Consider the following 288,358-nt stretch of genomic DNA (forward strand, 5'->3'; position numbering starts at 1 on the left):
CCACCCACCCACCCCCAGGCTGCAATACCATACTGCTTGCTTGCACTTGAAATTGGGCCTTTTAGGCATGTGGAGGCGGAATCTGGCCACCACGTCATGGCTGCGTTGGCGGCCAGGTATCCATACTCAGTCCCCAGCTGCCCGGCGTCCGGGTGTCCACACTCGGTCCCCAGCCGCCCCGCGGCCGGGTGTCCACACACGGTCCCCAGCCGCCTGGTGGCAGCCAGGTGTCCATAAAGGGTCTCCAGCCGCCCCTATTTCTCCTTGGAACATCCCCCCCACACACTTTTCTTAGCCCGGCCTGCTTTAGGGCAGCATTGGACGAGCCCACCAGAGAACCAGACTCCTCCGGTGGGCCCTGGCTTGTCCATCAGGGGAGTTAGAGTGCCAAGGTGAGGACCATGATGATGATGAAAGTTAGCATCTGCTTTGTTTTCTTGGAATGCAAGAACATGTATGTAGTAGCAGCTAGGCCTGAGGTGGTCAGCGTTTTGGTGCATATCCAACCTCCTCGGAGGATTGCTGGATGTTTTCCTGCTACTATCCCAGTTCTATGACTCCTGTTAAAACAAAGCTTCAGGTGATGAATGAGGTAGTGGCAAAGGAGAAAGAGCAGGAGGAACAGGGACCATTCACATCAATATCAGGCCAGTCAACCACACATGTCTTGTAGGATATGTTTCTGTAACAAAAAGGAGCGGTTGGGCTACACAGTTATAGTGCATACAGTGAGTTCAATGCCTACCAAAAAATTTGAGGCACTCCAATGCCCCTTGGAAATGACATGGAGGTCAGAGGGCCTTAACTAAACCGTTTTTTCCATTTATAGCAACTGGGTCTCCTGTACACTGTTGGCCTAAGCAGTGAATGGAAGGCTTTCCAAAAATTATGAGGAACTGCAATGCCCCTTGAAACAGACTTGGATTACATCGTACTAAAAACCTTCTACCCATTATTGGGGAGTGGGTCTCCCTTAGTTTTCGCCTTTGCATTGAAAAGCAAAAGCCGACTAAAATTAGGAGGAAATGCAATGCCCGTTGGAAGAGTCGTGGAGGTTAGAGGTAATTAAAAACAACATTTCAATGCCCCTTAGAAGAGCTGTGGAGTTCAGAATGGCTTAAGAAGACGCTTTTAATGCCCCTCGGAAAAGACGTGGAAGTCCCAGTAGCTTAACAAGATGCTTTTAATGCCCCTCAGAAGAGACATGGAGGTCCCAGTAGCTTAACAAGACGCTTTTAATGCCCATCGGAAAAGTGGTGGAGGTCGCAGTAGCTTAACAAGACACTTTTAATGCCCCTTACAAGAGCCATAGAGTACAGCATATTACAAACATTATTCCCATTATTGGGGAGTGTGTCTCCCATAGTATTTGCTTATGCCTTCCAAGCAAAAGCTGACAAAAATAAGGACGGAGGAACTTGCAATGCTGGCAACATGGACCACGGTCACCCTGGCGGTATAGTTGTGGTGGAGGCTGAGGATAAGGAGAGGAGCAAAAAACAGCCGAAATGAGGAAGCGTATACCCATGTGTGGGTGTGAAGCGGTGCATGTGAATACACCTCCCGAAAAAAGAGTGGATTTGACTTTATGCTATTCTGCTGTCATTTGGTGGTGATGAGAAGTCTGGCCCAATCCAGCCCTTGTTAATTTTGATAAGGGTCAGCATTGTCAGTTGACAAGCGAGTGCGCTTATCAGTTATAACTCCCCCAGCGGCACTAAAAACACGCTCCGATAACACGCTAGCGGCAGGGCAGGCCAGGACCTCCAAGGCGTACAGAGCGAGTTCATTCCAAGTGTCCAGCTTGGATACCCAATAATTAAAAGGCACAGAGGAATCACAGAGGACGCTGGTACGGTCGGCAAGGTACTCCCTCACCATCTTTTGAAACTTTCCACTCCTTGTGAGAGTAACCCGCGCCTCAGGGCCTGTAAGCTGGGCAGGTCTCAGGAAACTGTCCCAGAATGTTGACAGTGTTCCCCTGCCTCTGCTGGATTGGAGTTGCCTCTCTCTCGCTTGTACGCCTTGGTTGGTCAACGAACTGTGACCTCTGCAGCTAGCGTGTTCAGATGGGAACTTTTTTTTTAACAGTTCTGCAGCAAGGGCCTTCTGGCACTGCCCCATTTTTGTAGACCTCTCCACCTCAGGAACAAGAGAGTGAAAGTTCTCCTTGTAGCGGGGGTCTAAAAGTGTCACCAACCAGTAATGACTGTCACCCAACATTTTGACAACGGGAGGCTCACGGTTAAGGCAGCATAACATAAAGTCAGCCATGCGTGCCAGACTGGTAACGGGCAAGACTTCCGTGTCCTCACCAAGATGACGACTGACCATGCTCTCCTCCTCCTCCTCCTCCTCCCCCCTGTCCTCAGGCCACCCACGCTGAACCGACGGTATGACAGTTGTACAGGTACTACCGTCTACAGCGCATGATACAAGCTCCTGTTCTTCCTCCTCCTCCTCCTCCTCCTCCAATGCACGTTGGGATGAGATGAGGCTGGGCTGTGTGTAATCGACCGCTACGGCTTCTTGATCCATCTCATCATACTCTGGCTGCAATGCCTCCTCTTTAATTCTCTGCAGAGAGCGTTGCAAAAGACAGACAAGTGGAATGCTGACGCTAATGATGGCGTCATCCCCACTCACCATCTGGGTGGACTCCTCAAAGTTTGTCAAGATGGTACAGATGTCAGACATCCAGGTCCACTACTGAGGTCTTATGTGTGGAGTCTGACCTGAATATCGATGCCCTTGTTGCAGCTGGTACTCCACAACTGCTCTCTTCTGCTCACAAATCCTTTGCAACATGTGGAGGGTAGAGTTCCAACGTGTGGGGACATCACACACCAGTCGGTGTGCCGGAAGCTGCAAACGCTGCTGCAACACAGCAAGGGCGGCGGAAGCTGTAGCCGATTTGCGAAAATGAGCCGACAGGCGGCGTACTTTGACGAGCAGATCTGGCAACTCGGGGAACGATTTAGGAAACCGCTGAACCACGAGGTTAAGCACATGAGCCAGGTATGGTACGTGTGTGATCTCGCCTCGCCTCAGAGCCGCCACCAGGTTACGGCCATTGTCACACACGACCATGCCTGGATGTAGGTTCAGGGGTCTCAGCCATAGATCTGCTTGCTCTTTCACTGCTGTCCACAATTCACAAGCAGTGTGTGTGAGGTTTCTCAGCTAAGCTTAGGAGTTTCAGCACAGCCTGTTGCCGCTTGGCGGAGGCAGTACTGCAGTGCTTCCAGCTTGTAACTGATGTGTTGATATCTGAAATGGAGGCTGAGCATGAGGAGGAGGAGGAGGATGATGCGCAGGAGCTGTACACTGTGGGGGCAACTCTGACTGACATAGGGCCCGCAATCCTCGGTGTGGGGAGGATGTGTTCCGTCCCAAGGTCCGACTGGGTCCCGGCTTCCACTATGTTTACCCAGTGTGCTGTCAGGGAGATGTACCATCCCTGGCCACAAGCACTTGTCCACGTGTCCGTTGTCAGGTGGACTCTCCCAGTAACAGCGTTGTTGAGGGCATGGCAGATGTTTTGGGACACGTGCTTGTGTAGTGCGGGGATGGCACACTGGGCAAAATAGTGTCGGCTGGGGACCGAGTACCGAGGGACGGCCACCGCCATAAGGTTGCGGAAGGATTCCGTCTCCACCAGCCTAAAAGGCAGCATTTCCAATGCAAGCAGTCGTGAAATGTGCGAATTTAGGACTGTGGGGCGTTAGCTGCGAATTTCCGCTTTCGCTGCGGTGGGACGTGGACGTTGATGCCGCTACTTGAGAAACTGCCATAACAAGTGAAGACAGTGGAGGGGGCATCTTTGCATGCAGTATGGACAGGGGATTGCCTTGCACACACACAACAGGGGGTTCTATTGCATGCAAAACAGCGGAATAAGCAGTGGTGACACCCGCTGACATTGGTCGTGGACCCTGGGGTTCGCCCCACAAAGTCGGGTGCTTTGCTGCCATGTGCCTGATCATGCTGGTGGTGGTCAGGCTGGTAGTTTTGTCACCCCTGCAGATGCTGGCATGGCAGGTGGTACAAATGGCCTTTTTGGGGTTATCAGCAGAGTCTTTAAAAAAAATTCCAGACTCTGGAAGACCTACCGCTTGTACTGGCAACATTCCTCGTGTTGGTGTTACGGGGAACGGTTTCCCGCCTTCAGTCTGCGGCCACCACACTGCTTCTTCCTGCCTGTTGGGGTACTCTGCCTCCCTCCCCCTGTGTGCTGCTGGCCTCACTCTGCATGTCCTCCTGCCACGTTGGGTCAGTTACTAGATCATCCACCACCTCCTCCTCTTCCACTTGCGCACCACGATCCTCCTCCTCACTTCCTGGCAATTGTGTATCATCATCGTCCACCTCTTGTGACAAATTGCCAGCGTCGACTTCCTGTGACCATGGCTGTTCAAATATTTGGGCATTGCTACATTGGATCTCCTCTTCCACCACTTCAAGCGGAGCAGGCGAGGGGCCCAAATATGGAAATGGACCAGTGAACAGCTCTTCAGAGTGTCCAACTGTGGGATCAGTTGCTGTCTGACGACACTCGGCATGGTGGGAGGAAGGAGCATCAGGGTGAGGAGTATGTGGTCGAGACTCACGGCTACTAAGAGTCGACCGTGTGGAAGACAGGCCGGAGGTGGTGGTGCCCAGGTAACTGGAAGTACAGTCATGGCCAAAAGTATTGAGAATGAGACAAATAGTAATTTTTCCAAAGTTTACTGCTTCATTTTTTGTAATGGCAATTTGCATATACTCCTGAATGTCAAAGAGTGAGCAGCTTAACAGCAATTACTGTACTTGCAAAGTCAATATTTGCCCAGAAAATGAACTTTAACCCCCAAAACACATTTCAACATCATTGTAGTCCTGCCTTAAAAGGAGCAGCTAACATCGTTTTAGTGATTGATCCATTAACTCAGGTGTGGGTGTTGATGAGGACAGGGCTGGCGATCAATCAGTCATGATTAAGTAAGAATGACATCACTGGACACTTTAAAAGGAGGCTGGTTCTTGGTATCATTGTTTCTCTTCAGTTAACCATGGTTATCTCTAAAGAAACACATGCAGCCATCATTGCACTGCACAAAAATGGCCTAACAGGGAAGAGTATCGCAGCTACAAAGATTGCACCTCAGTCAACAATCTATCGCATCATCAAGAACTTCAATGAGAGAGCTTCCATTGTTGTCAAAAAGGCTCCAGGGCGCCCAAGAAAGACCAGCAAGCGCCAGGACCGTATCTTAAAACTGTTTCAGCTGCGGGATCGGACTACCAGCAGTGCCGAGCTTGCTCAGGAATGGCAGCAGGCTGGTGTGAGTGCTTCTGCACGCACTGTGAGGCGGAGACTCTTTGAGCAAGGGCTGGTTTCAAGGAGGGCAGCAAAGAAGCCACTTCTCTCCAGAAAAAACATCAGGGACCGATTGATATTCTGCAAAAGGTACAGGGAGTGGACTGCTGAGGACTGGGGCAAAGTAATTTTCTCTGATGAATCCCCTTTTCGATTGTTTGGGACATCTGGAAAACAGCTTATTTCGGAGAAGAAGAGGTGAGCGCTACCACCAGTCTTGTCTCATGCCAACTGTAAAGCATCCTGAAACCATTCATGTGTGGGGTTGCTTCTCAGCCAAGGGAATCGGCTCACTCACAGTCTTGCCTAAAAACACAGCCATGAATAAAGAATGGTACCAGAATGTCCTCCAAGAGCAACTTCTTCCAACCGTCCTAGAGCAGTTTGGCGCCCAACAATGCCTTTTCCAGCATGATGGAGCACCTTGCCATAAAGCAAAGGTGATAACTAAATGGCTCATGGAACAAAACATAGAGATTTTGGGTCCATGGCCTGAAAACTCCCCAGATCTTAATCCCATTGAGAACTTGTGGTCAATCATTAAGAGACGGGTGGACAAACAAAAACCAACAAATTCTGGCAAAATGCAAGCATTGATTATGCAAGAATGGACTGCTATCAGTCAGTATTTGGTCCAAAAGTTGATTGAGAGTATGCCAGGGAGAATTACAGAGGTCTTGAAGAAGAAGGGGCAACACTGCAAATATTGACTTGCTGCATTAACTCATTCTAACTGTCAATATAACCTATTGGTACTCATAATATGATTGCAATTATATTTCTGTATGTGATATAAACATCAGACAAACACTAATAAAAACCAGAGGCCAGCAGATCATGTGAAAATATAATTTTGGTGTCATTCTCAAAACTTTTGGCCATGTCTGTATTATCTGCTGTCCAATTAATAACCTGTTCACACTGATCAGTTCTCAATACTGGTGTTGTTCTGTGCTTCCCTAGTAATTCGGTCAAGAAGTGGGAGCGAGAAGATGTGGCTGTTGGTTGTGGCACATTTTCACCTTGGCCACGGCCCCGTCCTCTGCACGCACCATCACCAGAACATCCACTTCCACGTCCCTTGCCACGCACCTTGCCCATTGTAAAGTAAGTAAAATAGCATACACTTGCACTATCAATGGAAAAAGGGTAATAAAAAGTAGATTAGAACCGTGGAAGAGGAAAACCACAGTTCTATTTCTCTGGCCTACACCCGACTCTTTTAAACAATCTGAACAATCAAGGAGAAACTATTACTGTTTTTCTTTACGGAAAAAATACTAAAAGCTGAATATATTTCTTACCGTGGAACAGCAAAACTACAGTTATAATTTACTGGTGTATACCCGACCTTTTTAAATATATATTTTTGCGGCTGAACAGTGAGCGACACACTCAATCTGTTTTTTTTTTTTTTTTTTTTTTTTTTAAGATACAAATGGCCCATGGAACTGCAAAACCACACTTCTATTTCTCTGACCTACACCACACTATTTTCAACAGATATATTTGTGTCTGAAAAATCAGAGACACTTTTTTTTGGGGGGGGGGGGGGGACACCAAAAGGTTAATAAGACAGGTATTTGTACAGTGTGAAGGAAAAAAAAAAAAAAAAGAGGATTTAGATGAAAAAAAAAAGGATTTTTCCTGGCCCCCTCGAGGCCTGGAGCTAAGTCCAGCAATTTCAGCAACAGGAGCACACAGGACAGTAATGCAGCGTTTGCTGGTATAACCACTGCGTCTCCTATACAGCCTGCCTGCCTGCCTGATATCTGGGATGGGTATTAGTCCTGAGAAGGACTGTTTGATTTGGCAGCCTTTACAGACCCTACACTAACTATTTCGCAGGATATATCTCTCCCTAAATCAGCAGCGCTGTCCCTACACTGTCTGATCCGGAGCGACTGTGTCCAAGATGTAGGCGCCCGGTGTTAAATACTTGAGGTGATGCTGTGCGGCCAGCCAATCACTGTAATGCCCACAAACAACATGGCTGCGGCATTACAGTGACTGGCTAGCAATCCCTGCATGTTCATTGGCTCTGTAAAGCGCGCCAAACATGCAGGGCGGAGACCCGAGCTCCCGCCCGAGTAACCCGGAAATGCTCGGTGCTCGCCGAACATCCCGAGTAGCGTGATGCTCGGGTGAGTACTGAGCAGTGTCGAGCATGCTCGCTCAACACTAGTCATTACCCTGGAAAGGATGTTCCTTAACATATTTCCAATAAAATCCATTTTGTATGTTTTATTGGGAGTCCGTAAAAGTGGCGTAATACTCTGACAACGTTGTTGACAGCAGTGATCTGGGAATCAGAGATGCTTCCAGGGGTCTTCCCCATGCTGTCCCCATGTCATTTGACCACTGTTCCCAACGATTTGGGCAATTTATAGGCCCTCTGCAGACCGCCGGGGGGAGCCGCCTGAAAAATGCTTGAGTTTCCCATAGACTTACATTGGGCTTGTTGCTCGGGTCGAGCACCTGAGTATTCCAATGTGCTCGAACCGAGCAACGAGTACCCGAGTATTTTAGTGCTCGCTCATCACTACTGATGGGCTCTCACTCACCACGACTAGAGCAGGTAGACAAGATGAGGTTCTGTGGCCAGAGACCCGTGTGAGAACACTTGGCACGGTGACAGAGGAGGAAGAAACAGCAGATGCGGTTGATAGGGCCGCCAATGGTTGGTGAGGTCTGCTAGGCCGCATTTTTTTCCTCGCTTTTTCCCAGTCATGTTGGATGTACCCTTCCCCTCTTTTAACTAGCTGTTTAACAAACAGGCCCAGACCTTTCAGTCATCTGTCACTTAATTACCAATCAGCATTTATTTGCTCAAATAGTGTGACTGGAGCTTGTTATTAGCAACAAAAAAAATTGATTTTCTAATGTGGAACCCTGGATAGAGCAGAATCTCAGCGCAAAACAATTACAAGCTCAAATGTGGCCTGCTTTATGTAGCACTGTAGTAACAGAAACAAATAGAGTTTCAAAGGGGTACTCCTCCATGGAGCACAATATCAGCACAACAGAATTTTATGCTGAAATGTGGCCTGGTGTCTCTCTGGACCACACTAATAGCAAAAATGATTGAACTGCTGAAAGGTCGATTTCACAGCCACACAGGATTCTAGCTATCTAAACTATCTGACTTACAATCAACCGCATAGCTAACTATCTCACTCTCACTATCCAGTAGCAGCCTCTCTGCGCTGTTACACTGACAAAATGGTGCAAAAAAAGAAACATGTCTGGAGAAGGACTTGTGACTTCGGCAGCCAATGACACAAGCCCTTTTGTCTGGACGTTGTGGATGGTTCCTGCGCCCTGATTGGCTTGCTGGAATCTCCACACATTAAGTTAAGAAAAAAAAATAAGAATAACAGTCTGCCACTCCACTGACCTCTCCCCATCCCCTCCCCTCATCAAACACGTTCACCCCTGCTCATCATACAGCACCACTATTCTAACCAAAGTCCTAAAAAATACACTAGTGGAATCGAGACCATTTACCGCACTTTGTCCGAATTGTACCGATTTTGAGTAAAAACACTAGGGGGGGTTCAATCACAAATCCGAATGTGCAATGTTTGTTCCGAATTTGAAAAAAAGAGATTAGTTACTTACCGGTAACGGGATTTCTCGGAGACCATGACAGCACCATGAGAGAGGGAATCCGCCCACCAAGGACAGGAAACCTACAGGCTTAAAAGGGGGCGGCCCTCCCTCTCGCCTCAGTTTGGATTACAGAGCATTGAGAGGACCGCCCGGTTAGTAGACATAGCAACATAATCATGAAACAAACAGTATATACATTTTCTTACAACACCAATGTGTGAGAATAAAGAATGAAAACAGATAAGAAGTGCTCCCAAAAAGGGGTGAAGGGAGGGAATATAAGGGTGCTGTCATGGTCTCCGAGAAATCCCGTTACCGGTAAGTAACTAATCTCTTTATCGGTCGACCATGACAGCACCACAAGAGAATTGCAGAGATGAAGATTCTAGGGAGGGACCACCGCTTGGAGCACCCTTCTCCCAAATGTGAGGTCAGACGAAGCACCCAGATCTAGTCTATAGTGCTTATAGAAGGTAGATGGAGAAGACCAGGTAGCTGCCTTACATATATCCTCCATCGAGACGCCAGACCTCTCTGCCCATGAGGTTGCCACCGCCCGGGTAGAGTGAGCTTTCAGGCCACACGGTGCTTCTTCTCCGCTGGATACATAGGCTAGCGTAATGGCCTCCCTAATCCATCTAGCTATGGTGGATCTAGAGACCTTAAGCCCCTTCCTAACCCCCTGATAGGAGATAAACAGGGAACTATCTCTCCTAAAGGGCTGAGTGACAGCAAGGTACCTAACCACACACCTTCTCACATCTAAAGCATGGAAATCTGCTTCTATCTGATTACTAGGGTTCAGACAAAAAGAGGGTAATATTACTTCCTGAAGTCTATGAAACCGGGAAGCTACCTTAGGCAAGTATGCTGGATCTGCTCTAAGAATTATTCTGTCGTCCAGAACCTGGGTGAAGGGAGGGCCAGAGGACCGAGCCTGAATATCACCAATCCTCCTAGCAGATGTTAGGGCTACAAGAAGCGCTGTTTTGAGGGTAATAGATCTCAGGGATACAGAATCTATTGGTTCAAAGGGTGCCCCAGCTAATGCTTTCAGAACCAGGTTTAGGTCCCATGGAACAACATTAGTTTTGGTAACCGGCCTGGACCTACCTACTGCTTTTATAAAGCGGGAAATCCAATAGTTTTCTGTGAGGACACAGTTATAGAGGGCACCTAGTGCCGACACTTGGACCTTCAAGGTGCTCGTTGCTAACCCCAGCTCGAAGCCCCTTTGTAGGAACTCTAAAATCTTCCCAATTGGCGCTCCCTTATCCACTAAAGATTTAGAAAAAGATAAAAACTTGTTCCAAACTTTTGCAGAAATTTTGGTAGTGACAGGCTTTCTACTACGTAATAAAGTAGATACTAGACTCTGGGAAAAACCTTTTAGTTCTAGCAGGGACCTCTCAAATTCCACGCCGTCAAGTGGAGGCCCGGAGCTCGCGGATGGAGCACTGGACCCTGGCTGAGGAGATCCGGAACTTCGGGCAGGACCCAAGGGTCCGAGATGGACAAGTTCCTCAGACATGAGAACCAGGGTCTTTTGGGCCAAAAGGGGGCGATCAAGAGGACCCTTGCCTTGTCCTTTCTTAGTACCATAGGCAGAAGGTTTAACGGTGGGAAGGCATAGGCCAGACTGAAGTTCCAAGGGATTTGGAGAGCATCTACCGTCAGGGGCCTCTCTCTCGGATCTAGGGAGCAAAAAACCTTTGTCTTCCGGTTTTGTTTTGTGACGAAGAGATCCACTACCGGAAGACCCCATTTCAAGACTAATAGGGAAAAAATGTCCTGTTTCAGTTCCCATTCGCCTTGCCTTAAAAAATGACAGCTTAAGAAGTCTGCCTTTGAATTTTCTTTCCCTTTGATGTGGAGGGCTGTTAAAGAGAGGAGATGGTGTTCCGAGATCTGAAAGAGATGATCCGCCACTCTCATTAGTGATCCAGCACGAGTACCCTCCTGATGGTTAATATAAGCTACTGCTATATTATTATCGGACAGGATCCTAATGTTCTTATTGTGAAGGAATGGTAAGAAATTATCAGCCCTATCAACTGCCAGTAGTTCGCTAGTATTAGAGGAAAGAGCTCTCTCAGCGTCCGACCAGAACCCCTGGGCAATCATATCCCCCAAGTGAGCTCCCCATCCATGTAGACTTGCGTCAGTTGTAATTATTTCAGATATTCTGACCACCCAGGGAACTCCTCGAGACAAGTTTTCTAAATTCACCCACCACTGTAGAGAGTCAATAGACCGGGGAGATAGGAACATCCGTCTCTCCAAGTGCCCATGTAACGAGACCTCATTCTGTAGGACGTCCCACTGTAACACTCTGGAGTGGTATTGTGCCCACATTACCCCCGGCAGACAAGATATCATGGTACCAAGTAAGGACATTGCAGCCCTAAGGGACATGACCGGGTTCGCAAGAGCTCCTTCCACCAGCCTTTTGACCTTCTGTTTTTTGGCTTCTGGAAGGAAACACATCTGGAGGTCTGAGTCTAGCATGATACCTAGGAACTGCTCTACTCTCGAAGGGACTACCCTGGATTTCTCCAGATTTAGGATCCAGCCCAGGCCTTCCAGAATAGAGGAGACCAATTTAAGATGGGAGAGACATTGAGAGGCTGAGTCTCCAATGATCAAAAAATCATCTAAGTAAGGGATAATTAACACATTATGTTCCCGTACATGAGCCATCACCTCCGCTATCACCTTCGTAAATATTCTAGGGGCTATAGCGAGACCGAATGGCAAGGCCGCAAATTGGAAATGTCTGATTTCATCCCCTATGACCAAGGCCACTCTAAGGTATTTTTGGAAGCTTCTGTGTATAGGTATATGGTAATATGCGTCCTTTAGATCCAATACTACCATGTGACAGCCTGAGAACAATAGTTTTATAGTAGACTTAATGGACTCCATTTTAAAGGTGGGAATTAACAAAAATGTATTCAGGGCCTTAAGGTTAACAATACACCTAAAGGATCCGTCAGGTTTAGTGACCAAAAACAACGGTGAGTAGAACCCCAGTCCCTTCTCTGCTATCGGGACCTTCACTAAGACGGCCTTATGGACCAGATTCAGGACCTCCACTTGTAGGGCCATCTGCTCCCGTGTTGAGGACCGGTTTGGGGTCAGGACGAACCTCCCACGAGGGACTCGCTGAAAGTCGAGTCTCAGGCCGGAACCTACCAGATCAAGGATCCAATTATTAGAAGAGATATTTGTCCAGGCAGGTAAGAAGCCCAATAACCTCCCCCCTACCTAGGCCGCGAGTCATTGGCTCGGTTTTCGGGGGCCTTGGCTAGCGGAAGAGGATCCGAACAGGAGCCCTTTACCTTTCAGTCTACGGTCTTCCCATTTATCCTGACCCTTCTGGCGCTTATTACGTAGAAACCTTCTTTTCTGAAAAGGACGTTTGTACGTGGGGGCAGATAGGTTAGGAAAGCACTTTTTTGTGTCACTTGCTCTATCCAGTAGCTCATCCAGAACCGACCCAAAGAGATGTCCCCCTTCACAAGGGATAGCGCAGAGTCTTGTCCTCGCATGAATGTCCCCCGGCCAACATTTTAGCCACAAAGCTCTCTGGGCCGAGTTAGACATGGCGGCCGACCTTGCTGCTAATCTGACGGAATCTGCTGATGCGTCCGCCAGAAAGGCTGCCGCCCTTGAAGAAGAGACATGTCCGCCAAGATTTCCTTCCTGGGGGAATTGTTTTTAAGATGGGCTTCCAGCTGGTCCAGCCAGATCATTAGGGATCTGGCGGTACAAGAAGCTGCCACCATGGGTTTTAGGGCTCCTGCCGAAGTCTCCCAGGTCCCTCTAAGGAAAGAATCAGCCTTTCTATCCAGGGGGTCTTTAAGAGCTCCCATATCATCAAACGGAAGGGAGGAACTCTTAGAGGCTTTGGAAATGGCCACATCAATTTTGGGGGCTTTTTCCCAGGAGGAAGAGGCAGATTCCTCAAAGGGGTACTTCCTTTTGAAGAATGGAGGTAGAGCGCCCTTCCTTTCCGTTTTTTTCCATTCGCTAAGGATTAAGCCCTGGATTTTTTCGTTCAACGGAAAACTCCTTCTCTTCCTTTGACCCAGCCCCCCGAACATAACGTCCTGGACTGACTTCTCCTGCTTGGCCTCTGTGATGCCCATGGTGGACCGAACCATTTTAATCAATCTGTCCACTTCACCAAGGGGGAAGCAATTTTGTCCCACACCACTATCAGAGGAGGAAGCAGAGGAAAAGTCTCCACTATCTGAATCCGACTCATAGGGAGAGGATAGGGGGTCATCCAAGACTAAGGGGATCTCACAGTCCGAGTTCATTTTCTCTTTAACTCTCTTGGAGAGGACCTTGTGAATCTCTGTTTTAACTAAGGTTTTTAAACCAGAAGCTAGAGCAGGACCCTCTTCTGCCAGTGTCTGGTTTATGCACAACTGACATAGCTTTTTAGGGTATCTGTCAGGAATAAGAGACTTGCATAGCGCACACTGTATATGCTTTGCCTTGGCGGTACATTTCTTCCCCTGATAAAATATGGAAGGGGAGAAGGGATACCATATTACTAAGTGAACTTACTCGAAGATCATTTACCCAGGCGGCTCAGGAAGAAAAAACAGCTGGTACCGGATTGGAGGAAGGACCCTTCTCAGCCGGGGGACCTTCCCTAGAGGCTGCAGATTCGTCCGTTCTACCAGAGGTATGGGGACCAGACCTAGACCCCGAGCTCCGTTTTCCGGAGGACCGGCTACCAGGACCACGTGCGCGATACGTTTTTTAGGGCTCCCCAGACAGCCGCTGAGATGAAGATGGTGGCTGCTCAACCTGCTGCTGCTGCTGCAACTGGACACCTTCAGACTCCATAAAGAAAGAATGAAGCTTTGGAAAGCACTGAGCCATGTTACCTGATAGTTTAATAGGTATTGACTCCTCCCATCTAGCAGCGCATCAGCACACTTTTCCATTTTTTTTTTTTTTGAGTTTCGCGCTCTTTTGCTGGCACATGAATGCCGAGTCGCGGTGACGTCATCGGGCCGCGACTTACCGAAACCCGGAAGTACACGCCGCACGAGCTTCGCGCGAGGACGCATGCTGTCAGCGCTCCCTCAGGTAAGCCTCGCTTTAGCGATGCACCGCGCTGCGTTCACCCAGGGCAGGGCGAGGGGACACAATCACCTTGGCCCTCACCCCCCCTCCCCATACTTACGGAGGGTGATGGTGGGCTGTCACCCCCACTCGGGATGCTGACCCCACCGCACTTTTGGGGCTCAGCCAGGGCCTACACTCCCACGGGAGGCGCAACTGGCTTGAGGCAGAAAAGGGGATGCCACCCCAGACAGGGGCGCAGCCCCACTGCAAAGGGAACCCCCAGTGCTCAGGATGCTGTGCCTCTCCCATATAGGGGCGCACGAGCATCGGCCAACGCTGGAGCTGCCGTCCCCAGACAGGGGCGCAGGATCACAGCCGTCGCCATCCACGTTCTTTCGCCTGCGACCGGCTTCCTCCATCAAGGACAGGAAACCAAACAGAGGCGAGAGGGAGGGCCTCCCCCTTTTAAGCCTGTGGGTTTCCTGTCCTTGGTGGGCGGATTCCCTCTCTCGTGGTGCTGTCATGGTCGACCGATAAACAAATGTTTTCCGAACATGCTCGCTCATCTCTACCTAGTTCCCTGGATTATTCAGCCTTCTTTCCCTGTGGGCGTGATAGCATAATTTGCACGAGCTGGCCTCATCGCCAGCTCATGCAAATCTGTGCATACGTGCTGCTCATTTTGGCAGCGTCACTGCGTCTCTGAAGCCAGATGTACGGTTCCCAGCTTCAGATGCGCCCTGCACATGACCGGTAAATTCAGAAGATAACTTTCAATCAAGTGTAGTGCCCACCTCTGAAGGATGAAAGCGTACACCCGGCCTCAGAGACGCTGTCAAAAAACGAGCGGTGTGCGCATGCGCAGATTTGCATGAGCTGGCGATGAGGGTAACTTGTTCAAATTATGTTATCATGCCCACAGGTGCGTGATAACATGGAAAGAGGGCTGACTAGTCTGGGAAACGAATGCCCCCTTGACTAGTCAAAGCCCTTATTAGCATAGGAGACTGGGGCAATATAAATGCTGTTTAAAGCATTTATTTAACTGAATTACGTTATACAGGGCTGGTTAGGCAGGGAATTTAATCATACAAAGGTGAATGCTGCTGGGTTGGAGGGTATGGGGGACCTGACAGGTTCCCTTTAAAACTGCATCAAGCAGTCCAGTAAGTGATACATTGCTGTCTGATTTCTACGTTTCTTTCCTTTGCATCTATAATATTGCCAAATATCAGTATGTAAAGTTTATATCACCAACTGCTGAAAGTTCATTGATGGCAGCAGTAACTTAAAGACAAAGTTCTGCACAAATGAGCATGAGTTCTAGGATTCTGGAAAAGTATGGCACATATAAGCCCCTTATGTATTTATGATGAGACATGAATGGTCTACAGAACAGCCCATCCTCCTGCTCCGAGTGGGGTCACACAGGCCATTATGCTGTTTGCCAGCTCTCTTTGTTCTTGTTACATTTTTCTTCATTGCTTTTCAGTAGTAGGAAAAAGGTAACAAGGGTAAAGGTGTTGGACAAAAACGCATAAAAGCTAATAGAATAAAAAGACAAGGCAGGCCCAGGCTCACTTGTATCTTATTGAGAGATGCAATGGAAATGTGAAATACATGTAAGATACAACTGAATAAATTGTGTCCTTCATATAATGGTTTAATTAGACAAGACTATATTATACTATTAAATTGATGTCTGTATTCATAAATGGACGGAAAGACAAGATTCGGTTACGTGTGCCTTATCTACATGTATTTATTCACGTGTATAGAATCATCATATTTCGCTGTGCTTAAGGCTCACAATCTAATTTAATAATGAATGTGCTTTATGTAGTGATAACCTAGGTTTTTACGGTGATCATAGGTTACTGTAACCAGTGTCTGTAATCAATAATGATGACCAATAATAATTGATTGCTTGATACAAAATGCGCATAATTATAATAATTAACATTCGTGTCTTCTAGCCGACAACTTAACATTGTGTAAAGATGTGGCATAAATCCTCACATTTAAATTTTATCAATGGATTCACAGCAGCATGTATGTGTAGCACCCTGAGGACTCGGCTGCTACAGGGGTATTACACCTCAAGCCAGAGGTGTGGTATTCCACTCCCGGGTAAGGATGGAGTGTGGGACTGAGCTCAGATAGCTGCATACACTACATACATCCCATTTCCGGGGGACAGACCGACGGTACTCCCACCAGTATATGTGCAGGTACGACAGTGTCTGTCCCTGGCTGGAGTGGGAGGGGGGTGGAACATCCCAGTAGTGTAGGGGCAGATAGGGGGAGCAGTCTGGGTAAGGCTAGGAGCTCATTGGGTGCTGGTCACCTGAGCTCACACATAGAGGGAGTATATAAGGTGGGCACCATCTTAGATCAGGGTCAGTCTTCTGTAGAGGGTCAGTCAGTCCTGAGAGAGGTCCAGGAGCGCCTGCAGAGAGAAGAGAGAGAGGAGAAGAGAAGGACCCAGAGGGGGAGAAGAAGGAACCCCAAGAACCCAGTATACAACCAGAAGGGTGAAGGGTTGGCACGCAAGGGAACCGGATCCCAAATTAGTGGAGGAGAGAAACTACCCTTAACTAAGAACCGGAGGCTGCGACATTACATGTGGAGCAGCCCCTCACCAAGTCCACTAAGAAGGCACACCGAGCATAGGGTCAGGGAAGCCAAAGAAGGTTCACCCAACAGGAGACCCGAGGGAGCCGGACATAAGTGGACCCCTGGTGGGAACGGCCAGTAGAGAGGACAGTCAGAAAGGGAGCTCAGGACCACGCTCCAGAATTGCTTGGGGGTTGGCCGAGTCCAGGACCTGGTGGACGCAGCACGGCTCGGGCGGTCACTCAAGGCCAGAGTGACCAACAGAACAGCAGTAAGTAAAAACCCTGAACTGCACAGCCCGACTCTGAGTCTTCTTACCATCCACACTGCACCACCACTACCACCATCCTCTACACCTGACCCCCTGAGGCTATACCCCTCCCGTTGGGGGTTATACTACCACAGCTGCACATATACCACCAGCCTCAGCGGACCCTGCTGCAGCGGCGGCCTTTTGACCGCAAATCAACGGGTGGCGTAGTCGACACTAAGAACAACTAATAACATCTGTAAAGACTGCCACACACTGAGTTTGACACCCTGGGCACGGACCGGGTCGCCGCCACTCGGAGACTACAACCCCCATCAGATCCGGCTCCGGGTAATCCCCAAACAGCACTGGCCCAGGGGGCGTGTCATATGGTTTAAATGATGAACTGTGCCTGGATACAGTTTATAGGATAAGTCTACCTACTACAACTATTTTACTTCAAATGTTAAAAAATAATTTTTACAAATAGTATTGACTAACTCCTTTCCAAAATTGGACGTCTTGGTGAGCCAATTTCCGGTCACTGTCATAGATGCAAGCTGGGGAGCTCAGCACACATCCCTGCCAGCAGATGATATCTGTGTTATTCAGACTCCCAAGTCTGCCATGATGGTGCTCTGTTGAAGTCCAGCCTGTGGCTGGGCTTCAGAGGAGGCTGTGATTTTTGTCATTTACTGCAATGCAGGTTTATCAGACCGTCACAGGTTAAAAGGAACCCATCACGTCCTAGTTGCTATATACACAGCCCGCATTGCTTTGTTAGTGATGCAATGTGCATCACTAACAAGCTTTTTACATTAAAATCAGTGGTAGTATAATGATTTTATAACTTTATATACACTTTGTCCTACCTGCTCGTATTCAGTCATAGGGGTGTGATTCGCTCATTCAGTCATGGGCAGCACCGCATTCACTCACTGCTGGCGCCGCCCATGTATCTGAATACTGCTCCCGATAAGGTTGTGTCTAGATCGGAGGTGATTTTTTGAGGTCCTCACTTTAGCCTCCGATCTAGATGCTTCACTGCTGAGGACACTAGATCGGAGTTGCTGGAGTGAGGGTCTCAGTAATCCCCTCCAATGTAGATGGTTCAGCACTGACACCACTAGATCGGAGTTGATCCCAGGATCCTCATACTCACTGCTGTCTAGTCGCCTCTACTGGCTTTTTAATGTTTTTCTTATGCTTTTTTATGCGATTGCTCATGTTTTTTAATGGAGCAAACATCACAAGTCAAAAATTATTTTTTTACACTGTTATATAATTTCTGTAATATTTGTCACTTCTGTGTTGTATATTATGGTGACTGTGGGGGGGCTCTTTTACGCCTCTCCCCACGGAGCTCCGCCCACTCTTCACAATGTTGGTGCTGCGGACAGGGCTGTGGACAAATGGGAAGAGTCACATTCTGGCAAAACTCAACAATCAGCGAAAAGGGGAATTACATAAAGCGACAATAAAAATGTAAGTTTCATTAATCAGGAAAAAAAAGAATTTTGCCGAAATCCATAAAATATATAACAGTGTAAAAATAAATAAATTATATAACAGTGTAAAAAAATCATTTTTGACTTGTGATGTTTGCGCCATTAAAAACATGAGCAATTGCATAAAAAAGCATAAGAAAAACATTAAAAAGCCAGTAGAGGCGACTAGACAGCAGTGAGTATGAGGATACTGAAATCAACTCCGATCTAGTGGTGTCAGTGCTGAACCGTCTACATTGGAGGGGATTACTGAGACCCTCACTCCAGCAACTCCGATCTAGTGTCCTCAGCAGTGAAGCGTCTAGATCGGAGTGGCTAAAGTGAGGACCTCAAAAAATCACCTCCGATCTAGATGCAACTTTACCCGGAGCAGTATTCAAATACATGGGCGGCGCCAGCAGTGAGTGAATGCGATGCTGCCCATGACTGAATGAGAGAATCACACCCCTATGACTGAATACGAGCAGGTAGGACAAAGTGTATATAAAGTTATAAAATCATTATACTACAACCGATTTTAATGAAAAAAGCTTGTTCGTGATGCACATTGCGTCACTAACAAAGCAATGGGGGCAGTGTACATAGCAACTAGGACATGACAGGTTCTTTTTAAAGTGTCCTTTATTATTTATTCTTTATTCCTGAATGAACCCCGCTTCCCCATTTCCATGTTTTAAATTGTGTGTAAAAAATAAAGGCTCTTCATACAAAATTGTTTGCTGGAGTGTCACCTTTTGTCTACTCACAAGGTATTACAGGACATTCCTTCTTCGAGCTGAGCACCTGCTGATTAGCGATCCCTTGCCATCTGTGGACTGACGCACTCTCAACTGCTTGAAGGTATGCGTTCTGAATAGTGCCGGTTTCTTTCTTTCTACTTACTTGCACAGGTTAAAGTTCCCTAGGAAGACAAAGATACAGCGAAAAAAAGAGTAAAAATATAAAAATTTGAATCACCCACTTTTTAAAAATAAAAAAAATCAATATGTGTTAGCCCTTGTGCCGACGAGCATATTTTCAGTCTGAGTGCAATCCAACAAAACTTCGCCTCACATTCGACCAATGTTATTCTATAGGGCTGTGCATGTGTTTTATTTTTTTCTCACTCACTGGTCCAAGAAAAAGAATTGCTGCATGTCCGAGTTTCATCTGATATTTGGATCGCACTCTGCCATGCAACTCAACGAGTCCATGGAAGCCGTTGGACTGTATTTGGTTGACATATGGGTGCAGTCTGATTTCCACAGACTGACACAATGGAGAAGATGGAGAAATTTTTTTCTCCATCTTCATCTGAGAGAATCGGATCACACTATTATCACACTCTGATCAGAGTTTGATCAAAGTGTGATTTGCATAATTGACCCGATTCTTGGATGAGACAATACATAGTAGTCTGCACCTGCCCTTACAGTCTTATGTCTGTAAAGGCTCTTTAGCACGTCAGTGTGTCCGGAACGTGTGGTGACAGTTTCCACACATTCTGGAGACACTGACACACGTAGACCCATTCAAATCAATGGGTCTTGTACATGTCAGTGTGTTTCCATGGACCATGCTGACATGTCCATTTTTTTCCGGATGCACGGTCCGCAAAATGTCTCACGCTGAACACACACGGATGACATCCATGTGTCATCAGTGTGGCATGTACCGGCGCCTGGGAATCATTGTACAGCTAGAGCTGTTCCCAAGCGCCGGGTGCTGAACTTTACCCTCATTATTGTTCCTTGCTCGCGCTGTAAACAGCAGGAGCATGAGACTATGTTGGGAATAGTAGTGTCTGCGCCCACAGTGTCCCTGTGTAAAAATAAGAATAAAATAATAAAATCCTTATACTCACCTGCCAGGAGATGTCCCCCGCTGTAATCCTCAAACCGCTGATGCTGAGGAGCCGGGGAGCATGCGGGGCCCTGCACGTAGCGGAGCTCACTGAGTGACAGGACACCGCTCCTGAGCTCAGCACAGAGCATGGCCCCGCTCGCTGGAGCGGCTCATTCTCCCCTGCTCCTCGGCGTCACCGGTCAGAGGATTACAGCAGGGGACATCACTGGACAGGTGAGTATAAGGATTTTATTATTTTATTCTTAATTTTACACAGGGACACTGCGGGAGCAGACACTACTCCCAACATTGTCTCTTGCTCATGCTGATAGCAGCGCTAGTTCAGCAACCGGCACTTGGGAACAACGAGAACGGATTCCCAGGCGCGGTACGTGTGATTCTGATTCAGCACACAGGTGGCACACAGTTGCTACACGTGTGACACACATGGACACACAGGACACGGATATCTCCGGTATGGGTTTTTATGGTACTGGAAATATCCGGACCTGTGAAACTGCCATAAGGCTGTGTAGCCTAAGGGTATGTGTACCCACTGACTTTTTCCTGCAAAAGACGTTTCAGGAAAATGCTGGCGGTGTTTTTCCTAAATCATCTTTTTTACATTTTTTGTATGTCTTTTGTGGAATTTTTGTGTTTTTTTTTTTTTTTTTTTACAAATGGTATCTACTAATAGTGAGTAGCTTCCAAATGGAAGTCGCCAGAAGAATGGTCAGGCAATTTCTTGTGGAATTCTGAAGTGGTTAAAAGGCATAAAAAACTGGACTTATGCACAGCAAGTCTTTTTTACATTACTAAGCATATGTTCATTTTTTTTTAGAGTTTTCTTAATGTTTTTTTTTGAGACCGGTTTCAGTCGATGTCAGCCTGAAAAAGATGTATGCATATTCCCTGAAACTGTTTTTGTTGTTTTTTTCCCCACAGATTTTGACACTGTTTTTGTTTATAGGGCTTGTTTTCCTTCTAATTCACTCGATGGCCAAATTTGGAGATTTTTCTCTCACAGAAACGCTTAAAAAAATTGACGTGTTGCTTTTTTCCACTCTGAAAATGACACCAATAAAAATAGCACCATGTCCACTATAGGAACATTTTACCATTGAAATCAATAGAAAGCTAATTCAAAGAGTATTTGAAGTGCTTTGTTATATGATTTTTGGAGGAGAAGCAGCTATGATATCTATTTAAAAAAAGAAAACTATTGGTGGACATGCCGTATGTGTGGTCTGATCTGACAAGTATGTATAACCCCCTTCCATCTGCACTCTTTTTTTCCGGTCAGTAAAATGCATGGGTCAAAGAAAAACTGCTATCACTGAGAAAAATCACAGTTGATTCTTCCCGTCATCCTTGCATTACAGCACACCTACTGAAATCAGTGACTCTACCCTATAGTGCACAGATGAGCTAGCTTATATAGAAAAAGTAGCAGCACTCCACTAAGGAGTAACGAATGTCTGATGTAGTGTTCTGGACGTATTTAACCTGACTTTTACTTGAATACTTTTTTTTACCTCTCAGATTTCCTTTTATGTTTGAATCTGGACTGTTTGATCCTTGATTTACTTATATACTCTGCTTGTCTCTACTGGAGGGATGCACACTTCCAACCCTCAAGGCCCACCAACAGTGCATGTTTTCAGGATTTCCTTAGCATTGCACAAGGTGTTGGAATCATCACCTGTGCTGGTGATTAAATTATCACCTGTGCAATACTAAGGAAATCCTGGAAACATGACCTGTTGGTGGCCATTGAGGACTGAAGTTGTGCACCCCTGCTTTATTGGATTCTCACCCATCTTTCTGGCATCTTGCCCTTTGGTTTTGATTTTGTTATTTTGCTTGTTTGGGTTCTCCTTTGCGCTCAATCCAGCAGTTAGAGACAACTCAGTAGCCACAATCTAGGAGCCCCTACAGCATGTTTCCCAAACCCCATCCTCAAGGTCCCCCACAGGTCATGTTTTCAGGATCTCCTTAGTATTACACAGGTGATTGAAGTATCATCAAGGCATCAGGAATTCTCTCACCTGTGCAATACTAAGGAGATCCTGAAAACATGACCTGTGGGGGGCCGTGAGGATGGGGTTTGGGAAACCCTGCCCTACAGCAAAGTCAAGATCTGTGTAAATGGTTTCAAGGATGAAAACCATAGCTCTCCTTAGATTATTGGAAAGAGAGAGGCTGGTGCAAAATCTGAATGTGGAAGTACTGTCTGACAGTACTATATATATGGTTTGTAGACAGAGGCCTTGAGCAGAAGACCTATGGTAATATCTGTCTGAGGCCACAAAAGGACATCTCAGACAAACTTGATGATAGCCAATTCATCTTGCAGGTCTCACCAAAAAACTTTCTTTAACCCTTTTACCCCTATATAGGGATTTGGGCTTTCAATAGGGTACCCTGGGTTGTGTGCATAGAGTAGCGGCTGGTTGAAGGAATAAGTGAGAAGCAAAAGAAGTAAAACTAGGCAGGTAAGTGACTGGAAGGACAGAATTAAGGACAGAATAAGGAGTTAAAAACATTGTCAGGGAAATAGACGGGGTCAGGTATTAGAAAGAAACTGAAAGTAAGGTCAAACTAACAAAGGTCAGGATCAAGTGAAAAAACAGGAAAGATGAAGTTGGGGTCACAAGCTGGATAAGGATCAGGAACAGAATACCACAAGAGCACACCTGCCATCTCTTCTTTCAACAGCACTGCACAAAGAGTGAATGCAACAGTCCCTGGCGACATAGGCAGGCATCACTAGAATAGTAGTGATATAACACCTATCTCTTTTATTTGTAAGGAGTTGGACATACTCTTCACGTTCCCACTTGAAGACATGTATTGTTGCAGTGTATTTTAATGTGTAATGTATATTGTGACATGTGTTATTGGTGATGGTGTTCTGCCCTACAGTAGGGAGAATTAGGGTTAATAGCTGGGACAAGCCTACAGTGGGAGGGAATAAAAAGTGCAGAGGCAGAGACAGTTTCCTGTCAGGAAGTCAGATAGGGCCCAGCATGCAACAGAAGCAGAGCTAAGGTCTGACTAGTCAGCAGGGTCGCGTGATGTGGGTGTCCCTGACGTGAGTGGAGATCCAGGCAGTGGATAGCGAGATCCAGAGTAGAGAAAGGAACAGTGACAGAAGGACAGAGTGATCTATCAGACAGGATGCCTAAGAGTACGGCCCTGAGTTTGCAAGACAGAGAGGTAACAGGCCGGGATGGAACAGAGAACGTGAGATGAAGAGAGTGCCCCGGGCGGTAGTTCCAAGGCGTCAGCAAGTAAAGAAGTTAAATAATGGCCAAAGTGGTAAACTAGTTCCCCTAAGCGAAAAAAGGATACGGAACCATGGGTTGAAGTATAGGACTCAAACTTACTGGACGATGGTACCGTTATTGAGGACCGGAGAGATTCCTAAAATACTGCGCTGGGTGGTGGTGAAGAGATGCTAGCTGATTCAGAGGCAAGTGAGCATAGAGAAAGAAAGCAGAAAATATGTATAAAGATGATTCATGTTCTGAAAGAAATGTTCGTGAAGTTATGCACCCGCTATCTATTGTACATGGTTCCCGCCAAGTTACTGTACAGTAAAAAACTGTTTATTGTTGACTGGTGGTCTCCCTCATTGAACTCCTTAATACTTGGTCCTAGCCAGCCGAAGTTACTGGCATCATGCAGCCTGCAAGGGTATAGCGCCCCCATGGATGAAGCTCATACACCCAGCAAGGACCCCCACCTTCATGTAGCGTTCCGGCTCATGAAAGTTGAGTACCTCGCCTAAGGCTACCACCCCGCACCACGTTACACATTCATATTTATTTTCATAGGCTAAGGTAGAAAAGCCCTTTAAGCACTCAATTATAAATAAAAGTCAGATCAGTTTATGTTAAGCTTCACAAATAGACGCAGATTAAAGCTGAGTTACATGTTGGAGTATTTGTTAGAATGACCACTTTAGAAGTTTTATAAGTAAACTCAGTTAATAGTGGTTTTCATGTACAGCACAACCATTACTCGGCAGTCACATATATTTATGGAATCGATGCTTTTTGATTTAGTTAGTTACTAATAAGTCTCACAATTCAGTATGTCATAAAAGCAGTTTCCGTGCCTTTTGTATCTGGTGCATATTGAGTTACTGGTTTTATTAACCCTTCATATTTTTGTTTAGGGACATGAAACCTATCTCAATATAGTCATTTTCAAGGCACCCATGCACAGCAGCTGCGAAGAGGACAGACCTGGCTCCGCACATCACTGATCCCATCCGTTTAATGCACAGAGCACATAGTGTTAACTAACTTTGATGAATCCGACTGCGCGGCTTTAATTGAGAGCCCGGGGGACTGGCGCCCAGCTGAGACCAATTAGTTCCACCATATCTCAGCCTCGCACATTTTCCCTTGAACCGATTTGCAGGGAAGAAAGGCGACAGGTACGTGACAGCAGTAGGGGAGGGTGGTGCGGCCCTCCAGATTGGTCTTGCGCAACAAATACTTTACAATATGCCATAGACCAAATGTGTAGTTGTATGATGCTGTATGCTTCTAATCTATATAGAGGCTGGAGTCACCATATGTGACACATTCATGGATGAACTATTATAACGAGGACTCCAAGTTGACTTTTTGCAACAAAAAAAGTCATATTCTTTAACACTGACATCCCCGAGCACCTGTATTTTTTGGCATGGAGGTAAGATTTCCATGCTGAAGTGATTTGAAAAAATGTTGAAAAATTGAAATCCTGTTAAAGTCATGTTTTAGGAAACTGGAATATAATGATCGGTCATCAGTTTCTTATGAAATCCAAGTTTCCTGCAAGGGCTGTGGAGTTGGAGTCACAGAGATGGAGTTCTGGGTGGAGTGAGAGTGAATAGAAATGTACCGACTCCAGATGTAAAATAAAATATTGTCTGTTATTAATATTGTATAATTATTTCAGTAGTTTTCACAGAAATTCAGAATATTTAGAAATGATAATATAAATATATTTAATGTTACTCAATATAAGGCTCCTATTTATAAATAAAAAAAAAAAACCTTGATACCATATTAATTCAGAAATGTTACTGAAATACGGTAAGTATGTTTTTGCTATGTGTAAATAGCATGGGCAGCACGGTGGCTCAGTGATTAGCATTGCTGCCTTGCAGCGCTGGGGTCCTGGGTTCAAATCCCACCAAGGAAAACATCTGCAATGAGTTTGTATGTTCTCTCCGTGTTTGCTTGGGTTTCCTCTGGTTTCCTCCCACACTCCAAAGACATACTGATAGGGAATATAGATTGTGAGCCCCAATGGGGAGAGTGCCCATAATATCTGTAAATTGTCTGAATTGTAAAGCGCTGCTGAATATGTTGGCTCTATATAAATAAAAAGATTATTATTATTATTTAGCCTCATTATTGACATAATGGTGAGGAAAAAGCCTGATGTTACCATTTAACTACAGTAAATTTGTTATTGACCATTTATGAAGGCGTCAGAGACTTGAAAAAATAGAGGAGTAACAGTCCGAACTTTGACTTCCAGACTTACTTTCCTGGTTCCCTGTTAGTCTTTGGCTACTTTTCAGCAGCAATGATATATTGTTTAGTCACACGACTGTAGCAACCACTTACTGTTTGCAGCAGTGATGTCAGTGAGATCAACAATACAGAGCCTACAGGAAGATAGCCCAGGGCAAACACTCCAGCTGCTCTAGAAGCCCAGCAACACAATTGTTTCCAATTCTGCAGATCCCAGATGTATTTTGGTTGGTGGGAATGAGGAGCACGGCTTCAACATATTGTGAAGAATACATGGCCTAAGAAAAAACAAAAAACCAGTGTAGTTGTCCATACAAGGTGGAAAATGTGATATCCTAACACGCTACAATACTTATATTTCCAGGGCTAGAGGGACCATTGTGCATTCTTTCACTTAGCCCACTATTGAGTTAAAGGGAATCTGTTACCTGGTTCTTGCCACCTAATCTGAGGGCAGCATAATGTAGAGACAAAAACCTTAATTCCAGTGATGTGTCACTTAGTGGGCTGCTTTCTGTAGTTTTGATAAAATCACAGTTTTATCAGCAGGAGATTATCACTAGAGGACTAGTAAACATGTTGTCATGTAGTCCTCCATATTCATGAGCTTTGTAAAACCCCGTCCCAATCTACAGCATATAAAACCGTGATGTCAACAAAACTGCAGCAAGTAGGCCTGTGAGTGGTATATTGCTGGAATCAGGATCTTTGCCCCTACATCATGCTGCTCTCAGATCTCTGATTTAAAGCTTGACAGTTATTCATTCTTTTACCATTTACTAGCATAAGTAAAGATTGTACTTTTGGCAATAAAAATTCACAAAGCATCTATATGCCTAACCACCTAACACACCCTACATATTACATGTTTCCATAAACCTCTTTAAAGGGAACCTGACAGCTGATTCATGCTACCCTATCCACAGGCAGCATGTATCAAATTGTCTGTGTGATTTCAGCCATGTATGTTTAACTAGAGACTTTTCAGACACTGTCAGTTGGTGGAGAGAAGCTACTAAACTATGTTTTTCTCTAAAACACTGCAGCATTTCAGAGTTAAAGATGTATGGCTGAAATCATGCAGCCATGGTTTGATACATTCTATCCAAGGATCAAGCAGCATGTATCACCTGTCAGGTTCCCTTTTAAGATGACAAGACAAAATGTGAGTGAGAAATGTACAAAGTGAAAATATGTAAAATGAAATCTGGTCTAAATCAGGATGATCTTCTAAAAGAAGCAGATATTAGCAGATAGCTTGGAATTTGGATTCACTTGCTTCACCAAATTTTACCAAAAGATTCAATATGCGTAAATTGCAATTCTAAAAAGCTCCTAAATGCCTGGAAAATTCAACTATAACACTGGGAAGTCTCATAGGAGTGTATTGAATCCATTTTGAATTTTGTAATTTTAACAGTCTTATTAACACTCCCATTTTCAATATGCTTCAGTGCTGTAGTAGTACACCAAAATCAGATTAGGCCTTTTTCTATCACTCTGTGGAATAACATCTAACCCTATGCTATAAAACCATAAAATGGTGCTGTTTTGCCAACCCTCAACTTTTATACTGGCTGAGAAAGCCCCTCAATTGGCTGCACTAGATCATGTGTTGTGATCGCTGCAGAGCATTGTGAGGAAGCCGCATGCCATCTCCTGACATCATTAGTCTCCTCTCTGAGTCTTCAGCAGTGTGTGAAATGGCAGTGGTTTGTTTTTTAACTGATCCTCGCAAATCAAATTGCAGAGTGTTTGAATTTGTTGGGACTTGTGAATTTTAGGAGATTCAACTGATATAAATACTTTTATGCCCAAAAAAGATAAAACTATTCTAGAAGTGTTACCTTTATTGGCTAACCAGAAAAATTAATTGTGCAACTTTCAGAGCACCGAAGATGCCTTTGTCAGGTATTTTTACAAATGAGTTACAGCAGCATATTTTTTCACAGAGTGGATTAAATGATACCTTCTAAAGATAAGCCATGGTTATAAAATTAAGGTTTTTGTTACAAATGGAGAGGTGGCGGGATTGATAGAGTGGTGCCTAATGAAGGAGCCTCTGTGTGAATACACATAGACACATATAGATGTGAAAGTTGGGAAATACCACATTCTGCAGCTTGACTGCGACCCACTTGTGTCTGGAATTTTATTGTAGAAGACTAAAAAGCAGTAAAAAAATAAGCTTTTTCAGGTATCCCATTGAGCATACAGAGTTTACAGGAGGGCATAATATTGCTGACAACTCCAGCGTTATTAATATGTTGGCAGTGACACAACAGCCATATTTTAGTTTTCTTACTACATCTGGATGGTTTATAAATGTTCTCTTTCCATCTGCTAATAAGAGCAGGTTTTGATATAAATCATTTTTTCCCTTTTATGTTGTAAAATAGCACAAATTTAAAAAATAAGCATTTTCTGCTAATTATATTATTGGGCCTTAGTCTTGATGAATAACAGAAAAACTGAACTTATTGCTTATAGCAACCAACCTGAGCTCAGCTAATATTTCTTAGGAAATATAAAAGCAGCACTCTCTACCCTGCTTCTTCTCTAGTGCATTCATAGTACAGACAAAAAGTTAACACAGACCATGTGAAATATCACATGGTCATAAGTATTCAGACCCTTTGCTCAGTATTGAGTAGAAGCACCCTTTTGAGCTAGTACAGCCATGAGTCTTCTTGAGAATGATGCAACAAGTTTTTCACACCTGGATTTGGGGATCCTCTGCCATTCTTCCTTGCAGATCCTCTCCAGTTCTGTCAGGTTGGCTGGTGAACGTTGGTGGACAGCCATTTTCAGGTCTCTCCAGAGATGCTCAATTGGGTTTAGGTCAGGGCTCTGGCTGGGCCAGTCAAGAATGGTCAAAGAGTTGTTCTGAAGCCACTCCTTTGTTATTTTAGCTGTGTGCTTAGGGTCATTGTCTTGTTGGAAGGTGAACCTTCGGCCAAGTCTGAAGTCCAGAGCACTCTGGAAGAGGTGTTCATCCAGGTTATCTCTGTACTTGGCCGCATTCATGTTTCCTTCAATTTCAACCAGTCGCCCTGTCCCTGCAGCTGAAAAACACCCCCATAGCATGCTGCTGCCACGACCATGTTTCACTGTTGAGATTGTGTGGCGCCCCTGAGGGTTCAGTCGCCACAGAGGTACTGCACCTCACCCACAGGTGTGGTGTCTCCCTTCTCTCAGGTAAGATGGGAGTGCTGCACAGAACTCCAACACACCTGCATCCAACACTACACTACTCCAGGCCAGCTGGAAGGGCAAGACGCAATGTATGTTTCTGCTGAGCCCTGACCCTGGCTGGAGTGGGGGGAACCCAAAGGAAGGGGGGAACCGGTAGTGGGTGTGGGTGGAGGATGTAGTTAGAGGAAGCACTTTAGTAGGAGTATAAATAGGGAAGCCATCTTAGGGTGGCAGGTCAGTAGTAGTGTGAATTCTAGGGAGCTGTTCAGAAGAACATCTGGGGACTGTTCAGAATAACAGTCCGGGAGCAGAGTCTCATTAGGAGATCTGCTCCACAGTCAGGGCCATGTCAGAAGACCCCGGAGGGGAGCAGGGAGTAGGCTCCGTTCTACAGAAAGGATCCCAGGGGGTACGGCACGTGCAGGACGGCACCCGTACGCCCTGCATCTGTCAGAAGACAGAGGGATTGCTGCGGCATTCTAATCCTCCAGGAGGGTCAAGTAGGTCCCGGATCCGACGTACTGGAAGGACTTCAGAGCACCGAAGCGGGATTGAGAGTGGGTAGCGCAGAGCAGGAGGGAGAAGGACCAGAGTAAAGACGGTCAAAATAGGAACACGAGAAAGTGGGGTTCTGCCAGGTACTCCCAAGCTGTCTGAGGAAGGACTGAACCCCTGCCCGGTGAACGCAGCGTGACGAGGGAGACCTTTACCTGTAAAGTGCACATGTGAAGTGTCTAAAGAACTGTGAGTAAAATCTTGGATGACTGCACTGCACTGCCTCTGTCCATTCTTCATCAGCACTATCGTTCCCCCTGCACTACAACGCCCAGCGCGACCCATTCTCCTCTACTACACTGCCCTGAGGCCTGCTCCACCTGTGGGGAGCGGTCCCATCACAAGCTGCCCTAACATCTGCCTCAGAGGACTGTTGCAGCGCTGGTGATCCTCACCAGACACCACAGGTGGCGTCACGAACTTTCCTAATCCCTTATAACTATTCCCCTTTTCACTGACCGCCCTGGGTCACGGACCCGGCCAGCCACCGTGATATCCCCCGGCAACCAGAGGCCCAGCTGCCGAGTACCCCACGGCCCAGGGGGCTTGTCAATTGTGATGAGGTGATGAGCAGTGCCTGGTTTTCTCCACACATACCGCTTAGAATTATCACCAAAAAGTTCTATCTTCGTCTAATCTGACCAGAGAATCTTATTTCTCATAGTCTGGGAGTCCTTCATGTGTTTTTGAGCAAACTCTATGCGGGCTTTCAAATGTCTTGCACTGAGGAGACCAAGAAAATGACGGCACTTCCACTATAAGAAATAGGTGTGAACAGGTGCTTACTAAGAGCAGCTACCTCCATATATAATGAACAAATAAAGTAGCACACTGTAACACTGAGTATATAGATATGAAATATGAATAGCATAACTGCTGTAAAAAATAGAAATAAATGAAAAATTTTTGAAAAAAAGTTTTTTTAGCGCATGTAAATATGAAGTATGGAAAATGAATAGCATTACTGCTGTAAATAAATGAGAAATCTTAGCGCATAAATTGGCCAATTCATGTGTACCTGACAGCCGCGGTAAGGCGTTTCTCGATGTCAGGACCTATCAATGTGAATACCTCTCTAAGAGACCTCCGTCTGCTTATGTGTGGGAAAGACAGATCCTGATGCATTTAAAACCACCTACGGCATGGGGGTGGGGGTGGAGTGCTCAGTCAATGCTAAATCTAGTAACCAAGAAAATGACGGCACTTCCACTATAAGAAATAGGTGTGAACAGGTGCTTACTAAGAGCAGCTACCTCCATATATAATGAACAAATCAAGTAGCACACTGTAACACTGAGTATATAGATATGAAATATGAAATATGAATAGCATAACTGCTGTAAAAAATAGAAATAAATGAAAAATTTTTGAAAAAAAGTTTTTTTAGCGCATGTAAATATGAAGTATGGAAAATGAATAGCATTACTGCTGTAAATAAATGAGAAATCTTAGCGCATAAATTGGCCAATTCATGTGTACCTGACAGCCGCGGTAAGGCGTTTCTCATTTATTTACAGCAGTAATGCTATTCATTTTCCATACTTCATATTTACATGCGCTAAAAAAACTTTTTTTCAAAAATTTTTCATTTATTTCTATTTTTTACAGCAGTTATGCTATTCATATTTCATATTTCATATCTATATACTCAGTGTTACAGTGTGCTACTTTATTTGTTCATTGCACTAAGGAGAGGCTTCCGTCGGGCCACTCTGCTATAAAGGCCCGAATGGTGGAGAGATGCAGTGATAGTTGACTTTGTGGAACTTTCTCCCATCTCCCTACTGCATCTCTGGAGATCAGCCACATTGATCTTGGGGTTCTTCTTTACCTCTCTCACCAAGGCTCTTCTCCCACGATTGCTGAATTTGGCTGGACAGCCAGGTCTAGGAAGACTTCTGGTGGTCCCAAACTTCTTCCATTCAAGGATTGTGGAGGCCACTGTGCTCTTAGGAACCTTCAGTAATGTAGAAATTCTTTTGTAACCTTGGCCAGATCTGTGCCTTGCCACAGTTCAGTCTCAGAGCTCCTTGGGCAGTTCCTTTGATCTCATGATTCTCATTTGGTCTGACATGCACTGTGAGCAGTGAGGTCTTATATAGACTGGTGTGTGCCTTTCCAAATCAAGTCCTATCAGTTTAATTAAACACAGCTGGACTCCAATGAAGGAGTAGAACCATCTCAAGGAGGATCACAAGGAAATGGACAGCATGTGTCTTAAATATGAGTGTCTGAGCAAAGGGTCTGAATAACCATGTGATATTTCAGTTTTTCTTTTTTAATAAATTTGCAAAAATTTCCACATTTCTGTTTTTTTTCAGTCAAGATGGGGTGCAGAGTGTACTTTAATGAGAAAAAAATGAACTTTTTAGAATTTAACAAATGGCTGCAATGAAACAAAGAGTGAAACATTTAAAGGGGTCTGAATACTTTCCGTACCCACTGTAAGTTTTACCACTGGAATTTTTAAAAAAAGTTATTCCTAGGCTTCCATGATGCTATATTTTGGGTGCAGGAACTGCCTATTTCATGCAAAATTCTGGTGTATACAATGGACCAGAATACTGCATGCTGTGATATTATTTCCACACAGATATTACAGCTGCATATTAAAGTCTATAGAGAGGAGAAAAGAGATGAGCAGAGTTAAAGAGAGAAGCAGAGAGGCTCACAAATAGATGTCGCTGCTGCTTTCCAGCAAGCGTATTATAACACATCAGTGATGAATTTACAGCTACACTGCTCAGTACTGCTATTTATTACCCATCATGCTTCTGAACATATGTTGCACAGATACAGGAGCTCAATAATCTGTTAGTGTACTATGTAAGGCCCCCCTGACACGTCATGGTGATTCTGGTACTGGAAAAAACAGTACCGGTGAGGTCCGTGGTCTGTGCCCGTGTGTCATTGTGACACTATTTGTGTGGCATACGTATGTATGTGTGTCTGTGTGTACCATCCGTGTGCACCATCATTGTGACAAGTACTGTAATAGAATGAAGAATACAAATGACAGATGTTTAGGTGTTAGATGTGGAAAGACAGAGATAGATGATAGATAGATAGATGTCAGTGAGATATATAAAATCAGTGCTTTACAAGAGTACTTCTCTGCATTTGTATTTATCTAATAATTAAATATAATAATTAAATACATAAATGAAAAAAATGGTGTAGGATCCCCCTTATTTTTAATAACCAGCTGAGGGAAAGCAGACAGCTGTGAGCTGGTGTTACTGTTCTGGCAAGGAGCCAATATCCATCGAGGTTCCCAGCCCATTAATAACAGCTCACAGCTGTCAGCTTAGCCTTTACTGGTTATTAAAAAGGGAGGACCCCCATAAAAATGACGCAGGGTTCCCACTATATTTAATAATCAGCAAAGGCTAAAAAGACAGCTGCGGGCTCCTTAATAGGTTGGGATGGGGCCATGGATATTGTCCCCCTCCCAGATTAATAACACCAGTCCTCATCCACCTTGTGCTTAGCCTCGGCTCTTCCCGATAGCCCTGGTGCATTGGAAATCGTGGTATCAGTTTTGAAGTTGATGTCAGCTGTGTAATGTCTGCTGACATCAAACTCAGGGGTTAGTAATGTGGAGGCGTCTCTCAGTTACGCCATTACTAACCCTGTTAATAACTTTGACCTGCACACTGCAAAGTACTGCAGTGCGCAAAGTACTGCTGTGTGCAGGTCAAAGTGCCCTAGCACATACACACTGCAGTATTTTACTCTCCTCTAGTCAGGGCAGAGAAGTACCCCTGCGCAAGAGCACGATGCCTTGGAGACTGTGTTGATGACTTACGGGATGCATTAACCACACAAAGCAAGAAGGAGGATGGCATCGCAAGAAGAAGGGAAGCGCTGGACCAAGATGAGCGACACCTCTCAGACCAGACTGCCCCCCAGGTGAGTATAATAAAAGCTTTTTTTCTTGTCTTGCAGGTCAGAACAGAGGCTCATATACAGCATTATAGAATGCTGTATATGAGGGTTGAAAGGTGGTGGCCGTATCTGTCAAACTTGGTGTCAGGTTCCCTTTAAATAAGCTCTCCCATGAAGTGTTTTTTTTTCAAAGAAGTAAATATGTGTATAAGTGTCTGTAATGTAGTCTTTGTTTGTGTTAATATAATCACCTATCGCCACCTTCTCTAGGATCCATCTCTGTTCCACTCATCTTCTGAGTGATGGTACCACACTTCAGACTCTCGAGGTCACACTGCGCTCTGCATGACCCAGAAGTGGCTTTTACAATGTAAGTCTATGGAGAATTAGAACAGATCTGCATAGACTTACATTATAAAAGAGACATCCAGCTCACGCATAGAGCATAGAGTGAGCTGACTAGTCTGAAATGTGGTGACATCACCCAGAAGAGGAGCTGATCGGCACTGGATCCCAGCGAAGGTGGCCGTTGGTGAGTATATTAACATACGCTACAATACACATAAATATACACAGGTTTAATAGAAAAAAAATCTTCACGGGAGGGCTTCTTAAAAGGATACAGTAAAAGTCAGACTTGTAATATATACAGTTGAAACCAGAAGTTTACATACACTATATAAAAAGACACATATGCATGTTTTTCTCAATATCTGACATGAAATCAGAATAAACTTTTCCCGTTTTAGATCAAATAGGATTACCATAATTTTTAATATTTTCCAAATGCCAGAATAATGAGAGAGAGCGAATGGTTTAAGGCATTTTTATTACTTACTACAAAGTCAAAGTTTACATACACTAAGATTACTATGCCTTTAAACAATTCTGGACTGCCCATATGATGATGTCATGTTTTTGGAAGCTTCTGATAGGATTTTTGGCAACATCTGAGTTAATTAGAGACATACTGGGGATGTATTTTAATGCACACCTTAAACACACTGCTTCTTTGTGTGTGAATTCTAAAGAAATCAGCCAAGATATCAGGAAGAGAACTGTGGACTTGCACAAGTCTGGCTCATCCTTGGGTACAATTTCAAGATAGCTGAAGGTGCCTCGTTTATCTGTGCAAACAATTATACGCATGTACAAACAAGATGGGAATGTCCAGCCATCATACCGCTCAGGAAGGAGACGGGTTCTGTGTCCCAGCGATGAACGTGATTTGTTCCGACATGGGCATATTAGTGATGAGCTAGCACTAAAATGCTCGGGTGCTCGTTGCTTGGATCGAGAAAATTGGAATGCTCGAGTGCTCGGTCCGAGTAATGAGCCCAATGTAAGTCTATGGGAAACTCAAGCATTTTTCTGGGTGCTCTCCCCAGCGGTCTGCAGAGGGCCTAAAAATTGCCCAAATCGATGGGAACAGTGGTCAAATGACATGGGAACAGCATAGGGAAGACCCCTGGAAGCATTTCTGACTCCCAGGTCACTGCTGTCAACAATGTTGTCAGAAGCATTACGCCACTTTTATGGACTCACAATAAGACATGCAAAAACGAAACCAAAATGGATTTTCCTGGGAAATATGTTAAAGAACATCCTTTCCAGGGTAATGATTTTTATATAAGGCAAAATAAATAACCAAAAACAAAAATGCTCCTCCACACCATGGGCTATGTTCACACATAGCATTTTTGATGCGTTTTTGCACTTTTGCATTGCTTTCAGCCAAGACAAATACATTCACTGGGAAATGTCATTTTAACATTTTACACCCTTATCTGGCCATGTGCTGGCCATGTGCTGTGTGACACATCATCAGACACATCCTGTTTCATTTTTGGTGGAGGGACTTTGAAAGTCACAAAGCCTATTTTTATAGGGCCATCAGGCAGCCCTTACTATTCTTAAAGGGCCAGCAGTTGGCCATCGCTATTGTTAGAGAGCCATCAGCCAGCTATGTTTTGTTGTTCCCATTATTAATGAGAGGGTCTCCTATACTGTTATTGCGTATGTAGTGACTGCAAGGGCTGCCATTGGAAGCACTCCAATGCCCCTTGCAAGAGATGTAGAGGTCAGAGAGCCTCCTAAAAACAATGTTCCCATTACTAAGAAGTGGGTCTCCCATAGTATTTGCCTATGCAGTGAAGCAACGGCTGCCAAAAATTTGGAGGAACTGCTTTACCCCTTGCAAGAGAGGTAGATATGTTGATATGGTACAAATGGTGGTGGAGGATGAGGATGTGGAGAAGGAGGAGGACAAGAGCAAATAGACAAAATCAGGAAGCGTATACCCATGTCTAGGTGTGAAGACAGAGGTGCATGGGAATAGAGTTAGACCTCCCGAAAAAAAGACACTGTATTTGAGTTTGTTACGCTGCTATAATTCGGTGGTGTTGAGTAGTCTGGCCCAATCCAGCCCTTGTTCATTTTTATAAGAGTCAGCCTGTAAGCATTTTCAGATGACAAGCGAATGTGCCTATCTGTTATAATTCCACCGGCGGCACTAAAAACCCACTCTGACAAAATGCTAGCGGCAGGGCAGACCAGGACCTCCAAGGCGTAGAGAGCCAGTTCATGCCACGTGTCCAGCTTGGATACTCAATAATTATAAGGCACAGAGGAATCACGGAGGATGTTGGTACGGTCGGCAAGGTATTCCCTCACCATCTTCCGAAACTTTGCACTCCTTGTGAGAGTACCCCCTGCCTCAGGGCCTGTGCGATGGGAGGGTCTGAGAAAACTGTCCCAGAACTTTGACAGTGTTCCCCTGCCTCTGCTGGATTGCATATGTGGCTCTCTCGCCTGTAGTCCTTGGTTGGCCAATGAACTGTGACCTCTGCTGCTACTAATTCTGCAACAAGGGCCATCTCGTACTGCCCCATTTTATTAGGCCTGTCCTGCAAAGGAATAAGGGACATAAAGTTCTTCCCATAGCATGGGTCTAGAAGTGTCACCAACCAGGAATGTCTGTCACAGAAAATTTGGACAAACCGAGGGTCACGGGAAAGGCAGCGTAACATAAACTCAACCATGTGTGCCAGACTGCAAAGAGGCAAGACTTCCGTGTACTCACCAAAAGGACGACTGACCATGCTCCCCGCCTCATCCTCCTCCTCCTCTTCCCTGTCCTCAGACCATCCACGCTGAACAGACGGTATGGCGGTTGTGCAGGCAGTACCGTCTATAGCGCAGGAAACTAGCTCCTCTTCTTCTCCTCCTCTTCCTCATTGTTACCTAATCCACATTGGGATGAAATGAGGCTGGGCTGTGTGTAATCATCCTGTAAGGTTCCTTGCTCCATCTCCTCATGCTCCGCCTGTAATGCATCCTCTTTATTTGAGAGAGAGAGCATTTCAGAAGACAGAGAAGTGGGATGGTGACGATAATTATGGCGTCATCGCCGCTCATCATCTTGGTGGAGTCCTCAAAGTTTTGGGGGATCGTACAGATGTCTGACATCCATGTTCACTCTTGAGGTCTTATGTGTGGTGTCTGACCTGAATACCAATGGCCTTGTTGATGCAGGTACTCAACAACTGCCCTCTTCTGCTCACAAATCTTTCCCAACATCTGCAATGTAGAGTTCCAATGCGTGGGTACATCTCACACCAGTCAGTGAGCCGGAAGCAGCGAATGCATCTAGCAAGCACGACAAGAGCGGCGGAAGCTGTAGCTGACTTTCTAAAATGGGCACACAGGCAGCGTACTTTGACAAGCAGATCCGACAGATCAGGGTAGGATTTTAGAAACTGCTGAACCACGAGGTTAAGCACATGGGTCAGGCATGGTATGTGTGTGAGCTTGCCTCACCTCAAAGCCGCCACCAGGTTCTGGCCAATGTCACACACGACCTTGCTTGGCTGTAGGTTCAGAGGTGTCAGACACAGATCAGCCTGCTCTTTCAGAGCTGTCCATAACTCTTCAGCATTGTGTGGTTTGTCACCTATGCATATTAGCTTTAGCACAGCCTGTTGCCGCTTGGCCAAGGCAGTGCTGCAGTGCTTCCAGCTTGCAACTGATTTGGTCATTTCAGAGATGGATGCTGAAGAGGAGGAGGAGGAGGAGGTGCAGGAACTGTAGAATGTGGGAGCAACCCTGATTGACCCAGGGCCTGCAATCCTCTTCAGGTTGGATTATATGTTCCGTCCCAAGGTCCGACTGCGTCCCGGCTTCCACTATGTTAACCCAGTGTGCCGTCAGCGAGATGTACAGTCTCTGCCCACAAGCACTTGTCCACGTGTCCTTGGTTAGGTGGACTTTCCCAGTAACTGCATTGTTAAGGGCACGGCTAATGTTGTGGGACACGTGCTTGTGTAATGCGGGAACGGCACACCGGGAGAAATAGTGGTGAGGGACAGCCACCGCCATCAGGTTGCGGAAAGTTTTCATCTCCACGAGCCTAAAAGGTAACATTTTAAGAGCAAGCATTCGTGAAATGTGTGAATTTAGTAGTGTGGCCTATGGGCCGTTAGCTGCATATTTGCGCTTGCGTTACAAGGACTGGTGTAGGGACAACTCAACGCTGCGCTGGGACAAGGACGTGCTTGATGATGGTGCTAGTTGAGAGTATTCAATGACAGATGCAGGGCGTGAGGCATGTTGGCATGCTCCATGGACAGGGGATTAGCGTGCACGCACAACAGCGGAACAAGCAGTGGTGTCACCCGCAGACACTGTTGCTGGACCCTGGAGTTCGGCCCACTTAGTTGGGTGCTTTGCTGCCATGTGCCTGATCATGCTGGTGGTGGTCAGGTTGCTAGTTTTGCTACCCCTGCTGATGCTGGCCTGGCAGGTGGTACAAATGGCCTTTTTTGGCCTATCGGCAGAGTCTTTAAAAAACAACCAGACTCGGGAAGACCTAACAGTTGTACTAGCAACTTCCGTCGTGTTGATGTTACCGGGATCGGTTGCCCGCCTTATCTGCAGCCACTACACTGCTTGTTCTTGGCTGTTGTGATGCTGCGCCTCCCTCCCCCTGTGTACTGCTGTCCTTGCTCTGCATGTCACCTTGCCAGGTTGGGTCAGTGACTTCATCGTCCATCATCTCATCTTCCACTTCCCCACCCTGGTCCTCCTCCTGACTTTCTGGCAATTGTGTCTCATCATCGTCCACCTCTTGTGACACTTTCCCACCATCACCTTCATGTGACCATGGCTGCTCAAATATTTGGGCATCACTACATGCGATCTCCTCTAGCCTCTCTTCAAGTGGACCAGGTGAGAGGCCCGAATCTATAAATGGAAAAGTAAACAGCTCTTTGGAGTGTCCAAGTGTGGGATCAGTTGTCTCCAGGCACTCGGAATGGTGGGAGGAAGGAAGATCAGGGTGAGGAATATGCAGTCCAGACTCACGGCTACTGAGACTTGACCGTATGGAAGACAGGGTGGTGGTGGTGGCTATTTGACTGGAAGCATTATCTGCTGTCCAACCAATAACTTTTTCACACTGCTCTGTGTTCAATAGTGGTGTTCTGCGGTCCCCTATTAATTGGGACAGGAAGGTCGAGCGAGAAGATGTGGGTGTTTGTTGTGGCACAATTTCAGCTTGCCCACGGCCTCGGCCTCGTCCTCTGCATGCACCATCATCACCATCACAGCCACTTCCTCGTGCCACGCGCCTTGCCCATTTTAAATGTAGAACAATATTTTCCACGTTCACTACAAATGGCCGAATAGGGAGCGAACTTATATGTGATCCGTGTGACGGAAAACTACAGTTTTAAATAGCTGGCCTGTAGGTTACTATTTTTCACAGCGACCTGGTGCCAATAACTTCACTAACACACTGCAACAAAATTTACATGGAGGCAAGAAATGGCTGAATTTGGAGTGAACTTATGTGATACGGGTGACAGAAAACCATAATTTTAAATAGCTGGCCTGTAGGTTACTATTTTTTACAGCGACCTGGTGTCAATAACTTCCCTGACACACTGCAGCAAAATTTAAATGGAGGCCAATATTTTCCACGTTCACTACAAATTTCTGGATTTTTATCGCTATAATATGAAAAGAATCTGGCTGTATTCTGCTGTGGCAACAAGCAAATTTAGAAGAAAAACGGTGTTCTCTGGATTGCTTTTTAAGCAAATAATCAGGATTAAGATCAAAAAAATAATTATCCCTGGTCCTTGATACAGTGGGCTATTTGTAGAAATATCTGTAACAGCAGGAGCAGACAGAACTAGAATGGAGCCTCTTGTGCTGTATTATGCACTGCAGTCTGCCACATACACTGCCTGCCTGACTAATTCCTGCCATCACCACTGATTATATGCAGCTGGATTAGTTCCCAGAAGGACTGTTAGTTCAGATGGATATTATAGATATATGTTGTAGAATACCTATACTAACTTTAAACAAGAAAATCTCTCCCTGATTCAGCAGCACCTCTCCCTACTCTGCCTGATTCCGGGGTAGACTGTGACGAGCATGGCGGCACCTGGTCTTATATACAGCTGATGATGCTGTGCGGCCAGCCAATCACTGTAATGCCACAACCAACATGGCTACGGCATTACAGTGCGTGGCAGGCAATCCCTGCATGTTCATTGGCTCTCTAAAGAGTGCCAAACATGCAGGGAGGGGACCCGAGCTCCCCCCGAGCAACCAGGAAATACTTGCAGAGCACAGAGCATCTCAAGCAGTGAGATGCTCGGGCGAGTACCAAGCAGTGGCGAGAACGTTCGCTCATCACTAGTGCATATCAACCCAAGGACAAAAGCAAAAGACCTTGTGAAGATGATGGTGGAAGCTGGTAAGACTGTGTCAATATCCACAGTGAAATGAGTACTGTATCTAAATGGGCTGAAAGGCCACTCTGCCAGGAAGAAGCCATTACTCCAAAAGAAACATAAAAAAGCTAGATTAATATTTGCAAATGCACACAGGAAAAAAAACTAAATTTTTGGAGACATGTCCTGTGGTATGATGAAACTAAAATTGAGCTTTTTGGGCATAATGACCATGGTTATGTTTGGAGGAAAAAGAGAGAAGCTTGGAAGCCTAAAAACACCCTCCCAACTGTGAAACACAGGGGTGGCAGCATCATGTTGTGAGATTGTTTTGCGGCAGGAGGGACTGGTGCACTTCACAAAATAGATGGCATCATGAGAAAAGAAGATTATGTGGCAATACTGAAGCAACATCTCAAGACATCAGCCAGGAAGTTAAAGCTTGGGCGGAAGTGGGTCTTTGAAATGGACAATGACCAAAAGCATACTGTCAAAATGGTAACAAAGTGGCTTAAGGATAACAATGTCAATGTTTTGGAGTGGCCAATCACAAAGCCCTGATCTCAATCCTATTAAAAATGTATGGGTAAAGCTGAAAAGGCAGGTGCGAGCAAGGCGACCTACAAACCTGGATCAGTTACACCAGTTTTGTCAGGAGGAATGGGCCCAAATTCCGACCAACTATTGTGAGAAGCTTGTGGAATGATATCCCAAACATTTGACCCAAGTCATTCAGTTTAAGTGCAATGATACCAAATACTAACGAATAGTGATGAGCGAGCACTAAAATGTTCGGGTGCTCGTTGCTCGGGTCGAGTAAATTGGAATGCTCGGGTGCTCGACCCAAGCAACGAGCCCAAAGTTAGTCTATCGGAAACTCGAGCATTTTTCCGATGGCATCCCCCAGAGGGCTGAAGGGGGTCCTAAAAATTGCCTAAATCGATGGGAACAGTATTCAAATGACATGGGGACAGTGTTCAAATGAAATGGGAACAGCTTGGGGAAGACCCCTGAAAGGATCTCTGACTCCCTGGTCACAGCTGTGAACAATATTGTCAGAGTATTATGCCACATTTACGGACTCACAATAAAACATACAAAGACTAAACCAAAATGGACTTTCCTGGAAAAATGTTAAGGAACATCCTTTCCAGTGTAATGACTTGTGTTACAGATCCAGGTGGTGGAATCTCTGTGCTGCGGTGCAAGGAGAGACCAGAGGGGCGTGACTAAGTACTTACTCGGCCTGACCAAGGCCGCACGGCGGCTCAATTGACTCCGTGAACCAGGGAGGGACCGAGCAGGGGGACCAGGTGCTACTCTGGGACCAACCTTGTATGAGAGCAGGTGACTCCCACAGGTCAGATGGCAGAAACTGACCGGTACAGCGGGTGAGCACGGCTGGAAGGCAGACGGGTGGTCCGGATAGATAAGCAGGCTGGTTCGGCAGGTAGCAATACAGGTGCTCCGGGTAGGCAAGCTGGTGGGCACACCAGGTAACTGGCAGGTGCTTCCAGGTAAGCAGGCTGGCGGGCACGGCAGATAAAAGGTGCTTCCAGGTAAGTAGGTGGGCTGAGCCCATAGACAGACAGGCGGACTGGATAGTAGACAGACTGTCAGGCTAGATTGTAGTCAGACAAGCGGGATGGACTGATAGACAGACTGGCGGACAGAACTGACTTGCAGTGGGACCTGAGGGCTGAAGCAAGGCAGAGCAGACAGCAGACAGAGCAACAACATTGCACAGGCACCTCCATATTGGAGGAGGTGCCTTTTATATATGGGAAGTCCTCCGGCCATTGGCCGGGGACTCTTTAGGACGGCGCACACGGCCCCTTTAAGAGAGAGGGAGCGCGCGCACCCTAAGCACGGTGCCCGGGAAGCTGTGTGCACCAGCAGCAGCAGCGGGGAGGCCAGAAGACTCCGGGCCAGGACCGCGAGGCGGTAAGGCGGATGGCCTCTCTGCCTGGTAGGAGGCAGAGACGCCGATGCTACAACTTGTATGCAAGGCAAAATAAATAATCAAAAACAAAAATGCTCCTCCACACCCTGGGCTATGTTCACACATAGCGTTTTTGATGCATTTTTGCACTTTTGCATTGCTTTCAGCTGCGAAAAATACATTCACCAGTAAATGTCATTTTAACATTTTACTACCTTATCTGGCCATGTGGTGTGTGAGACATAATCAGACACATCCTGTTTCATTTATGAAGGAGGGACTCTGAAAGTTACAAAGCCTATTTGGTCATCAGGCGGCCCTTACTATTGTTAAGGGACCAGCAGTTGGCCCTCACTATCGTTAGAGGGCAATCAGCTGGCTATGCTTTGTTGTTCCCATTATTAAGGAATGGGTCTCCTATACTGTTATTGCATATGCAGTGACTGAAAGGGTTGCCCAAATTTTGGAAAAAACCCAATACAAATTTGAAGACACATAGAGGGCCTCAGTAAAAATAATGTTCCCATTATAGAGGAGCAGGTCTCCTATATTATTGAATATGCAATGACTGCAAGGGCTGCCAAAAATAGGACGCAATCAAATAATTCTTTGAAGAGACACAAAGGAGTGTCTCAGTTAAAAAAAAAAAAATGTTCCCATTATAAGGCAGTGGGTCTCCTATACTGGTAATGCCAATGCAGTGACTACAAGGGCTGGCAAAAAAATTGACGAACTCCAATACCCCTTTGAAGAGACGTAGAGGAGATCCTCATTAAAAAAAATTGTTACCATTGTTAAGGAATGAGTCACCTATACATGCGCCATGGACAGGAGATTGGCGTGCACGCACAACAGTGGAAGAAGCAGTGGTGTCACCCACACTAAGTGCATGGGCTAAAAAACATTTACCCCTCGGGGGTATACATGAACAGAACATACTGTATAACATACAGAATGTTAGAGGTAGGCCTCTAAAAAAAATTTCCTACCGGCATCATAAACACCATCACAAAAAAATTATGTGGGTATTGATTTGATACCAAATAATTATAAGGCACAGAGGAATCATGGAGGACGTTGGTACGATCGGCAAGGTAGTCCTTCAGCATCTTCCAAAACTTTTCCCTCCTTGTCAGAATACCCTGAGATAAGGGCATGAGCACTTGGATGGTCTGAGATAACTGTCCCACACCTTTAACAGTGTTCCCCTACCTCTGCTGCGTCGTATTTGTGTCTCCATCGCCTGTATTCCTTGGTTGTCCAAGGAGCTGTGACCTCTGCCGCCAGCATTTTCAGATGGGAATTTTTTTAATAATTACACAACAAGGGCCTTCTGGTACTGCATCATTTTACTACACCTCTCTGCCACTGGAAGGAGAGATAGAAAGCTCTCCTTGTAGCATGGTTCTAGAAGTGTGAACAACCAATAATTACCGTCTGCCAAAATGCGTACAACGCGAGGGTCACGGGGAAGGCAGTGTAACAAAGTCAGCCATGTGTGCCAGACTGCCATCAGCCAAGTCTTCCCTGTCCTGAACAAGAGGATGACTGTCCATACTCTCCTCCACATCCTCCTCCTCCTCATTTTCCCTTTTCTCATGCCATGCTGGACAGATGGTTTGAATGTGGTGTGGTTAGCACCATGTGTAGTACAGGAAACCAACTCCTGTTCCTCCTCATCCTCTTCCTCTTCATTAGCACCCAATCTGCATTAGAATGAGATGAGCCTGGGTTGTGTAGCATCACCCTGTATGGCTCCTTGCTCCATCTGATCCTGCTGCGCCTGCAATGCTTCTTCTTTAATTGTGAGCAGCGAGCGTTTCAGAAGACAGAGAAGTGGTATGGTGACACTAATTATGGCATCATTGCCACTCACCATCTTGGTGGAGTCCTCAAAGTTTTGGAGGATGACACAGATGTCTGACATCCATGCCCGCTACTCAGTTCTAATGTTTGGAGTCTGACCTAATTGCCGACGGGTGTGTTGAAGCTAGTACTCAACAACTGCCCTCTGCTGCTCACAAATCCTTCCCAACATATGCAAGGTTCAGTTCCAATGCGACGTGACATGACACACCAGTCAGTGAGCTGAAAGCTGCAAATGCTGCTGAAGCACTGTGAGGGCGGCGGAAGCTGTAGGTGACTTCCTGAAATGGTCACACACGTGGCGTACTTTGACAAGCAGCTCAGGCAGATCTGGGTAGGTTTTGAGAAACCGCTGAACCATTAGGTTGAGCACATGGGCCAGGCATTGTAGGTGTGTGAGGTTGCCTGGCTTCAGAGCTTCCACCAGGTTCTGGCCATTGTCACACACAACCATGCCTGACTGTAGGTTCAGCGGTGACAGCCACAGATATGCCTGCTCTGTTACAGCTGTCAACAACTCTTCAGAAGTGTGCGGTTTGTCACCTAAGCATATTAGCTTCAGCACAGCCTGTTGCCGCTTTGCCGCAGCAGTGCTGCAGTGCTTCCAGCTTCTGACTAATGTGGTCATTTCAGAGATGGAGACTGAGGAGGAGGAGGTGCAGGAGCTGTAGAATGTGGGGGCAACCCTGATTGACCCAGGCCCTGCAATACTCAGTGTAGGTAGGACGTGTTCCGTCCTAAGTTCTGACTGGGTCCTGGCTTCCACTATTTTAACCCAGTGTTCTATCAGTGAGATGTACCGTCCCTGCCCACAAACACTTGTCCACGTGTCCGTGGTTAGGTGGCCCTTCCCAGTAACTTTGTTGTTGAGGGCACAGCTAATGTTGTGGGACACGTGCTTGTGTAATGCGGGGATGGCACAATGGCAGAGATGGTGGCGGCTGGGGACCGAGTACCAAGGGACAGCTGCCGCCAACAGGTTGCAGAAAGCTTCCATTTCCACAAGCCTAAAAAGCAACATTTCAAGTGCAAGCATTCGAGAAATATGTGAGTTTAGTATTGTGGCCTGTGGGGCTCTGGCTGCGTATTTTCACTTGTGAACCAAGGACTGGAGTAGGGCCTGACTGGGTCCCGGCTTACACAATATTATCCCAGTGTGCCATCAGTGAAATGCACCGTCCATGGCCACAAGCACTGCATTGGTGAGGACATGGGTAATATTCTGGTACATGTGCTTGAGTAAGGCGGAGATGGCAAACCGGGAGAAATAGTGGCGGCTTGGGACCGAGTACCGAGGGACAGCCGCCACCATGAGGTTTCAGAAAGCTTCCATCTCCACGAGCCTAAAAGGCAACATTTCCAGTGCAAGCAGTTGTGAAATGTGGCAGTTTAGTATTCTGGCCTGTGAGTGGGTGGCTGCATATTTGCGTTTCAAGGACTGTGGTATGGACAACTGAACACTGCGCTAGGACAAGGACGTGGACGTGGTTGCTGATGGTGGTAGTTGTGAGTGTGCAACAACAGGTGCAGGTTGGGAGGCATCTTCGCATGCACCATAGACAGGGGATTGGCGTGCACGCACAACAGCAGAAGAAGCAGTGTTGTCACCCCCAGACACTGTTTCTGGACCCTGGCGTTCAGCCCACCTAGTCGGGTGCTTTGCTGTCATTTGTCTGAGCATGCTGATGGTGGTCAGGCTGCTAGTTTTGCTGCCCCTGCTGATGCTGGCATGGCAGATGTTGCAAATGGCCTTTTTGGGGTTATTTGAACAGTCTTTTAAAAAGAAAAAGACTTGGGAAGACCTAACAGTTGTACTGGCAACTTCCGTTGTGTTGGTGTTTCGGGGAACAGTTGCCCGCCTTGTGTCTGTGGCCACCACACTGCTTGTTCCTGCCTTTTGTGGTGCTACTCCTCCCTCCCCCTGTGTGCTGCTGTCCTCGCTCTGCATGTCAGCTTGCCAGGTTAGGTCAGTGACTTTATCGTCCCCCACCTCGTCTTCCAGTTCCGCACCCTGGTCCTCATCCTGACTTTCTGGCAATTGTGTCTCATCATCATCCACCTCTTGCGACAGTAATTGCATTTTGGCTGCTGAAATATTTGGGCATTGCTACATGAAACTGGCAGGGTGAGAGTCCCGAATCTATAAATAGAAAAGTGAACAGCTCTCCGGAGTGTCCAAGTGTGGGATCAGTTTTCTCTGGGCACTCGTCATGGAGGGAGGAAGGAGGATCAGGGTGATGAATATGTGGTTCAGATTCACGGCTACTGAAACTTGACCATGTGGAAGACAGGGTGGTGGTGGTGGCGGCATCGGGCCTGGAAGCATTATCTGCTATCCAACCAACAACCTTTTCACACTGCTCTAGCTTCAAGAGTGGTGTTCTGCGGCCCCCTAGTAAATGGGACAGTAAGGTAGGTCGACATGATGTGGGTGTTTGTTGTGCTCCCTCAGCAGGCACAGTTTCATCTTGCCCACGGCCTTGGCCTCTGCGTGCACCATCAAGTCCACTTCCCGGTCCCTTGACACGTGCCTTTACCATTTTAAATGTAGTGTAATATTTGGCTCGCTCCACAAAATATCTGAATTATTACCGCAGTAATATGCAATCACGTGTGACGACCACAGTTTTAGGCTGTGGCCTTTAGTATAGTATTGGTTAGCAACCAAGTGTGAATAGGTTCAATAATGCACAGATGGCTAATTTTAAATAGAGTGGAATATTTGGCACGCTCCAAAAATTGTCATGATTATTACCGCAGTAATATGCGAACGCGTGTGATGTGATAGAAAAGTTTCTCTGCTTCCACAATACAGCAATGTGAATAAAATAAAAAAAATCTGCCTGTATTCTGCTAACAAGCAAATGGAGCACTAAATGGAGTACTGTATTGCTTTTTAAGCAAATAATCAGGATTAAGAGGAAAAAAAATAGCCCTGATATGTAGGGCTATGTATATATGTAACAGAAACAGCAGACAGAACATGCACAGAATGTGCAAAGGACTCTATTGTGCTGTATACACTGCCACAAACTCTGCCTGCCTAACTCCTGCTATCACCAGTAATATATGCAGCTGGATTAGTCCTCAGAAGGACTGTTAGTTCAGATAGATATATAGCTTGTTGTGGAATACCTATGTGACACCCCAGGGGTCTGGTTGCCACAGTGATAGAGATATTATGTCTGAGAGCAGGTGGGAGGTCCTTTGGTCAGGGATCCTGTGCATGCCACACCTCCTGCCCAGTCTTGGGAGGGGAAGAACTTCCCCTGTATAAACCCGGGGCTGAGGCAGGGTGAGTCAGACAAGGAGAGTGGAGAAGAGAAGCAGCATAGGAAACAGCAGAGTTACAAGGAGTCAGGGGCTGGCAGCTACAGAGCTCGCCCTGACTAAGAAGATTCTTTACCGGACCCGGAGTCCGAGGCTGTGGGGACTAACTCCTACCCAGCAGCAGAATCCGTCGGGCAGGGGATTTCAGGTCCTCTGGCCCAGAAGCCCGAAGGCACGGTCACACGTGTGGGACCAGCACCGCCATCGTGGAGCGGAAGCCATTAGAAGGCCCCGAGTCACCGGCCATACGGGTGATCACCACACGGTACACTCAGGGACGTGGGCTACTTACATCAGCTTCTAGCAAGGTAGCCAGAAGAGTACAGTCAGTTTGGGAGGCCTACAACTACGCCTGGCCAGGGGAGATCCCATCTGCTCAAGGACTGACCAGGCCCCGTTCGCTAGCAAGTACTCCGGGAGGGTCTATCGTTGTTACCAGTAAAGACCCTGAACTACACCGTACCGTCTCTGAGTGGTTCCTGCTACCCCCATCATCCACGTCGGCTGCCCTGAGACCATACCCCTCCCGTTGGGGGTTATACTATCACGCTGCATAATCCTACCATCGGCCTCAGCGGTCTGCCCCGCAGCAGCAGCTCCCTGGCTGCACTCAACGGGTGGCGTAGTCATCAACTATTTACTACTAGTAGACTGCCGTCCAGTTTGACTCCCTGGGCACGGACCGGGTCACCGCCACGAGACTACAACCCTCCACGGATCCGGCTCCGGGTAAGCTCCCGCGTGCGCACCGCAGCGCGACACAGGCCCAGGGGCGCGTCAACTTTGGCGTAGTCGGCAGGATTTCGTGCCCGCAACCACCGGGTACTGCGTGCCTGAAAAGCAAAGACTGTTCAAACTTACCAGTGGTGAAGGTTTCCCGCCATCCGGCGCCATCTTCGACCTTCTTCCCGCCATCCGTGGAGTTTTCCCGCCATTGGACGCCATCTTGAGGATGCCGCGCGGGAAGAAGAGGGGCGTGGACTCCGAAAGCGCGCGAGAACTGAAGCCCCGCCTCACGTCCGGACGGTGCGTAAGGTCCTGGAAGGAGCCCAGCAGACGCCGACGTCACAGGAGCGCGACGGAAGGTCCTCAACCCTGACGATCCACTGCGGAGCCGCGGCCTACGGAAGAGGATCATCGCAAGGTAGGCCACGGTCCACTAGGGGGGAGGAAGATGTCGGATACGGAGGAGAGCTTCACTGCCTCAACCCCCGCCAGCGCTACCGCTGCTGCAGTTATGCCCTTCACCATGCCCTATATCCCGGGAGCAGCTTGGCTACCCCAGTACTCAGGGGAGTCACATACCCTGCATGACTTTAGAGAAAAGCTGGATAGCCTCTTCCAGGTGTACCCCCTCACAGAAGAGCAAAAAGTGAGCATCCTGGTGGCCCAACTAACCGGGGCAGCCAAAAGGGAAGTAAAATCCTGGCCACCTGGGAGGAAGACTGTCGCAGGGATACTAACCCGGCTGAAGGACACCTTTGATACCCGCACCTCAGCCGAGATTAAGCTTAGATTCTACGGGTGCAAGCAGCGAGCGCATGAGAGTATAAGGGACTATGCACTAAACCTACAAGAGGCCCTGAGGGCCATAAAGCAGACCGACCCTGATGGGGTGGGAAACGAGGACAGGCTGTTGACTGAACAATTTATAGAGGGTTTATATTGCAATGCCCACCGAACCCAGTTGCGGGCAATGGCCTTACAGGATCCCCATCTGGACTTTGCACAGTTCAAGGACAGAGCCATCCGGGTGCTCCGGGAACCGGCACCAGGTGGCGTTGTGACCCACAGACGCCCCACTACCACTTACTACCAGGAGGCGGCGCCCTTGTCAGCAGGGCCTGTGGGAGCTGATGCGCAGGCTTTGGACAATGACCCGGCTCCAGACCTACACCATCAGGTCCAAGAGCTAGCTAAGAGCGTTGCTGCGCTAACCCGAACTGTGCAGTCTTTACAGGTTTCCACCCCAGGGAAGATCCAGCTGGCATCCGGACCGGAGGACATCCCGTGGCGTCGACCAAGGAGGACCCCACCGGCCAGAGGAAGACCCAGTGACCGATACAGTGAGGATGGACGACCCATCTGCCGCCGCTGCAATCAACCCGGACATATGGCAAGGTACTGTTCTTTAAACGGGCACAACCTGGGGTAGAGGGCCAACCCCCAGGAAAAAGATCACCAGGCCCATCGAACTGGCGCGACAGATATGTGGGAGGACGTCCAGTCTTGCCTGTGGTACTGGATGGCATTCCCATGAGTGCCCTACTGGACACCGGGTCACAGGTCACCACCATCCCGTACGTGCTCTTCAAGCAGTACTGGAATGACTCGGATATTACCCGCTACCCCGACGACGACTTGAGTATCATCGCCAGCAATGGTCAGCCCGTGCCACAGATCGGATTTAAAGAGGTGACCATCAAAATTGGTAGAGTCGAACTGGCCGCACAGGGACTGATCATTGTAGATATCGATAAACATGAGAGTCACCCAAAAATAACTCTAGGAACTAATGTAATTGAAAATTGTCTTGCAGAGGTGATTTTCCTTTTACAGCAGGTTGCCAAGAATGCCAGCTCCGGCGAGCAGCGGGTGCTCCAGAAAGAGATCCGGGCACTGATGCAACGGCAACAAGTGGAACTCTCCGGCGGTGAGATTGGTAGCGTAAGAATGTGTGACCCTTTTCCTATTGCCATGCCCCCAAAAAGTGAAATGATGATTTGGTGCCGGGCAGCTATTGGTCTGAGAGGTAGAGATTACCAGGCAATGGTAGAACCAGTTTACTCAGACAGTAGGCCCACCATTTTGACAGCACGGGGGGTGGTCAATGTACGCCATGGGAGGGTGCCCATTCGCATAATAAATATCGGGGAGAGGGAAGTGTACCTGCCCCGGTATGCCACGCTAGCCAAATTATATACCACTAATCAAAGTTCTATACAATCTGTGGAACCCTTGCCTCCATCTCACCCGGAGGAAGGTAACGGCTCTAAGAAAGACATGGAGGACTGGTGTCAGCAACTACATTTGGGTACTGACTCCACTCCCTCACATCAGAAACAAGGAGTCTATCGGGTGGTTCAAGAGTATGAGAGAGTGTTTAGTAAACACCCGTTAGACTTCGGGCGAGTCAAGGGGGTAGAACATCGCATCCCCACGGGAGATCATCCTCCCATAAAAGAGAGGTATCGACCCGTACCCCCTGCACATTACCAACACGCCAAGGGGATGCTTAGAGATATGAAGGAGGCTGGGGTAATCCGGGATAGTTGTAGCCCCTGGGCAGCCCCATTAGTTTTAGTCAAAGAGAAAGACAACACCATGAGGATGTGTGTAGATTACCGGAAAATCAACCGTATCACACACAAGGATGCGTACCCCTTACCAAGGATAGAGGAGTCATTGGCTGCTTTAAGATCTGCTAACTTCTTCTCTACCTTGGATCTCACTAGCGGGTACTGGCAGGTTCCTGTAGCAGAGGCGGACCGGGAGAAGACCGCATTCACCACCCCGATGGGACTTAGCGAGTTCACCTGCATGCCGTTCGGACTCTGCAACGCACCAGGAACCTTCCAACGCCTAATGGAGTGTTGTCTGGGCCACAGAAACTTCGAGACGGTCCTGTTGTACCTGGACGATGTCATCGTATATTCCAAGACGTATGAGGACCAGCTGAAACACCTGGCGGAAGTGTTCGAGGCTCTGGCGAGTTACGGCCTAAAGGTGAAACCCTCCAAGTGTCACCTCCTGAAACCAAAGGTGCAGTACCTGGGACACGTGGTGAGCGCTGACGGAGTGGCTCCCGACCCCGATAAGATCACCGCAATTAAGGGATGGCCAAGCCCCTCCAGCGTAAAAGAAGTGCGGCAGTTCCTCGGGTTGGTAGGCTACTACCGAAGGTTTATTCCCGGTTTCACCAAAAAGGCAGCACCTATGCAGGACCTCCTGATAGGCCAGTCCCAGAAGGCCAAGAACCAGAAGCCGCCCTTCAAATGGGAAGAGCTGGAAGAAGAGTCCTTCCGCCAGCTGAAGATGGCCCTCACGGGGGACGAAATCCTGGCGTACCCGGATTATAGCCAGCCCTTTATCCTCTACACCGACGCCAGTAACATCGGGCTAGGAGCCGTACTGTCCCAGATCCAGCAGGGGAAGGAACGAGTAATCGCCTACGCCAGCCGAAAACTGCGACCCACCGAAAGGAACCCCGAGAATTACAGCTCATTTAAGTTAGAGTTCCTGGCCGTAGTATGGGCAATCACTGAGCGCTTTAAGCATTACCTCGCTTCTTCCCGGTTCACCGTGTACACGGATAACAACCCGCTGACACACCTGGACACGGCAAGACTCGGTGCCCTGGAGCAGAGGTGGATGGCCCGTCTGTCCAACTACGAGTTCACAATTAAATACCGGGCAGGACGCTCCAATACCAACGCGGACGCCCTGTCCAGGATGCCCAACCTGCCGGACGGAGGAGAAGATCCGGAGGGACTGGAAGAAGTTGAACTCCCTGCGTTCCACCGTCATGGGACTATTCAGTATTCCCACCGGGTAAGGAGTAAGCAGGCTGCTACGTTGAACCCCTTACCCCACTACAACTGGGCGGAAACGCAAGACAGCGACCCTGCCGTCCGACTGGTGAAGGAGATGCTGACTCGGCCGGAGGCTCGCCTTGAACCAGACGCTCCGGAGGAAGCCAAACAACTATGGGCAGAGAAGAGTCGACTGTTCCTTTACAAAGGGAAGTTGTGCCGCAGAATGGTTAACTCCCGGACGCATGAATTACTCTGGCAAGTAGTGGTGCCACGAAGAGACGCAGCCATGGTGATGGAGGCATACCACGACGGAGCTGGACACTTTGGGTGGAAAAAGCTGGAGTTCCTGCTGCGCGAGCGGTTCCACTGGGTAGGCATGAGGGGAACCATCGAGAAGTGGTGCAGAGATTGTGGCCCGTGCAACCTGAGAAGGAAGGACCGAGCCAGCCAGAAGACTCCCCTGCAGTCCATCGTCACCCGGCAACCGTTGGAACTGGTAGCCTTGGATCATGTAAAACTGACCCCAAGCAGAAGTGGCTACGTCTACGCGTTAACCATCGTGGATCATTACTCCCGGTTCTTGGTTGTCGTCCCCGTCAAGGACTTAACGGCTCAAACAGCAGCTAGAGCCTTCCAGCAGCACTTCTGCCGTCCACACGGGTACCCGGACCAAGTGCTGACGGACCAGGGACCTGCCTTTGAAGCGGAGGTCTTTCAGGAATTCTGCAATCTGTATGGCTGCCGGAAGATAAGGACGACACCCTACCATCCGCAGACTAATGGACTTTGTGAAAAAATGAACCAGGTGGTAATGGATCTTCTAAAAACGCTGCCCCTGGAAGAACGCAGTCTGTGGCCTGAAAAGTTGCCCGATCTGGTGGACCTATACAACCACATCCCGGTAGGTTCCACCAACTGTACCCCGGCTTACCTAATGAGGGCAAGACCTGGTAAGTTACCTGTTGACCTGGAAATGGGAGTCCTGACCCCCGAGGACACTTCACCAGAAACAGACTGGGACACAGAGAGGCAGCAGCAGTACCGGAGAGTACAGGAGAGCGTGGAGCGAAGTCTCTGTCAGGCTAGGGAAAGACAAGAGAAAACTTACAACCAGTATGCTCCCGCTGTTCCCCTGGTACCCGGAGAGCAGGTCTTGAAGAGGAAGAGACGGCTCCACAAGTTGGACGACCAGTGGGAGAAGGACCCGTACACCGTACTGCCCTCAAGCCACGAGAACCCGAAGGTCTGTACCATCAGTAAAGACGGAGGGGAAACCACAGCCATTGTATCCCGGGACCACCTGAAGAAGTGTCCCGAACAACTGAGGAACCCTGAAGAGGAACAAGAAGACCATCGACCCGTGGAAGAAAGGGAAGATATGGTTAGTACCGTGCTCGGGGACTTTCCTCAGTCTTGGACTCAAGTCAATGGTGCAGTTGTGGTACCCGTACTCACCTTCCTCCAACCATCATCCCAAGAACCTACGGAGCAACGGGTAGAGCTGGAAGAACAGCCGGTCCAGGAGGCAGAAGACTCCACACAAGCAGAACAGGAGAATCAACCCTCTGCTTATAGTGAGCCTGCCGTACCCCTAGTGAGACAAAGAGCCGGTAGACAGCTGCCCAGTTTACCCTTGACAGCTCCTACACCCTGTAGTTCAGGGCCAGACAGTCAGCTCCGTAGGTCCACTCGGGCCACTAGAGGCCAGTTACCCGCACGCTGGAGAATTTAAAGTGTATAAATTGTTTTATTTATGTTTTTCTGTGTCTTGTTGCTTGTGTATAATTTTGTGTTTCTAGTTATTTTTAGGAAACCTTGGTGGATTTACCGGGAATCCTTGTATATAGTTGGAGCGTAACCCAGGATGGACTAGAGACTGTTAAGGACTCGGGGTAGGACAGACCCCTACCTGGTTACGTCTCCCTGTGTTGGTGAAATGGACACCTTTGCTTTTCTTCAAAGACTGCATCCGGTTGCGGACACGCCGTAACCATCTTATGTGTTTTTCTTATAGTATTGTTATTGTTATACTTTGTTATGTTTTTCTAAATGTGTTTAGTCCCGGAGTACTAAATTTCACTAGGGGGGAATGTGACACCCCAGGGGTCTGGTTGCCACAGTGATAGAGATATTATGTCTGACAGCAGGTGGGAGGTCCTTTGGTCAGGGATCCTGTGCATGCCACACCTCCTGCCCAGTCTTGGGAGGGGAAGAACTTCCCCTGTATAAACCCGGGGCTGAGGCAGGGTGAGTCAGACAAGGAGAGTGGAGAAGAGAAGCAGCATAGGAAACAGCAGAGTTACAAGGAGTCAGGGGCTGGCAGCTACAGAGCTCGCCCTGACTAAGAAGATTCTTTACCGGACCCGGAGTCCGAGGCTGTGGGGACTAACTCCTACCCAGCAGCAGAATCCGTCGGGCAGGGGATTTCAGGTCCTCTGGCCCAGAAGCCCGAAGGCACGGTCACACGTGTGGGACCAGCACCGCCATCGTGGAGCGGAAGCCATTAGAAGGCCCCGAGTCACCGGCCATACGGGTGATCACCACACGGTACACTCAGGGACGTGGGCTACTTACATCAGCTTCTAGCAAGGTAGCCAGAAGAGTACAGTCAGTTTGGGAGGCCTACAACTACGCCTGGCCAGGGGAGATCCCATCTGCTCAAGGACTGACCAGGCCCCGTTCGCTAGCAAGTACTCCGGGAGGGTCTATCGTTGTTACCAGTAAAGACCCTGAACTACACCGTACCGTCTCTGAGTGGTTCCTGCTACCCCCATCATCCACGTCGGCTGCCCTGAGACCATACCCCTCCCGTTGGGGGTTATACTATCACGCTGCATAATCGTACCATCGGCCTCAGCGGTCTGCCCCGCAGCAGCAGCTCCCTGGCTGCACTCAACGGGTGGCGTAGTCATCAACTATTTACTACTAGTAGACTGCCGTCCAGTTTGACTCCCTGGGCACGGACCGGGTCACCGCCACGAGACTACAACCCTCCACGGATCCGGCTCCGGGTAAGCTCCCGCGTGCGCACCGCAGCGCGACACAGGCCCAGGGGCGCGTCACCTATATCTGACTATTAAAATGCCACTTCTGTCCCTCACTCAGCAGCAGCTCTCCCTACTCTGCCTGTTTTCGAGGTACACTGTGACGAGCATAGGGTCACCAGGTCTTATATGCGGCCAGCCAATCACTGTAATGCCGCAACCAACATGGCTGCAGCACTACAGTGAGTGGCAGACAATCCCTGCATGTTAATTGGCACTCTAAAGAGCACCAAACATGCGGGGAGGGGACCCGAGCTCCTGCCCGAGCATCCCTTAAATACTTGAGGAGCACTGAGCATCTCGAGCAGTGAGATGCTTGGGCGAGTACCAAGCAGTGACTAGCACACTCGCTCATCACTACTAATGAAATGTATGTAAACTTTTGACTTTGCAGTAAGTAAGAAAAATGCCTTAAAACATTCTCTCTCTCGTTATTCTGGCATTTGGCAAATATTAAAAATTATGTTAATCCTAATTGACCTAATAATGGAAAGGTATATTCTAATTTCATATCAGATATTAAGAAAAACATGCATGTGTCTTTTTATATAGTGTATGTAAACTTCTGGATTCAATTGTATGTGCAAACTGTGTGTAAAATTAGCACATAAACTATAAGCTATATTCACGGAGCTTTACATCACATCTTTATCTGACCGTAGTCTGCTCTGCAATTTGTGAGAATTACTGGATCAATAGCTGAGTGCAAGTAATTGCAGAGAATTTAGGGAAAGGCATGTGCAGTTATTATCGTGCAAGGAGAGTGCTGGTATAGCTGCAAGGTGCCTACTTGGAGCAACCATAGGACTTTAAACTGCTGTTAAGAAAATCTCAACATAGGGTGGGATTTATAATGTCTGTAGCTCTTGACTGAAAAAAAAACAAAAGTGGGAAATAAGAAAACATTGTAATAAACCATGGCTGTGTTTTAGCTAGTAGTGGCAGTACCTTCTCCAGTTGTTGTCAATCACACTAAGTACTAGTTCCAGTTATGCTCATACAAAGTTCTTCAATAACCGTCCGTCATTAGGAAATGTCATGATATTTTGATGACAGCAATAAAAACATCATTATTGGCAGTATTTTGTCATTAGTGTTCATTTTGACATCTCTATTGTTGCTATAGTTTGCATAAAATTGACTGTTGTAGAATAGCTATGAATAACCCACTGAGGACTTCACTAATCTTCTAAATGCATCATAAAATTGCTGCTTTATAAAACTCTTTTGGAGGTTAGTTTAAAGGGAATCTCTCAGGTCCTCCAACTGTCCTCAATCTCTACTGTAGTGGTACTGGAGCAGATATCTTTAATTTGTTAGGGTGTTTTGTGTCGCAAACTAATGCTAAAGTGTTTGAAGAATATAGTTTTATCCTGAAGCAACACATATGCTAGCGAGTAATGACTAGTCCAACAAGGCCTCTCTTCCCCTGGACTAGTCATGAATTAGGCAGGCTGTTAATCACACCCAGGGAGTTCTGATTAATATATCCAAGGCAGGACTAGTCTGGACTAAGACACGCCCTGATGGACTAGTCCTGCTTTATTGGTAAATGTGATACTGCACATAAAAACTTAAAGGGAACCTGTCATGTCAGTTGGAGCATGTAAATTGCCCCCAGGTTGTTGTCAGTGATACAATGTGCATCACTGACACGTTCTTTGCATTAAAATCGGCACTATAATCTTTTAGAAATAACACTTTATGTACTTATATCATACCTGCTCGTTTAGTCATAGGGGTGTTCTTCACTTTGTTCAATCTGGCTTGTCCCCGCCCATTCAATTTGAATTGTCCCCGGATTTGTGCCGTCACGCGAATAGTCTTTTTGAAATCCCGTGCTTGTGTACTGTCAGCCACACTTGTGCAATGTGTAGTGTAAAGCCATGCATCACCACGCATGTGCAGTGATGAGCGGCTCCCACGTATGCGCAGTGACGAGCAGCTTCCACTTGCGTGCACGGGAGCCGCTCGTCACTGCGCACATGCGGCGATGCATGGCTTTACACTACACATTGAGCAAGCATGAGAGACAGTATACAGTGCGCAAGCATGGGATTTCAAAAAGACTATTCGTGTGACGGCGCAAACCCAGGGACAATTCAAATTGAGCTGGCTAGGACAAGCCAGACTGAATAAAGTGAAGAACACCCCTATGACTAAACGAGCAGGTATGATATAAGTACAGTGCATTGTGAAAGTATTTGGCTCCCTTGAACTTTTCTATCTTTTGCCACATTTCCGGCTTTAAACATAAAGATATAAAATTCTAATTTTTGGGGGAAGAATCAACAACAAGTGGGACACAATCGTGAAGTGGAAAGAAATTTATTGGACATTTTAAACTTTTTTAACAAATTAAAAACTGAAAAGTGGGGCGTGCAATATTATTCGGCCCCCTTGAGTTAATACTGTGTAGCGCCACCTTTTGCTGCGATTACAGCTGCAAGTCACTTGAGATATGTCTCTATCAGTTTTGCACATCGAGAGGCAGAAATTCTTGCCCATTCTTCATTGCAAAACAGCTCGAGCTCATTGAGGTTGGATGGAGGGCGTTTGTGAACAGCAGTTTTCAGCTCTTTCCACAGATTCTCGATTGGATTCAGGTCTGGACTTTGACTTGGCCATTCTAACACCTGGATACGTTTATTTTTTAACCATTCCATTGTAGATTTTGCTTTATGTTTGGGATCATTGTCTTGTTGGAAGATAAATCTCCGTCCCAGGCTCAGGTCTTTTACAGACTCCAACAGATTTTTTTTTAGAATGGTCCTGTATTTCACTCCGTCCATCTTCCCTTTCCCTGCTGAAGAAAAGCAGGCCCAAACCATGATGCTGCCACCACCATGTTTGACAGTGGGGATGGTGTTTTGAGGGTGATGAGCTGTGTTGCTTTTACGCCAAACATATCGTTTTGCATTGTGGCCAAAAAGTTCGATTTTGGTTTCATCGGACCAGAGCACCTTATTCCACATGTTTGGTGTGTCTCCCAGGTGGCTTGTGGCAAACTTCAAACGAGACTTTTTATGGATATCTTTGAGAAATGGCTTTCTTCTTGTCACTCTTCCATAAAGGCCAGATTTGTGCAGTGTACGACTGATTGTTGTCCTATGGACAGACTCTCCCACCTCAGCTGTAGATTTCTGCAGTTCATCCAGAGTGATCATGGGCCTTTCGGCTGCATCTCTGATCAGTCTTCTCCTTGTTCGAGATGAAAGTTTAGAGGGACGGCCGGGCCTTGGTACATTTGCAGTGGTCTGATACTCCTTCCATTTCAATATGATCGCTTGCACAGTGCTCCTTGAGATGTTTAAAACTTGGGAAATCTTTTTGTAACCAAATCCAGCTTTAAACTTCGCCAGAACAGTATCTTGGACCTGCCTGGTTTGTTCCTTGGTATTCATGATGCTCTCTGCACATGAAACAGAACCCTGAGACTATCACAGAGCAGGTGCATTTATACGAAGACTTGATTACACACAGGTGGATTCTACTTATCATTACCAGCCATTTAGGACAACATTGGATCATTCAGAGATCCTCACTGAACTTCTGGAGTGAGTTTGCTGCACTGAAAGTAAAGGGGCCGAATAATATTGCACGCCCCACTTATCAGTTTTTAATTTGTTAAAGTTTAAAATATCCAATAAATTTCATTCCACTTCACGATTGTGTCCCACTTGTTGTTGATTATTCCCCCAAAAAATTAGAATTTTATATCTTTATGTTTGAAGCCAGAAATATGGCAAAAGGTAGAAAAGTTCAAGGGGCCCAAATACTTTCACAATGCACTGTACATAGAGTGGTTTTTATAAAAGATTATAGTGCCGATTTTAATGCAAAAACCATGTTAGTGATGCATATTGCATCACTAACAACAACCTGGGGGCAGTTTACATGCTCCAACTGACATGACAGGTTCCCTTTAAAGCCCGATGCATTATGCACGTCAGTGTTAATGAAGAGACCTAGCTGAGTAAGAGTAGCTTGATTAATTAAAAGCGCATGCCGCTTAATAAATCAGTCTCCTCCTTTAAGTGCCGTCTGCCTCCATGCGTCTTGCCAGACATCTTTTTGCAGTCAGGGGTACGATTTCTGATGTGTTGAGTGAGCACTAAAATGCTCGGGTGCTCGAAGCTCGGGCCGAGCTCACCGTGATACTCGAGTGCTCGACCCGAGCAACGAGCCCAATGTTAGTCTATGGAAGACCCAAGCATTTTTGCAGCGGCACCCCCGGCAGTCTGTAGAAAGCCTAAAAAGTGCCCAAAATGATAGTGAGAGTGTTCAAATGACATGGGGACAGCATGGGGATCGCCCCAGGAAGCATTTCTGACCCCCAGGTCACTGCTGTCAACAACGTGGTCAGAGGTATTAAACCACTTTTACAGGCTCACTATAAAACATTCAAAAACAAAACTGAAGCGGTTTTCCGGTGAAATATGTTAAGGAACTTCCTTTCCAGGGTAAAGACTTGTGTGTACGGTAAAATAAATAACCAAAAACAAAAATACTCCTCCACACCTTGGGCTATGTTCACAAGTAGCATTTTTTATGCGTTTTTGCACTTTTGTATTGCTTTCAACCGTGACAAATGCATTCACCGGGAAATGTCATTTTAACATTTTACAACCTTATCTGGCTATGTGCTGTGTGACACATGCATACAGTGCTGAAAAGACATGGGAACAGCATGGGGAAGACCCCTGGAAGCATCTCTGACACCCAGGTCACTGCCTAAAAGTGTGCTCATCAGAAGTGATCTTTGCCGCATCAGAAGATGCAGACTTGCAACTATCCCCATGCAAGTCCTTGTCCCAGGGCAGTGTTCAATTGTACCTCCCCCATTCCTTGCAATGCAAGCGCAAGTATGCAGCTTGCCACCCACCCACCCCCCGGCTGCAATACCATATTGCTAGCTTGCACTTGAAATGGGGCCTTTTAGTTTGGAGGAGGCCGACGCTGGCCACTACCTCATGGCTGCCTCGGCAGCGAAGTATCCATACTCAGTCCTCAGCTGCCCGGCGGCCGGGTGTCCACGCTCGGTCCCCAGCCGCCAGAGGGCGGCCGGGTGTCCATACTCGGTCCCCAGACACCCCGCGGCCGGGTGTCCACACACTGTCCCCAGCTGCCCCTATTTCTCCTGTCAACTTCCCCCACACTTTTTTCTTAGCCTGGCCTGCTTTAGGGCAGCATTGGACGAGCCCACCAGAGAACCAGACTCCTCCGGTGGGCCCTGGCTTCTCCATCAGGGGAGTTGAGAGTGCCAAGGTGAGGAGCATGATGATGATGATGATAAAAGTTAGCATCTGCTTTGTTTTCTTGGAATGCAAGCGTAAGTGTGCAACCTGCCACCCACCCACCCCCAGGCTGCAATACCATACTGCTAGCTTGCTTGCACTTGAAATTGGACCTTTTAGGCATGTGGAGACAGACGCCGGCCACCATGTCATGGCTGCGTCGGCGGCCGAGTATCCATACTCAGTCCCCAGCCGCCCCGCGACCGGGTGGCCACACACGGTCCCCAGCCGCCTGGGGGTGGCCGGGTGTCCATAAACGGTCCCCAGCCGCCCCTATTTCTCCTTGGAATGTACCCCCCACACTTTTCTTAACCCGGCCTGCTTTAGGGCAGCATTGGACGAGCCCACCAGAGAACCAGACTCCTCCGGTGGGCCCTGGCTTCTCCATCAGGGAAATCAGAGGGCCAAGGTGAGGAGCATGATGATGATGATGATGATGATGATAGAAGTTAGCATCTGCTTTGTTTTCTTGGAATGCAAGCGCATATATGTAGTAGCTGCTAGGCCTGAGGTGGTCAGCGTTTTGGCGCATATCCTACCTCCTCCAAGGATTGCTGAATGTTTTCCTGCTACGATCCAAGTTCTATGACTCCCGTTAAAGCAAAGCTTCAGGTGATGAATGATGGATAAGGTAGTGGCAAAGGATAAAGAGCAGGAGGAACAGGGACCATTCACATCAATATCAGGCCAGTCAACCACACATGTCTTGTAGGATATGTTTCTGTACCAAAAGGAGCGGTTCAGTTACACAGTTATAGGGCATACAGTGAGTGCAATGCCTACCAAAAATTTCGAGGCACTCCAATGCCCCTTGGAAGAATGGTGGAGGTCGCAGTAGCTTAACAAGATGGTTTTAATGCCCCTTGGAGAAGTGGTGGAGGTCGCAGTAGCTTAACAAGACTGTTTTAATGCCCCTTGGAAGAATGGTGGAGGTCGCAGTGGAATAAAAAGACAATATCAATGCCCCTTGGAAAAGTGGTGGAGGTCGCAGTAGCTTAACAAGACGGTTTTAATGCACCATGGAAGAATGGTGGAGGTCGCAGTAGCTTAACAAGACGGTTTTAATGCCCCTTGGAAGAATGGTGGAGGTCGCAGGGGAATAAAAAGACAATATCAATGCCCCTTGGAAAAGTCGTGGAGGTCGCAGTAGCTTAACAAGACGGTTTTAATGCCCCTTGGAAGAATGGTGGAGGTCGCAGTAGCTTAACAAGACTCTTTTAATGCCCCTTGGGAAAGTGGTGGAGGTCGCAGTAGCTTAACAAGACAGTTTTAATGCCCCTTGGAAGAGACGTGGAGGTTGCAGTAGCTTAACAAGACGGTTTTAATGCCCTTGGAAGAGACATGGAGTTCAGAGTAGCTTAAGACGGTTTTCATGCCCCTTACAAGAGCCATGCAGTACAGCATATTAAAAACATTATTCCCATTATTGGAGAGTAGGTCTCCCATAGTCTTTGCCTATGCCTTCCAAGCAAAAGCTGCCAAAAATTAGGACGGAGGAACTTGCAATGCTGGCAACTTGGACCACGGTCACCCTGGTGGTATAGTGGTGGTGGAGGGTGAGGATAAGGAGAAGAGCAAAATACAGCCGAAATGAGGAAGCGTATACCCATGTGTGGGTGTGAAGCACTGCATGAGAATACACCTCCCAAAATAACACAGTGGATTTGACTTTATGTTACTCTGCTGTCATTTGGTGGTGATGAGAAGTCTGGCCCAATCCTGCCCTTGTTCATTTTGATAAGGGTCAGCTTGTCAGCATTGTCATTTGACAGGCGAGTGCGCTTATCATTTATAATTCCCCCAGCGGCACTAAAAACACGCTCCGATAACACGCTAGCGGCAGGGCAAGCCAGGACCTCCAAGGCGTACAGAGCGAGTTCATTCCAAGTGTCCAGCTTGGATACCCAATAATTAAAAGGCACAGAGGAATCACGAAGGACGCTGGTACAGTCGGCAAGGTACTCCCTCACCATCTTTTGAAACTTTCCACTCCTTGTGAGAGTACCCCACGCCTCAGGTAGTGTTGAGCCACCCCCGTAGTGTTCGAGTTCGGTTCGGTTCGTCGAACACCCATGTGTTCGCCGAACTGTTCGTCGAACTGTTCGTCGAACACCTTCGAACACCGTTAAAACCAATGGCAGGCAAACAAAAACACATAGAAACACATAGAAAACACCTTCAAAGGTGTCCAAAAGCTGACAAACTGCTCAGAAGACACAACTAACACATGGAAAAGTGACAAGTACATATAGTCATGCGAAAAGAAAAGAGGTTGAGGAGTAAAAGGAGGGGGAGACACAGATATAGGCATGTCATGCCCTTCTAAAATCCAAAAAGTGAGAAGCCGACACGTTCAGTCCGCTCCTGCCCGTGCCACCTCCGTGTCGTCGGGTTTGTGCCAGAGCCGCGGTGAACCCTGACGGCCAGCCCCCCTCTCCCAATACTGGTGCCTGTCCGCTGGTGGGTCGAGCGAGCCCCCCTGTGGTGGAGGCAGCTCTAAGCTTTTTAATTTAAATTGTCTCTCTAATTTGAATAAATACACTTTAAATCCATTTACAAGGATCTATTGGAGGGCAAGTCTCATGCCAGCAGCCGCGTAATTCCAGCTCCAGTAGCGTCCACTAAAGCTGCTGCAGTTAAAAAACTTTTATAAGGATCGAGCTCGGCTGTCCACCGCAAGGCATCCTACTGCCAGTCTGAGCCCCTATGCCTTGGGGTGCCTCCTGATGCTCTTCACTGAGTATCCCGTGGTCCCGAAGCATTTCCTTTGAAAAAATGAAGTGTCCAAACTACAGGTGGTGTAGCTTGCTTAACAGCCGGGATAATCCGCTGACTAGCAGACCCTGCTACTAGGCACAAAGTATTTCCTGGGCTAGATGCAGTTAAAAATTTGTAATTAGATACTCTCGTTGGATGCTGAGAAAGCATTCCATAGAGTCTCCTGGCACGCCATATATGATTCTCTTAAAAAGCTTGGGGTAGGGGTCTAGGGGACCCTTTTATAGCCAAAATCACGGCCCTGTATCGCAATACGTCACCTAGGCTGAAGATAAATGGAACTGTAGCACCCTGAGGGCTCGGTTGCTACAGAGGTATTGCACCTCACCCAGAGGTGTGATATCTCACTCTCAGGTAAGGATGTAGTGTGGATCAGGACCCGACACCTGCATGCATTACACCACATTGCCGTGGGGCAGGGCGACCAATATGCCCCTGAGATGGGCATGACAGTCCCTGTCCCTGGCTGGAGTGGGGGGAGGGAACACTGAGGAAGGGGAACCCTGTAGTGCAGGAGCAGGGAGGAAGCAGTTCCTGGGTGCATTGAGAAGGGAGTATAAAAGGTGGGCACCATCTTAGTTCAGTGCAGAGAAGTCTGAGCAGAAGTGGCAGGGAGCAGGGGCTCTGCATGAGCTCTGCTCCGGAGGCGGGCCTAGTAACAGAGGCCCAGGCCTGGAAGAGGGAGAAGGAAGGAAGAGGAGCGGAGAAGGCTCCAGGAACGAGGAACGAAGGGATCTCAGGGGTGCGGACGGGCGAGTCGCCACCGCACGCCCGAATCCACCTGCGTGGAGGGGTCAGGCCAAAGGGGGAGACCGGTCCCCGAAACTAGTGGAGGCAGGAAATGACCCTCAGCTAGAAACAGGAGGCTGTGACATTTTATGTGGCGCAGCCCCTCGCTACACCCGCTAGGAAGGCACCACATAGGGTCAGGGAAACTGGCGCCAAGTTTACCAAGAGGAGGCCCGAGGCAGCCGGACAGAAGGGTTGGTAAGAAAGGCCAGACAAAGGACACACAAAGGGGGTCCTGTGAAGTGCTCCAAAGTTATCTGGGAGTTGTCTGAGCCCCTCACCTGGTGAGCACAGTACGACGTGGGCAGCCGTTACCTGCAGACGTGGTCTGGATAATAAGAACTGTGAGTAAAGGCCCTGGACTGCATCACTGACTCCGTGTCGTTACTGCTGCTGCCCTGCACCATCACCCCCATCCTCCGCATACACTGCCCTGAGGCTATACTCCTCCCGTGGGGAGTTATGCTACGCTCTGCTGCACCCACAACACCAGCCTCAGCGGTCTGCCCTGGAGCGGCGGTTCATTCTGACCACAATCCACGGGTGGCGTAGTCGGACATTTAAACATCAAAACCACATAAATAGTTCCGCCACTGGTTTGACCGCCATGAGCCACGGAACCGGGTCGCCGCCACGGAGACTACAACCACCAGCATCCACCAAAAAGGGTCCGGCTCCGGGTGTCCCAAGGCCCAGGGGGCGCGTCAGAACATTTTCATCACCTTTCACAATCACCAATGGGACAAGGCAGGGATGTTCTCTGTCCCCTCTCTTATACATCCTAGTGACGGAGCACCTGCTCTCATCAATTCGCCATAACCCCAATATTAGGTGGATTGAGGTGGGAGGCACCGAGTACAAGTGCTCTCTATTTGCTGATGATGTCCTAGTATATATCACTCAATCACATATATCCATCCATGCTGTTATGGCTGAAATAGATCACTTTGTTACATGGTCAAATTTTAAAATCAATGCAGCGAAGTCTGAGGCCCTCGATGTCTCCCTCCCCAAATCCATATAGGATTCCATCCAGTCCAACTTTCCCTTTGCCTGGCCCTCACAGGGTATCAAATACTTAGGAATTCCTATTCATAGAGACCTCTCCCATCTATGTTATCTTAATTTTGGGCCCTTTATTGAACAACTCCATACAGACCACGGTTGGCAAGTTAGAACTGTAAGATTCACTACGTGAACCACTGGTGTTTTGTGGAAAAGCACATGTACACTGTGTTCCAAATTATTATGCAAAAAGTGTTTAGGAGTGATAAGGGAAGAATTTGTTTGTTTGTCAGTTAAACTCATTGATGGTGATGTGTGTCAGGGCTCTTTATATCACTGTAAGCAATTGCAGACACCTGTGCTAATTAGTTTGGCAGGTGTGTCCAATGAAAGGCAAGACTACTTAAGAAGGCTGTCTCACATTATTAAGCAGCCTACATTTTCTGCCAAAATGGGAAAGAAAAAGGATGTGTCGGCTGCTGAGAAGCAACAAATTGTGGAGTGCTTAGGTCAAGGCATGACTACAATCAACATTGTGCGATGATCAGGATGAAGTGTCTTGGCAATCAAGAAGTATGTAGCTGATTCACAGTACACACGTGTGCGTGCTGATAAGGGCAAATTGAGGACTCTTTCCTACAGGCAATTACGTCAGGTTGAAAGAGCAGCGGCAAAAAAGCCTTGTCATAGCAGCAGACAAGTTTTTGAAGCTGCTTGTGCCTCCAACGTCCCCCGAACAACAAGATGCAGGGTCCTTCAGAGGTTTGCAGCTGTGCATACGCCATCCTGTCGACCTCCTCTATCCACTTCACACAAGCAGAAACGGCTCCAGTGGGCCAAACATTACATGAAGACTGATTTCAAAACTGTTTTGTTCACGGATGAGTGCCGGGCAGCGCTCGATGGTCCAGATGGATGGAGTGGAGGATGGCTGGTTGATGGACACCCCACGCAAACACGGCTACAGCGCCAACAAGGAGGAGGTGGAGTAATGTTTTGGGCTGGAATCATGGGGAGAGAGATTGTCGGCCCCTTTAGGATCCCTGAAGGCGCTAAAGATGAACTCCATAATGTATGTGGAGTTTCTCAAACAGCACTTCCTGCCATGGTTCAAGAAGAAGAACAGTGTATTCCACAGCAAGATCATTTTCATGCATGATAATGCACCGTCTCATGCTGCACATAACACATCTGCATCTCTGGCTGATATGGGCATAAAAGGGGACAAACTTATGGTGTGACCCCCATGCTCCCCTGACCTCTACCCCATTCAGAACCTTTGGAGCATCATTAAAAGGAGTGTCTGTGATGGCGGGAGGCAGTTCACATCTAAGCAACAGCTCTGGGAGGGTATTCTGTCCTCATGCAAAACAATTGAAGCAGAAACCATCCAAAACCTGACAAATTCAATGGACGAGAGAGTTCAGAAGCTCCTTTCGAACAAGGGGTCCTATGTGAAAATGTAACATCACCTAGAATAAAGTTTTGAGTTGAAAACTGTTTGATTTCAGTTTCTAACAACCTGCTAATGCTTATAATTTCAAAAATGACCATTTTTTTGGTCTTTATTAAAATGAAAAGGTTGATCGAAAAGTTTGGGGGATCTAAGAGTGTGGCAACCCAGTAGTCATGATTACTTCGAATTCTGACAATATGAGGGTCATGCTGCAGGTAGTGCAGCAAGAAGGCACTTATGTGTCTTGCGCATCTCGGAGCCCCAAAATTATTTTCCGGGCTAGATGCAGCTAAAAATTATTATTAATTTTAAATCTGGTAAAGCTTTAGTATAGATGGCCTAATAGGATCAGTGCTGCACACTGCTACAAAGCCCAAATTATTTTCCAGTCAAGATACAGATAAACATGATTAGTAATTTTAAATCTGGTGGAGCTTATAGATGGCCTAATAGAATCAGTGCTGCACACTGCTACAAAGCCCAAATTATTTTCCAGCCAAGATACAGATAAACATGATTAGTAATTTGAAAGCTTAAAATGGTTGGTAGGGTGATTTTAACCAATCATCAAGCTTTTACTCTCCCCAGGATGACACAGGGGTAGAAAAGTCGTTTCGGATCCATGATTTGTTCATCTTTATGAACGTGAGTCTGTCTACATTATCAGTGGAGTGCCGCGTGCGCTTATCTGTCAGCACACCACCAGCAGCGCTGAACACACGTTCAGACAGAACGCTGGCTGCGGGGCATGACAAGATCTCCAAGGCGTAAGTGGCTAGCTCCGGCCATTTATCCAGATTGGAAGCCCAAAAAGAGCAAGGGTCCAGTGACACAGTCGTGGCTTCAATGTTTACTTGGAGATACTCCTGTACCATCGTCTCTAGGCGTTGACTATGTGTCAGACTTCTTGTCTCCTGTGGCCTTGCAAAGGATGGGCTAAAAAAGTGGTGAAATGATTCCGCAAAATTGATGTTACCAGCAGATACTGTGGTTCTGTTACGGTTTGAGTGCTGAACACTTGACGGTCCCACGGTTGGCAAGTTGGAACTGTGAGATTCACTACGTGCACCACTGGTATTTTGTGAAAAAGCACATGTAAGATTCTGCAACAGTCTCTGCTGATACTCCTGCATGCGTGCATCCCTTTCTATGGCAGGAATAATTTCTGCAAATTTACTTTTGTACCGGGGATCTAACAGTGTGGCAACCCAGTAGTCAGGATTATTTCTAATTCTCACAATTCGAGGGTCATGTTGCAGGTAGTGCAGCAAGAAGGCACTCATGTGTGTTGCGCATCCAGGACCACCAAGTCCCTGTTGTGTTGGTGGCGAGGTAACAATCATGCTTCCTTCCTCTGTCCTCTCCCCCCAACCTCGCACAACAGAAATGTGATCAAGGTCTCCCTCATCTGATGAGTCTTCCATCAGTTCGTCCTCCACTTCTTCCTGGGCTCCTGCACCTTCCTCACTAGTTTGGCTGCTACCATGCGCCCTGGTAAAACCATCTCCCCCACCCTCACATGCCTGCCGCCTTGGTGCTGCCGACCGTCTGGACCTTGCAGATGTTAGCCCTTCGCATACAACTCCTCCTCCTCTACTTCCTCCACCTCCTCTTGTGCCACCACCTGACTCCGAATTCTGTTTAACATGTGCTCCAGCATGTAAATCACCGGAATAGTCATGCTGATAATGGCATCGTCAGCACTAAACATCTTCATCGCCATTTCAAAACTGTGCAGAAGGGTGCATAGGTCCCTGATCTGAGACCACTCCTCCAGCGTGATTTGCCCCACCTCTGGATCTCGTTGGCCCAGGCTATACGTCAGAACGTATTGCACCAGGGCTTGTCGGTGCTGCCACAGTCGCTGCAACATGTGCAGAGTTGAATTCCACCGGGTAGGCACATCGCATTTTAGCCGGTGAAGTGGCAGGCCCAACGACTTCTGTAGAGATGTAAGTCGCTGAGCTGCGGGATGCGAATGGCGAAAGTGAGCACACAGCGACCGTGCCCTCTGCAGAAGGCCATCTAGTCTGGGATAGTGGGCTAAAAATTGCTGGACAACCAGGCTCAACACGTGAGCCATACAAGGCACGTGTGTGACATTGCCCCGGCGAAGGGCCGCACCCAGGTTTGCAGCATTGTCGCACACGGCCTTCCCTGGTTTCAGGTCCAGTGGAGACAACCATTCATGAAATTGGCTCTCCAGAGCTGACCACAACTCCTCAGCTGTGTGACTCACATTTCCCAGACATTTCAATGTAAAAACCGCCTGATGACGTTGAGCCCTACTGCCAGCATAGTAAGGAGGTGTGCAGGATCCCTTCTGCGCAGTTAGAAAGCTTGTGGCATGACCAGACAGGCTTTGGGTGCAGGTGGAAGACCGAGAGGAGGTTGAGGAGGCAGAAGCAGTGGAGGAACTTTGACATAAAGAGGATTGACGCACAACTCGTGGGGACGGCAAGACTTGGACAGCAGCCCCTTGTCCTGCTGTCACCATAGTTACCCAGTGCCCAGTCAGCGACATGTAACGCCACTGTCCATGCCTACTCGTCCAAGTGTCTGTGGTGAAATGCACCCTGTCACACACAGAGTTTCTCAAAGAAGCGGTGATGTTGTGTGCGACATGCTGGTGGAGCGCAGGCACACCTTTCTTTGAGAAGTAGTGCCGACTGGGCATCTGGTACTGGGGCACTGCGACGGACATAAGGTCTCGAAAATCCTCTGTGTCCACCAGGCGGAGAGGCAGCATTTCTGTAGCCAAGAACTTGCAGATGGTGAAATTCAACCTCTTAGCTTTCTCATGGCTAGGAGGAAATGGTCTTTTACTTGTCCACATCTGAGGGACCGAGGGCTGGTTATTGTGCTTAGACGGGGTTGATAAGGGTGTCCCCGGCAAACTGCCGGTCTGTGAGGAAGATGCAGGCGGACATGTTAGGTTGCCTTGATCCAAAGGTGGTGCTATCGATGTCGGACAGCGCTCAACACCAGCTGGTGTTACCACCTCCAAAGAAAATGATGACCTGCCAATCACGCTGGCTGTTGCGGGTAAAGAGGTGGCAGGTCTGCGCCCCAAAACAGGTGTGACTGCTGTCCCCCCAGTCACAGAGGATGAAGAGGCCGCGGATGCACAAGATATGGCAGACGGTGGTTGGCCCGGCCGGCTAGGCCGCATTGTAGCACACTGAGCTTCCCACTGCAACTTATGCTTCATGTCCATGTGCCGGTTCATGCATGAAGTACTCAAACTATGTATTTTTGGCCTCTACTTAGCTTTTGCTGACAAATGTTACAGATAACACGAGTTGGGTCATCTTTATCGATCTGAAAAAATGCCCAGGCTATGCAAGGCTTAGCACCCATGCGACCTGAAGAGCCACCACGACTTGTGGTGACAGGCAGAGTTGTGTTTGAGGATGCAGTTGTTGACATGCTTCCAGTACTACGTCTCTGTCCAGGAAGGCGCAACCTGACCTCGTCATCACTAGCATCTTCCTCCACCTCCTCTGCTGACCTCATCTCTTAGCTGACTGTGGGTTGACAGTAAGTGGGATCTCCAACCTCATCATCATCACCCTGTGCGTTATCACACCCGTCGTCCTCAGAGCCAACCTGTTCCTGCCCTGACAAAAAACTAAAGTTGTCGCTCCAATCAGGTATTTGAGTCTTATCATCGTCTTCCTCATTGTCTCCACCAACAGGAGTTACAGTTTGGGAATGAGGGTCTACATTATGGTCAGAACCTTCTGCGTCTGGTCCTGGATCCGACTCATAAAGATTCTGGGCATCAGTGCAGATCATTTCCTCGTCTGGATTCACAGAAGTGCTGGAGTCGACCTCTGATTCCCAGGCTATAGTATGAGTAAACAGCTCTGCAGACTCAACCATCTGTTCTACCTCATACTCAGACGGGCAGCTGGAGATTTGGGAGCTGTGAGGAAGCAAGTGTGAATGGGGTGACACCTTTGAGGACTGGAGTATTTGTGATGTTGAAGTTGATGTGGAGGAGAGCCCACTTAAAGGAGCACTTGATATCCGTTGAAGCACCTGCTGTTTTTGTGCCTCATCTGGAATTTGTAGCGATTGGCGTGGCCGTAAGAAAGGGATCTTATCACATTGTCCGCTAAAAGAAGTAGACATTTTAGTTTGGCTGGAAGATGGTCTTTCTTCTGCAGATGTTACTGTTGCTTTAACACCTACCCCACGGACACAACCTTTTTTCCCCTTCCCAACACGCCTATTCCCCTTTCCACCAGCAGCAGGCCTTTTTCCACTCATTTTGGTGGTTAACTAATTAACAACTCTGGAATTGTTTGCACAAAAAAACAATGGATGGGAACCGAGCAGAGCTGAGTGGCCAAACTGTGGTATTAGGCAAAAACTATTGGCTGGGTTAGATGCAGAAAAAAATTATATTCAATTTGCAACCTGATGGAGGTCAGTATAGATGGACTAATAGAGAAAGTCCCACACACTGCTAGAAGGCCAAATATTTTTTCAGAGCTAGATGCAGAAAAAAATATATTCAGTTTGCAACCTGATGGAGGTCTGTATAGATGGATTAATAGAACAAGTCCCACACACAGCTAGAAGCCCAATATTTTTTCAGAGGTAGATGCAGAAAAAAATATATTCAGTTTGCAACCTGATGGAGGTCAGTATAGATGGACTAATACAACAAGTCCCACACACAGCTAGAAGCCCAATATTTTTTCAGAGGTAGATGCAGAAAAAAATATATTCAGTTTGCAACCTGATGGAGCTCAGTATAGATGGACTAATACAACAAGTCCCACACACAGCTAGAAGCCCAATATTTTTTCAGAGGTAGATGCAGAAAAAAATATATTCAGTTTGCAACCTGATGGAGGTCTGTATAGATGGACTAATACAACAAGTCCCACACACAGCTAGAAGCCCAATATTTTTTCAGAGGTAGATGCAGAAAAAAATATATTCAGTTTGCAACCTGATGGAGGTCAGTATAGATGGACTAATACAACAAGTCCCACACACAGCTAGAAGCCCAATATTTTTTCAGAGGTAGATGCAGAAAAAAATATATTCAGTTTGCAACCTGATGGAGGTCTGTATAGATGGACTAATACAACAAGTCCCACACACAGCTAGAAGCCCAATATTTTTTCAGAGGTAGATGCAGAAAAAAATATATTCAGTTTGCAACCTGATGGAGGTCAGTATAGATGGACTAATACAACAAGTCCCACACACAGCTAGAAGCCCAATATTTTTTCAGAGGTAGATGCAGAAAAAAATATATTCAGTTTGCAACCTGATGGAGGTCTGTATAGATGGATTAATAGAACAAGTCCCACACACAGCTAGAAGCCCAATATTTTTTCATAGGTAGATGCAGAAAAAAATATATTCAGTTTGCAACCTGATAGAGGTCAGTATAGATGGACTAATACAACAAGTCCCACACACAGCTAGAAGCCCAATATTTTTTCAGAGGTAGATGCAGAAAAAAATATATTCAGTTTGCAACCTGATGGAGGTCTGTATAGATGGATTAATAGAACAAGTCCCACACACAGCTAGAAGCCCAATATTTTTTCAGAGGTAGATGCAGAAAAAAATATATTCAGTTTGCAACCTGATGGAGGTCAGTATAGATGGACTAATACAACAAGTCCCACACAAAGCTAGAAGCCCAATATTTTTTCAGAGGTAGATGCAGAAAAAAATATATTCAGTTTGCAACCTGTTGGAGGTCTGTATAGATGGACTAATACAACAAGTCCCACACACAGCTAGAAGCCCAATATTTTTTCAGAGGTAGATGCAGAAAAAAATATATTCAGTTTGCAACCTGATGGAGGTCAGTATAGATGGACTAATACAACAAGTCCCACACACAGCTAGAAGCCCAATATTTTTTCAGAGATAGATGCAGAAAAAAATATATTCAGTTTGCAATATGATGGAGGTCTGTATAGATGGATTAATAGAACAAGTCCCACACACAGCTAGAAGCCCAATATTTTTTCAGAGGTAGATGAAGAAAAAAATATATGCAGTTTGCAACCTGATGGAGGTCAGTATAGATGGACTAATACAACAAGTCCCACACACAGCTAGAAGCCCAATATTTTTTCAGAGCTAGATGCAGAAAAAAATTATATTCAATTTGCAACCTGATGGAGGTCAGTATAGATGGTCTAATAGAATGATGCTATGCCCAAAATATTTTACTTCACTAGGTGCAGTAAAAAAATTGGTATTCTATACACAGGTGGTATATCTTGCAACACAGATAGGCTACTCCACTGACTAACACACTCTGCAATAGGCCAAAAAGGATTAGCTTTGCTAGATTCAGCCAAATGCTGTGAAAAAAACTTGCACAGCACTGGCACAGACCTGCCTGGCAAAAACTGATAGGAACTGAAGTAACCTAGTCCTGAAAAGGACTCCAATTACAATTAGTCTTTACTCCCACAATCTATCTATTTAAGAGCACAGACCTGCCTGATAAAAGTCGTAGGAAATGCTGTAACCTAGTCCTTAAAAGGACTGCAATCACAACTATTCCCTACTCCCAAGCTATCTGTAGATTTGTGCGAAAATTGGCTTGAAATTAACAAGGTATAGTGCACACAGCAACAGCGGTGCCGTCTAACACGCAGCTGCAGCAGTGAGAAAATGGTGGCGACGGGGAAAATGGCTTGGTCTTATAGGGCAAGGACATGTGACATACACTGCCAATGACACATGCCCTTGCTTGTGTGAAAAAAAGCACTTCGCTCCGTGTGTGCGCTGCTGATAGACTGACAGATTGCACCTCCCCACTGTAAATGCGGGAAAGAGAAAAAAAAAAATGGAGATCTTCATTGTTCCTGCAGAGATCCATCTCCTGCCCCTCCCCCCACCCCTCTGTACACTCAAACTGCGTATTAACATTAATTTTCATCATTACTGAGAAAAAATCCAGTTATGATTTTGGTGCACGAACAGTTATCGAACATAACCTCGAACAGCCGAATTTTTCTCAAATTGTTCGTGTTCGCCGAACGGCTCGAACACCGCCCAAAACAGCTCGAATTTGAGATTGGCGAACAGTTCGAGTAGAACTCATCTCTAGCCTCAGGGCCTGTAAGCTGGGCGGGTCTCATAAAACTGTCCCAGAATGTTGACAGTGTTCCCCTGCCTCTACTGTGTTGGAGTTGCCTGTACGCCTTGGTTGGTCAACGAACTGTGACCTCTGCCGCTAGCGTGTTCAGATGGGATTTTTTTTTAACTGTTCTGCAGCAAGGGCCTTCTGGTACTGCTCCATTATTGTAAACCTCTCCACCTCAGGAATAAGAGAGTGAAAGTTCTCCTTGTAGTGGGGGTCTAAAAGTGTCACCAACCAGTAATGGCTGTCTCCCAACATTTTGACAACGCGAGGGTCCCGGTTAAGGCAGCATAACATAAAGTCAGCCATGCGTGCCAGACTGGTAACGGGCAAGACTTCTGAGTCCTCACCAAGATGACGGTGGACCATACTCTCCACCTCCTACTCCTCATCCCCCCTGTCCTCAGGCCACCCACGCTGAACCGACTGTATGACAGTTGTACAGGTACTACCGTCTACAGCGCATGATACCAGCTCCTGTTCTTCCTCCTCCTCCTTTCCCTCATTGTCCCCCAATGCACGTTGGGATGAGATGAGGCTGGGCTGTGTGTAATCGCCCATTATGGCTTCTTGATCCATCTCCTCATACTCTGGCTGCAATGCCTCCTCTTTAATTCTCTGCAGAGAGCGTTGCAAAAGACAGACAAGTGGGATGCTGACGCTAATGACGGCGTCATCGCCACTCACCATCTTGGTGGACTCCTCAAAGTTTGTCAGGATGGTACATATGTCAGACATCCAGATCCACTCCTGAGGCCTTATGTGTGGAGTCTGACCTGAATATCGACGGCCTTGTTGCAGCTGGTACTCCACAACTGCTCTCTTCTGCTCACAAATCCTTTGCAACATGTGGAGGGTAGAGTTCCAACTTGTGGGGACATCACACACCAGTCGGTGTGCCGGAAGCTGCAAACGCTGCTGCAACACAGCAAGGGCGGCGGAAGTTGTAGCCGACTTGCGAAAATGAGCTGACAGGCGGTGTACTTTGACGAGCAGATCTGGCAACTTGGGGTATGATTTAAGAATCCGCTGAACCACGAGATTAAGCACATGAGCCAGGCATGGTACGTGTGTGATCTCGCCTCGCCTCGCCTCATAGCCACCACCAGGTTACGGCCATTGTCACACACGACCATGCCTGGATGTAGGTTCAGCGGTCTCAGCCACAGATCTGCCTGCTCTTTCACAGCTGTCCACAACTCACAAGCAGTGTGAGGTTTATCACCTAAGCTTATGAGTTTCAGCCTGTTGCCGCTTGGCTGACGCAGTACTGCAGTACTGCAGTGCTTCCAGCTTGTAACTGATGTGGTGATATCTGAGATGGAGGCTGAACATGAGGAGGTCGAGGAGGATGATGCGCAGGAGCTGTACACTGTGGGGGGCAACTCTGACTGACATAGGGCCCGCTATCCTCGATGTGGGGAGGATGTGTTCCTTCCCAAGGTCCGACTGGGTCCCGGCTTCCATTATGTTTACCCAGTGCGCCATCAGGGAGATGTACCGTCCCTGGCCACAAGCATTTGTCCATGTGTCCTTTGTCAGGTGGACTCTCCCAGTTACTGCGTTGTTGAGGGCACGGCAGATGTTTTGAGATACGTGTTTGTGTAGTGCGGGGACGGCAAAACCACAGTTCTATTTCTCTGGCCTACACCAGACACTTTTAAACAGATAAATTGGTGTCTGAACAGTCACAGACAAATTTTTTTTTGGGGGGGGGTAAATATCAAAAGGTTAATAAGACGCGTATTTGTACAGTCTGACTGAGGGGAAAAAAAAAATACAGGATTTAGATGAAAAAAAAAGGATTTTTCCTGGCCCCTGAGACTGGGGGATAAGTCTAGCAATTTGACCAACAGGAGCATACAGGACTGTAATGCAGCGTTTGCTGGTATAACTACTGCGTCTCCTATACAGCCTGCCTGCCTGATATCTGGGATGGATATTAGTCCTGAGAAGGACTGTTTGTTTGATTTGGCAGGCTTTAGAGACCCTACACTATCTATTTCGCACTATATATCTCTCCCTAACTCAGCAGCACTGTCTTATCTGGAGCGACTGTGTCCAAGATGGCGGCGCCCGGTTTTAAATACTCGAGATGACACTGTGCAGCCAGCCAATCACTGTAATGCCCACAAACAACATAGCTGCGGCATATCAGTGACTGGCTGGCAATCCCTGCATGTTCATTGGCTCTGTAAAGAGCGCCAAACGTGCAGGGCGGAGACCCGAGACCCTCGGTGCTCGCCGAACATCCCGAGTAGTGAGATGCTCGGGCGAGTACCGAGCAGTCTCGCTCAACACTAGTTGTGATGAATTAGATGGCCGGGTGTTGACACGCTCTGTCCAACCACTGCTCCACCCATTTTGGCTTAGGTGGTCAGGACTGATGCGAAAATGCCAAACATTGCAATGTTTTTGTGAAACCTCACAAAAATTTGCAACTTTTCCATTAGAAAACTGGCGTAAACACTTTTATGTATTGACCCCTTAATTCTTCAAACAATACAGCTTTAGTAAGCACCTAAAATATAAAATACCGGATAAGAATACAGAAACCTGCACCTCTATAGTAGCTGTTAGGGGACCTGACATGCTCATTGTAAACTGACAGCCACAGTGATCCATAACAATGACAGCCACATACCTGTAATATAGCTCCATATTAGTAACAGCCACAGACCCCCAATATGCCACCAGGACAGCAAAAGCAACAAAAATCCAATATAATCCTGTAACAGACCCTTTATATTTTATCCATAACATTCATCAGTAGAAACAGTAATGCCCCCAGAATTCCAGTTTACCAACATAATAGTGAATGCCACAGTCATAGCAATGACAGTAAAAAATCATACTATGAGCATGACTGCACATCATCTCTCATTCAACACTTAGAAAGTTGGTTCTCTATTACCCCCGATTGGAGGTAGCTACCCTATAAGTCCATGTCCAAAGCTTTTCCGTGATTTGACAAGTGATTTTCTTTTCTCTTTTAGGGGAAGACTCTGACTTGACTCAATTTCCTAAATCAAGTAGCAAGTCTACTTGTTTTATATGGTACATGCGTCCAATAGGTGCCACTAGAGAACACTTTTTTCATCTGGCAGGGCAGAAAATTTGCATACATCTTTGTGGTCTCCTAAAGAAGGAACAGTACAACTTAGATCTGTTATTTCATATAACGTTCTTTATGTACTAAAAAAAAATATTTTCATCCAGTGAACTTTGGACTCTGATCTCTTTGTAAGAGACATTTGGTTACTAAGCAAAACCCTCTGGTTTGTGAAGGCAGCATGATTGGTCTCAGTGATCAAATGTGGTATGAATGGTAGTAGGTAGATACAAGAAGAACCTGTCAGAAGATAGTAGATACTAGAGTGGTAGACTGTTGAGATAGCAGTTGGCTTCCGATCTGCCCCACATACTGTAAGCATAATTCTACTTTCTAGTTGACCACAATTTATTTGCAAGCACTAGTGAAAGATAGGAGCTTTTCTGTGATCAAAGTCAGACAAGACAGGTCTTTTGTAGTAAAACAAACCAAACTACAGGTCCATCTCACTAAATTAGAATATCATCAAAAAGTTAATTTATTTCAGTTCTTCAATACTAAAAGTGAAACTTATATATTATATAGAATCATTACAAACAAAGTGATGTATTTCGAGTCTTTATTTCTGTTAATGTTGATGATTATGGCTTACAGCCAATGAAAACACAAAAGTTATTATCTCAGTAAATTAAAATAATTAACAAAAAACACCTTAACACAAAAGGCTTCCTAAGCGTTTAAAAAGGTCCCCTAGTCTGTTTCAGTAGGCTCCACAATCATGGGGAAGACTGTTGACTTGACAGATGTTCAGAAGGCAGTCCGTGACACACTCCACAAGATCCCAGAGTTCCAATTTTCATTTGGAAATCAAGGTCCCAGAGTCTGGAGGAAGAGTGGAGAGGCCCACAATCCAAGCTGCTTGAGGTCTAGTGTGAAGTTTCCACAATCAGTGATGGTTTGGGGAGCCATGTCATCTGTTGTTGTAGGTCCACTATGTTTTATCAAGACCAAAGTCAGCGCAGCCGTCTACCAGGAAATTTTAGAGCACTTCATGCTTCCCTCTGCCGACAAGCTTTTTGGAGATGGAAATTTCATTCTCCAGCACGACATGGCACCTGTCAACACTGCCAAAAGTACCAATACCTGGTTTAAAAACAACAGTATCACTGTGCTTGATTGGCCAGAAAACTTGCCTGACCTTAACCCCATAGAGAATCTATGGGGTATTGTCAAGAGGAAGATGAGACATCACACCCAACAATGCAGACGAGTTGAAGGCTGCTATCAAAGCAACCTGGGCTTCCATAACACCTCAGCAGTGACACAGGCTGATCGCCTCCATGCCACACCGCATTGATGCAGTAATTGATGCAAAAGGAGCACCGACCAAGTATTGAGTGCATTTACTGAACATACATTTCAGTAGGCCAACATTTCGGATTTTAAAAACATTTTTCAAGCTGTTGTTATAAAGTATTCTAATTTACTGAGATAATGACTTTTGTGTTTCATTGGTTGTAAGCCATAATCATCAACATTAACAGAAATAAACACTTGAAATAGATCACTCTGTTTGTAATGACTCTATATAATATGAGTTTCACTTTTTGTATGGAAGAACTGAAATAAATTAACTTTTTGGTGATATTCTAATTTAGTGAGATGCACCTGTACCTTTTACTTCTTCATTGGGGTCAAATTAAAAATACGCTATAGCCTTCAGAACTTTACTGATCTATGGAAATCACCTATCAGGAAGGTGACACAGGCTGCCTTGATTAGGTACCAGAAACTGCAAAAAATCGAAACTAAGAAATGGTTATTGCGTCTGCTTACTACCCAGATCCCATTCTTGCATAACTATTATGTATTACCATCCAGTAAACAAATCATTAATCATCTTTTTAATATTACTTTGTACAGAAACCTAATTTCTTAACAGTCATATTTTAATTAAAACACTATGATGCCATCAGTGTATTAACTGAAGCAAATATATTAGTTATTTAAATTTGATCCAAGTGTCCAAACTCTGCTTCCCAAATGACCTCCGCACACAACTGGGAGCCCTCTTAAGAAGAGGGAACTACTAACATATTGCTTTTAGGCCTCACAATCTTCTTAGTTTTTGAGCAATGTGAAGTGGCCAAGATACCTGTGAATTTGAAATAATTTAGTACATTATCAATATTGCAAGTCCCAAACCTTTGCCAATTAACTCAAGAATTTCACTCTCAGCATTATGTGTTAGCAGTAAATGAAACCTTTAAAGAGAACATGTCAATAGCTCAAAAAATTGACTTAAATATCTTCTAAAAGTCCCTGAGCTCCACTTATTCTGCGTCTCTTTTCCCTTTTTTGCGCTGCATCACTTCATTGCAGAGATATTCAAATTTAATGCTTTAAGAGTAGAGTATGTGAAATCTCTGCTTGTAGGTCAACTGGGTGTTTATTTTGTCTCCTCTGTGGTCATGTGCTTTCACTCCTCCCTATCAAACATTGTCAATCACAGATTGGCAGCAGATCTAACATTCTTGAGCTATGATTGAAAACATTTGGAGGAATAAGTGAAAACGCCCATCCTCAGAAAAGACTCTAAAGAAATGTCCAGTTGAACTGCAAGCAGATAGTTTAGGAACACAATATCTGAAATATCAAATGTTAATATCTTTACAATGGAAGGACATAGTGCAAAATGGAAAAGGGTGGCAGAATCAGGGGAGCTCAGGAATTCTTAAAAGTATGTAACTCATTTTTTGGAGCAAAAAAAGTTAAAGAGCAACAGTAAATACAAGCCTTTGAGCTGGCTTCTTGTGCCAAGCTGTTTTGCTAAAACCACCATGGATCAAATATTGATGTCCTACCAAAGAATATCCCATCAATATTAATGTCAAAGAAACGCCCTTTTATTGCTTGTTAGTCATACCTAAAACTAGGAAAGTTAGATAATGGCTATATGGCTAAGACATACAGAAGTAAAAGCCAAGATTAGTAATCCCTGATACCAGGGGCATACATAGAAATCATAGGGACCCATAGCAGAAGTTCTAATTGGGCCCCCCCCAAAAAAAACAAATAAATAAATAAAAATAATTGTCAGGGTCACAGAAGAGCATATCTCACAACTTTCCAGCCTTCACATAATTTTCCTCCTGCTGTAGTCTTAGATTCAGCTTTCATTGCACACATAAAGTATTATGCCCCCCAAACTCAGTATGACACCCCCATGGTGAATTCCTCCACATGCACAGTATAATAACCCTACTGTACCCCACCTCAACTCCCAAGGCAAAGTATGGTGACCTCAACACAGTATGATCCACCAACTGTGACCCCCACAGAGCTCTCCATGCACATTTATGGGCCTAAGCATAGTATAATGGCCTGCACTTGCCCTCCAAACAGTATTATGGCCCCGGACCAACACAAACCTTCACACTGTATAATTGCTTGCATACAGTATAATAGACCCCCACATATTATAATGGCCCCACATAGCCTTACATATGGCATAATGCACCCCCATAATCCTCCATATAGTATAATTAACTCCCCATGGTCCTCCATAGACTATAATGCACTACCCATGGTCTTCCAAATAATAAAATGCTCTCCCCATGGTCCTCCATAAAATAAAATGCTCTCCCCATGGTTCTCCACAAAATATAATATACCCTCTATGGTCCTCTATACAAGTATAATACTCCCCCGTGGTCCTCCATACAGTATAATGCACCCACCATTATCCTCCATACAGTATAATACACTCCCCATAGTACTCCACACAATATAATGCATCCCCCATAATCCACCATACAGTATAATGCACCCTCCATGGTCCTCCATACAGTATAATTCACCCCCATGGTCCTCCATATAGTATAATGCACCCCCATTGTCCTCCACGCAATATAGTGTACCCCCATGATCCTCCATACAGTATAATCCACCCCCCATGGTCCTCCACACAATATAATGAACCTCCACACTGTATTATGGCCACCGGACACTGATTTAAAAAAAATGAACACAGTACTCACCTCTCCTGGTTCCACCTAATGTTCCAGTCCCCTTAGAATGTGGTGTGACACACCGGACATCTCAGAGCACTGGGCGCCCTGTAATTACTTCATCGCTCTCACTGCTCTGAGACGTCAGATGCCGAAGAAGAATGATGGGGTGAAAGTGTCTGCTGACGCTCTGTCCTTCATCATCATTGCCTGCACTCGGCCCCCCCTCCGGCTGTCTGCACTAACAAAGATGACGGAGGAGGGAGCTCGAGCAGACCCTGCCACCCCCATTAATTCTGTGCAGGTGCTGACGGGCAGAGGCAGGACCCCCTGGCTAACGGGCCCCATAGCTGTGGTGTGTCCTGCTGCCATTGGCGGTACGCCACTGCAGGTGGGAGCTTGGTTACAGCTTTTGCATGGAGGTCTAGCTAGGATCTTCAAGTTACCTTCCTACATATCATATAGTGTTCATCTATGGACAGTGTCAGCTGCAATACAGTGCAATAAAAATAGTATTTCTGCCATGCTCTGCAGTCAGTGAAGGATGCTCCCGGAACGTGTGAACGTGAAGCTGCCCATTAATGAAGATTGTTTAGCTCCATTTACGTATCTTTTCCGACTAGAGGAGTAAAATTGTAAATGGGACATTTTTATTTCTATATATTCTGAAGAAGTAACGATGAATAAAATGGATTATTCATGCATTATCAGTAACAGGGACAAAGCTTTTCAGACTGAAGACATAAAAACAATACTTACTATGATATCTGTTCCGACATTAAACGACAATTTTACATGGCGCAAAGTATGTGTTCTGCAATGCAAAAAATTGAGCACTTCACAGTCGGCTAAATCTTTGCAGTTTTTATGTAAGAATTTTATGCACAGAGGCAAAATCTTACTCTAGTGGCATAATACAATTTAATATACATAAATGAAGAGTCCTATTGAACCGGGGCAGCCATTTATATCACAGCTTGCATTTAGCCCCACCAACCTCAGCACAATGACCACAGGTACATAATAAGTTTAAGTAAATCTACTAATAACCCAAAACTTCTATAGACACTACATTCATTTGTACTCTGCCGCATACCAACAAATGAACGCAAGAAGGAACTTGCATTAGTTAATGAGTCTTCTCTAGACATTTCATAAGGTATCTGAATCTTTACAATATGGTTTGTAAAGCCTGAAAGATCTATAGAACATATTTCCCCCTAATCTGTAAACCATTCTGCTTAAAGGGGGTAGTGCTGCTTGGACTCTGTTCACATTGCTGTCATGCCATCCTGACTTAAATTGTTGAGTTATAACTAGTGATGAGTGAACCTGCTCACCACTGCTTGGTACTCGCCCGAGCATCACGGTGCTCGACAAGCTTGGCGCTCTGGGAGTATTTCCGGGTTTCTCGGGCGGGAACTTGGGTCCCCGTCCTGCATGTTTGGCGCTCTTTAGAGAGCCAATGAAGATGCAGGGAATGCTTGCCACGCACTGTAATGCCATAACCTTGTTGGCTGTGGGCATTACAGTGATTGGCTGGCCGCACAGCGTCATCAGATCTATATAAGACCACTATGTTCATCACAGTCTACCCCGGAACCAGGAAAAGTAGGGAGAACTGCTGCTGAGTCAAGGAGATATTTGCTTGTTTATAGTTAGCATAGGTATTCCACAACATATATATAGAACCCCTGGCAAAAATTATGGAATCATCGGGCTCGGAGGATGTTCATTCAGTTGTTTAATGTTGTTGAAAAAAAAGCAGGTCACAGACATGGCACAAGACTAAAGTCATTTCAAATGGCAACTTTAGGGCTTTAAGAAACACTAAAAGAAATCAAGATTAAAAATGTGGTACTCAGTAAGAGTTTTTTTCAGACCAAGCAGAGGGAAAAATTATGGAATCACTCAATTCTGAGGAAAAAATTATGCAATCATGAAAAACAAACACACAAAAGAACACTCCAATACATCACTAGTATTTTGTTGCACCACCTCTGGCTTTAATAACAGCTTGCAGTCTCTGAGGCATGGACTTAATGAGTGACAAACAGTACTCTTCATCAATCTGACTCCAACTTTCTCTGATTGCTGTTGCCAGATCAGCTTTGCAGGTTGGAGCCTTGTCATGGACCATGGACCAGAAAACCCTACTAACAGTCCTTTTGAGGACTAATCCAGCTGTATATATTCAGTGGTGATAGCAGGAGTTAGGCAGTGTGAGGCAGTGACTGGGATCGTATACGATGGACATTATATATCCCCCAGAATGTGTACAGAGACCTATTAAATCAATTGGAGTGCATTGCAGTCACAAACTCACCTGTGGCTGCAATCCAGGAATGAAGGTGAGCATTGACCTGGTCAGGCTATCTGGCTAAGGCAGATTAGTAAAACTCGGCAGGGCCTTCATTTCTTTGGGCAGGCTACAGGAAGACAGTGGGGCGGCCTCCTCCCTCCAACCCGGGTTTTCCAGTGGCTCTTGCCAGAGGTCCTTTAAAAACCCTTCACTAAGGATTAGTGTTGTTCAGTGTTGGGACCTGCTAGAAGCATAGCAGGAAAGTTTGGCGGGCCTGTGAGTAGCTGAACCCACACCTGGGAAGGCTCTGCACCCGTCAGGCTCTGAGCGGCCCGGCGCGGCCATTGCCCACGGTAACCGTTGTTTAAGGACTCATGTTAACCTGGCTGCGGACCGGAGGACTTTTCTGTTAACCCGTGAGTTGCTGAATAAAGCTGTTTCTGTTGGACTTGCTTGGGTCACTGCCTCAGTTACTGCACCGTGTGAAAAACCCCGCCTTACAGCAGGCAGTGTATGTGGCAGACTGCAGTGCATGATACAGCACAAGAGGGTCCATTGAATGTTCTGTCTGCTGCTGCTGTTCTTACAGATATTTGTAGACATAGCCCCAGGTATCAGGTGCCAGGGCAAATTTTTTTTTGCATCTTAATCCTGGTTATTTGCTTAAAAGCCAAGGCAGGCAGGGTATGTGACAGACTGCAAAGCATGATATAGCACAAGAGGGTCCATTGCATGTTCAACTTCTGAGTGATCCGGCTGTGACAAATATTTGTAGACATAGCCCCAGGTATCAGGGGCCAGGGCAATTTTTATTTTCTTAATCTTTGTTACATGCTTAAAAAGCAATCCAGAGTACACAATTTTTCTGCTGCATTTGCTTGTTAGGACTGGGGAATACAATATTTCCAATATTACAACGATAAAAATCCAGAAATTTGAACTGAACGTGGAAAATATTGGCCTCCTATTCCATTTTGTTGCAGTGTGTCGGTCAAGCTATTCACACTAGGTCTCTGTGAAGAATCGTATTAGTAAACTACAGGCCTGCTGTTTAAAACCGTGGTTCTCTGTCAGACGTATAACAGCGTTCCAAAATTCAGGAGGAGGACCAGGGTACGAAAGTGTAAGACGAAGTGGTGGATGATATAGTAACTGACCCAACCTGGCAGGGGGACATGCAGAGCAAGGACAGCAGCACACATGGGGAGGGAGGCGTAGAACCACAACAAGCAGGACAAAGCAGTGTTGTGGCCGCAGACACAAGGCTGGAAAGCATTCCCTGTAACGCCAACACAACAGAAGTTGCCAGTACAACTGTTAGGTCTTCCCTAGTCTGGTTGTTTGTTAAAGACTCTGCAGATAACCCAAAAAAGGCCATTTGCACCACCTGCCATGCCAGCATCAGCAGTGGTAGCAAAACTAGCAGCCTGACCACCACCAGCATGATCAGGCACATGGTATCAAAGTACCCTACTAAGTGGGCCGAACCGCAGGGTCCAGAAACAGTGTCTCCGGGTGACACCACTGCTTCTTCCGCTGTTGTGCGTGCACACCAATCCTCTATCCATGGTGGATTCCAAGATGCCTCCTGACCTGCACATGTTGTTGCACACTCTCAACTAGTACCATCAGCAAGCACGTCCACGTCCTTGTCCCAGCGCAGTGTTCAGTTGTCCCTACCCCAGTCCTTGGAACGTAAGTGCAAATCTGCAGCCAACGCCCCAGGCCACACTACTAAATTCACACATTTCATGAATGCTTGCGCTCGAAATGTTGCCGTTTACGCTCGTGGAGACGGAAGCTTTCCGCAACCTTATGGCGGTGGCCGTCCCTCGGTATTCAGTCCACAGCCGCCACTATTTCTTCCAGTGTGCCATCCCCACATTACACGAGCATGTGTCTCACAACATTAACAGTACCCTCAACAACGCAGTTACTGGGAAAGTCCACCTAACCACGGACATGTGGACAAGTTCTTGTGGGCAGGAACGGTACATCTTGCTGATGGCACACTGGGTTAATATAGTGGAAGCTGAGGATTGCGGGATCTGAGTCAATGAGGGTTGCCCCCACATTCTACAGAGTTCTCCATGTAGCATGGGTCTAGAAGTGTCACCAACCAGTAATGACTTTCACCCAAAATATGAACAACGCGAGGGTCAAAGGAAAGACAGTGTAACATAAACTCAGCCATGTGTGCCAGACTCCAAAGAGGCAAGACTTCCGTGTCCTCACGAAGAGGATGACTGACCATGCTCCCCTCCTCATCCTCCCCATCCTCCTCTTCATCCTCCCTGTCCTCAGGCCATCTACGCTGAACAGACTGTATCACAGTTGTGCAGGTAGTACTGTCTATAGTCCAGGAAACTGGATCTTGTTCTTCCTCCTCATCCTTCTCTTCCTCATTGTCACCTAATCCACTTTGGGATGAGGTGAGGCTGGGCTGTGTGGTATCACCCTGTATAGTTCCTTGCTCCATCTCATCGTCCTACATTTGCAATGAATCCTCTTTAATTGTGAGCAGAGAGCGTTTCAGAAGACAGAGAAGTGGGATGGTGACGCTAATTATGGCGTCATCGCTGCTCACCATCTTGGTGGAGTCCTCAAAGTTTTGGAAGATGGCACATATGTTTGACATCCATGTTCACTCCTGAGGTCTTATGTGTGGAGTCTGACCTGAATATCGACGGCCTTTTGATGCTGGTAGTCAACAACAGCCCTCTTCTGCTCACAAATCTTTCCCAACATCTGCAATGTAGACTTCCAACACGTGGGGACATCACAGATCAGTCAGTGAGCTGGAAGCTGATGTCCTCGCTCTGTATGCCCCCCTGCCAGGTTGGGTCAGTTACTATATCATCCACCACCTTGTCTTCCACTTCCACACCCCCGTCCTCCTCCTGAATTTCTGGCAATTGTGTCTCATCATCATCCACCTCTTGCGACAGTAATTGCACTTTCCCACCATTGCCTTTGTGTGACCGTGGCGGCTCCAATATTTGGGCATCGCTACACACGTTCTCCTCTTGACTCACTTGTAGCTGGCCGAGCAAGAGGCCCGAATCTACAAATGGAAAAGTGAACAGTTCTTCTGAGTGTCCAAGTGTAGGATCAGTTGTCTCCGGGCACTCAGCATGATGGGAGAAAAGAGGATCAGGGTGAGAAATATGCGGTCCAGACTCACGGCTACTGAGACTTGACTGTGTGGAAGACAGTTTGGTGGTGGTGGTGGCAAAGTGACTGGAAGCATTATCTGCTATCCAACCAACAACCTTTTGACAGTGCTCTGGGTTCAATAGTGGTGTACTGCGGTCCCCTAGTAATTGGGACAGGAAGGTCGAGCGACAAGATGTGGGTGTTTTTTGTGGCACAATTTCAGCTTGCCCACGGCCACGTCCTCGGCCTCTGCATGCACCATCACGTCCACTTCCCTGTCCCTTGCCACGCATCTTGCCCATTTTAAATGGAGGACAATATTTTCCACGTTAACGAGAAATGGCTGATTTTGGAACTCAGCTATATGTAATACATCTGACAGAGAACCACGATTTTAAATAGCAGGCCTGTAATTTACTAATATTATTCTACACAGAGACCTAGTGTGAATAGCTTGACCAACACACTACAACAAAATGAAAATGGAAGAAATGGCTGATTTTGGAACACTCTTATAGGTTTTAAATAGCAGGTCTGTAATTTACGAATACTATTCTTCAGACACCTAGTGTGAATAGCTTGACCGACACACTGCAACAGAATGCAAAAGGATACCAATATTTTCCATGTTCAGTTCAAATTTCTGGATTTGTATCGCTGACATATGGAACAGATCTGGATGTATTCTGCAGTGCTAACAAGTAAATGGAGCAAAAAAATGGTGTACTCTGGATTGCTTTTTAAGCAAATAACCATCATTAAGATAAAAAAAAAATTGCCCTGGCCCCTGATATCTGGGGCTATGTCTACAAATACCTGTAATTATTACAGCTGCGGACAGGACGTTCAATGGACCCTCTTGCACTATATGCACTGCAGTCTACCACATACACTGCCTGCCTGCCTAACTCCTGCTATCACCACTGAATATATGCAGCCTAATTAGTCCTCAGATGTTAGTTCAGATATATATATATGTATATATAGATGTTCGCTCATCACTAGTAGTAAAGTGTTAAAATGACATTTCTTGTATAAAAATAGGCTTTGTGACTTTCAGAGTCCCTCCTTCATAAATGAAACAGGATGTGTCTGATAATGTGTCACACACCACATGGCCAGATAAGGTTGTAAAATGTTAAAATGACATTTCCTGGTGAATGCATTTGTCACGGTTGAAAGCAAAGCAAAAGTGCAAAAACGCATCGAAAACACTACGTGTGAACATAGCCTATGGTGTGGAGGATTATTTTTGTTTTTGGTTATTTATTTTGCCTTATATACAAGTCATTACCCTGGAAAGGATGTTTCTTAACATATTTCCCAGGAAAATCCATTTTGGTTTAGTTTTTGTATGTTCTATTGTGAGTCCATAAAAGTGGCATAATACCTCTGACAACGTTGTTGACAGCAGTGATCTGAGAGTAAGAAATGCTTCCAGGGGTCTTCCCCATGCTGTTCCCATGTCATTTGAGCACTGTTCCAATCAATTTTGGCAATCTTTAGGCCCTCTGCATAATGCCAGGTGGGGCTGCCGGAAAAATGCTCGAGTTTCCCATAAACTTACATTGGGCTCGTTGCTCAGACCGAACACTCGAGCATTTCAATTTGCCCGACCCGAGCAACGAGTACCCGAGCATTTTAGTGCTCACTCATCACTAGTCATAACCGGTAGATAATGGATCAATCACAAACAGATCCTAATGGCAAATAACTAAAAAACAAGAGAGAAAGATGGATGAAATGAGGGCTGCACACATCTATGTTTTCTTTTGTAAGAAAGCTTGGCTCATACCTTATCTTCTCCTATGGATGAACTTGATGGACATATGTAATTTTGAACTATATTGACTCACTGACTATAGCAAATGTGAAACTGCCAATCAGAGTATCTTCTGTCAGCCACAAGTTCTAAATAGTGGCCAATTATAATATCTGATCTCCTAATGAGCTAGTGTGGAAACATTTCAGAACTATTTTTACCAATTTATTTGCAAATTATCTATTACACTATACAAGTGTATCTGTCACCAGATTTCATTGATATATCAATGATCTCAATGATAAGTTACTTGGAAAAGATTCAGTATAACTTGTACTTTATTAATGGTATTTTCTGGTATCTGTATGCATATGAGTCCAGTGGGCGGTCCTACTAGTGATTGACAGTCTCTCTGCATGCACAGTCATATAGGGAAGACTGTCAATTACTGAATGGTACAGCCCACAGGACTCAAAGGCATACAAAGAACAGGGATTTTTCAATGAATAAAATGCAAGTTTTGCTGAAACTTTTCCCACAAAATTGTGTAATCTGCTCAGCTCCCTCTGCCCTATAACAGCCTGATATCATTTTCAAGATGATAGCTTCCCTTTAACTACACATTCTGTGTGTGCACAATAATAATGCCAAGGTTTAAAATTGAAATCAAAACACTATAAAAATGTACTGAGTCTTAAAGATGTTGGCCAATACTTTTTTATTGATGGCCTATCCTTATGATAGACCATCAATATCTGATCAGTGGGGTACAACATCCGGTACCCCCGCCGATCAGCTCTTACTGCTTCAGGCAGCTGCTGGAAGTTCTTGCAAGCTGCTGGAGCTCAGCAGCTATGTCAAAACTACAGTAGCCACAGCTTGGTACATCAGATCCATTGCCTATTCATTCGAAAAGAGGGTGGATCTGCAGTAAAAATGGCTAACATTGGACATCATTTAAAAAAAAAAAAATCACAGTAAAAGATAATGCCTTACCAACACCAGGTCAGATTAACAATGTACTGCAGGATGCAGCAAGCCTCCATGATAAAGGCGGGGGCAGCACATGTGCAGGATACTGATGCAGACAGCCACTCACTAACCTACCAATTCATGGAGGGGGTGGCTGTGTAGTATTATATATGCACACCGATGGAACTTGCTTAGGGCACCAGTCACACAGATATGTGTGATGCACAGTGTCTGGCTTGCAGCCTATTGATGACGCCCATACTATTAGATCAGGCGGGCTGCCCAGCACTATATATGTGCACCCCCACTGGACCGACGCCCCAATTCACCCAGACAACACTAAAGAGGCCTGGCCGCTTCCTGCATAAAAATGTACAAAAAATAAATTTTTATGTCTGTACAAAAAAAGACAATGCCTGGTGTTGGTAAGGCATTATCCTTGGATCGACAGTACCCTGCCTTGGACAATATAAAATTATGGAATTGCTGTGTTCCGGCAACATTCGTGAACTTCTGGCTCCAGTAACCGCTGAGCCGTGGGGGTGCCAGATATTGCACCCCCACTAATCAGATTTAAATACCTTATACCAAGGATATGCCATCAATAAAAAAGTAGTGGCCAACCCCTTTTACTTGTAGTCTATACTGAATTCTCCAAACTATCATGTGCCTTTTGTAGTTATGGGCTGTTTCCATCCAACATATGTAATTTTGGGTCAGACTCCAAGGTCCAGTTCCTATATAAACCCTTTTACCTCATTCTACTTAGGGAAAGTACAAATCCCAACTATGCTGCATTAATAAACAGCATTTGTAATGTGTTTATTTGATCTGTACAGCATCTGGGCATAATATATAGGGAATAATGCAATACACAACAGTCCAAGTGCCAGTACTTTGTGTTTGCTCTTTGGTTTATAATCTAACCTCTTCTGCCAATTTTATGCTAAAAGCCATAAAGCCATGCTAATTTAGTCATTTGATTCCCAAATCACCCCCCCCGTGTTTGGGTGCACCTGTTTTTTTGTTACATAACCCTTTCATATTCGCTGTCGGATGAGGTCTCAATGCGCTTTGGCAGGCATAGTGTGTGCTCCACAGCGGCCAAGTACTCTGGCATCGTAGTATTGGCAAATGTGTCAAACCACTTGTAGGTTTGCTTTTCCCTTTCTGAAAAATGCTTTGGGGCAGATTTACTACTGGGTAAAAGAAAGGATACAGAAATTACGTGTATACTGATGTGTTAAGTTATGCCAATTTGTGATTGTTTGTTATACAGACCTCAGGAGACCGGTGCTTTGGAAATATATTAAGATGCATTAACCTATTGAAAAAAAATATAATCTGCAATGATGTCCTTGAGTTGTCCTTTTCCTTGAAAAATATTAATACCTTCTTCAGATATTCCTGAGCTATGCTGGTCATCTACGGTGCAGAATGACTAGTCCTAACGGCAGCCATTACAGCGCCAGCAGCGGTATGTGCCGTAACATTCCACTTAAAGAGATTGTCCAGTACCATAATTTTTTTTTTCCAGAAATCTTGCAACTATCTGCCTCTAAATATATCCATTATGTTATTTTAGCAATACTACCATTTATAATTTTTTATTTTTTTTTATTTTTTTTTTAATGAAAACTATTATGATATACACGCATGTATTATGTATGGGAGTTTATGCATTGTATAATATATATATTGTGTAATATATTTTTCATAACTTAATTCTTATAAATTTATACTTGGATATGCGCGTATTTTACATATTCACTTCTTTTATATAAACATTTTTTGCACTTTACAATTTTTTGGCAATTTACACTTTTTGCACTTGTTTTGCACTTTAGTACTTCTTTGCTATATATATGCATTTTGCATTCTTATATTTATATTTATTCACACTCGTCATACATGTCTTCATTCACATGATCTGTGTACTTTTTTATATATATATATATTGTATTGGTGTATATTCAGTTATGCATACACTTCCTATCATGGTATATATTTTGTTTTTCATATATCTGATACTAGTGCTGATACAGCAATCCGATGATTGTATAGTTTTATATTGATGTATTTTGCACTGATATGTATTTTTGGATGGATGTATATTTATTTATGTACGTACTGTGACTTTCATATAAGTTATTTAGCACGTTGTCACTTTACATTGATAATCCATTCCTTAGCACGCCGCCACTTTTACACTGGTCTTGTGAGTCTATTTCTCTGACACTGATCAGGCTGTATATTTATATACTTACCCTCTTGTTCTATTTTCATCCCATGCTGATGAGTGGTGACGCGTGACCTCCGTGCACTCTCCTGTGTCTGCCGTGATCGGCGTCTCTAAGCAGTGTAGGACCTGCGGTCGCGTCTCCCACATGACCGCATCTCCTAGGTGACTGGACACGTGACCCCTCACGTGGTCTGGCCTCTTCAGCTGCATGACGCCGGGCTCGGATTGATCCGGGTGAGTGGCGCGATAGTAGTGATCACGTGATCTAGCCATCTCATCCCCATTGGTTGACAGCTTTTATTTAATACACACATAGTCAAAACCTGCCATCACCCCCTGAGGAAGGAAGCAAACGAAACGCGCGTCGGGGTGAGCTGTCCACATACATAGCAGGAGCACAAGCTGGGCCAGCGACTTAAGCCTTTATAGTTGTGCGAGGTAATTGTATCTTCATACTATATACTGTTTCATTAGCCGTCTTTTGACACATCCAACCTCACATTGATATTGTTCTACTCTATATATTTATGCATACTATTTGACTTAATGGATGTAATCATTTAGACAGTCTGATCTAGTGTCAGTTTGATTTTTTCTGACACCTCTATACATATATGTATATATACATTGATGTGCTAGTGCTTGATCTGGCTTGTGTTAAATTGCTTTGACTACTTATAGATTTACATATATATATTTTTTGGTCTACCTGTGCTGTGTAGTGGATGCTCTTTTCTTTTGTGCCACCACATACTGTGTTTCAATAAAGGTTTATTTTTAATATGACCGGTTTGTCGGACAATTCTTATAGGTTTCTCTCGTAGGTTTATCCGATGGTCTAATATTTTAGTCCACGGTGATATAGTCTGTATAATGTGGATATTCAAGGTTAATGTCCTACAGAAATATAAGTATATATCATCTGTTTTTCCATTGCAATTCTCTAATCGTTCTTTAACTGTGTTCTGCACAGGCATCCATATCGCAAAGGACATGGACTATAGGGCCAGGGAACAGTCCTGGCTTAATCAGATCAATCAAGTTTTTGGTAGTGGTGGCTCTGTGGAGTCAGGTTTTAACGATGGTCAAATGGACATGTTTTCAAGTAAAATAAAGGATTTATTATTTAAAAGGACCAAAATATGGTGGAACAAAGCATTTCTTGACAATTACCTTCTTAAACAGTTGATCCCCAGGGGTTTACGAGTTCGGGTGATTCCCTCCTTCCCCATATCTGATGATGTGTTCATTAAGGGGTGGGAAGGCATTTGTAATGAAGCTTCTAACAAATTTATGGAGTTGTTGATACAATTTAATACTAAAAACCTGGAGGATATAGACAAAATAATTGATGAAACATATGAGATGGCAAAAATTAAATTGCCCAAGGAACAACTTGAATCCATCAATATATCTGTGGAACAAGCCATGGACACGTGGGTGAAAAAGATTCAGGAGAACCAGGCAAACAAATTAATACGGGACCAAAGAGATGTGGCTATGAATCGAGTATATAATTGGAGAAAACCTACAAATCAAATGTTGAATAGAGATCGCACTCAATCGTTCTCTTCTAGTCTCTCAGTCAGTGGTGCATCTGAGACCTCTGCCTCTACGTCGTTACCAACCATTGGGACTCCAAAAAGTAAACACAATTTGAGATATTTGCCAAATAAACGTTACTATGGACAATCTCCGGATCTTAAAAAATTCCAGTCTAAGGTAATTAATCTAAGTAAACATATATTATCAGCAACTGAATTGAGTGTTTTACAGCGGGGTCTCACTTTTTGTCCGTCAGCTTCCTTTGATAAGTTCACTTTGGTGAAGGACCTGCATATTTTTGCAAGATCGCTATTATTCAAGCGTTTTTTTCATAATGAGGACTTAAACACTATTTTCCCTACAGAAAAAGAAAAGGAGGCACTAGGTATTTTGGAGGAACTCGCTCATGAACATACCATGCAAGAGGGAGGTAAGATACCTTTGGCTATTTTACCTAAATCTAAAAAATTTCCACCTCTTTCCTCCTGTCCTAATGTGGACCTCTTTGTTAAATTGGTCAGCAAAGATCTAGATCAAGTACCTCAGTGCCCCAGAACTCATAACTTGGATAGGGATGAGAAATTGGCGATTAAAACGCTTCAGGCCCGAAATGACGTAGTCTATAAACCCGCCGATAAAGGCGGGAATATAGTGATATGGCCAAAACACATGTATGAGGCGGAGGCCCTGAGACAACTACGTGATGTCAACTGCTACAAAAAAATGACATTTAATCCTTTGTCCAAATTTAATCTGGAATTGCATAAACTCTTGGGTATGGCTAGAGAGGATGGGACTATTTCTAAAGACCTGGCCGAGGCACTTATTGTTAAGGAACCCACGGTTCCTACGCTATATTTATTGCCTAAAATTCATAAAAACGCTAATATGCCCCCAGGTCGGCCCATTATATCAGGGAAAGGGAACTACCTGGAGAATGATAATAAATATAAATACATTGATGCCTTATTACAACCGATGGTGGAGACGCTACCGTCCCATACCAAGGATACAGTTGAATTTCTTAGAAAGATCGACGGTCTACATGTGGAAAAGAATACATTTCTAACCACCTGTGACGTTGAATCCCTCTATACAAATATTAAACATGTGGATGGACTAAGGGCCGTAAAGTTTTTTTCTGGGCTCTTCTGATACATCACCAAATATGATCAATTTCATTCTGCGACTTTTGGAATTCACTTTATCTCATAACTTCTTTACTTTTAAGGGGTCCTTCTTCCTGCAGCTCCAGGGGACAGCCATGGGGGCGGCTTTTGCGCCCTCCTATGCTAATCTGTTCCTGGGGCTGTGGGAGAGGGACCTCTTCCTGTCTGACAGGTACGTGCCAATGGACCGCGTCCCCTTTTGGACGCGGTACATAGACGACGTATTTTTTGTCTGGCAGGGTTCAGAATTTCAACTAAATCAATTTATGATTGAATTGAATCAGAATGAATATAATATTCATCTTACCTATCGCTGTGACATCAATGTGATTGACTTTCTTGATGTTAAGGTATACAGGGACAATCAGAATTGTTTGCAGACTGATTTGTTTCGTAAACCCACATCTGTAAATAATTTCCTCCATGCATCATCGTCCCACCCCGCCAAATTGATTCAATCTATCCCTATTGGTCAGTTTTACGCCTAAAGCGGATTTGTTCTAATATAGATGATTTTGAAAAACTATCTATGGATCTTAAAGAAAGATTTCTCAACAGAGGATACAGTAAAAGATCTGTTAAAAAGGCCTACAATCGGGCCAAGTACAGTCCCAGACATGAACTACTTTACTCAAACACTGACAGAAATAAGGTCAAAAAGAATGAGGTGAGACTTATAACTCAATACCACGCTAATTCTGATGTCACACGTAAGTTAATTGAGAAATCTTGGCCAATACTTCTGGCCGATCCAATTTTGGCACAATATCTTGGTCCTAAACCGAGTATTACCTTTAGACGGGCTAACAATTTATGCGATGCACTTGTGAAAAGCCACTATGTGAACGATAGGCCGACATTTTTGAATAATACAAGACCCCCTTGGGGATGTACACCCTGTGGCAAATGTGTCGCATGCCCGAATATTGTTCGTACTAATACTTTTCACAATAGCATGAATACTAAAACATTTAAAATAACACACAATATTACATGCACTACTACAGCTGTGATCTATTTTGCAACCTGCCCCTGTAATAAGATTTATGTCGGCTTGACTACCCGCCAATTAAAAGTAAGAGTTAGAGAACACATTAATGGATTTATTGCAGCTAAGGGGGTTGATGATCTCCTCACCTTGAAAACAATTCCAAGGCATTTCAAAATGGTTCACAAATGTGATGCCTCTGGATTCAAGGTGAGAGGGATTGACAGGATTATGTCCAATATACGTGGCGGGAATGTCAGTAATCGTCTGGCCAGATTAGAAACCAAATGGATTTGGGCCTTGGAAACAGTTCATCCCCTGGGTCTCAATGAAAGCCTATGCTTCACTCCATTTTTATGAAGTGGTTCCACCATATTGGTTTTGTATTTTTTGTATATATTTTTTTGTTTCTTTCTTGTCCAATTGATGCATCTTTTCATGTGTTTTTAGATTTTTAATTCTTTCTATTTTATGTTTTTAGTGCTGTCATCTCTTTTTGATGGTTGTGATGAGGTGTTCTATCTTCTATTCCAATTTCAATTGATGTGCAAGGACTGGTGTTGTATGGACGTAGACAGCGTGCTCAAATTCTTCAGATGAATTTTTCTTGGATGAATCATATATTTATAGGCTATTATGTGCATGTGGAAGTATATTTTGTATTTATATAATATATATATATTTTTTTTTATGAAAACTATTATGATATACACGCATGTATTATGTATGGGAGTTTATGCATTGTATAATATATATATTGTGTAATATATTTTTCATAACTTAATTCTTATATATTTATACTTGGATATGCACGTATTTTTCATATTCACTTCTTTTATATAAACATTTTTTGCACTTTACAATTTTTTGGCAATTTACACTTTTTGCACTTGTTTTGCACTTTAGTACTTCTTTGCTATATATATGCATTTTGCATTCTTATATTTATATTTATTCACACTCGTCATACATGTCTTCATTCACATGATCTGTGTACTTTTTTATATATATATATATTGTATTGGTGTATATTCAGTTATGCATACACTTCCTATCATGGTATATATTTTGTTTTTCATATATCTGATACTAGTGCTGATACAGCAATCCGATGATTGTATAGTTTTATATTGATGTATTTTGCACTGATATGTATTTTTGGATGGATGTATATTTATTTATGTACGTACTGTGACTTTCATATAAGTTATTTAGCACGTTGTCACTTTACATTGATAATCCATTCCTTAGCACGCCGCCACTTTTACACTGGTCTTGTGAGTCTATTTCTCTGACACTGATCAGGCTGTATATTTATATACTTACCCTCTTGTTCTATTTTCATCTCATGCTGATGAGTGGTGACGCGTGACCTCCGTGCACTCTCCTGTGTCTGCCGTGATCGGCGTCTCTATGCAGTGTAGGACCTGCGGTCGCGTCTCCCACGTGACCGCATCTCCTAGGTGACTGGACACATGACCCCTCACGTGGTCTGGCCTCTTCAGCTGCATGACGCCGGGCTCGGATTGATCCGGGTGAGTGGCGCGATAGTAGTGATCACGTGATCTAGCCATCTCATCCCCATTGGTTGACAGCTTTTATTTAATACACACATAGTCAAAACCTGCCATCACCCCCTGAGGAAGGACGCAAACGAAACGCGCGTCGGGGTGAGCTGTCCACATACATAGCAGGAGCACAAGCTGGGCCAGCGACTTAAGCCTTTATAGTTGTGCGAGGTAATTGTATCTTCATACTATATACTGTTTCATTAGCCGTCTTTTGACACATCCAACCTCACATTGATATTGTTCTACTCTATATATTTATGCATACTATTTGACTTAATGGATGTAATCATTTAGACAGTCTGATCTAGTGTCAGTTTGATTTTTTCTGACACCTCTATACATATACGTATATATACATTGATGTGCTAGTGCTTGATCTGGCTTGAGTTAAATTGCTTTGACTACTTATAGATTTACATATATATATTTTTTGGTCTACCTGTGCTGTGTAGTGGATGCTCTTTTCTTTTGTGCCACCACATACTGTGTTTCAATAAAGGTTTATTTTTAATATGACCGGTTTGTCGGACAATTCTTATAGGTTTCTCTCGTAGGTTTATCCGATGGTCTAATATTTTAGTCCACGGTGATATAGTCTGTATAATGTGGATATTCAAGGTTAATGTCCTACAGAAATATAAGTATATATCATCTGCTTTTCCATTGCAATTCTCTTACCATTTATAATGCTCTAGCAGTACGTTCTCATGGCTGGCTACAGCTCAGATGGGGTTAATCGACAACTTCCTTTCTCCTGGCTTCCTGTGTTCTATTAATACATGTTCCATCATGCATTGCAGTGGCCTGTAAGTCAGCACCTATCACACTCACTCAAAATCCCGCCTAAACCCCTCCTTGCCCTCCTTCCTTTATCTTCCATCTGCTACATCTTATTGTGACACAGTGCAAGCAATGACGGCTGATGAGAGATCACACCAGTATCACAAGCACCAGCACCAAGCACTGCGCAACCAGCGGAATAAAGCTTTTATCTTTTCTTCTTACTCATTTATTTCATAGTATATTTATTTTAGTACAGTACACAGTACAGACCAAAAGTTTGGACACACCATCTCATTTAAAGATTTTTCTGTATTTTCATGACTATGAAAATTGTACATTCACACTGAAGGCATCAAAACTATGAATTAACACATGTGGAATTATATACTTAACAAAAAAGTGTGAAACAACTGAAAATATGTCTTATATTCTAGGTTCTTCAAAGTAGCCACCTTTTGCTTTGATGACTGCTTTGCACACTCTTGGCATTCTCTTGATGAGCTTCAAGAGGTAGTCACCGGAAATGGTTTTCACTTCACAGGTGTGCCCTGTCAGGTTTAATAAGTGGGATTTCTTGCCTTATAAATGGGGTTGGGACCATCAGTTGTGCTGTGCAGAAGTCTGGTGGATACACAGCTGATAGTCCTACTGAATAGACTGTTAGAATTTGTATTATGGCAAGAAAAAAGCAGCTAAGTAAAGAAAACCGAGTGGCCATCATTACTTTAAGAAATGAAGGTCAGTCAGTGCGAAAAATTGGGAAAACTTTGAAAGTGTCCCCAAGTGCAGTTGCAAAATCCATCAAGCGCTACAAAGAAACTGGCTCACATGAGGACCGCCCCAGGAAAGGAAGACCAAGAGTCACCTCTGCTTCTGAGGATAAGTTTATCCGAGTCACCAGCCTCAGAAACCGCAGGTTAACAGCAGCTCAGATTAGAGATCAGGTCAATGCCACACAGAGCTCTAGCAGCAGACACATCTCTACAACAACTGTTAAGAGGAGACTTTGTGCAGCAGGCCTTCATGGTAAAATAGCTGCTAGGAAACCACTGCTAAGGACAGGCAACAAGCAGAAGAGACTTATTTGGACTAAAGAACACAAGGAATGGACATTAGACCAGTGGAAATCTGTGCTTTGGTCTGATAAGTCCAAATTTGAGATCTTTGGTTCCAACCACCGTGTCTTTGTGCGACGCAGAAAAGGTGAACGGATGGACTCTACATGCCTGGTTCCCACCGTGAAGCATGGAGGAGGAGGTGTGATGGTGTGGGGGTGCTTTGCTGGTGACACTGTTGGGGATTTATTCAAAATTGAAGGCATACTGAACCAGCATGGCTACCACAGCATCTTGCAGCGGCATGCTATTCCTTTCGGTTTGCGTTTAGTTGGACCATCATTTATTTTTCAAAAGGACAATGACCCCAAACACACCTCCAGGCTGTGTAAGGGCTATTTGACCAAGAGGGAGAGTGATGGGGTGCTACGCCAGATGACCTGGCCTCCACAGTCACCAGATCTGAACCCAATTGAGATGGTTTGGGGTGAGCTGGACCGCAGAGTGAAGGCAAAAGGGCCAACAAGTGCTAAGCATCTCTGGGAACTCCTTCAAGATTGTTGGAAGACCATTTCCGGTGACTACCTCTTGAAGCTCATCAAGAGAATGCCAAGAGTGTGCAAAGCAGTCATCAAAGCAAAAGGTGGCTACTTTGAAGAACCTAGAATATAAGACATATTTTCAGTTGTTTCACACTTTTTTGTTAAGTATATAATTCCACATGTGTTAATTCATAGTTTTGATGCCTTCAGTGTGAAAATACAGAAAAATCTTTAAATGAGAATGTGTGTCCAAACTTTTGGTCTGTACTGTATATATACAGTGTATATATAGCGAGATCTCACTAGACATATCTTTCTATAGTTGTATATAAATATATATATATATGTGTGTGTAAACACACAGTACGTGTGTGTGTGTGTGTGTGTGTGTGTGTGTGTGTGTGTGTGTGTGTGTGTATATATGTCTTTCTACATAAACGTGTGTGCATGTATATATTATATATGTGTGAGATATATCCAATATATAGATACATTCTCTGGGGTGTACCACACATGATGGCATTAGATACATCCTTTGGTGCACTATACTCGATGGCATTAGATATAACTCTGCTATGTCACTGTAATACTCTGATGGAGGCTTACACTAAAATAACCGCCCATGTATCAGTGATCAGAGCACAGCAGCATGACGATCACTCTGTTGTGCTTTAAACACCTGCAGTGACAGCAGTGGGGAGCGGTGATCAGCAGCCTGGTACTGTGCTACTACTGTCTGGCTGTGAACACCACTCACCGCCGCCGATACTCGCCTCATCCCGGACCTCCTGTCATTTCTCTCACTGAGCACTGTGGGCGAAGACTGGGAAAGTGAACCTCACAGCATAGGTGTGGGCTTCAATAAAATGGCGTTGATCTCCTCCCACAGCTGTGACCTGGATAGCCCAGGAGGCATACTCAGATCACAGCTGAAGGCGTCCACAGCATAGGAGATGCTGGTGGAGAGAAACCAGCAAATGCAAATGGCAGTCCCCAGTGGCTGAAGAATAGGTTAAAGGGGATATCCAGGACTTTGCAAAAAAAAAGGGGCCTAAGCACTAACAGGCAGGTGGTAGTTGCTATCTATCTGCCTGTTGTACCCAGCGCCATTCTTCGCTGGTACAGAGCAGTCACAGACGACTCCTGCCAGCGGATTCAGATGTCTCCACTGACGCCCTGTTGATGTGGCATGTCTCCTGATGTCTTTCTGATTGACAGCCGGATCCCCACTGCCTAACTGGGTGAGCAGGCTGTCAGCATTACATCAGCAGACACACACTGTCAACAGAGCAGGGTGGGAAAGAAGCCACTGCTCTGTCGACGTCACGTCAGCAGAGGCAGCTGAATCGCAGGCAGTAGACTATGACCACTCTGTTCCGATGAAGAATGGCCCCAGACAAAATAGGCCGGTAGGTAGCAACTGCTTAGTGCTTAACATTTTGCATTCAAGCAGTTATTACTTTTGTATTTTGTATTTTTATTTTAGCATAAGAATTTTAAAAAAAGCATACAACAATCATTCCAAATTAGGACCCTTTTTTTTTTAACAGGTATGACTGTGATGATTCCAGAGAGTTCAAAATTATTTATTTAATGTTTTGGGACTTACAGTACTGTGCAAAAGTTTTAGGCAAGTATGGAAAATATGCTGAAAAGTAAGAATGCTTTCAAAAATAGAAATGTATATCAATTAACAAAATGCAAAGCGAGTGAACAAAAGAGAAATATAAGTCAAAGCAATATTTGGTCGGAACACCATTTGCCTTCTAAACAGCATCAAAGCATCAGTCCTTCTATATAAAACTGTATACAGTTTTTGAAGGAACTCGGCAGTGAGGTTGTTCCAAACATCTTGGAGTACTAACCACAGATCTTCTGTGCATGTATGCTTGCCCCCATTGTTCTGTCTATTCGTGTAATCCTAGACAGACTTGATGAAGTTTGGCTCCAAATTTGTTCTGCAGCAGGACAATCAGATGCTTCCCTGACAGATAATTATCTGCCTGTATTTCTTAGCATTTAGGACACCAAGAAATGGGCAACATTGAGAACCATAGACTCTGTGGTTTGTCATCATGATGCGCTGGTTTCTCATCCCATACTAGACATGGGCCTTGATTGCTTCACATGGATGGCCTTTCTCTGCCTTTAATTGTTGTGATAAGTGTTCTCTACTGGTCACTATAAAGTTCCTCCATAGCTATGTGTTACTCTTGGTGTAGCCTTGTGATCAGCAGAACTATAAGCATTATACAACACCTATCTAGCACAACCAGGTGACTAATTTTAACCGAAGTATAATAGTGACACCGGGGCTTGACTTGTGTTGAGTAGAGATGGCCACAGCTTTATTACACTACTCGTCAACAAATAAACCTTCATGCCTGATTAAACCATAGATGAAAATCTTGAATGCATACACCACTGCAAGTGGAGGGCAGGAGGACTGCAGCATCTCCATACAGGTGAAAAAATAATCGCACCTATGTCGTCTAAAAACACAATGCAAAAAATCAAGCAGGATTGTGCTAAAAACATGTAAAATAGATATTACTGGGAGGGACTAACATCACACCAATTTGGTAGCAGGTAAGTGGGGGGCATCAGCTCCCAACGCCCTACTTTTATATTATAACTCCTTTCCACTAACTATCAACCATTTACCATCACCTACATTGTAGGAAACACAGTTCTCAGATATTTAACACCTTCCCTGCAGTTCCAGGCCCCTTTTCTAGTGCCTTTGTGGATGATGACACAATTCTGTTCATCCTTATGTAACAATCGACTGCTATTCATAAAAAGCATGCTTCTGCTGCATCCTTAACCAATTAATGTGGTTGTCTCTAGTGATGGGCGAACTCGTGACTGTTCGGGTTCGGCTAATTGAGCCGAACGCCGAACAGTTTTTTAAAAGTTCGGGTTCGGGTACTAGAACAGTACTCGAACCCCGAACACGGACATGAGCATCAATGTATTGCCGGCAAATGAACAGAGCGGTCACATTTTACAATGTGGCCGTTCTGTTCATGGGATCATCGTGGGACCCTTGATATTTGGACTGCGGCGGACAGGTGAGAATGAGGTTGCTTTTAGTATTTTACCTTTATTACAGGGGACATTGGCTTCAGCTGGAATGGGCATGATAGTAAGTATGATTTAATTTAGAACATTAAAGATGTCTGTGTTTATTTAAAATAAAATATTTTATTCACGGTGTGGGTGTTTTTATTTTACATTTGACTTCCACTATGGGGTTAGAAATGGGGGTAATTTATAGACGCTGGCATTATAAGCTGACATCAACCCCAACCCCATAACCTTACTGCCACTGCTACAGGACAGTGGGTAGAGCGAGGCTAAGAGCCAGAATCCTATGGATGCGCCATTTCTGGGGCAGCTGACAGTTCCTGTCTCTAGCCTCGGAGGGGGCCAATATTCATGGCCCCTTCCTAGGATATTAATATCAGCCCCCAACTGTCTGCATAGCCTTTGCTAGCTGTTAAAATAGGGGGTCCCCCATTTTCATAGCCAGTAAAGGCTATGAGGTTATACAGATGGAGGTTAATATTAGTAGCCTGGGAAGCTCCATGGGTATTATCCCCTTCCCAGGCTAAAAACATCCGCCCCAGCTGTCCGCTTTCCCTCGGCTGGTTAATAAAATTATGGGGTACCCCACACCATTTTTTTCCCCAGAAATGTACTCATTTATTAATAAATTACATGAACAGTAAGGTACACACGCAAAGCACAGATTATGTAGAGTACAGACCAAAAGTTTGGACACACCTTCTCATTTAAAGATTTTTCTGTATTTTCATGGCTTTGAAAATTGTACATTCACACTGAAGGCATCAAAACTATGAATTAACACATGTGGAATTCTACACTTAACAAACAAGTGTGAAACAACTGAAAATATGTCTTATATTCTAGGTTCTTCAAAGTAGCCACCTTTTGCTTTGATGACTGCTTTGCACACTCTTGGCATTCTCTTGATGAGCTTCAAGAGGTAATCACCAGAAATGGTCTTCTAACAATCTTGAAGGAGATCCCAGAGATGCTTAGCACTTGTTGGCCCTTTTGTCTTCACTCTGCGGTCCAGCTCACCCCAGCTGTACTGTATATCACATATTTACACCTGTCAGCATGATGCCACAGCACTCTGACCACTGTAATGCTATTACCACAGATCAGAGCCTGTGTCTCCTGTGCTGTTATGCAAGTGACAGTGCAGGATACACCCGAACCTGAACCTGAACATTAACATGGACTTCCTGAGGAAGCCCGTGGTCGGGAACTATGCCCGAGCAGTAGGTGTTCGGTACGGACCCCGAACTTTAGTGTTCGAGTTCGCCCATCACAAGTCTCATTTCCCTGACCTCAAGCCATATTAGAATGTCAAGATTGGGGAATTCTCCTTGTGGGATCTTCAATAAAGAGCCTGAGCTGAGGGAACAATCGTTAATTTAAATGCCTACCATGTAATAATACTTGTAAACGTATACTTGACTGGAGCTTCCATTGGTAATAACAGCTGGATTACAGAGCTGGACCTGTGGCATTATGTGTGCATTATTCCTCTATGTTATGTTTATGGTGTGACATCACTGTGATCCTTAGACTTTAGCTGTGACATTACTGCATTTTTTCCAACTGCTGCTGTGTTCAGACAATTTCATTAATATGGAAAAATGCAATCAGTCAGTACAAATAATATACAGTATCTGGAACATTAGTCAACTTTTCATGCAGATTTATACCCAGATAAACACTGTAAATTGAAGTTCACAACTTAACCTATACCTTAAGTCCTACATATCATATATTTATGATGTTCCTGAATAGATGTTAAACTTCATTTCATGGCTGTGGAATACTTCCCGTTAACAGGATCTACAAGTTGATGACAATTGAGCTCAGTCAAATTGAAATATTTTTGACAACTGTTCTACTCAGAAGTGCAGAAAACTTCAGCTTCAAAAATGTGATATTTTACTTGACTTTACAAACAAGTGTTAGGTGATTAGCCTGTCAGTCTTCACAACCATTAGAACCCATATTCTTTTATAGATGTAAGTAGAAAATTATTGGAATTGTCACTAAAATAGCAATAGGAGACACTAAGAGAAGAAATATTTCAGCCTAAATACAAATATCCATTTACATTGCAACTGCAACGATTTGACCTTATGCTATGTGTTCACTTATTTTTCTTCTTTTTTTTAGCTGACTCATGTGGGCTTAATATATCCTGCATATTAAACATATTCATAACGTCTCAGATAGGAACATTGTGTACTGCCACACTTCGTTCAACGGTCTTAATAAATGCAGCTCACCCATATGAAAAAAACGGGACATTTTACACATCAGTCTGTACAGTAAGATCAACGATTTGTGCTTCAGAGCTGCTTTTTTTTTCAGCAAGTGGGCACAGAAAATTGTAGCCATGTTAGCTATCATGGGGCCTATGAAGTACTGTCTGATGCCTCTTTGGTCATCTGATCACAAACCTCTTAAACTGTCTGTGACATGCAGAAGTAGTGCTGTTGCTTCAAAAGCATCCAGCAACTATAAGAGTTAACACAATCACAAGAGACAGGAAGTGTTGTGCTTCAGAAGCATCTAGCAACTAGAGGGGTTAACATAGTCACAGGAGACAGTGAGTGTTTAGCAGAGCCCCAGGGGGATTGAAGCCGAAGAGAAAGGTAGTGTGTTATCTGTATCTGACAGAAGGCAACTGAACAGGATTCAGATCAAGAGAGAAACTAAACACAGGGCAGATAAACTCCCTAAACTAACAGTGCAGAGTATTATTGGGCAGGAAGATAAGGACAGGAAGGAATTGTGTCACAGGGATCATCTCCCTCATGAAACCCCCTCTCCATCTCCATGCAGGATAAATAATGCTGTGTACTATTGAGTCCTTGTGAAGGAAAAGCCTGTGGCTGTGTATGCATAGAGGTGTGTTGCTAAGAGATCTAATCTATGCTGAATTATGCTACTGAAGAGACTGTAATACTGTGCCTTGTGAAGAAACTACTGTTTTATTACTGGAGCCGATTGCTCAAGAAACTGAGACTGTACTGTAATGAAGACTGTTGCTGTAATATCCCTGAATTGCCCTGGCCATGCTTCAGATTAAATTCCACTGTTAAATTGTCAAAAGACTCTTGTCAGATGTGTCTGGTCAGCAATTGAATCTATCATGTGCCTGAGAGAAGCTACAGCCTATGATCGCCCTGAGTAATGGTTCCCCCAGGATTCGAAAGAATTCATAAAACTCGTCTCGCCCTATCTGAACCTAGCGGCGTGCGTGTAACATGTCCTTATTCGGCATGTCACTTTGCAGCACACACAGATGTGACTGTACCTTTCATCTTACAGAAGACTTCTCCAGATACTCGGAAATGAGGGCTGGGGAAAGAGATATGGTCCTGACAGGGAGTGTGTGTGCAGAGTTGTTCCTTTAAATGTACATGTGTACTATGATTGTGTGTGCAACAGTCAGAGTCCGGACACAAGAGCAGCCAGAGTAAGTGCCCAAAGCCACGAGACCACCTTGAAATCATAGTGGACATTATGTGTAGCAACAAGTTAATTCTGGCCAGAACAGAACCATCTGTGATGAGAGGATTACAAAGGAACCCAGGACCCAGGAGCGGACAAGGCACAGCACCACAATTCTGAAACATACAGCCCATAGAAATGCATCTGGTGTTTATGTACTGAGAGAGTGGAAGTATAAATGTCAGTTTCTACATACAATTGTTAGAATCTATAGTCATAAAGTTGGACTATGTAAAGGTATATTCAACCACAAGTTAAATGGGCTGTCCAGCTTTAGTCTACAGCGCCGGGAGTGTCACTGCAAGTACTGTATGTGAAATGCATACATGCTGTCACATGCCGACTAGACGTGCAAGTGTGGTGCCTCTGTGGGTCCAGTCGCCACAGAGGTACTGCATCTCACCCAGTGGTGTGGTACTCCACTCTCAGGTAAGGAGGGAGTACTACCCGGGACCCACACACCCACATCCAATACACTCCACTGCAGTAGGGAAGGGCAAGATTGCTCCTAAGGGAGAGCACAGTCCCTGGTCCCTAGCTGGAGGGTGGAACTAGGTAGAGGAGGTGGGTAGAGGAAGAAGGTCAGTGGAGCACAGAGGGTAGGAGTTTAAAAAGGAGGGTGGAGAGTTCTAAAAGGAGTTCAGTTGAGAGGAGGGGAGTCAGGCTCAGTCAAAGAGACCCAGGAGGAGGAAAGTGAAGAGAGAGAACGGGAGCGGTGCAGAAGGGCTCCAGAGAGACAGAAGGGATCCCAGGGGCACGGCGAGTGCAGAGGCCACCCGTGCACCCGAATTCACGCGGACCTGGAGGGATCAGGCCGCAGAAGGGGACCGGCCCCAAACTAGTGGAGAACAACCAGGCTCAGCTAGCCAACCGGAGGCTGCAGCATTTTTAAGGTGTTGCAGCCAAAATCCACAATTACACTGTGTTCCAAATTATTATTCCTAAAATGTGTTTAGGAGTGATAAGGTAAGAATTTTTTGTTTGTCAGTTAAACTTATTGATGGTGATGTGTGTCAGGGCTCTTTATATCACTGTAAGCAATCGCAGACACCTGTGCTAATTAGTTTGGCAGGTGTGTCCAATGAAAGGCAAGACTACTTAAGAAGGTTGTCCCACATTATTAAGCAGCCTACATTTTCTGCCAAAATGGGAAAGAAAAAGGATGTGTCGGCTGCTGAGAAGCAACAAATTGTGGAGTGTTTAGGGCAAGGCATGACTGCAATCAACATTGCCAAGACACTTCATCGTGATCATCGCACAATCAAGAAGTATGTAGCTGATTCACAGTACACACGTGTGCGTGCTGATAAGGGAAAATTGAGGACTCTTTCCTACAGGCAATTACATCAGGTTAAAAGAGCAGTGGCAAAAAAGCCTTGTCATAGCAGCAGACAAGCTTTTGAAGCTGCTGGTGCCTCCAACGTCCCCCGAACACAAGATGCAGGGTCCTTCAGAGGTTTGCAGCTGTGCGTAAGCCATCCTGTCGACTTCCTCTATCCACTGCACACAAGCAGAAACGGCTCCAGTGGGCCAAACAATATATGAAGACTGACTTCAAAACTGTTTTGTTCACCGATGAGTGCCGTGCAACGCTCGATGGTCCAGATGGATGGAGTGGAGGATGGCTAGTTAATGGACACCCCATGCAAACACGGCTACGGCACCAACAAGGAGGAGGTGGAGTAATGTTTTGGGCTGGAATCATGGGGAGAGAGATTGTCGGCCTCTTTTGGATCCCTGAAGGGGTAAAGATGAACTCCATAATGTATGTGGAGTTTCTCAAACAGCACTTCCTGCCATGGTTCAAGAAGAAGAACAGTGTATTCCACAGCAAGATCATTTTCATGCATGATAATGCACCGTCTCATGCTGCACATAACACATCTGCATCTCTGGCTGATATGGGCATAAAAGGGGACAAACTTATGGTGTGACCCCCATGCTCCCCTGACCTCTACCCCATTCAGAACCTCTGGAGCATCATCAAAAGGAGTGTCTATGATGGCGGGAGGCAGTTCACATCTAAGCAACAGCTCTGGGAGGGTATTCTGTCCTCATGCAAAACAATTGAAGCAGAAACCATCCAAAACCTGACAAATTCAATGGACGAGAGAGTTCAGAAGCTCCTTTCGAACAAGGGGTCCTATGTGCAAATGTAACATCACCAAGAATAAAGTTTTGAGTTGAAAACTGTTTGATTTCAGTTTGTAATAACCTGCTAATGCTTATAATTTCAAAAATGACCATTTTTTGGTTCTTTATTAAAATGAAAAGGTTGAAAACTCTGCTGTGCATAATAATTTGGAACATGGATTTTGAGTGCAGTTTGAATGTTTTATTTTTTTTAAAATATACTGTTATCATAGGAAGTTTGTACAAAAACCTTTCTAATAGTTATTTGACTGGAAAATTATAATGACTGCAATTCATATAGGTAATTTGGGAAAATCTGAGAAAATATTATTTGCATAATAATTTGGAACACAGTGTACATCGCCGAAAAGGTGACCACATAGGGTTCAGGGGACTGAGAGCACGTCGCCCAACAAGGCCCGAGGCCACTGGCTTGGGACACTCATTGTGAGGCGCAGGTCAGGAGGGTGAGAGCCAGCGCAGTGAGATGACTGGAAAAGGTACATAGAACAGGGTCCCGTTTAAGTGCTCCTTAGATACCTGAGAGATTGCTGGACCCCTACCCCGGAGGACACAGGACGACGTGGGCGGTTACACACTGGTAACTGTAACCTGGAGTCTTGAACAACTGTGAGTAAAACCTGAATACTGCACCCCAGTGTGTACTTGAATAATTGCTGCGCCATCACCAGCTCTTCACTACACTGCACTGACAACATCTACCTCTTTAATCATCTATACTGCCCTGGAGCTTAGCTCTACCTGTGGAGAGCTGAACCAACTCTGTTGCGTCACCGACTCACCATCAGCTCCAGTGGATCTGCACCACAGCAGCGGCTCCATATAGCCGCATACCACAGGTGGCGTCACGAACATTATTATCCCAAAAACTTTATTCCTTTTTACTTTTCCTTTAATTGACCGCTCTGGGTCACGGACCGGGTCACTGCCACCGTGACACCCCCAGCACTGACCGGCCTGGCTACCGAGTACCCCACGGCCCAGGGGGCGCATCATAAGTGTATTGAGCAAGTTCGGACACGTCTAGTCAGAATGTGGCTGGAACTAAACTTGTGGTCAGTTGACCCCTCGATCCTGGCGCCGACACTGGAGAATCCTCACAGGCATAGTGTGTGCATTGTGAGAATTCACAAATCTGCAGTCACATAGAGTGAATGCAGGCTTGTACCCTAAGGCCAGACAACCCCTTTATATGTGCCTTTTTAAAGTATATTTCCTACAATTTGTCATGGAAGTAACCATATTAACAATTTCTGACTATCTATCACCTTTCCACCTGTAGCTTAGGGCTCATTTAGAAATCAGTGATTTTTCTCATTCACATGGACAGATTTTTATCAAAGTTTTGTATGAGTTGCTCATCAGTGTTTGATTAAAGCGCCACTCCAGCATTTTTTTTTATTGCAACGCCGAAGTGGTGCTTTAAATGTAATTCCCCTGCCTTTTGCCTCATACTCACCTGCCACTGCCTTCAATCTTTTCCAGCATTGCTCTGGTCGGTCTCCGGCGAAAAATGACCTACCCGCAGCTGCAGTGTTTCATGGAGCGTGCTGGAGGTGACTTTTTAATACATCTCATGAGAGCCTCATTCTGGCTCTCATAGACTTGCATTTAGCTCTTGTGACATAGCTACTGGCCAGTCAGAAGTTACGGGCCCAGGATGGCGCCGTGAGACCGGAGCAGCGTCGGTAAAAGGTGAAGCAGCCGGAAGGTGAGTATGCCGGAAGGGGAGTATAAGAACAGGGGCATGGGACTTACATTTAGAGCGCCACTCCAGTGCTGAAAAAAATGCAAAAAACGCTGGAGTGGTACTTTAGTGTGTCCACTTTTACTCTCAGAGTTACATCAGATTTTCTTGCATCCAATAAGTGTTCTCTAGTATATCCCATCAAACAAACATAAAAACTGGACAGCACATGGATGGCACAAAGTATTTTTGTACTGACCCATAGATATAAATTGGTGAGTATGATCCATGATTTGGATCTGTCTCTGTGTTTTGGTGAAGACCACTCTGTCAGCAAAAAATAAACATGCATGTGAAAAGCCCCATAGATTAAAACGGGAATGAAAACTAGAGCTTGTAACTGAAAAGCTGATGTCTGTAGGACAGATCTTCATTTTTATTGATTAATAGCTGGAAATCAGAGTGTTCTTCCAGTATCAATCAACTTTTTACATTTTGTTAAGTTACTTTTATGCCAGTCTTTATTATGGTACTTTGTTAAATGATGTGTCAGACGTTTTGGAAATGTCATACCCTTCAAAGCATCCAAAGATATTTTTTATTGTATTTTAGGTATACTTAATGTAATTTTAAATAAGTAAAAAAATATATAAAAAATAGAGAGTTTTAGGCATGTGTGTAAAATATCCTGCAAAGTAAGAATGCTTTCAAAAGAACAAGTGTTAATAATTTATTTTTATCAATTAACAAAGTGCAAAGGGATTGAAGTAAAGGGAAATATAAATCAAATCAATATTTGGCATTTCTCTCTTTTGCCTTATAAACATTTGCTCAAAGTCATGAATTTTGTAGGATTATATTCAGGTGTATAAGTAACCAATTATACCAAACAGGTGATAATAATCATTGTTTCCATATGTATACTGAAACAGTCACTAACTTAAAAAGCTAGGTAAAAGGCTTAAAGCTGGGTGAGGAACAGCTAAACTTGAGTTGAGGTTACGGAAGACAGTTTCATGTCAGCGGTCATAGACTATGGCAAGACTGATCACAGCAACAAGACACAATATAGTTATATTACATCATTAAGGTCTCTCCTAGGCAAAGATTTCAAAGCAGACTGAGGTTTCAAGATGTGCTGTTCAACCTCTTTTGTAGAAGCACTGAGAAATGGGCAACACTGAGGACCATGGATGCAGGGGTCAGCCAAAGAGATATAGTGCGGTGGATGAAAGGCACATCAGGCTTACTTTTCTTTGAAATCAGAATATGTCTACAGGTGCTGTCAGTTTAGAACTGGTAGGACTAATGGGACCCAGCTACACCCATCTACTATTCGAATAAGTCAGTCCAGAAGTGGTCTTCAGTGAAAAATTGTGGCCAAAAACCATACCTTCATCATGGAAATAAGGCCATGAACTCAGCTATGCCCAAAAACATAGGAATTGTAGTGCAGAAAAGTGTCAGCAGTTGCTCTGAACTTATGAGTCAAAATGTAAAATATTTGGCTATAACAGAAGACATTATGGCCATCAAAAGGCTGGAGAGTGTTACAATAATGAGTGTCTGCAGACAACAGTGAGGCATGGTGGGGCTTCTTGCAAGTTTAGTGCTGTTTGCAGCTAATGGAGTTAAGGATTTGGTCAGGTTTAATGGTGTTCTCGATTCTGGAAAATACAGACAGATGCTTATCCATCATGTGATAACATCAGGAAAGCAGCTGATTAGTTCCACATTTATGCAGCAAGACAACGACTCCAAACATACAGATAATGTCATTGAGAATGATCTTCAGCATGAAGAGGAATAAGGAGTGCAGGGAGTGATGATATGGCCATCACAGAGCCCTGATTTCAACTTTATCTAGTCTGTATGGGATTTCATAAAGAGACATATCGATAAATATTTTAGGTCCAAAAATGACAAAAATATTTTCGGAGTGATACCTTTATTGGCTAATCAGAAAATATGTATATATGCAAGCTTTCAGAGCTCAGGAGATTCTTCTTCAGGCAGGTTTACAAATGAATTATTAAGACAAAAGCACAACATTTAAGAGATATTACAAAAGAACATTTGTTCATGAGGTGGAAGGGGTGATGTCACCTAAAGATAAGCCAAAGAAATCTAATAAGAGTTTTTGTTACAAATGAAGAGGCTGTGTGAATGCTCCCTTAGTTATCTGGAGTCCGTCGGGTGGAGGTTTGAATTGTGTCCATGTGGTGCTTTATAAATCCAGGTGTTAGATTGAGTGCTATTGTCAAGGAATTGAACATCCTTATTGGTTTGAATTCACAAATTTTTCTTTCTGTCCTTAAAATTACCTTTTAGTATTAAGACTTTTAAATCTGCCATGCAGCATCCAGGTCCTGAATTTGAGAATTCAATTTGGGAATTCAAACTGTTCAATTCCTTGACAATAGGACTCAGTTTAAAACCTGGTTTTATGACTCACTACATGAACACAATTCATAACTCCAGATAACTAAGGGAACATTCCCATAGTCTCTGCATTTGTAACAAAAACCCTAATTAGATTTCCTTGACTTATCTTTAGGAGGGATCACCCCTTCCCCCTCATGAACAAATGTCCTGTTGTAATATCTCTTAAATGTTATGCTCGTCTTATTAATTGATTTTTATACCTGTCTGAATAAGAAGCCTCTGTGCTCTGGAAGCTTGCTTGCAAATATATATTTTTTCTGGTTAACCAATAAAGGTATCACTCTTAGAATACTTTTGTCATATTTTGGCATAAAAGTATTTACATAAATTTTTCTGGCTAACACGGTACCACAATATCATTTTTTATTGTACATCATAAAGAGACATAAAGATTTGTACAAGCCTAAATCCACAGAAGATCTGTTTAGTTCTCCAATATGTTTGGAATAACCTCTCTGCAGAGTTCCTTCAAAAACTAGTGTCCTTCGAAGTGATGATGTTCAGAAGGTAAAGGGTAGACAAAACAAATATTGATATGATTTAGATTTCTTTCTTGTTCAATTTCTTTGCATTTTGTTAATTCATGAAAATAAACTATTAACACGGCTATTTTCATAAACATTCCTTGCTTTGCAGCATTTTTTCCACACCTGCCTAAAATTTTGCACAATATGGTACAGCAGAAAACATCATTACTGAGGGTCCACTCACTACCAAAGATACCTATTGATCAAAAGATCTCTTTTGAAAGCTTTGTGCCACACTTAGCTTTTCGCTTCATTTGGGAGACCACTGGAATGCACCGTCGCCCAACTACTTCTCTCCCAAATGAGACTGGGAGAGGCCAACCTGAGCCAGAGAGGTATTTTGCTATAGTAATGCTCTCTGCTTCCCATCCAATGAAAACCTCTAAGACACCTGAAACTAAGATGCAAGTTATTCCGCTTATCAGTTCACAGGGAAACTCTGATATTCACTCCTACACAGGGATCTATTCTTCGCTGTAGAGACCCCTATGGCCCCGTCACACTTAGCGTCACACTGCAACGATCCCGACAACGATACGACCTGTCAGGGATCGTTGCTGCGTCGCTATGTGGTCGCTGGTGAGCTGTCAAACAGGCAGGCTAACCAACGATCAGGGGAGCAGCGACATCGTGGAAAGAATCTTTCCACGATGTCCTGCTCCTGGTTACCAGCCTGCTGAAGCAGGAGCAGGCTGGTAACTATGGTAAACATTGGGTTACTAGGGGCACACGCGCTCCTAGTAACCCGTTGTTTATCATGGTTACCACTCTGCTACAGTGAGCGGGAGGTTACCACTCACTTTAGCAGGCTCGTAACCATGATAATCAACGGGTTACTAGGTGCGCGTGTGCCCCTAGTAACCCGATGTTTACCATAGTTACCAGCCAGATCGCTGCTCCTGCTGGTCACACACAGCGATGTGTGCTGACCAGCGGGAGAGCAACGACTAAAAAATGGTCCAGGACACTTTGCAGCGATCAGTGACCTCACAGCAGGGGCCTGATCGCTGCAAAGTGTCACACATAGCGACATCGCTGGTGAGGTCGCTGTTGCATCACCAAAACCGTGACACAGCAGCGATCCCGCTAGCGATCTCGCTATGTGAGACGGGGGCTCTAGGTTGCATACACAGAGTAATTGCTGGACAATAGAATGAGATGATCATAGGATAATCAGCAATCCAGGTCAGTGCCAGAAAGGTTGGGACAAAGACAGAATCAATAGCCATATACTTGGTCAAGAAAAAAGTCGTGGTCAAGCACAGACAGGCAGGCAATGACATAGGGTCAAACAGTTATCAACCAATCCTGGTTCAAATCCAATAAAGCATGAAAGCGGATAGCCATAAGAGTAGTGAGTTCACAAGCTGGGTCAGAATGCAAAAGAACAATATAATAAAAAGTACACCAGAAGCAAAGTAAACAATGCAATAGATGACAATGGACTGTGTAACATGGGGATAGAAATAGAATGCTGTGCACGTCTATTGGCCACTGTATCCATCCGGCCATTGGCCTGTTGACCAGTCCAACTATTAGCTAATTAGCAGGATGTAATCTACTGTACATATCGCAAAACATTTAACTAAATGGCTGGTTGACAATCACACCCAGCAGGAGGAGTAATTGCTCAAGGAAGTTCTGGGCAGCTGGCATTTTGCCTAGAACACGGAGAGATACTTTCTTAACAATGACTCTCTTTTAGCAATGAAACATATTACGTCATTGTTGCCTGCCCTGCTGTCAGTGCCACCTAATAAGGCAGAGCGCTGGTGCCCGTTAGCAGAGGCAGCAAGTGCAGGAATAACATCCCTCAATGTCCATTATTGGAACACCTACCCATATCTAACTGAAAAGAAAGCTATTTCAGTATCAGTTTGCCTATATATGCTGATGATGGTTATTGAAAATATTTTTGCTACGTGCAAATTAATAATTTTCTAAGGCATAAATATCATAAACCATATAATACAATGTTATCAAACAGACACCATAATTATCCCAAGCTTCATAAAATGTATCCAAATCTGTAAATCTGATGGTGTCTGCCTAGCGTTTCTCATTTACGTGTCAATCACTTAAATGAAAATGTAATCAGGTACTTGAGGCATAATTGCTCATAACACAATTAGTCTCATCAGTTTGCCAAACTCGAACATTTCATTACCAGTCCTGCCCACTTAGCATCATGTAATAACATTAGCAAATTTAACTGCACCTGCTGGGTAGTATGGCTCCTAGAAGAAAAAGGTCGCCCACTGTTTATGAAATCTGTGTTGTGGTTATTTTATATTATCTTCTCTTCTGCTCCATAATTTTATTGTATCTCTTATTTTCCTTAGTTGTTCTTATTAATATATTTATACATTCTATTAATGTAGTAATTAATCATTCATAAGACCTCCTTATTATCATAAATAATACTGCCTACTGGTCTCTCATTCAATGGTGCATGTAGAACAGATTGAGCTCAATAGAAAATTTAAATTCCCCCATCCATTATGGTGTGGGCGTTTTCTATCCATAACAAAAGGGTCTGGTATTTGTTTCCATCTTCATGACATTTATATGGCCAATTAAGCAGCCACTGATTGCTAATAATACAGTTCTTTCATAGAGGGGAGACCTGACCAGCTTTTTACAACCCAATAATAAAGAGTTGGGACCATCTATGGCGGAGCCCCATTGTAGTTGCATAGTCTGGCTCTATGGTATCAATGGTCTTAATCTACATGAAAGCCTTATGACTGGTTGAACATACTGGAGGACGATAATAAATGTAAGCATTGAGGGGTTTGTATTATTTTCTATAACACAATAAGTGATGGATATTGCTTTGAAGCTTTGACTCTCCTATTAAACCACTAACTTTGCATTTAGGTAGGAAATGAAGAAAAAATTCTGTGTGAAGATGTACATAATATTGGATGAAATAAAGTTATGTAACTCTTTAAAAATACTTTGACTATTTTTTAATCTAGATATCTCAGCTTGCTGCAGGTAGAGAATACATGTTAATTTACATTTGAGACTAAAAAAGTCACAAAGTTCATGTTTTTCATAGCAGAGGGTTTTCTTACAATGCATCCAATCCTCTATGAATTAACGGCATGCACTCCAGGCTGATATATTTTACCATCACTGAAACATTGCAGCATCAGAACAGGAAATTTATTTAAAACTGTGAGAACTATAAAATTGTGTTACGGTACCTTTTCTGTCAGTCATTGCAAACAGAAATATGCACATTGACAGAATCCAAAGATCTTGAAAAGACTGTTAATTAAAAAGAATATTAGAAAGTTGAAACCCTCTTTAATCATTCTGATGAAAAGGGTATTAAATTACATTGTATTCTTTCTATAATAAATAGTTAGCCCAGTGTGCTTAGCAACATCACCACCTATGTGTCCACCATGTGACCATCTTACTTGCCCACATCAGCACTTATGTGTCTCACACATGACCAACATAATTACCAACATCACCACCTATGTGTCCACCATGTGACCAGCATTCTTACCCACATCACCAGCTATGTGTCTCCCACATAACATAACATAGTTTTTAAGGTTGAAGGAAGACTAAGTCCATCTAGTTCAACCCATAGCCTAACATGTTGATCCAGAGGAAGGCAAAAAAAACCCATGTGGCAAACACTAAGCTCCACATTGGGGAAAAAAATTCCTTCCTGACTCCACATAGGCAATCAGACTAGTTCCCTGGATCAACACCCTATCAAGGAATCTAGTATATATAACCTGTAATATTATACTTTTCAAGAAAGGCATCCATGCCCTTCTTAAATTTTAGTAGTGAACCACTCATTACAGTAAAGAATCCGCGTCTGTGATTATGATTAAATCTTCTTTCCTCCAGACGTAGAAGATGCCCCCTTGTCCTTGTTTCAGGCCTCAGAGTAAAAAGATCAGTAGAAAGGTCTTTGTACTGTCCCCTCATATACTTGTCATAGTAATAAGATCACCCCTAAGCCTTCGTTTTTTCCAAACTAAATAACCCCAAGTGTAATAACCTGTCTTGGTATTGCAGACCCCCCAGTCCTCTAATAACCTTGGTCGCTCTTCTCTGCACCCGCTCTAGTTCAGCTATGTCTTTCTTATACATCGGAGACCAGAACTGTACATAGTATTCTAAGTGTGGTCGCACTAGTGACTTGTATAGAGGTAAAATTATGTTCTCCTCATGAGCATCTATGCCTCTTTTAATGCATGCCATTATTTTATTTGCCTTTTCAGCAGCTGCCTGACACTGGCCACTAAACGTGAGCTTGTCGTCCACCAATACACCCAGGTCTTTTTCAGTGACAGTTTTGCCCAGTGTTTTACAATTAAGCATATAATTATACATTTTATTTCCTCTGCCCAAGTGCATTACCTTACATTTATCCCCATTAAAGCTCATTTGCCATTTATCAACCCAAGATTCTAGTTTACATAGATCCTCCTGTAATATAAAATTGTCCTCCTCTGTATTGATTACCCTGCAGAGTTTAGTGATATCTGCAAATATTGAAATACTACTCTGTATGCCCCCTACAAGGTCATTAATAAATATGTTAAAAAGAAGCGGGCCCAATACTGACCCCTGTGGTACCCCACTGTTAACTGAGACCCAGTCTGAGTGTGTTCCAATAATAACCACCCTTTGTTTCCTATCACTGAGCCAGTACTTAACCCACATACATATATGTTCCCCTATCCCCATTGTTCTCATTTTATGTATCAACCTTTTGTGTGGAACCGTATCAAAAGCTTTTGAAAAGTTCATATACACAACATCCACTGCATTTCCTTGGTCCAGTCCAGAAATTACCTTTCATAAAAGCTGATCAGATTAGTTTAACAGGAACGGTCCCTCGTAAACCCATATTAATATTGGGTCATGAGGTTATTTTTCTTCAGAAACTCTAGTATAGCATCTCTTAGGAAACCCTCCTTGATTTTACCCACAGTAGAGGTTAAGCTTACTTGCCTATTATTTCCAAGTTCGGTTTTGTCCCCTTTTTGAATATTGGCACCACATTTGCTATACGCCAGTCCTGTGGTACAGACCCTGTTATTATGGCATTTTTAAAGATTAAAAATAATGGTCTATCTATGACTTTACTTAATTCCTGCAGTACTCGTGGGTGTATCCCATCCGGGCCCAGGGATTTGTCAACTTTAGTGATTTTTAGACGCCGCCGTACTTCCTGCTGGGTTAAGCAATTGACATTTAATGGAGAATTTTTGTTATCACTGATCATGTTTTCTGTCATGCGATTTTCTTGTATAAATACTGTTGAAAAGAAATCATTTAACATATTGGCTTTTTCCTCATCCTCATCCACCATTTCACCCAGACTATTTTTAAGGGGGCCAACACTATCATTTTTTAGTTTCTTACTATTTATGTAGTTAAAGAAGATTTTAGGATTATTTTTACTTTCTCTGGCAATGAGTCTCTCTGTCTCAATCTTTGCTGCCTTGATTTGGTTTTTACAGAATTTATTTAATTTTCTGTATTTATTTAATGCTTCATCACTACCTACTTGCTTTAGTTCTCTAAATGCTTTCTTTTTGTCACTTATTGCGCCCCTTACAGCTCTATTTAGCCATAGTGGTTTCCTCCTATTTCTTGCATGTTTATTCCTATAGGGTATATATTGTGCACAGGTCCTTTTCAGGATGCTAATAAATGTCTCCCATTTGCTTTGTGTAGTTTTGTGTCTCAGGATATCGTCCCAGTTTATTGCACTAAGATCATCTCTCAACCGTTGGAAATTTGCCTTCCTGAAGTTTAGTGTCCTTGTAACCCCTCTACTACACATCTTATTAAAGGATACATGAAAACGTATTATTTTGTGATCACTATTACCCAAGTGACCCCCAACTCATCTATTTGATATGCGGTAATATGTTGGTTAATATTGGGTCTAGCAGTGCCCCACTACTTGTTGGGTCCTGAACCATTTGTGAAAGGTAATTGTCTCTCATAGTTGTCATAAACCTATTACATTTACTGGAACTACAGGTTTCTGTTCCCCAATGTATTTCAGGGTAGGTGAAGTCCCCCATAATAATGACTTCACCTTGAGTCGCTGCTTCATCTATTTGCTTTATGAGGATATTCTCCGCTGCTTCCATTATTTTTGGAGACTTATAACAAACCCCTATCAGTAATTTATTTTTTCGCCCTCCCCTTATCTCAACCCACAGGGACTCTACATTTTCATTAGATTCACATATATTCTCACGCAAGATGGGTTTTAAGGATGATTTTACATATAAACACACCCCCCTCCTCGCTTGTTTGTACGGTCATTTCTGAACAGACTATAGCCCTGTAAACTAACTGCCCAGTCATGGCTCTTGTCCAGCCATGTCTCAGATATCCCCACCACGTCATAATTATTTTCCAACAAAATTAATTAGAATTCCTCCATTTTGTTGGTGAGGCTTTTGGCATTAGTGTACATGCATTTTATGTATCTCTCTGTACCTCTGTTCCTTCTTACTATGTTGACTGTTCTTACCCCACCCCCAATTTCTTTATTTGTGCCCAGGTCACTATCTGCACTATCTTCCCCACCTATAAAATGAATACCCTCCCCCCACTCCCTAGTGTAAACACTCCTCCAACCTTCTAGCCATTTTCTCCCACAGTACAGCTGCACCCTCCCCATTGAGGTGCAGCCCATTCCTAGCATAGAGCCTGTAGCCAACTGAGAATTCGGCCCAGTTCTCCAGGAACCCAAACCCCTCCTTCCTACACCAATTCCTGAGACACTTATTTATCTCCCTAATCTCCCATTGCCTCTCTGGCATGGCACGTGGTACAGGCAGTATTTCAGAGAATACCACCTTGCAGCCTAATTCCCTGAAATCATCTTTAAGGACCTTCCACCTACCTCTAATTTTGTCATTTGTGCCAATGTGCACCATGACCACTGGGTCCTCACCAGCCCCTCCCAGTAATCTGTCAACCCGATCAGCGATGTGCCGAACTCGAGCGCCAGGTAGGCAGCACAATGTTCGACGATCCCTGTCTTTGTGACAGATTGCCCTATTTGCTCCCCTAATAATTGAGTCCCCCACTACCAGCACCTGCCTGGCCTGCCCTGCTCTCCTATTTCCCCCCTTACTGGAGCTGACACTCCTCTGGCTTTCAGAGGACATGCCTTGCTGCAGCAGTGCTACCCCTGTACTGACACCCCCCTCATCTGCCAACTTTGCAAACTTATTGGGGAGTGCCAGATCAGGACTAGCCTCCCTGGCACTCTTCCGTCTAGCCCCCTTCTAACTGTCACCTAGCTAGGTGCCTCACTGTCCTGCAGCTCCCTACTACCACCCGCCCCCACATCTACCCCGGTGAGCAGCTGCTCAGTGAGCAGCAGACTCCTTTCCATATTGTCTATTGATCTCAGTGTTGCCAGCTGCTCATTTAGATCCAGTACATGGGCTTCCAAATGTACAACGTGCACACATCTCGCACAGCAGTATGCACCCACGACCGACTGTTCAAGGATTGCATACATGTGGCAAGATGTACACTGGATAGCATTATCAATAATGGAGCTCATTTCCTAATGGGGATTGCACTAGAGAGAAATCTTAAGTAAAAAGAAATGTAAAGAATTAATAAAACACAGACAGCAATTCAGTCCAAATTCCACCCTTCCAAACTCCCTGAATCCAAAGTCACTGAATTACAAGTCACACACTTACTTACGTTCGCACACTCAGCTCGTTCAAACTCACTAAGGAAGAAGATTTAAAGAGGTTTTTTTCCCCTTTAGCAGCAATCCAACTGTAGGATGCACTTCCAAAGGACATGACCAACATAATTACCAAAACCACCAACTATGTGTCCACCATGTGACCATCTTACTTACTCACATCACCACCAATGTGTCTCCCAACATGACCAACATCACCACCTCTGTGTCCACCATGTGACCAGCTTATGTACCAACATCACCACCTATGTGTCCACCATGTGACCAGTATACTTACCCACATCACCACCTATGTGTCTCCCACATGACCAATATAATTACCAACATCACCACCTGTGTTCACCATGTGACCAGTATACTTACCCACATCACCACCTATGTGTCGCCCACATGATGACCAACATAATTACCAACATTACCACCTACAGTATATGTCCACAACATAGCCAGTTTACTTACCAACATAACCACCTATGTGTCCATCGCATGACCATCATAGTTACCAACATCAGCATTGGTAAAATATGGACATTTATATTACACCTCCAGGTTGGAATGCCCTCTTTGGGTATGTGCACACAATCAGGAGCCGCTGTGGGTTTGATGCTGCGTGCTTATGCAGCGTCAAACCCGCAGCGGCCAGATGGTACAGCATAGTAGATGGGATTTGTAGAAATCCCACGTCCACTATGCGTTCATCTGAGCCTGCGGATCACCCGCGGACACGGACATGCAGCGCGTCTTTCAAAACCGCAGCATGTCAAATTCTCTTGCGGAGTTCAATAGAGCACAGCACTTTGGACGCAGCATAAGGTACACTGCGTCCAAAGCACTGCTTGTCCAGATCGTGTGCACATACCCTTTGGGTTTGTTATTTTTAAAAAAAAACTTCACGCCCTTAAATCTTGTGATATTCCAAAGTTTGTTAGGACTGTTTCCAAAAATTTAAAACTTGGCAACTCTGGACCAGGACAGCTTTGTATCTACTGGGAATTAAAAAGTTCTTGAATACTGTAAAGAATGGACACAGAAAGCAAGTAGTGCAAGTATGGCAGTATAAAGCAAGTCTAACCACTATGTAAAGCACGAGCGGAGTCATTATTCATTGGGATTTATTTCAGTTATTCTAATCTCATTTCTCATTTTTTCTGATTTTTGATAGGAAGATTGTAATTTCTGTTAAAGGAATACAGAACCTAAGAACAGTAAATTCCAAGATCAAAGGTGTAACTTTTGCATTACTTACTGTGCACCATGTGTAGTACTAGGGTTTTATGTGAAAGATGGATTTTTGTGTTTCAATGATTTTTATTCAAATTGTCTCTTCAGAGAGGAAGAGGACTAGAACTCTAGTGCCAACTACAGGAAGTAGCAATCCTAAAAGTCAATATCAACTCTCTAACGAGCCTTGTCACATGACTTCCTGTAGGTGGCACTAGAGTTTTAGTCCTCTTCCTCTCTGAAGAGACAATTTGCATATTTCCCAGAGGAGCATTGCGGCTTTAAAGTCTCCTCACCTTAACATGCTTAACATGTCACTCTCCGCAAGGAGAAACGTTACCCCTTGGATCCCGGTCAGACGCCTCTCACCCAGCCAACCAGGTCTCACACTTTGCACTGACGAGGATCAGTATCTCGAAATATAGTGTCTGCAAATTGAGATTCTGGTTCTGGCTTTTAACCTAAGTCATGTGACAAGGCTGGTTAGAGAGTCGATATTGACTTTTTAGGATTGCTATTTCCTATAGGAGCATTGCGGCTTTAAAGCCTCCCCACCTAGACATGCTTAACATGTCTACTCTCCACAAGGAGAAACATTACCCATCGGAATGATTTTTATTGAAATTTATTATCAGGGGAAGGGTCAATTTTTTGTGTTTCAATGATTTTTATTGACGTTTTTTAAAAGGGGAATGGTATCAGAGGACTTTTGGGCCCAGTGAGGCTTCCTCTTCTACCTTTTCACCCCTTATAAGTACTATATAGCCCTGTTTATGGTAGAGAAGTCACTGGGTAGACAGATTACCAGACTTTTTAGTTCTCACTTTAAATGATAAAGATCTTAATGTATCCATAGTGACAACAAGTTAAATGAAAATGAATCTAATAAAGTGAGCTGGAGTTAAGAAGCATACCACAACATTATATTAAGTGCTAATTACAATGATGTAATTTGCATATTACTGTGTGGGATACATTAGATGAAAGTATTCTCAATCACTTCAACAATAAGGCCAGATGACTGGAAGAACAAAGTGGAGGAGTGGGATAAGTGGGATCGGGGATCGGTATATAGTATATTGTAGGTGTTAGATGAATGCTGTATTGTAGCGTCAAGTGTTTGTAAGGACCTCCGTCCTCATATACCTTCTATGCAGTGTGTTTAAATGTCATATTCCGCCTTCCAGATTTATAGTGGTGAAAACCCCAGCAAGTTTATACAAGGTAGTAGTGGTGAACATTTAATATAAGGAAACAAATATGACATTTCTGTACAAATTGGTAATCATTTAAATGCACAGTCTGTCTGAATTGCTGTATACAGTTAGGGGTCCTGAGTAACAGCATTATATCTTGACTTACTGAGTCATCTGACTTACACTGGTTCACATGTCCGCATTTCAGAGACTGCGATTACCAGTTCGGTCTGGGATCTCCTGACCTGAATGAACAGCCTATGAGTCCGTGTGCCGTCCAATAAAAAAAATTTGGAAGCACACAGACAAGCACAAGGATGTGAGAATGCAGCCTAAGGGATTTTACAAATAACATTATCACTCCAAGTCACACAGTGCAGATACAGAATAATATTTACATCCAGTGACCGCTGACATCTCGTCTGATTAGAGTCGTTTTCTGTTGCTTCTTCTCCATCTGGTCAGACCTTCATGTTAGCATCTCCCAACCACGACTCATCTTGTCATGATGATCACCGCAGCCCTTAAAATAACAAGGTCACATATATTATATAAATACATGCGTCTCCCTCGCACAGCGCCCCTGACTACAGACTTGTACTCCACCATTAATATACTATTAGCCACGCACCAATCAAAATATAAAATGATAAGCAGCACTCTGCCCCTCATTAACTATAATCTCTGCCGTCCAATAAACATAAGTTATTTCATCTCTGTGACTCTCCCCAATTAACTTTAAGGCTATGTGCACACGCAATGTTTTTGTAAAATGCTGCGGATTATGTTGGCGCTATATAAATAAAGATTATTATTATTATTATTATCTTTGGTACGGAAAATATGCAAAGTTTTACAGTACAAGCAAATGACTCGCCCCCTGGGCCGTGGGGTACCCGGAACCGGGCTTCTGTACGATGCTGGGGGTAGTAGTGGCAACCCGATCCCATGGCTCAGGGTGGTCAGACCAAATTGTGGCAGTCTATTTATCAGTGCTTTAAATGTCCGACTACGCCACCCGTGGATTGCGGTCAGGGATAACCACCGCTGCAGGGCAGGCCACTGGGGCTGGTGTTGGTGTGCAGCACAGAGGTAGGATAACTCCCCACGGGAGGAGTGTTGCCCCAGGGTAGTGTAGGTGGATGTTGGGGGTGATAGTGCAGGCCGCAATAACAAGAGTTTAGAGTCCGCTTCAAACAGTTCAGGGTCTTTATTGTAGATATTATTAATGACCCAACAGTAGTTCCGGTTAGGAATGGGCCTGGGTGTCTGAGAGCATTCGGGGAACCCCACTGGTCAGGGTGAGTGTGTTGGCCTACCGTTCTCTCTATGCTCTTTCTGACTATCCCCCTCTTCGTGGTGTAATAGCCCACGTCCCTGAGCTGGCCGTGTACTTCTAGCCTGTATGGCTTGCGACTCAGGCCTTGGGTACCTTTTGCTTTCTCCTCACTGTACTGGTCCCTCTGTGTGGTGGAGCCTCCAGGCTTCTTAGGCCAAGGGACCTGAAATCCCTCCCGGGTTGGTTCTCTGCTGCTGGGCTTATAACCCTGACAGCCTCGGACCCCAATGTTCTCTGCCAGGACCGGCTCTCGTCGCCTCTGTCCCTGGCTTGCAGTTTCTCCTCTGCCTCACGGACTCCTCAGCTGCTGCTGACCTGTCCCTCTTCTCTGAGAACCCTTCTGGTCACTTCAGAAGTGGGTTCTGGTCTCTCTAACCCTGCCCCAGTTCCAGCTTTTATAGGGCAGCCAGCTCCCCCTACTGGCCTGGGACAGGAGGTGCTGTATGCTAATGGTCCCTAACCAGGGAACCTCCCTCCTGCTCTCAGACACAGATTATTGTTTGTGGCATCCAGGCCTGAGGTGACACACAAAGTGAATGAGGAAGTCTCATGCACACATTGCTTATTGCTTCCTTGCAGATTTTCAGCAGATTAAAATCTGCATAATGTCAATTCTGGCAGCAAATTTCACCCATAATAATAAGTGGGGGAGAATACGCAACAAAAGCATGTCAAAAACATGGCAAAAAAGTGTATTTTATGAAGCATTCTTTTTGCCAACATATTAGGATATGCACCTGAATTTTCCTCCCCCACATACCTCATTGTACTCTCCCCCACATCCCTCATTGTCCTCACCCCCACATCCCTCATTGTAATCTCCCTCTCCTCCTCATTGTCCTCTCCCTCTCCTCCTCATTGTCCTCTCCCCTATATCCCTCATTGTCCTCTCCCCCATCCCCTCATTGTCCTCTCCCCACTCCCTAATTGTTCTCTCCCCCACATCCCTCATTGTCCTTTGCCCCACATCCCTCATTGTCCTTTGCCCCACACCCCTCATTGTCCTTTTCCCCATATCCCTCATTGTCCTCTCCCCTAAATCCCTTATTGTCCTCTCCCTCACATTCCTCATTTCCTCTTCATCCACATCCATCACTGTCCTGTCCCCTACATCCATCACTGTCCTGTCCCCCACTTCCATCACTGTCCTGTCCCCCACATCCATCACTGTCCTCTCCCCATCCACCTCATTGTCCTCCCCTCACATCCATCATTATCGTCTCCCTCATCCTTTTCATTGTCCTCTCCTGCACCCCCACATTGTCCTTTCCCCCACATCTATCATTGCCTCCATCCCCTCATTGTCCTCTTCTCCACATCCCTCATTGTACTCTCCTCCACATCCTTCTTTGTCCTCTCCACCACATTCCTCATTTTGTCTCCCACCCATATCCCACATTGTCCTCTACTTCAACCCCCTCATTTTCCTTTCCCCTATATTCCTCATTGTCCTCTCCTTCACATCCCTCATTGTCCTCTTCCCCATATCCCTCATTGTCCTCTCCCCCGCATCCCTCATTGTCCTCTCCCCCGCATCCCTCATTGTCCTCTCCCCCGCATCCCTCATTGTCCTCTCCCCCACATCCCTCATTGTCCTCTCCCCCACATCCATCATTGTCCTCTCCCCCACACCCAGATTCACTTCATTGTCGTCTCACCAGTGTTTTGAGGAAAAAAAAAACAACACTAACATTTCCATCTGTTCCCCCAAGGCATCGCTGATTCTCTTTTCTTCGCTGGCAATTTTCTAAATGACACAGGCGCACAGTGTGCTGAAGTCCTCAAGTCGCGTGCACCTGTGTCACAGAGAAAGCGCCGGGCAGAAAGCTGAGAACAGATTCCTTCTACTTCACTGCCATTTTGTTCTGTAAGCAGTGTAGCTGCAGGATCGCTCCATACCCGGCACGCCGCATATGATGAGGACAATCTGGCCATGGACCCACTATAGCCTCGGACTCCGAGCAACAGGCCAGATTGCCCACATTATTACTGCCCTGCAATGGCCCTCCTCCACCTCCAGGACCTGACGCAGCTGTATCGGCTATATGTCCGCCCCTGCAGATATGTGTATCTGGTCTTAGCAATTAAAGCTACCCTCCTCCCTGAGACTAAAAAGTGACTATACATTCCATATGTATAGTCACCCTACTTGGTGACTTCTGTTTGCTTAAGGTCAGCATTCCATTTCTCCTGTTTTCAAGATGGTCGCTACAATGGCATAGTGAGCACAATAGTAAGTAAAACCTTTTCTCTGCCATTAGATATAAAAGGCATTTGAGGCGTGATTTAGACTTACCAATGCACTTCCCATGGCACCGCAGTGGCCATTTTAGATTCAGGAGAAATGGAATTTGAGCAGAGGAGGCAGCAGGAAACAGAAAGCATCTGGTAGTTCATTAAGCCCAGTGTGGAGGGTTGCTTTAATATAAAGTAGGCTAAGCATTTAATCATTCTTTGCAAGATGTTCTAGATGTTTAGTGGTCAGTACAACTCATTTATAGTTACACAAGTTCTCAGTCTTATATAAAAAGATATGTAATGAAAAATTTGCCCATTTTTTAACATTTATTATGCTTACTTATACAGAACCAACATATTCGACATGCTTTACAGACATTATCAATACTATGGCCATTGGGATTCACAATCTAAAATCCTTATCACACTTTGAAGCGTGGAAGGAAATGCTCACAAACAAGAGTCAAACATAGGGTGTAAACCTATGACCCTACTGCTACAATGCTAACCACTGAGCCACCATGCTGTTCTAAAACATGTTCTCACCATTTCTAAGTTGCTTGACAGCAATGAATGAGAACATTCTTGTTTACAACCAGAAGCTGAAAACACATAAAAACCAAGACATTCTTACAGCTGAGAACTTGCTACAATGTTCCTGTCTAGGCAATAAGGTATCTAAGGGTTTAATAAGAAGGGTAGTGGTACTGGGTTTAAGATCTGCAATAGTAGACAGAAGAGTAATTCAATATAAATACAACAAAAAGCAACACAGCGCAATAACTGGAAATAGCAGGATATCGCTAAGTGTGCACATGCACATTGGCCACCAAAACTCCTTGCCATTCTGGCCCAAACCATTGGTCGGTCAGCATGGCCTAATGTGAATATATAAAGATTAATTAACCAAATGGCTGGGTGAGGATCATTTCACCTAATTAGCCAAGACTCTAACAAAGGTTCTGGGCAGCATGCACGAAGATGTCATCCAACAATGTCACTTTGGCCTTCTCCAATGACAGACCCACCTGCTAGGGATTTCTCTTCACAATTTTTTGTTTGTCCATAGTCAGATGTAAAGGGGTGGTGAACAGGAAATGCACCCAGTCAACATCCCCCAGCGCTTGCAGGTAAATACCGCCATCTGCTGGTTGGACTGGACAGGCAGGAACTGAAGGATAGAGTGTGTTTCTTCGAGGGAACAGTTTTGAAGGGGACACCAGGTCAGGTGACAGCTGTTGCACAGTTGCTAAATATAAAAGGTCAGTACTGTGAAACAGGAGGAGGGTTGGCACCAAGATGGGAAATTAAGAGGACCCATGAACATCGAAGCGGGCTCATGGCCACCACTGCAGTAGAAGTACAGTGGCATGTAAAAGTTTGGGCACCCTTGATCAAAATTACTGTTATTGTGAGCAGTTAAGCAAGTTGAAGATGAAATGTTCTCTTAAAGAGCTAAAGTTAAAGATGACACAATTCCTGTATATTTTTGGCTAAAAAAATTGTCATTTTTTAAATTTTAAAAATCACAAAAAGGAAAATGGGCCGATGCAAAAGTTTGCTCAAGATTTGTGTGCTCAGATAACTTTTGACCAAGGTTTCAGACCCTAACAGGCTATAGGGTTATGGCTTGTTCACTATTATCATTAGGAAAGGCCAGGTGATGAAAATTTTACAGTTTAATAAAAACTCAGCCTCCTCTAAACTTGTGCCAAAAAACAGAAGCCATGGGTTCTTCTAAGCAGCTGCCTAGCCCTCTGAAAATGGTGGATGCCCACAAAGCAGGAAAAGGCTATTAGAAAATAGCAAAGCGTTTTCAAGATGCCCTTTTCTCAGTTTGAAATGTATTTAAGAAATGGCAGTTAACAGGAACAGTGGAGGTCAAGATAAGGTCTGATTGACTAAGCAAAATTTCAGTGAGAAATGCTCATAGGATTTCTAGAAAGGCAATTCAGAACCCCCACTTGACTGCAAAAGAACTTCAGAAAGATTTAGAAGACTCTGGAGTTGTGGTACATTGTTCTACTGTTCAGAGACGCCTGCACAAATATGGCCTTCATGGAAGAGTTAACAGAAGAAAACCTCTCCTGCATCCTCACCTTAAAATTCAGAATCAGAAGTATGCAAAAGAACATCTAAAGAAGCCTGATGCATTTTGGAAACAAGTCTTGTGGACCGATGAGGTTAAAATAGAACTCTGGCCACAATGATCAAAGCTATAAGTGGAGATAAAAGGGCACAGAATTTCAAGAAAAGAACATCTTGTTAAGCATGGGGGTGGAGCAATCATGCTTTGGGGTTGTGTTGCAGCCAAGAGCACTGGGAAAATTTCACAGATAGCCTTAAAAGGCGCAAACTGAAAGTTTTATAATGGCCCTAACAGTCCTCTGATCTGAACATCATTGAAAATCTGTGGTTTCACCTCAAAATAGCAGTGCATGTGTTACATGCCCAAACAAGGTAGTCGTGGGCGAGCTGTGGCCCATGTTCACTTTGGCACCCTACAGACAAAGTGTGTCCTCGCTCTAGTGTGCTGCTGTGTATGTGGTGTTTCCCACTTACTTATGGCCAGCCGGCCTCTTATGACTCCAGGAATTCTTCTTCTGGAACCAGGGCAGCAATCAATTCAGAGGACAGAGTTCATAAAAACAACCAGAACTTTACTTGGTAACTGGCAGTATTTACAGTATTTACAGGCAGGTATAAAACATAAGGTGCAACGGGTTGTTATCTTTCCCACAGGTACCGGATACAACTTCAGCCCTGGTTCCTGATCTAGGTGAAGCATCTCTGTTGCTTTCTTCTCTAGCCCTAGAGACTCTTTCTCACCAATAACAGTATATCTGGATCCCAATTCACTCCACCTCCTAGAGCTTGAGTCCTGACTTCTTCTGCAGCTTCGCAGACAGAATGTGCCCCTAGGCCCCCAACTACTTCCTCGAGGTTCCCAGGCCGACTAAGGGGACTCTTGTGGAGGGATTCTCTGGAAATCCATTGTTCAGGACACTAGGCCCTACCCTAGCAGCTTTAACAGAGCCTGCTAACTTTCTGCAGTACTGCACACTACTGACTGTGCTCACTCAGTTCCCCCTCCCTCTACTGGGCCAGCTGTTACAGTTAACCCTACCTAGGCCAAACTGTAGCCCCAGAGGGTTCTAACTTTGGGACAGGGGCAGACTAACACCTCCACCACTACTGCACATGCAAGACAACTCAGTAATCTTATGCAACTGGAAGAATTTTCCAAGGAAGAATAAATGAAAATTCCTCAAACAAGAATTGAAACAGTCTTGGCTGCCTACAAAAAGAGTTTACAAGCTGTGACACCTGCAAAATGGAGGGCTACTACGTTCTAACCATGCAGGGTGGCCAAACTTTTGCATGGGTCCATTTTCCTTTTTTGTGATTTTTAAAATGTAAAAGATGAAAATATATATTTTTTTCATAAAATACAAAGGAAATGTGTCATCTTTAACGTTAGCCTATTAGATATCATTTAATCTTCAACTTTCTTAACTGTTCAAACTAACAGTAATTTTGACCAGGGATGCCCAAATTTTTACATGTCACTGTACCTGACAGTGATGTGATCCCAGAGAAGCCCCAACTTGCAGGTCAATCATGGCAGACCAGACTTTGCAGGTCAAGCACCGAACACCAGACGCTGATTACAGAAAAGAGAGGAACGCATGTCGTCTTTAAAAGAAGTTCCAAGTGAACCGGAACGTTGCTTCCTGTCTGACGTACAGTACTAATTGGGGAAAGCTGCTAATTTCAATTGCATATGTGACTTAGCGGATTGTACCATAGCTCCGATAGGCCCTGTATGTTGATATTTTGAATCATCTATTTGTTTATTGAATTATTCCTATAAGGGGAAGTGGTGATCAGTTGGGATGACACTGACGTTTCTCTGACGCAGAGACCGAGATTAAGTAATGTTAGATAATACCTATTAATTAGTGTCTTAAGTAGATGAGCTCAGAAATATTGCCTGTATACTTTGTATATTACTCACAGTGTATTGATCTGACCGTTGATAGTCATCTGTACTGTTTCCTGTTCATCTCTTATCACTGCCTACTCTTTACTTTTTTGTAAAACAAATACCTACTGTGAGTACCACTGAGTCGCCTTTACTGCGCCATTGCAATCTCGGATCTTCTTTACACAGGAACAAAAATTCTCAATAGATTATAGACTCCATGTACAAATATCTGTACTGATGTGAGACCATAAGTTTTAAAGATTTATCACTTGAGGAACTGATAAGTTTCTAGGATCATATTAAATTAGTTATTCCAATATGTTTCCATCTGATTGGTAAGGATTATATGTCAGAAAGAATACTGCAAAAGCAATCCCAACATGTCCTAAACACTATATAATATATGCAGAATTAAGATCTGGTATGCTGGATATATTCAGGGAAATATATACTTTCTGCCTGCGATACTATTTGATATCTGTCATTCTTGGACAGTACACAACAAACAGTATGTAATCCAATTATCCCTTGGCCTAATAATATTTAATGGGTATCTGTGCAAATATCCCAGCACTCTCCAAACCCATCCAGATGTATGGCCTCAGAGACATTAGTATGCTTGGATATGATGGAGCCCCTCATGGTTGTTATGGACACAGGAGTAAGCGAGTCTTAGATCGGGATGTACAATGCACACAAATCCTTAACTGCAATCACTTCCCCCCGCACTGAGTTATCGGTTTGGAGATTCAGTCCCACTGAGGCATAAATGAATTGTGTTTGCTCCCTTAACTGGCATGGAAATGGAGAACGTGGTTAATGTGAAAAGAAGCCATTTATTCCCTGGATAAATTCTCCTCAACCTGAAGCAATTTCAATTCCCATACATTTTATAAGTGGCCGCTGGTCTCATATGTTGTAGAGACAGCATGATAAAAGGGAAGGGAGGGTGAGTTAGATTTCTCCATTACACCCCCTTGATCTATAGGTATGGAGGTACAGATTACAAATGTTGTATTTCTGTTCTCCCTGGCAGCTGAATGGTTAATAGGATGTAAATTTCTCCGTTAACAGAAATATGGAACTGTTGAGAAGCGCTGCACGATGAGAAGCTGTCTTCTATATTTTATCATTTGTTGTGTACATAGTCCACATAATGGAGATCGTAAGGCGCACCATAAGATTAATTATTTATCACACTCCATGTCTCTAATTGGCGGCCACAGTATTTAACCCAATATTATATACAGTAGGCTCCTTTGAATAAATTAATACTCTACAGAGTTGAGAAGAAAGATTTGTATGACTCTGGCCACATTGGTGATGCGTGGTCACCGGATCAGAGCGTGGCGCACCTCCTCCTAACTAGTGCTTCTTCTGATTAGTGGGCCATCATTACACCATGAAGCACACATCTCATCACGCTAACCTACTAAATCAGAAGAACCGCTAGGATTGCCAGCGGATAGGAGGAGGTTCGCAATGCCCTGGTTCAGCGGCCACAGAATACCAACTAGCCCCCTGGACGAGGGTCCTGTGAATCTTTTTGCCAAGCTCTAATATTGTTATTATAAACAGCAGATCTTCAGTTTTATGTCATCAAAGTAAAGCTTCATGTATATGGGGTCCATGCATATTAGGGCTATACTGGGCCCAAGTCATACAGAGCTATATTATGGCTCTCATAGACCTCTATGGGGTGAATTGTACATCTTGAAAGTTCCAATTCCATTCAATGGCAGACAAATTATTTTCTGGTAGATGCATGTTAAAAAAGTTGTACCAAGCTTCATCAGGTGTCATGATTAAATGTTATATATAGATTTTAATGGTTAAACTATTTTGAAGTAAGTTAATAAACATCAGGGCCTGTTTTCAATCCATTCTTTGTCTGTATGTACTTCTTTATGTTTCTTAGAATTTATTATTTATTAAATAGTGGGTGTTGTACTATCATGGCTCCGCAGTATGGTGCTCTGAGCTGCCAAACGTCTGTAAATTCACTTACAGGCCGCAGAAAACAACTACTATTTTCTGCCACCTGTAATGACCGGCAGAAAAAACATTGTTCATGATTTTATTTATCTAACGTTGGTACTGCCCATGCGCTGTGGGATAGACAGTAATAATGACAATGGATACCATACTATGACCATGGACATGGAAGGTTAACCTGACCGTCTATTATACAGTATATGCAATGATGTCATTTGGTCTTTTCTCTCCCTTCTTGCATGACTTTGTATCCAATGTATGCTATAGCACCTGCATTTTAATCTATATATGCTATTTTGGTGCACTCCAATCTATTTGCCTTTACACCTGGAGCTGTGTTCACTATTCTAATGTTACATCATGTCTTACAATCCAGTCACATCCAGAGCTGCAGTCACTATTATTCTGTTACATCATGTCCTTTGCTGTAGTCGCATCCAGAGCTGCAGTCACTATTCTGCTGTTACATCAGGCCTTACAATCCAGTCATATCCAAAGCAACAGTCAGTATTCTGCTGTTACATTAGGGGTCATAATCCAGTCACATCCAGAGCTGCAGTCACTATTCGACTGTGTGCCCCACGATGCATTTTTTAAGCGTTTCTGCAGCGGCAAAAACGCTGCAGAAACGCTTAAAAAATGCATGGTAGAAGGCCTGCCATGTTCCCCAATGATAATCCGCATGTGCTGTGCACATGCTGCGGAAATTTCCGCTGCGAATTATCATTGCAGAAAAAAACGCAGCACTACCGATTATTTTGCGGAGGCGCTGCGTTTTCGCCGCCATTGTCTTCCATTGTAACGCATGTATTCCGCATCACTGTATATGTAGATGCGGATTCCATGCGTTCCAATGTGCGGATGGTACCCAGGTGTGGAGGACTGGAGACTCTCCTCCGGACCTGGGTACCATAGAACCTGTAAAAAAAAGAATAAAATAAAAAATATACGTTATATTTACCTTCTGGCGGCCCCCGCTGCTCTCGTCCTCCCATGCCGGCAGATCGCGGTGGACTGAAGGACCTAACTGCATAGTCATGTGACGGTTCACGCGATGCTGACGTCAGCAGGTCCTTCAGTGTACCACGATCTGCCGGCAGCCAGGACGGAGGGAAGTGACTAGTCCAGGGGATGGGGATGACTTGGTTACCCGGGCCTTTAGCCTTACGGATGTCGCGGTGGTAGGCTCCCGGGCCCGTACCCTGGGGTCTCTCTTTAAAAAGGGTGGATATTTATTAATTTTTATAAAAGTTTGTGACGCCACCTGTGGCTTCTGGTGAGAATCACCAGCGCTGCGCAGTCCACTGAGGCCGATGATAAGGCAGCTCGATGGTATAGCTCCCCACAGGTGGAGCTAGGCCTCAGGGCAGTGTATAAAGGTGAGGAATGCAGGACAGACGAGACCCAGCCGGGTCAGAGCAAGAACAGGGACCGACACGATAGTCACTTCAGTACCTTTTACTGATGGAAATTCAGGCACGTCCCGGAGCACTGTAGGGTGAAGGGTGCATATCAGGATCCTCCCCAATGAGCGGGTTTTGGGCCTCCTGTTTCTTGCCTCTACGTAGTAAGTTTCTGACCTACCTGGAGCTAGGTCTAACTTTGTCTCTGTTCTGCGCTGGCTGACCTTGTGGTAGAGCCTTCTCTTGGAGTACACGCTCCTCAGCTTGCGGGGCCTATGTGTCTCCTGGCTCTGGTACGTATCAGCACTTTAGCGATCCTGGGACTTGTAGTTCTCCAGGGATTCCGGTTATATCTTACTGGGTCGTGGAGATCCCGGTAAGCTTCGGACCCGGTGTCCGGTAAATGCATCAGGGTGAGCTAGTTAAGCTCCTCTCCCCTCTATGTACTAACTCTCCACTTGCCTTCGGCCTACTCGGGCCCTCACTAGGCTACTCACACTAACGGCAGCTTGCCGCGCTTCACCGATCTTATGGTGCCGACACACCTAAAGCTCACTACTCTGAGCTACAACTGAGTCTGGACTGTGCTCCACTGCAGACTGACCTCTCTCAGGCTTCTTTACTGCAGGAACTCTCTCAACAGGTTTGCTCTCTGTCGACTCCAGTCTAGACTAACTGCTGCCTGGCTCCACCTTCCCTATTTATCTATCCCTAACGGCTCCCTCTGGTGGTCTGAGGTGGAAGGTGGAGATGTGTGAATGGTTATGGGGGCCTCTTGTGGAGGAATCCATCAATGCACACTTCCAGGATCTGTGATACCAAGCGCAGCTGGGCGTCACAGAAGCAAGACTGCAGGGGCCATCGGAAGATAAGTATAGATTTATTTTTTTATTTTTTACCATTCTTTCGGTCACAGTATATAAATCCATGCCGTTTGCATGGATTTATATAGTGTGACCAAGTTGACAAGCACTTTCCAAGTGATGCTAAAATCGCTTGGAAAGCGCTTGTCAACCCGCATGCGGAAATGCATGTGAAGAACGCTTCACATCCGCATGTCCCTGGCAGGAAAATGCATGTACAATCCGCATGTACAATCCGCATGTACAATCCGCATGCGCTTTTTTCTGCCAGGGAGATGCAGAAACGCTCAGGAAAAAATCCTGTTATATCATGTCCTTTGCTGTAGTCTTATCCAGAGCTACAGTCACTATTCCGCTGTTATATCAGGCCTTATACGCCAGTCAAATACAGAGCTGCAGACACTATTCTGCTATTACTTCATGTCTCATTTTCCAAACACATCTGGAGCTGTGGTCACTATTCAATTTGCTCCAATCACATCCAGAGCTGCAGTCACTATTCTGCTGTTACATCATGCCTTACAATCCAGTCACTATTACTCTATTACTTCATGTCCTTTGCTCTAGTCCTATCCAAAGCTGCCGTCACTATTCTGCTATTACTTCATGTCTTATTCCCCAGTCACACCTGGAGCTGTGTTGCAACAAGGGAGAGGAAAGACCAATGCAAAGGGAAGGCTATGCACACCAAAATGAAAAAAAAAATAATTTTATTACTATCAAATCAGTGCGCACCCATACAAACGTTAAAAGCATTTAAAAACAAAAAGACCTCAAAAACCATGTTCATATATGCTGCATACAATAACAATTCAATCATTGCATAAATTACATCATAGCATATATAATAGACGGTCAGGTTAACCCTTAATTAAATATTTGAGCAACCATTAGTGGTTATCAACACAATGCACTTACCCAGGGTGTCCCTCTGGGAAAAAATGTACACAAATCATGAAGTCAAACCATACCAGAATAAAAGAATCCATCAATGATCATATGTAGTGATGAGCGAGCAATAACATGCTCGGGTACTCGCAAATGGGAATGCTCGAGTGCTCGGTCCGAGTAATGAGCCCAATGTAAGTCTATGGGAAACTCAAGCATTTTTCAGGCGGCTTCCCCCGGTGGTCTTCAGAGGGCCTAAAAATTGCCCAACTCGATGGAAACAGTTCTCAAATGACATGGGAACAGCATGGGGAAGACCACTGGAACATTTCTGACTCCCAGATCACTGCTGTCAACAACGTTGTCAGAGTATTACGCCACTTTTATGGACTCACAATAAAACCTACAAAAACTAAACCAAAATGGATTCTCCTAAGAAATAAGTTAAGGAACATCCTTTCCAGGGAAATGACTTGTATATAAGGCAAAATAAATAACCAAAAACAAAAATGCTCCTCCACACCTTGGGCTATGTTCACACGTAGCGTTTTTGATGCGTTTTTGCACTTCTGCATTGCTTTCAACCTAGACAAATGCATTCACCGGGAAATGTAATTTTAACATTTTGCAACCTTATCTGGCCATGTGGTGTATAACATCCCTGGCGGCGTGCTGGCATGGTTTACCACCTCCCACCATGCAAGACCGCCATCTTACCTATCAGTCCAGGCTGCACACTTTGCTCCAGTACCTGCTGTGTGTATGTCTCTTGTTTGATTGCTTAGGGCGGCGGCGCGGTTACTGCCTGATTCTTATAGTTACTGTGTGCGCACTCCTGATGCATCCCCAGCCTATTGTTGTGAGTCACTGGATACTTAAACCCCCTCCACCCAGTAGAAGGAGCCTGAGCAACACTTTCTTTCAGTGTGTAATGTGCAACTGAGTTGCCATGTCCTGTTCTGTATCTTGTCTGTTTCCGCCACCCTGGGGGCTGAGTACCCAGGCCTGTTACCTGTATCTGTGACTTCTAGTCTGTTCCGCCACCCTGGGGGCTGTATACCCAGGCCCGTTGCCTGTATCTGTGACTTCTAGTCTGTTTCCGTCACCCTGGGGGCTGAGTTCCCAGGCTCGTTCCTGTATCTTGTTCCTGGTTCAGTTCCTGTCTGAACAGTGTCCTAGCCCGTTACTTGTTTGTCTCTATGTTCGTATCTTTCCTTTTCCTGCAGTATCTGAACCTGCACCTAACTCCAACTCGTTGTCTCTGTACATCTGTTTGTGAGTTTGGTGTCCACTCGCTACTTCATTGTAAGCACCTTATGTGTATCTGCTCTGCTTGTCTACCGCACCTGCGGGTTTTGCTCTGCTCTGCTTGTCTACCGCACCTGGGGGTTTTGCTCTGCTCTGCTTGTCTACCGCACCTGCGGGTTTTGCTCTGCTCTGCTTGTCTACTGCACCTGCGGGATTTGCTCTGCTCTGCTTGTCTGCCGCAGCTACGGGTTTTACTCTGCTCTTCTTGTCTACCGCACCTGCGGGTTTTGCTCTGCTCTGCTTGTCCACTGCACCTGTGGATTTTGCTCTGCTCTGCTTGTCTGCCGCAGCTGCGGGTATTGCTCTGCTCTACTTGTCTACCGCACCAGCGGGTTTTGCTCTGCTCTGCTTGTCCATCGCACCTGCGAGTTTTGCTCTGCTCTGCTTGTCTGCCGCAGCTGCGGGTTTTGCTCTGCTCTGCCTGTCTACCGCACCTGCGGGTTATGCTCTGCTCTGCTTGTCTACTGCACTGCGGGTTTTGCTCTGCTCTGCTTGTCTACTGCACCTGCGGGTTTTGCTCTGCTCTGCTTGTCTACTGCACCTGCGGGTTTTGCTCTGCTCTGCTTGTCTGCCACACTTGCGGCTCTCTTCCTGTGTCCCACTCTGTACGGGTCCCTATCCTGCCTGCGTTCTTACCTGCCAGTACCCACCTGTCTGTATACAAGCCGTGCCTGACAGTATCCACCTGTCTGCATACCAGACGAGCCTGCCAGTACCCACCTGTCTGCATACCAGCCGTGCCTGCCAGTACCCACCTGTCAGTATGGCAATCTAGCCTGCCTGTTCCTACATTCCCCGGTGTGGGTCAACAGCTGTGACCGTGGTCTGACCTGAAGTAGCACCTGGTCCCTCTGCTCGGTTCCTCCCTGGTTCACTGAGCTTCCGTGCAACCTTGGTTGGACCGAGTTGATACTTAGTCACGCCCCTCCAGGCACTCCTCGGTTCATGGTTCAGTGGAATCACTAACCACACTCATGCCAGTCTGTCCGGGGCGAGAGCGCAACATGGTGTGTGTCACATCATCAGACACATCCTGTTTCATTTATGATGGCGGGACTCTGAAAGTCACAAAGACTATTTTTATAAGGCCATCAGGCGGCCCTTACTATTCTTAAAGGGCCAGCAGTCGGTTATGCTTTGTTGTTCCCATTATTAACGAGTGGGTCTCCTATACTGTTATTGTGTATGCAGTGACTGCAAGGGCTGCCAAAAATTTGGACGCAACCCAATACCCCTTTGAAGAGACATAGAGGAGTGTCTCCGTAAAAAAAATATTCCCATTTTAAATATATTATATTATAGTGATAATGCCCATGCTGTAACTGCAAGGGCTGTCAAAATTTGGGAAAAACCCCAATAACAATTTAAAAACACATACAGTAGAGCTGGGCCACAGTAACAACATGTTCCCATTAGAAAAGAGAGAGTCTGCTATTCAGTTATAGGGTATGCAGTGAGTGCAACTGACGCGCCCCCTGGGCCTGTGCTGTGCAGGGGGATACCCGGAGCCGGATCACTGGGGGTTGTAGTCTCAGTGTGGCGGTGACCCGGTCCGTGCCCAGGGCGGTCAAACCAGTGGCAGTCTTAGGTAATAACAATGTCCGACTACGCCACCCGTGGATTGAGGTCAGTGGGGACCGCCACTGCGCTGAAGACCGCTGAGGCTGATGTTGTATGCGCAGCCAAGTATGGGATAACTCCCCACGGGAGAAGTATTGCCTCAGGGCAGCTAGTGTGGATGATGGGAGTGATGGTGTGAGCGTCCCAATACTGATGGTGCTGGTGCGGCGATGAAACACAGAGACGTGTAGTGCAGTTCAGGGTCTTTACTGATGGTATAACGCAGACCCTCCCGGGAGTACTGGTTAGCAGTAGGGGCCTGGTCAGTCTGTGAGCAAGCAGGATCTCCCCTGGCCAGGTGGAGTTGTAGGCCTCCCCGACTTTCTGCACTCTTTCCTGGCTACCTTGGTCTATGCGGGTAGAAGTAGCCCACGTCCCTGAGTATACCGTGTGGTGCTCACCCGTATGGCCGGTGACTTGGGGCCTTCCGTTACCCTCCACTTCACGATGGCGGTACTGGTCCCTTGCTTGTGACCGTGCCTTCGGTTTTCTAAGGACAGAGGACATGGAATCCCCTGCCGGTTGGATTCTGCTGCTGGACCTGGATGTCCCCACAGCCTCGGACTCCGTGTCCGGGTTTAGTGTCTTCAGCCAAGGCGAGCTCTCTAGCTTCCAGCTTCTGGCACTCGCTCCTGCTCCTACAGAGCTCCTGTTGTCACTTTCCCTGTGTCTGGAACTACACTACCTAATCCCGCCCCAGACCCAGTTTATAAAGGCAGATTCCTCCCCTCCCAGGTCTGGGTGGGCCGTGTTGCATGCTTAGGGCTCCTGACCAGAGAAACCTCCCACTTGCTCTCAGACATAATATCTCTATTACTGTGGTAACCAGACCCCTGGGGTGCCACACAACGGCTACCAAAATTTAGGAAAAACCCCACTAATAATTTAAAGACACATAGAGCTAGACCACAGTGATGACATGTTCCCATTAGAAAGGAGAAGGTCTGCCATACAGTTATAGGGTATGAAGTGAGACCAACGGCTGCCAAAATTTAAGAAAAACCCCGCTAACAATTTAAAGACATATACAGCTGGGCCACAGTAATGAGTACGACATGTTCCCATTAGAAAGGAGAGGGTCTGCTATTCAGTGATAGGGTATACAGTGAATCCAACGGCTGCCAAAATTTAGGAAAAACCCTACTAACAATTTAAAGACACATACAGTTGGGCCACAGTCATGACATATTCTCATTAGAAAGTAGAGGGACTCCTATACTGTTTGCCTATGCAGTCACTTCAATGGCTGCCAAAAATTTGGAGGAACTCCAAAGCCTCTTGCAATAGACGTAGAGGTTGGAGGGCCTCCTAACAACAGTGTTCCCATTATTAGGAAGAGGGTCTTCCATACTGTTTGCCTATGCAGTGAAGCATAGGCAATATTTGGAGGAACTCCAATGCACCTTGCAAGAGATATAGAGGTCGGAGGGCCTCCTGAAAACAATGTTACCATTATTAGGAAGTGGGTGTCCCATACTGTTTGCCGATACAGTGAAGCAACGGCTGCCAAAAATTTGGAGGAACTCCAATGCCCCTTGCAAAAGACATAGATATGTTGATATGGTACATATGGTAGTGGTATGGTGGTGGAGGATGAGGAGGTGGAGAAGGAGGAGGACAAGAGCAAATAGACAAAATCAGGAAGCGTATACCCACGTCTGGGTGTGAAGACAGAGGTGCATGGGAACAGAGTTAGACCTCCCAAAAAAAAGACACTGTATTTGAGTTTATGTTATGCTGCTATCATTCAATGGTGTTGAGAAGTCGGGCCCAATCCAGCCCTTGTTCATTTTTGTAAGAGTCAGCCTGTCAGCATTTTTAGTTGACAGGCGGATGCGTCTATCGGTTATAATTCCACCGGCGGCACTAAAATCCCGCTCTGACAAAACGCTAGCAGCAGGGCAGGCCAGGACCTCCAAGGAGTAGAAAGCCAGTTCCTGCCACGTGTCCAGTTTGGATGCCCAATAATTATAAGGCACATAGGAATCACGGAGGACATTGATACAGTCGACAAGGTACTTCCGCAGCATCTTCCGCAACTTTTCCTTCCTTGGGAGAGTACCCCGCGCATCAGGGCTTGTTCGATGGCAGGGTCTGAGAAAACTGTCCCAGAACTTTGACAGTGTTCCTCTGCCTCTGCTCGATTGCATTTGTGTCTCTCTTGCCTGTACTCCTTGGTTGTCCAACGAACGGTGACCTCTGCCGCCTGCATTTTTAGATGGAATTTTTTTTAATAATTCCGCAACAAGGGTCTTCTCATACTGCACCATTTTATTAAGCCTGTCCTGCAAGAGAATAAGAGACAGAAAGTTCTCCTTGTATTGTGGGTCTAGAAGTGTCACCAACCAATAATGACTGTGACCCAAAATTTGGACAACGCGAGGGTCACGGGAAAGGCAGCCTAACATAAACTCAGCCATGTGTGCCAGACTGCTAACAGGCAAGACTTCCATGTCCTCACCAATAGGATGACTGGTCATGCTCTCCTCCTAATCTTCCTCCTCCTCCTCCATCTCCCTATCCTCAGGCCATCCACTCCTACCAGACGATATGACAGTTGTACAGGTAGTACCGTCTATAGTGCAGGAAATTAGCTCCTGTTCTTCCTCCTCCTCATTCTCATTGTTACCCAATCCACATTGGGATGAGATGAGGCTGGGCTGTGTGTATTCACCCTGTATGGTTCCTTGCTCCATCTCATCATGCTCCGCCTGCAGTGCATCCTCTTTAATTGTGAGCAGAAAGCGTTTCAGAAGACAGAGAAGCGGGATGGTGACGCTAATTATGGCGTCATCGCCGCTCACCATATTGGTGGAGTCCTCAAAGTTTTGGAGGATGGTACAAGTGTCTCACATCCATGTCCACTCCTGAGTTTTTATGTGTGGAGTTTGACCTGAATACGGACGACTTTGTTGATGCAGGTAATCAACAACTGCCCTCTTCTGCTCACAAATCCTTCCCAACATCTGCAATGTAGTGTTCCAATGTGTGGGGACATCGCAGATCAGTCAGTGAGCTGGAAGCTGCAAACGCTGCTGAAGCACGGCAATGGCGGCGGAAGCTGTAGCTGACTTTCTAAAATGGGCACACAGGCGGCGTACTTTGTCAAGCAGATCCGACAGATCTGGGTAGGTTTTGAGAAACTGCTGAACCACCAGGTTTAGCAGATGGGCACGGCATGGTACGTGTGTGAGCTCGCCTCGTCTCAGAGCCGCCACATGGTTCCGGCTATCGTCACACACGACCATGCCTGGCTGTAGAGTCAGCGGTGTCAGCTACAGATCTGTCTGCTCTTTTAGTGCTGTCCACAACTCTTCAGCGTTGTGCGGTTTGTCACCACATATTAGCTTCAGCACAGCCTGTTGCCCCTTGGCCGAGGCAGTGCTTCCAGCTTGTGACTGATGTGGTCATTTCGGAGATGGAGGCTGAAGAGGAGGAGGAGGAAGAGGAGGTGCAGGAGCTGTAGAATGTGGGGGCAACCCTGATTGACCCATGGCCTGCAATCCTCGGCGTTGGGAGGACGTTTTCCATCCCAATGTCCGACTGAGTCCCGGCTTCCATTATATTAATCCAGTGTGCCATCAGCAAGATGTACCATCCCTGTGCACAAGCACTTGTCCACGAATCCGTGGTAAGGTGGATTTTCCCAGTAACTGCGTTGTTGAGGGCACGTCTAATGTTGAGGGACACATGCTAGGACGACACACCAGGAAAAATAGTGGTGGCTGGTGACTGAATACCGAGGGACGGCCTCCGCCATCAGGTTGCGGAAAGCTTCCATCTCCTTGTGCCTAAAAGGCAACATTTTGAGTGCAAGCAGTTACGAAATGTGTGAATTTAGTAGTGTGTTCTGTGGGGCGTTGGCTGTGTATTTGCACTTGCATTACAAGAACTGGGTTAGGGACAACTGAACACTGCGCTGGGACAAGGACGTGGACATGCTTGCTAATAGTGCTAGTTGAGAGTGTTCAACGACAGGTGCAGTGCGGGAGGCATCTTGGCATGCTCCATGGACAGGGGATTGGCGTGCATGCAAACAGCGGAACAAGCAGTGGTGTCACCCGAAGACACTGTTGCTGGACCCTGGGGTTCGGCCTACTTAGTCGGGTGCTTTGCTGCCATGTGCCTGAATATGCTGGTGGTGGTCAGGCTGCTAGTTTTGCTACCCCTGCTGATGCTGGCCTGGCAGGTTGTGCAAATGGCCTTTTGGGGTTATCTTCAGAGTTTTCAAAAAATAACCAGATTCGGGAAGACCTAACAGTTGTACTGGCAACTTCCGTTGTATTGGCATTATGAGAAACGCTTTCCCATCTTGTGTCTGCTGCCACCACACTGCTTCTTCCTGCCTGTTGTGGTGCTACGCCTCCCTCCCCCTCTGTGCTGCTGTCCTCGCTCTATATGTCCCCCTGCCAGGTTTGGTCAGTTACTACATCATCCACCACCTCATCTTCCACGTACGCACCCTGGTCCTCCTCCTGACTTTCTGGCAATTGTGTCTCATCATCCTCATCTTCCACCTCTTGTGACAGTAATTGCACTTTCCCACCATCGCCTTCATGTGACCGTGGCTGCTCCAATATTTAGACATCACTGCACATCTCCTCTTAACTCTCTTGAAGCTGGCCGTGCGAGAGGCCCGAATCTACAAATGGACAAGTGAACAGCTCTTCTGAGTGCTGATTTTGGAACACTCTTATAGTTGTTATGTCTGACAGAGAACCACCGTTTTAAATTTAATTTCGGGATTTTTATCGCTGAAATATGGAACAGATCTGGCTTTATTCTGCAGTGAGAACAAGCAAATGGAGCAGAAAAGTGGTGTACTCTGGATTGCTTTTTAAGTAAATAACCAGGTTTAAGATCAAAAGAAAATTTCCCTGTCCCCTGATATCTGGGGCTATGTCTACAAATATCTGTAATTATTACAGATCCCATTGCCCAGAGAATTCAGTTCAAAACCCTAACCATGGCATACAAAGCCATCCACAACCTGTCTCCCCCATACATCTGTGACCTAGTCTCCCGGTACTTACCTGCACGCAACCTCCGATCCTCACAAGATCTCCTTCTCTACTCCCCTCTTATCTCCTCCTCCCACAATCGTATACAAGATTTCTCCCGTGCTTCCCCCCTACTCTGGAACTCTCTACCCCAACATATCAGACTCTCGCCGACCGTGGAAACCTTCAAAAGGAACCTGAAGACCCACCTCTTCCGACAAGCCTACAACCTGCAGTAAACACCACTGCACGACCAGCTCTACCCTCACCTAATGTATCGTCACCCATCCCTTGTAGACTGTGAGCCCTCGCGGGCGGGGTCCTCGCTCCTCCTGTACCAGTCGCTGACTCGTTTTGTTAAGATTATGTAAATGCTTTTGTTATGTATATCCCTATCACATGTAAAGCGCCATGGAATAAATGGCGCTATAATAATAAATAATAATAATAATAATTACAGCAGCAGCAGACAGGGCGTTCAATGGACCCTCTTGTGCTGTATCATACACTGCAGTCTGCCACATACACTGCTTCCTGCTTAGCACTGATTATATGCAGCTGGATTAGTCCTCAGAAGGACTGTTGGTTCAGATGGATATATATATGTTGAGGAATACCTATATTAAATATAAAGAAGCAAATCTCTCCATGACGCAGCAGCACCTCTCCCTACTCTACCTGATTCCGGGGTACACTGTGACGAGCATAGCAGCGCGAGGTCTTATATACAGTTAGGTCCATATATATTTGGACAGAGACAACCTTTTTCTAATTTTGGTTCTAGACATTACCACAATGAATTTTAAACAAAACAATTCAGATGCAGTTGAAGTTCAGACTTTCAGCTTTCATTTGAGGGTATCCACATTAAAATTGGATGAAGGGTTTAGGAGTTTCAGCTCCTTAACATGTGCCACCCTGTTTTTAAAGGGACCAAAAATAATTGGACAGATTAAATAATTGTAAATAAAATGTTAATTTCTAGTACTTGGTTGAAAACCCTTTGTTGGCAATGACTGCCTGAAGTCTTGAACTCATGGACATCACCAGACGCTGGGTTTCTTCCTTTTTGATGCTCTGCCAGGCCTTCACTGCGGAGGTTTTCAGTTGCTGTTTGTTTGTGGGCCTTTCTGTCTGAAGTTTAGTCTTTAACAAGTGAAATGCATGCTCAATTGGGTTGAGATCAGGTGACTGACTTGGCCATTCAAGAATATTCCACTTCTTTGCTTTAATAAACTCCTGGGTTGCTTTGGTCGTCGTTTCATACTATAGATGGACAATGACCCAAAACATAAAGCCAATCAGTTTGGCTGCATTTGGCTGGATCTGAGCACACAGTATGGCTCTGAATACATCAGAATTCATTCGGCTGCTTCTGTCCTGTGTCACATCATCAATAAACACTAGTGACCCAGTGCCACTGGCAGCCATGCATGCCCAAGCCATCACACTGCCTCCGCCGTGTTTTACAGATGATGTGGTATGCTTTGGATCATGAGCTGTACCACGCCTTTGCCATACTTTTCTCTTTCCATCATTCTGGTAGAGGTTGATCTTGGTTTCATCTGTCCAAAGAATGTTCTTCCAGAACTGTGATGGCTTTTTTAGATGTTTTTTAGCAAAGTCCAGTCTAGCCTTTTTATTCTTGATGCTTATGAGTGGCTTGCACCGTGCAGTGAACCCTCTGTATTTACTTTCATGCAGTCTTCTCTTTATGGTAGATTTGGATATTGATACGCCTACCTCCTGGAGAGTGTTGTTCACTTGGTTGGCTGTTGTGAAGGGGTTTCTCTTCACCATGGAGATTATTCTGCGATCATCCACCACTGTTGTCTTCCGTGGCACCCAGGTCTTTTTGCATTGAGTTCACCAGAGCTTTCTTTCTTTCTCAGGATGTACCAAACTGTAGATTTTGCCACTCCTAATATTGTAGCAATTTCTCGGATGGGTTTTTTCTGTTTTTGCAGCTTAAGGATGGCTTGTTTCACCTGCATGGAGAGCTCCTTTGACTGCATGTTTACTTCACAGCAAAAGCTTCCAAATGCAAGCACCACACCTCAAATCAACTCCAGGCCTTTTAATCTGCTTAATTGAGAATGACATAACGAAGGGATTGCCCACACCTGTCCATGAAATAGCCTTGGAGTCAATTGTCCAATTACTTTTTGTCCCTTTAAAAACAGGGTGGCACATGTTAAGGAGCTGAAACTCCTAAACCCTTCATCCAATTTTAATGTGGATACCCTCAAATGAAAGCTGAAAGTCTGAACTTCAACTGCATCTGAATTGTTTTGTTTAAAATTCATTGTGGTAATGTCTAGAACCAAAATTAGAAAAATGTTGTCTCTGTCCAAATATATATGGACCTAACTGTAAACCTGATGATGCTGTACGGCCAGCCAATCACTGTAGTGGCCACAACCAACATGGCTATGGCATTACAGTGCGTGGCAGGCAATCCCTGCATATTCAGTGGCTCTCTACTGAGCGCCAAGCATGCAGGGAGGGGACCCGAGCTTCCGCCCGAGCAACACGGAAATACTCGCCAAGCTTTAAGCTCGTCGAGCACCGTGATGCTCAGGTGAGTATCGAGCAGTGGTGAGCACTTTGGCTCATGATGATCGCTCATCATATGGCAATAGCAGATCAATAAATGTAAATGTTCCTATGAAAGGGCATATGATAAGCCATTAATGCAATAACCGCAGAGTGAATAATCCCACCAAATGATCAAAGAGAAGGGGGATGAGGAAGAACCGCATAAGTAGACCAGAAGGTGAAATAGATACTGAAGGAGCCCCGACCAAGAATTGAGTGAATTTACTGAACATATATTTCAGTAGGCCAACATTTCGGATTTTATAAACATTTTTCAAGTTGTTGTTATAAAGAATTCTAATTTACTGAGATAATGACTTTTGTGTTTTCATTGGCTGTAAGCCATAATCATTAGTGTTGAGCGAGCACTAAAATGCTCGGGTGCTCGAAGCTCGGGCCAAGCTAACCGTGATACTCGGGTGGTCGACCCGAGCAACGAGCCCAATGTTAGTCTATGGGAGACCCGAGCATTTTTGCAGCTGTAGAAAGCCTAAAAAGTGCCAAAAACGATAGTGACAGTGCTCAAATCACATGGGGACAGCATGAGGATCGCCCCAGGAAGCATTTCTGACCTCCAGGTCACTGCTGTCAACAAAGTGGTCAGAGGTATATAACCACTTTTACAGGCTCACAATAAAACGTTCAAAAACGAAACAAACTGTTTTCCTGTGAAATATGTTAAGGAACATCCTTTCCAGGGTAAAGACTTGTGTATAAGGTAAAATAAATAACCAAAAATAAAAATACTCCTCCACACCTTGGGCTATGTTCACAAGTAGCATTTTTTATGCATTTTTGCACTTTTGTATTGGTTTCAACCATGACAAATGCATTCATCGGGAAATGTCATTTTAACATTTTACAACCTTATCTGACCATGTGCTGTGTGACACATGCATACAGTGCTGAAAAGACATGGGAACAGCATGGGGAAGACCCCTGGAAGCATCTCTGACACCCAGGTCACTGCCTAAAAGTGTGCTCATCAGAAGTGATCCTTGCCGCATCCGAAGATGCAGACTTGCAACTATCCCCGTGCAAGTCCTTGTCCCAGGGCAGTGTTCAATTCTACCTCCCCCATTCCTTGCAATGCAAGCGCAAATATGCAGCCAGCCACCCACCCACCCGCAGGCTGCAATACTAAACTGCTAGCTTGCACTTGAAATGGGGCCTTTTAGTTTGGAGGAGGGCGAAGCTGGCCACCACCTCATGGCTGCACCGGCAGCGAGGTCTCCATACTCAGTCCCCAGCCGCCACTATTTGTCATGGAAAGTTTCCCCACACTTTTCTTAGCCTGGCCTGCTTTAGGGCAGCATTGGCCGAGCCCACCAGACAACCAGACTCCTCCGGTGGGCCCTGGCTTCTCCATCAGGGGAGTTGAGAGTGCCAATGTGAGGAGCATGATGATGATGATAGAAGTTAGCATCTGCTTTGTTTTCTTGGAATGCAAGTGTAAGTGTGCAGCCTTCTACCCACCTCCAGGCTGCAATACCATACTGCTAGCTTGCTTGCACTTGTAATGAGGCCTTTTAGGCTTGTGGAGGCAGACGCCGGCCACCATGTCATGACTGCGTCGGCGGCCTGGTATTCATACTCAGTCCCCAGCCGCCTGGCAGCCGGGTGTCCACACTTGGTCCCCAGCTGCCAGGGGGCGGCCGGGTGTCCATACTCGCACAGAGGAATCACGGAGGACGCTGGTACGGTCGGCAAGGTACTCCCTCACCATCTTTTGAAACTTTTCACTCCTTGTGAGAGTACCCCGTGCCTCAGGGCCTGTAAGCTGGGTGGGTCTCAGAAAACTGTACCAGAACGTTGACAGTGATCCCCTGCCTCTGCTGGATTGGAGTTGCGTCTCTCTCACCTGTACGCCTTGGGTGGGCAACGAACTGTGACCTCTGCCGCTAGCGTGTTCAGTTGGGAATTTTTTTAACAGTTTTGCAGCAAGGGCCTTCTGGTACTGCCCCATTTTTGTAGACCTCTCCACCTCAGGAATAAGAGAGTGAAAGTTCTCCTTGTAGCAGGGGTCTAAAAGTGTCACCAACCAGTAATGACTGTCACCCAACATTTTGACAACGCGAGGGTCACGGTTAAGGCAGCGTAACATAAAGTCAGCCATGCATGCCATACTGGTAACGGGCAAGACTTCCATGTCCTCACCAAGATGACGACTGACCATGCTCTCCTCCTCCTCCTCCTCACCCCTGTCTTCAGGCCACCCACGCTGAACTGACGGTATGACAGTTTACAGGTACTACCGTCTACAGCGCATGATATCAGCTCCTGTTCTTCCTCATCCTCCTCCCCCTCATTGTCCGCCAATGCACGTTGGGATGAGATGAGGCTGGGCTATGTGTAATCGCCCGCTACGGCTTCTTGATCCATCTCATCATACTCTGGCTGCAATGCCTCCTCTTAAATTCTCTGCACAGAGCATTGCAAAAGACTGACAAGTGGGATGCTGACGCTAATGATGGCGTCATCGCCACTCACCATCTTGGTGGACTCCTCAAAGTTTGTCAGGATGGTACATATGTCAGACATCCAGGTCCACTCCTGAGGTGTTATGTGTGGAGTCTGACCTGAATATCGACGGCCTTGTTGCAGCTGGTAGTTCACAACTGCTCTCTTCTGCTCACAAATCCTTTGCAACATGTGGAGGGTAGAGTTCCAACGTGTGGGGACATCACACACCAGTCGGTGTGCAGGAAGCTGCAAACGCTGCTGCAACACAGCAAGGGCGGCGGAAGCTGTAGCCGACTACCGAAAATGAGATGACAGGTGGCGTACTTTGACGAGCAGATCTGGCAACTCGGGGTACGATTTAAGAAACCACTGAACCACGAGGTTAAGCACATGAGCCAGGCATGGTATGTGTGTGATCTCGCCTCGCCTCAGAGCCACCACCAGGTTACGGCCATTGTCATACACAACCATGCCTGGATGTAGGTTCAGCGGTCTCAGCCACAGATCTGCCTGCTCTTTAACAGCTGTCCACAACTCACAAGCAGTGTGAGTTTTATCACCTAAGCTTATGAGTTTCAGCACAGCCTGTTGCCGCTTGGCTGAGGTAGTACTGCAGTGCTTCCAGCTTGTAATTGATGTGGTGATATCTGAGATGGAGGCTGAACATGAGGAGGAGGAGGAGGATGATGTGCAGGAGCTGTACACTGTGGGGGCAACTCTGACTGACATAGGGCCCGCAATCCTCGGTGTGGGGAGGATGTGTTCCGTCCCAAGGTCCGACTGGGTCCCGGCTTCCACTTTGTTTACCCAGTGTGCCATCAGGGAGATGTACCGTCCCTGGCCACAAGCACTTGTCCACGTGTCCGTTGTCAGGTGGACTCTCCTAGTAACTGTGTTGTTGAGGGCACAGCAGATGTTTTGGGACACGTGCTTGTGTAGTGCGGGGATGGCACACCAGGCAAAATAGTGTCGGCTGGGGACCGAGTACCGAGGGACGGCCACCATCATAAGGTTGCGGATGGATTCCATCTCCACCAGCCTAAAAGGCAGCATTTCCAACGCAAGCAGTCATGAAATGTGCGAATTAAGGACTGTGTCCTGTGGGGCGTTGGCTGCGAATTTGCGCTTTCATTCAAAGGTCTGGGATATGGACAATTGAACGCTGCGGTGGGACGTGGACGTTTATGCTGTTTCTTGAGAAACTGCCACAACAAGTGAAGACTGAGAGGAGGGGGCATCTTTGCATGCAGTATGGACAGGGGATTGCCTTGCACGCAAAACAGGGGGTACTCTTACACGCACAACAGGGGAAGAAGCAGTGGTGACACCCTCTGACACTGGTCGTGGACCCTGGCGTTCGCCCCACAAAGTCGGGTGCTTTGCTGATATGTGCCTGATCATGCTGGTGGTGGTCAGGCTGGTAGTTTTGTCACCCCTGCTGATGCTGGCCTGGCAGGTGGTACAAATGGCCTTTTTGGGGTTATCAGCAGAGTCTTTAAAAAAATTCCAGACTCTGGAAGACCTACCGGTTTTACTGGCAACGTCCCTCGTGTTGGTGTTACAGGGAACTGTTGCCCGCCTTCTGTGTGCAGCCACCACACTGCTTCTTCCTGCCTGTTGGGTTACTCTGCCTCCCTCCCTCTGTGTGCTGCTGGCCTCGCTCTGCGTGTCCTCCTGCCAAAAAAGTGGATAATACAAAGATTTGAACCGTGGAACTGCAAAACCACAGTTCTAGTTATCTGGCCGAAACCAGACTCTTTTAAACAGATATATTTGTGTCTGAACACTCACAGGCACACTCAAGTTGTTTTTTTTTGGGGGGGGGAATACCAAAAGGTTAATAAGACGGATATTTGTACAGTTTGACTGAGGGAAAAAAAAAAGAAAGAAGATTTAGATGAAAAAAAAGGATTTTTCCTGGCCCCTGAGACCTGGGGCTAAGTCTAGCAATTTGAGTAGCAGAAGCACACAGGACTGTAATGCAGTGTTTGTTGGTATAATCACTGCGTCTCCTATACAGCCTGCCTGCCTGCCTGCCTGATATCTGGGATGGATATTAGTCCTCAGAAGGACTGTTTGTTTGATTTTGCAGGCTTTAGAGACCCTACCCTACCTATTTTGCAGTATAAATCTCTCCCTAGCTCAGCAGCACTCTCCCTACACTGTCTGATCCGGAGCGACTGTGTCCAAGATGGCGGCGCCCGATTTTAAATACTCGAGGTGACGCTGTGCGGCCAGCCTATCACTGTAATGCCCACAACCAACATGGCTGCAGCATTACAGTGACTGGCTGGCAATCCCTGCATTGTTCATTGGCTCTGTAAAGAGCGCCAAACATGCAGGGCGGAGACCCGAGCTCCCGCCCGAGTAACCCGAAAATGCTCGGTGCTCGCCGAACATCCTGGGTAGTGAGATGCTCGGGCGAGTACCGAGCAGTGTCGAGCATGCTCGCTCAGCACTAATAATGATCAACATTAACAGAAATAAACACTTGAAATAGATCACTGTTTGCAATGACTCTATATGATATTTGAGTTTCACTTTTTGTTTTAAAGAACTGAAATAAATAAAATTTTTGATGATATTCTAATTTAGTGAGATGCACCTGAGCATGAGCCTGCAGAAACCCCCTATGCTGGTAAGCTAACCACCAAAGGCATACTCATTGTGCTAGACATAGTCAGTCATAATGACAGGGGATACCATACTAGGATCATGGACATGGAAGGTTAACCTGACCGTCTATTATACATGAAATTATGTCATTCATGCAATGATTGAATTGTTATTGTATACAGCATGTATGGACATGGTTTTTGAGGTCATTTTGTTTTTAAATGTTTTTAACGTTTGTATGTGTGCGCACTGATTTCATACTAAAAAAAATATTATTTTTTTATTCTGGTGTGCATAGCTTTCCCTTTGCATTGGTCTTTCCTCTCCCTTGATGCATGACTTTATATCCAATGTATGCTATAGCACCTGCATTTTAATCTATATATGCTAATTTGGTGCACTCCAATTTATTTGCCTTTACACTTGGAGCTGTGTTCACTATTCTACTGTTACATCATGTCTTACAATCCAGTCACATCCAGAGCTGCAGTCACTATTATTCTGTTACATCATGTCCTTTGCTGTAGTCGTATCCAGAGCTGCAGTCACTATTCTGCTGTTACATCAGGCCTTATACTCCAGTCACATATAAAGCTGCAGTCACTCTTCTACTACTACATACCTAACAACTTTTGAAGAACAGAAAGAGAGACACACCGCTACGTGCGCAGCGCCAAATTTTAGCCACACCCCTATCCACGCCCATTTACTATTTCTTTCTCCTCCACCAGAAGGAGTTGTCAGAGGTGCGCTGGTAATGAGGGGCATTCAGCAGATGCCCGATACTGCAGAATGTAGACCCAAATCCAGGACTGTCCGTTTTATCCGGAACAGTTGGGACTAGAGATGAGCAGATGGATTCCCGGGTCTCCGGTCCAGCATCCAGGTCAGTGCTACCTGGTGGCTGGATAGGAGGCCGCAAATCTCTAACCATCCAGCGTCCCCAGTGGCTTTTGATCACCCAGGGCAGCACTACGTCATCTGTGCATCCTGCTCATCTCTCATTGGGACCTGTAGATTATTTTTTGTTCTTTCATTCACAGTTGGAGCCGTCAGAACTTTCTCACCTTTATGTAGCTTCACTATATCACATCTTGCTTTTTTGTGTCTGTAAGGCCGTCTTCACACAGTGCAGAAATTCTGTGTTTTTTGTTTTCTCTATGATCCGCTCCAACTCCACAATAAGAATCAAAGCTTTTCTGTATTGTTAAAAAGCGTTCAAAACTCTGCTTCATATCTGCCCCAAAATCGCATCAAACAAAGAGGAAAACGCATAAAAGAAACACAGCAAAGACGTCATAATCAGAGAAGATTGCTACTGTGTCGTCTGGTGCGGACACCTGCAGAAAGACCGCAGCATTTACGCTACGTGTGAACACAGGCTCAGCGTTACAATTTTATTAAGTTTTTATGGGTTTAATAGAGAAAAATATAAATGACGCCATTTTTTTTTACAGCAATTACCGATTCCTGTAAATATTCTGATCACTGTGTTGTGCGGGTCGTTACGATTACAGGGACACCAAATATGTCCGTGTTATTTGCTTATTTGTGATGTTTATTATTTAAAAATAAACGCATTAAAAATAAAAAATGTTTTCATTATCAAGTTTCATTATTATTTTTTTAGTAATTTTATAAGATGAAAAAATCTCTTAGGGCATGTGCACACAATCCAGAGCCGCTGCGTGTTAAGCAGTGTGAAACCCGCAGCTGTTACAGCATAGTGGATGGGATTTGTAGAAATCCCATATCCACTATGTGTCCCCGTGCACCTACGGATCACCGACGGAGACTGACATGTGGCGTATCTTTTCAGACCTGCAGCATGTCATTTTCTCTTGCAGGTTCACATGCGGGCTTTCCCCATAGACCTAACCTCCATGAGGAAAGTCCGCAGGTGGAAAAAAAAAGCGCAGCTCATTAGCATATTGAGCGGAAGCTGTCGGCGGCTATTCCGGAGAGTCGGGCTCGCAGGCTGGTACGCATGGTGAGCACATACCCTGATTCTCCCTGTAGAATAAAAATACATACATTGTACACAGCAGTGTATTCCTATCAGCCTAGTCATAGTCTGCCGTACAGATCAAGTACATGGAATTCTGATTAATACCCCCCAAGAGCTTGTGTCTCAGCACACTAAAGCTTCCCTTTATCTGTAATGTGTGAAGGTTTATGAGTTCAAGATCTGAGTAGACACTTTAAAAAAGAAAAAAAAAAGTTTTTTAATTGCTTGTTATTTTTAATACTTTTAGGCTACATTACCACGATCAGGAACAGCAGCGCTTTGGACGCAGCGTATTCTCGCTGCATCCAAAACGCTGCGTTCTAATCACGCAGGTAAATCTGCATGTGTTCACTGAACCAAGTGGAGTTACCACATCTAATGACATTCTATTGTGGAAATTTCATAGTGAAGACTAGCGTCACTGCAACAGAAATTGACATGCTGCGGTTTGTAAATACACGCCGCTGGCGAGTTTACGCAGCGCAGTTGAGCTGTGTCCAAAACGTTGCGTGGACTTGTAGCCTTACAGGAACAAGATAAATCCTTTTCTTCACCTCAGTATGCAGCCACCATAAAAATACATTGTTATATATACAATGTATTTCTATAAAGCTGTATACTCTGCTACTGGACTCATAGCAATGTAGAATCAAGATAACTAAAATCTCCAATGTATATCTGACGCGCCCCCTGGGCCAGTGTTGTTGGGGATACCCGGAGCCGGATCAGATGGGGGTTGTAGTCTCCGAGTGGCTGTGACCCGGTCCGTGCCCAGGGTGTCAAGCTCAGTGTGTGGCAGTCCTTACTGATGTTACTAAAGTTCTTTATGTCGACTACGCCACCCGTTGAATTGCGGTCACTACGGCCGCCGCTGCAGCAGGGTCCGCTGAGGCTGATGGTGTTTGTGCAGCTTAGGTAGTATAACCCCCAACGGGAGGGGTATAGCCTCAGGGGGTCAGGTGCAGAGGATGGTGGTTGTGGAAGTGCAGGGAAGATGGTAATGAGAGTCAGAGTCGGGTTGTGCAGTTCAGGGTTCTTTACTTACTGCTGTTCTTGTACCGGTCACTCCGGCTTTGAGTGACCACCCGAGCCGTGCTGCGTCCACCAGGTCCTGGACTCGGCCAACCCCCAAGTAGTTCTGGAGCGTGGTTCTGAGCTCCCTTTCTGTCCTGTCCTCGTCTCTGGCCTTCCCCACCAGGGATCCACCTAAGTCCGGCTCCCTCGGGCCTCTTGTTGGCGAACCCTTGTCTCTGGGTTCCCTGACCCTATGCGTGGTCTGCCTTCCGGGTGGATATAGTGGGTGGCCGTGGCAGATTCTGCCCACGGCCTCCGGTTCCTGGCTAAGGTGTGCTGTAGCCTCTGCCAGCTTGGGATCCGGTACCCTGTTGCCAACTCTTCACCCTTTGATTTAATTTGGGCTCTCAGAGTTCCTTCTTTCTCCCCCTCTGGGTCTTTCTTTCTCCTCTCTCACTCTTGGCTCTGGGGCTGCTCTGCTCCTCTGCTCTCTTCCACTCCTCTGCAAAGACTTACTGACTGACTGACTTCTCACAGACTGACCCTGATCTCAGATGGTTCCCACCTTATATCCTCCCTCTATGTGTGAGCTCAGGTGACCAGCACCCAATGAGCTCCTAACTTTACCCAGGCTGCTCCCCCTATCTGCCCCTACACTACTGGGATTTTCCACCCCCCTCCCACTCCAGCCAGGAACAGACACTGTTGTACCTGCACATTTCTAAGTGGGAGTACCGTTGGTCTGCTCCTCGGAAATGGGATGTGTGTAGTGCATGCAGCTAACTGAGCTCAGCTCCACACTCCATCCTTACCCGGGAGTGGAATATCACACCTCTGGGTTGAGGTGCAGTACCCCTGTAGCAGCCGAATCCTCAGGGTGCTACATTCCCCCCTGGTAAATCACAGCACGTCCTCGGGCTGTAAGATATAAAAAACATCCACAAACATACATTTTTTTCATAAACATAAACATATAAAACATATAAACATTATCAGCAGCATAAACTTTTCATATAAACTTTTCATAAAAACATTCTTGCCTCTGGTACCTCCGGTCACGGTGCAACTTGTGACCGGGTAAAGTGCTACAGTCTCTTGAAGAAATACGGTTTCCTATAAAACCAGTAGGGGGCGCTTTAGGAAGCGCAACTATATACAAGGGAATTATGGCCGCTCTCAGTCCTCGGTCAGTGGGAATAGGAAAGGGATGACCATCTCAGTCCTCGGTCAGTGGGGAAATGGGACACACTGGAACAGTTCACTCTTGTCCCAACGGGGACCATATTTAAATTAGCAGCAGTAACAGTTCTTATACCCTGACGGGTAGCTTTATACAGTCTCTTCTCTACCGTACTCAACGACGGCGTCCTCCTGCTCCTTCTTTGTGGACAGTTTCAGTTTCAGACCCGTCCGGGTCCTCTTGCTCCTCCTCACACCGCAGCTCCTCTTCCGTCAGGCGATGCACATGGAGGGCGTAGGGTCCTTTGGCACACTTGTGCCGGGTGAAGGTGACCTCGTCTCCTAAATACAGGTCACGACCTCTGTGTCCCTCCGGTAGGTGGGACTCAACGTCTCTCCTGGTCACGAAGACGTCGCCTGGGGTGCGGTGATCTCTGATGAAACCCCACCCATGCTGCAGATTGAACTTTATCACAGTCCCGATGGTACAGGGACCATGCGCTGCACGGGGGTTTCTCCTGGTCCGGCTCTTCTGCTCCGCGCTCCTTATTTGGGCTTGTTGTTCCCGGACCCGCCTCTCTCTCCGCTCCCTCTCAAAGACCTCGAGCTGCTGGCGGCAGCACTCTGCACGCTCCGCTGCGGCCGCCCGAGTCTCCTGAGTGAACCCCATGAGGTCTTCTCCGGTGGGATCCCACTCAAACTGGGTCTCTTCTAGCGGGGGCGAGGTCCTCTTTACAGGCTTCGGAACCGGAATCAGGGGTTCGTCTAGGGGTCTCTCTTTCCGGAGTCGGGGATGGTGAAACTCCGGTGGCCATATGAAGGGCTGCCCATCCGGGCACGTATGCTGGGTGAACAGGTCTTCACCCAGGTGCGGCACTCTTGTTCTTATGGGCGCAGTGGCGGTAGCGGCGCCCGGCTTGCCCAGGCCTTGCGACCAGGCTTGGGGCACCTTGAAAGTAAAGGGCACCGTAAGAACGGCGGCGCCCTGTGTTACTTGGCCCTGCGACCAGGCCGGGGGCTCCGCGGAGGTAGGGGGCGCTGTTGGTATTGCGTCGCCCGGGGGTACTAGGCCTTGCGACCAGGCCGATGGTACTTCCTGCTTGGCCACGCTCGGGGTCGAGGCGTGTGACGTCACAGGGGTCGCGGCTTCCGTTTGAGGCCTAGTCTGCGGCGGTGACGTTGCAGCGACGGGCACGGCAGGGGGTACTTCGGACTCTGCGACGGGGAGCTGGGGCAGGCACGCGGTTTCTCGGCTCGGGGTAGTGACGTCCCCTTTACCTGCCTCCATTCGTTCAGCTCCCTTCTCAGCGCCGTCTCCGGCCTTCAGTCCTCCTGCGCCATCCTCAGAGGCGGTCTGTCTCCTCGTCTCGGGTGGCGTGCTCCGCTGACGAGTCTCGGTCTGCTGGGCCATCTCTCGGCTCCACTCCGCCAACGTCTCCCGCTGCACCTGGGCCATCCTCCGTGCGAGGCCCTCCAGCGCAGTCTGTGCACACTCCCGATCTCGGGGGAGCTGTGTTAGGATCTCCAGCAGGCCTTCTGGAGTGGCGACCTGCAACAGGCTCCTGACCACTGGGTCGGTGCTGCCTGGAGTGGCGGCCCGCATCAGGCTCCTGACCACTGGGTCGGTGCTGCCTGGCTCTCCCTCCATCTCCGGGTGTGCTTTCTCTGGACTCTCTTCCAGACGTCTCGTCTCCGGGTGCGCTCTCTCCAGACTGCTCCAAGCGACACCCATCTTTGTTCTCTTCTTCTGTCTCCGCCCACATCGAGGGTGGTCCCGGGGCAACTTCAGTTCCAGGGGCAGTTCTCTCACGCTGATGGACACTTCCAGCATCACAGTCTCTGTTGGTGGGCGCGGTTTCCGCTTTTGGCGCCATTCTTCGACCTGGCCCACGATGGGAGGTGGCCTCTTGCCACCCTCTGGCACGCCCATAATGGCGTCCGCTCCCCCAAGGCGGGAAATCTTTGGAAATTTGCGGGAATCGTCTCCCAGTGGCGGGAAACTCCATGGATGGCGGGAAAAAGCTGCAAATGGCGGACAACCGGCGGGAAACGACCTGTGATGGGGCCCGATGGCGGGGACCCTCCGGAACCGGCAGGAGACTTCTTTTTAAGGTAACGGTGTACTTTTCTTCAGGCACGCAGTACCCGGTTGTTGTGGGCACGTAATCCTGCCGACTACGCCAAAGTTGACGCGCCCCCTGGGCCAGTGTTGTTGGGGATACCCGGAGCCGGATCAGATGGGGGTTGTAGTCTCCGAGTGGCTGTGACCCGGTCCGTGCCCAGGGTGTCAAGCTCAGTGTGTGGCAGTCCTTACTGATGTTACTAAAGTTCTTTATGTCGACTACGCCACCCGTTGAATTGCGGTCACTACGGCCGCCGCTGCAGCAGGGTCCGCTGAGGCTGATGGTGTTTGTGCAGCTTAGGTAGTATAACCCCCAACGGGAGGGGTATAGCCTCAGGGGGTCAGGTGCAGAGGATGGTGGTTGTGGAAGTGCAGGGAAGATGGTAATGAGAGTCAGAGTCGGGTTGTGCAGTTCAGGGTTCTTTACTTACTGCTGTTCTTGTACCGGTCACTCCGGCCTTGAGTGACCACCCGAGCCGTGCTGCGTCCACCAGGTCCTGGACTCGGCCAACCCCCAAGTAGTTCTGGAGCGTGGTTCTGAGCTCCCTTTCTGTCCTGTCCTCGTCTCTGGCCTTCCCCACCAGGGATCCACCTAAGTCCGGCTCCCTCGGGCCTCTTGTTGGCGAACCCTTGTCTCTGGGTTCCCTGACCCTATGCGTGGTCTGCCTTCCGGGTGGATATAGTGGGTGGCCGTGGCAGATTCTGCCCACGGCCTCCGATTCCTGGCTAAGGTGTGCTGTAGCCTCTGCCAGCTTGGGATCCGGTACCCTGTTGCCAACTCTTCACCCTTTGATTTAATTTGGGCTCTCAGAGTTCCTTCTTTCTCCCCCTCTGGGTCTTTCTTTCTCCTCTCTCACTCTTGGCTCTGGGGCTGCTCTGCTCCTCTGCTCTCTTCCACTCCTCTGCAAAGACTTACTGACTGACTGACTTCTCACAGACTGACCCTGATCTCAGATGGTTCCCACCTTATATCCTCCCTCTATGTGTGAGCTCAGGTGACCAGCACCCAATGAGCTCCTAACTTTACCCAGGCTGCTCCCCCTATCTGCCCCTACACTACTGGGATTTTCCACCCCCCTCCCACTCCAGCCAGGAACAGACACTGTTGTACCTGCACATTTCTAAGTGGGAGTACCGTTGGTCTGCTCCTCGGAAATGGGATGTGTGTAGTGCATGCAGCTAACTGAGCTCAGCTCCACACTCCATCCTTACCCGGGAGTGGAATATCACACCTCTGGGTTGAGGTGCAGTACCCCTGTAGCAGCCGAATCCTCAGGGTGCTACATTCCCCCCTGGTAAATCACAGCACGTCCTCGGGCTGTAAGATATAAAAAACATCCACAAACATACATTTTTTTCATAAACATAAACATATAAAACATATAAACATTATCAGCAGCATAAACTTTTCATATAAACTTTTCATAAAAACATTCTTGCCTCTGGTACCTCCGGTCACGGTGCAACTTGTGACCGGGTAAAGTGCTACAGTCTCTTGAAGAAATACGGTTTCCTATAAAACCAGTAGGGGGCGCTTTAGGAAGCGCAACTATATACAAGGGAATTATGGCCGCTCTCAGTCCTCGGTCAGTGGGAATAGGAAAGGGATGACCATCTCAGTCCTCGGTCAGTGGGGAAATGGGACACACTGGAACAGTTCACTCTTGTCCCAACGGGGACCATATTTAAATTAGCAGCAGTAACAGTTCTTATACCCTGACGGGTAACTTTATACAGTCTCTTCTCTACCGTACTCAACGACGGCGTCCTCCTGCTCCTTCTTTGTGGACAGTTTCAGTTTCAGACCCGTCCGGGTCCTCTTGCTCCTCCTCACACCGCAGCTCCTCTTCCGTCAGGCGATGCACATGGAGGGCGTAGGGTCCTTTGGCACACTTGTGCCGGGTGAAGGTGACCTCGTCTCCTAAATACAGGTCACGACCTCTGTGTCCCTCCGGTAGGTGGGACTCAACGTCTCTCCTGGTCACGAAGACGTCGCCTGGGGTGCGGTGATCTCTGATGAAACCCCACCCATGCTGCAGATTGAACTTTATCACAGTCCCGATGGTACGGGGACCATGCGCTGCACGGGGGTTTCTCCTGGTCCGGCTCTTCTGCTCCGTGCTCCTTATTTGGGCTTGTTGTTCCCGGACCCGCCTCTCTCTCCGCTCCCTCTCAAAGACCTCGAGCTGCTGGCGGCAGCACTCTGCACGCTCCGCTGCGGCCGCCCGAGTCTCCTGAGTGAACCCCATGAGGTCTTCTCCGGTGGGATCCCACTCAAACTGGGTCTCTTCTAGCGGGGGCGAGGTCCTCTTTACAGGCTTCGGAACCGGAATCAGGGGTTCGTCTAGGGGTCTCTCTTTCCGGAGTCGGGGATGGTGAAACTCCGGTGGCCATATGAAGGGCTGCCCATCCGGGCACGTATGCTGGGTGAACAGGTCTTCACCCAGGTGCGGCACTCTTGTTCTTATGGGCGCAGTGGCGGTAGCGGCGCCCGGGTTGCCCAGGCCTTGCGACCAGGCTTGGGGCACCTTGAAAGTAAAGGGCACCGTAAGAACGGCGGCGCCCTGTGTTACTTGGCCCTGCGACCAGGCCGGGGGCTCCGCGGAGGTAGGGGGCGCTGTTGGTATTGCGTCGCCCGGGGGTACTAGGCCTTGCGACCAGGCCGATGGTACTTCCTGCTTGGCCACGCTCGGGGTCGAGGCGTGTGACGTCACAGGGGTCGCGGCTTCCGTTTGAGGCCTAGTCTGCGGCGGTGACGTTGCAGCGACGGGCACGGCAGGGGGTACTTCGGACTCTGCGACGGGGAGCTGGGGCAGGCACGCGGTTTCTCGGCTCGGGGTAGTGACGTCCCCTTTACCTGCCTCCATTCGTTCAGCTCCCTTCTCGGCGCCGTCTCCGGCCTTCAGTCCTCCTGCGCCATCCTCAGAGGCGGTCTGTCTCCTCGTCTCGGGTGGCGTGCTCCGCTGACGAGTCTCGGTCTGCTGGGCCATCTCTCGGCTCCACTCCGCCAACGTCTCCCGCTGCACCTGGGCCATCCTCCGTGCGAGGCCCTCCAGCGCAGTCTGTGCACACTCCCGATCTCGGGGGAGCTGTGTTAGGATCTCCAGCAGGCCTTCTGGAGTGGCGACCTGCAACAGGCTCCTGACCACTGGGTCGGTGCTGCCTGGAGTGGCGGCCCGCATCAGGCTCCTGACCACTGGGTCGGTGCTGCCTGGCTCTCCCTCCATCTCCGGGTGTGCTTTCTCTGGACTCTCTTCCAGACGTCTCGTCTCCGGGTGCGCTCTCTCCAGACTGCTCCAAGCGACACCCATCTTTGTTCTCTTCTTCTGTCTCCGCCCACATCGAGGGTGGTCCCGGGGCAACTTCAGTTCCAGGGGCAGTTCTCTCACGCTGATGGACACTTCCAGCATCACAGTCTCTGTTGGTGGGCGCGGTTTCCGCTTTTGGCGCCATTCTTCGACCTGGCCCACGATGGGAGGTGGCCTCTTGCCACCCTCTGGCACGCCCATAATGGCGTCCGCTCCCCCAAGGCGGGAAATCTTTGGAAATTTGCGGGAATCGTCTCCCAGTGGCGGGAAACTCCATGGATGGCGGGAAAAAGCTGCAAATGGCGGACAACCGGCGGGAAACGACCTGTGATGGGGCCCGATGGTGGGGACCCTCCGGAACCGGCAGGAGACTTCTTTTTAAGGTAACGGTGTACTTTTCTTCAGGCACGCAGTACCCGGTTGTTGTGGGCACGTAATCCTGCCGACTACGCCAAAGTTGACGCGCCCCCTGGGCCAGTGTTGTTGGGGATACCCGGAGCCGGATCAGATGGGGGTTGTAGTCTCCGAGTGGCTGTGACCCGGTCCGTGCCCAGGGTGTCAAGCTCAGTGTGTGGCAGTCCTTACTGATGTTACTAAAGTTCTTTATGTCGACTACGCCACCCGTTGAATTGCGGTCACTACGGCCGCCGCTGCAGCAGGGTCCGCTGAGGCTGATGGTGTTTGTGCAGCTTAGGTAGTATAACCCCCAACGGGAGGGGTATAGCCTCAGGGGGTCAGGTGCAGAGGATGGTGGTTGTGGAAGTGCAGGGAAGATGGTAATGAGAGTCAGAGTCGGGTTGTGCAGTTCAGGGTTCTTTACTTACTGCTGTTCTTGTACCGGTCACTCCGGCCTTGAGTGACTACCCGAGCCGTGCTGCGTCCACCAGGTCCTGGACTCGGCCAACCCCCAAGTAGTTCTGGAGCGTGGTTCTGAGCTCCCTTTCTGTCCTGTCCTCGTCTCTGGCCTTCCCCACCAGGGATCCACCTAAGTCCGGCTCCCTCGGGCCTCTTGTTGGCGAACCCTTGTCTCTGGGTTCCCTGACCCTATGCGTGGTCTGCCTTCCGGGTGGATATAGTGGGTGGCCGTGGCAGATTCTGCCCACGGCCTCCGGTTCCTGGCTAAGGTGTGCTGTAGCCTCTGCCAGCTTGGGATCCGGTACCCTGTTGCCAACTCTTCACCCTTTGATTTAATTTGGGCTCTCAGAGTTCCTTCTTTCTCCCCCTCTGGGTCTTTCTTTCTCCTCTCTCACTCTTGGCTCTGGGGCTGCTCTGCTCCTCTGCTCTCTTCCACTCCTCTGCAAAGACTTACTGACTGACTGACTTCTCACAGACTGACCCTGATCTCAGATGGTTCCCACCTTATATCCTCCCTCTATGTGTGAGCTCAGGTGACCAGCACCCAATGAGCTCCTAACTTTACCCAGGCTGCTCCCCCTATCTGCCCCTACACTACTGGGATTTTCCACCCCCCTCCCACTCCAGCCAGGAACAGACACTGTTGTACCTGCACATTTCTAAGTGGGAGTACCGTTGGTCTGCTCCTCGGAAATGGGATGTGTGTAGTGCATGCAGCTAACTGAGCTCAGCTCCACACTCCATCCTTACCCGGGAGTGGAATATCACACCTCTGGGTTGAGGTGCAGTACCCCTGTAGCAGCCGAATCCTCAGGGTGCTACATATCATTATTGGCTGTAGCTTAGTGGTTAGAGCACGTTGTGATGCTGATTGTGCGTTTGAGTTCTGGGTGAGACTGATAACAGGAGTGAGTGTATAATTTAATGTATGCAGTGAGAAGAGATGATTGGCCCCACCCCCAGAGGAGGATCTACAGAGCGATGAGAACGCCAGAGAGAGAGGTGAGTATAGAAGCTGGGAGAACAGCATAGCCGTGATGGGACAGTCCTGCTGAAAATGGGACAGTTGGGAGCTATGCTAGTACTTCATGTCTTATACTTCAAGCACATCTGGAGCTGTGGTCACTATTCAATTGTTACGTCATGTATTTGGCTCCAGTCACATTCATAGCTGAAGTCAATATTCTGCTGTTACATCGTGCCTTATACTCCAGGCACATCTGGAACTGCAGTCACTATTCTGGTTTTACGTAAAATGTTATACTCAAGTTATATCCAGAGCTGAAGTCATTATTCTGCTGCTACATTGTCTTATGCACCAGTCACATCCAGAGCTGCAGTCACTCTTCTGCTGTTACATTATGTCTTATATTCCATTCACATCCAGAGCTGCAGTAACTATTCTGTTATTTCATGTTTTAAACTCCAGCCAAAACCAAAGCTCAGTAACTATTCTGTTATTTAATCTCTTATACTCCAGTCACATCCAGAGCTGCAGTCACTATTCTGATGTTACTTCACATCTTTTATTCCAGTCACAACCAGAGCGCAGTAACTATTCTGTTATTTTATCTCTTATACTCAAGTCACTGTTCTGCTGTTTCATCATGTCTAATACGTCATTCACATCCAGAGCTGCAGTGACAAGAACTATATATAATTTGACAGTATATCTGACAGTGAATGGATCATCCTAACTCTATGTACTTTAAATTTTTTCTAAAAAAAATAAATAATATACAGTACAGACCAAAAGTTTGGACACACCTTCTCATTTAAAGATTTTTCTGTATTTTCATGACTATGGAAATTGTACATTCACACTGAAGGCATCAAAACTATGAATTAACACATGTGGAATTATATACTTAACAAAAAAGTGTGAAACAACTGAAAATATGTCTTATATTCTAGGTTCTTCAAAGTAGTCACCTTTTGCTTTGATGACTGCTTTGCCACTCCTGGCATTCTCTTGATGAGCTTCAAGAGGTAGTCACCGGAAATGGTCTTCCAACAATCTTGAAGGAGTTTTCAGAGATGCTTAGCACTTGTTGGCCCTTTTGCCTTCACTCTGCGGTCCAGCTCACCCCAAACCATCTCGATTGGGTTCAGGTCTGGTGACTGTGGAGGCCAGGTCATCTGGCGTAGCACCCCATCACTCTCCTTGTCAAATAGCCCTTACACAGCCTGGAGGTGTGTTTGGGGTCATTGTCCTGTTGAAAAATAAATGATGGTCCAACTAAACGCAAACCGGATGGAATTGCATGCCGCTGCAAGATGCTCTGGTAACCATGCTGGTTCAGTATGCCTTCAGTTTTGAATAAATCCCCAACAGTGTCACCAGCAAAGCACCCCCACACCATCAAACCTCCTCCTCGATGCTTCACAGTGGGAACCAGGCATGTAGAGTCCATCCGTTCACCTTTTCTGCGTCGCACAAAGACACGGTGGTTGGAACCAAAGATCTCAAATTTGGACTTATCAGACCAAAGCACAGATTTCCACTGGTCTAATGTCCAATCTTTGTGTTCTTTAGCCCAAACAAGTCTCTTCTGCTTGTTGCCTGTTCTTAGCAGTGGTTTCCTAGCAGCTATTTTACCATGAAGGCCTGCTGCACAAAGTCTCCTCTTAACAGTTGTTGAAGAGATGTGTCTGCTGCTAGAACTCTGTGTGGCATTGACCTGGTCTCTAATCTGAGCTGCTGTTAACCTGCGATTTCTGAGGCTGGTGACTCGGATAAACTTATCCTCAGAAGCAGAGGTGACTCTTGGTCTTCTTTTCCTGGGGCGGTCCTCATGTGAGCCAGTTTCTTTGTAGCGCTTGATGGTTTTTGCAACTGCACTTGAGGACACTTTCAAAGTTTTCCCAAGAAATCCCACTTATTAAACCTGACAGGGCACACCTGTGAAGTGAAAACCATTTCCGGTGACTACCTCTTCAAGAGAATGCCAAGAGTGTGCAAAGCAGTCATCAAAGCAAAAGGTGGCTACTTTGAAGAACCTAGAATATAAGACATATTTTCAGTTGTTTCACAACTTTTTTGTTAAGTATATAATTCCACATGTGTTAATTCATAGTTTTGATGCCTTCAGTGTGAATGTACAATTTTCATAGTCATGAAAATACAGAAAAATCTTTAAATGAGAAGGTGTGTCCAAACTTTTGGTCTGTACTGTATATTTTTTGTGATTCTTGGGCATCATGTTGAGGGCATGATGTGGAAGCGTGGCTCAGCCTCAGTGACTAGCGGTGACATCATAGAGTTCACTGACGGTCATTGAGGCTACGTTCCGAGCCGGTGCAATGAACTGCCCCGCGTAATTTTCATACCCAGCAGAGGTAAAGCCAGCGACTGGAGGCTGATTTTACTAGCCACGGAAGGGGCCATTAGCCAAAGATGTTCCCTGGCTATTAATAACAGCCCACAGCTGTTTACTTAGCGTTTACTGGCTAGATTACAGGGGGACCCCAGAAAAAAATTGATGTAAGGTCTCCAAATAAAATCTAACCAGCAAAGGCTAGTCGGACAATTGTGAGCTGATGTTAATAGACAGGGAAGGAGCCTTGGATGCTGGCTCCCTCCGATGCTAAAAATATCAGCTCTCAGCGGCCTCAGAAATGGTGCATCAATAAGATGCACCAAATCTGACACTTAGCCTCCGCTCTTCCCATTTGCCATGGCAGTGGCAAGTGGGGTAATAGGGTTGGGGATCATGTCAGCCTTCTATTGGCAGCAGACATGAAACCCAGGTGAGTAATGGAGGGCATCTATAAGATGTACCTATTACTAACTCCATAGTCAAATTGTAAAAAAAGCAAACACCCAGATTAAAGTACATTATTTGAAATAATTACACAGACTCCTTTATTTAAGATTCTTAATTTACCAAAAACAATTATAACTACCTAACGCCCAATCCACTGAAGCCAATGTCTCCTGTAAAAAATCAAAAATATAAAACAACAATATCCCTCACCGAGGAAGCGGTTTAACACACCAAGCGAAACGTGCGTTGGGGATTTTCTCTTGTGGGGCTGCTATTTAGCAATGGGTAAGTGTGCAATACTATGATTTGAACCAAGATTATAGGGGTTTATGTGCTGACACAATTATTATATACTTTTCTGTATTAACAATGTTGTTCTTTATAGACTTTTACTGTATGCAGCACTAAGACAACTATCCCACTAGGGGTTAAATACTGTGGCACTTTTTTTCTCCATTGTTATTTCTATTCTTTATGATTGTTCAATCTTAATATATTTATATATGCAGACCCACTTTTTATGCTGGGTTGTTCCTTGTTGTATGTCCCATGTCTTTAAGTGTTCAATAAAATATTTGTCTACTAATTATTGCCAAAAAAAACTCCTGTGTTTTGTGGTAGCATGAATATCCCTCACCTGTCTGAAGTTCTGTCCCACGCCATAATCCATGCCTGGATTATGTCACCGGTCATTGAGGCTGCGTTCCCAACAGGGGTAATGAACTGTGGTGACCTCAGTGAGATCACCGCTATTGGCCCAGCTGGGAAATGCAGCCTCAATGACTAGTGGTGAACTCTATGACGTCACCGCTAGTCACTGAGGCTGATCTTGCAATAGCTCATTCTTCAGTGGTTTTCAGCCAGGACAGTTGCATCTTGGCACCATCCAGGTTGAAAACTATTTATCCCAGACATGGATTACAGCATGGGACAGAACTTCAGACATGTGAGGGATATTGTTGCTTTTTTTGTTTTCTTACAGGAGACAAGGGCATCGGGGATTAGATGAATGTGCAGCAGAACAGCAGCTTCACAGAGCATCGTTGTGTCTGGAGGACCCAGCATGCTTCTACACAAACTTTTCACTGATATAAATGGGTGATATGTAATGCTTTCTAACCCCTGTGGTGCTGCTTCGTATCAGAACATTTGCTGCTTAGATCCCCTGCAGATATCACTGATCCTTTAGATTGCCAGCCTCTGGAAAACCTGGGGTCACTCTATTTTTGAGGGATCATTCCAGCAAATATGGATTGCAAAGATACAATGACTTTAAGTTTCTTTCCGGAAGGTGAGTTGCTGTTTTGATGTTTCATTTTTGCTAAAATATTCTAATGCTGAATCTATAGATAGCACACAGTCGCAGACTGTATATGAATTACTATGACCCTTTTCGGGAATTGTGTTATATGTCACTTGGTGCTTCAGGGCAATCCTAAGGGCTGGAAACAAATCCATCTCAGGGGATGAAATACATGAACTGAGTATGTGCTGAAAATGCTTACAATTTTCACACAAAATCACACATCATTTAAATTTGGCTTGCTTGAAGTCTGTGCATAAGTCCCAATGAGTATGACAGGTTTGCACTGAAAATCACATAACCAAATAGAATGCCCAGGTTTCCTCATCTGAGTGTATAGCTCAATGGTAAGTGCACTTGCTTCTTGCTGTAGAGCTTTGGGTTCAAGCCCCAGCAGCAAACAGTGACTTTTTTATTATTATTATCCTTTCAAACCAAACGTATGTGTGACACAGATGACTTACCATTCAACTATAGGTTCAATATTTGATTATTTAGGTAGTAATATATAATAAGCAAACAGTAAGTTAGGTGTCAGAGTAAAGGCCCCGTCACACTTAGCGACGCTGCAACGATCCCGACAACGATATGACCTGTCAGGGATCGTTGCTGCGTCGCTATGTGGTCGCTGGTGAGCTGTCAAACAGGCAGGCTCACCAACGATCAGGGGAGCAGCGACATCGTGGAAAGAATCTTTCCACGATGTCCTGCTCCTGGTTACCAACCTGCTGCTGAAGCAGGAGCAGGCTGGTAACCATGGTAAACATCGGGTTACTAGGGGCACACGCGCACCTAGTAACCCATTGTTTATCATGGTTACCACTCTGCTACAGTGAGCGGGAGGTTACCGCTCACTTTAGCAGGCTCGTAACCATGATAAACAAGGGGTTACTAGGTGCACGTGTGCCCCTAGTAACCCGATGTTTATCATGGTTACCAGCCTGATCGCTGCTCCCGCTGGTCACACACAGCGATGTGTGCTGGCCAGCGGGAGGGCAACGACCAAAAAATGGTCCAGGACACTTTGCAGCTATCAGCGACCTCACAGCAGGGGCCTGATCGCTGCAAAGTGTCACACATAGCGACATCGCTGGTGAGGTCGCTGTTGCGTCACCAAAACCGTGACACAGCAGCGATCTCGCTAGCGATCTTGCTATGTGGGACGGGGGCTTAAGTTGTCAAACTCACGTATCTAAGTGATTGATAAGTAACTTTAAGTGACTTTTACAGCATAATTTACAAAAAAAAAATTCTTCTGCTCCAGGGATTTGAACCTGAAACCTTACCATTCAGCCATAGGGTCAAGTGATAGCTACTGGTAGCTTTTCTTGTCTTATGAGATTATCCATGAAAATACTCAGGGTGACTAAAAGTCATTGTGATTCTGATGTTTGAAGTAAGTCACATATCAGACGCACATATCAAAATCACACATCATTTGAATTTGGCTTGGAGGAGGTATTTGTGAAAGTCCCGATGAGTTTCAGAATAATGCCTAGATTTCTTTAACTGAGTTTATAGCTCGATGGATAGTGCATTGGCTTCTAGACGTAGAGTTTCGGGTTCAAGTCCCATCATCGAACAGTGATTATTACAGTTGTAACAGTCACTTATCAAAATCAGTTCTCAGACAGGGTATTTAGCCTCAAACTGACATCATTCTGATGTTTGACTTTGATATCTAAAATGGACACTGTGCTGAGTAAGATCATCTGACACTGTTCTGTTACCAGAGAAGACTTGGTCCAAGTCAGACCTAGAAATCTCTTTGCAGATTGTTCTTGTAGCACATTCAGGGTCTTTAATATTTCTAGTTACAGTAACATTACCATGATTTCTCTTGCTGTTGTGTAACACAGGTGCCAGAATGCAACACACAGGGACAAGACGGGAACAGTCAGGGATTGATAAAACCACTTTATATGTATAACAGCTACAGTATTATGCAAGGGGGTTAGTAACAGAGATAATAAACAGCAACTTGGAATAACATTAAAAAATAGTTTCAGTGAATAACGGTAAAGTTCTTTGCAAAAGTGTGATGCACCCAGTCGTGGGAGTCACCACATGAATTCTCTTTGTATGGCCCTAGCGGGGGTCACCAGTTCTTCCCGCTAGGCCGCAAGTCTCTTCCGGAAAAAGTCTATCAGATCCCGTTTAGCCTACCACACACCAATCGGCTCCCACCCAACCTGAAATCCTAATCCCAACTGTCCCCGGTACCGTAGGTGAGAGTTGGAAGTGACGGCCCTGTTCAATTGCACGATTCCTCCGCTGTTGCTGGCGCGTCTCTCCTGTCGCAGTCCTCTCTCAGCTCTTCTCGGCTTGACCATCGATGATAGTCTCTCACGCTTGGGATAAGGGGATCCCGACCTCGGCTTTTGACAGGCGGAGTCGGGTCCCGGGAACTTACTCAGTGTGGGGCACAGGTCCTGACCCTGACCAACATGCGCAGGGCTCAGGGCGCTTCTGTGAGGAGTCTGGAGCCTCTCAAGCGGTGTCCAACTCTGGTGCAGCACAGGCCTGCAGCTGAGGCCTGTCGCGCTGGGCTTTGCGGTCCTTCTGGAGCACGTCTGCTCCACTCTGCAGCCTAGCACAAAATCTGCCTGCGTCTTGGCGCGCTGGACTTTTATATCCAGGAAATTCTTCCTGGGGGTCACCTGATCAGGTCCGACATCTGAATTTGCTCCTCCTTCAACTCTTCTAGCACAACTTGGTTCCGCTTGATTTCGCCTGGCCAGCAGATGGCAATCTTTCCTCATCTCTGGCACATCCTGCAAGAATTCTCCTGATGGTTCATTGCCCCCTACTACAGTAGTATTCACGATCCTTTAAATGCCGTAACATATTTTCATCAGCTTCATATAGACCACTATTTTAACCAGAGTGCTTTCTAAAGGACTTTTTTGTCCTATTTGCGGGAGTCTGTTCCTGAAGATGTTTCACTTCTTCTGGTAGTAATCTGCGAAGCTCAGGAATATCTTCATGGAAATCTTTTTGATGTGAGAAAGGTTCTGTATATGAACGTATATTCAATATCGTCATCAGAAGTTTCAGACCAGCGATCATACTGTTCTTTTTGCTTATACTTTCTGTATTTACTATAAAGCAAATATCAGGAAGTTTTGGAGATGAATTCTGCTCAATGCTGTCAGATACATCTTCAAAAGATGGCGATATTAAGCGGTTATCTTGAGAAGGCATCACTTCTTCTTCTCTGGTTCAACAATGTTTTCAATTATCAATTCTTTTGATGATGAACTGTCTATTATAGGTTCTTCTGATATTACATCGCAATTCTCCATTATAGTTTCTTCTGCTACTATAGCACAATTCTCCATTGTAAATTTTTCAGGCTCAACATTGCAATTGTCCATTGTAGATTCTTCAGCCTCAGCATTGTAGTTCTCCACTGCAGGTTCTTCTGCTTCAACAATGCAATTCTCCACTGCAGGTTCTTCAGCAATTAGCTGCAATACTGGTTTTCCATACAGGTGCTGGCTGGATGGCAACGGCAATGATACTCTGATATGGGAAAAGTTTTGGCCTTGCTGCGTTGGGCTCTAAAAAGATTTTCTGGCAAGATACTTAATCCTAGCAGCCCTTGAACCCTACGCCTCACCTCTAGACAGGCTTGACACTCTCTACCCTCCAACAGCTAACTCCCCCTTGTCACCATAGTCACCAGACTATAGAGGATTTTGATCAGACATCCTCCAATACAGTCTGTTGCCGACCCTTATACCACCACCTGCTGGTCTCCAGTGATATTACAGAGCAACAGTTTACATTTAATTTAACAGAATGACACCAGTTAATACATGAAAGCATAAATGATTCCACAGACTCCTATGAATGCAGAAATGTTTGTAATGGCCCATTTTGGATCATTACATATAGCGGAACCACTACTTTCTAATGAGAACATGTTGTTACGGAGGCCCTCCTCTATGTGTCTTTAAATTGGTATTGGGGTATTTCCCACATTTTGGCAGCCCTTGCAGTCACTGCATGGGCATTACCACTGTAGGAGACATACTCCTTTATGATGGGAACATTTTTTTTACTAAGGCCCTCCTCTATGTCTCTTCAAAGGGGTATTGGGATGGCAGACCTTGCAGTCATTGCATACCCAATAACAGTATAGGAGACCCACTCTATAATAATGGGAACAACAAAGCATAGCTGGCTGATGGCCCTCGAACAATAGTGAGGGCCGACTGCTGGCCCTTTAAGAATAGTAAGGGCCGCCTGATGGCCCTATAAAAATAGGCTTTGTGACTTTCATAGTCCCTCCTTCATAAAGGAAATGTAACGGGTCTGGGAGGCGGAACCTCTGAGCTACTATACAAGGGGGCGGTCCTTGTAAGGGAGCGGGTGACGACCAGGCAGGCAGTCACAGCAGGTGACCGGGACAGTCTCTAGATGAACTGGCAGATGGTCACGGCAAGTGACCGGGGCAGTCTCTGGGTGAACGGGCAGATGGTCACGGCAAGTGACCGGGGCAGTCTCTGGGTGAACGGGCAGATGGTCACGGCAAGTGACCGGGGCAGTCTCTGGGTAAAGGGTTGGTACGACCTGTGGCGGCTGATGGTAGACGTGAGCTCCCAGGTGAGCAGGCGAGAGTCTCTGGATAAACGGGTGGTCACAGCATGTGACGGCAGAGCCTCCAGGAAGACTAACAGACAGGCGGCAGATGAGCGCTCCCAGGTGAGTGGGCAGAAGTCTCTGGACAGGCGGGTGGTCACAGCACGTGACGGCAGAGCCTCCAGGTAGGCTAGCAGACAGGCAGCAGATGAGCGCTCCCAGGTGAGCGGGCAAGCTGGTCCATAGACAGACTGACTAGAGTTGGAAGGCAGACCGTGAGGCCTCAGGCAAGCAGGCAGGTAGTTGATGTGCGCTCCCAGGTGAGCGGGCAAGCTGGTCCTTAGACAGACTGACAGGAGTAGTAAGGCAGACCGTCGGACCTCAGGCTAGCAGGCAGGTAGCAGGATAACAGGCAGGAATTAGACAGCAGACTGGCAGGAATCTGGCAGGTAACTGGCAGGTAACTGGCAACGGGACCTGAGGGCTGAAGCAGAGTAGTGAACAGTGCTACAACATTGCTCGGGCACCTCCATTTTGGAGGAGGTGCCTTTTATATGGGAGGTCCTCCGGCAATTGGCCGGGGACTCCTTAGGACGGCGCGCGCGGTCCCTTTAAGAGAGGGGGAGCGCGCGCGCGCGCGCCCTAAGCACACTGCCGGGGAAGGAGCGCGTGCCAGAAGCAGCGGGGAGAGCAGCGCTGGAGGACGCCGCGCCAGGAGCGGGGAGGTGAGAGGGACGGCGTCTCTGCCTAGAACGGGGCAGAGACGCCGATGCTACAGGAAAGAGGATGTGTCTGATCATGTTTCACACACCACATGGCCAGATAAGGTAGTAAAATGTTAAACTAACATTTACCCGTAAATGTATTTTTCATCTTTGAAAGCAATGCAAAAGTGCAAAAATTCATCAAAAACACTACATGTGAACATAGCCCAAGGTGTGGAGGATCATTTTTGTTTATTTATTTTGAGTTATATACAAGTCATTACCTTGGAAATGATGTTCCTTAACATTTTTCCCAGGAAAATCCATTTTGGTTTCGTTTTTATATGTTTTATTGTGAGCACGTAAAAGTGGCGTAATACCTCTGACAACATTGTTCACAGCAGTAACCTGGGAGTCAGAGATGCTTCCAGGGGTCTTCCCCATGCTATTCCCATGTAATTTCAGCACTGTTCGGCAATTTTTAGGCCCCCTGCAGACTTCCAGGAGGGGGCACTGGAAGAATGCTCGAGTTCCCCATAGACTTACATTGGGCTCGTTGCTCGGGTTGCTCGGGCACATGTAGTCATGCGGATATTAAGCGATTTAATGCAAGTCGATGGCAGCAATTACGCTACGTGTCCGCCAAATTAATGGACATGCTGCGGATTTTTCCGCAATGATAATCCACAGCGGATTATCATTGGGGACCATGGGGCACGTATTACCAAGCTTTTTTTAGGTGTTTTCGCTGCGGAAATTCCATGGCAAAAATGCTTGAAAAACGCATAGTGGGCACGCAGCCTAACTGTCAATGAGACTTCTGCACCTCTCAACTAGTGTTGAGCCACCCCCATAGTGTTCGGGTTCGGTTCGGTTCGTCGAACACCGGGATGTTCGAGGAACTGTTCGTCGAACTGTTCGTCGAACACCTTAGAACACCGTCGAACACCGTTAAAACCAATGGCAGGCAAACAAAAACACATAGAAACACATAGAAAACACCTGCAAAGGTGTCCAAAAGCTGACAAACTGCTCAGAAGACACTCTCTTTAAAAAAGCCGGCCGGCAAATTCAGCAGCGACATACACCGGTACCCGACAATTTAGACAAGAAGGAATAGAGCATCACACATAGATTAGATAGATAGAAACATGTCAGTCACACATATAAGAAGCACAGTGACAGTGTTGGTTACTGTACTTGCCATTTAGTGTAAAGGATTTATTAAAAAAAATAATAGTGTTTTCATGCACTGTCTCTTTAAAAAAGCCGGCCGGCAATTCAGCAGCGGTACCCGACAATTTAGAATGGAAGGAATAGAGCTTCACACATAGATTAGATAGATAGAAACATGTCAGTCACATTTATAATAAGTACAGCGACAGTGTTGGTTACTGTACTTGTCATTTAGTGTTAAAATAAAGGATTTATTAAAATAAAAATTGGCGTGGGGTTCCCCGTAATTTTAGTCTCTAGCGGAGGTTAAGCAGACGGCTGGGGCAGATGTTTGAAGCCTGGGAAGGGGGTAATACCCACGGAGCTTCCCAGGCTACTAATATCAGCCCCCAGCTGAATACCTAGCCTTTACTAGCTATTAAAATGGGGGACCCCCCCAAAAAAAATGACGTGGGGTCCCCCCTATGTTAATAGCTAGCAAAGGCTAGGCAGACAGCTGGGGGCTGATATTAATAGCTCAGGAAGGGTGCCATGAATATTGGCCCCCTCCCAGGCTAGAAACACCAGCCGTCAGCCGCCCCAGAAATGGCGCATCCATAGGATGCGCCAATTCTGGCACTTAGCCTCGCTCTTCCACGCTGCCCTGGTGCGGTGGCAGGGGGTCATAGGGCTGGGGTTGATGTCAGCTTATAATGCCAGCTGACATCAAGCCCAGGTTAGTAATGGAGAGGCGTCTATAAGACACCCCCATTACTAACCCCATAGTAAAAGTTAAAAAAAACACAAACACCCAGAATAAAGTCCTTTAATTGAAATAAACACACAATTCTTTATTGTTCTAAATTCAACCATACTTACCATCACGCCCATTCCAGCTGAAGCCAACGATCTCCTGCAATAAAAATAAAATAATAAACCAACATCATCCTTACCTTTCGATGGTTCCCAGGACAGCTTCAGCTCTGCTACATCGAGATGACAGGCTGGACCGAAGGAGAAAGCTGCCATCCAGCCTGTCATCCTGCGGACACTGAGAAGCGCAGGCATGCTTGCGCTCCTCAGTGTCTCGCTGTGACGGCATCCAGATGAGCCGAGGTCATGTCCAATGAACTCGGCGCACCTCATGCACGTCACTGACAGCGTGGGAAAATTCTCCTGCACTCAGCGCTTCAGCGTGGGAGAATTCTCACGCTGAAGCGCTGAGTGCAGGAGAATTCTCCCACGCTGTCAGTGACGTGCATGAGGTGAGCAGAGATCATTGGACATGAACTCACCTCATGCACGTCACTGACAGCGTGGGAAAATTCTCCTGCACTCAGCGCTTCAGCGTGGGAGAATTCTCACGCTGAAGCGCTGAGTGCAGGAGAATTCTCCCACGCTGTAAGTGACGTGTATGAGGTGAGCAGAGATCATTGGACATGAACTCACCTCATGCACGTCACTGACAGCGTGGGAAAATTCTCACGCTGAAGCGCTGTCAGTGACGTGCATGAGGTGAGTTCATGTCCAATGATCTCTGCTCACCTAATGCACGTCACTTACAGCGTGGGAGAATTCTGCTGCACTCAGCACTTCAGCGTGAGAATTTTCCCACGCTGTCAGTGACGTGAATGAGGTGAGCTGAGTTCATTGGACATGACCTCGGCTCATCTTTATGCCGTCACAGCGAGACACTGAGGAGCGCAAGCATGCCTGTGCTTCTCAGTGTCTGAGGGATGACAGGCTGGATGGCAGCTTTCTGCTGCGGTCCAGCCTGTCATCTCGATGTAGCAGAGCTGGAGCCATCCTGGGAACCATGGAAAGGTAAGGATGATGTTGGTTTATTATTTTTCTTTTATTGCAGGAGATCGTTGGCTTCAGCTAGAATGGGTGTGATGGTAAGTATGGTTTAATTTAGAACAATAAAGAATTGTGTGTTTATTTCAATTAAAGGACTTTATTCTGGGTGTTGTGTTTTTTTTAAATACTTTACTAGAAATTCATGGCGGTCTTGTCTAATACTGGCGTGACCCCATGAATTTTGGGCTTAGGGCCAGCTGATAATACCAAGCTGGCCCTAACCCCTTTATTACCCAGTGAGCCACCGCACCAGGGCCCTGGATGAGTTGGGTACAGCGCCAGAAGATGGCGCTTCTATGAACGCGCCATTTTCCGGGGTGGCTGCGGACTGCAATTTGCAGCGGAGGGGGGGCCAGAAAGCTTGGGCCTCCCTGCGCTGCAGATTCCAGCCCCCAGCTGCCTACTTGTACCTGGCTGGACACAAAAATAGGGCGAAGCTCCACGTATTTTTTTTTTAATTATTTCATGAAATTCATGAAATAATTAAGAAAAAAAGGCCTTCCCTATATTGTTGTGTCCGGCCAGGTACAAATAGGCAGCTGGTGGTTGGGGGCAGCCCGTTCCTGCCTGCTGTACCTGGCTGGACACAAATATAGTGCGAAGCCCCACTTCAATTTTTTTTTATTATTTCATGAAATTCATGAAATAATTAAGAAAAAAGGCCTTCCCTATATTGTTGTGTCCGGCCAGGTACAAATAGGCAGCTGGTGGTTGGGGGCAGCCCGTTCCTGCCTGCTGTACCTGGCTGGACACAAATATAGTGCGAAGCCCCACTTCAATTTTTTTAAATTATTTCAGGAAATTCATGAAATAATTTTAAAAAAATTGACGTGGGGCTTCGCACTATATTTGTGTCCAGTCAGGTGCAGCAGGCAGGAACGGGCTGCCCCCAACCACCAGCTGCCTATTTGTACCTGGCCGGACACAACAATATAGGGAAGCCCTTTTTTTCTTAATTATTTCATGAAATAATTTAAAGAAAATTGACGTGGGGCTTTGCCCTGTTTTTGAGTCCAGCCAGGTACAACTAGGCAGCTGGGGGCTGGAATCTGCAGCGCACGGAGGCCCAAGCTTTCTGGGCCACCCCCGCTGCAAATTGCAGTCCGCAGCCACCCCGGAAAATGGCGCGTTCATAGAAGCGCCATCTTCTGGCGCTGTACCCAACTCATCCAGGGCCCTGATGTGGTGGCTCACTGGGTAATAAAGGGGTTAGGGCCAGCTTGGCATTATCAGCTGGCCCTAAGCCCGAAATTCATGGGGTCACGCCAATATTAGACATGACCGCCATGAATTTCTAGTAAAGTATTTAAAAAAAACACAACACCCAGAATAATGTCCTTTAATTGAAATAAACACACAATTCTTTATTGTTCTAAATTAAACCATACTTACCGTCACGCCCATTCCAGCTGAAGCCAACGATCTCCTGAAATAAAAGAAAAATAATAAAGCAACATCATCCTTACCTTTCCATGGTTCCCAGGACGGCTCCAGCTCTGCTACATCGAGATGACAGGCTGGACCTGCAGAACGCTGCCATCCAGCCTGTCATCCCGCAGACACTGAGAAGCGCAGGCATGCTTGCGCTCCACAGTGTCTCTCTGTGAAGGCATCCAGATGAGCCGAGTTAATGTCCAATGAACTCGGCTCACCTCATGCACGTCACTGACAGCGTGGGAAAATTCTCCTGCACTCAGCGCTTCAGCGTGGGAGAATTCTCACGCTGAAGCGTTGAGTGCAGGAGAAGTTTCCCACGCTGTCAGTGACGTGCATGAGGTGAGCTGAGTTCATTGGACATGAGCTCACCTTATGCACGTCACTGACAGCTTGGGAGAATTCTCCTGCACTCAGCGCTTCAGCGTGAGAATTTTCCCACGCTGTCAGTGACGTGCATGAGGTGAGCCGAGTTCATTGGACATGACCTCGGCTCATCTGGATGCCGTCACAGAGAGACGCTGAGGAGCGCAAGCATGCCTGCGCTTCTCAGTGTCCGCGGGATGACAGGCTGGATGGCAGCGTTCTGCTGCGGTCCAGCCTGTCATCTCGATGTAGCAGAGCTGAAGCTGTCGTGGGAACCATGGAAAGGTAAGGATGATGTTGCTTTATTATTTTTCTTTTATTGCAGGGGATCGTTGGCTTCAGCTGGAATGGGCGTGACGGTAAGTATGGTTTAATTTAGAACAATAAAGAATTGTGTCTTTATTTCAATTAAAGGACTTTATTCTGGGTGTTTGTGTTTTTTTTTAACTTTGACTATGGGGTTAGTAATGGGGGTGTCTTATAGACGCCTCTCCATTACTAACCTGGGCTTGATGTCAGCTGGCATTATAAGCTGACATCAACCCCAGCCCTATTACCCCACTGCCACCGCTACAGGGCAGTGGGAAGAGCGAGGCTAAGTGCCAGAATTGGCGCATCCTATGGATGTGCCATTTCTGGGGCGGCTGACGGCTGGTGTTTCTAGCCTGGGAGGGGGCCAATATTCATGGCACCCTTCCTGGGCTATTAATATCAGCCCCCAGCTGTCTGCCTAGCCTTTGCTAGCTATTAAAATAGGGAGGACCCCACGTCAATTTTTTGGGGGGTCCCCCATTTTAATAGCTAGTAAAGGCTAGGCATTCAGCTGGGGGCTGATATTAGTAGCCTGGGAAGCTCCGTGGGTATTACCCCCTTCCCAGGCTTCAAACATCTGCCCCAGCCGTCTGCTTAACCTCCGCTAGAGACTAAAATTATGGGGCATCCCACGCCAATTTTTTTTTAAATAAATCCTTTATTTTAACACTAAATGACAAGTACAGTAATCAACACTGTCACTGTACTTCATATATATGTGACTGACATGTTTCTATCTATCTAATCTATGTGTGATGCTCTATTCCTTCCATTCTAAATTGTCGGGTACCGATGCTGAATTGCCGGCCGGCTTTTTTAAAGAGACAGTGCATGAAAACACTATTATTTTTTTTAATAAATCCTTTACACTAAATGGCAAGTACAGTAATCAACACTGTCACTGTACTTCTTATATATGTGACTGACATGTTTCTATCTATCTAATTTATGTGTGATTCTCTATTCCTTCTATTCTAAATTGTCGGGTACCGCTGCTGAATTGCCGGCCGGCTTTTTTAAAGAGACGGTGCATGAAAACACTATTATTTTTTTTTTATAAATCCTTTACACTAAATGACAAGTACAGTAATCAACACTGTCACTGTACTTCTTATATATGTGACTGACATGTTTCTATCTATCTAATCTATGTGTGATGCTCTATTCTTTCGGTTCTAAATTGTCGGGTACCTGTGTACGCCGCTGCTGAATTGCCGGCTTTTCATGTTTCACTGTGAGCACAGTTCCCATCGATTTGGGCAATCACTCTAATGCCATAACTACCATGGCTGTGGCATTACAGTGAGTGGCAGACAATCCCTGCATGATTGGTGCTCTAAATAGCGCCAGACATGCAGGACACGCTTTTGGTGCACGAACAGTTATCGAACATAACCTCGAACAGTCGAATTTTTTGCAAATCGTTCGGGTTCGTCGAACAACTCGAACACCGCCCAAAACAGCTCGAATTTGAGATTGGCGAACAGTTCTAGTCGAACACCGCTCATCTCTACTCTCAACACGTATTTTGGCCCACTCCTCATGAGCAAACTGCTCCAGTTGTCTCATGTTGGAAGGTTGTCTTTTCCAGACGGCATGTTTCAGCTCTTTCCAAAGATGCTCAATAGGATTTATGTCAGGGCTCACAGAAGGCCTGTTTTCCTCTTAACCATTCTTGGGTGTTTTAGCTGTGTGTTTTGGGTCATTATCCTGTTGCAAGACCCGTGACCTGCAACTGAGATCAAGCTTTCTGACACTGGGCAGCACATTTCTCTCTAGAATCCCTTGATAGTCTTGAGATTTCATTGCACTCTGCACAGATTCAAGACACTCTGTGCCAGATGTAGCAAAACAGCCCCAGAACATAACAGAGCCTCCTCCATGTTTCACAGTAGGGACAGTGTTCTTTTCTTGATATGCTTCATTTTTCCGTCTGTGAACATAGAATTAATGTGCCTTGCCAAAAACTTCCATTTTTGTCTTATCTGTCCATAGGACATTCTCCAAGCTTTGTCGCTTGTCAACATGTAGTTTAGAAAATTCCAGTCTGGCTTTTTTATGATTTTTTTTCAACAATGGTGTTCTCCTTGGTCGTCTCCCATGAAGTCCATTTTGGATCAAACAACGACGGATGGTGCGATCTGACACTGATGTTCCTTGAGCTTGAAGTTCACCTTTAGTCTCTTTAGAAGTTATCCTAGTCTCTGTTGTTACCATTCGTATTATCCATCTCTTTGATTTGTCATCAATTTTCCTCCTGCAGCCACGTCCAGAGAGGTTGGCTACAGTCCCATGGATCTCAAATTTCTGAATAATATGTGCATCTGTAGTCACAGGAACATCAAGCTGCTTGGAATGGTCTTATAACCTTTACCTTTAACATGCTTGTCTATAATTTTCTTTCTAATCTCCTGAGACAACTCTTTCCTTTGCTTCCTCTGGTCCATGTTGAGTGTGGTACACACCTTGTGACCAAACAGCACAGTGAGTATCTGCAGCCCTATATACAGTCCCACTGACTGATTACAAGATTGTAGACACCTGTGATGCTAATTAGTGGACACAACTTCATTTAACATGTCCCTTTTGTCACATTATATTCAAGGGTACCATCATTTCTGTCCAGGCCTATTTCATGAGTTGTTGTTTTTTTTAAATTCTGTGGAAGCAGGGTTGAAAAGCAATGACTGACTTTCATTTGTTCATTTTCATAGATTTTTAATTTATTATTACATTTGTCAGATTCAAGTTATTTCTGCGACTATTGTGGGTTTTTCTTTCATTAAAAGAGGGGTACCAACAATTTTGACCACGTGTGTATGTCATTATGCAACAAATACTTTTTTTTCCATTCCCTTCCCCATAAAAAGAAACTTTTTTAATGCCATACTTGAACTTTTAAAAATCGTACCTTGCAAAGACTACCCCTTAGTCAGCTACATGAACAAAACAATTAGAAAGTTATGGCATTCGCAATGCGGAAATTAAAGAAAACACAAATAACATTGTCTTAAAGGCCCAAACTAGTCACATGCTTAGGCCACGTTCACTCATTCAGTATTTGGTCAGTATTTTACCTCAGTATCTGTAAGCCAAAACCAGGAGTGGAACAGTCAGGGGAAAAGTATAATAGAAACACGTCACCACTTCTGCATTTATCGCCCACTCCTGGTTGTGGCTTACAAATACTGAGGCAAAATACTCATCAAATACTGAATGTGTGAACGTGGCCTTAAATTGAACCTGACAGGTGATGCATGTTGCCCAATCCTCGGGCAGCCTGAATCAGGCAGTGGCAGTATGAAAACAGCCAGGTATGTTGGACTTTGAAATACTGTGGTGTTTCAGAGGTCTGAACCAGCGCTATAGACTAGTCGGAGAGGTGGGTGCCAAGATGCTTCCCCCCACCCTCTGCCCCTGATTGACAGATCTCTGCCTACGTGCGCATATAGGTAGAGTCCTGTCAATCCAGAGCAGTGGTATTGGTCCCCAGCAGCTATTAAAGTCAAAGAGTTAAACATATCTGGCTGATATAATACAGCCAGTGCCTGATATACAGTATGTTGCCCATGGATTAGTCAGCATCTATCAGATGTCAGGTTCCTTTAAGGGAGGAGGCAATTCACACTGCCAGAGCTATGAGGATGCAATGACACTGCGTGGCGACATTATGAGCTATTATGCAGCAAAAGTGCCTGAGGCAAGTTTTTCCCGTACATATTTTTATTGCATCTCCCTAGTGCTGATGTTCCCGGCTATTCCAATGTATAGTTATCTCATACATTAGTATGAGCAGGGACCGCTGGCCCTTAGGTATCAGTGTTCATTTATGGTTTTACTATATTTTTCTATATGGAGTGCAGCACGCTTGAATGCTTTGATGAGTAAAATATATTGAATAATGTAAAACATGAACTTGAAAACATATACTAGATGAACATCTAAATGAAGCAGGTAGCATGTGAATAATATTGTAAAGCTATCTGCAATTCAGCCCTGCAGGCAGTAAATTGCATTTCAGATAGTTCAGCACTTCGGATAATGCTGAACGTGATTATAATTATTTTAAAGAAGCCACATGATCCAGACGATCCTGAGATAGAACATAAAACAAGTGCATCTGTGATGGACGTATGATGCACAGCATGATCTGACAGCTCTGAAGAATACATCAATGGTTTCCTCCTGATATAGGCACTTAAGAAGCTTTTTGTTTTTACCATATTTAAATTTTCCATATGTACAGTCAACAGAGAGGTGAAGCGGTCCTTTAAGGGATTGTCTGGTCAAATATCTGGTTAAAGAAATATCAATAAATAAAAGGAGATTTACTCTTCAGTAGGAGCGAAGAGTGGACTGACGTCTTCTTTTTCCCTGTGGTGATACAGCAATCAAAACTCTCTATCAGATTTCCCCTGAGATTACGGCTGATTGCTCAAGGTCTCAATAGTAGGACAAAAAGGAGTTATCCAAAGCAACAACTCCTTCAACTCCTTAAGGCTGTGGCCTGTTTTGGCCTTCGGGACACGCCATTCTTTTTGCTTTCTTTAAACCCCCTTTGAGTGAACCATACATTTTAATTTCTCCATCTGCATAGCAGTATAAGGGCATATTTTTTAGTGGCACTATGTTTAGCTACTTTGGGTATGTATTTAAAAAATTGTATCCCTTGTATTCAGTGGGTGGTGCTATCAGTGTGACACTATGGGACATCAACCTCCAAAATTGTGGTGTCTGAACTCTTCCTTATGCTTCCACAAACAGTAATATAAAATGGGCTTCCATTAACAATAATGTTCTCTCATCTGGTATTGTGTGGTGCACCGCAGATAGAAAGAAGTTAGAAATAAGTAGAGGAGAACAAGAGAGCAGTTTAAATCAAACATTTGCTTTGCAGCACAATAAATCTTGAGGGTTACATCTGCAGTAGAGGACACTGGATAGTGCTGTTGGTTCTCATCCAAGATGTACACTAGGCCGTCACTTAGTCCGTGATGTTAGGGCTCCATAAGCTCTGTTACTATAGCCTGTATTGAATTGTTTTCCCAGTGGTCCTCATACATCCAGCTCTCCTTTCTCATTTTGCTTAGTAGAGTACCACCCCAAACAGCTATAGCTCTACTTCATCCACTAAGCCCCCTGTGGGCATTACAGCCTACAGGCTGGAGGGTTAAAAGGGTTTTCCCACGAACAAAGTTAATTTATATCAACATTTTAATCAATAGATCTTGTAATAATAATAACTTCCACAATTGGATGTGTTTAAATAAAATGTTCCTGTGCTGAGATAATCTTATAAATGTGTCCCTGCTGTGTACTGTGTAATGGCTGTGTCTGATCATGCAGGAACATGGTCTGATCATACCACATCTCCTGGGCAGGGGAAGAAGCAAAATAGTATACAGACAGGAAACAAAAGGATCGCGGATGCTGCTTTCTCTCCGGTAAAACATTTCCATATTTGTTTTTTAACTGGCGGAGAAATGTTTTACCTCAGAGAAAATAGTTTAATAATTTAGGTTGGAGATGGAAAATATGCATAATAATGATGATATGGTCAAAATACTCACTTGCCTAATAATTCTGCACACAGTGTATATGACGCGCCCCTGGGCCTGTGTCGCGCTGCGTTGCGCACGCGGGAGCTTACCCGGAGCCGGATCTCTTGAGGGTTGTAGTCTCGTGGCGGTGACCCGGTCCGTGCCCAGGGAGTCAAACTGAGCGGCGATGTAACAGCGGTAGATGCAGGACGACTACGCCACCCGTTGAATGCAGCTATGGAGCTGCCGCTGCAGGACAGTCCGCTGAGGCCGGTGGATGGATGGTGCAGCGTAGATGGTATAACCCCCAATGGGAGGGGTATGGCCTCAGGGCAGCAGATGTGGATGATGGGGGTAGCAGGAACCACTCAGAGACGGTGCGGTGTAATTCAGGGTCTTTACTGGTAACAACGATAGACCCTCCCGGAGTACTTGCTAGTGAACGGGGCCTGGTCAGTCCTTGAGCAGATGGGATCTCCCCTGGCCAGGCGGAGTTGTAGGCCTCCCAAACTGACTGTACTCTTCTGGCTACCTTGCTAGAAGCGGATATAAGTAGCCCACGTCCCTGAGTGTACCGTGTGGTGCTCACCCGTATGGCCGGTGACTCGGGGCCTTCTAATGGCTTCCGCTCCACGATGGCGGTGCTGGTCCCACGCGTGTGACCGTGCCTTCGGGTTTCAGGGCCTGAGGACCTGAAATCCCCTGCCGGTCGGCTTCTGCTGCTGGGTAAGAGTTAGTCCCCACAGCCTCGGACGCCGGGTCCGGTAAGAAAGCTTCTCAGTCAGGGCGAGCTCTGCAGCTGCCAGCCCCTGACTCGTAGTAGTATTGCTTCTGCTGTTTCTTGTCTCTACTCTCCTTGACTGCTAACCCTGCTTCAGCCCCGGGTTTATATAGGGGAAGTTCTTCCCCTCCCAAGACTGGGCAGGAGGTGTGGCATGCACAGGATCCCTGACCAAAGGACCTCCCACCTGCTCTCAGACATAACATCTCTATCACTGTGGCAACCAGACCCCTGGGGTGTCACATATACCTCATCTGAATGAGCATGACAGAGGCGTCCTGAGTCTGGACTCTAAAAAAGCATTTTTATTTATTATTATTAATTATTTTTAGAGCGCCATTGATACTATGGTGCTGTACATTTGAAAAGGGGTTACATACAAAATACAGTTGTAAATTACAATGAACAAACTAACAGTAACACATTGGGGGAGAGGGCTTACAGCCTACTGGTTGATAGGTAGGAAGACAGTAGGTTAGGGGTTGCAGCAGCTCCGGTGGTGGTGAGGTGGCATTTGCATGCTGTAAGTTTTCTTGAAGAGATGGGTTTTCAAATTCTGTGTGAAAGTTCCAAATGTGGTGGATAATTGGACGTGTTGGGGCACAGAATTCCAGAGGTTGGGGGATACTCAGGATAAACATGTATTAGATTTCAGAAACGTGTACTTTGACATCACCGTACTATAAAGCAATTAGTCAAAAGAGAATGGGTGTGTTTACATGACTCGTTGACTAGGCTGTAACTCCCTGATGACTTGAAGTAACATTTTTTTCACACAAACAGGCACATTTTTATTTTATATCAATGCCACAATATAATTTTACAGCTCAGTTAGGAATAACATTATCATTCAATTGCCTGCAGGAGCAAGAGGTCAGACTAAAGGGAATCTGACATCAGGATTTCACACCCTAAACTATTTATATATGAGTGTAGCTTTTTCAAAGACAAGTCCAGCAATTCCTTTACATGGCCAGTCAGTTCCTCTGTTATTGAGAAATTAGCTTTTGAATTGTTATGAAAATGAGGCTGTAGATCTGAAGTCTCTGTCACTCCAGCTCTATTCCCTTTCTAACATTGCCACCTACTGCTTAACTGATGGCTTCTTTGCCTGAAGTCAAACAGCATAAAGGCTGTCAGTCAAGCAGGAGGAGATGGTTCTGGTAGGGGAATAGAGCTGGAGTGACAGAAGTTTCAGATCTAATCAATTCAAACACTGATTCCTCAGTAATGAAGGAACAGACTGACAACATAAAGTTACTGCATGCACACAGTTGGGAAACAGAAAAGTTAATAGTTGGGACTAGCCCAGAATGGGAGGGGCTATATGGGAATACAGAGAACAACTTCCTGACAGTGAGAGATATAGGACTCAACTTGCAGCTGTAGTAGACCTCAGGGCTGAAGGTTGACAAATTTGCATGTAATGGGTGTTCTTGTGGCAAGAGAGAGACCTGAGATGTTGTGAAGTCTTAGGATTGAGAGGTAACGGGAAAGTACAGTGAATGGGAGCAAAAGGAAGAGAATTTAGAAATCCTTGTAGGTACGAAACGTCTATACCAAATGGCTGCCATGTTGGGACACACACAAGGAGAAAGAGAGATGCATTGCAATGGAATGGAATCTATGACTCTTACTAACTGGATTTTAGTGATGTTGTTGAGGAAGATGGAAGCTCCCAAGATAGTTTGCTGGGCTGTACTGATAATAAAGAAGAGCAGAGCAATTTCAGAAAGGAAGGAAATGTGTATGTGTGCTACTAAAGAAATGTTCATGAAGATTCATACCTACTATCTGCTGTATATAGTTCCTACTAAGTTCCTGCTAAGTTATTGTTCAGTAAAAAGTAGTGTTGAGCGATACCTTCCGATATCGGGAAATATCGGATCGGATTGGATCGGATTGATACCGAAAAAGTATCGGCTATCGCCGATTCCGATACCGGAAACCAATGCAAGTCAATGGGACAGAAATATTGGAATGAAAATAAACCCTTTCTTTCCTTGTAGGTTAATTCTACATGAAGGAAAACAACTAAGAATAATGTAGAATGTATTGGGGGAGGTGGGGGAGACAATAAAGGCATAGAGGTTTAGCCCGATCAAATGGAATAGCAGGAATTAATTTTTTTTTTAAGACGTTTTGAGTTACGGAAATATTGACTATGTTAAGTATTTTTATATTTTGTCAGATATTTATGTTTCACTACTTCCATGCTCTTCACCTTCTTTTTTACTTCTCCCACACTTTCTCCTTCATCATCCTCAGCATCTTTTTCATCCACTTCTTCTTCACCTTCTTCATCTTCTTCTTCTTCACCTTCTTCGTATTATTCTTTTTTTTTACATTCTTCATATTCTACTTCTTCATCTTCTTCATATTCTTCTTCTTCATCATATTCTTATTTGTGACAGGCATTCCTGTAGTTGTTATCTATAAAAGGTTGGACATTACACCTTTCGTTCTGCCCGTCACAAAAGATTTACAACAGGATTTGTCCGTGTTCAGTTTGGCCGGCAGCAGCAGGTCTTTTCCAGGGGCACCACGAGGAGGAACGGACTCACCCCCATACACTGCTTAGTCATCTTCTGCTTATAATTTAGATATTATCTTTTGCTCTGATTTTTAGTCTTATGCTTAATGTTCTTCCGCTTTTTGTTCTGCAGCTTCTTGTATTTCTGCTTCTTGGTTTTCTGTCTCTTGTTCTTCTGTATCTTGGTGCTTGTCTTCTCTTCTTTGTCCTCTTGGTCAACTTCTTCAGGGTCATCTTCTTGGTCTTCTTCGGGGTGGTCTTCAGGGTCGTCGTCTTCGGGGTCCTCGTCTTCTTCGGGGTGGTCTTCAGGGTCCTCGTCTTCTTCGGGGTGGTCTTCAGGGTCCTCGTCTTCAGGGTCCTCGTCTTCGGGGTCCTCCTCTTCTTCGGGTTGGTCTTCAGGGTCCTCGTCTTCAGGGTCCTCGTCAGGGAGATCCAGAGTGATTACCAAGAACCATTTCAAAAAGCTTGAACTTGGAAATGTAGCAGAAGGTACAAGAAGGCTGAGGAACTACCGAGGACCAGCTGACGGTACTGGAACCCGGATGGGTAGCAGAAGGTACAAGAGCCAATGGAACTACCGAGGACCAGCTGACGGTACTGGAACTCAGTTACTAAGCAGGAGGTACCTGTGCCAGAAAGCACTACCAAGGACCAGCAGACGTTGGTGGAACTTGGATACCGAGAAGGAGGCACCTAATCCAAAGGCACTGCCGAGAACCAGCTGACGGTACTGGAACCCGGATGGGTAGCAGAAGGTACCCATGTAAAAAAAAGTTTCAAGGCCGCGAGCCGGCCGCAGTTACCAAAACCCACAGTCCTACAGGGGGTGCTTGTCCTATTGGCACTATGGAACCAGCCTTCATTGCCAGATCCCGCAGCCCACATAGGAGTCACCTAAACTGCAGGCACCATAGAGTCGGCTAACCCGACCGCAACACGACAGGACAACGCATTGGAGGCAAAGTGACGTTGACACTACCCAGAAACAGCTGGCGTGCTGGAACCAGGCTGGGCAGGAGAGAGTACCCGTGCCAAAGACACTGCCGAGAACCAGCTGACGGTACTGGAACCCGGATGGGTAGTAGAAGGTACAAGAGCAAATGGAACTACCGAGGACCAGCTGACGGTACTGGAACCCGGATGGGTAGCAGAAGGTACAAGAGCCAATGGAACTGCCGAAGACCAGCTGACGGTACTGGAACTCGGTTACTAAGCAGAAGGTACCTGTGCCAGAAAGCACTACCAAGGACCAGCAGACGTTGGTGGAACTTGGATACCGAGAAGGAGGCACCTAATCCAAAGGCACTGCCGAGAACCAGCTGACGGTACTGGAACCCGGATGGGTAGCAGAAGGTACCCATGTAAAAATAAGTTTCAAGGAAGCGAGCCGGCCGCAGTTACCAAAACCCACAGTCCTACAGGGGGTGCTTGTCCTATTGGCACTATGGAACCAGCCTTCATTGCCAGATCCCGCAGCCCACATAGGAGTCACCTAAACTGCAGGCACCATAGAGTCGGCTAACCCGACCGCAACACGACAGGACAACGCATTGGAGGAAAAGTGACGTTGACACTACCCGGAAGCAGCTGGCTTGCTGGAACCAGGCTGGGCAGGAGGGAGTACCCGTGCCAAAGACACTGCCGAGAACCAGCTGACGGTACTGGAACCCGGATGGGTAGTAGAAGGTACAAGAGCAAATGGAACGACCGAGGACCAGCTGACGGTACTGGAACCCGGATGGGTAGCAGAAGGTACAAGAGCCAATGGAACTGCCGAAGACCAGGTGACGATACTGGAACTCGGTTACTGAGCAGGACGTACCTGTGCCAGAAAGCACTACCAAGGACCAGCAGACGTTGGTGGAACTTGGATACCGAGAAGGAGGCACCTAATCCAAAGGCACTGCCGAGAACCAGCTGACGGTGACGGTACAGGAACCCGGATGGGTAGCAGAAGGTACCCATGTAAAAAAAATTTCAGGGCTGCGAGCCGGCCGCAGTTACCAAAACCCACAGTCCTACAGGGGGTGCTTGTCCTATTGGCACTATGGAACCAGCCTTCATTGCCAAATCCCGCAGCCCACATAGGAGTCACCTAAACTGCAGGCACCATAGAGTCGGCTAACCCGACCGCAACACGACAGGACAACGCATTGGAGGCAAAGTGACGTTGACACTACCCGGAAACAGCTGGCGGTGCTGGAACCCAGGGTAAATACTAAAAATAGAGTGGAGCCAGAGGCGTAATTGGAGCAACTTTAAAATCTGTAGTAGTGTGAATGTGGACAGAGCAGGAGAATTTGCCGAACACACAGCTGGGGAACAGCTGACGTTACTGAACCCCAATAACACTGGAGCAAGCGTTGACTGTGCAGACGGCACTTCTGAGCAGCAACTAGCGGTATTGGAGCCCAGGGTAAATACTAAAAACAGAGGAGCCAGAGGTGTAATTGGAGCAAGTTTTAAATCAGTAGTACAGTGGATGTGGACAAAGCAGGAGAATTTGCCGGACACACAGCTGGGGAACAGCTGACTTTACTGAACCCCAATAACACTGGAGCAAGCGTTGACTGTGCAGACGGCACTTCTGAGCAGCAACTAGCGGTATTGGAGCCCAGGGTAAATACTAAAAACAGAGGAGCCAGAGGTGTACTTGGAGCAAGTTTTAAATCAGTAGTACAGTGGATGTGGACAAAGCAGGAGAATTTGCCGGACACACAGCTGGGGAACAGCTGACGTTACTGAACCCCAATAACACTGGAGCAAGCGTTGACTGTGCAGACGGCACTTCTGAGCAGCAACTAGCGGTATTGGAGCCCAGGGTAAATACTAAAAACAGAGGAACCAGAGGTGTAATTGGAGCAACTTTAAAATCTGTAGTAGTGAGAATGTGGACAGAGCAGTAGAAATTGCAGTCCGCACAGCAGGGGAACAGCTGACGTTACTGAACCCCAATAACACGCTGCAAGTGTTGACTGTCCAGACGGCACTTCCGAGCACCAACTGGCGGTGTTGGAGCTCAGGGATAATACTGAAAACAGAGGAGCCAGAGGTGTAATTGGAGCAACTTTAAAATCTGTAGTAGTGAGAATGTGGACAGAGCAGGAGAAATTGCCGTCCGCACAGCAGGGGTACAGCTGACGTTACTGAACCCCAATAACACGGCAGCAAGTGTTGACTGTGCAGACGGCACTTCCGAGCGCCAACTCGCGGTGTTGGAGCTCAGGGATTACAGTTCAGGTGGTAGAAACATGAACACAACAGGAGACCTGGATACTGTTGCCAACCAATTATTTATTCTGGAAGAGGACTGGCAAATTCATGAGAGATCCAGGCCTTGTTCATTTTGAGAAAAGTAAGCCGGTCAACATTATCGGAGGATAGTCACATGCGACGGTCTGTTAGTACACCACCTGCGGCACTAAAGACGCGTTCCGATAATACACTAGCAGCAGGGCAAGCTAGCACCTCCAATGCATACTGACTAAGCTCTGGCCATGTATCCAGCTTACAGACCCAAAACTTGAAGGGAGAAGAGCCGTCTGGGAGTACACTAAGAGGGCAAGACATGTAGTCTGTCACCATCTGACGCAAACGTTGCCTCCTGCTGACTGGAGCCGTCTGTGATGGTGTAGACATTTGTGGCGGTGGGGACACAAAACTTTGCCACATTTCGGCCATACTGGTCTTGCCTTGTGCTGAGGCGCTGCTTCTGCTCCCTTTTTGTGCAGAGCTTCCTCCACTGCCTCGACACACTGAGCTGCTTTGTAAAGCACTAGCAGCACTGCTCTCGGTTGGAATGGAGAAGATGATGGAATGCACCAGTGCGTCTTGGTACTCCCGCATTTTATGCTCCCAGTTCAACGGTGTTATGAGGCTTTGTAAGTTGTCCCGGTAGCGAGGATCAAGGAGGGTGGACACCCAATAATCAGCCGTGTTGAGAATGTGGGCGATGCGGCGGTCGGTGTGGGCTTGAGGCGTGATCTCTGCCTGCTCTGCATCACCCCACCCTCGCTCTAGATACTGACTACTAGAGCATTGTGTACCTCCCTCCTCTGGACAGATGTCTTCCTCATCCATTGACTCCTCCTCATCCTCCTCACAAAGTGTCCCCTGCCTAGGCCTTTGTGAGGAACCACGTTGCGCAGACTGTAGAGAAGCAGATGGCATTTGTGACTCCTCATCCTCCACCTCTTCCAAAACCTCGTCCCTTAGTGCTTGCAGTGTTTTTTCAAGCAGGCAGATAAGGGGGATAGTCATGCTGACTAGTGCATCATCTGCACTCGCCATCCGCGTGGAATAATCGAAGGCACGCAAAACGTGGCAAATGTCCTTCATAGAGGCCCACTCAGTGGTGGTGAAGTGTGAACGGCGCGCACTGCGACTTGTTTGCGCCTGCTGCAGCTGGTGCTCCATTACTTCTGCCTGCTGCTCACACAACCTCTCCAACATATGTAACGTTGAATTCCACCTGGTGGGTAGGTCACATATGATGCGATGTTCCGGAAGACGTAATCGGCGCTGCAGAGCTGCAATGCGTGATCTTGCGTTGCTGGAACGCCGCAAGTGAGCGCACTCTATGCGGACCTTGTGAAGCAGTGCATCAAGATCCGGATAGTTCCTCAAAAAACTCTGCACGACCAAGTTGAGCACATGTGCCAGACATGGGATGTGAGAGAGGTTGCCTAGGCCCAGAGCTGCCACCAGATTTTGGCCATTGTCACACACTACCATGCCTGACTGGAGATTCGCTGGCACAAACCACACGTCGCTCTGCTGCTTGATGGCATTCCAGAGCTCCTGCGCTGTGTGGCTTCGATTCCCCAAATAAATTAATTTTAATACGGCCTGTTGACGTTTGGCCACGGCTGTGCTCATATCGGTCATCATAACAGGTAACCGTTCACGGGTCGATGTGGAGGTAGACCGTGACGGCTCCTGCAGCGCTGATTCAGAGGAACTGGAGTATGAGGAGGAGTCAATGTGTACAGACTGGATTCCTGCAATCCTTGGAGTTGGCAGAACACGTACAGCGCCACTCTCAAGATCTGTACCCGGCTCCACAACATTTGCCCAATGGGCAGTGAGGGAAAGGTATCGTCCCTGTCCATGCTTACTGGTCCACGCATCGGTGGTCAGGTGGACCTTGCTATTGATGGCGTTTTGTAGCGCATGTTTAATTTTTCCCTCCACATGATGTTGCAGGGCAGGGACGGCTTGCCTGCTGAAATAAAAGCGGCTGGGCACGTTGTATTGTGGGACTGCCAATGCCATAAAGTTACGGAATGTGTCAGTCTCCACCAGCCTGAATGATAGCATTTCAAGGGCCAGTAGTTTAGCAATGCCAGCATTCAGAGCCTGTGCTCGGGGGTGGTTTGCAGAGTATGGGTGCCTTTTCTCGCATGCCTGTGCTAACGATGGCTGTAGACTGGCCTGGGAGTGTGAGGATGACTGGGAAAGTGGTGCTGTGGGTGGAATTACACTGTGTCTCTGTACAACAGTGCCAGAGATTCTTCCATGGCGATCCTGTGAGGAAGCCGAACCAGCTGTGTGTGAGCTGGAGGAAGAGGCTACAACACGAGCTGAAGAGGTGGTAGGTGGCGCTGTAGGTTGGCCTAGGTCTTCAGTGTGTTTTTGTAACTCCACCACGTGCTTGGTCCGCACATGTTTCCACATATTTGTGGTATTGAGGTAGCTGACACTTTTCCCTCTTTTCACCTTCTGTTTACACAGCTTGCATTTGACAAAGCAAATGTCATCTGCAACTGTGTCAAAAAAGGACCAGGCACTGCAAGTCTTGGGAGCGCCCGCTTTGGATTTTGGAAGAGCCATGCTCCTAATGGGTGCCGAAGTGAAGGCTACAGGCAACCAAGTCTGCCCCCTCCCTCTCCCTCCTTTTTGGGCTGCTCGGGGAATCTCTTCCTCAGAGCTGCTCCCACCACCTTCCTGTCCCTCACGCCATGATGGGTCAAGGACCTCATCATCTACACCACCCTCTTCAAACAACTGCTTCTCCTGGGTAGTCTCGACAGCACAGTACGCACCAGAAAGTGGCACCTGAGTCTCACCATCAGATGCGTACTGAGGTGTGCTGCTGACCATAGGCACTGGCCCACCCGCCTCTTCAGATTCAGAGAGACAAAACGGTTGCGCATCACTGCATACTACCTCTTCTTCAAATTATCGAATTCTGCTTGGCTGGCCCCCTCTTTCCAAGCCAAGAGATTCAGAGAACAGAAGTAGAGATGGCTCCTGTCCTGGGCTCTCTAACTGCCTGGGCAATTTGGCAGGTGGTGAAGAGACAGATGGGTGCTCTTCAGTGCTCAGGACCTGAGAGGATCTGGAACTAATTGAAGTCAATGCGTTAGCTGCCATCCATCCGACAACGGTTTCAATTTGGTCCTCCCGCAGCAGTGGGGTACGGCTAGCTCCTACAAAGCTGCGCATAAAGGACTGTTCCCTGGTAAAACTGGGGGATGCTGAGTCACTGGTGCCCGCAGCAGGCACAGAATCCCCACGTCCTCTCCCTGCAGGCACAGAATCTTCACGTCCTCTCCCTGCAGAAAGTCCACGCCCATGCCCACGACCACATGCCTTACTCCCTGCCTTCTTCATCTTGGTAGACTGATAAAGATAGGCAGAAAAGTACTAAGGGCTTAGTGTGCCTATTCCTGAACAGCTGCTAACAGGTATAAGAAACACTAATTTTATAAAGTGTGGACTAGACTTTAATATGAGCTAATGTGGCCTACACAACTGTAAAGTGGAGTGTTTGGTGAACTTTATTTAGGTTTTTTTTGTCACAAAAAGACACTGGATGTGCCTAAAGATGTAATACCGATAGTATCACAAACTTTTTGTAGCTATTACAATGTAGGAAGGTAACCTACAATGCAATAGATGAGGCTACAAAAAAATAGGCTAATACTAATCTGGCTGGGGCTGCAGGGCCCAATGCTGCAGAAAGGCTCCTCTAACTACTCCTATATAGTGTGTTTGGAACCAATTTAGCTGAATACGGATGGAACCACCACACTAATAGGAGACATCAGGAAAAATTATGAATTGGCAAAAAAGGACAATGTATGAGGCAGTGAGACACACTGAGTGCACTACAACAAGACGTGGCTGAAGTACACACTACAGGGTGAGCTGCACTCACACACACAGACCTTGCAGACAGCGGTGAACAGTACAGATGCAGAGCACTGTGCACTAGCGCTGCAAGACCAAAAAAATTTCTCTATCTACTCCTATATAGTGTGTTTGGAACCAATTTAGCTGAATACGGATGGAACCACCACACTAATAGGAGATATCAGGAAAAATTATGAATCGGCAAAAAAGGACAATGTATGAGGCAGTGACACACTCTGAGTGCACTGCAACCAGACGTGGCTGAAGCACACACTACAGGGTGAGCTTCACTCACACACAGAGACCTTGCAGACAGCGGTGAACAGCACAGAGAACTGTGCACTAGCGCTGCAAGGCACAGCGATTTATAAAGTAGCTTGGGTAAAGCAGAATAGACCAAATAGGTAGCTAAAACTGTCCCTCAGAACAACAGCGTCCTATCCCTAACTGAATTCACAGCAGAGTGAGCTCAAAATGGCGGCGGCGGCTTTTATAGTGCATCATGACATCATTTCAGCAGCCAATCACAGCCATGCCATTAGTTAAGATGCCTACATGCCTAACAGGATGTGCCCACACTTCTTAGGATCCTCATTGGCTGAATAAAATGAAACTGGCTCATTGCATTATGGGAACTTCCGAGTCCGGTATACGATATTGCAAAAGTATCGGAATTAAGTATCGGAATTCCGATACCGCGAATATCGGCCGATACCCGATATTTCAGTATCGGAATGCTCAACACTAGTAAAAAGAAGTTTATTTTTGAAGTTTGGGCTGCATTGATTAACTCTGTAACAATCGGTCCTGGCCAGCCAAGTACACTGGTACCATGCGGTTTGCAGAGGCGAATCACTGAGATAGCCAAACTACACCCACCCAGCCAGGACCCGCATTTTCATGTAGTGTGATGGGGCATGGAAGACGACTACCTCGCCCATGGCTAGTGCCCCGTGCCATATTACACCTGCATGATTGCAGCCAGGTATGTTTTACTCTCAAACACTCCTGCGTTCCAGAGAACACATAGTTTGAAGATGAGACTATACTAGAAGACCGTCAGGTGTCTCCCCGCTCCACTCCAGGGTATTTATTAGTCTCTTCAATGTGAGTACATAGTGAGAGACTTGTCATTCAGCAAACGGGCTCTTCAAACTATGCAGAGCCAAGCGGTACAGGGCCAAGCGGACTCTTCAAACTATGTTTTCTCTGAAACACAAAAGCTTTTCAAAGGGCTATAATCATACAGCCAAGCTCTCATTCATGCCGTCCATATGGGCCACATAGATCAAGGGACAGGTTCCCTGTTAGTGTACTATGAGTTCCATGGATAATGGACATGCTATCTTTTACATATTGGCTTGAAGTGGTGAGTGGATTGTTCCTTTTTTTTGTTTGGATATGGGTTCAGTACATTATGTTAAAAATATCAGATCTTAAGTATATGAAACAGTGCCTAAAATCAGGCATAATTAACATCTTGGCAGATATACATTTTCTTCAACATTGTACTGTCAGAAAAATGGTAAGTTGACATTTGGATTAAATAGTAGTTTACCATGTAATGATTAGTTCAGTTTGATGTGTTAATTAGAATCAGTTTTATCAGATATGAAAATGACAGCATGGCGATATCACTGCAGTAAATGAGAAGCATCTCAGGGTTTATTTCTGCAGGAAATTTTGCTTCATTCCAGCAGACAGTTTATCTGTAGGGCAGCTGCAGATGGCCAGTCTGTTCATGCAATTTGCTGCCTGGTGAACCAGAAGGGTGCTCTGCACCTCGCATCCTCCCTGCCAGTGGTGGTAGAGAAATTATTCAGAGATGTCTCGAGTCATCCACTGCTCTCCAGTCATTAATCAACCTCGTCACACAGACATTACTCAGAATTAAGGATTCCCCCTGAGCACAAACAGTCAGTGGGAAAACTGAAGTCAATTTTCCATGCTTGCCAAAGGCAATAAGATAATGTTAACAGGGACAGAAGCCATAAATGTACAAGGAAGGGATGTTCAATTATCTGTGGTTTAGTATAGCCAGTGCATTTACTGAAAAGTATTGGGATAGCTCATCCAGTGGTATAAAAATCAAGATTATTTAGTAAATGTAGATTAAAAATGATATGCTGAAAGGGATTATACTTGACTATATTATTTTTTTTACTGTGGGCCTAAGAACTAACAGGCAGGTAGTTAATAACTACCTGCATGTTCTGGCCAGTGCAGATCTCTGACCGCTTCTGCCAGCGAGTGATTCTGCGGCTTCCGCTGAAAAAACATTGACAGAGCAGAGACTTCTCTTCTACTCTGCTCTGTTGACAGGGCGTGACTGCTGATGTCAGCCAGCTCCCCACTGCATAACTGCAGGAAGCCAGATGTCAATCAACATGACGTGGCAGTCACACCCAGTTCATAGCCAGCATGGAAGAAGAAGAGCTGCTCTATTGACATGGGGCAGCTGAATGCCGGAAGGAGAAGTCGCTGACCGCTCCAAGCTGGCACCGGAGTATTTTGGTTTATATCTTGGATAACCCCTCTAAACTCAATCTGTCAGGACATTCATCACTAAAAGTAATTGGCTTTGTATATAGTGTATTTAAGAGGCTCATTGGTATATGTAGATGACAGAGGAAGCTTTCACCCCTTCCTATGGTACCAACCGAGATTGAAGCAATCAGCACTGTAGCACTGCCCCTATGTCAGCATCCGGCCATGCTTGTTACAAACTAACATCCAGTTCCTGGCAATCAGTGATAGTGGGAGAGATCACTGATTTTGTAATGATTCACTGAAATTCAACCCAAAAGAGCACGGCGGATACCAACCACAAAAGGATGAACACGACAAGCAAAACATGGCGGAACACAGGGGAAAAAATAAATACAAAGTCCAGGACACAAGAATACCATATGGGGAAGTAAAGGTTACCGCCTTATAGACTTATCTCTCCAAAGCCCCATTGTAGCTGCATGGTGTCCCTCTCTGTTATGTATGCCTTACGTGGGTGACACTATCAGGGTATCAGGCATAACAGCCCCTATTTTATTACACAGCACATAAAGCTGCTCTCACCCTTGTGTCTTGGTTTACATTTATAACACAAAATAAAAACTCATAGACGGATATTCCACCTGACGGACACCGGGTGCATTGTGTTACATCATGATGCCTTTAGTTTTGCCAATAGGAATAGTGCTACATTTTTGACCCTCAAGTTTTACAGCTCCTGCATTTGTGAACATGATCTTACACAAAAATAAATCCTTATACAGTAGGTTTCTACTTTGTGACATTTTGCATTATAGTCTTCTATATGCATTGAAACATTCATTTTGTGAACAGATATTTTGACTAAAACATGGGCTATTGAATTGATGTTGGTTGTAGGGTTTCTAAAGCTACTCTTGTCCTATCCTGTGGAAATTCAAGTGTTGTACAAGTTGTACAAGGTTCCTCTTCTGGCAGTCAGTCATTACCGATAGTGATATTGTATCATAGTAGCATGCCATAAGTGTAGATCATAGCAGTTTGAGCCCTGAGGTTCTCAGTTCTCACAAAAGACTAGAATAAAGGACCTTTATAGTTAAAATGTGTTTAATCAGGTGGTCTGTGTTAATAGTGGTATATGGGAGTTATGAGGCAATTATACTGTGCACGGCGGCTTTGTAGGGACATCATACTGTGTATAGGGGAACTGTAGGGGCATTATATTGTGCAAATGTGTTTTTGTTGTAAACGCAGCAGACAAGTTATGGCTGGAAGAAGGTGTCATGGTGGTCTGGTCAGATGGAGAAGACGGCAAAAGTGAATGACTCTATCAGAAAGAACGTCACCTGTAAGCAGGGCCGGCGTCAGCACTAGTGTTGAGCCACCCCCGTAGTGTTCGAGTTCGGTTCGGTTCGTCGAACACCCGTGTGTTCGCCGAACTGTTCGTCGAACTGTTCGTCGAACACCTTCGAACACCGTTAAAACCAATGGCAGGCAAACAAAAACACATAGAAACACATAGAAAACACCTTCAAAGGTGTCCAAAAGCTGACAAACTGCTCAGAAGACACAACTAACACATGGAAAAGTGACAAGTACATATAGTCATGCGAAAAGAAAAGAGGTGGAGGAGTAAAAGGAGGGGGAGACACAGATATAGGCATGTCATGCCCTTCTAAAATCCAAAAAGTGAGAAGCCGAGACGGCCAGTCCGCTCCTGCCCGTGCCACCTCCGTGTCGCCGGGTTTGTGCCAGAGCCGCGGTGAACCCTGACGGCCAGCCCCCCTCTCCCAATACTGGTGCCTGTCCGCTGGTGGGTCGAGAGAGCCCCCCTGTGGTGGAGGCAGCTCTAAGCTTTTTAATTTAAATTGTCCCTCTAATTTGAATGAATACACTTTAAATCCATTTACAAGGATCTATTGGAGGGCAAGTCTCATGCCAGCAGCCGCGTAATTCCAGCTCCAGTAGCGTCCACTAAAGCTGCTGCAGTTAAAAAGCTTTTATAAGGATCGAGCTCGGCTGTCCACCGCAAGGCATCCTACTGCCAGTCCCAGCCCCTATGCCTTGGGGTGCCTCCTGATGCTCTTCACTGAGTATCCCGTGGTCCCGAAGCATTTCCTTTGAAAAAATTAAGTGTCCAAACTACAGGTGGTGTAGCTTGCTTAACAGCCGGGATAATCCGCTGACTAGCAGACACTGCTACTAGGCACAAAGTATTTCCTGGGCTAGATGCAGTTAAAAATTTGTAAGTAGATACTCTCGTTGGATGCTGAGAAAGCATTCCATAGAGTCTCCTGGCACGCCATATATGATTCTCTTAAAAAGCTTGGGGTAGGGGTCTAGGGGACCCTTTTATAGCCAAAATCACGGCCCTGTATCACAATACGTCACCTAGGCTGAAGATAAATGGAACTGTAGCACCGAGGGCTCGGTTGCTACAGACGTATTGCACCTCACCCAGAGGTGTGATATCTCACTCTCAGATAAGGATGGAGTGTGGATCAGGACCCGACACCTGCATGCATTACACCACATTGCCGTGGGGCAGGGCGACCAATATGCCCCTGAGATGGGCACGACAGTCCCTGTCCCTGGCTGGAGTGGGGGGAGGGAACACTGAGGAAGGGGAACCCTGCAGTGCAGGAGCAGGGAGGAAGCAGTTCCTGGGTGCATTGAGAAGGGAGTATAAAAGGTGGGCACCATCTTAGTTCAGTGCAGAGAAGTCTGAGCAGAAGTGGCAGGGAGCAGGGGCTCTGCATGAGCTCTGCTCCGGAGGCGGGCCTAGTAACAGAGGCCCAGGCCTGCAAGAGGGAGAAGGAAGGAAGAGGAGCGGAGAAGGCTCCAGGAACGAGGAATGAAGGGATCCCAGGGGTGCGGACGGGCGAGTCGCCACCGCACGCCCGAATCCACCTGCGTGGAGGGGTCAGGCCAAAGGGGGAGACCGGTCCCCGAACTAGTGGAGGCAGGAAACGACCCTCAGCTAGAAACCGGAGGCTCTGACATTTTATGTGGCGCAGCCCCTTGCTCCACCCGCTAGGAAGGCACCACATAGGGTCAGGGAAACTGGCGCCAAGTTTACCAAGAGGAGGCCCGAGGCAGTCGGACAGAAGTGTTGGTAAGAAAGGCCAGACAAAGGACACACAAAGGGGGTCCTGTGAAGCGCTCCAAAGTTATCTGGGAGTTGTCTGAGCCCCTCACCTGGTGAGCACAGTACGACGTGGGCAGCCGTTACCTGCAGATGTGGTCTGGATAATAAGAACTGTGAGTAAAGGCCCTGAACTGCATCACTGACTCCGTGTCGTTACTGCTGCTGCCCTGCACCATCACCCCCATCCTCCGCATACACTGCCCTGAGGCTATACTCCTCGCGTGGGGAGTTATGCTACGCTCTGCTGCACCCACAACACCAGCCTTAGCGGTCTGCCCTGTAGCGGCGGTTCACTCTGACCGCAATCCACGGGTGGAGTAGTCGGACATTTAAACATCAAAACCACATAAATAGTTCCGCCACTGGTTTGACCGCCCTGAGCCACGGAACCGGATCGCCGCCACGAAGACTACAACCACCAGCATCCACCAAAAAGGGTCCGGCTCCGGGTGTCCCAAGGCCCAGGGGGTGCGTCAGAACATTTTCATCACCTTTCACAATCACCAATGGGACAAGGCAGGGATGTCCTCTGTCCCCTCTCTTATACATCCTAGTGACGGAGCACCTGCTCTCATCAATTCGCCATAACCCCAATATTAGGTGGATTGAGGTGGGAGGCACCGAGTACAAGTGCTCTCTATTTGCTGATGATGTCCTAGTATATATCACTCAATCACATATATCCATCCCTGCTGTTATGGCTGAAATAGATCACTTTGTTACATGGTAAAATTTTAAAATCAATGCAGCGAAGTCTGAGGCCCTCGATGTCTCCCTCCCTAAATCCATATAGGATTCCATTCAGTCCAACTTTCCCTTTGCCTGGCCCTCACAGGGTATCAAATACTTAGGAATTCCTATTCATAGAGACCTCTCTCATCTATGTTATCTTAATTTTGGGCCCTTTATTGAACAATTCCATACAGACCACGGTTGGCAAGTTAGAACTGTAAGATTCACTACGTGAACCACTGGTGTTTTGTGGAAAAGCACATGTACACCGCGTTCCAAATTATTATGCAAAAAGTGTTTAGGAGTGATAAGGGAAGAATTTGTTTGTTTGTCAGTTAAACTCATTGATGGTGATGTGTGTCAGGGCTCTTTATATCACTGTAAGCAATTGCAGACACCTGTGCTAATTAGTTTGGCAGGTGTGTCCAATGAAAGGCAAGACTACTTAAGAAGGCTCTCTCACATTATTAAGCAGCCTACATTTTCTGCCAAAATGGGAAAGAAAAAGGATGTGTCGGCTGCTGAGAAGCAACAAATTGTGGAGTGTTTAGGTCAAGGCATGACTACAATCAACATTGTGCGATGATCAGGATGAAGTGTCTTGGCAATCAAGAAGTATGTAGCTGATTCACAGTACACACGTGTGCGTGCTGATAAGGGCAAATTGAGGACTCTTTCCTACAGGCAATTACGTCAGGTTGAAACAGCAGCGGCAAAAAAGCCTTGTCATAGCAGCAGACAAGTTTTTGAAGCTGCTTGTGCCTCCAACGTCCCCCGAACAACAAGATGCAGGGTCCTTCAGAGGTTTGCAGCTGTGCATATGCCATCCTGTCGACCTCCTCTATCCACTTCACACAAGCAGAAACGGCTCCAGTGGGCCAAACATTACATGAAGACTGATTTCAAAACTGTTTTGTTCACGGATGAGTGCCGTGCAGCGCTCGATGGTCCAGATGAATGGAGTGGAGGATGGCTGGTTGATGGACACCCCACGCAAACACGGCTACAGCGCCAACAAGGAGGAGGTGGAGTAATGTTTTGGGCTGGAATCATGGGGAGAGAGATTGTCGGCCCCTTTAGGATCCCTGAAGGCGCTAAAGATGAACTCCATAATGTATGTGGATTTTCTCAAACAGCACTTCCTGCCATGGTTCAAGAAGAAGAACCGTGTATTTCACAGCAAGATCATTTTTCTGCATGATAATGCACCATCTCATGCTGCACATAAAACATCTGCATCTCTGGCTGATATGGGCATAAAAGGGGACAAACTTATGGTGTGACCCCCATGCTCCCCTGACCTCTACCCCATTCAGAACCTTTGGAGCATCATTAAAAGGAGTGTCTATGATGGCGGGAGGCAGTTCACATCTAAGCAACAGCTCTGGGAGGGTATTCTGTCCTCATGCAAAACAATTGAAGCAGAAACCATCCAAAACCTGACAAATTCAATGGACGAGAGAGTTCAGAAGCTCCTTTCGAACAAGGGGTCCTATGTGAAAATGTAACATCACCTAGAATAAAGTTTTGAGTTGAAAACTGTTTGATTTCAGTTTCTAACAACCTGCTAATGCTTATAATTTCAAAAATGACCATTTTTTTGGTCTTTATTAAAATGAAAAGGTTGATCGAAAAGTTTGGGGGATCTAAGAGTGTGGCAACCCAGTAGTCATGATTACTTCGAATTCTGACAATATGAGGGTCATGCTGCAGGTAGTGCAGCAAGAAGGCACTTATGTGTCTTGCGCATCTCGGAGCCCCAAAATTATTTTCCGGGCTAGATGCAGCTAAAAATTATTTTTAATTTTAAATCTGGTGAAGCTTATTATAGATGGCCTAATAGGATCAGTGCTGCACACTGCTACAAAGCCCAAATTATTTTCCAGTCAAGATACAGATAAACATGATTAGTAATTTGAAAGCTTAAAACGGTTGGTAGGGTGATTTTAACCAATCATCAAGCTTTTACTCTCCCCAGGATGACACAGGGGTAGAAAAGTCGTTTCGGATCCATGATTTGTTCATCTTTATGAACGTGAGTCTGTCTACATTATCAGTGGAGAGCCGCGTGCGCTTATCTGTCAGCACACCACCAGCAGCGCTGAACACACGTTCAGACAGAACGCTGGCTGCGGGGCATGACAAGATCTCCAAGGCGTAAGTGGCTAGCTCCGGCCATTTATCCAGATTGGAAGCCCAAAAAGAGCAAGGGTCCAGTGACACAGTCGTGGCTTCAATGTTTACTTGGAGATACTCCTGTACCATCGTCTCTAGGCGTTGACTATGTGTCAGACTTCTTGTCTCCTGTGGCCTTGCAAAGGATGGGCTAAAAAAGTGGCGAAATGATTCCGCAAAATTGATGTTACCATCAGATACTGTGGTTCTGTTACGGTTTGAGTGCTGAACACTTGACGGTCCCACGGTTGGCAAGTTGGAACTGTGAGATTCACTACGTGCACCACTGGTATTTTGTGGAAAAGCACATGTAAGATTCTGCAACAGTCTCTGCTGATACTCCTGCATGCGTGCATCCCTTTCTATGGCAGGAATAATTTCTGCAAATTTACTTTTGTACCGGGGATCTAACAGTGTGGCAACCCAGTAGTCAGGATTATTTCTAATTCTCACAATTCGAGGGTCATGTTGCAGGTAGTGCAGCAAGAAGGCACTCATGTGTGTTGCGCATCCAGGAGCACCAAGTCCCTGTTGTGTTGGTGGCGAGGTAACAATCATGCTTCCTTCCTCTGTCCTCTCCCCCCAACCTCGCACAACAGAAATGTGATCAAGGTCTCCCTCATCTGATGAGTCTTCCATCAGTTCGTCCTCCACTTCTTCCTGGGCTCCTGCACCTTCCTCACTAGTTTGGTTGCTACCATGCGCCCTGGTAAAACCATCTCCCCCACCCTCACATGCCTGCCGCCTTGGTGCTGCCGACCGTCTGGACCTTGCAGATGTTAGCCCTTCCGCATACAACTCCTCCTCCTCTACTTCCTCCACCTCCTCTTGTGCCACCACCTGACTCTGAATTCTGTTTAACATGTGCTCCAGCATGTAAATCACCGGAATAGTCATGCTGATAATGGCATCGTCAGCACTAAACATCTTCGTCGCCATTTCAAAACTGTGCAGAAGGGTGCATAGGTCCCTGATCTGAGACCACTCCTCCAGCGTGATTTGCCCCACCTCTGAATCTCGTTGGCCCAGGCTATACGTCAGAACGTATTGCACCAGGGCTTGTCGGTGCTGCCACAGTCGCTGCAACATGTGCAGAGTTGAATTCCACCGGGTAGGCACATCGCATTTTAGCCGGTGAAGTGGCAGGCCCAACGACTTCTGTAGAGATGTAAGTCGCTGAGCTGCGGGATGCGAACGGCGGAAGTGAGCACACAGCGACCGTGCCCTCTGCAGAAGGCCATCTAGTCTGGGATAGTGGGCTAAAAATTGCTGGACAACCAGGTTCAACACGTGAGCCATACAAGGCACGTGTGTGACATTGCCCCGGCGAAGGGCTGCACCCAGGTTTGCAGCATTGTCGCACACGGCCTTCCCTGGTTTCAGGTCCAGTGGAGACAACCATTCATGAAATTGGTTCTCCAGAGCTGACCACAACTCCTCAGCTGTGTGACTCACATTTCCCAGACATTTCAATGTAAAAACCGCCTGATGACGTTGAGCCCTACTGCCAGCATAGTAAGGAGGTGTGCAGGATCCCTTCTGCGCAGTTAGAAAGCTTGTGGCATGACCAGACAGGCTTTGGGTGCAGGTGGAAGACCGAGAGGAGGTTGAGGAGGCAGAAGCAGTGGAGGAACTTTGACATAAAGAGGATTGACGCACAACTCGTGGGGACGGCAAGACTTGGACAGCAGCCCCTTGTCCTGCTGTCACCATAGTTACCCAGTGCCCAGTCAGCGACATGTAACGCCCCTGTCCATGCCTACTCGTCCAAGTGTCTGTGGTGAAATGCACCCTGTCACACACAGAGTTTCTCAAAGAAGCGGTGATGTTGTGTGCGACATGCTGGTGGAGCGCAGGCACACCTTTCTTTGAGAAGTAGTGCCGACTGGGCATCTGGTACTGGGGCACTGCGACGGACATAAGGTCTCGAAAATCCTCTGTGTCCACCAGGCGGAAAGGCAGCATTTCTGTAGCCAAGAGCTTGCAGATGGTGAAATTCAACCTCTTAGCTTTCTCATGGCTAGGAGGAAATGGTCTTTTACTTGTCCACATCTGAGGGACCGAGGGCTGGCTATTGTGCTTAGACGGGGTTGATAAGGGTGTCCCCGGCAAACTGCCGGTCTGTGAGGAAGATGCAGGCGGACATGTTAGGTTGCCTTGATCCAAAGGTGGTGCTATCGATGTCGGACAGCGCTCAACACCAGCTGGTGTTACCACCTCCAAAGAAAATGATGACCTGCCAATCACGCTGGCTGTTGCGGGTAAAGAGGTGGCAGGTCTGCGCCCCAAAACAGGTGTGACTGCTGTCCCCCCAGTCACAGAGGATGAAGAGGCCGCGGATGCACAAGATATGGCAGACGGTGATTGGCCCGGCCGGCTAGGCCGCATTGTAGCACACTGAGCTTCCCACTGCAACTTATGCTTCATGTCCATGTGCCGGTTCATGCATGAAGTACTCAAACTATGTATTTTTTGGCCTCTACTTAGCTTTTGCTGACAAATGTTACAGATAACACGAGTTGGGTCATCTTTATCGATCTGAAAAAATGCCCAGGCTATGCAAGGCTTAGCACCCATGCGACCTGAAGAGCCACCACGACTTGTGGTGAGAGGCAGAGTTGTGTTTGAGGATGCAGTTGTTGACGTGCTTCCAGTACTACGTCTCTGTCCAGGAAGGCGCAACCTGACCTCGTCGTCACTAGCATCTTCCTCCACCTCCTCTGCTGACCTCATCTCTTGGCTGACTGTGGGTTGACAGTAAGTGGGATCTCCGACCTCATCATCATCACCCTGTGCGTTATCACACCCGTCGTCCTCAGAGCCAACCTGTTCCTGCCCTGACAAAAAACTAAAGTTGTCGCTCCAATCAGGTATTTGAGTCTTATCATCGTCTTCCTCATTGTCTCCACCAACAGGAGTTACAGTTTGGGAATGAGGGTCTACATTATGGTCAGAACCTTCTGCGTCTGGTCCTGGATCCGACTCATAAAGATTCTGGGCATCAGTGCAGATCATTTCCTCGTCTGGATTCACAGAAGCGCTGGAGTCGACCTCTGATTCCCAGGCTATAGTATGAGTAAACAGCTCTGCAGACTCAACCATCTGTTCTACCTCATACTCAGACGGGCAGCTGGAGATTTGGGAGCTGTGAGGAAGCAAGTGCGATTTGGGTGACACCTTTGAGGACTGGAGTATTTGTGATGTTGAAGTTGATGTGGAGGAGAGCCCACTTAAAGGAGCACTTGATATCCGTTGAAGCACCTGCTGTTTTTGTGCCTCATCTGGAATTTGTAGCGATTGGCGTGGCCGTAAGAAAGGGATCTTATCACATTGTCCGCTAAAAGAAGTAGACATTTTAGTTTGGCTGGAAGATGGTCTTTCTTCTGCAGATGTTACTGTTGCTTTAACACCTACCCCACGGACACAACCTTTTTTCCCCTTCCCAACACGCCTATTCCCCTTTCCACCAGCAGCAGGCCTTTTTCCACTCATTTTGGTGGTTAACTAATTCACAACTCTGGAGTTGTTTGCACAAAAAAACAATGGATGGTAACCGAGCAGAGCTGAGTGGCCAAACTGTGGTATTAGGCCAAAACTATTGGCTGGGTTAGATGCAGAAAAAAATTATTTTGAATTTGCAACCTGATGGAGGTCAGTATAGATGGACTAATACAAATAGTCCCACACACAGCTAGAAGCCCAAATATTTTTTCAGAGGTACTGTAGATGCAGATAAAAATTAGTTTTAATTTGCAACCTGATGGAGGTCAGTATAGATGGACTAATAGAGAAAGTCCGACACACTACTAGAAGGCCAAATATTTTTTCAGAGGTAGATGCAGAAAAAAATATATTCAGTTTGCAACCTGATGGAGGTCAGTATAGATGGACTAATACAAATAGTCCCACACACAGCTAGAAGCCCAAATATTTTTTCAGAGGTACTGTAGATGCAGATAAAAATTATTTTTAATTTGCAACCTGATGGAGGTCAGTATAGATGGACTAATAGACCAAGTCCCACACACTGCTAGAAGCCCAAATATTTTTTCAGAGCTAGATGCAGAAAAAAATTATTTTTAATTTGCAACCTGATGGAGGTCAGTATAGATGGACTAATAGACCAAGTCCCACACACTGCTAGAAGCCCAAATATTTTTTCAGAGCTAGATGCAGAAAAAAATTATTTTTAATTTGCAACCTGATGGAGGTCAGTATAGATGGACTAATAGACCAAGTCCCACACACTGCTAGAAGCCCAAATATTTTTTCAGAGCTAGATGCAGAAAAAAATTATTTTTAATTTGCAACCTGATGGAGGTCAGTATAGATGGACTAATAGACCAAGTCCCACACACTGCTAGAAGCCCAAATATTTTTTCAGAGCTAGATGCAGAAAAAAATTATTTTTAATTTGCAACCTGATGGAGGTCAGTATAGATGGACTAATAGACCAAGTCCCACACACCGCTAGAAGCCCAAATATTTTTTCAGAGCTAGATGCAGAAAAAAATTATTTTTAATTTGCAACCTGATGGAGGTCAGTATAGATGGACTAATAGACCAAGTCCCACACACTGCTAGAAGCCCAAATATTTTTTCAGAGCTAGATGCAGAAAAAAATTATTTTTAATTTGCAACCTGATGGAGGTCAGTATAGATGGACTAATAGACCAAGTCCCACACACCGCTAGAAGCCCAACTATTTTTTCAGAGCTAGATGCAGAAAAAAATTATATTCAATTTGCAACCTGCTGGAGGTCAGTATAGAAGGACTAATAGAACAAGTCCCACACACTGCTAGAAGCCCAAATATTTTTTCAGAGCTAAATGAAGAAAAAAATTATTTTTAATTTGCAACCTGATGGAGGTCAGTATAGATGGACTAATAGACCAAGTCCCACACACTGCTAGAAGCCCAAATATTTTTTCAGAGCTAGATGCAGAAAAAAATTATATTCAGTTTGCAACCTGATGGAGGTCAGTATAGATGGACTAATAGAATGATGCTATGCCCAAAAGATTTTACTTCACTAGGTGCAGTAAAAAAATTGGTATTCTATACACAGGTGTTATATCTTGCAACACAGATAGGCTACTCCACTGACTAACACACTCTGCAATAGGCCAAAAAGGATTAGCTTTGCTAGATTCAGCCAAATGCTGTGAAAAAAACTTGCACAGCACTGGCACAGACCTGCCTGGCAAAAACTGATAGGAACTCATGTAACCTAGTCCTGAAAAGGACTCCAATTACAATTAGTCTTTACTCCCACAACCTATCTATTTAAGAGCACAGACCTCCCTGATAAAAGTCGTAGGAAATGCTGTAACCTAGTCCTTAAAAGGACTGCAATCACAACTATTCCCTACTCCCAAGCTATCTGTATATTTGTGTGAAAATTGGCTTGAAATTAACAAGGTATAGCGCACACAGCAACAGCGGTGCCGTCTAACACGCAGCTGCAGCAGTGAGAAAATGGTGGCGACGGGGAAAATGGCTTGGTCTTATAGGGCAAGGACATGTGACATACACTGCCAATGACACATGCCCTTGCTTGTGTGAAAAAAAGCACTTCGCTCCGTGTGTGCGCTGCTGATAGGCTGACAGATTGCACCTCCCCACTGCAAATGCGGGAAAGAGAAAAAAAAATGGAGATCTTCATTGTTCCTGCAGAGATCCATCCCCTGCCCCTCCCCCCACCCCGCTGTACACTCAAACTGCGTATTAACATTAATTTTCATCATTACTGAGAAAAAATCCAGTTATGATTTTGGTGCACGAACAGTTATCGAACATAACCTCGAACAGCCGAATTTTTCTCAAATTGTTCGTGTTCGCCGTCCGGCTCGAACACCGCCCAAAACAGCTCGAATTTGAGATTGGCGAACAGTTCGAGTAGAACAACGCTCATCTCTAGTCAGCACCCGGCGTACCCGGGCAAGTGCCGAGGCCCTGGAAAATCAGAGGGGCCCAGCCGCCCACTCACTGTCGGGGCCCGGGCCCACACACCCGCCCACTCACTGTCGGGGCCCGGGCCCACAAACCCACCCACCCGCCCACTCACTGTCGGGGCCCGGGCCCACACACCCACCCACCCGCCCACTCACTGTCGGGGCCCAGGCCCACACACCCACCCACCCGCCCACTCACTGTCGGGGCCCGGGCCCACACACCCACCCGCCCACTCACTGTCGGGGCCGGGCCCACACACTGTCGGGGCCGGGCCCACACACCCACCCGCCCACTCACTGTCGGGGCCGGGCCCACACACCCACCCGCCCACTCACTGTCGGGGCCCTGGCCGCTTCCTCGGCACCTGTTCAGGGACGCAGGTGCTGCTTGATTGCCGGCACTTCCCCCAGACATGGCCGCGCGCTGTCCGGCTGTGTCTGCTAGTAATGACACGGCAGGGTCGACGGCACTGCACCTTTAATTGTGCTTGTGTGTCGCTCCTGCCGCGTCATTACTAGCAGACACAGCCGCACAGCGCGCGGCCATGTCTGGGGGAGTGCCGGCAATCAAACACCGTCGGAGCGGAGGTCCTGCACAGATGGGCGGGAGGGGCCCGGACCCGACCGCAAGTGAGCCCCTCTGATGTTCCAGGGCCATGAAGTCTGTGACACGCCGGGGGCCCTGCACTGCCCCATACCCGAGGAGCTGCTGGACAGGACACTGGACCGGGGACAGGTGAGTGAGGCTTCCCCAATCCCCATATTAAAAATATTAGTAATGGGTCTGTGTGAGTGCATGTATGTGAATGTCAGTGTATATGACTGTGTATATATATTTGTCTGTTTTATCTACGTGTATGTCTGTATGTGTACATATGTCTGCGTACCGTGTGTGTGCGCGCATATGTCTGCGTACCGTGTGTGCGCGCGCATATGTCTGCGTACCGTGTGTGCGCGCGCATATGTCTGCGTACCGTGTGTGCGCTCGCATATGTCTGCGTACCGTGTGTGCGCGCGCATATGTCTGCGTACCGTAAAAATTAAAACAAATAAAGCTATACTCACCCCGGAGGCCCCGGCGTGGCTGCAGCGCTCGTTACTGTCTGGTTCCTGGCTGCCGGCATCTCGCGAGACAGAGCGGTGAAGGGCCTGCGGTCACATGACTGTGACGTCACCGCAGGTCCTCAAGCGATGCCGGCATTCAGAGACAAGCCGCCGGACAGGTGAATATAAACTTTATTTGTTATTTTATTCTTTTTTTACAGGTACAATGGTACCCAGGTCTGGATGAGAGTCTCCTCTCCTCCAGAACTGGGTACCATCCGCACATAGAGACGCATAGAAGCCGCTTGTAAAAATGTACAGTCGCGGTTTCTATGCGTCTCAATGCAAGTCAATGGCGGGAGTTCCGCTGCGCTTCCGCAAAATTAAATGACATGCTGCGGATTTTTGTACGCAGCATAAACGCTGCGGAAAAATCCGCAGCATGTGCATAGAACATGCGGAATCCCCTTGGGGACCATGGGGTGCGGATTACCTAGCGTTTAACAAGTGTTTCCGCTGCGGAAATTCCGCAGCATAAACGCTTGAAAAACGCTACGTGGGCACACAGCCTTAAAAGGAGAGACTTGTGCTAGACTCTGGATCTCTAAATTGTTGACCTGCTGGCTCCTGCTGCAGCTGCACTTTCTACCTTGCCTTGATCTGATTAGATTGCTGCTAAAGAACTGAATACACATTGAAAAAGGTATTAGTTTCTCAAACAACCTGATGAAGTCTTTTCAGAAAGAGATGTACGATCAGCTTTCTTTCCAACATGAATTGTATCAGCAGGAGTTTGTACAGACCTTGAGAGCATTTTCTTTTCTTTTCTTTAATCTACTGCAAATAAATATTTTAAAAAGTTTCTCCATTGTGTGAATGTCTTCTGTTTACTACAATACAAAGCACTGACAAATGCAGACATTTAAAGGGCCACACAAAAATATTGAAATGGGTCTGGTAAAAGAGGTTGTTCCCACAGTTGGGTGTGTAAGTAACTGACAAATATACTCACATTCCATCCAGTTCTAGAGCACTTTATGGTTCTCAATAACATTCTTGATCTCTAATCCAGTCAGTAAATGAGTGCCATTAAAGACAGTAATTAGAGGTTTTTTTTATTTACAATCTAATAGAATTTTATTTTATTTATTATGCTTTGCTTATATAGCACGATCATATGCCTCCTCGATGTGTCCCATATAGTGTCATCTCTAAAATGAAAAAGGCAAAAACAGAAAAGAGGGTGGTACTTCCATCTTCATTATCATCTGAGGCAGGTGAAGCAGAAATGGCGTAAGAGTACTAGTCTTGGTTAATTGTGTAGGAATAGGCACAAATCAATGAAAAGAGTGGCTGGGAAAATGACATTTCCCAGTAGGTATGGGATGCTGCTGCGTGAGGCAGTAAACTCCACCACCTGCTGCCGTTGAAATACGGTGGAGTTCCAGGTATATAGAAGCCAAAAATGGTAAGGCAGAGATCGGGCTCTGTCAAGAAAAGATGACATTGTATAGTGGTAAAAAGTAAAAAATTATTTATTGGATAATATTTATTGGATAATAACAACCCGTTTTGGTGCAGATTTTGCACATTCCTCAGGTTCATAAAAATTGAACTTGAGGAAGGTGCAAAGGTGCAAAACCTGTATGGAAGTGGGTTGTTATTATCCAATAAATAATTTTTAACTTTTTACCACAGGGGGCAAAAATAACATTTTCTTTCCTGTTATGCCACTTTGCATTAATTCCTGAAAAGCACTTGAAGGGTTAATTCATTTTCTAAAAGCAGTTTTGGATATGTTGAGGGGTGCTGTTTTTAAAATGGTATAATTTTAGGGGGTTTCCAACATATTAGACCCCCATATTCACTTCAAACCTGAATAGGTCTCTAAAAAAATAAGTTTTGTATATTTCCTTGAAAAAATTAAAAATCACTGCTAAAATTTTTAAAGCTTCTAACACCCTAACAAAATAAAAGAACATGGTGCTGATGTAAAGCAGACATGAGGTAAATTTTATTTATTAACTATTTTGTGTGGTATGACTATCTGCGCTAAATGGATAATCATTCAAAGTTTGAAAATTAAATTTTAGAAATTTTGGTCAAATTTCTGATATTTTTATAAATAACACACAAAACATATAAACCTAAATTTACCATTATCATAAAATATAATTAGTGTTGAGCGAGCACTAAAATGCTCGGGTGCTCGAAGCTCGGGCCGAGCTCACCGTTATACTCGGATGCTCGACCCGAGCAACGAGCCCAATGTTTGTCTATGGGAGACCCGAGCATTTTTGCGGCGGCACCCCCGGCAGTCTGTTGAAAGCCTAAAAAGTGCCCAAAACGATAGTGACAGTGCTCAAATGACATGGGGACAGCATGGGGATCGCCACAGGAAGCATGTGTGACTCTCAGGTCACTGCTATCAACAACGTGGTCAGAGGTATTAAGCCACTTTTACGGGCTCACAATAAAACGTTCAAAAACAAAACTAAAACTGTTTTCCTGTGAAATAAGTTAAGGAACATCCTTTCCAGGGTAAAGACTTGTGTATAAGGTAAAATAAGGCTGTGTGCCCACGATGGTTTTTTAAGCATTTCTGCAGCGGCAAAAATGCTGCAGAATCGCTTAAAAAACGCATGGTAGAAGGCCTACCATGTTGCCCAATGATAATCCGCATGTGCTGTGCACATGCTGCGGAAATTTCCGCTGCGGATTATCATAGCGGGAAAAAAACGCAGCACTACCAATTATTTTGCGGAAGCGCTGCGTTTTCGCCGCCATTGACTTGCATTGGAACGCATGGATTCCGCATCACTGTATATGTAGATGCGCATTCCATGCGTTCCAATGTGCGGATGGTACCCAGGTGTGGAGGAGAGGAGACTCTCCTCCGGACCCGGGTACCATAGAACCTGTGAAAAAAAGAATAAAATAAAAAATAAATGTTATACTTACCTTCTGATGGCCCCCGGAGAGCTCGTCTTCCCATGCCGGCAGCTAGCGATGGACTGAAGGACCTGCGCTGACGTCAGTCATGTGACAGGTCACGCGATGCTGACGTCGGCAGGTCCTTCAGTGTACCACGATCTGCCGGCAGCCAGGATGCAGCGAAGCAAGACTGTGTGGGCCATCGGAAGGTAAGTATAGATTTATTTTTTTTATTTTTAACCATTTTTTAAGTCACACTATATAAATCCATGGATTTATATAGTGTGACCAAGTTGACAAGCACTTTCCAAGTGATGCTAAAATCACTTGGAAAGCGCTTGTCAACCCACATGCGGAAATGCATGTGAAGAACGCTTCACATCCGCATGTCCCTGGCAGGAAAAACGCATGTACAATCCGCATGCGTTTTTTCTGCCAGGGAATATGCAGAAACGCTCAGGAAAAATCCGGAGCATTTCTGCATCGTGGGCACATAGCCTAAATAACCAAAATCAAAAATACTCCTCCACACCTTGGGCTATGTTCACAAGTAGCATTTTTTATGCGTTTTTGCACTTTTGTATTGCTTTCAACCGTGACAGCAATACGGAAGTGCATTGAGCTGTAGGGTGCATTGCTGGAAAAGGGGGAAAAAAACAACAAAACTCTTTAAATCTCCTAATTTGCGAGTGCGAACGAGCTGAGTGTGACCGGAGTGTAAGTGCGAACGAAAGTAAGTGTGTGACTTGTTTTTCAGTGACTTTGGATTCAGGGAGTTTGGAAGAGAGGACTTTGGACTGAATTGCTGTCTGTATTTTATTAATTCTTTACTTTTCTTTTAAATTAACATTCTGTCTATTGCAATCCCCATTAGAAAATGAGCTCCATTATTGACAATGCTATCCAGTGTACGTCTTGCCACATGTATGCATTCCTTGAACAGCCGGTTGGGGTTGCTTACTGCTGCGCGAGATGTGTGCACGTTGTGCGTTTGGAAGCCCAGGTACTGGATCTAAATGAGCAGCTGGCAACACTGAGATCCATTGACAATATGGAAAGGAGTCTGCTGCTCACTGAGCAGCAGCTCACTGGGGTAGATGTGGGGGGGGTGGTAGTCGGGAGCTGCAGGACAGTGAGGTCGCTAGTTGGGTGACAGTTAGAAGGGGGGTAGAGGGAAGAGTGCCAGGGAGGCTAGTCCTGATCTGGCACACCCCAATAAGTTTGCAAAGTTGGCAGATGAGGGGAGTGACGGTACAGGGGTAGCACTGCTGTAGCAAGACATGTCCCCTGAAAGCCGGAGGAGTGTCAGCTCCAGTAAAGAGGGAAATAGGAGAGCAGGGCAGGCCAGGCAGGTGCTGGTAGTGGGGGACTCAATTATTAGGGGAACAGATAGGGCAATCTGTCACAAAGACAGGGATCGTCGAACAGTGTGCTGCCTACCTGGCGCTCGAGTCCGGCACATCGCTGATCGGGTTGACTGATTACTGGGAGGGGCTGTTGAGGACCCAGCGGTCATGGTGCACATTGGCACAAATGACAAAGATAGAGGTAGGTGGGAGGTCCTTTAAAGATGATTTCAGGGAATTAGGCTGCAAGCTGAAAGCAAGGACCTCCAAGGTGGTATTCTCTGAAATACTACCGGTACCACGTGCCATGTCAGAGAGGCAACGGGAGATTTGAGAGATAAATAAGTGGCTCAAGAACTGTTGTAGGAAGGAGGGATTTGGGTTCCTGGAGAACTGGGCTGACTTCTCAGTTGGCTACAGACGCTACACTAGGGACCGGCTGCACCTCAATGGGGAGGGTGCAGCTGTGCTGGGGGAGAAAATGGCTAGAAGGTTGGAGGAGTGTTTAAACTAGGGATTGGGGTGGAGGGTATTCATTTTATAGGTGGGGAAGATAGTGCAGATAGTGACCTGGGCACAAATAAAGAAATTGGGGGTGGGGTTAGAACAGTCAATAAAGTAAGAAGGAATAGAGGTGCAGAGAGATACATAAAATGCATGTACACTAATGCCAGAAGCCTCACCAACAAAATGGAGGAATTAGAATTAATTTTGTTGGAAAATAATTATGACATGGTAGGGATATCTGAGATGTGGCTGGATGAGAGCCATGACTAGGCAGTTAATTTACAGGGCTTTAGTCTGTTCAGAAATGACCATACAAACAAGCGAGGGGGGGTGTGTGTTTATATGTAAAATCATCCTTAAAACCCATCTTGCGGGAGGATATGTGTGAATCTAATGAAAATGTAGAGTCCCTGTGGGTGGAGATAAGGGGAGGGGGAAAAAATAATAAATTACTGATAGGGGTTTGTTATAAGTCTCCAAAAATAATGGAAGTAGCGGAGAATATCCTCGTAAAGCTAATAGATGAAGCAGCGACTCAAGGAGAAGTCATTATTATGGGAGACTTCAACTACCCTGAAATACATTGGGGGACAGAAACATGTAGTTCAAGCAAAGGTATTAGGTTTTTGACAACTATGAGAGACAATTACTTTTCACAACTGGTTCAGGACCCAACAAGAAGGGGGGCACTGCTAGACCTAATATTAACCAATAGGCCAGACCGCATATCAAATATACGAGTTGGGTGTCACTTAGGTAATAGTGATCACAAAATAATACGTTTTCATGTAACCTTTAATAAGATGTGTAGTAGAGGGGTTGCAAGGACACTAAACGTCAGGAAGGCAAATTTCCAACGGTTGAAAGATGATCTTAGTGCAATAAACTGGGACGATATCCTGAGACATAAAGCAAATGGGAGACATTTATTAACATCCTGAATAGGACCTGTGCACAATATATACCCTTTGGCAATAAACATGCTAGAAATAGGAGGAAACCACTATGGCTAAATAGAGCTGTAAGGGGCGCAATAAGTGACAAAAAGAAGCATTTAGAGAACTAAAGCAAGTAGGTAGTGATGAGGCATTAAATAAATATAGAAAATTTAAATAAATTATGTAAAAAACAAATCAAGGCAGCAAAGATTGAGGCAGAGAGAATCATTGCCAGAGAAAGTAAAAATAACCCCAAAATATTCTTTAACTACATAAATAGTAAAAAACTACAAAATGATAGTGTTTGCCCCCTTAAAAATAGTCTGGGTGAAATGGTGGATGAGGATGAGGAAAAAGCCAATATGCTAAATGATTTTTTTTCAAACGTATTTACACAAGAAAATCGCATGACAGAAAACATGATTAGTGATAACAAAAATTCTCCATTAAATGTCACTTGCTTAACCCAGCAGGAAGTACGGCGGCGTCTAAAAATCACTAAAGTTGACAAATCCCCGGGCCCGGATGGGATACACCCGTGAGTACTGCAGGAATTAAGTAACGTCATTGATAGACCATTATTTTTAATCTTTAAAGATTCCATAATAACAGGGTCTGTACCACACGACTGGCGTATAGCAAATGTGGTGCCAATATTCAAAAAGGGGACAAAAACTGAACTTGGAAATTATAGGCCAGTAAGCTTAAGCTCTACTATGGGTAAAATCCTGGAGGGTTTCCTAAGAGATGCTATACTAGAGTATCTGAAGAAGAATAACCACATGACCCAATATCAACATGGGTTTACGAGGGACCGTTCCTGTCAAACTAATCTGATCAGTTTTTATGAGGAGGCAAGTTCTGGACTGGACCAAGGAAATGCGGTGGATGTTGTGTATATGGACTTTTCAAAAGCTTTTGATACGGTTCCACACAATAGGTTGATACATAAAATGAGAACAATGGGGATAGGGGAAAATGTATGTATGTGGGTTAAGAATTGGCTCAGTGATAGGAAACAAAGGGTGGTTATTAATGGAAAACACTCAGACTGGGTCTCAGTTAACAGTGGGGTACCACAGGGGTCAGTATTGGGCCCCCTTCTTTTTAACATTTATTAATGACCTTGTAGGGGGCATACAGAGTAATATTTCAATATTTGCAGATGACACTAAACTCTGCAGGGTAATCAATACAGAGGAGGACAATTTTATATTACAGAAGGATCTAAGTAAACTAGAAGCTTGGGCTGATAAATAGCAAATGAGCTTTAATGGGGATAAATGAAAGGTAATGCACTTGGGCAGAGGAAATAAAATGTATAGTTATATGCTTAATTGTAAAACACTGGGCAAAACTGTAACTGAAAAAGACCTGGGTGGATTGGTGGACGACAAGCTCACGTTTAGTGGCCAGTGTTAGGCAGCTGCTGCAAAGGCAAATAAAATAATGGGATGCATTAAAAGAGACATAGATGCTCATGAGGAGAACATAATTTTACCTCTATACAAGTCATTAGTGCGACCACACTTAGAATACTGTGTACAGTTTTGGTCTCTGGTGTATAAGAAAGACATAGCTGAACTAGAGAGGGTGCAGAGAAGAGCGACCAAGGTTATTAGAGGACTGGGGGGTCTGCAATACCAAGACAGGTTATTATGACTCGCCCCCTGGGCCTGTGTTGTGCGTGCACGTGTGAGCGGGGAATACCCGGAGCCGGATCGCTGGGGGTTGTAGTCTCCGTGGCGATGACCCGGTCCGTGCCCAGGCTGGTCAAATCAGTGGCAGGGTTATTACTATGATGATGGTCCGACTACGCCACCCGTGGATTGCGGTCAGTGGGGACCGCCGCTGCAAGGCAGACCGCTGAGGCCGGTGTTGTGTGTGCAGCTAGGAATGGGATGACTCCCCACGGGAGAAGTATAGCCTCAAGGCAGTTGGCATGGATGATGGGAGTATACCGTGTGGTGCTCACCCGTATGGCCGGTGACTCGGGGCCTTCGGTTAGCCTCCGCTCCACGATGGCGGTGCTGGTCCCTTGCTTGTGACCGTGCCTCCGGGCTTCTATGGCCAGAGGACCTGGAATCCCCTGCCGGTTGGATTCTGCTGCTGGACCTGGATGTCCCCACAGCCTCGGACTCCGTGTCCGGTCTTAGATTTTTCTGCCAGGGCGAGCTATCTGGCTTCCAGACCCTGGCACTCGCTCCTGCTCCTACAGAGCTCCTAGTTCTTGCTTTCCCTCTTCAGGCTCTGACTCACCTAATCCCGCCCCAGACCCAGTTTATAAGGGCAGATTCCTGCCCTCCCAGGTCTGGGCGGGCGGTGTTGCATGCTTAGGGCTCCTGACCAGAGAAACCTCCCACTTGCTCTCAGACGTAATATTCCTATTACTGTGGCAACCAGACCCCTGGGGTGCCACATTCCCCCCTAGTGAATTTTAGTACTCCGGGACTAAACACATTTTTAAGAAAACACAAATACAGGGTTAAATAATAATACAACATATATACAAGAAGCTTTAGTCTTTAGAGGTCACGGCGTGTCCGTAACCGGGCGTCCATATCACCCAAGGTGAAGTTTTAAGCGAGGCAGGGGACCTGTCCAAAGAAAACCCCTTGCGTTGGCCTTGGGCGTGGCTGCAAGGCTGAAGCTAGCTACTTTGGGCCGCAAGGAGGCCACGCCAGACAGGTTTTCTCTTCCACGGCCGTCTTCGCAAGAGGCACAATGTGCAACTATCTACAAAATTGTTCCGGTTATCCAGCGTCCATAACCTGTTAGTCCAAAGAACCCTGCAGGGTAACTGAGAAACATAATTAATAACAGGCAACAACAAAAACCATAAGCATTTTCAAGAAACAGGTAAATTTACAGTGCATTACTTTATATTCTCCAGCGGGCGGGCATCTGACCTCTAGTGACTCAAGTGGACCTAAGGAGCTCACTAACTGGTCCTGCACTACAAGGTGTAGGAGGTGTTATGGGAAAGCTGGGCAGCTGTCTGTGACGCGCCCCCTGGGCCAGTGTTGTTGGGGATACCCGGAGCCGGATCAGATGGGGGTTGTAGTCTCCGAGTGGCTGTGACCCGGTCCGTGCCCAGGGTGTCAAGCTCAGTGTGTGGCAGTCCTTATGATGTTACTAGATGTTCTTTTGTGTCGACTACGCCACCCGTTGAATTGCGGTCAATACGGCCGCCGCTGCAGCAGGGTCCGCTGAGGCTGGTGATGTGTGTGCAGCTTAGGTAGTATAACCCCCAACGGGAGGGGTATTGCCTCAGGGGGTCAGTTGCAGAGGATGGGGGTTGTGGTGGTGCAGCGAGGATGGAAATGAGACTCAGAGTCGGGCTGTGCAGTTCAGGGTTTGTTTACTTACTGCAGTTGTTCTGGTCACTCCGGCCTTAAGTGACCACCCGAGCCGTGCTGCGTCCACCAGGTCCTGGACTCAGCCAACCCCCAGGCAGTTCTGGAGCATGGTCCTGAGCTCCCTTTCTGTCCTGTCCTCTTCTCTGGCCTTCCCCACCAGGGATCCACCTATGTCCGGCTCCCTCGGGCCTCTTGGTGGTAAACCCTTGTCTCTGGGTTCCCTGACCCTATTCCTGGTCTGCCTTTCGGGTGGATTTAGTGGGTGATCGCGGCAGATCGGTCCTGCCCACGACCTCCGGTTCCTGGCTAAGGTGTGCTGTAGCCTCTGCCAGCTTGGGATCCGGTACCCTGTTGCCAACTCTTCACCCTCTGGTCTAATTTGGGCTCTTGGAGTTCCTTCTTTCTCCCCCTCTGGGTCTTTCTTTCTCCTCTATCTCTCTTGGCCTTGGAGCTGCTCTTCTCCTCTGCTCTGACAGACTGACCTCACTCTGCAAAAGACTGACCCTGATCTAAGATGGTTCCCACCTTATATACTCCCTCTATGTGTGAGCTCAGGTGACCAGCACCCAATGAGCTCCTAGCTTTACCCAGACTGCTCCCCCTATCTGCCCCTACACCACTGGGATGTTCCACCCCCCTCCCACTCCAGCCAGGAACAGACACTGTCGTACCTGCACATTTCTCTAGTGGGAGTACCATCGGTCTGTTCCTCGGAAATGGGATGTGTGTAGTGCATGCAGCTAACTGAGCTCAGTTCCACACTCCATCCTTACCCGGGAGTGGAATATCACACCTCTGGGTTGAGGTGCAATACCCCTGTAGCAGCCGAATCCTCAGGGTGCTACATCTGCGTACTCTTTGGCTCACTAGGGGCACGGCAGGCTCACTACTAGCAGAGGGTTGATCCTCCTGCGCTGCTGGTGTGGACTCTTCTGCCTCCTGGGCCGGCTGCTCTTCCAGCTCTACCTGGTCTTCTGTAGGCACTTGAGGGGCTGGCTGGAGAAAGGTGAGGACGGGCACCATGATAGCGTTGTTTACTTGTTTCCAGGACCGGGGAAAGACTCCGAGTATGGTGCTGATCATTTCCTCCTTTTCCTCTACGGGTTGAGGGTTTTCCTGATCTTCATCCGTGCTTTGAAACTTCTCATGGCACTTTTTCAGGTGGTCTCTGGAGACAGTGGCTGTGGTCTCTCCTCCATCCCTGCTGATGACGTACACCTTTGGATTATTGTGGCTTGAGGGCAGTATGGTGTACGGGTCCTTTTCCCACTGGTTGTCCAACTTATGGAGCCGCCTTTTTCTTTTCAAGACCTGCTCTCCAGGTACCAGGGGAACAGCGGGAGCATGTTGGTTATAAGTCCTCTCCTGCCTTTCCCTTGATTGACAGAGACTTCGCTCGACGCTCTCCTGTACTTTCCGGTACCGCTGCTGCCGTTCTGTATCCCAGTCTGCCTCTGGCGAGGTGTCCTCGGGTGTCAGGACTCCCATATCCAGGTCAACAGGCAGCTTACCAGGTCTTGCTCACATTAGATAAGCCGGGGTACAGTTGGTGGAACCTACCGGGATGTGGTTATACAGGTCCACCAGATCAGGCAGTTTCTCAGGCCACAGGCTGCGTTCTTCCAGGGGCAATGTTTTTAGCAGATCTATCACCACCTGGTTCATCTTCTCGCAGAGTCCATTGGTTTGGGGGTGATAGGGCGTTGTTCTTATCTTCCGGCAGCTGTACTGGTTGCAGAACTCCTGGAAGACCTCCGCTTCGAAGGCTGGTCCTTGGTCTGTCAACACCTGTTCTGGATACCCGTGTGGGCGGCAGAAATGCTGCTGGAAAGCCCTAGCTGCTGTTTCAGCTGTTAAGTCTTTGACGGGGACCACCACTAGGAACCGGGAGTAGTGATCCACGATGGTTAGGGCGTAGACATACCCGCTTCGGCTTGGAGCCAGTTTAACATGGTCCAGAGCGACCAGTTCCAGCGGCTGCCTGGTGATGATGGGCTGCAGGGGAGTCCTCTGGCTGGCACGGTCCCTTCTTCTTAGATTGCACGGGCCACAGTCTCTACACCATCTCTCAATGGCTCCTCTCATGCCTATCCAGTAGAACCGTTCACGCAGCAGGAACTCCAGCTTTTTCCATCCGAAGTGCCCTGCCCCACTGTGGTAGGCCTCCAGCACCAAAACTGCGTCCCGTCTCGGTACCACAACCTGCCAGATCAGTTCATGTGTCCGGGAATTGACCATTCTGCAGCACAACTTCTCCTTGTAGAAAAACAGTCTGCTTTTTTCCGTCCACAGTTGCTTGGTCTCTTCCTGAGCGTCTGGGTCCAGGCGGGCATCATCCTGGGTCAGCATCTCCTTCACCAGACGGACTGCGGGGTCACTGTCTTGCGTCTCCGCCCAGCTGTAGTGGGGTAAGGGGTTGAACGTAGCGGATCGCTGGCCCCTCACACGGTGGGAATACTGGGTAATCCCATGACGGTGGAACGCAGGGAGTTCGACCTCTTCCAGTTCTTCTGGATCTTCCCCTCCGTCCGGTAGGTTTGGCATCCTGGACAGGGCGTCCGCGTTGGTATTGGAGCGTCCTGCCCGATATTTGATCATGAACTCATAACTGGACAGGCGGGCCATCCATCTCTGCTCCAGGGCACCCAGTCTTGCAGTGTCCAGGCGTGTCAACGGGTTGTTGTCCGTGTACCCGGTGAACCTGGAAGAAGCAAGGTAATGCTTAAAACGTTCGGTTACCGCCCACACCACTGCCAGGAACTCTAGCTTGAACGAGCTGTAATTCTCAGGGTTTCTTTCCGTGGGTCGCAGTTTTTGGCTGGCGTAACCAATTACCCGTTCTCTCCCCTGCTGGATCTGGGACAGTACTGCTCCTAACCCGATGTAGCTTGCGTCCGTGTGGAGGATAAAGGACTGGCTGTAATCAGGGTACGCCAGGATTTCCTCCCCCGTGAGGGCCATCTTCAGCTGGCGGAATGACTCCTCTTCCAGCTCTTCCCATCTGAAGGGTGGCTTCTGGTTTTTGGCCTTCCTGGACTGGCCTATCAGGAGGTCCTGCATAGGAGCTGCCTTCTTGGTAAAACCGGGAATGAATCTTCGGTAGTAGCCTACCTACCCGAGGAACTGCCGCAGTTCCTTTATGCTGGATGGTCTTGGCCAGTCCTTAATCACGGTGATCTTGTCAGGGTCGGGAGCCACTCCGTCAGCACTCACCACGTGTCCCAGGTACTGTACCTTTGGCTTCAGTAGATGACACTTTGAGGGTTTTACCTTGAGGCCATAGTTTGCCAGGGCTTCAAACACTTCTGCCAGGTGTTCCAGAAGGTCCTCATAGGTCTTGGAATAGACGATGACATCATCCAGGTATAATAGGACCGTCTCGAAGTTCCGGTGTCCCAGACAGCATTCCATCAACCGTTGGAAGGTTCCTGGTGCGTTGCAGAGCCCGAACGGCATACAGTTAAATTCGCTGAGTCCCATTGGGGTGGTGAATACGGTCTTCTCCCGGTCCGCCTCTGCTACAGGAACCTGCCAGTACCCGCTAGTGAGATCCAAAGTAAAGAAGAAGTTAGCAGATTTTAATGCAGCTAAGGACTCTTCTATCCTTGGTAACGGGTACGCATCTTTGTGTGTGATACGGTTGACCTTCCTGTAGTCTACACACATTCTCATGGTGTTGTCTTTCTTTTTCACTAGGACTAGTGGAGCTGCCCAGGGGCTACAGCTGTCCCTGATTACCCCAGCCTCCTTCATGTCTTTTAACATCCCCTTGGCGTGCTGATACTGTGCAGGGGGTACGGGTCGGTATCTCTCCTTTATGGGAGGATGATCTCCCGTGGGGATGTGATGTTCTACCCCCTTTACTCGGCCGAAGTCTAGTGGGTGTTTACTAAACACTCTCTCATACTCCTGAACCACCCGGTAGACTCCGTTTTTGGTGTGAGGGAGTGGAGTCAGTACCCAAATGCAGCTGCTGGCACCAGTCCCCCATTTGCTTCTTAGAGCCGTTACCTTCCTCTGGTTGAGATGGAGGCAAGGGTTCCACGGCCTGTACGGAGTTCTGGTTTATGGTGAACAATTTGGCTAGCGTGGCATACCGGGGCAGGTGTACTTCTCCCTCCCCGATGTTTATGATGCGGACTGGTACCCTCCCATGGCGTACATCGACCACCCCCCGCGCTGTCAAAATGGTGGGCCTACTGTCTGAGTAGATGGGTTCCACCATTGCTTGGTAGTCTCTACCTCTCAGACCAATAGCTGCCCGGCACCAAATCATCATCTCACTCTTCGGGGGCATGGCAATAGGGAACGGGTCACACATTCTCACGCTACCTATCTCACCACCAGATAATTCCACTTGTTGCCGCTTCATCAGTGCCCGGATCTCCTTTTGGAGCACACGCTGCTGGCTGGGACTGGCATTCTTGGCAACCTGTTGCAAAATAGGAATCACCTCTGCAAGACAGTTTTCAATTACGTTAGTACCTAGGGTTATTTTTGGGTGACTCTCGCGACTGTCAATGTCCACAATGATCAGTCCTTGTGCCGGCAGTTCAACTTTACCGACCTTGATGGTCACCTCTTTAAATCCTATCTGTGGCACGGGCTGACCATTGCTGGCGATAATGCTCAGGTCGTCATCTGGGTAGCGGGTTATGTCCGAGTCATTCCAGTACCGCTTGAAGAGCACATACGGGATGGTAGTCACATGTGACCCAGTGTCTAGTAGGGCACTCATAGGAATGCCATCCAGTACCACAGGCAAGACCGGACGTCCCCCTACCTATTTGTCACGCCAGTTCGATGGGCCTGATGATCTTATGCCTGGGGGTTGGCCCTCTACCCCAGGTTGTGCCCATTTAAATGACAGTACCTTGCCATATGTCCGGGTTGATTGTAGCGGCGGCAGATGGGTCGTCCGTCCTCGTTGTATCTGTCGCTGGGTCTTCCTCTGGCCGGTGGGGTCTTCCTCTGTCGGTGCCACGGGACGTCCTCCGGTCCAGATGCCAGCTGGATCTTTCCTGGGGAAAAGACCTGTAAAGACTGCACGGTTCTGGTTAGCGCGGCTACGCTTTTGGTTAGTTCTTGGACCTGATGGTGCAGGTCAGTAGCCGGGTTGGTATCCAAAGCTTGCGCACCAGCTCCCACAGCCTCCGTAGACAAGGGCACCGCCTCCTGAGGATAGGTAATAGCAGGGCGCCGGTGGGTTACAGCGCCACCCGGTGCCGGTTCTCGGAGTACCCGGATGGCTCTGTCCTTGAACTTCGCAAAGTCTAGGTCAGGATTCTGCAGGGCCATTGCACGTTACTGGGTTCGGTGGGCGTTGGACAGCAGACCCTCTATGAATTGCTCGGTCAACAGTTCGTCCTCATTCCTCACGCTGTCAGGGTCTGCCTGTTTAATGGCTCACAGGGCCTCTTGTAAGTTTAGAGCATAGTCCCTTATACTTTCATGTGCCCGCTGTTTGCACCAGTAAAATCTGAGTTTTATTTCAGCTGAGGTGCGGGTGTCAAATGTGTCTTTCAGACGGGCTAGTATCTCTCTGACAGTCCTCTTCTTCCCAGATGGCCAGGACTTTACCTCCCTGTGGGCTGCCCCAATCAACTGGGCCACCAAGATGCTTACTTTTTGCTCTTTCGTGAGTGGGTATACCTGGAAGAGGCTATCCAGTCTTTCCCTAAAGTCACTTAGGGTATGTGACTCCCCTGAGTACTGGGGTAGCCAGGTTGCCCCCGGAATATAGGGCATGGTGAACGGCATGACCGCAGCAGCGGTTGCGCTGGTGGTGGCTGTGGCGGTGGAGCTTCCCTCTGTATCCAACATCCTCCTTCCCCCCTAGTGGACCGTGGCCTACCTTGCGATGATCTTCCTCCGTAGGCCGTGGCTCCGCAGTCGATCGTCGGGGTTGAGGACCTTGCGTCGCGCTCCTGTGACGTCAGCGTCGCTCCCTCTCCATTACAGGACCTTACGCAGCGTCAGTGCGTGGGACGGAGCTTCGGATCTCGAGCGCTTTCGGCGTCCACGCCCTTCTTCTTCCCGCGCGGCGTCCCAAAGATGGCGTCAGATGGCGGGAAGCGGCTGCGGATGGCGGGAAGACAGCAGAAGATGGCGGGAAACGACCCAAGATGGCGTCCGATGGCGGGAAACGACTCCGGCTGGCGGGAAAACTTCACCACAGTAAGTATCTCAGTCTCTGAAGGCGCGCAGTACCCGGTGGTAGCGGGCTGGTTTCAATCCTGCCGACTACGCCAAAGTTGACTCGCCCCCTGGGCCTGTGTTGTGCGTGCACGTGTGTGCGGGGATACCCGGAGCCGGATCGCGGGGGGTTGTAGTCTCCGTGGCGATGACCTGGTCCATGCCCAGGGTGGTCAAATCAGTGGCAGGGTTATTGGTATGATGATGGTCCGACTACGCCACCCGTGGATTGCAGTCAGTGGGGACCGCCGCTGCAAGGCAGACCGCTGAGGCCGGTGTTGTGTGTGCAGCTAGGAATGGGATGACTCCCCACGGGAGAAGTATAGCCTCAAGGCAGTTGGCATGGATGATGGGAGTGATGGTGCACGAGCGCAGCAGGAATAACTCAGAGTTTGTGCAGTGCAGTTCAGGGTCTTTACTGGTGTTATAAAGCAGACCCTCCCGGGAGTACTGGTTAGCAGTAGAGGCCTGGTCAGTCTGTGAGCAAGCAGGAACTCCTCTGGCCAGGTGGAGTTGTAGGCCTCCCCGTCTATCTGTACTCTTCCTGGCTACCTTGCTGAATGCGGGTAGAAGTAGCCCACGTCCCTGAGTATACCGTGTGGTGCTCACCCGTATGGCCGGTGACTCGGGGCCTTCGGTTAGCCTCCGCTCCACGATGGCGGTGCTGGTCCCTTGCTTGTGACCGTGCCTCCGGGCTTTTATGGCCAGAGGACCTGGAATACCCTGCCGGTTGGATTCTGCTGCTGGACCTGGATGTCCCCACAGCCTCGGACTCCGTGTCCGGTCTTAGATTCTTCTTCAAGGGCGAGCTATCTGGCTTCCAGACCCTGGCACTCGCTCCTGCTCCTACAGAGCTCCTAGTTCTTGCTTTCCCTCTCCAGGCTCTGACTCACCTAATCCCGCCCCAGACCCAGTTTATAAGGGCAGATTCCTCCCCTCCCAGGTCTGGGCGGGTGGTGTTGCATGCTTAGGGCTCCTGACCAGAGAAACCTCCCACTTGCTCTCAGACGTAATATTCCTATTACTGTGGCAACCAGACCCCTGGGGTGCCACAATTACACTTGGGGTTATTTACTGTGGAAAAAAGAAGGCTTAGGGGTGATCTTATTACTATGTACAAGTATATGAGGGGATAGTACAAAGACCTTTCTACTGATCTTTTTACTCTGAGGCCAGAGACAGGGTCAAGGGGGCATCTTCTATGTCTGGAGGAAAGAAGGTTTAATCATAATCACAGATGGGGATTCTTTACTGTAAGAGCAGTGAGACTATGGAACTCTCTGCCGCATGATGTTGCAATGAGTGATTCACTATTAAAATTTAAGAAGGGCATGGATGCATTTCTTGAAAAGTATAATATTACAGGTTATATATACTAGATTCCTTGATAGGGCGTTGATCCAGGGAACTAGTCTGATTGTCGTATGGAGTCGGGAAGGAATTTTTTTCCCCAATGTGGAGCTTAGTGTTGGCCACATGGTTTTTTTTGCCTTCCTCTGGATCAACATGTTAGGCTATGGGTTGAACTAGATGGGCTTAGTCTTCCTTCAACCTTAAAAACTATGTTACTATGTAAATGCATTCACCGGGAAATGTCATTTTAACATTTTACAACCTTATCTGGCCATGTGCTGTGTGACACATGCATACAGTGCTGAAAAGACATGGGAACAGCATGGGGAAGACCCCTGGAAGCATCTATGACACCCAGGTCACTGCCTAAAAGTGTGCCCATCAGAAGTGATCCTTGCCGCATCAAAAGATGCAGACTTGCAACTATCCTCGTGCAAGTCCTTGTCCCAGGGCAGTGTTCAATTGTACCTCCCCCATTCCTTGCAATGCAAGTGCAAATATGCAGCCAACCACCCACCCACCCACAGGCTGCAATACTATACTGCTAGCTTGCACTTGAAATGGGGCCATTTAGTTTGGAGGAGGCCGAAGCTGGCCACTACCTCATGGCTGGGTCAGCGGCGAGGTCTCCATACTCAGTCCCCCGCCGCCACTATTTGTCCCAGGAACCTTCCCCACACTTTTCTTAGCCTGGCCTGCTTTAGGGCAGCATGGGACGAGCCCAGCAGACAACCAGAGACTCCTCCGGTGGGCCCTGGCTTCTCCATCAGGGGAGTTGACAGTGCCAAGGTGAGGAGCATGATGATGATGATAGAAATTAGCATCTGCTTTGTTTTCTTGGAATGTAAGCGTAAGTGTGCAGCCTGCCACCCACCCACTCTCAGGCTGCAATACCACACTGCTAGCTTGCTTGCACTTGAAATGAGGCCTTTTAGGCTTGTGGAGGCAGACGCCGGCCACCATGTCATGGATGCGTCGGCGGTCTGGTATCCATACTCAGTCCCCAGCCGCCCGGCGGCCAGGTGTCCACGCTTGGTCCCCAGCCGCCAGGGGGCGGCCGGGTGTCCATACTCGGTCCCCAGCCACCCCTATTTGTTCCGATGCGCCTTATACACAAGCGCGCATACCAAAACATTACCTGTGCCCTCCCCAGTGCATTTAGTGGGAAGGACAGTCTAACCACAAACACATGGACAAGTGAATGTGGCCAGGGATGGTCCATCTCACTGACGCCTTCACACTGGGTTAATATTGTGGAAGCCGGGACACAGTTGGACACTGGGATGCAACACGTCCTCCAGACATAGAGGATTGCGGGTCCTAGGTCAATCAGGCTTCAACACAAAATTCAGAAGATAGACAGCAGCAGTGGTCGGCATCCTACACAACGAGTAAATTATTCATGATCATGAGGCCATACATCTCCTTAGCTTTCTGTTCCTTGGAATACAAGCGCATGTATGTACTAGCGGCTAGGCCTGAGGTGGTCAGTGTTTTGGCGTATATCCTATCTCCTCCGAGGATTGCAGGATGTTTTCCTGCTACTGTCCCAGTTCTATGACTCCCGTTAAAACAAAGCTTCAGGTGATGAATGATGGATGAGGTGGTGGCAAAGGAGAAAGAGTAGGAGGAACAGGGACCATTCACATCAATATCAAGCTAGTCAACCACACATGTCTTGTAGGATATGTTTCTGTACCAAAAGGAGCGGTTTGGCTACACAGTTATAGAGCATACAGTGAGTGCAATGCCTACCAAAAATTTTGAGGCACTCCAATGCCCCTTGGAAGTGACATAGAGGTCAGAGGGCCTTAACTAAACCATTTTTTCTATTTATAGCAACTGGGTCTCCTGTACACTGTTGGCCTAAGCAGTGAATGGAAGGCTTTCCAAAAATTATGAGGAACTGTAATGCCCCTTGAAACAGATGTGGATTACAGCATACTAAAAACCTTCCACCCATTATTGGGGAGTGGGTCTCCCTTAGTGTTCGCCTATGCATTGAAAAGCTAAAGCTGACTAAAATTAGGAGGAAATGCAATGTCCGTTGGAAGAGTCGTGGAGGTTAGAGTTAATTAAAAACAACATTTCAATACCCATTGGAAGAGCTGTGGAGTTCAGAGTGGTTTAACAAGACGCTTTTAATGCCCCATGGAAGAGACGTGGAGGTCACAGTAGCTTAACAAGACAGTTTTAGTGCCCCTTGGAAGAGACGTGGAGTTCAGAGTGGTTTAACAAGACGGTTTTAATGCCCCTTGGAAGAGACGTGGAGGTCCCAGTGAAATAAAAAGACAATATCAATGCCCCTTGGAAGAGTGGTGGAGGTCCTAGTGGAATTAAAAGACAATATCAATGCCCCTTGGAAGAGTGGTGGGGGTCACAGTGGAATAAAAAGACAATATTAATGCCCCTTGGAAGAGTGGTGGAGGTCCCAGTGGAATAAAAAGACAATATCAATGCCCCTTGGAAGAGACGTGGAGGTCACAGTAGCTTAACAAGACGATTTTAATGCGCCTTACAAGAGCCATGCAGTACAGCATATTAAAAACATTATTCCCATTATTGGGGAGTGGGTCTCACATAGTCTTTGCCTATGCTTTCGAAGCAAAAGCTGCCAAAAATTAGGATGGAGGAACTTGCAATGCCCCTTACAAGAGCCATGCAGTACAGCATATTAAAAACATTATACCCATTATTGAGGAGTGGGTCTCCCATAGTCTTTGCCTATGCCTTCCAAGCAAAAGTTGCCAAAAATTAGGATGGAGGAACTTGCAATGCTGGCAACACGGACCACGGTCACCCTGGTGTTATAGTGGTGGTGGAGGCTGAGGATAAGGAGAAGAGCAAAAAACAGCCGAAATGAAGAAGCGTATACCCATGTGTGGGTGTGAAGCGGTGCATGGGAATACTCCCGAAATAACACAGTGGATTTGACTTTATGTTACTCTGCTGTCATTTGGTGGTGATGAGAAGTCTGGCCCAATCCTGCCCTTGTTCATTTTGATAAGGGTCAGCTTGTCAGCATTTTCAGTTGACAGGCGAGTGCGCTTATCAGTTATAATTCCCCCAGCCGCACTAAAAACACGCTCCGATAACACGCTATCGGCAGGGCAGGCCAGGACCTCCAAGGCATACAGAGCGAGTTCATTCCAAGTGTCCAGCTTGGATACCCAATAATTAAAAGGCACAGAGGAATCACGGAGGACGCTGGTACGGTCGGCAAGGTACTCCCTCACCATCTTTTGAAACTTTCAACTTCTTGTGATAGTACCCCGCGCGTCAGGGCCTGTAAGCTGGGTGGGTCTCAGAAAACTGTCACAGAACGTTGACAGTGTTCCCCTGCCTCTGCTGGATTGGAGTTGTGTCTCTCTTGCCTGTATGCCTTGGTTGGGCAACAAACTGTGACCTCTGCCGCTAGCGTGTTCAGATGGGAATTTTTTTAATAGTTCTGCAGCAAGGGCCTTCTGGTACTGCCCCATTTTTGTAAACCTCTCCACCTCAGGAATAAGAGAGTGAAAGTTCTCCTTGTAGTGGGGGTCTAAAAGTGTCACCAACCAGTAATGACCGTCACCCAACATTTTGACAACGTGAGGGTCACGGTTAAGGCAGCGTAACATAAAGTCAGCCATGCGTGCCAGACTGGTAACGGGCAAGACTTCCGTGTCCTCACCAAGATGACGACTGACCATGCTCTCCTCCTCCTCCCCCCTGTCCTCAGGCCACCCACGCTGAACCAACGTTATGGCGGCGTGCTTGCATAGTGCACCACCTCCCACTAAGCAAGACCCCAATCTTACCTGTCATTCCAGCCTGCAAATCTTGCTCTAATTCATGCTGTGTGCATGTCTCTTGACTGACTGCTTAGGGCTGCGGCCCGGTTACTTCCTGATTCTTATAGCTGCTGTGGGCGCACCCCTAATACGTCTCCAGCCTATTGCTGTGAGTCACTTGATATTTAATCCCCCTCCACCCAGTAGGAGGTGCCTGAGCAACACTAACATTCAGTGTGCTCCTTGACTCTGAAGTTGCCAGGTCCAGTTCAGCTTCTTCTGGGGGCTGCATACCCAGACCTATTATCTATGACTTCTTGTCCATTTCCGCCATCTCTGGGGGCTGTATACCCAGGCCTGTTATCTCTGACTTCTAGTCTGTTCCGCCACTCTTGTGGCTGTATACCCAGGCTCGTTCTTGTATCTCATTGCAGTAGCAGTTCCTGTCTGCACTGTATCCTAGCCTGTTACCTGTTTGTCTCTATGTCCGTACCTTCTCTTTCCTGCAGTATCTGAACCTGCACCTACTCCAACTCGTTGTCTCTGTACTTCTGTTTGTGAGTTTTGTGTCCACTCGCTACTTCATAGTAAGTACCTTATGTGTATCTGGTTCTGCTTGTCCCTTTTCCCTTCCTCCGTATCTTCCTCCTGTGTTCTAGCCATCTTCCTGTATTTTCCAGTCTGTTCCATGTGAACAGAGCCCTGTCCTCTCTGCCTTGTCCACCGCACCTGCGGTTTCGCTCCGCTCTGTCTTACCCACCGTTTCGGCGGTTTCTCTCTGCACTGACTTGCCCACCGCTCCAGCGGCTTCCCTCTGCTCTGCCTTACCCACTGCTTCGGCGGTTTCTCTCTGCTCTGACTTGCCCACCGCTCCGGCGGCTTCTCTCTGCTCTGCCTTACCCACGGCTCCGGCGGCTTCTCTCTGCTCTGACTTGCCCACCGCTCCGGCGGCTTCTCTCTGCTCTACCTTGCCCACCGGTCCGGCGGCTTCTCTCTGCTCTGCCTTGCCCGCCGCTCCGGCGGTTCCGCTCTGCTCCGCCTTGTCCACCGCACCTGCGGTTTCTCTCTGCTCTGCCTTGTCCACCGCTCCGGCGGTTTCGCTTTACTCTGCTTGTCTACCGCATCTGCGGCTCTGTACCTGTCTCCCAGTCTGTACTGGACATTATCCAGACTGCGCTCCAACCTGCTAGTACCTCCTTGTCTGCACTCCAGCCGTGCTTGCCAGTATCTCCCTGTCTGCATACCAGCCGTGCTTGCCAGTGCCCACCTGTCTGCATACCAGCCGTGCTTGCCAGTGCCCACCTGTCTGCATACTGGCCATACTTGCCAGTACCCACCTGTCTGCATACCAGCCGTACTTTTCAATACCCATCTGCCTGTATGCCAGTCTAACCTGCCTGTTCCTGCATTCCCCGGTGTGGGTCAACAACTGTGACCGGGGTCTGACCTGGAGTCGCACCTGGTCCCTCTGCTCGGTTCCTCCTTGGTCCACAGAGTCGACTAAGCCGCCGTGCGACCTTGGTCAGATCGGGTTGATACTTAGTTACGCCCCTCCAGGCACTCCTCGGTTCATGGTACAGTGGGATCACTAATCACGCTCACGCCAGTCAGTCCGGGCGCGAGCGTAACAGGTACTACTATCTACAGCGCATGATACCAGCTCCTGTTCTTCCTCCTCCTCCTCCACCTCCTCCTCTCCCTCATTGTCTCCCAATGCACGTTGGGATGAGCTGAGGCTGAGCTGTGTGTAATTGTCCGCTACGCCTTCTTGATTCATCTCATCATACTCTGGCTGCAATGCCTCCTCTTTAATTCTCTGCAGAGAGCGTTGCAAAAGACAGACAAGTGAGATGCTGACGCTAATGATGGCGTCTTCACCACTCACAATCTTGGTGGACTCCTCAAAGTTTGTCAGGATGCTACATATGTCAGACATCCAGGTCCACTCCTGAGGTCTTATGTGTGGAGTCTGACCTGAATATCGATGGCCTTGTTGCAGCTGGTACTCCACAACTGCTCTCTTCTGCTCACAAATCCTTTGCAACATGTGGAGGGTAGAGTTCCAAAGTGTGGGGACATCACACACCAGTCGGTGTGCCGGAAGCTGCAAGTGCTGCTGCAACACAGCAAGGGCGGCGGAAGCTGTAGCCGACTTCTGAAAATGAGCTGACAGGCGGCGTACTTTGACGAGCAGATCTGGCAACTCGGGGTACGATTTAAGAAACCGCTGAACCACGAGGTTAAGCACATGAGCCAGGCATGGTACGTGTGTGATCTCGCTCGCCTCAGAGCCGCCACCAGGTTACGGCCATTGTCACACAGGACCATGCCTGGATGTAGGTTCAGCGGTCTCAGCCACAGATCTGCCTGCTCTTTCACAGCTGTCCACAACTCACAAGCAGTGTGAGGTTTATCACCTAAGCTTATGAGTTTCAGCACAGCCAGATGCCGCTTGGCTGAGGCAGTACTGCAGTGCTTCCAGCTTGTAACTAATGTGGTGATATCTGAGATGGAGGCTGAACTTGAGGAGCTGTACACTGTGGGGGCAACTCTGACTGACATAGGGCCCGCAATCTTCGGTGTGGGAAGGATGTGTTCCGTCCCAAGGTCCGATTGGGTCCCAGCTTCCACTATGTTTACCCAGTGTGCCGTCAGGGAGATGTACCGTCCCTGGCCACAAGCACTTGTCCACGTGTCCGTTGTCAGGTGGACTCTCCCAGTATCTGCATTGTTGAGGGCACGGCAGATGTTTTGGGACACGTGCTTGTGTAGTGCGGGGATGGCACACTGGGCAAAATATTGTCAGCTGGGGACCAAGTACCGAGGGACGGCCACCGCCATAAGGTTGCGGAAGGATTCTGTCTCCACCAGCCTAAAAGGCAGCATTTCCAGCGCAAGCAGTCGTGAAATCTGCGAATTTAGGACTGTGGCCTGTGGGACGTTGGCTGCGAATTTGTGCTTTCGTTCAAAGGTCTGGGATATGGACAATTGAACGCTGCGGTGGGACGTGGATGTGGACGTTGATGCTGTTTCTTGAGAAACTGCCATAACAAGTGAAGACTGATAGGAGCGGGCATCTTTGCATGCAGTATGGACAGGGGATTGCCTTCCACGCACATCAGGGGGTTCTCTTACACGCATAACAGAGGAAGAAGCAGTGGTGACACCCGCTGACACTGGTCGTGGACCCTGGGGTTCGCCCCACAAAGTCGGGTACTTTGCTGACATGTGCCTGATCATGCTGGTGGTGGTCAGGTTTGTAGTTTTGTCACCCCTGCTGATGCTGGCCTGGCAGGTGGTACAAATGACCTTTTTGGGGTTATCAGCAGAGTCTTTAAAAAAATTCCAGACTCTGGAAGACCTACCCATTGTACTGGCAACTTCCCTCGTGTTGGTGTTACGGGGAACGGTTGCTCACCTTCTGTCAGCAGCCACCACACTGCTTCTTCCTGCCAGTTGGGGTACTCTGCCTCCCTCCCCCTTTGTGCTGCTGGCCTCGCTCTGCGTTTCCTCCTGCCACTTTGGGTCTGTTACTAGATCATCCACCACCTCCTCCTCTTCCACTTCCGCACCATGGTTCTCCTCCTCACTTCGTGGCAATTGTGTCTCGTCATCGTACACCTCTTGTGACAAATTGCCAGCGTCGCCTTCCTGTGGCCGTGGCTGTACAAAGATTTGGCCATCGCTACATGGGATCTCCTCTTCCACCACTTCAAGCGGAGCAGGCGAGGGGCCCAAATATGGAAATGGACCAGTGAACAGCTCTTCAGAGTGTCCAACTGTGGGATCAGTTGCTGTCTGACGACACTCGGCATGGTGGGAGCAAGGAGCATCAGGGTGAGGTGGAGTATGCGGTCAAGACTCACGGCTACTAAGACTTGACCGTGTGGTGGTGCCCAGGTGACTGGAAGTATTATCTGCTATCCAATTAATAACCTGTTCACACTGATCAGTTCGCAATAGTGGTGTTGTTGTGTGCTTCCCTAGTAATTCGGTCAAGGACTGGAAGCGAGAAGATGTGGCTGTTGGTTGTGGCACATTTTCACCTTGGCCACAGCCCTGTCCTCTGCACGCACCATCACCAGAACGTCCAGTTCCACGTCCCTTGCCACGCGCCTTGCCCATTGTAAATGAAGTAAAATAGCTTACATTCGCACTATCAATGGCAAAAGGGTAATAAAAAGGAGATTAGAACCGTGGAAGAGGAAAACCACAGTTCTATTTCTCTGGCCTACACCAGAATCTTTTAAACAGATATATTTGTGTCTGAACAGTCAGCGAGACACTCAAACTGTTTTTTTTATGGAAAAAAGGCAAAAAGGTGGATTACACCCAGATTTGAACCGTGGAAGAGGAAAACCACAGTTCTAGTTCTCTGGCCTACACCAGAATCTTTTAAACAGATATATTTGTGTCTGAACAGTCTGCGAGACATTCAAACTGTTTTTTTTATGGAGAAAAGGCAAAAAGGTGGATTACACCCAGATTTGAACTGTGGAAGAGGAAAACCACAGTTCTAATTTCCTGGCATATACCAGACTTTTTTAAATAGATATATTTGTGTCTGAACAGTCAGCGAGACACTCAAACTGTTTTTTTTATGGAAAAAAGGCAAAAAAGTGGATAATACAGAGATTTGAACCGTGGAACTGCAAATCCACAGTTCTAGTTATCTGGCCAAAACCAGACTCTTTTAAACAGATCTATTTGTGTCTGAACACTCACAGACACACTCTATTTTTTTTTTTGGGGGGGGGGAATACCAAAAGGTTAATAAGACGGGTATTTGTACAGTCTGACTGAGGGGAAAAAAAAAAAAAAGAGGATTTAGATGAAAAAAAAAAGGATTTTTTCCTGGCCCCTGAGACCTGGGGCTAAGTCTAGCAATTTGAGCAGCAGCAGCACGCAGGACTGTAATGCAGTGTTTGTTGGTATAACCCAGGGGTCTCAAACTCAGCTTGGCATATGGGCCGCACACGGAAATACATTTAATTTGGGGGGCTGCATTATTTGAGTGAGAAAGTGACATTTATAGTGATTCCATTTTATTTTTTATACACCTTTTGAACTGGTCCTCATCTTGTAGACATGGTCTCCCCTCCAGGATCCCCATATTGCAGACATGGTCTCCCATCCAGGTCCCCCATATTGCAGACATGGTCTCCCCTCCAGGTCCCCCATATTGCAGTCACGGTCTCCCCTCCAGGTCCCACATATTGCAGACATGGACTCCCGTCCAGGTCCCCCATAGTGCAGACATGGTCCCCCGTCCAGGTCCCCCATATTGCAGACATGGTCCCCCATCCAGGTGCCCCATATTGCAGACATGGTCTCCCATCCAGGTCCCCCATATTGCAGACACGGTCTCCCGTCCAGGTCCCCCATATTGCAGACATGGGCTCCCATCCAGGTCCCCCATATTGCAGACATGGTCCCCCATCCAGGTCCCCCATCCAGCACACATGGTCTCCCATCCAGGTCACCCATATTGCAGACATGGTCCCCCATATTGCAGACATGGTCCCCCATCCAGGTCCCCCATATTGCAGACATGGTCTTCATATTGCAGACATGGTCCCCATATTGCAGACATGGTCCCCCATCCAGGTCCCCAATATTGCAGACATGGTCCCCCATCCAGGTCCCCCATATTGCAGACATGGTCCCCCATCCAGGTCCCCCATATTGCAGACATGGTCCCCCATATTGCAGACATGGTCCCCCATCCTGGTCCTTATGTTGCAGACATGCCCCCATCCAGGTCCCCATGTTGGAGACATGTCCCCTATCCAGGTCCCCCCCCCCATACTGCGCACAGGGCCGCACTCCCCCATACTGCGCTCAGGGTCCCCGTCCCCCCATACTGTACTCAGGGTCCCCGTCCCCCCCAATACTGCGCTCGGGGTCCCCGTCCCCCCATACTGCGCTCAGGGTCCCCGTCCCCCCATACTGCGCTCAGGGTCCACGTCCCCATCCCCCCATACTGCACTCAGGGTCCCCGTCCCCATCTCCCCATACTGCGCTCAGGGTCCCCGTCCCCGTCCCCCCATACTGCACTCCGGGTCCCCGTCCCCCCATACAGCGCTCACTGTCCCCGTCCCCCCATACTGCACTCAGGGTCGCCACCCCCATCCCCTCATACTGCGCTCAGGGTCCCCATCTCCCCATTCAGCGCTCAGGGTCCCCGTCCCCCCCATACAGCGCTCAGGGTCCCCGCCCCCCCCCCCATACTGTGCTCAGGGTCCCCATCCCCCCCATGCTGCGCTCAGGGTCCCCGTCCCCTCCATACAGTGCTCAGGGTCCCCGTCCCCCCCATACAGCGCTCAGAGTCCCTGTCCCCCCCATACAGCACTCAGGGTCCCCGTCCCCCCCATACTGCGCACAGTGCCCCCCTATACTGAGCACAGGTCCCCTGTGCTGTATTTCACATGACAGAGAAAAAAAAAAAAGATTCTCACCTGTCCTCCGTTCCCTCGGCGTCCTTTCTGCACCTGTGGCCCGCAGGCACAGACCCTGTAACGATCGCGGCTCTCTCCAGCAGCCGCGGACATCAGCGCTGTAATGCAGAGTATTGCCGCGCAGAGACCGGCTCTCTGAACAGCAATACCAGTGTCAGCCGCCGGCCTATCAGAGGCCAGCAGCTGACATCTGCGCATGGCAGTGACGTCATACGCCGCTGCGCTGGGACGCAGAGGTCAGCTCCTGGCCTCTGATAGGCCGGCGGCTGACATTGGTATTGCTGTGCAGAGAGAAGGTCTCTGCGTGGCAATACACTGCATTACAGCGCTGATGTCGGCGGCTGCTGGAGAGAGCCGTGATAGTTACGGGGTCTGTGCCTGCGGGCCGCAAGAAGAAGCCTGAGGGGCTGCATGCGGCCCGCGGGCCGCGTGTTTGAGACCCCTGATTTAGATGAGGGAATTGAGGGTAAACTGATTAAATTTGCTGATGACACAAAGCTAGGAGGGATAGCTAACACTAGAGAAGAGAGAGAGAGACTTCAAAAAGACCTAAACAAACTGGAGCAGTGGGCAGCAACTAACAGAATGGTTTTTAACAGGGAAAAATGCAAAGTACTACATCTTGGCAATAAAAATGAAAAAAGCATATACAGAATGGGAGGAATAGAGCTAAGCAACAGTACATGTGAAAAAGACAGGTATACTAATAGATCATAGACTGAACATGAGTCAACAGTGTGATGCAGCAGCAAAAAAGGCAAATACAATTCTGGGATGTATTAACAGAAGTATACAGTCTAGATCACGTGAAGTCATTATCGGACTTTACTCCTCTTTGGTCAGACCTCAACTGGAATACTGTGTCCAGTTTTGGGCACCACATTTTAAGAAAGACATTGACAAACTGGAGCAAGTTCAGAGAAGAGCGACCAGAATGGTGACCGGTCTGCAAACCATGTCCTATGAGGAACAGTTACAGGATTTGGGAATGTTTAGCTTGCAAAAAAGAAGACTGAGTGGAGACTTAATAGCTGTCTACAAATATCTCAAGGGCTGTCACATTGTAGTAGGATCATCTTTATTCTCATTTGCACAAGGAAAGACTAGAAGCAATGGGATGAAACTGAATGGGAGGAGACACAGATTAGATATTAGAAAAACTTTTTGACAGTAAGGGTGATCAATGAGTGGAACAGGCTGCCACGAGAGGTGGTGAGTTCTCCTTCAATGGACATCTTCAAACAGAGGCTGGACAGACATCTGTCTGAGATGGTTTAGTGAATCCTGCTTTGAGCAGGGGGTTGGACCAGATGACCCAGGAGGTCCCTTCCAACTCTACTATTCTATGATTCTATGATTCTATGATCACAGTAGGGTCAATTTCTTAGGCAGCAAGTTGATCTGGCAAAGTACCTGGAGGAAAGCTGCAAAACACAAAGGTAACAAACAATCTTTAAGGAAATTTTGGCTTGAACCTAAGATTAGTGTTGAGCCACCCCCGTAGTGTTCGAGTTCGGTTTGGTTCGTCAAACACCCGTGTGTTCGCCGAACTGTTCGTCGAACTGTTCGTCGAACACCTTCGAACACCGTTAAAACCAATGGCAGGCAAACAAAAACACATAGAAACACATAGAAAACACCTTCAAAGGTGTCCAAAAGCTGACAAACTGCTCAGAAGACATAACTAACACATGGAAAAGTGACAAGTACATATAGTCATGCGAAAATAAAAGAGGTGGAGGAGTAAAAGGAGGGGGAGACACAGATATAGGCATGTCATGCCCTTCTAAAATCCAAAAAGTGAGAAGCCGACACGGCCAGTCCGCTCCTGCCCGTGCCACCTCCGTGTCGCCGGGTTTGTGCCAGAGCCGCGGTGAACCCTGACGGCCAGCCCCCCTCTCCCAATACTGGTGCCTGTCCGCTGGTGGGTCGAGCGAGCCCCCCTGTGGTGGAGGCAGCTCTAAGCTTTTTAATTTAAATTGTCTCTCTAATTTGAATGAATACACTTTAAATCCATTTACAAGGATCTATTGGAGGGCAAGTCTCATGCCAGCAGCCGCGGTAATTCCAGCTCCAGTAGCGTCCACTAAAGCTGCTGCAGTTAAAAAGCTTTTATAAGGATCGAGCTCGGCTGTCCACCGCAAGGCATCCTACTGCCAGTCCCAGCCCCTATGCCTTGGGGTGCCTCCTGATGCTCTTCACTAAGTATCCCATGGTCCCGAAGCATTTCCTTTGAAAAAATTAAGTGTCTAAACTACAGGTGGTGCAGCTTGCTTAACAGCCGGGATAATCCGCTCACTAGCAGACACTGCTACTAGGCACAAAGTATTTCCTGGGCTAGATGCAGTTAAAAATTTGTAATTAGATACTCTCGTTGGATGCTGAGAAAGCATTCCATAGAGTCTCCTGGCACGCCATATATGATTCTCTTAAAAAGCTTGGGGTAGGGGTCTAGGGGACCCTTTTATAGCCAAAATCACGGCCCTGTATCGCAATACGTCACCTAGGCTGAAGATAAATGGAACTGTAGCACCCTGAGGGCTCGGTTGCTACAGACGTATTGCACCTCACCCAGAGGTGTGATATCTCACTCTCAGGTAAGGATGGAGTGTGGATCAGGACCCGACACCTGCATGCATTACACCACATTGCCGTGGGGCAGGGCGACCAATATGCCCCTGAGATGGGCACGACAGTCCCTGTCCCTGGCTGGAGTGGGGGGAGGGGACACTGAGGAAGGGGAACCCTGTAGTGCAGGAGCAGGGAGGAAGCAGTTCCTGGGTGCATTGAGAAGGGAGTATAAAAGGTGGGCACCATCTTAGTTCAGTGCAGAGAAGTCTGAGCAGAAGTGGCAGGGAGCAGGGGCTCTGCATGAGCTCTGCTCCGGAGGCGGGCCTAGTAACAGAGGCCCAGGCCTGGAAGAGGGAGAAGGAAGGAAGAGGAGCGGAGAAGGCTCCAGGAACGAGGAATGAAGGGATCCCAGGGGTGCGGACGGGCGAGTCGCCACCGCACGCCCGAATCCACCTGCGTGGAGGGGTCAGGCCAAAGGGGGAGACCGGTCCCCGAACTAGTGGAGGCAGGAAACGACCCTCAGCTAGAAACCGGAGGCTCTGACATTTTATGTGGTGCAGCCCCTCGCTACACCCGCTAGGAAGGCACCACATAGGGTCAGGGAAACTGGCGCCAAGTTTACCAAGAGGAGGCCCGAGGCAGCCGGACAGAAGTGTTGGTAAGAAAGGCCAGACAAAGGACACACAAAGGGGGTCCTGTGAAGTGCTCCAAAGTTTTCTGGGAGTTGTCTGAGCCCCTCACTTGGTGAGCACAGTACGACGTGGGCAGCCGTTACCTGCAGACGTGGTCTGGATAATAAGAACTGTGAGTAAAGGCCCTGAACTGCATCACTGACTCCGTGTCGTTACTGCTGCTGCCCTGCACCATCACCCCCATCCTCCGCATACACTGCCCTGAGGCTATACTCCTCCCGTGGGGAGTTATGCTACGCTCTGCTGCACCCACAACACCAGCCTCAGTGGTCTGCCCTGTAGCGGCGGTTCACTCTGACCGCAATCCACGGGTGGCGTAGTCGGACATTTAAACATGAAAACCACATAAATAGTTCCGCCACTGGTTTGACCGCCCTGAGCCACGGAACCGGGTCGCCGCCACGAAGACTACAACCACCAGCATCCACCAAAAAGGGTCCGGCTCCGGGTGTCCCAAGGCCCATGGGGTGCGTCAGAACATTTTCATCACCTTTCACAATCACCAATGGGACAAGGCAGTGATGTCCTCTGTCCCCTCTCTTATACATCCTAGTGACGGAGCACCTGCTCTCATCAATTCGCCATAACCCCAATATTAGGTGGATTGAGGTGCGAGGCACCGATTACAAGTGCTCTCTATTTGCTGATGATGTCCTAGTATATATCACTCAATCACATATATCCATCCATGCTGTTATGGCTGAAATAGATCACTTTGTTACATGGTAAAATTTTAAAATCAATGCAGCGAAGTCTGAGGCCCTCGATGTCTCCCTCCCCAAATCCATATAGGATTCCATCCAGTCCAACTTTCCCTTTGCCTGGCCCTCACAGGGTATCAAATACTTAGGAATTCCTATTCATAGAGACCTCTCCCATCTATGTTATCTTAATTTTGGGCCCTTTATTGAACAACTCCATACAGACCACGGTTGGCAAGTTAGAACTGTAAGATTCACTACGTGAACCACTGGTGTTTTGTGGAAAAGCACATGTACACTGCGTTCCAAATTATTATACAAAAAGTGTTTAGGAGTGATAAGGGAAGAATTTGTTTGTTTGTCAGTTAAACTCATTGATGGTGATGTGTGTCAGGGCTCTTTATATCACTGTAAGCAATTGCAGACACCTGTGCTAATTAGTTTGGCAGGTGTGTCCAATGAAAGGCAAGACTACTTAAGAAGGCTCTCTCACATTATTAAGCAGCCTACATTTTCTGCCAAAATGGGAAAGAAAAAGGATGTGTCGGCTGCTGAGAAGCAACAAATTGTGGAGTGTTTAGGTCAAGGCATGACTACAATCAACATTGTGCGATGATCAGGATGAAGTGTCTTGGCAATCAAGAAGTATGTAGCTGATTCACAGTACACACGTGTGCGTGCTGATAAGGGCAAATTGAGGACTCTTTCCTACAGGCAATTACGTCAGGTTGAAAGAGCAGCGGCAAAAAAGCCTTGTCATAGCAGCAGACAAGTTTTTGAAGCTGCTTGTGCCTCCAACGTCCCCCGAACAACAAGATGCAGGGTCCTTCAGAGGTTTGCAGCTGTGCATGCGCCATCCTGTCGACCTCCTCTATCCACTTCACACAAGCAGAAACGGCTCCAGTGGGCCAAACATTACATGAAGACTGATTTCAAAACTGTTTTGTTCACGATGGTCCAGATGGATGGAGTGGAGGATGGCTGGTTGATGGACACCCCACGCAAACACGGCTACAGCGCCAACAAGGAGGAGGTGGAGTAATGTTTTGGGCTGGAATCATGGGGAGAGAGATTGTCGGCCCCTTTAGGATCCCTGAAGGCGCTAAAGATGAACTCCATAATGTATGTGGATTTTCTCAAACAGCACTTCCTGCCATGGTTCAAGAAGAAGAACCGTGTATTTCACAGCAAGATCATTTTTCTGCATGATAATGCACCATCTCATGCTGCACATAAAACATCTGCATCTCTGGCTGATATGGGCATAAAAGGGGACAAACTTATGGTGTGACCCCCATGCTCCCCTGACCTCTACCCCATTCAGAACCTTTGGAGCATCATTAAAAGGAGTGTCTATGATGGCGGGAGGCAGTTCACATCTAAGCAACAGCTCTGGGAGGGTATTCTGTCCTCATGCAAAACAATTGAAGCAGAAACCATCCAAAACCTGACAAATTCAATGGACGAGAGAGTTCAGAAGCTCCTTTCGAACAAGGGGTCCTATGTGAAAATGTAACATCACCTAGAATAAAGTTTTGAGTTGAAAACTGTTTGATTTCAGTTTCTAACAACCTGCTAATGCTTATAATTTCAAAAATGACCATTTTTTTGGTCTTTATTAAAATGAAAAGGTTGATCGAAAAGTTTGGGGGATCTAAAAGTGTGGCAACCCAGTAGTCATGATTACTTCGAATTCTGACAATATGAGGGTCATGCTGCAGGTATTGCAGCAAGAAGGCACTTATGTGCCTTGCGCATCTCGGAGCCCCAAAATTATTTTCCGGGCTAGATGCAGCTAAAAATTATTTTTAATTTTAAATCTGGTGAAGCTTTAGTATAGATGGCCTAATAGGATCAGTGCTGCACACTGCTACAAAGCCCAAATTATTTTCCAGTCAAGATACAGATAAACATGATTAGTAATTTGAAAGCTTAAAACGGTTGGTAGGGTGATTTTAACCAATCATCAAGCTTTTACTCTCCCCAGGATGACACAGGGGTAGAAAAGTCGTTTCGGATCCATGATTTGTTCATCTTTATGAACGTGAGTCTGTCTACATTATCAGTGGAGAGCCGCGTGCGCTTATCTGTCAGCACACCACCAGCAGCGCTGAACACACGTTCAGACAGAACGCTGGCTGCGGGGCATGACAAGATCTCCAAGGCGTAAGTGGCTAGCTCCGGCCATTTATCCAGATTGGAAGCCCAAAAAGAGCAAGGGTCCAGTGACACAGTCGTGGCTTCAATGTTTACTTGGAGATACTCCTGTACCATCGTCTCTAGGCGTTGACTATGTGTCAGACTTCTTGTCTCCTGTGGCCTTGCAAAGGATGGGCTAAAAAAGTGGTGAAATGATTCCGCAAAATTGATGTTACCAGCAGATACTGTGGTTCTGTTACGGTTTGAGTGCTGAACACTTGACGGTCCCACGGTTGGCAAGTTGGAACTGTGAGATTCACTACGTGCACCACTGGTATTTTGTGGAAAAGCACATGTAAGATTCTGCAACAGTCTCTGCTGATACTCCTGCATGCGTGCATCCCTTTCTATGGCAGGAATAATTTCTGCAAATTTACTTTTGTACCGGGGATCTAACAGTGTGGCAACCCAGTAGTCAGGATTATTTCTAATTCTCACAATTCGAGGGTCATGTTGCAGGTAGTGCAGCAAGAAGGCACTCATGTGTGTTGCGCATCCAGGAGCACCAAGTCCCTGTTGTGTTGGTGGCGAGGTAACAATCATGCTTCCTTCCTCTGTCCTCTCCCCCCAACCTCGCACAACAGAAATGTGATCAAGGTCTCCCTCATCTGATGAGTCTTCCATCAGTTCGTCCTCCACTTCTTCCTGGGCTCCTGCACCTTCCTCACTAGTTTGGCTGCTACCATGCGCCCTGGTAAAACCATCTCCCCCACCCTCACATGCCTGCCGCCTTGGTGCTGCCGACCGTCTGGACCTTGCAGATGTTAGCCCTTCCGCATACAACTCCTCCTCCTCTACTTCCTCCACCTCCTCTTGTGCCACCACCTGACTCCGAATTCTGTTTAACATGTGCTCCAGCATGTAAATCACCGGAATAGTCATGCTGATAATGGCATCGTCAGCACTAAACATCTTCGTCGCCATTTCAAAACTGTGCAGAAGGGTGCATAGGTCCCTGATCTGAGACCACTCCTCCAGCGTGATTTGCCCCACCTCTGAATCTCGTTGGCCCAGGCTATACGTCAGAACATATTGCACCAGGGCTTGTCGGTGCTGCCACAGTCGCTGCAACATGTGCAGAGTTGAATTCCACCGGGTAGGCACATCGCATTTTAGCCGGTGAAGTGGCAGGCCCAACGACTTCTGTAGAGATGTAAGTCGCTGAGCTGCGGGATGCGAACGGCGGAAGTGAGCACACAGCGACCGTGCCCTCTGCAGAAGGCCATCTAGTCTGGGATAGTGGGCTAAAAATTGCTGGACAACCAGGTTCAACACGTGAGCCATACAAGGCACGTGTGTGACATTGCCCCGGCGAAGGGCCGCACCCAGGTTTGCAGCATTCTCGCACACGGCCTTCCCTGGTTTCAGGTCCAGTGGAGACAACCATTCATGAAATTGGTTCTCCAGAGCTGACCACAACTCCTCAGCTGTGTGACTCACATTTCCCAGACATTTCAATGTAAAAACCGCCTGATGATGTTGAGCACTACTGCCAGCATAGTAAGGAGGTGTGCAGGATCCCTTCTGCGCAGTTAGAAAGCTTGTGGCATGACCAGACAGGCTTTGGGTGCAGGTGGAAGACCGAGAGGAGGTTGAGGAGGCAGAAGCAGTGGAGGAACTTTGACATAAAGAGGATTGACGCACAACTCGTGGGGACGGCAAGACTTGGACAGCAGCCCCTTGTCCTGCTGTCACCATAGTTACCCAGTGCCCAGTCAGCGACATGTAACGCCCCTGTCCATGCCTACTCGTCCAAGTGTCTGTGGTGAAATGCACCCAGTCACACACAGAGTTTCTCAAAGAAGCGGTGATGTTGTGTGCGACATGCTGGTGGAGCGCAGGCACACCTTTCTTTGAGAAGTAGTGCCGACTGGGCATCTGGTACTGGGGCACTGCGACGGACATAAGGTCTCGAAAATCCTCTGTGTCCACCAGGCGGAAAGGCAGCATTTCTGTAGCCAAGAGCTTGCAGATGGTGAAATTCAACCTCTTAGCTTTCTCATGGCTAGGAGGAAATGGTCTTTTACTTGTCCACATCTGAGGGACCGAGGGCTGGCTATTGTGCTTAGACGGGGTTGATAAGGGTGTCCCCGGCAAACTGCCGGTCTGTGAGGAAGATGCAGGCGGACATGTTAGGTTGCCTTGATCCAAAGGTGGTGCTATCGATGTCGGACAGCGCTCAACACCAGCTGCTGTTACCACCTCCAAAGAAAATGATGACCTGCCAATCACGCTGGCTGTTGCGGGTAAAGAGGTGGCAGGTCTGCGCCCCAAAACAGGTGTGACTGCTGTCCCCCCAGTCACAGAGGATGAAGAGGCCGCGGATGCACAAGATATGGCAGACGGTGATTGGCCCGGCCGGCTAGGCCGCATTGTAGCACACTGAGCTTCCCACTGCAACTTATGCTTCATGTCCATGTGCCGGTTCATGCATGAAGTACTCAAACTATGTATTTTTTGGCCTCTACTTAGCTTTTGCTGACAAATGTTACAGATAACACGAGTTGGGTCATCTTTATCGATCTGAAAAAATGCCCAGGCTATGCAAGGCTTAGCACCCATGCGACCTGAAGAGCCACCACGACTTGTGGTGAGAGGCAGAGTTGTGTTTGAGGATGCAGTTGTTGACGTGCTTCCAGTACTACGTCTCTGTCCAGGAAGGCGCAACCTGACCTCGTCGTCACTAGCATCTTCCTCCACCTCCTCTGCTGACCTCATCTCTTGGCTGACTGTGGGTTGACAGTAAGTGGGATCTCCGACCTCATCATCATCACCCTGTGCGTTATCACACCCGTCGTCCTCAGAGCCAACCTGTTCCTGCCCTGACAAAAAACTAAAGTTGTCGCTCCAATCAGGTATTTGAGTCTTATCATCGTCTTCCTCATTGTCTCCACCAACAGGAGTTACAGTTTGGGAATGAGGGTCTACATTATGGTCAGAACCTTCTGCGTCTGGTCCTGGATCCGACTCATAAAGATTCTGGGCATCAGTGCAGATCATTTCCTCGTCTGGATTCACAGAAGCGCTGGAGTCGACCTCTGATTCCCAGGCTATAGTATGAGTAAACAGCTCTGCAGACTCAACCATCTGTTCTACCTCATACTCAGACGGGCAGCTGGAGATTTGGGAGCTGTGAGGAAGCAAGTGCGATTTGGGTGACACCTTTGAGGACTGGAGTATTTGTGATGTTGAAGTTGATGTGGAGGAGAGCCCACTTAAAGGAGCACTTGATATCCGTTGAAGCACCTGCTGTTTTTGTGCCTCATCTGGAATTTGTAGCGATTGGCGTGGCCGTAAGAAAGGGATCTTATCACGTTGTCCCCTAAAAGAAGTAGACATTTTAGTTTGGCTGGAAGATGGTCTTTCTTCTGCAGATGTTACTGTTGCTTTAACACCTACCCCACGGACACAACCTTTTTTCCCCTTCCCAACACGCCTATTCCCCTTTCCACCAGCAGCAGGCCTTTTTCCACTCATTTTGGTGGTTAACTAATTCACAACTCTGGAGTTGTTTGCACAATAAAACAATGGATGGTAACCGAGCAGAGCTGAGTGGCCAAACTGTGGTATTAGGCCAAAACTATTGGCTGGGTTAGATGCAGAAAAAAATTATTTTTAATTTGCAACCTGATGGAGGTCAGTATAGATGGACTAATACAAATAGTCCCACACACAGCTAGAAGCCCAAATATTTTTTCAGAGGTACTGTAGATGCAGATAAAAATTAGTTTTAATTTGCAACCTGATGGAGGTCAGTATAGATGGACTAATAGAGAAAGTCCGACACACTACTAGAAGGCCAAATATTTTTTCAGAGGTAGATGCAGAAAAAAATATATTCACTTTGCAACCTGATGGAGGTCAGTATAGATGGACTAATACAAATAGTCCCACACACAGCTAGAAGCCCAAATATTTTTTCAGAGGTACTGTAGATGCAGATAAAAATTATTTTTAATTTGCAACCTGATGGAGGTCAGTATAGATGGACTAATAGACCAAGTCCCACACACTGCTAGAAGCCCAAATATTTTTTCAGAGCTAGATGCAGAAAAAAATTATTTTTAATTTGCAACCTGATGGAGGTCAGTATAGATGGACTAATAGACCAAGTCCCACACACCGCTAGAAGCCCAACTATTTTTTCAGAGCTAGATGCAGAAAAAAATTATATTCAATTTGCAACCTGCTGGAGGTCAGTATAGAAGGACTAATAGAACAAGTCCCACACACTGCTAGAAGCCCAAATATTTTTTCAGAGCTAAATGAAGAAAAAAATTATTTTTAATTTGCAACCTGATGGAGGTCAGTATAGATGGACTAATAGACCAAGTCCCACACACTGCTAGAAGCCCAAATATTTTTTCAGAGCTAGATGCAGAAAAAAATTATTTTTAATTTGCAACCTGATGGAGGTCAGTATAGATGGACTAATAGACCAAGTCCCACACACCGCTAGAAGCCCAAATATTTTTTCATAGCTAGATGCAGAAAAAAATTATTTTTAATTTGCAACCTGATGGAGGTCAGTATAGATGGACTAATAGACCAAGTCCCACACACTGCTAGAAGCCCAAATATTTTTTCAGAGCTAGATGCAGAAAAAAATTATTTTTAATTTGCAACCTGATGGAGGTCAGTATAGATGGACTAATAGACCAAGTCCCACACACCGCTAGAAGCCCAAATATTTTTTCAGAGCTAGATGCAGAAAAAAATTATTTTTAATTTGCAACCTGATGGAGGTCAGTATAGATGGACTAATAGACCAAGTCCCACACACTGCTAGAAGCCCAAATATTTTTTCAGAGCTAGATGCAGAAAAAAATTATTTTTAATTTGCAACCTGATGGAGGTCAGTATAGATGGACTAATAGAGAAAGTCCGACACACTACTAGAAGGCCAAATATTTTTTCAGAGGTAGATGCAGAAAAAAATATATTCAGTTTGCAACCTGATGGAGGTCAGTATAGATGGACTAATACAAATAGTCCCACACACAGCTAGAAGCCCAAATATTTTTTCAGAGGTACTGTAGATGCAGATAAAAAATATTTTTAATTTGCAACCTGATGGAGGTCAGTATAGATGGACTAATAGACCAAGTCCCACACACTGCTAGAAGCCCAAATATTTTTTCAGAGCTAGATGCAGAAAAAAATTATTTTTAATTTGCAACCTGATGGAGGTCAGTATAGATGGACTAATAGACCAAGTCCCACACAAAGCTAGAAGCCCAGCTATTTTTTCAGAGCTAGATGCAGAAAAAAATTATATTCAATTTGCAACCTGCTGGAGGTCAGTATAGAAGGACTAATAGAACAAGTCCCACACACTGCTAGAAGCCCAAATATTTTTTCAGAGCTAAATGAAGAAAAAAATTATTTTTAATTTGCAACCTGATGGAGGTCAGTATAGATGGACTAATAGACCAAGTCCCACACACTGCTAGAAGCCCTAATATTTTTTCAGAGCTAGATGCAGAAAAAAATTATATTCAGTTTGCAACCTGATGGAGGTCAGTATAGATGGACTAATAGAATGATGCTATGCCCAAAAGATTTTACTTCACTAGGTGCAGTAAAAAAATTGGTATTCTATACACAGGTGTTATATCTTGCAACACAGATAGGCTACTCCACTGACTAACACACTCTGCAATAGGCCAAAAAGGATTAGCTTTGCTAGATTCAGCCAAATGCTGTGAAAAAAACTTGCACAGCACTGGCACAGACCTGCCTGGCAAAAACTGATAGGAACTCATGTAACCTAGTCCTGAAAAGGACTCCAATTACAATTAGTCTTTACTCCCACAACCTATCTATTTAAGAGCACAGACCTCCCTGATAAAAGTCGTAGGAAATGCTGTAACCTAGTCCTTAAAAGGACTGCAATCACAACTATTCCCTACTCCCAAGCTATCTGTATATTTGTGCGAAAATTGGCTTGAAATTAACAAGGTATAGCGCACACAGCAACAGCGGTGCCGTCTAACACGCAGCTGCAGCAGTGAGAAAATGGTGGCGACGGGGAAAATGGCTTGGTCTTATAGGGCAAGGACATGTGACATACACTGCCAATGACACATGCCCTTGCTTGTGTGAAAAAAAGCACTTCGCTCCGTGTGTGCGCTGCTGATAGGCTGACAGATTGCACCTCCCCACTGCAAATGCGGGAAAGAGAAAAAAAAATGGAGATCTTCATTGTTCCTGCAGAGATCCATCCCCTGCCCCTCCCCCCACCCCGCTGTACACTCAAACTGCGTATTAACATTAATTTTCATCATTACTGAGAAAAAATCCAGTTATGATTTTGGTGCACGAACAGTTATCGAACATAACCTCGAACAGCCGAATTTTTCTCAAATTGTTCGTGTTCGCCGAACGGCTCGAACACTGCCCAAAACAGCTCGAATTTGAGATTGGCAAACAGTTCGAGTAGAACAACGCTCATCTCTACCTAAGATCCCACTGTTGCAATGCAACAATGCTACTCACTGAGCCACCATGCTGCTCATTATTTATCTTCTAAGGAAGTAGTGGACCCCCTGACTTGGTCGTAGATATGATATTACTTCCTGGTGTCCGTTTATACATGAGCATAAAAGAATATAATAATCAATTTTGTAATACTTCCAAGCATCTTTTTAAACTCTTTGAATTTCAATTTGTGATAAGATTATAAATGCAACAAACTAACCATCCTTCCCATTTTTTTTCACTAAAACATCCCATGTCAAACTAAGGAAAGAGTGCAATATGTTGATACATCCATATACAGTATCTCATGTCCTGAATGCCCTATTTTTGGCCATACACAGATTCCTAAAACTTCATAAAATTTAAATGTTTGTTAAAGTTCTTGAGCCTTGACCATGGGGCCATTGCTGCAGATGGGGAGGAGAGGAATGCTTACTTGCATGTGAATCTGGTATTGGATATACTCATGTTTCCCCCAAAATAAGACAGGGTCTTACATTATTTTTGCACCGAAAGATGGATTAGGGCTAATTTTCTAGGGTATGTCTTATTTTTTCCCATGAACAACAATCCACAGTACTCCTCTTGTTTTCAACCTTCTGTGATATTTGATACAATTAATAAAGATATATTTATATAATTTATTCATGGCTATACATGATTTGTGAATAGGTATTTTTCAATGCTACTATATTTGATTTATAGCCACATTTATAGTTATGTAAAAAGTTTCCAGGGTGCCATTATTGATACTACCATATACTGTACATTACCTATACTGTGGTTACACGATACCTATATACCGTATATAAAAATACTTCTTGTCTCCCTAAAGCTCTTTTCTGCTGGCTGAATTTTTGTTTTAGTCAATGTAAAAAAATAAATAGAATACAGCAGGACAGATACAGTAAACCCTTCATCAAGAAAAGAAGACACCCCCCTCAAATGAATCACACTCACCAGACCCCCTTAGATCCAAAACAATAAGTGTTGGCAAGTGCTGATGGTGGATGGGCTAAGCCCAACCTTTATTATATATTATTGTGAGGTCTTTTGAGTGTGATTCTTTTGGGAATGTCTGCTTTCCTTGCTGAGTGGTCATGCTGTATACTATTCACTTTTTACATGTATACTGGTTGCTGCCTGGAACCTTTTTATCGAACTGTAACTACGGCTTATTTCGGAGTAGGGCTGATATTTCAAACATACTTCAAAAATCCTTAAAAATCATACAAGAGCTTAGATTTGTGGTATAACAATTTTTAGGTTTATAATGTACTGTATAGCAATAATGTATAGAATCTTAGAGAACATATAGTGCATTATTAGTTTACATTTCTGTATATTTTCAAAGGCAAACAATACAAAATGAACATAATAAAACACAGGTAAGAGAAGGGTCATTACAAAAAATGTCATTCCCCATCACGTCACCCCTGGGAACAAGTACAGTTTAAAGAGCATTTTAATGGTGTGGCAATTGCATCTATATATTTTGTAAGGAATCACATAACAAATGACCGGGGAGCAAAAGATTGAGCACAGCTAGAGGAATGGGAAGGTTTATGGGACCTAATACAGACAGATAAATCAACAATGTTTCACATGTCACAAGAGTTAACAGAAAAGCAGTGGGTGCTAAAAGAAGCTGTGTCAGGGAGAGTTGAACAGGCAGTTTATGTAATGAAGGATGCATGCTGAATCCGAGCTCTTATTCTTCCAATTTGATCAGCTGCTTATGGTGCTGAATAATTGCAAGCAGCTTCTCCCCGGCAGATGTCTGTCAGCAAGGCTGAAGTGCGGGGAGAAAGGACACGTGTGCTTGCTTTATTGTTTACTTTTATACCTTCTCTATCATAGATGTCTTGAGTAGTATTTCGAGAGCACTGGAAATTTGCCTGGGTATAAATATACTGCTTATAATTCATACCAAGACTAGTGTTGAGCAATAGCTTCCGATATCGGGAAATATCGGATCGGATTGGATCCGACCGATACCCAAAAAGTATCGGATATCGCCGATTCCGATACCGGAAACCAATGCAAGTCAATGGGACACAAATATCGAAATAAAAATAAACCCTTTCTTTCCTTGTAGGTTTATTCTACATGAAGGAAAACAACTAAGAATAATGTAGAATGACATGAAAAGCAGGCAATTCAGCAGCGGCATACACCGGTATATGACAATTTACAACAGAAAGAATAGAACATCACACATAGATTAGATAGAAACATGTCAGTCACATATATATGAAGTACAGTGATAGTGTTGCTTACTGTACTTGTCATTTAGTGTAAAGGATTTACTTAAAAAAATAACAGTGTTTTCATGCACCGTCTCTTTAAAAAAGCCGGCCGGCAATTCAGCAGCGGTACCCAACAATTTAGAATAGAAAGAATAGAGAATCACACATAGATTAGATAGATAGAAACATGTCAGTCACATAAATAATAAGTACAGTGACAGTGTTGATTACTGTACTTGTCATTTAGTGTTAAAATAAAGGATTTATTGCAAAAAAAATTGGCGTGGGGTTCCCCGTAATTTTAGTCTCTAGCGGAGGTTAAGCAGACAGCTGGGGCAGATGTTTGAAGCCTGGGAAGGGGGTAATACCCACGGAGCTTCCCAGGCTACTAATATCAGCCCCCAGCTGAATACCTAGCCTTTACTAGCTATTAAAATGGGGGACCCCCAAAAAAATGACGTGGGGTCCCCTCTATTTTAATAGCTAGCAAAGGCTAGGCAGACAGCTGGGGGCTGATATTAATAGCCCAGGAAGGGTGCCATGAATATTGGCCCCCTCCCAGGCTAGAAACACCAGCCGTCAGCCGCCCCAGAAATGGCGCATCCATAGGATGTGCCAATTCTGGCACTTAGCCTCGCTCTTCCCACTGCCCTGTAGCGGTGGCAGTGGGGTAATAGAGTTGGGGTTGATGTCAGCTTATAATGCCAGCTGACATCAAGCCCAGGTTAGTAATGGAGAGGCGTCTATAAGACACCCCCATTACTAACCCCATAGTCAAAGTTAAAAAAAAAACACAAACACCCAGAATAAAGTCCTTTAATTGAAATAAAGCAACAATTCTTTATTGTTCTAAATTAAACCATACTTACCATCACGCCCATTCCAGCTGAAGCCAACGATCTCCTGCAATAAAAGTAACATAATAAAGCAACCTCATCTTTACCTTTCCATGGTTCCCACGACGGCTCCAGCTCTGCTACATTCACATGACAGGCTGGATCGCAGCCGAAAGCTGCCATCCAGCTTGCCATGCCGCAGACACTGAGAAGCGCAGGCATGCTTGCGCTCCTCAGTGTCTGGCTGTGACGGCATCCAGGTGAGCCGAGTTCATGTCCAATGAACTCAGCTCACCTCATGCACGTCACTGACAGCATGGGAAAACACTCCTGCTCAAGCGCTGAGCGCAGGAGAATTTTCCCACGCTGTCAGTGACTTGCATGAGGTGAGCTGAGTTCATTGGACATGAGCTCACCTCATGCACGTCACTGACAGTGTGGGAAAATTCTCCTGCTCAAGCACTGAGCGCAAGAAAATTTTCCCACGCTGTCAGTGACGTGCATGAGGTGAGCTCATGTCCAAAGAACTCAGCTCACCTCATGCACGTCACTGACAGCGTGGGAAAATTCTCCTGCGCTCAGCGTTTGAGCAGGAGAATTCTCACCCGCTGTCAGTGATGTGCATGAGGTGAGCTCATGTCCAATGAACTCAGCTCACCTCATGCACGTCACTGACAGCGTGGGGAAATTCTCCTGCGCTCAGCGCTTGAGCAGGAGAGTTTTTCCACGCTGTCAGTGACATGCATGAGGTGAGCTAAGTTCATTGGACATGAACTCGGCTCATCTTTATGCCGTCACAGGGAGACACTGAGGAGAGCAAGCATGCCTGCGCTTCTCAGTCTCTGTGGCATGGCAAGCTGGATGGCAGCGTTCTGTTGCGATCCAGCCTGTCATGTCAATGTAGCAGAGCTGGAGCCGTCGTGGGAATCATGGAAAGGTAAGGATGAGGTTGCTTTATTATTTTACTTTTATTGCAGAAGACATTGGCTTCAGCTGGAATGGGCGTGATGGTAAGTATGGTTTAATTTAGAACATTAAAAAATTGTGTGTTTATTTCAATTAAAGGACTTTATTCTGGGTGTTTGTGTTTTTTTTTTAACTTTGATTATGGGGTTAGTAATGGGGGTGTCTTATAGACGCCTCTCCATTACTAATCTGGGCTTGATGTCAGCTGGCATTATAAGCTGACATCAACCTGAGCCTTATTACCCTACTGCCACCGCTACAGGGCAGTAGGAAGAGCGAGGCTAAGTGCCAGAATTGGCACATCCTATGGATGCGCCATTTCTGGGACGGCTGACGGCTGGTGTTTCTAGCCTGGGAGGGGGCCAATATTCATGGCACCCTTCCTGGGCTATTAATATCAGCCCCCAGCTGTCTGCCTAGCCTTTGCTAGCTATTAAAATAGGGGGGACCCCACGTCATTTTTTTGGGGGGGTCCCCCATTTTAATAGCTAGTAAAGGCTAGGTATTCAGCTGGGGGCTGATATTAGTAGCCTGGGAACCTCCGTGGGTATTACCCCCTTCCCAGGCTTCAAACATCAGCCCCAGCCGTCTGCTTAACCTCCGCTAGAGCCTGAAATTACGGGGAAGCCCACGCCAATTTTTTTTTTAATAAATCCTTTATTTTAACACTAAATGACAAGTACAGTAATCAACACTATCACTGTACTTCTTATATATGTGACTGACATGTTTCTATCTATCTAATCTATGTGTGATGCTCTATTCTTTCTGTTGTAAATTGTCGGGTACCGGTGTATGTCGCTGCTGAATTGCCGGCCGACTTTTTTAAAGAGACAGTGCATGAAAACACTATTATTTTTTTTAATAAATCCTTTAACACTAAATGACAAGTACAGTAAGCTGAGTGCTGCCATCCAGCTGGTCATCCTTCAGAGACACTGCAGAGCGCAGGCATTATGGGAACTTCCGATTCCGGTATTCGATATTCTAAAAGTATCAGAACTCAGTATCGGAACTCCGATACCTCGAATATCGGTCGATACCCAATATTTCAGTATCGGAATGCTCAACACTACTCATGGGGTTTTGCCTGGGGTCTATAACTTAAAACTAGACCTTTACCTTCAGCCACCTCCACCTACGTAGTCATTCTATGTACTGTACATAAGGCTATGTGCCCACTATGCGTTTTTCAAGCGTTTTTGCTGCAGAATTTCTGCAGCGAAAACGCTTAAAAAACGCTTGGAAATACATGCCCCATGGTCCCCAATGATAATCCGCATGTGCTGTGTACATGCTGCGGAAATTTCCACTGCGGAAAAGTATGCAATAGAGTGTTTTTACTTTACACTGATAGTAGCACTACTAGTCTCCAAGTTAAGTTCTTTTTCAACCTTAATTTCAATAATTTCCCAAAAATTTGGAAATTAGTACCAATATAGTAGCGCCAGATTGTAAGGTGTATCCAAAAGAATCCAAACACTTAGGAAAATACAACCAATGGCATTGCCAACATGGTAGGCCTATTTCGGTTTTACAATGATTGTCCAATGATTATCACCTTTAGCAAACGTGTGCCAAAGACTAATGAAATGAATTATCCATTAAAATTGTCTTACAAAGTGTATGTGGGACAAATTACTCTTTTGGTAAAATTACGGATTAATGAGCATAGGTAGGCTCCTCAGACTTTTAATTAGAAAATTAAACAGAAAGACAACTAATGTTAAAGAAATGGCCGAAGCCGTACTTGTAGGAATAGGCCCGCATGACTGTGATTGGGTCAGGAGAGTATAGGGATTTTGAATTACGGTTAGGGCATTGGATAAAGAAATGGGGGGTGGAGTAAAGAAAGGGGGTATAAAGGGGAAAAGTGCGGGAAAAGGAACAATTACAGGGGTTATCCTATTGTGAACAGTATATCCCCATCAACCCTCAACTGCTAGGGACAGGATGGCTAACCTGGAAGCCCTCCTGGGCCAGCTGAGAATGACTGCAGGCTTGAGAGGTGAGGCGTGGCTGGAGGAGCAGTTGTCCTGACTGCTGGGAGCAGGAGTGCCACAGCCAGTGCAGGAGATTGCCGGTCGGCGGCCTAGAAGGACCAGGCTGCCCGAGAGATTGATCCCCGACGTGACTCCACACTCCAGGCATAGGCTCTGGAGCTCCTCCGGGGAACCTCCGGGAGGCGGGCGCACTAACCTCCCATCCGGATGTCGCCCGCGTTCTGGGAGGAATCCGACCAGCCAGCCTGGGGCTGCAGGAGGAAGCAGGCTGCAGCGGGATCGGACCGCAAGGTCTGCTTCTCCTAGAAGACCGGAAGTCAGAGGTGCAGCGGTGGGCCCTGTTGGCGATGTTCCTGTCGCAGGGCCTGGTTGTATGGAAGAACAGCGCCATCTAGTGGATGCCACGGTTACTGCAGGCAAGAGGACGGCTGAAAAAACAGCTAGGCAAGTCAAAGGTGCACCCGTGGGCCCTGTCGGCGATGTTCCTGTCGCAGGGCCTGCTTGTATGGAAGAACAGCGCCATCTAGTGGACACTGTGGATATTGCAGGCATAATGACGGCTGGTGGCACAGCTGGACGACAGGCAGTGAGCAGAACAATGGGTCCTGGTCCTGATGTTTCAGGGGCAGGGCCTTCGCAGGACAAAGGAAGCGGGGTTAGAGGATGAAGGTTGGAAGAAGCAGAGAGAACAAACGGGCCAGAGGGAGAAGTCGGCAGCAATGGCACGAAGGCAGGAGTGGGCAGCAAACGGCTGGCCTGGAAGAAGAAAATTCAGACAGACCACAAATGCCCCTGTCCTCATCTGAGGTGAGGGGTGAGGATCGAAGGGTCGACAGGAAGGGTCAAGACTCAGCGGGAAAGGAGCACCCAGGGGAGATCGGCTGGATGCGGGATCTACAGCTGGCAGGGTCTCAACAACTGCGCAGCCTAGTGAGTATGAATCCATGTTTTGTCCATTTACAAATGATAGACCGTTATCTGAGAGTGGGGAGTGGCAGGCAGAGATCCCGATGGCAGTTCCTAGTGATAGTGGGAATTATGTGGAAGGTATGGGGGTCAGGGAGTTATTAAGCAGGGTAAGGGAGCTCCTAGTGGGGATGGATCGGGTCCAGAGGTCATAGCTTCCCCAACTTCGGCCTGGGTGGCAAATCAAGTTAACCCGGCGGGGCTGGGGAATGTAGGTGTTAGTGTTTGCCCGGGAATGGAGTCAGTGTCGGGAGGAGTGTCAGTGTCAGTCCAAACTGAAAAAGAAAAAAGTGAAGCTATAAAATTGGACGACAGAGCAAAAGGAGAGGTGTATGTGTGTTTTGAAGGGCAATTGGGGTCACATCTAAAAAATTTGGAAGGATGAATATGTAGAAATATTTTCTTTGCTGCCCCTTGAAAAATTTAATTTAGACAAAGGAAAGAAGGATGATAGAAAAAAAGAGGAGGAAGAAAAGCTAAGATGGCGTCTGATTCCACAGACCTTTATAAATTGGCTTCAAGCATTCGCTATCTTAGCAAGTGTAGTCGGTGAAAAAGCACCGGAAAATTGTTCCCCTCTTTTTTGCTATATGGACTCTATAGGGGAAGCGCATAGGATATACGTGGGACAACCTTGGCTTCGTTATGACGAGCAGTTTCGTCAAAGGAAGGCGGTGTGTCCCAGCATCAGATGGGATCAAAAAGATATTGGACTGTGGCTAAAAGTGATGGCGCCATACCGGTAAGGGCAGTCCTTTCTCGGAGGCACAGGTGGGGGGAATCAATTCGGAACTGGGGGAGGAAACAGTCAATGGTCACAAGGAGAAAAAGAGAAGCCAGCAGCATGCTGGCAGTTCAATGAGGGGCAATGTAAATATGGGGCAAGTTGTAAATTTAGCCATATCTGCTCCCATTGTAATGGGTCATCGCATGGAGCAGCGAGGTGTTTCAAGAAAGGAAAGGGAAGGGGTGGCTACAATAGTAAAAAAAGGGGGAGACATCGGTGAGTCTTCTCACGATGGCCCCCTTTCTAAATAGATTCCCAGATAGAATAAGGGCAGAGTGTATTTTCCAAGGTTTTAAGGAAGGTTTTAAAATTCCAGCTCCGTAGCATCAGGTTCCGTTTTCAAAAAATAATTTAAGGTCTGCTTTATCATACCCTTCGGTTGTGGCTGAAAAACTTCAAAAAGAGGTACAGTTAGGACGTATGGCGGGTCCCTTTCAATTTCCTCCAATAGCGAATTAGTTGTGTCACCATTGGGAGTCGTACCCAAAAAAGGGTCTGTGAATGATGGAATTGACCCTGAATTAAGTTCAGTAGTTTACACATCATTTGATGAGGTGGTTAAATAGGTACGGAGATATGGACCGGGGACACTATTGGCTAAGCGGCTTTTCGGTTATTTCCGGTTCACCCAGAGAGCATACGTTAACTGGGTTGTTTTTGGAAAGGGAATTTCTACCTGGATAGGTGTTTGCCAATGGGTTGCGCAATTTCTTGTTCATTGTTTGAAGCGTTTAGCTCATTTTTAGAATGGGTAATTAAAGATGTATCTAGCATCTGGTCAGTCATTCATTATCTGGATGACTTTTTATTCATAGGGCCCCCTGAGTCGTCAATGTGTACGAATTTGTTAGTAACCATGTTTTGGGTTGCAAAATGTTTTGGAGTACCTTTAGCTGGTGATAAAACAGAAGGATCAAATACGTATTTGAGTTTTGGGGGCATCGAAATAGACTCAGTGGCCATGGAGTGTCGCCTGTCAGACGATAAGCTGTTGTCATTACAACAGGAAGTAAAAAGGGCGATGCATTTGCATAAATTGAGATTGAAGGAATTGCAATAATTATTATGTAGGATTATGCCTATGGGCAGGATTTTTAGTAGGAGGTTGGCAGCTACAACAGCGGGAGTGAGTGCCCCACATCATTATGTGTGATTAAAAAAGGAACATAGGGAGGATTTGGAGGTTCGGAGCAGGTTTTTGGATAATTACAACAGTCGGTCCATCATTCAAAATGAGGTGCAGGACGACATTGATCTGGAGATTTACACAGATGCTGCGGGTAGTTCTGGCTTTGGAGCTTATTGTAAGGGGCAATGGTGTGCAGGTGACTGGCCGGAGGAATTGGGAAGACAAGGTTTGTTAAAGAATTTAGTTTTGTTGGAGTTATTTCCAATAGTGGTAGCAGTATCCATTTGGGGAGAAGAATTCAAGAACAATAGAATCAGGTTTTATTGTGACAATATGGGGGAGGTAGCCATTATTAACAGTCTTACGTCTTCATCACCGCCGGTAATAAGAGTGCTTAAGAAATTAGTTTTGCGGTGCCTGGAATTAAATGCGAGTATTGTGGCAGTTCATGTTCCGGGAACTGAGAATTCTATTGCTGATTCTTGATCTTGGTTTCAGTGGCAGCGTTTTTGGAGCTAGGTCCCGGAAGCACAGGAGTCGAGTTTGGAATGGCCAGGGCACCTGTGGAGACTGGTTACCTCGGAGTAAGACGGCTGATTCGCAGTTCGGTGGCTGACCGTACATGGGAGTCGTACGAATTGGGGTGGCGAGTATGGTGTAGCTGGTTAATGTATTGGGGCAATGTTACATCAGATAGGGACAGAATGTTTGCTGTGTTGTTTTTTGTCGGGCGAGCTGCTGAGCTACGCTGGTCAGTGTAAAAGGTTAATAGCTTTATAGCGGCATTGGCGTTTGGTTTTAAACTTCGGGGTCAAAAGGATGTGACAAAAGACTTTATGGTTAGTGAAGCTTTAAAAGGTTATAGAAAAGGGCATTTAATGAAGGATAAAAGGCATCCGGTATCATTTGAAATTTTGTAAAGACTTCGGGGCCAATTGGTTTTAGTCTGTGTTTCGGCTTTTGAAAGAGATTTATTTAAGTTAGCCTTTTCTTTGGGGCAATGAGAGTAGGAGAATTAGTGTCACCAAGTAAAAGTAGAGTGGGTGATTTGCTGCCGGGGGACATTTGTTATTCAGATAGCTCTTTGGTATTTTGGATTAGGAGGTCAAAAACTGATCAGGCTGGTGGGGGCAGAAGAGTTGTGCTGAGGTCAGTGGCAGGATCGCTGATTTGCCCGATGCATTGTTTCATGGAATATAAAAGGTTGGGAAAGGAGACGAGGGGCCCATTGCTGAGACACGAGGAAGGTTCTTTCCTCTCTAGGTATCAGATTACGGCTGTGATGCGAAAGTGTTTGAACGCGCTGGGCTAGGACACTTCTTGTTTTGTGTCTCATTCTTTTAGGATAGGCGCAGCAATGGAGGCAGCGAACAGGGGTTTCAGACCGGAAGAAATACAGCGAATAGGGAGGTGGAACGCTAATCGCTATAAGTCATACATACGGTCATTAAAGCAAATTGGTTGTAGTGGTTTTAAGTTTAGACAGGTTGGTTTGCGATGATCTTGATATTTGGATATCTATTGTAGAAGGAGGTCCATATTTAGCCTGGCTTTTTGCCCACTCCTACGTGCATTGGGGGGCTCGCTGTGCTGATATCAGACCCGAAGGAAGACAACTAGGCTTCAATAGAGAGAACTTGATTATTAGATGGCTCAAATTCAGAGGTATGGTGTGGAATAGGGTCTTACCGGAACTGCATAAGGCAGCGCGTTTGGATAGGATGCCTGACATTCTAGTGTAACACGTGGGAGGCAATGACTTGGGAGTTAGGTCAGTCAGGGAACTGATTAAAGATATACGGTTTGACCTTTTGCGTTTTTGGATGGTGTCTCCAAAAACGATAGTAACGTGGTCGTATATATTACCCAGAAAAATTTGGTGGGGAGCAAGATCGGAGAAGGGAATCAATAGACCAAGGGTTAAATTGAACAAAGCTATTTCAGCTCTTGTAGTGCGTAATGGGGGTGTCGGAATGAGTCATTATGATTTGGAAACGGGTGATGGAAATTTTTGGAGAAATGATGGCATTCATTTAAATGAGGTGGGTATAGATCTGTGGGTTCTCGCTATCCAGGAGGGGATGGAATGGGCATTGAAGTTGGTTGGGGGCGCACGCCCTTGAGGTTTCAGAGTGCGTTTGCGTTGGCCGTGGGGGAATCCTTGGAGATGGTGGAATTTGTTATGGGGGGAATTTATATGGATGATTCCCTTCAGGATGGAATTATGGTCGGCTGATCTGGCACTTAATGGGGCTCTGGCCGGGGTGTACCCTGGGAGCCAGTGGAGGCGTTCTTTTACCACTGATGGTGGTGTGGTGCCCTTGAGCTGGGGGTCGCGGCTAAGGGTAAATGATAATCAGATTGGAAAACACTTGGATTTTAAATGTGCCAGATCTTGGAGCTTCAAGGACCTTCCCTCCCCATAACGTTTGGTATTTAAATATTATTGTTATTGTTTGTTAATAAATGGCCGCTATGGTCAATTATATCCAAATAAACCTGTCTCAAGTGTATTATTAACTAGAAATGGAAGGGTATGGGGAGAGGGAAGAGGATCTTATTGGATGGATGGTAGGAAAGGAATGAGTTGGCCATGCACGGTCAAGGGAAAGAGAAGGAAAATAGTTCTGGTGAAACAACAGTGGTGATGTATTTCTGTATATTTATTGATTTCTTGTGATTTATTTCTGTGCTTGGTTTTGATCCTGCCATCTAACAAGAGTTACTGAATCTGTATTCATGTTAGGAGCATTAATTATAAAATTAAACACTCTAGCATGTCCAATTGTTACAGCGTGCAATATACTCAAGTCAGAATTCAGCTCTGCTTGCTTGTTCTATCGGTTATCAAATGATCACTCATATGTGTTTTTCATACTTTCAGTCATGTGTCAGCTAGCTTTACTTCCTGCTTCTTTCAATGAAATGGGGCTGTAGTTTTTCACTAAACAAAGCAACTCTTCGACAATTGACTAGGAAGTATGAAAATTGTATATGAGTGGTCTCATGATGACTACTCAAACCATTTAAGCTGTGTATAAAAGGGGGCAAAACTGATATTTTGTCCTGGGTGCAGTAGATTAACCTCTGCAATGAGGTCTTACTGATGCTCTAACCCTTCAATGACAAGGGGAGAAGTGTATACACAAAGTGCTGCAAACAATGGTCTATAATTTGCACTTAAGGTCTACAACATTTTCATACAGGACCTTAAAAATGACATTACGACCCATTGGGGAAAATCTGAATACTGAATATATATTAGGCTAATAGTATTTACTAGAGATGAGATCAGGCAAACTTGAATTTGCCTGTTTGCAAGATTTTTCCCGGGAAATAACTTAATGTCCTTTATTAAGTATTGGGTACTCTCCAGATCCCAGAGCAAAATAAACGGAAAAAAAATACTTATACTCACCTCACCACTTATTTCTCTGGTCGCTGCCTGATATACAGTCCTTCGAGACTCGGATGCATTGCATTTTTGGTCAGGTGTTTACTCTAAGCTTAGGACATGTGCAGTGACCTCTGTGGCTGGAAGTTGCAGCCTGTCATTGACTTTACGTATCCTCATCCCAAGAACTTGCTGGTCGGATATACCAAGTGACCACTCTGTGCAATAAAATCAAAGTACTTTATTGAAATACATTAAAAAACAATTCATAAAATAAGAAACCTCAATATGCAGGGACACAAGACAGAGAAAGATAAACAAACTGTAAGGACTGAGCCTTTATATAAATACTAGTGCTTTAGTATCCCTAATCCATTCCAAAGTTATCAAAAATATACATTGCAGTGGAGAGATACAACAAGCGTTTAGAAATAGAACTACCTATATGTAGATGTATTGGGCTCCTCATGGATGTCCTGTTCACAGCACCGTCCTGTGTAAACTACCCTGATGCACATTTCATGCCATTTCTTCAAGGGGTGTGTGGTAAGGGGAGTGCTGTCATGATTAACGCTACACGTGATCATGTGTCTCAATATGGGAGGAGGCTCTTACTTTGTATTTGCGCCATAAGTGGCGCATGAAGCCCCGATCCCGCCTTTGGATTAACACCTGACTTCCGGCTTCCAGCTCATGGAACGCAAGCATGCAGCATCGCCCCGGTTAAACAAAATGACAGTGCGTGCCAGCAACCACATTTGCCGGAAAAAGCCTAAAGACAGAGGCTAGGACTCAAGGGCGTATGCGCGCAGAGCCAATAACAAAGATGAAGAAATGGAAGTATCAAAAGACCCCAAAATAGATACATCTATGGGACAGATATTTCTCTGTCACAAATAGGACCCACAAGATCATATAGAATGTGCAGATAATATCATGAAACTAATAAAACTGTAAGCATAAATATGGGACCAAAAACCGCTCAACATCATCTAACTATAACTATTCAACACATCCTACAGTATAATATAAATTAATGTGAACAACATCTGTCCAACATAAAAAATGATGAAAAAGGATTTCTTTAAAATGACAGTGCATATTAATTCAACTCCAAAAGACATTTTTAGAGAAAAGGACTTCTTATAAAGTGGCAGTGCATATAAATATAATCAAAGTGCCAAAACGACAGTGCTTCGCTATACACTTGAAAAATCAGTGCATAAAAATCCAATTTGACTACTCAAACACTGAGTAAATATAGAGTGAACCTTAATAGTGTAATACAAATAATTAATTCACTCAATAAATCCAGTTAAGTCACAGTGCAACATATTGTCAAAATCGACCAATATGAGAGTGAACATTCAATTAATCATTAAAGCCCACCTGTCAGCAGGATTGTGCTCAGTAAATCACATATACTGTCAGGTGGGCGACATTGCACTGTTTAAAATGATACCTTGGTTGATGAGATCCGTCCTGTGGTTCTTGTGTAATCTTTACTTTCAGTTTGGAGATAATGATATGCTCGTACTTAAGAGAGGAACTGTGGGGTGGGCTCTATCTGGTGTTCTGCATACATATTCATCTGTATGCTCTTATGACAGCTCACTAATCATTCACTGTCCTGTCTCCTATTTTACATAATACATCTAGCAGTGTGGGGCTAGGTAAAATAGTATGCAGGTCAGTGAAGGCACAGTGACCTGTCATAAGAGCATACAGATGAATATGTAAACAGAGCACCAGATAGTGCCCACCCTACCGTTCCTCCCGAAAGCGTGGATATATCATTATTTTCAAACTGAAAGTAAAGATTAAACAAGAACCACAGTATGGATTTAATCAACCAAGGTATCATTTTAAACAGTGTAATGTCACCCACCTGACAGTGTATGTAGTTTACTTAGCACAATTCTGCTGACAGGTGCGCTTTACAAGTGACAGTGCAAAACATAATCACAGTGAACAAATATACTATTATAAATCCATTAAAATAGATTAAATAGGAAAAAAGTCTTCATGTCCTTTTATAAAATTTATAAGTATCCAAAAATAATAAAGGTGCCGAAGTACATAACCCATGTGTATAAAAGTGACAATAAACAAGAGAAATATCCCATCATACACCTATATCCAATTGAAGTCTAAAATCACACAACGATTAATCATCCCACATCTATATATTAATATTCTATATATACTGTCCCTAAATATAACAAAAGAGATCACAATTCAATTTCTCTTCGGTATTGATAAATATAAACAGATTCATGCTATAATATTCTTCCTCAATCCTATAATCCTCCAACAATAGATAAGTCCGAAATTTCATCTGTGTAAATAAATATGTCAGTTCATTGGTGCAATGTCCAGACGAACACGTCATGCCTTTTTCTTGCTGATAGACTGAATCACACCAACCAATCTCCAGAGTATCCAACGGTGTAGATCCATTATGACCACCATAAAGGTAATTTTACTATAAATAAAGTAAGATATTGTTAAAAACATATAATAAAAACTAGTTAAAAGGACAACATCACCCATCTTCAATGCCTCTACCCTAACAATTATAAGCATGAACCCAAACCGAAGCTCTCATTGAGCCCAAACGGTGCCAGAGTCCCCAATCTAAATATTCATTTACTCTCAACTTGGGCCAATATTTTTTTGATATTACCACCTCTAAGGCCCAAATTTACCTGATCGATTCCTTTGACTTTAAGTAGACTTGAGTCACCATTATGGAACAAATGAAAATGTTTTCATAATGTTTTCAGAGTCTCAATGTCTTCTTCAGGATTTGATTTCTCTATGTCCCTCACATGTTTTCTAATACATACATGAAGTTCCCTTGTAGTGAGGCCTATATACATTTTTCCACATGAACAGAGTGCCTGGTAAATAACCCTTTTAGAGACACATGTAAGATGATGTCGAATGTCATATGTTTTGGAACCATCAGCATTTTTAAACTGTTTAGTTTAAATCATATTGGGGCAAGCCTTACACCTGCCACACGGAAAAAAGCTTTTAGTAGTCAGCCATGTCTCATTGTTTTTCCTCCTGTCAGTTTCATATGACTATGCACTAATAGATCCCTAATATTTTTGGAACGTCGTGCTGTTATTGCTGGGTTAGGTGGTAAATATTTTTTCAAAATAGGATCAGTCTGAAGAATGTTCCAATGTTTTTTGATAACAAACTCTGACCATTACTGAAATTGGTGATCAATCGTACCTGGTTTTTATTGGCGTCTGTGTCTTTTTTTCTTCTGACTCTGATATAGTAAATCATTTGTTATCACTTTAATGCACATGGTATGTGGTATGTGCTTCAGCACCTTTATTATTTTTGGGTATTTATAAATTTTATAAAAGGTAATGAGGACTTTTTTCCTTTTTTTAATCTACTTTTAATGAATTTATGATAGTATATTTGTTCACTGTGATTATATTTTGCACAGTCACTTTTAATGATTAATTGAACGTTCACTCTCATATTTGTCGATTTTGACAATATATTGCACTGTCACATTTAATAATATATTGTACTGTCACTTTAAATTAGATTTGTATGTGTAGCGCCCCGAGGGTTCGGTTGCTACAGGGGTATTGCACCTCAACCAGAGGTGTGATATTCCACTCCCAGGTAAGGATGGAGTGTGGACCAGGGCTCAGTTAGCTGCAAACACACACTCACCCCATTTCCGGGGGACAGCTCGACGGTGCTCCCATTTTATGCAGGCACAACTGACCATGTCCCTGGCTGGAGTGGGGAGGGGGGAGAGAACCCAGTGATGTAGGAGCAGAAGGGAACGGTTTCTGGAGCATAGTAAGGAGCTCATTGGGTGCAGGTCACCTGAGCTCAGACACAGAGAAGCAGATAAAAGGTGGGAGCCATCTTAGGTTCAGTGTAAAGTGAAGTTCAGTTCGAGTCAGTCAGAGAACGCTGACAGGGAGCCGAGGCTCAGCCTGAGGTCAGCTCCACGAGGCAGGCCTAGAGAAAAGGCCGGGGCCAGAGAGGAGAAGAGAAGAAGGAGAAGGAAGGAAGGAGAGGAGACAGAGGAGTAGAAAGGCTCCAGAAACAAGAAGGCAGAAGGGACCCTAAGAGAGCAGAACGGACAGCAACCATTGCAAACCCGCGTTATATCGGGTGAAGGGTCAGGCTGTGGAAGGGTACCGGATTCCCAAGTTGGTGGAGGTAAATCATCCCTCAGCCAAGAACCGGAGGTCGGGATCATTTATTGGTGCGACCCCCCGGGAAACCTGCTAGGAAGGCGCCATATAGGATAGCGGGAAGCGGAGGCCAACGCTTACCCGACACGGTCCGCGGTAGCTGGACAGAAGTTTGGTCACTGGTGGGGCACGAGAGGCCAGAAAAAGGACAGAAGGGGGTCCTGTGCCATACTCCTGAATTGCCTGGGGGTTGACCGAGCTCCTCACCTGGTGGACGCAGCACGGCTTGGGCAGTCATTGCTGACAGAAGTGACATGGATAACAACTGTGAGTAAAAACCCTGGACTGCACCATTGGACTCAGTGTGATCTTTGCTGTGCCTACACCATCACCCCTAGCATCCACCTACACTGCCCTGAGGCTACACTCTTCCCGTGGGGAGTTATCCTACCCCTGTGCTGCACACCAACACCAGCCTCAGCGGTCTGCCTTGCAGCGGCAGTTATCTCTGACCGCAATCCACGGGTGGCGTAGTCGGACATTCAAAACACTGATAAATAGACTGCCACCATTTGGTCTGACCACCCTGAGCCACGGGATCGGGTTGCCACTACTACCCCCATCAGCACCGTACACTAGAAGGCCCGGTTTCGGGTACCCCACGGCCTAGGGGGCGAGTCAAATGCACTGTCACTTTAAATAAATGTAACTGGAATTATTGAGTGTATTAATTATTTGTATTACACTATTAAGGTTCACTCTATATTTACACACTGTTTGGGTAGTCAAATTGGATTTTTAGCCACTGATTTTTCAAGTGTAAAGAGAAGCACTGTCGTTTTGGCACTTTGATTATATCTATATGCACTGCCACTTTATAAGAAGTACTTTTCTATAAAAATGTCTTGTGTCCCTGCATATTGAGGTATCTTATTTTATGAATTGTTTTTTAATGTATTTCAAAAAGTACTTTGATTTTATTGCACAGAGTGGTCACATGGTATATCCGACCAGCAAGTTCTAGGGATGAGGATATATACTGATATTTATTTGATTTGTTGAGTGACGCTGCTTAATTTATTGATTATAGTATTTGGGACTAGTGTTGAGCCACCCCCGTAGTGTTCGAGTTCGGTTCGGTTCGTCGAACACCCGTGTGTTCGCCGAACTGTTCGTCGAACACCTTCGAACACCATTAAAACCAATGGCAGGCAAACAAAAACACATAGAAACACATAGAAAACACCTTCAAAGGTGTCCAAAAGCTGACAAACTGCTCTGAAGACACAACTAACACATGGAAAAGTGACAAGTACATATAGTCATGCGAAAAGAAAAGAGGTGGAGGAGTAAAAGGAGGGGGAGACACAGATATAGGCATGTCATGCCCTTCTAAAATCCAAAAAGTGAGAAGCCGACACGTTCAGTCCGCTCCTGCCCGTGCCACCTCCATGTCGCCGGGTTTGTGCCAGAGCCGCGGTGAACCCTGACGGCCAGCCCCCCTCTCCCAATACTGGTGCCTGTCCGCTGGTGGGTCGAGCGAGCCCCCCTGTGGTGGAGGCAGCTCTAAGCTTTTTAATTTAAATTGTCTCTCTAATTTGAATGAATACACTTTAAATCCATTTACAAGGATCTATTGGAGGGCAAGTCTCATGCCAGCAGCCGCGTAATTCCAGCTCCTGTAGCGTCCACTAAAGCTGCTGCAGTTAAAAAGCTTTTATAAGGATCGAGCTCGGCTGTCCACCGCAAGGCATCCTACTGCCAGTCCCAGCCCCTATGCCTTGGGGTGCCTCCTGATGCTCTTCACTGAGTATCCCGTGGTCCCGAAGCATTTCCTTTGAAAAAATTAAGTGTCAAAACTACAGGTGGTGTAGCTTGCTTAACAGCCGGGATAATCCGCTGACTAGCAGACACTGCTACTAGGCACAAAGTATTTCCTGGGCTAGATGCAGTTAAAAATTTGTAATTAGATACTCTCGTTGGATGCTGAGAAAGCATTCCATAGAGTCTCCTGGCACGCCATATATGATTCTCTTAAAAAGCTTGGGGTAGGGGTCTAGGGGACCCTTTTATAGCCAAAATCACGGCCCTGTATCGCAATACGTCACCTAGGCTGAAGATAAATGGAACTGTATTACCCTGAGGGCTCGGTTGCTACAGAGGTATTGCACCTCAACCAGAGGTGTGATATCTCACTCTCAGGTAAGGATGGAGTGTGGATCAGGACCCGACACCTGCATGCATTACACCACATTGCCGTGGGGCAGGGCGACCAATATGCCCCTGAGATGGGCACAACAGTCCCTGTCCCTGGCTGGAGTGGGGGGAGGGAACACTGAGGAAGGGGAACCCTGTAGTGCAGGAGCAGGGAGGAAGCAGTTCCTGGGTGCATTGAGAAGGGAGTATAAAAGGTGGGCACCATCTTAGTTCAGTGCAGAGAAGTCTGAGCAGAAGTGGCAGGGAGCAGGGGCTCTGCATGAGCTCTGCTCCGGAGGCGGGCCTAGTAACAGAGGCCCAGGCCTGGAAGAGGGAGAAGGAAGGAAGAGGAGCGGAGAAGGCTCCAGGAACGAGGAATGAAGGGATCCCAGGGGTGCGGACGGGCGAGTCGCCACCGCACGCCCGAATCCACCTGCGTGGAGGGGTCAGGCCAAAGGGGGAGACCGGTCCCCGAAACTAGTGGAGGCAGGAAACGACCCTCAGCTAGAAACCGGAGGCTGTGACATTTTATGTGGCGCAGCCCCTCGCTACACCCACTAGGAAGGCACCACATAGGTTCAGGGAAACTGGCGCCAAGTTTACCAAGAGGAGGCCCGAGGCAGCCGGACAGAAGGGTTGGTAAGAAAGGCCAGACAAAGGACACACAAAGGGGGTCCTGTGAAGCGCTCCAAAGTTATCTGGGAGTTGTCTGAGCCCCTCACCTGGTGAGCACAGTACGACGTGGACAGCCGTTACCTGCAGACGTGGTCTGGATAATAAGAACTGTGAGTAAAGGCCCTGGACTGCATCACTGACTCCGTGTCGTTACTGCTGCTGCCCTGCACCATCACCCCCATCCTCCGCATACACTGCCCTGAGGCTATACTCCTCCCGTGGGGAGTTATGCTACGCTCTGCTGCACCCACAACACCAGCCTCAGCGGTCTGCCCTGGAGCGGCGGTTCACTCTGACCGCAATCCACGGGTGGCGTAGTCGGACATTTAAACATCAAAACCACATAAATAGTTCCGCCACTGGTTTGACCGCCCTGAGCCACGTAACCGGGTCGCCGCCACGGAGACTACAACCACCAGCATCCACCAAAAAGGGTCCGGCTCCGGGTGTCCCAAGGCCCAGGGGGCGCGTCAGAACATTTTCATCACCTTTCACAATCACCAATGGGACAAGGCAGGGATGTTCTCTGTCCCCTCTCTTATACATCCTAGTGACGGAGCACCTGCTCTCATCAATTCGCCATAACCCCAATATTAGGTGGATTGAGGTGGGAGGCACCGAGTACAAGTGCTCTCTATTTGCTGATGATGTCCTAGTATATATCACTCAATCACATATATCCATCCATGCTGTTATGGCTGAAATAGATCACTTTGTTACATGGTCAAATTTTAAAATCAATGCAGCGAAGTCTGAGGCCCTCGATGTCTCCCTCCCCAAATCCATATAGGATTCCATCCAGTCCAACTTTCCCTTTGCCGTTGCCCTCACAGGGTATCAAATACTTAGGAATTCCTATTCATAGAGACCTCTCCCATCTATGTTATCTTAATTGTGGGCCAATTATTGAACAACTCCATACAGACCACGGTTGGCAAGTTAGAACTGTAAGATTCACTACGTGAACCACTGGTGTTTTGTGGAAAAGCACATGTACACTGTGTTCCAAATTATTATGCAAAAAGTGTTTAGGAGTGATAAGGGAAGAATTTGTTTGTTTGTCAGTTAAACTCATTGATGGTGATGTGTGTCAGGGCTCTTTATATCACTGTAAGCAATTGCAGACACCTGTGCTAATTAGTTTGGCAGGTGTGTCCAATGAAAGGCAAGACTACTTAAGTAGGCTGTCTCACATTATTAAGCAGCCTACATTTTCTGCCAAAATGGGAAAGAAAAAGGATGTGTCGGCTGCTGAGAAGCAACAAATTGTGGAGTGTTTAGGTCAAGGCATGACTACAATCAACATTGTGCGATGATCAGGATGAAGTGTCTTGGCAATCAAGAAGTATGTAGCTGATTCACAGTACACACGTGTGCGTGCTGATAAGGGCAAATTGAGGACTCTTTCCTACAAGCAATTACGTCAGGTTAAAAGAGCAGCGGCAAAAAAGCCTTGTCATAGCAGCAGACAAGTTTTTGAAGCTGCTGGTGCCTCCAACGTCCCCCGAACAACAAGATGCAGGGTCCTTCAGAGGTTTGCAGCTGTGCATACGCCATCCTGTCGACCTCCTCTATCCACTTCACACAAGCAGAAACGGCTCCAGTGGGCCAAACATTACATGAAGACTGATTTCAAAACTGTTTTGTTCACGGATGAGTGCCGTGCAGCGCTCGATGGTCCAGATGGATGGAGTGGAGGATGGCTGGTTGATGGACACCCCACGCAAACACGGCTACAGCGCCAACAAGGAGGAGGTGGAGTAATGTTTTGGGCTGGAATCATGGGGAGAGAGATTGTCGGCCCCTTTAGGATCCCTGAAGGCGCTAAAGATGAACTCCATAATGTATGTGGATTTTCTCAAACAGCACTTCCTGCCATGGTTCAAGAAGAAGAACCGTGTATTTCACAGCAAGATCATTTTTTTGCATGATAATGCACCATCTCATGCTGCACATAAAACATCTGCATCTCTGGCTGATATGGGCATAAAAGGGGACAAACTTATGGTGTGACCCCCATGCTCCCCTGACCTCTACCCCATTCAGAACCTCTGGAGCATCATCAAAAGGAGTGTCTATGATGGCGGGAGGCAGTTCACATCTAAGCAACAGCTCTGGGAGGGTATTCTGTCCTCATGCAAAACAGCTGAAGCAGAAACCATCCAAAACCTGACAAATTCAATGGACGAGAGAGTTCAGAAGCTCCTTTCGAACAAGGGGTCCTATGTGAAAATGTAACATCACCTAGAATAAAGTTTTGAGTTGAAAACTGTTTGATTTCAGTTTCTAATAACCTGCTAATGCTTATAATTTCAAAAATGACCATTTTTTTGGTCTTTATTAAAATGAAAAGGTTGATCGAAAAGTTTGGCGGATCTAAGAGTGTGGCAACCCAGTAGTCATGATTACTTCGAATTCTGACAATATGAGGGTCATGTTGCAGGTAGTGCAGCAAGAAGGCACTTATGTGTCTTGCACATCTCGGAGCCCCAAAATTATTTTCCGGGCTAGATGCAGCTAAAAATTATTATTAATTTTAAATCTGGTGGAGCTTAGTATAGATGGCCTAATAGGATCAGTGCTGCACACTGCTACTGACTCGCCCTCTGGGCCAGTGCTGTAGTGCGGCGCGCGTGCGCGCAGGGGATACCCGGAGCCGGATCCGATGGGGGTAGTAGTCTTCGTGTGGCGGTGACCCGGTCCGCGCCCAGGGTGGTCAAACTAAGTGGCAGTTATTGGTATGATGGTATTAGTGTCCGACTACGCCACCCATTGAATGCGGTTATGAAACCGCCGCTGCAGGGCAGACCGCTGAGGCCGGTGGTATAGGTGTGCAGCAATGTTGATATAACCCCCAACGGGAGAGGTATGGCCTCAGCGCAGCAGATGTGGGTGATGTTGGGAGTGATGGTGTGGATGTCCCAGTACTAACGGTGCGACAAGGAAGCACGGAGACGCGAGGGTACAGTTCAGGGCCTTTATTGATGGTACAAGGCAAATTCCCCCGGGAGTACTGGCTAGTAGTTGGGGCCTGGTTAGTCTGCGAGTAAGCCGGAGTTCCCCTGGCCAGGTGGAGTTGTAGGCCTTCCCGTTAGTCTGTACCCTTCCTGGCTACCCTGCTTTCAGCGGTTACAAGTAGCCCACGTCCCTGGGTATACCGTGTGGTGCTCACCCGTATGGCTGGTGACCTGGGGCCTCCTGTTAGCCTCCGCTCCGGGATGGCGGTGCTGGTCCCTTCGTTGTGACCGAGCCTCCGGGCTTTTATGGCCAGAGGACCTGGAATCCCCTGCCGGATGGATTCTGCTGCTGGGTATATCTTAGTCCCCACAGCCTCGGACTCCTGTGTCCGGTTTTTGTACCTTCACCCAGGGCGAGCTCTGCACGGCTCCAGCCCCTGGCGCTTCTCCTCGGCTCCTACAGAGCTCCTGATGTCTATCTGTCCCTGTTTCTGCGTGTCCAGACCAGACTCCGTCTCTGTCTGGAACTCCTCACCCTAACCCTGCCTCAGCCCCAGTTTATGTAGGGGAAGTTCTTCCCCTCCCAGGACTGGGCAGGAGGTGTGGCATGCTTAGGATTCCTGCCCAGGAGACCTCCCACCTGCTCACAGACGTAATACTGCTATTACTGTGGAAACCAGACCCCTGGGGTGCCACACTACAAAGCCCAAATTATTTTCCAGCCAAGATACAGATAAACATGATTAGTAATTTTAAATCTGGTGGAGCTTATTATAGATGGCCTAATAGAATCAGTGCTGCACACTGCTAAAAAGCCCAAATTATTTTCCAGCCAAGATACAGATAAACATGATTAGTAATTTCAAAGCTTAAAACGGTTGGTAGGGTGATTTTAACCAATCATCCATCTTTTACTCTCCCCAGGATGACACAGGGGTAGAAAAGTCGTTTTGGATCCATGATTTGTTCATCTTTATGAACGTGAGTCTGTCTACATTATCAGTGGAGAGCCGCGTGCGCTTATCTGTCAGCACACCACCAGCAGCGCTGAACACACGTTCAGACAGAACGCTGGCTGCGGGGCATGACAAGATCTCCAAGGCGTAAGTGGCTAGCTCCGGCCATTTATCCAGATTGGAAGCCCAAAAAGAGCAAGGGTCCAGTGACACAGTCATGGCTTCAATGTTTACTTGGAGATACTCCTGTACCATCGTCTCTAGGCGTTGACTATGTGTCAGACTTCTTGTCTCCTGTGGCCTTTCAAAGGATGGGCTAAAAAAGTAGTGAAATGATTGCGCAAAATTGATGTTACCAGCAGATACTGTGGTTCTGTTATGGTTTGAGTGCTGAACACTTGACGGTCCCACGGTTGGCAAGTTGGAACTGTGAGATTCACTACGTGCACCACTGGTGTTTTGTGGAAAAGCACATGTAAGATTCTGCAACAGTCTCTGCTGATACTCCTGCATGCGTGCATCCCTTTCTATGGCAGGAATAATTTCTGCAAATTTACTTTTGTACCGGGGATCTAACAGTGTGGCAACCCAGTAGTCAGGATTATTTCTAATTCTCCCAATTCGAGGGTCATGTTGCAGGTAGTGCAGCAAGAAGGCACTCATGTGTGTTGCGCATCCAGGAGCACCAAGTCCCTGTTGTGTTGGTGGCGAGGTAACAATCATGCTTTCTTCCTCTGTCCTCTCCCCCCAACCTCGCACAACAGAAATGTGATCAAGGTCTCCCTCATCTGATGAGTCTTCCATCAGTTTGTCCTCCACTTCTTCCTGGGCTCCGGCACCTTCCTCACTAGTTTGGTTGCTACCATGCGCCCTGGTAAAACCATCTCCCCCACCCTCACATGCCTGCCGCCTTGGTGCTGCCGACCGTCTGGACCTTGCAGATGTTAGCCCTTCCGCATACAACTCCTCCTCTACTTCCTCCACCTCCTCTTGTGCCACCACCTGACTCCGAATTCTGTTTAACATGTGCTCCAGCATGTAAATCACCGGAATAGTCATGCTGATAATGGCATCGTCAGCACTAAACATCTTCGTCGCCATTTCAAAACTGCGCAGAAGGGTGCATAGGTCCCTGATCTGAGACCACTCCTCCAGCGTGATTTGCCCCACGTCTGGATCTCGTTGGCCCAGGCTATACGTCAGAACGTATTGCACCAGGGCTTGTCCGTGCTGCCACAGTCGCTGCAACATGTGCAGAGTTGAATTCCACCGGGTAGGCACATCGCATTTTAGCCGGTGAAGTGGCAGGCCCAACGACTTCTGTAGAGATGTAAGTCGCTGAGCTGCGGGATGCGAACGGCGGAAGTGAGCACACAGCGACCGTGCCCTCTGCAGAAGGCCATCTAGTCTGGGATAGTGGGCTAAAAATTGCTGGACAACCAGGTTCAACACGTGAGCCATACAAGGCACGTGTGTGACATTGCCCCGGCGAAGGGCCGCACCCAGGTTTTCAGCATTGTCGCACACGGCCTTCCCTGGTTTCAGGTCCAGTGGAGACAACCATTCATGAAATTGGTTCTCCAGAGCTGACCACAACTCCTCAGCTGTGTGACTCACATTTCCCAGACATTACAAAGTAAAAACCGCCTGATGACGTTGAGCCCTACTGCCAGCATAGTAAGGAGGTGTGCAGGATCCCTTCTGCGCAGTTAGAAAGCTTGTGGCATGACCAGACAGGCTTTGGGTGCAGGTGGAAGACCGAGAGGAGGTTGAGGAGGCAGAAGCAGTGGAGGAACTTTGACATAAAGAGGATTGACGCACAACTCGTGGGGACAGCAAGACTTGGACAGCAGCCCCTTGTCCTGCTGTCACCATAGTTACCCAGTGCCCAGTCAGCGACATGTAACGCCCCTGTCCATGCCTACTCGTCCAAGTGTCTGTGGTGAAATGCACCCTGTCACACAGAGTTTCTCAAAGAAGCGGTGATGTTGTGTGTGACATGCTGGTGGAGCGCAGGCACACCTTTCTTTGAGAAGTAGTGCCAACTGGGCATCTGGTACTGGGGCACTGCGACGGACATAAGGTCTCGAAAATCCTCTGTGTCCACCAGGCGGAAAGGCAGCATTTCTGTAGCCAAGAGCTTGCAGATGGTGAAATTCAACCTCTTAGCTTTCTCATGGCTAGGAGGAAATGGTCTTTTACTTGTCCACATCTGAGGGACCGAGGGCTGGCTATTGTGCTTAGACGGGGTTGATAAGGGTGTCCCCAGCAAACTGCCGGTCTGTGAGGAAGATGCAGGCGGACATGTTAGGTTGCCTTGATCCAAAGGTGGTGCTATCGATGTCGGACAGCGCTCAACACCAGCTGGTGTTACCACCTCCAAAGAAAATGATGACCTGCCAATCACGCTGGCTGTTGCGGGTAAAGAGGTGGCAGGTCTGCGCCCCAAAACAGGTGTGACTGCTGTCCCCCCAGTCACAGAGGATGAAGAGGCCGCGGATGTACAAGATATGGCAGACGGTGGTTGGCCCGGCCGGCTAGGCCGCATTGTAGCACACTGACCTTCCCACTGCAACTTATGCTTCATGTCCATGTGCCGGTTCATGCATGAAGTACTCAAACTATGTATTTTTTGGCCTCTACTTAGCTTTTGCTGACAAATGTTACAGATAACACGAGTTGGGTCATCTTTATCGATCTGAAAAAATGCCCAGGCTATGCAAGGCTTAGCACCCATGCGACCTGAAGAGCCACCACGACTTGTGGTGAGAGGCAGAGTTGTGTTTGAGGATGCAGTTGTTGACGTGCTTCCAGTACTACGTCTCTGTCCAGGAAGGCGCAACCTGACCTCGTCGTCACTAGCATCTTCCTCCACCTCCTCTGCTGACCTCATCTCTTGGCTGACTGTGGGTTGACAGTAAGTGGGATCTCCAACCTCATCATCATCACCCTGTGCGTTATCACACCCGTCGTCCTCAGAGCCAACCTGTTCCTGCCGTGACAAAAAACTAAAGTTGTCGCTCCAATCAGGTATTTGAGTCTCATCATCGTCTTCCTCATTGTCTCCACCAACAGGAGTTACAGTTTGGGAATGAGGGTCTACATTATGGTCAGAACCTTCTGCGTCTGGTCCTGGATCCGACTCATAAAGATTCTGGGCATCAGTGCAGATCATTTCCTCGTCTGGATTCACAGAAGCGCTGGAGTCGACCTCTGATTCCCAGGCTATAGTATGAGTAAACAGCTCTGCAGACTCAACCATCTGTTCTACCTCATACTCAGACGGGCAGCTGGAGGTTTGGGAGCTGTGAGGAAGCAAGTGCGATTGGGGTGACACCTTTGAGGACTGGAGTATTTGTGATGTTGAAGTTGATGTGGAGGAGAGCCCACTTAAAGGAGCACTTGATATCCGTTGAAGCACCTGCTGTTTTTGTGCCTCATCTGGAATTTGTAGCGATTGGCGTGGCCGTAAGAAAGGGATTTTATCACATTGTCCGCTAAAAGAAGTAGAAATTTTAGTTTGGCTGGAAGATGGTCTTTCTTCTGCAGATGTTACTGTTGCTTTAACACCTACCCCACGGACACAACCTTTTTTCCCCTTCCCAACATGCCTATTCCCCTTTCCACCAGCAGCAGGCCTTTTTCCACTCATTTTGGTGGTTAACTAATTCACAACTCTGGAGTTGTTTGCACAAAAAAACAATGGATGGGAACCGAGCAGAGCTGAGTGGCCAAACTGTGGTATTAGGCCAAAACTATTGGCTGGGTTAGATGCAGAAAAAAATTATATTCAATTTGCAACCTGATGGAGGTCAGTATAGATGGACTAATAGAGAAAGTCCCACACACTGCTAGAAGGCCAAATATTTTTTCAGAGCTAGATGCAGACAAAAAATTATTTTTAATTTGCAACCTGATGGAGGTCAGTATAGGTGGACTAATAGAACAAGTCCCACACACTGCTAGAAGGCCAAATATTTTTTCAGAGCTAGATGCAGAAAAAAATTATATTCAGTTTGCAACCTGATGGAGGTCAGTATAGATGGACTAATAGAGAAAGTCCCACACACTGCTAGAAGGCCAAATATTTTTTCAAAGCTAGATGCAGAAAAAAATTATATTCAGTTTGCAACCTGATGGAGGTCAGTATAGATGGACTAATAGAGAAAGTCCCACACACTGCTAGAAGGCCAAATATTTTTTCAGAGCTAGATGCAGAAAAAAATTATATTCAGTTTGCAACCTGATGGAGGTCTGTATAGATGGATTAATAGAACAAGTCCCACACACAGCTAGAAGCCCAATATTTTTTCAGAGGTAGATGCAGAAAAAAATATATTCAGTTTGCAACCTGATGGAGGTCAGTATAGATGGACTAATACAACAAGTCCCACACACAGCTAGAAGCCCAATATTTTTTCAGAGCTAGATGCAGAAAAAAATTATATTCAATTTGCAACCTGATGGAGGTCAGTATAGATGGAGTAATAGAACAAGTCCCACACACAGCTAGAAGCCCAAATATTTTTTCAGAGGTAGATGCAGATAAAAATTATTTTTAATTTGCAACCTGATGGAGGTCAGTATAGATGGACTAATAGAGAAAGTCCCACACACTGCTAGAAGGCCAAATATTTTTTCAGAGCTAGATGCAGAAAAAAATTATATTCAGTTTGCAACCTGATGGAGGTCTGTATAGATGGATTAATAGAACAAGTCCCACACACAGCTAGAAGCCCAATATTTTTTCAGAGGTAGATGCAGAAAAAAATATATTCAGTTTGCAACCTGATGGAGGTCAGTATAGATGGACTAATACAACAAGTCCCACACACAGCTAGAAGCCCAATATTTTTACAGAGCTAGATGCAGAAAAAAATTATATTCAATTTGCAACCTGATGGAGGTCAGTATAGATGGAGTAATAGAACAAGTCCCACACACAGCTAGAAGCCCAAATATTTTTTCAGAGGTAGATGCAGATAAAAATTATTTTTAATTTGCAACCTGATGGAGGTCAGTATAGATGGACTAATAGAGAAAGTCCCACACACTGCTAGAAGGCCAAATATTTTTTCAGAGCTAGATGCAGAAAAAAATTATATTCAGTTTGCAACCTGATGGAGGTCTGTATAGATGGATTAATAGAACAAGTCCCACACACAGCTAGAAGCCCAATATTTTTTCAGAGGTAGATGCAGAAAAAAATATATTCAGTTTGCAACCTGATGGAGGTCAGTATAGATGGACTAATACAACAAGTCCCACACACAGCTAGAAGCCCATTATTTTTTCAGAGCTAGATGCAGAAAAAAATTATATTCAATTTGCAACCTGATGGAGGTCAGTATAGATGGAGTAATAGAACAAGTCCCACACACAGCTAGAAGCCCAAATATTTTTTCAGAGGTAGATGCAGAAAAAGATTATTTTTAATTTACAACCTGATGGAGGTCAGTATAGATGGACTAATAGAGAAAGTCCCACACACTGCTAGAAGGCCAAATATTTTTTCAGAGCTAGATGCAGAAAAAAATTATATTCAGTTTGCAACCTGATGGAGGTCTGTATAGATGGATTAATAGAACAAGTCCCACACACAGCTAGAAGCCCAATATTTTTTCAGAGGTAGATGCAGAAAAAAATATATTCAGTTTGCAACCTGATGGAGGTCAGTATAGATAGACTAATACAACAAGTCCCACACACAGCTAGAAGCCCAAAATTTTTTCAGAGCTAGATGCAGAAAAAAATTATATTCAATTTGCAACCTGATGGAGGTCAGTATAGATGGAGTAATAGAACAAGTCCCACACACAGCTAGAAGCCCAAATATTTTTTCAGAGGTAGATGCAGAAAAAAATTATATTCAGTTTGCAACCTGATGGAGGTCTGTATAGATGGATTAATAGAACAAGTCCCACACACAGCTACAAGCCCAATATTTTTTCAGAGGTAGATGCAGAAAAAAATATATTCAGTTTGGAACCTGATGGAGGTCAGTATAGATGGACTAATAGAGAAAGTCCCACACACTGCTAGAAGGCCAAATATTTTTTCAGAGCTAGATGCAGAAAAAAATTATATTCAATTTGCAACCTGATGGAGGTCAGTATAAATGGACTAATACAACAAGTCCCACACACAGCTAGAAGCGCAATATTTTTTCAGAGCTAGATGCAGAAAAAAATTATATTCAATTTGCAACCTGATGGAGGTCAGTATAGATGGAGTAATAGAACAAGTCCCACACACAGCTAGAAGCCCAAATATTTTTTCAGAGGTAGATGCAGAAAAAAAATTATATTCAGTTTGCAACCTGATGGAGGTCTGTATAGATGGATTAATAGAACAAGTCCCACACACAGCTACAAGCCCAATATTTTTTCAGAGGTAGATGCAGAAAAAAATATATTCAGTTTGCAACCTGATGGAGGTCAGTATAGATGGACTAATAGAGAAAGTCCCACACACTGCTAGAAGGCCAAATATTTTTTCAGAGCTAGATGCAGAAAAAAATTATATTCAATTTGCAACCTGATGGAGGTCAGTATAGATGGACTAATAGAATGATGCTATGCCCAAAAGATTTTACTTCACTAGGTGCAGTAAAAAAATTGGGATTCTATACACAGGTGGTATATCTTGCAACACAGATAGGCTACTCCACTGACTAACACACTCTGCAATAGGCCAAAAAGGATTAGCTTTGCTAGATTCAGCCAAATGCTGTGAAAAAAACTTGCACAGCACTGGCACAGACCTGCCTGGCAAAAACTGATAGGAACTGATGTAACCTAGTCCTGAAAAGGACTCCAATTACAATTAGTCTTTACTCCCACAACCTATCTATTTAAGAGCACAGACCTGCCTGATAAAAGTCGTAGGAAATGCTGTAACCTAGTCCTTAAAAGGACTGCAATCACAACTATTCCCTACTCCCAAGCTATCTGTAGATTTGTGCGAAAATTGGCTTGAAATTAACAAGGTATAGCGCACACAGCAACAGTGGTGCCGTCTAACACGCAGCTGCAGCAGTGAGAAAATGGTGGCGACGGGGAAAATGGCTTGGTCTTATAGGGCAAGGACATGTGACATACACTGCCAATGACACATGCCCTTGCTTGTGTGAAAAAAAGCACTTCGCTCCATGTGTGCGCTGCTGATAGGCTGACAGATTGCACCTCCCCACTGTAAATGCGGGAAATAGAAAAAAAAATGGAGATCTTCATTATTCCTGCAGAGATCCATCCCCTGCCCCTCCCCCCACCCCGCTGTACACTCAAACTGCGTATTAACATTAATTTTCATCATTACTGAGAAAAAATCCAGTTATGATTTTGGTGCACGAACAGTTATCGAACATAACCTCGAACAGCCGAATTTTTCTCAAATCGTTCGTGTTCGCCGAACGGCTCGAACACCGCCCAAAACAGCTCGAATTTGAGATTGGCGAACAGTTCGAGTAGAACAACGCTCATCTCTAATTGGGACCCCCTTTCTGATTTATGTTATTCACTTTATGCCTGGACTTCTTGCTGAGATTAGGCCCAGAGGATGTACAGTGAACTTCAGGGTCTGCTTCAGGCCTAGAGTGAACACTGGGCTGAAAGTGAGACGCAATGGAGGCGCAGCAGGACAGACCACAAGCAGGGAACAGTGTGGACTAGTGATGGGCGAGCACTAAAATGCTCGGGTACTCGATGCTCGGGTCGAGCACATTGGAACACTCGGGTGCTCGACCCGAGCAACGAGCCCAATGTAAGTCTATGGGAAACTCGAGCATTTTTCAGATGGCTCCCCCCGGAGGTCTGCAGAGGGCCTAAAAATTGCCCAAATTTATGGGAACAGTGCTCAAATGACATGGGGACAGCATGGTGAAGACCCCTGGAAGCATTTCTGACTCCCAGGTCACTTCTGTCAACAATGTTGTCAGAGGTATTACGCCACTTTTACGGACTCACAATAAAACATAAAAAAAATAAACCAAAATGGATTTTCCTGGGAAATATGTTACGGAACATCCTTTCCAGGGTAATGACTTGCATATAAAGCAAAATAAATAACCAAAAACAAAAATGCTCCTCCACACCTTGGGCTCTGTTCACATGTAGCATTTTTGATGTGTTTTTTCACTTTTTCATTGCTTTCAAGCGTGACAAAAGCATTCACCAGGAAATGTCATTTTAACATTTTACAACCTTATCTGGCCATGTGGTGTGTGAGATATCATCAGACACATCGTGTTTCATTTATGAAGGAGGGACTCTGAAAGTCACAAAGCCTATTTTTATTGGGCCATCAGGCGACCTTTACTATTCTGAAAGGGCCAGCCGTCAGCCCTAACTATTCTTAGAGAGACATTAGCCGGCTATGTTTTATTGTTCCCATTACTAAAGAGTGGGTCTCCTATACTGTTATTGCATATGCAGTGAGTGGCAGGGCTGGCCAAAATTTGGATGCACCCCAATACCAACTTTGAAGAGACTTAGAGGAGGGCTTCCTGAAAACAATGTTCCCATTATTAGGAAGTGGGTCTCCCATTGTGTTTGCCTATGCAGTGAATGCAAGGGTTGCCAAAAAGTTGGAGGCACTCCAATGCCCCTTGGAAGAGACGTGTAGGTCAGAGGGCCTCCTTAAAACAATATTGCCATTATTAAGAAATGGGTCTCCCATTGTGTTTGCCTATGCAGTGAATGCAAGGGTTGCCAAAAATTTGGAGGCACTTCAATGCACCTTGGAAGAGACGTAGAGGTCAGAGGGCCTCCTGAAAACAATGTTCCCATTATTAGGAAGTGGGTCTCCCATTGTGTTTGCCTATGCAGTGAATGCAAGGGTTGACAAAAATTTGGAGACACTCCAATGCCCCTTGGAAGAGACATAGAGGTCAGAGGGCCTCCTGAAAACAATGTTCCCATTATTAGGAAATGGGTCTCCCATTGTGTTTGCCTATGCAGTGAATGCAAGGGTTGCCAAAAATTTGGAGGCACTCCAATGCCCCTTGGAAGAGACGTAGAGGTCAGAGGGCCTCCTGAAAACAATGTTCCCATTATTAGGAAATGGGTCTCCCATTGTGTTTGCCTATGCAGTGAATGCAAGGGTTGCCAAAAATTTGGAGGCACTCCAATGCCCCTTGGAAGAGACGTAGAGGTCAGAGGGCCTCCTGAAAACAATGTTCCCATTATTAGGAAATGGGTCTCCCATTGTGTTTGCCTATGCAGTGAATGCAAGGGTTGCCAAAAATTTGGAGGCACTCCAATGCCCCTTGGAAGAGACGTAGAGGTCAGAGGGCCTCCTGAAAACAATGTTCCCATTATTAGGAAATGGGTCTCCCATTGTGTATGCCTATGTAGTGAATGCAAGGGTTGCCAAAAATTTGGAGGCACTTCAATGCCCCTTGGAAGAGACGTAGAGGTCAGAGGGCCTCCTGAATACAATGTTCCCATTATTAGGAAGTGGGTCTCCCATTGTGTTTGCCTATGCAGTGAATGCAAGGGTTGACAAAAATTTGGAGACTCTCCAATGCCCCTTGGAAGAGACGTAGAGGTCAGAGGGCCTCCTGAAAACAATGTTCCCATTATTAGGAAATGGGTCTCCCATTGTGTTTGCCTATGCAGTGAATGCAAGGGTTGCCAAAAATTTGGCGGCACTCCAATGCCCCTTGGAAGAGACGTAGAGGTCAGAGCGTCTCCTGAAAACAATGTTCCCATTATTAGGAAGTGGGTCTCCCATTGTGTTTGCCTAGGCAGTGAATGCAAGGGCTGCCAAAAATTGGAAGGCACTCCAATGCCCCATGGAATAGACGTGGAGGAGGGCCTCATAAAAAATGTTCCCATTAGAAAGGAGTGGGTCTCCTATACTTGCAATGCCCATGAACTAAGTGTATGGGCTGACAAACATTTATCCCTGGGGAGGTATACATGAACATACTGTATAATTTTTTTTTTTAAGTGCATCATAAACATCCTTTAAAAGAATTATGTGGGTGTTGCATCATGGACCACAGTCATCCTGGTGATATGGTGGTGGAGGATGAGGAGAAGGAGGCGGACAAGAGCAAATAGACAAAATCAGGAAGCATATGCCCATGTGTGGGTGTGAAGAGGTGCATGGGAATACACCTCCCAAAAAAAGACACTGGATTTGAGTTTATGTTACCCTGCTATCATTCGGTGGAGTTCAGAAGTCTGGCCCAATCCAGCCCTTGTTCATTTTTATAAAAGTCAGCCTGTCAGCATTTTCAGTTGACAGGCGGATGTGCTTATCAGTTATAATTCCACCAGCGGCACTAAAAACCCGCTCTGATAAAACTCTGGTGGCAGGGCAGGCCAGGACCTCCAAGGCATAGAGAGCCAGCTCATTCCACTTATTCAGCTTGGATATTCAATAATTATAAGGTACAGAGGAATCACAGAGGACGTTGGTACGGTCGGCAAGTTACTCCCTCAGCATCTTCCCAAACTTTGCACTCCTTGTGAGAGTACCCCTCAGGGCTTGTGCGATGGGAGGGGCTGAGAAAATTCTCTCAGAACTTTGAGAGTGTTCCCCTGCCTCTGCTGGATTGAAGTTGTGTCTCTCTCGCCTGTACTCCTTGGTTGTCCAACAAAGTGTGACCTCTGCCGCCAGCGTTTTCAGATGGGAATTTTTTTAATAGTTCCGCAACAAGGGCCTTCTGGTACAGCCCCATTTTTGTAGACCTGTCCGCCTTAAGAATAAGAGATATAAAGTTTTCCTTTTAGCGTGAGTCTAGAATTGTCACCAACCAGTAATGACTGTCACCCAAAATTTTGAGAACGCTAGGGTCATGGGAAAGGCAGTGTAACATAAACTCAGCCATGAGTGCCAGACTACCAACAGGCAAGACTACCGTGTCCTCACCAAGAGGATGACTGACCATGCTCTCCTCCTCCTCTCTGTCCTCTGGCCATCCACGCTGAACAAATGGTATGAAAGCTGTGCAGGTAATACCGTCTATAGCGCATGAAACTATCTCCTATTCTTCCTGCTCCTCTTCCTCATTGTCACCCAATTCACGTTAGGATGAGATGAGGCTGGGCTGTGTGTAATCACCCTGTGTGGTTCCTTGCTCCATGTCATCGTGCTCCGATGCAATGCATCCTCTTTGATTGTGAGCAGAGAGCATTTCGGAAGACAGAGAAGTGGGATGGCGATTATGGCATCATCGCCGATCACCATCTTGGTGGAGTCCTCAAAGTTTTGGAGGATGGTACATATGACTGACATCCATGTCCACTCCTGAGGTCTTATGTGTGGAGTCTGAACTGAATACCGACCGCCTTGTTGATGCTGGTGTAGCTTCGGCGTCTCTGCCTCCTGCCGGGCAGAGACTCCGTTCCCCTCACTTCCGCGGTCCAGGTCTGGCGTCTTCCTGCTCTCCTGCTGCTGTGGAGCGTTCCGCACGCAGCTTCCCGGGCACTGTGCTTGGGGCGCGCGTGGGCTCCCTCCCTCTTAAAGGGGCTGCGCGCGCCGTCCTATAGAGTCCCCGGCCAATGGCCGGAGGACTCCTATATAAAGCACCTCCTCCAAAATGGAGGTGCCTGTGCAAGGTTGTTGTTCCATGTGCTAACACTTGCTTCAGCCCTCAGGTCCCACTGCCTGTCAGTTCTGCCGACCAGTCTGTCCAACAGTCCTGCTCGCTAACCTGCCGTGCCCACCAGCCTGCCTACCTGGAGCACCTGCCTGTTATCTGTCGTGCCCACCTGCCTGCCTACCTGGAGCACCTGCCTGTTACCTGTTGTGCCCACCAGCCTGCCTACCTGGAGCACCTGCCAGCTTCCTACCGTGCCCTCCTGCTTACCTACCCGGAGCACCCGTCTGGCTGTCTGCCGAACCAGCCTGCTTATCTACCTGGACCACCCGTCAGCCTTCCTGCCGTGATCATCTGCTGTACTGATCAGTTCCTGCCATTTGTCCCGTGGGAGTCACCTTCTCTCACACAAGGTCGGTCCCAGAGTGGCACCTGGTCCACCTGCCCGATCCCTCCCCGGTTCATGGAGTCAACTAAGCCGCCGTGTGACCATGGTCAGGCCGAGTAGGCACTTAGTCATGCCCCTCTGGTCCCTCCTTGCAGCGAAGCACAGAGGTTCCACAACTCGGACTCGTAACAGTTTGTACAGGCCATGGAACCCGGTGGTCCCCAGGCTCCTTCGCTCTCTGACCTGTACCTGGAGGTCTCACGTCAGAGATCCCAACAGGAGACTATCCTGTCCTATTTGTGGACTGTCAACTCCAACCTGGACACGCTGTCCACTCCGTCTGTGTCCGTCTCTTGCCGAGGGGCACCCACTCTGGCGGCATCTCAACCCAGTGGCTCTGTGGCACCCGGCTCTGGCCCCCGGCTCTCTGCGCCTCCACGTTTTGATGGTGACCCCGTCTTATGTCGGGGCTTCTTAAATCAGTGCATGCTGCACTTTGAACCCCTGGCACACCAGTTCACCTTCGACCGGGCCAAGGTGGCGTTCATCATGTCTCACCTCACCGGGGAGGCATTGGCATAGTTAAACCCTCTGTGGGAAAGAGGGGATCCCCTGGTGTCTGATCTTCTGGCTTTCTTCGCTGCCTTCCGGAACGTCTTCGATGTGCCTGGACAAAATTCTTCTACTGCCTCCTCACTTCTCCGTCTCCATCAACAGAGTCTCACCGTGGGCCAGTATGCCATACGTTTCCGAACACTCACTTGTCTGGAACAACGAGGCCCTGGTGTCCACCTTCTGGAAGGGTCTTTCCAGACGAATCAAAGATTAGAGATGAGCATTGTTCGACTCGAACTGTTCGCCAATCTCAAATTCGAGCTGTTTTGGGCGGTGTTCGAGCCGTTCGGTGAACACGAACGATTTGGAAAAAATTCGGCTGTTCGAGGTTATGTTCGATAACTGTTCGTGCCCCAAAATCATAACTGGATTTTTTCTCAGTAATGCTGAAAATTAATGTTAATACGCAGTTTGAGTGTACAGCGGGGTGGGGGGAGGGGCAGGGGATGGATCTCTGCAGGAATAATGAAGATCTCCATTTTTTTTTCTCTTTCCCGCATTTATAGTGGGGAGGTGCAATCTGTCAGCCTATCAGCAGCGCACACACGGAGCGAAGTGCTTTTTTTCACACAAGCAAGGGCATGTGTCATTGGCAGTGTATGTCACATGTCCTTGCCCTATAAGACCCAGCCATTTTCCCCGTCGCCACCATTTTCTCACTGCTGCAGCTGCATGTTAGACGGCACCGCTGTTGCTGTGTGCGCTATACCTTGTTAATTTCAAGCCAATTTTTGCACAAATCTACAGATAGCTTGGGAGTAGGGAAGAGTTGTGATTGCAGTCCTTTTAAGGACTAGGTTACAGCATTTCCTACGACTTTTATCAGGCAGGTCGGTGCACTTAAATAGATAGGTTGGGAGTAAAGACTAATTGTAATTGCAGTCCTTTTCAGGACTAAGTTACATCATTTCCTATCAGTTTTTGCCAGGCAGGTCTGTGCCAGTGCTGTGCAAGTTTTTTTCACAGCATTTGGCTAAATCTAGCAAAGCTAATCCTTTTTAGCCTATTGCAGAGTGTGTTAGTCAGTGGAGTAGCCTATCTGTGTTTCAAGCTACACCACCTGTGTGTAGAATACCAATTTTTTTACTGCACCTAGTGAAGTAAAACCTTTTGGGCATAGCATCATTCTATTAGTCCATCTATACTGACCTCCATCAGGTTGCAAATTGAATATAATTTTCTTCTGCATCTAGCTCTGAAAAAAAATTTGGGCTTCAAGCAGTGTGTGGGACATGTACTATTAGTCCATCTATACTGACCTCCATCAGGTTGCAAATTGAATATAATTTTTTTCTGCATCTAGCTCTGAAAAAATATTTGGGCTTCTAGCAGTGTGTGGGACTTGGTCTACTAGTCCATCTGTACTGACCTCCATCAGGTTGCAAATTGAATATAATTTTTTTTCTGCATCTAGCTCTGAAAAAAAAATTGGGCTTCTAGCAGTGTGTGGGACTTGGTCTATTAGTCCATCTATACTGACCTCCATCAGGTTGCAAATTAAAAATAATTTTTTCTGCATTTAGCTCTGAAAAAAAATGTGGGCTTCTAGCAGTGTGTGGGACTTGTTCTATTAGTCCATCTATACTGACCTCCATCAGGTTGCAAATTAAAAATAATTATTTTCTGCATCTGCCTCTGAAAAAATATTTGGGCTTCTAGCGGTGTGTGGGACTTGGTCTATTAGTCCATCTATACTGACCTCCATCAGGTTGCAAATTTAAAATAATTTTTATCTGCATCTACCTCTGAAAAAATATTTGGGCTCCTAGCGGTGTGTGGGACTTGGTCTATTAGTCCATCTATACTGACCTCCATCAGGTTGCAAATGAAAAATAATTTTTATCTGCATCTACCTCTGAAAAAATATTTGGGCTTCTAGCGGTGTGTGGGACTTGGTCTATTAGTCCATCTATACTGACCTCCATCAGGTTGCAAATTAAAAATAATTTTTATCTGCATCTACCTCTGAAAAAATATTTGGGCTTCTAGCGGTGTGTGGGACTTGGTCTATTAGTCCATCTATACTGACTTCCATCAGGTTGCAAATTAAAAATAATTTTTATCTGCATCTACCTCTGAAAAAATATTTGGGCTTCTAGCGGTGTGTGGGACTTGGTCTATTAGTCCATCTATACTGACCTCCATCAGGTTGCAAATTAAAAATAATTTTTATCTGCATCTAACTCTGAAAAAATATTTGGGCTTCTAGCGGTGTGTGGGACTTGGTCTATTAGTCCATCTATACTGACCTCCATCAGTTGCAAATTAAAAATATTTTTTTTCTGCATCTAGCTCTGAAAAAATATTTGAGCTTCTAGCAGTGTGTGGGACTTGGTCTATTAGTCCATCTATACTGACCTCCACCAGGTTGCAAATTGAATATAATTTTTTTCTGCATCTACCTCTGAAAAATTATTTGGGCTTCTAGCGGTGTGTGGGACTTGGTCTATTAGTCCATCTATACTGACCTCCACCAGGTTGCAAATTGAATATAATTTTTTTCTGCATCTAGCTCTGAAAAAATATTTCGGCTTGTAGCAGTGTGTGGTACTCATTGTATTTGACCATCTATACCAAACTCCACCAGCTTTGAAATTAATAATAATTTTTAGCTGCATCTAGCCCTGAAAATAATTTTTATTCCCAATAGTGGTAGCAATAGAAATATGGGGCGTGCCTGGCTAACAAAAATATACGCTTCATAACAAAAAACACCAGCCTGGTGCATTGCATTAATAAGATGGCATCATCGTCTCTCCCAGTGCTAGGCCTACTACGCCAGCTAGCATTCCTGTGCCTAAAACACAATGTATGGGTCCGCGCTAGCCACTATGCTGAGGGGTGTAAAGCTGCTGCTAACGCTTTATAACAATTCAATTGGCAGATTTTCACAGAGCTCTTCCCCAACGCCCACCCATCAGGCAGCAGTTGCTCACCCTCCCTATGGGATCTAGTGGCGAATAGTTGATGCCATTAATCAGAGCGTCAGTTGCCCCATCGACGTGGCAAGCATACGGTAAGGCATGGGAAGAGTGGACATGACTAGTAGCAGGCAGACGGGTTGACCAATGTGAACAAGCCAGATCACAAGTCACCATAGAATTTCTCCACCAGCTAATGATGAGGGGCATATCAGGGGCGTCAGCGCAGCGGTGTCTGACCGGAGTAGCATTTTGCTTCCAACTACTGAATTGGGGAGATGTGACAAAGATTCATCATCAGACAATCCATAAAAGGGTGGAAAAGGGGTCAGCCAAGTCAGGAGTGTAGACGTCCCGTCCCGTGTCACTAAAACTGATTTCTCACATCATATCCCTAGCACCATTAACATGACACTCACAATTTGAAGCAACACTACTGTCTACTGCATTTGTGATCGGATCGCCTTCTTCGGGGCGCTATGCCTAAGGGAATTAGTCCCTCAATCCAAAATTACCACCAGTGGAGGATTATTACACCAGGATGTAGTCATAGCCAATAATGCAATACGTCTACGCATACGCCAGTCGAAAACGGTTCCAGCGGGCAGGGGCACTTGGGTACTTCTACAACCCACAAACGGTACACTGAGTCGGGTAACAAAAGTAAAAACATATATAACCATCAGATCACAAAGTAATTTCTTCCTGTCACACATTGATGGAATGCCATTATCAAGATACCAGTTCCAAGCTATATTTAATAAATGCACAACATCGGCAGGGAACCACCCCAAAGATTACGGGACACACTCATTCCGCATAGGCGCGGCCACGGAAGCAGCAAGAGCAGGACTGTCAGAAACAGAAGTTCAGAGGATAGGGAGATGGCAATCCACGTGTTTGGCGAGATACATAAGACCGGACTTGTTATCCTAACGTGGTTTGTTTCTTTTACAGGTGATGCTAAGCCAACAGTGTGGGTGATAGGCCACTCGTATATATATTGGGCAGAAAAAAGGGCGAAAGTCCGCCCAGGCGGGAGGAAATTAGAGTTTCATAACACATATTTCAACTGGAGAGGTATTAGAGGCCTGCTATGGCCACAGGTACTAATGGAGGTAATCAAGGTAGGGAGAGAGGCAAGAGGTCTGGTCATCTTAGTTATACAGGCCGGGGGAAACAACCTAGGTCATCACAAGAGCGCATAACTAATGGCAATAATGAAACCAGACACTGAGCGCTTCAGAGAATTTTTCACAAAACTAGCTATAGTATGGTCAGAGATTGTGCCGATAGCGGTATGGCAAGGTGTGCGAGACATCACGGCCATCGAACGGACAAGGCGGGTAATAAATATTCAGATGACAAAATTTAGAAGAGACAGAGGCGGTGTAGTGGTACGACACCGACAACTGGAAGGAGATAAAGCAGGCCTCATACGGCCCGACGGTGTTCACTTAATGGATATTGGACTGGACATATTACTGTCAGGACTCCAGGATGGAGTGGAACAAGCGTAAAGAGTGATGGGTGGGGGTCAGAGTCCTGCATACGAGTACACAGGATCCTCCGTGGCCTGGAAATAGAAAGGACATGTTGGAGACTTACACTTGTTGGCCAACTTGCCGGAGTGGAGACCCAGGGCATGCTGCAACAAGCTGAATTATTTTAGAAATAAAATGCCTTTCTAATGGAATGAGTATAAAGAGTTAATAAAGCTGTGACCGATCCTCACCCATCCAGTTGTAAGAGTTACATTATTGTATTGTCAAGACTGTAGGGACCCCCAACCAAACCCAGACTCTCATCCCCCCTACCGCCACCCCCTCCTTAATAATACAATAACGAAACTCTTACAACTGGATGGGTGAGGATCGGTCACAGCTTTATTAACTCTTTATCTCATTCCATTAGAAAGGCATTTTATTTTCCAAAAATAATTCTTATTTCCAAAATAATTCCGCTTGTTGCCGTATGCCCTGTGTCTCCACACCGGCAAGTTGGCCAACAAGAGTAACTTTCCAACATGTCCTTTCTATTTTAGGCCACGGAGGATCCTGCATACTCGTAGGCAGGACTCCGACCCCCACCCATCATCATTAACTCTTTCTCTGCTCCGTCCTGGAGTCCTGATAGGAATATGTCTAGTCCAATCTCCGTTAAATGAACCCCATCGGGCCTTAGCAGGCCTGTTTTATCTCCTTCCAGTTCTCGG

Source organism: Phyllobates terribilis, unplaced genomic scaffold (assembly GCF_046119375.1).
Source record: "Phyllobates terribilis strain yellow unplaced genomic scaffold, ASM4611937v1 Scaffold_5__5_contigs__length_657084704, whole genome shotgun sequence".
In the NCBI taxonomy this organism is placed as follows: Eukaryota; Metazoa; Chordata; class Amphibia; order Anura; family Dendrobatidae; genus Phyllobates; species Phyllobates terribilis.